At 41.7% G+C, this 257,302-nt stretch overlaps 3 protein-coding genes, 3 non-coding genes and 4 pseudogenes across 6 annotated transcripts; 5 read left to right on the top strand and 5 right to left on the bottom strand.

Moving 5' to 3' along the window:
• The first annotated feature begins 5,536 nt into the window (after positions 1-5,536).
• LOC139002193 (2-acylglycerol O-acyltransferase 2 pseudogene) lies at positions 5,537-6,617 on the top strand (annotated as a pseudogene).
• A 16,280-nt stretch (positions 6,618-22,897) lies between these two features.
• Positions 22,898-23,000, top strand: LOC139004591 (U6 spliceosomal RNA). Its single transcript, XR_011470461.1, has one exon. It is a non-coding gene; the product is annotated as a U6 spliceosomal RNA (small nuclear RNA).
• Positions 23,001-23,170: 170 nt separating this feature from the next.
• Positions 23,171-24,707, bottom strand: LOC139002194 (serpin B6 pseudogene; annotated as a pseudogene).
• Positions 24,708-27,716: 3,009 nt separating this feature from the next.
• Positions 27,717-104,613, bottom strand: SNX4 (sorting nexin 4). Its single transcript, XM_070406408.1, has 14 exons — positions 104,448-104,613; positions 97,845-97,966; positions 82,275-82,410; positions 82,044-82,193; positions 80,924-80,971; positions 72,703-72,758; positions 62,980-63,052; positions 48,823-48,884; positions 47,222-47,287; positions 43,592-43,681; positions 41,480-41,579; positions 36,656-36,801; positions 33,271-33,385; positions 27,717-28,876 (listed from the first exon to the last, which is right to left on the bottom strand). The coding sequence occupies exons 1-14, from the start codon at positions 104,589-104,591 to the stop codon at positions 28,829-28,831; spliced, it is 1,356 nt and encodes a 451-aa protein (XP_070262509.1). The 5' UTR covers positions 104,592-104,613; the 3' UTR covers positions 27,717-28,828.
• On the top strand, positions 49,637-54,590 carry LOC139004440 (anillin-like; annotated as a pseudogene).
• LOC139004441 (dynactin subunit 6-like) lies at positions 64,912-66,190 on the top strand. Its single transcript, XM_070407337.1, has 2 exons — positions 64,912-64,928; positions 65,561-66,190. Exons 1-2 carry the CDS (start codon positions 64,912-64,914, stop codon positions 66,135-66,137), a joined length of 594 nt encoding a protein of 197 aa, XP_070263438.1. The 3' UTR covers positions 66,138-66,190.
• Positions 104,614-122,091: 17,478 nt separating the features above from the next.
• OSBPL11 (oxysterol binding protein like 11) lies at positions 122,092-207,928 on the bottom strand. The gene is made up of 13 exons (XM_070406409.1): positions 207,057-207,928; positions 186,320-186,388; positions 175,316-175,491; positions 174,210-174,289; positions 171,546-171,722; positions 162,351-162,552; positions 157,697-157,842; positions 151,072-151,212; positions 142,599-143,097; positions 138,313-138,499; positions 131,957-132,139; positions 129,024-129,177; positions 122,092-123,707 (listed from the first exon to the last, which is right to left on the bottom strand). Exons 1-13 carry the CDS (start codon positions 207,266-207,268, stop codon positions 123,639-123,641), a joined length of 2,295 nt encoding a protein of 764 aa, XP_070262510.1. The 5' UTR covers positions 207,269-207,928; the 3' UTR covers positions 122,092-123,638.
• On the bottom strand, positions 179,031-179,220 carry LOC139004691 (U2 spliceosomal RNA). The gene has a single exon (XR_011470536.1). It is a non-coding gene; the product is annotated as a U2 spliceosomal RNA (small nuclear RNA).
• On the top strand, positions 186,569-187,188 carry LOC139002195 (high mobility group protein B1-like; annotated as a pseudogene).
• Positions 207,929-223,484: 15,556 nt separating the features above from the next.
• LOC139004551 (U6 spliceosomal RNA) lies at positions 223,485-223,590 on the bottom strand. The gene has a single exon (XR_011470428.1). It is a non-coding gene; the product is annotated as a U6 spliceosomal RNA (small nuclear RNA).
• Positions 223,591-257,302: the final 33,712 nt, after the last annotated feature.

Genomic DNA, 257,302 nt, shown 5'->3' on the forward strand with positions numbered 1-257,302 from the left:
TCAAGGGCATGTACCTTGGTTGTGGGCATATCCCCAGTAGGGAGTGTGCAGGAGGCAGCTGATCGATGTTTCTCTCTCATCGATGTTTCTAACTCTATCCCTCTCCCTTTCTCTCTGTAAAAAATCAATAAAATATATTAAAAATAAATAAATAAATAAATAAATAAATAAATAAAAATGAGGCCCTAGGCAGGCAGGAGTGAGGAGCCCACTTCTTCCCACGAGCCTAATTGTCCTGACTTTGGGTTTCCCTGATCCAGGGGGCCACAGTGGTGTCCACCCTGGAATCTGAGCCAGCCTGTGACTGCTGAGCCAATAGCATGTGGTGGCAGGGACCCTGGGTCCGTCCTGAGCCTGTCCTCTAAGAGGAATGGCAGCTTCCCCTCCCTCCCTGTTGGCACTGCTCCATGCTGTGAGGAAGCCCAGGCGGCCACATAGAAAGAACCATGTCCCTCGGCCAACAATCCCAGCTGACGTCCCAGCTACCAGCCAGCATCAACTTGCATCCAGGTGAGCGAATCATTTTGGAACTGAAACCGTGTGGAGCAGAGACAAACTGTCCTGTCTGAGCCTGGCCCAAATTGTAAAACTGCGAACAAATTAATGATTATTGTTGTTGGAAGGCACTCGTTTTTGAAGCAGGTTTGGTAACCTCTCCCAGTGGCCCCACAGAAGCCTTTCCCACTAGGGTTGAGGTGAAGTAGATGGCGCCCTGTTCTTTCCTGCGGGGGTAGGAGGGGGGATTCAGCCTGGCAACTGGTATCTCCAGGGAAATCTCTTTGCAAATCACCTTCTTCCCCCACTCTAACCATTTTCATACAGACAGCCCTGATCTGCCTGAGGAGTCCGGATGTGCAACCAGTTCTTAAATTTCCTTTGTAAGTTCAAGATGCAAGATGTAGGTACACACTCACTCAGATATCTCATACCTTTCACATTCATTCCTCAGGGAAAGGTGAGGCCAAAAACCTGGCCTTGAGATCCGGTGGCACTGAGTCCAGGACTGGCTGGGGCACACACGGACACCAGAGCCTACCGCAGATGGGTGGTGCAGGGCCATGATTCTTTTCAGAAATATTTTTAACCAGAAAATCCTGGCAGAATCTTATTTGAAGGCCCAAACCCATTAAAGTCTATGCCAGTGATGGCGAACCTTTTGAGCTCGGCGTGCCAGCATTTTGAAAAACCCTAACTTAACTCTGGTGCCGTGTCACATATCGGAATTTTTTGATATTTGCAACCATAGTAAAACAAAGACTTATATTTTTGATATTTATTTTATATATTTAAATGCCATTGAACAAAGAAAAATCAACCAAAAAAATGAGTTCGCGTGTCACCTCTGACACGCGTGTCATAGGTTCGCCATCACTGGTCTCTGCTCTAGTTGAGGAGGAAGTGGGACGTCCCAGCTGAGCCAAAGGACCCTCCTTTCCCTATACTGCCCCCCACAGGGACATCCAGGGGTCCCTCTGAGCACACAACGAACACCACTGTGTGAGGCAATGAGTGGGCTTTGGGGCAGGTGCACGTCTGCATCTCAGTTTCGCCCCCTGTGGGACGTGGAAGATGGTAACACCCACCTCACAGGCTGTCTGTCAGGAGAATTCAATGAGACCAAGGGCCTACGCGCATCTGCGCTGGGTTGGTATCCACAGACGTCGGCTCCCTTTCCTTCATTCTGATGCATGTTCCGTGTCAGCGGCAACACGGACTCTGCTCCTGGGCTCAGCGGACACAGCCTGCTGCTGCCACCCAGGCCTCCGCCGAAGGTCACCGTGTGGAGCAACCCGAAGCTCCTATTCAGAGGGAGAGGGCGTCCATACAGCCGAGTCCCAGGGGCAGAACCGGAAACCAGCCGCCAGGTAAGGGCGGGGCTCGCACAGCTGCCCCTCCCCGACGGGATGCAATTCAGTCAAGAGAAAGGCTGATCGCAAGATTGTGGGGATGAAGGGAGGCCTTTCCACAAGGCACCCCAGGGGACTCCCCTCACAACCATCGCTGGTGCTTACTGCGTGCCAGGTGGGTGCCACTGCTCTGCATGCGTTATCTGGTTTAATCCCCACAACAGCTCCCTGGGCCAGGCACTGTTACCCTGCGTTACAGGTTAGAAAACTGCAGCTCAGCGTGCTTAAGCCAGTAACCCCGAGGGTGGGCTGTCAGGATAACTGGGGAACTCAGAAAATGCACCTCCCAGGCCCGCCTCTGAGCAACAGAACCAGAACTCAGTGCTTTAGGGTCAAAAGCCAGGTCGCATACCCACCCAGCGGGAAGACGAGGCTGGTACGAGGGCGAGGGGAGGGGATCGAGGCGGCTAGAGCCAGGCTGCACCTCACTCCCAGGTGCCCGTCTGCTTTCGAGACCTGGAGCCCAGCGCCTCCTACCATCTACGCCTGAGAGGCCTCTGGCCTCACCTTGTCGCACCCACTGCAAAGCCCGCACTCTCAGCCGTGAGGCCACGGCCGTCCTGGGGCGCCCTTGGGTGGAGCTTCTCAAGCCTGAACCAGAAGCCCTGGAAGGAGCTTCACACAGGTGCGGGCTTCACACTGAGACCCACGCCCACACCAGCTTCCTTCTCTGGATTTCTTCTCTAAGGTCCCCAAGCAGCTGGATGCCTCACACGTAACCGCAGGGTGCTCCGAAGTGGACTCATCCCCCACCGCCCACCAGCACCCAAGCACCTTACTGTCCTGTCCGGTGCTTCGCTGCCCCGGGAGAGGGTCTAGGGCAGCGGTTCTCAACCTGTGGGTCGCGACCCTTTGGGGGTCGAACGACCCTTTCACAGGGATCACCTAAGACCATCAGAAAACACATATATAATTACATATTGTTTTTGTGATTAATCACGATGCTTTAATTATGTTCAATTTGTAACAATGAAAATACATCCTGCATATCAGATATTTACATTACGATTCATAACAGTAGCAAAATTACAGTTATGAAGTAGCAACGAAAATAATTTTATGGTTGTTGGTCACCACAACATGAGGAACTGTATGAAAGGGTCGCGGCATTAGGAAGGTTGAGAACCACTGCTCTAGGGGTTTCCAGCCCGGAGAGGTCTGGCCTTACCGGGTCAGGGCGGACGGGGTCCGTGGTTCCGACCGCTCTTTTTGGACCCAGCCATGCGCCCGCGGGCTCTGGGACCGCGATGCGAGTTGCTCTGTGCGTTCGCCTCTGCGCGTGTGTGCAGCTGGCCAGGAGGAGGAGAAGCTGGTTTTGAAGTTCCTCGGTCCCGCCGCTGCCTCGTTGAGTAATTGTCCTGAGAGCAGTTGCAGGCATTTGCACTAATTAGTTCACTTAATGTTATGTGCGCCTTGTTAGGACTCCAAATTCAATCTACAACTTAATGGGCAGCGCGCAGGCAAAGGGTTGGAATTCACAGTCCCCAGACTGCACGGTTTTGGTGTTGGTTTCCAAACGGCCCTACAGACCCATAAACCAGCCCTGGGTATTTCCTTCCCGTCCTCAAAAAAGTGTTTCTGACTCATTAAGCCCCTAATTGCACAGCTCTTGAGGGAAGTTCCTACTAAAAATGAAAACCAGCATCCAGTGGGCCCCGCATCACTTCCGCCCCCACCAGTTGCACACTCAGCGGCCGCTTCGCTCTCCCAGGTGCTCTGGCTTCACTGACCTGCTCCTGACCCCTGAGCTCTGTCTCTTCCTCCCGATTTCACTGCTCCAACCTGGGCCGAGTTTGGTTTGGGGGGAAAGCTAAGTTGGTGTCAGGACTGAGCCACTGACCAGCTGTGAGTACTGGGCTGTCACCTGTCCTCTCCCAGGCTTCGGTTTTCTCATCTAAATACTTGGCAACAGGCTGGTGGTTTCCCCAGGAGGAAAGGGGAGACCCTGCTGGGGAGAGGACTCTAGGGCAGGAACGACCATGGTCCTTGGGACCAGAAGAGGAAGAACGGCCTCTGGGGTTTGGGAGACTGGACTCGGAGGTTTGGGGAGGGCAGTGAGGTGATCCTGGCTGGGTGGCGGGGGTTTCACCATGTCTCAGGGCTGCCATTTTATTTTATTTTTAAAAATATATATTATATTGATTTCAGAGAGGAAGGGAGAGGGGGAGAGAGATAGAAACATCAATAATGAGAATCATTCATTGGCTGCTTCCCGCACACCTCCCACTGGGGATGGAGCCCGAAACCTGGGTATATGCCCTGACCAGGAATCAAACTGTGACCTCGTGGTTTACAGGTCAACGCTCAATCACTGAGCCACACTGTCGGGCCTGCCATTTTATTCTTTTCGGCAGCTGCAGTGAGAAACAGCCTCCAGCGTCAAGGTGCTGCCCAGAGCCCTTAGAGATCCTCCTCCAGACCAGAGCCTGTGTGTAGGCAAGTTCCCAGAGCTCGGTCTCTAAAACACCGTCCCCATGGGAGCCCAGCCTGGCCCCAGGCTGCCCACAGCCCTTCAGAGGGAGGCACCTTCATGACAGACCTGAGGCCCAAGAATACTTGTGGCCGAGGCCGCGCACAGGAGCTTCCGGAGTGGCCATGGCCTTGCCTGCCAGGCCACCTCCTCTCTCAGGAGCATGAAGAACGGCCCTCTGGGCCTATTTGTAAATTCTCAGAGGAGTAGTGACCGTGACGGGGAGCATGCAGGGTCTCTAGGTTCACTACTGGGAGGACACTTGTTCTTTAATTTAAAAAAATGTATTCTTTTTTAAGGTTTATTGAGGTATACTTGACAAAAAACGGGAGGACATTCTTAGTAAGTATGTTACTCCATGTTAGGAGTTTGGAATCACTTATTTGGACCTTAAGAAATAGGTCCTTATTTTCATTCAAGCTGATAAAGCAAGACATCCAGTTATTTGAGAGAACTAGACCATATTACAAAATACTGCTGTAAGAAAATACTACAGACTGAGTGGTTTATAAAGAACAGCGATTTATTTTTCATCGTTCTGGAGGCTGAGAGCCCAAGGTCAGGGTGCCAGCGTGGCTGGGTCCGGTGAGGGCCCCCTTCCAGGTTGCATACAGCCAACTTCCTGTGTCCTCACATGGTGGAATGGGTGAGGGGTCTCTTTCATAAGACCCCTAATTCCATGTATGAGGGCTCCACCCTCAGAACCAAAGACCCATCTCCTCATATTATCTCATAGCATTAGGATTTCAACCTATGAGTTCTGGGGTCACAACCATTCAGACCATAACATAGACCATGATGACCTCTACGGGTTCATCAACAGTCATGGGCTGCCGGAAGCCAGTCCATCCTTGCTGCTTGACACAGTCGCTGCAGGAAAGAAACATTTGCACAGCATATGTTTCAAGGGACCTGGCATATATAGCATATTGTTCTTAATATGTTTGCTCTCCTTAGTGCCATGTGTTTTAACCTCTGAGAAAGGTTGTTTCCCCAGGTGGGGATTTTTCCCTGAGGTTAGGGAGGGGATACAACCCCTTAATTAAGTGCAAGGCGGGTAGTTAAGCTACATAATCTTTACTCCCTGGAATGGAGATAAGAAACGCCCTAACCTTTGTAATAGAAATTGACAGGATTAAAATCAACTGGTATAGGTGCTACTCAGAAGCCTCCAGAGCCCACAGAGGAACCAGCATGGTGGAGTTTGCGCCCTGGTCGGTGCCATGGGAGCGCAGGCTCCAGACTCTCTCCGTCCTACAATGGGTCTTCTGCTTCTTGGCCTTGGCTCAGACCTGCATTATAGTCTTCATAGGCCTCCTGTTCACCAGATTCTGGTTCGTAAGTGTCCTGTATGCAACTGGGTGGTACCTGGACCGAGACACGCCGTGGAAGGGCGGCAGGCGCGTTCAGGTCCTAAGACGCAGCGTCGTATGGAAGTACATGAAGGACTATTTCCCCATCTCGCTGGTCAAGACTGCTGAGCTGGACCCCTCCCGGAACTACCTTGCGGCCATCCACCCCCATGGGGTCCTGGCCGCCGGGGTCTTTGTCAACACGTGCACCGAGAGCACTGGCTTCTCCGAGCTCTTCCCCGGCATCCGCCCCCACCTGATGATGCTGAACCTGTGGTTCCGGGCCCCCTTCTTCCGGGATTACCTCATGTGTGGGGGGCTGGTGACATCAGACAAGGAGTGCGCTGCTCACATTCTGAACAGGAAGGGCGGGGGCAACCTGCTGGGCATCATTGTCGGGGGTGCCCAGGAGGCCCTGAATGCCAGGCCCGGGGCCTACAAGCTGCTGCTGCAGAACCGCAAGGGCTTCGTCAGGCTGGCACTGATGCACGGGAGCCTCTGGTGCCCGTCTTCTCCTTTGGGGAGAACGAACTCTTTGACCAAGTTGAGAACTTGCCTGGCTCCTGGTTGCGCTGGACCCAGAACCGGCTGCAGAAGATCATGGGTATTTCCCTCCCGCTCTTCCACGGCCGTGGCGTCTTCCAGGACAGCTTCGGCCTTTTACCCTACCACCGGCCCATCACCACCGTGGTGGGGAAGCCCATCGAAGTGCAGCAGAAACCACAGCCCTCGCAGGAGGAGGTGGACCAACTGCACCAGCGCTACATCGAAGAGCTGTGCAGCCTCTTTGAAGCCCACAAGCTCACTACAACGTCCCCGAGGCCCAGCACTTGGAGTTCTGCTGAGCGCCTCCCCAGAGGAAGGGGCTGCCCCAGAGGGCAGGGCTGGCAGTAGGGGGCCCATGGGAGGCGCTGTGATCTGAGAAGGCTTCCTGGAAGCTTCTGTTGAACATTATCTCCAGAGTCTTCCAAGCCTCCTGCAATTCCAGCCCCAAGTCACAGCTGACAATGTGGGAGGGGCGACCAGACTCACGCTGGGACACCTATGCAGGTCCCCATCTCCTCAGTCTGCTCATCCGGGAAATGGGAGAGAGGGCTGGAAGATAATGGTTTCCGTCCTCCGTTGTAATGTCACTCATCGGACAAAGAAAAGAGAGCAGCAACCAATGACCAGGTTTTTCTTCCTCTACCTTGAATGACAGTGAAAAAGAAGCCGCCAGCTCCAGCCCCTTCTACTAGCTCCCTCGTCCCGCTCCCTGGACGACCCAGCTCCTCCCTCCCCAGCTGGGTAAGGAGAACCGCACTGTGTCACTGGCAGGCCTTTCCCCCCTCCCTCTGAGCCTCAATTTCCCTGACTGAACAAGATGGCCTCCGAGTCTCAGCTCTGACATCACGTAGGCTGAGAGCTCCATGAGGTGCCTCTTACTTGTCCTTTGTAACTTCAGCCCTTTCCTTAGCACAAAAAGGGGGGCTCTGTGAACTTCCCATTCAATAAATGAAAGGACTCTGAAAAAAATAAAAATAAAATCAACTGGTATAAATACAGATGTAACAAGACAATAAACATCAGTTCCTAATCAGATCCCGGCCAGAACTTGGCTGGAGATCCTGGCTAGAGGTCCTGACTAGGCTGCTGATCAACTGAACGCTGTCTCCATGTCATTCCTTCTTCGCCGACCCCGTCCACACCTTTGGGGACCCCTGGACCTGCTGGGGCTGGACCCCAGCAATGGGCAGGATTCTGTGAGCTGCCCCTGACCCCGTCCTTCATTGGACAGCAGCCAACGTGACTGAGCACTTAGGACAGTGAGCTGGTCACTGTGCTAAGCATTGGACAAGCATTATTGTATCTAATTCAACATCTCTGCTCAGCAGGTGCTATCCTATCCCCCTCTGTGCTGAGGAGACTTAAGTAGCTCACCCCAAATCACAGAACTTATAAAAGGTGGAGCCAGGAGTCAAACCAGGCCTGAAACTCAACTTCAAAACCCCAAATCTGCAGCCTCGAACTCCACTCCTGGCTGCTTCTCCAGGTCCAGCCCCCTTAACTCTGGTCAGGAACTCACCTCTGCCTGCAGTGCCGAGGACTGGGGACTGGGGACTGGGAGGTGGCCAGCTGGCAGCCAGGGACACTGCTGGGAGGGGCTTGGAGTTCAATGCTGCACCATCAGGCAGAACTGATGTGTGGAGGAATGTCCATAAAAAATCCTTATGTTCTATTTCTGTTGAAATGTAATACAGTTAGACAATACAAACTTGTGTTTGTTCAAATGATTTGGAAAAAAAAATGATGCCAACCAAGAGGGGAAACCAGCAAGCAGAAGTCTGTGCTTGTTCAGGAACTCTATAAAGAAAGGATAAAACCTTTTCTTTTTTTTTTTAATAAGAAGCAGAAAAGTCTCAAATGTGACTGGGAGACTGAAGAAACGAAAGGGGTTGGTGACTCTTAGAAAGAGGCACATCCTTTCTCACAAGCTGGACAGATGGAAGGGTGGGTAGCGGGAGGGCTTTCATGGACCACCCATGTCAATCCCTTGCCCCAGATTCTGGTCGGGTCTCCCAGTTGAGGATCGCCCTACAGCCTTGACTCCTGCTAGGGTGTACTAGTGTGGTGGGCAGAGGCAGCCGGGCGGGTGGAAAATATGGGAAAATAATTTGAGTGAGGGTGAGTTAGAAACAGAGATTTTCCCTTGAGGAATTACATTGATGAAATCTAGGCTACAAAGGTCCAAGTTCAAAGGTGTGTTTACTTTATTATGTTTTTGCCCCAAGGTATGTGCTTGTTGGGTTAATGTGTATTTTATTGAAAAATCTCGTATTAGGCATGTCAATAAGAGTCAGTGTTACTTATATGGGGAGGGCAGGGGAATGCAGTTTTGTCACTAATTTCAGATCTCAATCAAGAGGTTCTTCCTGGACCCGTTGGCTCTACTGCCACCTGGTGGTAGGTTCCTCTCGAGCAGGCCTGGCCATTTGGGTTGCTGGCCAGAACCCAAGTCCAAGCTTGGAATCTTGGCTCTGCTCACTTGGTGCAGGGTGAACAGTTAGATGGAGTTCCTCTCTCAGAATTCCAATTCCCACATGTTAAATGGAGACCATCACACCTACTTTGGGGAGTTGTGATCCAGTGAGTTATCTACCAGTATGCGTAGCGCCTGGAGCATAGTAAATGTTTAATAAACTGTAACTATTAGTCTTATTGGAAAACAATGTGATAACTCCATGGGGTGTATCCCTGTGGGGTTCTGTTCTCATCATTTCCATCCTGACTCCAGGGAAGCTGTGCCCCCATAGCGGTGGCTGCCCCTGCTCAGTCAGAGGCTGAGAGATTTGGGCAGGTTGGGAGGGATGGGCCAGATGGAACAGGTGAAATTTAACAGGGAGAATGTAAATTCTAAGTTACACAGATTGTCCACCAGGTGCACAAATATGGTGATGCCTGTTGACAAAAAAAGGCCAACTCAAAAACGTAAAGAATTTTAGGAACAGATAGCTCGCTCGACAAGGGTCAGTTGGTTGACTTCACACTGAAAATTCTAATGTAATCAATAGCCATGAAGGTGCTGTTATGACCAACTGTTAAAATGTTCATCTACGCTGATCTTATAATTCCACTCCTAGGACTCCACTCAGAGAAAATAATCAGAAATAACTGTCTACAAAGATGCTCATTATAGTGTGGCTTATAAAAGTGAAAAACTAGAAACAGTAAATGTCTAAGAATAGAGGACACATTAATTAAATTATGGCTTATCCATATGCAATCCTTAAATTTTTTCAGTTTACTCATTACATATAATTTCAAAATGCTCATATATAAGTTGGGGTGTGATAATCAGGGTATAATTATAAATAGAGGATCATAATAACATATTGATAAAAGTTTCAATTAAATAAAAATATAGAAACTAAAAGCCTGAATTTATCTAATAAGATTGCATCAAATTGTGCAATGCATATATTGACTAAGTTTTAAGGAGAAACTGGCAAATCCAACACTGAAATAGATTTTCATGCACCTTTCTCAGTAATTGATAGATCAGACACACACACAAAAAAAAAAAAGTAAGGAAAAAGATTTTCACCCCTTAGCAGCTTAATGGGCCTGTGTGGTACACTGCAACCTATAGCTGAAGAAGACACGTTCTTTCAAACACACATGGGACATTTATAAAACTTAGCCCCCTGCACACAGAAACCAGCAATTTCAGTACCTGGTCCTAATTCTAAGACAGGGTAGGAACAGGGAGTTTGGGGAGCCAGAAGCCCATTGACTTAGAGCTCAGAGATGCTGAGACGAGGTTATGGCTGAGATGAGTTTGTGAGCATAGTTCTCCAGATAAAGGAGATGGGGCTGGGGGCTGAGCCCCCCTCAGGCAGAAGCAGCAGGTCCAAGGGCCCTGAGACCAATAAATGCAACTGAGGTCAGGGAACTACAAAGAGCCCCAGATTTTGCACCCCTTGCTCTCCACAGTTCTGAGTTCTTAGTGCTTCCAAGCAGTGGCCCTGTCATGACTATCCAGGGCCTCCACCAAAAGCTATGGTTCAGTTTCCATCTCTACTGGGAGACAGGGGTCTTCAGTTACCTCCAGGCCGGGGCATGTCCCCCAGAGAGGAACATGAGCTGGGCCCGAAAAGGAGCCGACTGGAGCTCAGATGTCATGAAGGCTTGGTGAGCTCATGTGGGAAGGTGACAGGACTCCCGAGGCTCTGCCAACAACTAAAGAAACCCTCTACCCGTGCCCCTAAAGAGCCTTTGGGGGCCTCCCTGCCGGCCGGGCCAAGCAAAGTTGGATCCCGGTCTCCCAGGCCTGGTCCAGCCCACGCTGTGTGACCCAGCTTATGCGTAGTTCTCTGGGGCTCAGGCCACCTGTTAAAACACAGGTATCACTGGCTTCCTGCTCACCGCGCCAAGGTGTCACATACACAGGCTCATGTTTAGGAGTGAACTCTAGAGTGTTTGCAGCAGTGCAGTCCCTGCAAGGCTGAAATGCAGCGTTTATCCCCAACCTTCATTTCAGCCAATCGCTTTCCTGTGTCCTCCCCCAAAACCACTTTCAATGTACCCTCTAACCTGATATGGGGACTCGTTTTATCCCCCTTTCTTTCCTGGCTACTGAGCAGGAGATGACATGTGATAGCTAGGGAGGCTTGGGAAGCCACACAGGCCCATTAGCTCAGGAGACAAGTATGGAAAGAGAATACATAAAGGAAGGAACCTTGTCTGAAAGTCGGGACTCTGAACTCACTGACTGTGTGACTGTGAGCAAGTCACTTCCCCTCTCTGGTCCTGTTTTCTCATTCTTTTTTTTTTTTTTAATGTATTTTATTGACTTTTTACAGAGAGGAAGGGAGAGAGATAGAGAGTTAGAAACATCAATGAGAGAGAAACATCGATCAGCTGCCTCCTGCACAACCCCCACTGGGGATGTGCCCGCAACCCAGGTACATGCCCTTGACCGGAATCGAACCTGGGACCTTTCAGTCCGCAGGCCGACGCTCTATCCACTGAGCCAAACCGGTTTCGGCTTCTCATTCTTAAAACGAGCGGAAATCATCTCTAAGTTCATTTCCAGCTGAAGACTCTGGGATCCTATCATTGAAAGAACCAGGTGTATTTCAAGAGTTAATGAACAAGTTCTTATCAGAGAACATAGTCCCTTCCATTGACTTTCCAGAGCTGCTGGGAGGTGGAAGGAAGCAGAGGTGGGAATCCTGGAGCCTTTGCTGAGTCGTGGACCAGCGATTAGGCCTCACAAGGGGCTGCCGCCAGGACTTAGACAACAAGGCCAGCGCTCCTCAGTCATCCCCACCTAAGGAACACAGCAACACCAGGGTAACACTGGTGTTTCAGGTTTGACCAACGTCTTTGATATGCTAAGTCCAACTGAGAAGCCAATCCTCTATGTATCTCTATCTATAGATCTATAGAGAAAATTGTGGTCCTTCTTCACATATAAATAAATACATTCATTTATAAACATATATAATCAAGAAAAGAAAATTACGTGATAGAATGTAGCTTTGGTTCTTGAGCATTACCAGGGTGTAGGGCAGTGATGGCAAACCTTTTGAGCTCGGCGTGTCAGCATTTTGAAAAACCCCAACTTAACTGGTGCCATGTCACATATAGAAGTTTTTTTGATATTTGCAACCATAGTAAAACAAAGACTTATATTTTTTTTCTTTTTTTTTTTTAATCTTTATTGTTCAGATTATTACATTTGTTCCTCTTTTTTCCCCCCATAACTCCCCTCCTTCCAGCTCCCACCCCACCCTCCACCCTCACTCCCCACCCACTGAGTTCATCCATAGGTGCATGATTTTTGTCCAGTCACTTCCCGCATCTCCCACACCCCTTTTCCCCTAAGAATAGTCAGTCCATTCCCTTTCTATGTCCCTGATTCATTATAATCACCAGTTCATTCTGTACATCAGATTATTTATTCACTTGATTCTTAGATTCATTTGTTGATAGATGCATATTTGTTGTTCCTAATTTGTATCTTTACCTTTTTCTTCTTCTTCCTCTTCTTAAAGGATACCTTTCAGCATTTCATATAATACTGGTTTGGCGGTGATGAACTCCTTTAGTTTTTCCTTATCTGTGAAGCTCTTTATCTGACCTTCAATTCTGAATGATAGCTTTGCTGGATAAAGTAATCTTGGTTGTAGGTTCTTGGTATTCAGCACTTTAAAAATTTCTTGCCATTCCCTTCTGGCCTGCAAAGTTTCTGTTGAGAAATCAGCTGACAGTCGTATGGGTATTCCCTTGTAGGTAATTGAGCCTCTTTCTCTTGCTGCTTTTAAGATTTTCTCTTTGTCTTTTGCTCTTGGCATTTTAATGATGATGTGTCTTGGTGTGGTCCTCTTTGGATTCCTTTTGTTTGGGGTTCTCTGCGCTTCTTGGACCTGTAAGTCCATTTCTTTCTCCAGGTGGGGGAAGTTTTCTGCCATTATTTCTTGAAATAGGTTTTCAATATCTTGCTGTCTCTCATCTTCTGGCACTCCAATAATTCTGATATTAGACCGCTTAAAGCTGTCCCAGAGGCTCCTTACACTATCTTCACACTTTCGGATTCTTTTTTCATTTTGCTTTTCCAATTGGGTGTTTTTTGTCGAATCTTTGACTTGATTCTTGTGCTCCTCTGGTCTGCTATTGGGTATAATATTCTTTATTTCAGTCCGTGTATGCTTACTTTCTAATTTCTTTATCGTAGCATCGAGGGTCTCATTAGTTTTCGTGAGGCTCTGCACAAATTTATGGCAAGCCCTCAAAATTGCGATTCTTAGCTCCATATCTTCCATTTCTGTCATGTTTTTTTGTCTCCGCATCTTATATGCTTTCTTGGTGCCCCCCCTTGTGGTCTTTGTGCGCAGTCTTGTTCTAGCCAAGCCTTAATTGTTGTAGTTAACACTAGAGGGATTTGACCACCAGGCCGACTGGCTGTAGGAATCAGCTGTGGAAAACGTCTGTCTTCTGGGGAGGCGTTATTCCAGCCTTTGCTGAGGCGGTCGGCAAATGGTTGTGCGCAGGGCCTGGGCGGGGCGGGCTCAACAGGGCGGGGGGAGGGAGCAGCTATGGCCGCTCTCAGTCCGTCCCCAGGGGCTCTGCCTCTCTGTCCAAACAACCGCTGCAAACCTCGGAGGGGCCGTAGCCAGACAGTCCCGCTTCTCCCGTTTGAGTCTGGGTCCCTAGAGACTCGCCCGGATCTGTAGCCCAGAGTCTGAGACTCGCCCGGATCTGTAGCCCAGAGTCTGAGACTCGCCCGGATCTGTAGCCCAGAGTCTGAGACTCGCTCCTGATTGAAAACGACAATTGTGCCCTCAGCCGCCAGCCCGCTTTGGGCGCGCACCCTCACCACCGCACCGCCGTACCTTTAAATTTTCCACACTGCGCCTCCGCTGAGCGTCGGAATGCTGTTGTTTTTGCTTCTAGTTGAAGAGACTCTCCTCAGCCAGCCTTCCCGTGGTTCTGGTTGATGTCCGCTCCGACTTTTAGTTGTATTTTTGAAGTGGTTGTCCACGGCGGCAGTCTCCGGTGTTTACCTATGCCGCCATCTTCCCGGTCTCCAAGACTTATATTTTTGATATTTATTTTATATATTTAAATGCCATTGAACAAAGAAAAATCAACCAAAAAATGAGTTCGCGTGTCACCTCTGACACGTGTGTCATAGGTTCACCATCACTGGTGTAGGGGAAACAGGGAGGACACCCTGGTTCACACAGGGGTGGTCTGCAGCTTGCTGATGGGAACTGAGTGGTGCCTCAGCACCAGCAATGAGCAGTCCTCCTGTACCCTGCTTACTTAGACTTAGTTCTGGGTACTAAGTTTTGAGAAGGATCCTTCGAACCAGAGGCTTCCAGGTAATATCAGCTCAGGTGGGGTAGGGTCTGGAAAGCTTGTGAGAGATGGTTGAAAGAGTTAGGCACTCAGGGCCTGGACAAGAGCAGACAGGGGAGGAATGTAGTCATGGCAACAAAAAGCCAAGGGATGTGTAGATTAGGATGTAAATGGAGCTGATTTTTTACCAAAATAGGAAGATTGGTTACAATGGCTAATGCCCAGACCCATATATACAGCTTCATCCCTGTGTCTGCTTTCACTCGGCCTTCTCCCCTCCATGACTGTGTTCATTCCCAGGGCTCACTTTGCATCTGTCTGTTACTGTCTCTGGGATCCATCTTCAGCAACACTCCTCCAGGGCTTCGACCTGTACATCCAACTCCCTCCTGGCCACCTTGGCCTGGATGCTCTCATGCACACAAGCTCAACGTGTCCTACAGTGAACTCATCACATCCATAACCTGGGACCATATTGGAAGGGCTTCGACTTTTATGTGCTCCATTTGTTCCAACCATGTCTGGAAGGCAAGGAAGGCATGGGATGTGTCATAAATACTCCAAAGTGGACAATGCCTCTGTCCTTAGAATGAGGTGCTTCAACTTGGTTGCTCATTGGAATCATCTGGAACATTTTGGGAAAATGCAGACTTCCAGGCCTCACCCAGAACTCCATGAATCAGAATCCCACAATTTTTTTTTCAAATTTGGAATCCTCTTAGTATCAATGAAAATAAATTATGCTCATTAACAAATCATAAATTTCACCACTGGAAATTCATTCTCACACTTACTGTACTCAGTAGGAAAGATCAGGATTGAGTTCGTGGGAACAAATGCCTTGGGCCTTATTATCACCCTTAACCAGAAAACACACCTACTGGCTCAGTCCTCTCCACCATTCTCTTACAATGTAGCAACTCCTGGAAGCATTATCTGCTTGATGCCTCCAGATGGAATCTCCCTTCATTCTGCCTGTCTGGGCATCAGGTGCTGACTACACAGCATCACCGTGCTCTCACAACACTTCTGTCCTTTTGGAGAAACTCTCACGTTCCCCTCTCTCTCTCTCCTCCCAAATTGGAGGCACAGAAGCAGGATAGAAAGGGCAAGGCAGCAGGGCAGGGACGGAAAGGTGCTAATGTCCAGGTTGGCCCACCCCAGCTTTCCGTGCGCTCCAACCCTGCCCCTCAGCCTGGGGAAGGCCCTGAGTTTCCTGCCTAAGAATCTGTCCTGTTGGAGCCTCAATACATTGCTGGTCACCTTGCTGTACTTTTGATAGCTTTTCCCTTTGAACAAACAAAATAAAGTTATGCTCACCTCATTGAGGGTTGGGGAGTAAAATGTAGGCAATTATAAATGCCAGGTCATTGCCAAATTACTTTAAAACTAGCATGGAAATTAATTAGACATGCATGCGCTAGAATACACCACCTTTTCCCTTGGTTACCTTGACCAGTGCCAAGACAGGGGGCAATCCTCACAGGGCAACCTCTGATAGACCTTTTCTTATGAACCCATACTCAGACTACAACCAGGAGAACATGAAGTTCACTTACCGTTATTGGAAATATACTATGTAGGGTATAAAACTTTATTTTTTAAAAGTCCCACCAAATGTATCTTAATCTCCTATGAGCATAAAGACAAAGATGTCATTGCATCATTATAATAACCCTAAACTGGAAACCACTCTCATTTCCACCAATATGAGGCTAGTTTAATAAATTATGGCCTATATAGAATAGCACATGATTAAAGAGGAATATGTATTGACTGGAGCAATTTTCAAGATATGCTGCGTATGCACTGTCTGCTCCCATTCGTGTGTGTGGAGGGTGTACACACATGGACATGATAGACTGTTTCTGGAGGGTTACACAGGGAACTGACAAAGTGGTTACCTCTGTGGAGAACAGGGAGACTGAGAGGTCGAGAAAGAGGAAGGACACACGTTTCCATGTATAGGCTTCTAGCACTATTTGAATTTTTTTTATCATCTTCATATATTAACTTTAACATTTTTAAATGTTCGATTGAAATGTCAAATATGAATTTCACAATCTTAAAGAGACTTGGGTATGTCCTTAATCACTTATGCTTACACTATTATGGGTCTTTGATTTGACCTCTTTTACTTCGCTGGGGAGGATGGGGGAATGGAATCTGACTTTCCTTTGCCTTTATGTGCTTATTGTTTAACACTGTTCTCTGCCTTTTTCTCCTCTTATTATAATACTAGAGGCCTGGTGCATGACATTCATGCACTGGTGGGGGAGGCGGCACAAGTCCCTTGGCCTGGCCTGCACCCTTTTGCAGTCCAGGAGCCCTCGGGGGATGTCCAACTGTGGCTTAACTGGCTCTCTGACATCCTTAGTCTAAGCCACAAACATCCTTAGCACTGCTGCGGAGGAAGGCCTCTGTGCTTGCCAGCCGTGAGCCCAGCTTGTGGCTGAGCGTGCTCTCCCTGTGAGAGCGCACTGACCACCAGGGGGCAGCTCCTGCATTGACCATCTGACCCCTAGTGGTCAATGCGCGTCATGACCGGTGGTTCTGACGTTTGGTCGATTTGCATGTTACCCTTTTATTATATAGGACTAGAGGCCTGGTGCACAAATTCGTGCACAGGTGGGGTCCCACTGGCCCCACCCCGATTGGCTGATGGGGTGGAGCCAGCCAGGGGGAGGTGCCGAGGGTGGTTGGCCGGCCGGCCCCACCCCCTGGTCAAGCTCCTAGTCCAGGGGACAATTTGCATAATAGCCTTTTATTATATAGGATTAGGAGAAAGAGGTCATTTTTACCTTTTTATTGCACATTTTGAACTCATTGTTGCCTCGCATTATCTGTCCTTTCTCCATCCTGTCGTATAAGGTGCACCACATGCTTACCAAGCAGCACTTCTAACACACGGACAGTGAACTTCACTGTGGTTAGTAGACACATAATTTTATGAAAGTATCGGCTAATAAGTAGAAGGGACAGAGGTGGACACTGCCCTTCATTCCAGTAGGCTGCAGTCACATCTTGCTGACAACCTAATTCCTGATATTTGTTTTAATCTTCTTACTTTAATGCCCTTGGGTGCCACTTTTTCAGAGAGGTGTGCTTTTGTCACTTTTATTACCCGCATCCATTCATTTCCAGTGTGTTCATCGCACTGTCCAGGACACAGGCCAACTTTGACAAAGTTCCTATTGGGTCATATTGTCTGAGGTAGCGATTTCTGTAATTTTTTTTTTTTTTTTTTTTTGGTTGAAAAGCAGTTTGGTTATAGTGATATCTTTTTACAAATATTCTTGCTACCTCAAGTATGGGGGTGTTCTTTTGATAGATTATGTTCTTTTCTTTGGGTAATTATTTCTTATCTGCATTTTTTTTAATCCTTCACCAAGGACATACTCAGAGAGAGAGAGAGAGATAAGAGAAACATTGATCAGCTGCCTCCTGTATGTGCCCTGACTGAGGACTGAACCCGCAACCCAGGTATGTACCCTGATAAGGAATTGAACCAGCAACCTTTTGGTACACAGGACGACACTCAACTAACCGAGCTACTCAGGCTGGGTTCTTAGCTATACTTCAAAAAATTAGACTTTTATTACATGACTAATACATAATGATACAAAATTTCAACAGTACTGAAATAAAGTAAAAAGAGGCTGCTATTGCAACCAACTGCCTATCTATACCTTAATCATTTCCCAAGCATAGACACACAGACATATGAAAACATGAATCCTCTTTATATAAAAAATGAAACTGGCTCATGATATACATACTGTTCTATTTGTATTATTTGCTTTCTCTACAGGGGACATGTTTTAAAGTCGATTACTTTTAGCCCGTCCAGTGGTGCTCAGTGGTTGAGCATCAACCCAGGAACCAAGAGGTCACCAGCTCCATTCCTGGTCAGGGCCCATGCCCCAGTTGCTGGCTTGATCCACAGTCGGGAGCATGCAGGAGGCAGCCAATCCATGTCTCTCTCTCTCATCGATGTTTCTATCTCTCCCTTCCTCTCTCTCTAAAATCAATAAAAACATATTAAAAACAAAACATAAAATCGGCTACTAAAACTTTAAAATTAAATTACTTTTAAATTATTTTTTACTTTTTATCAGTTGTCTATGATATAATTTAAAATTAAATAGTACTTAAAGGTTTAAGATAGCCCTAGCCAGTTTGGCTCAGTGGATAGAGCGTTGGCCTGCGGACTGAAGGGTCCCAGGTTTGATTCCGGCCAAGGGCACATGCCTGAGTTGTGGGTTCGATCCCCAGTAGGGGGCGTGCAGGAGGCAGCCAATCAATGATTCTCTCTTATCATTGATGTTTCTATCTCTCTCTCCCTCTTCCTTCCTCTCTGAAATCAATAAAGAAATATATATTTTTTAAAAATATATTTTTTAATATAAATAGCAGCTCTTGCTCCTCTTCTACCTATTTCACATTCTTCAGTCCCTTTTCCTTTTTGCTGTTTCTTTTGACATTTACCTTTCTAAGCAATGTTTCTAGTACTTTGTCTTGATTTATCAAGACATACAAGATGAGTATTTGGCTCTCTTAACCTCCCTCCCAAACCAACCAACCACTAGAGTTGTTAGCACCATGTTTGAATAAGCACCATGATTGTCATGTTTCCATTATTATAATTATGTAAATATTCTTTAAAATTGAGAGAGAGAGAGAGAGAGAGATTTGTTTCACTTATTTATGCATTCATTGATTGATTTTTGTATGTGCCCTGACTGGGGATCAAACCCAGAACCTTGGTGTATCAGGATGATGCTCTAACCAACTCAGCTACCTGGTCAAGGCAATTCTGTAAACATTTTTAACTGCAAAGCCATATATTATGTTCTGATTATGATTCTCTTCTTGAAAAGTATTTCCTTTTCTCCTGAATATTATAATAACCTTTAGTTTTTATTGCTTATGATAGTGTGATGATAGTTTTCTTTCTATCATTGGCTAAACAACCCACTCCAATGGCCTCCAAATATATCATTCCACATTTGACAAACCTATACATAAGCCCACAATTCTAACTTTTCCCCACGGAATCTTGCTCCTGGAGCCCTCCATCTGTGGCTCCACTCTGGAAAGAGTCTTCCTGGAACTCCTCCTCTCCTTATCTTGGGCATACCTTTCATCTCTCTCCTATGTTGGATCTCCTATTTTCTGTATCCCATGACTTCCTAATTTTATATCTATGCTCCCATACTTCCTTTATTCTGTTAATATGGTGGATTGTAGTAATTAACTTTTAATGTTAAACCCACCTGCATTCTGAGATAAACTCTACATGGTCATATTATTTTTACGCTCTTTATACATGCTGGATTAATAATTTTTGCATCTATGTTCATAATGTATATTGATATCTTACTTTCTTTTCTTAGAATGTCTTTGGCCCATTTTGGTATTTTAGTAACACTGTTCTCATAAAAAATAAAAATAAAAATGGTACTACTACTTTGTTATAAAAAAAATAAGTTAAATAAAAAAGATGAGCCCTGTGGGGAGGGTGGGGGGGAGGACAGGGCATGGGTGCGTTCCTCCATTCCTACCTGTGGTGTCATGGAGACCTGGGCAACCACACTCACACCCTGGGGAGGAAACACGGAGGTGGAGGGCGAGGGGCAGAGCAGGATCTGTCCCCAGCGCTGGTGTCCCACCAGATCAGCCCTGGCTCCTGGACTGTCCTGTCCTCCCTGCCTCGCGATCTGGGCCAGCAGGAGTCACCAGGTCGATTCCCAGAATTCCAGGGGCAGGACGCTGAGGGCAGGACCAGCTGTTGGACAAACAGATCAAAGGCTGCTGATCCTCCTGGGCCTGCTCTGGGGCTCGGCAGTCGCCACCGGGGCACACAGTGGCCGCAGCCCGTGTTCGGGCACCTGGCGTCACCTGGCTTCCTGGGGAAGTACCCTCCCCCCCCAAAAAAAGATGAGCCCTAACTGGTGTGGCATCATTGGTTGAGCGTCGTCCCATGCACGAAGAGGTTGCTGGTTTGATTCCCCATCAGGGCACATGCTCACCACCTTCCACAACCACATCAAAATTACAACTAAAATACAGAACAACCATCATTTAGAACTGCCTGAAATCTGGCTAAATGGAAGTCCTACAACTAGAGAAGTAAAGAAAGTACATCGAGACTGGTAGGTGGGGTGGAGGCATAGAATGGGATGGCCAAACACCCACATGTGGTGTTTGTTTATTTTTTTTCAATCCAAGGGATATCTCGGCTACAGAGGCCTCCCATGAGAAGCAAGGGGTCCCAGGATCACACCAGACCCCCAGCTCAGGGTTCCAGAGCTGGGAAGAGAAGTCCCTGTAACTTCAGGCTGTAAAATCCAGCAGAAATTATAGCTGAGTGACATGGAGGTGGCTGGAGTCTAGGCAGTTCTTACATGGTTCCCCTTCCTCTGAGCTCCAGCGCTGGGTGGCAACTTTGGGGAATCCAGGGACATACAGGGAGGAACTGGATTGTCTGGCATCAGGGCAGGAACTCAGAGGCAGCTTTCTCCCAGATGGAAGTGTTCACAGGGGTCATTGTTCCTCCACTGTTGCAGAGCTGACCAGCAGCCATATCTGAGTTTCCATCAGTGTGGCCCACACTGTTCCTCCACCTTGGTGATTCCCTGAGACCCCCCCCCCACACACACACACCCAATTTGCAGCTCTATCCAAGCTGTTTGCAGATATGAATGGCCTGTCCTAGCTCAGGCTTCAGACTTTTCTAAAATCTCTCAAACAAGCATCAGCTGGCATCAGCATACCCCATACCTATCAATAAGAGGCCCAAGACTGGCACTAGCACCAGCCTGCCTTGCTTCACAGCTTGGCCTCTCCTGGGCACTTCCACACCCAACATAAGTAACATCCATCTTCAGATCACTCTGTAGCTCCTGTTGGGTGGTTCCAGGCAGTGGCTGAGTTTGCACCTCCTGGGAGGCCCCAGAGCCAGTACACCCAGGGGATAGCTTCAGACCACACCAGATTACAACTCTACACATCTACAAGTGACACACTCAAGGGGCAGACTCGGACTCAGTGAGCAACAAAGCAAGTCCTGCTCCATAGCAGTGTCTCCTGCACAGCAGTTCTTCTACTGTAGTCTCAGCTGGTTCTCACAGCCAGTTGGCCTAAAGGTCAAGTCCTCCCAGTGATGCCAATAACAATCAGGGCTCAAATACAAGACTGTGCACACAGCCCACACAGGGGTGCACCTAGAGTGCGCAGTTCAGGTGACTGGAGAGGCTCGGCCACTGGGCCCAACAAGATACCTACTACACAAGGCATCTCCATCAATTCCAGGAGACATAGCCTCTCTACCTAATATATAGAAACAAACACAGGGAAGCAGCCAAAATGCAGAGACAAAGAAACATGTCACAAATGAAAGAAATGGAAGCAAGCAAACTACTAGATACAGAGTTCAAAACCATGGTTATCAGGGTACTCAAGGATCTTCATGAAAATTTCAAGGATCTTAATGAGAATGTCAAAGGCATGAAAAAGGACCAGTCAGAAATTAAGCATACACTAACTGAAATAAAGAATAGTTTACAGGGATTCTTTTGTAGAGTAGAGGATGCTGAGAATGAAATCAGCAGTTTGGAATATAAGAAAGCAAAAAACACCCAATTAGAAGAGCAGAAAGAAAATGGAATCCAAAAATCTGAAGATAGTGTAAGGAGCTCTGGGACAACTTCAAGCATACCAACATTCTCACTATGGGGGTGCCAGAAGAAGAGAGAGCACAAGATATTAAAAACCTATTTGAGAAATAATGACAGAAAACTTCCCCTACCGGTGAAAGAAACAGACTTATAAGTCAAGGAAGCCCAGAGAGACTCAAACAAGAGGAACCCAAAGAGGCCCACACCAAGACATATCATAATGAAAATGACAAAGGTTAAAGATAAAGAGAGAATCTTAAAAGCAGCAAGAGAAAAGCAGTTAGCTACCTACAAGGGTGCGCCCATCTGTCAGCTGACTTCTCAACAGAAACTTTGTAGGCCAGAAGGGAGTGGCAAGAAATATTCAAAGTGATGAATAGCAAGGACCTACAAAACCAAGATTAGTCTACTTAGCAAAGCTATCTTTTAGAATTGAAGGTCAGATAAAGAGCTACACAGACAAGAAAAAGCTAAAGGAGTTCATCACCACAAAACCAGTATTACATGAAATGTTTAAGGGTATTCTTTAAAAAGAGGAAGAAAGAAGAAGGAAAAGAAGGAAGAGGAGGATGACAGGGAAGAGGAGGAAGAGGAAGGAAAAGAAGAAGGAAGACGAGGAAGAGGAAGAGGAGGAGGAGGAGGAGGAGGAGAAGGGAGAGAAGGAGTAGAAGGAATAGGAAAAGGAGGAGGAGGAGGGCAGAGAGGAGGAGAAAGAGAAGGAGTAGGATAAAAAATATGAACAATAAAATGGCAACACATATCCTATCAACAATTGAATCTAAAAATCAAAATAAATAAAGAAATCTAATGAACAAAATAAACTGAATAAATTAGAATTAGAGGCATGGAAACATGGAATAGACTGACGAAACTCAGAGGGAAGGGGGGCAGGAACGGGTCGGGAAGAGATTAACCAAAGATCTTATATGTATATATGCATTACCTATGGACACAGATAAAATGGTGGTGAAGGCCTGGGGCAGGGTGGGAGCCAGGTGGAGGGGGAAAAAATAGGGGACATCTATAATACTCTCAACAATAAAGATTAAAAAATAATAATTTGTAAAAAAAAGATGAAACACTACCATTTGCAACAGGTGTTATGCTAAGTGAAATAAGTTAGATGGAAAAGGACAAAAATTTGCACTCGCTTCGGCAGCACATGCACTAAAACTGGAACGATACAGAGATTGGCATGGCCCTGTGCAAGGATGACACGCAAATTCATGAAGTGTTTCATATTTAAAAGAAAAAAAAAGGACAAAAATCATATGTGGACTATTAAAAAAATAAACAAACAAAAACCAAAAAAACCCTCATAGATATGGATAACTGATTGGTGGCTACCAGAGAAGAGGAAATGGGTAAAGGGAGCCAACTGTATGGTAACGGATGGACATGATACTTTTTTTTTTTAACTTCAAAACTAGGCCCTTTATTGTTGGGTTCAGGCACACTGTGAAGTGCCAGAGGAAAGTGGGTCAGCAGGAGACAGGAGAAGGGCTACAGGCAGTGTCGACCATTTTCCTAAGGGGAGGAGAATCGGCCACAGAACAGAATACCGTTGGTTTTGCTGTGCTGAATAAAGAAAAGAAAGGGGTGGTCAGCACAGAACCTGGGAGTGAATCTCGCATATCGAAGGAGGGTGATGCTGGCGATGGCGGTCGCAGCCTCTGTGCCTTCTTCGTTGACCTCCACAAAGGACTTGTGAATGACCTTGGACAGACACAGGTCTCTCCCTGACGACATTCCAGAGAAGTCTGCCTTGTCCTGCTCAAAGGCATTGGTCATGCCCATAGAGTAAAGGACATCCTTCATGTCGTAATTCTCCTCCAGTTTGAAATCTAGGGAGGAACACTTCCACCTCTTCTTCATCCATCATATCTGGCCTGGTCCATTCTATGAATTTCTCATAGGTGAGCTGCTTTTCCACCATTTCCAGGTCAACATGTTCATCGGGAAGCATGATGATCGTGTTTAGCTCTTTGCCGACGTACAGTAGCACCAGAATTTTGGTGAATATTTCTCCGACATAGGTCATATTAAAGGTAGATTGTTTAAACATCATTTGCACAGGTTTCTGCTCATTCTTGCTAACTTTAAATGGTCTCCCCTGGGTTTGGTGCTTGCTAAACTGGCTGTCCCAGTTTCCTTTGAAGTAGATGGCATTCACAAGAGCCAGAGGAGTACTTTGATTAACTGAATTTGGAGGCAGCAACTCTGTAATTTTACCTTCTGTCTTGTTAGCTACCCAGGTGTTGATGTTTTCTAGCCTCCTCTGCAGCTTTGAAGAAGTCAAGCTCTTCCATCTCTGCTTGGTAGAATTTGAGGCAGGAATCTTTGAAAGATAAGTTGAAATCAAAGGACTTTTCTCCGAAGAGCCTGTTGGCAGTTCTAAGCAAGTACTGCGTGCCAGCCCTGTTAACCTTGGCGAGGAGCGTCTGGAAGCCCTGGTGGACATCTTCACTTCTGCCACCACTTTTACTGAAATAAAGTGCCTGGACTATCTGGGCCACAGTGTCTCCACCTGCCCCCATGGCCAGGGCAGAGGAGATGCTGAAGGGTGAGAACAACATGTTTTTTGATTTGTCTTCACCCAGCTTTTTCAAAAGGTTTTTTTCAAAAAGTGTCATTTGCTTCGGACAGAGTATCCATGATGGCGAGTCGGCCTCCCGGGGGTTCTCCGACTGGAGTGTCGGCGCCTGGGGAATGGAGCAGCAGCAGCAGGAAGCGGAGCAGCCGCTGGACCTCAAATAGCGGCAGCCGACATGATACTTTTTTTTTTTTTTAACTTATTTTATTGATTTTTTACAGAGAGGAAGAGAGGGATAGAGTTAGAAACATTGATCAGCTGCCTCCTGCACACCCCCCCACTGGGAATGTGCCTGCAACTAAGGTACATGCCCTTGACCGGAATCAAACCTGAGACCCTTCAGTCCACAGGCCGACGCTCTATCCACTGAGCCAAACCGGTTAGGGCGACATGATACTTTTGATGGTGAGCATGCTATAGTATAGATATCGTGTATAATATTGTACACTTGAAACTTATATGTTATAAACCAATGTTACCTCAATTGTAAAAAAAGATTGAGAAGTATTCCCTTTTCCGTTTTCTAAAAGTCTGTGTAGAATTAAAGCTTTTTCTTCCTTAAATCTATGTTAGAACTTACCGATGAAGCCATCTGAACCTTAGAGTTTTCTTTTGTAGAAAGATTTTTGATAATACATTTCTTTGATATAAAGCTATTCAGATTTTCTACTTCATCTATATCAGTTTTAGTAGGCTATATTTTTCAAGGAATTCATTGACTTCATGTAATTTATTGGTTTAAAGTTGTCCATAATATTCCGTATTATCCTTTTAATGTCTGTAAGATCTATAACAACATCCCCCATTTCATTTCTGATAGGGATAATTTGTGTTTTCTCTTTTCATCCAGTTTTGCTAGAAGTTTAACTTAATCTTCTCAAAGAACCAACTTTTGGCTTTGTTAACACATGGTGGACCAGTAGTTTTATTGCTAGCTTTACCTAGTGGCCAGATAAGTTTCTATTGAATGAGTACAAAAAAAAATCCTATATAATAAAAGGGCAATATGCAAATTGACCCTAACAGCAGAACGACTGGGAATGACTGGTCACTATGACACACACTGACCACTAGGGAGCAGATGCTCAATGCAGGAGCTGTCCCCTGGTGGTCACTATGACACACACTGACCACTAGGGAGCAGATGCTCAATGCAGTGCGCTCCCACAGGGGGAGCTCTGCTCAGCCACAAGCCAGGCTGCTGGCTGCCAGCACAGCAGTGGTGGCGGGAGCCTCTCCCGCCTCCTCAGCAGCACTAAGGATGTTCGACTGCAGCTTAGGTCTGCTCCCTGCTGGTAAGTGGACATCCCCCGAGGGCTGCCGGGGGGGATGTCTGACTGCCAGCTTGGGCCCAATCCCCCAGGGAGCAGGCCTAAGCCAGAAGGTGGACATCCTCCGAGGGGTCCCACACTGCAAGAGGGCATAGGCTGGGCTGAGGGACCTCCCCAAGTGCACAAATTTTTGTGCACCAGACCTCTAGTTTTACATAAATGTTAAAGACACCCTTTAAAATTAAACACCCATTGCATTTTGAAGTTATTTATTACATGTTCTTACAAGCTAATATCTTTTTAAAGTATACTTTGTAAAACACTGTGTAATATGAAGCGAAAATTCTCGTGATCCATCCGCAATGTGCTAACTCTGATTTTTGCTCTTTTAATATTTCCTTTCTTCTACTTACTTTGGATTTAATTTGTTTATATTTCCCTTGCTTCTTTTTCCTTTCAAATATATAAATATATTGGGGGGCCCCAGCTGGCACCCACCTTGGCTGGCCTAGGGCCTACAGGCTGGGGGCAGCTCCTGCATTGAGTGTCTGCCCCCTGGTGATCAGTGCATGTCATAGCGACAGTCTGATCAAGAGGCATATTAAGCTTTTATTATATCGAATTTCTATGGTTATTCAAACTTTAAAGAAATTCCTAAATCTTTTTTAGTGAACATTTTTTAGGAGAATCAGTAAAGTTTACCCAGAAGGAAAGTATGCATATAAATCTAAAGAGTGATGATAAGGATGCTGAAAGTCTAACATTGCTGTTACATAACTCTTGGATTTTTCATTCTATCCCAAGCTGGGTGTGTGTTTATTCTAAGGATGCTTAGATTTTAAAAATCCTCAGTTCCTGTTTTGGATACTATGTTATAATTACAAGTGACTCATTCATCCATACTCAAGTTTCTGGATGCAAATGAAAGTATGACTTCAGTTAATTTTAATGCTTTGACTGCATACACTGTCAAGATGGAATCTTCTTGTTACTAAGTATTTCAATTAATGTAATGAATAATTTTTCTTTAGTTACTGCTTATACTATCTTTTTATATTTACCTTTGGAAATCTAACACTCCACCCCCTTTTCATAATTCATTTTGAGTCCTAATTTTTAAATACCAAAAGTGTTACTGCATATGTATTTTATTTTCTTTATCCTTATTGTGGATAGTACCAAAAATCATATCCATCATAAAACTCCTTTAAGAGAGTTTTTTTAAAAAGGAATGATTGTGATAAGAATTTTTCAAAATCAATCCAAGTCAAGATATACCTAGTTAAATATACATACAACCAAATGAATGTCTGTATATTTTAGAGAACATAATAAAATATTTTTCCTAATTCATCTTTGAAATCATAAGTAACAATGGCATTATCAAATTAAGTCAGCTAGCCCTGGCAGGTGTGGCTCTGTGGTTGGAGCGTCAGCCCATGCACCAAAGGGTCTCAATTCCTGGTGAAGGGCACATACCTGGTACCTGGGTTGCAGGTTGATCCCAGCTGGCTGTGGTCTGGGCACATTCCAGAGGCAACCAATCAATGTGTCTCCCACATAGATGTTTCTCTCTCTCTCTCTCTCTCTCTCTCTCTCTCTCTCTCTCTTTCTCTCTCCCCCTCCCTCCCTCCCTCCCTTTAAAAAAAAATCAATGGAAAAAAATATCTTTGAATGAAGATTAACAACAACACCAAAAAGAAACAAATTAAGTCAGCTAGCAGGAAACAATTGAATACATTTTACATTAGCACCAGGTTAGTTGGGGGCAGGGGAGGGGGTTGTGGGGAGTGGGGAGGCTTTTGATTTTTAAATGCCAAATGGAAAGCTACTTAAGTTCATGAGTCAAGAGATGATATAATTCAATGGAATGAAAGATAACTTTTGCTTCTAACAATTTTCTCTTTAAAAAATAAGTAAAATTTAAAACATCATCTCATTTCAATATATATTTTTTAAAACCCAACGTTTTGCCATAAGACAAATTTATATAACTAAACACTTCAAAACATAGTATGGCATGTATTATTTTTTCACAGGGCATCAGCTACTAATATGTATAGATCACTTTATTAAAACAATAGAAATCGTATGAAAATCAGCACAATACTTCATTTATTTATTGTATAAGTTTGGCAAACAGCACAAAAATCCAGTAACATTTTGAACACGTAAAAAAAGTCAAATGTTGAACAGTACTGGGGAATTTTTTTTTTTACATAATTACTAATGAGACATCAAAGGTTCTGCAAAGCTAGCAAACTGAGGGTGCTTGGCTTCTGAACATATACCACAAAAACACATCAAAAAACAATATAATTTACCTTTACAAAAATTACAGCCAAGCAATAGGAAAGAAGGATGCTAATAATGAAGATACGAACACATATGTGCACTACATATATCTCATACACTGAAATGCTACATACATTTTGTACCCTGAAATGCCATGTGTAGAGAGCCAAGCAGAGTAAATTTAGGCTCATCACTGAGGTTAGGAATTATTTGAGAAGAATTTAATGCTTTTATGTAACATACACAATTCTATTATAGCAGTTCCTAGATCATAACAACGTATTCCGTTATATATCTGAGAAGTTCAGTCTTCTTTGTTGGCAGTATAAAATTTCTGACCAGTATCAAAATTCTGGTAAAACACAAATTAAAGGCATTTTCTAGTGTATGCAAATGTTATAGGGGGCATCAATGAATGTGAGAGAAAATCTTAGATTGCACACTAAGTTTCTGCTGAGCTTTGTCAAAGCAAACAGCTCAACTATAAGGCAAGAAAAAATAACCCCCTACAACAGATCAGTGAGTCTTACCAAGGAAAGATAGGAATTCAATCTTAGGGAAAAACTCTCTACATGAACAGATCTAAAATAGCTGGAATTAAAATGAACATCTAGAAATTACCCAACATCGTGACACTCAGTCATTGGTTCAGAAGCCTGACAATCCGTTGGTATATTTTATCAAATTAACTTTTTGGAATCAGCACCAGTCCCCAAAACCTCAAATTATAATATTTAATCTTCATTAAAATACATCCTTTTGTGCTATATAAATACAACTACAATCAAATTAAAGACAGCTGAATTTAGTCAACATATATTTTTGTGTAGACTGGGTAGCAACTTAAATTATTATTTATTTACTTGTGCTTCTGTTTTGGGGCACTTTGATTGAAGAGAAATTCATTTCACAGGATTACATCTTGCTAAAGCATTCCTTAGCATTGGTCCAAACTTGAATTCCCTTAGAAGCAAACATAAAAAGAACTTTAAACTGTGAATTTGAAAGGATCCTGAAAGCCCACGTATTTGGCTTCCTGGTATGCTATATTTTGCTTTTTGGAATAATTAACAAGTCCAGCAACTATGACACTTTCTGGTAATAGCTAATATAAGTGAATGTCTAAAAAAGTAGGAAAATAATTTGTATGAGCCTCTCTTCAAAATGCAGACAGAACTCCTACAACTTCTTTTTCAAAACTGAGTTTTTAAGGTTCAAAACATAAACTCATTTACTCATATCACATATCCTTATCATTTCTATTTATAAGCCAAACACGTTTTCATTCAGTTTTTCTATATAATATTAAAAAAAAGACTAACATCTTATTAGTCTAACAATTAAATATAAATTAATGAATTATTAAATTATTACTCTATTAACTGATGTTTTGATAGAAACCAATTATGTACTAAATTACTGAATCCCTCTCAATGGTTCTGGCAAGCTACTAAGTACAAAGCTAACCTGTACTAATAATAGAGGAATGTGCAAATTGTCCGGGATGCCGTCACAATAACGATAGATCAGCAGGCTGCATGCACAGCAGGTGCAGGTGGGCGGGAACTTGCAGCATCGGGGACAGGGCTGCGGCAGGGGCCTCCGAGCACCTGTGCCAGGGAGGGCCTGATCAGCAGCCGCCGCAGCTGCTTCGAGGGCCAGAGAGAGAGGCAGGGCCTGATCAGCAGACCCTGCGGCTGCTGCACCGCAGGCCCACGTCAGGGCTCATGCAGGAGGCAAACAATCGATGTGTCCCTCTCACATTGATGTTTCTCTTTGTCTTTCCCTCTCTCTTCCATGCTCTCTAAAAATCAATGGGAAAATATTCTAAGGGAGGATAAAAAAGAAAGAAAGAAATGTCACATCCTATGAAAGACATCTTGAAAATGCCTAAAGAAAGTTGTCATTTTTTGTGGTGAAGGGACTGGAATCCATGTTGATGAAAGCACCGTGGTGTTGCGAGGGCCGAGGGCCAGCAGCTGTGGTGGCCAGCAGTGGCAGTGGCAGCAGCAGCAGGGTGATGGGGGCGGCACCTTCCCCTGATCAGCCCGGTGGCCTCCCGCAGAGGGAGGCCAGACTGCGGCTTAGGCCCGCTCCCCCCGGGGAGCAGACAGAAGCCGTCAGTAGGACATCCCCTGAGGACTCTTGGACTGTGAGAGGGGGCAGGCTGGGCTGAGGGACCCCCCCAGTGCATGAATTTTCATGCACCGGGCCTCTCATCTATATATATATAAAAGCCTAAGTGACCAGACGACCAGCCAGTAGCTATGACGCACACTGACCACCAGGGGGCAGACACTCAACACAAGAGCTGCCCCCTGGTGGTGTGTACTCGCACAGTGGGAGCGCCGCTCAGCTAAAAGACAAATGCCAGACACCAGGCTCATGGCTGGCGAGCACAGCTGCAACAGTGCAAGCCTCTCCCGCAGACACTCCCCCTTCATGCCCAAGCAGTGGCGGTGGCGGGCACAGGGGGACCGGGATGAGCAGAAGCAGCACAGCGACCAGCCCAGGCTCGGGCTTGTCCCCAGCCGCCTGCCACTTCACACACTACTTCGTGCTGTGTGGGATCAACGCAGACAGTAGGCTGGAGCCCAATGAGCTGGCGGGTAAGGCCAGGCTGCAGGGGCTTAGAGGTTCACTGATCCCCACAGGCCAGGCCGAGTGACCCTACTGGTGCATGAATCCATGCATCGGGCCTCTAGTAAGATATAATATACCTAACATGCTTACATAAAAAGGCATGTTTGTAGACATGTAACAGTAAAATCTAAAGAAGTGGTAGAAACAAAAGTAGTTTTTAAATAAACAAGATACATAATCTCTAATAAACTACTAAATTATGAAAAAGAAATTCTATATAATAAAAACAAAAGCCTAATATGCTAAGTGTCTGACAGTTTGTTCGACCGTTCAACCAGTCACTATGACATGCACTGACCACCAGGGGGCAGACGCTCCAACCAGTAGGTTAGCTTGCTGCTGGGGTCCAGCCAATCGGGACTGAGCAAGATGGGTTGGACACGCCCTGGAGCCCTCCCGCAGTCCCGCCCCAGCCCCAATCATGCACTGGTGGGGTCCCTCGGCCTGGCCTGCGGGGATCCGGCTCAAACCTGCCCGGTGCACAGATTCTTGCACCAGTGGGGTCCCTCAGCCTGGCCTGCAAGGATCCAGCCAAAACCAGCAGTCCAACATCCCCTGAAGGGTCCCATATTGCGAGAGGGTGCAGGCCAGGACGAGGGACCCCACCGGTGCAAGAATCCATGCACCAGGCCTCTAGTATTTTAATATTTAAATGTTAAAATGTGTCTATATTTATCAAAGTTTCAAATAATAGGAAAAAAACAAGAATCTTTTCAGTTTTTTCTTTCTTGATGGGATACAAAAAGCAAATAAAAATTTTAAAAACACACAAAAACTCTTTAAAATGCTCAGATTAGCTGGATAAAGTAGTATCTAATAAACAGAGTACTTCTTGTTAGAAAGGATAAAATAGAGCTTATGCACTATCAAAATAAGATATCCATGAGACATCAGTTGGAAACACTGCACACTAGCTCATATAACGCAATCTCATTTTTGTTAGAGAAGAGGAAAGTGTATATTTTCTAAATGACTGTATATATACGAAAACATCTGAAAGGATACACATGAGGTATAACAGTGGTAAGCTTTCTAACAGGAATTTGGGGCAGGAGGCAAAGATGCTTCTGGATTATTTGAAATTTTTCGATGAACATTTTGTTTTTATGGCAATTTTCAAAATAAACTTGAAAATCAATCAAGTATTTCTTTAAAAAGCCTCAGCCCCCTTGATTCAACAAACTAGAAAATTCACTATCAAACAGGCTGACCAACATGGAGAGAACCAACATGGCAGTGTAGGTAAATGCATATACTCGCCGCTTTCCACAACCACATAAAAATTACAACTAAAATACAGCAGAACCACCATCACTCAGAACCAGCTGAATAGAAGTCCTACAATTAGAGAATTAAAAAGAAAGCACATTGAGACTACCAGGAGGGGTGGAGGTGGGGAACAGGCTGGTCTGACACCCATATGTGGCATTTTTTTAATCGGGAGTGATATCTCAGCTGCAGAGGCCTTCCATGAGGAACAAGAGCTCCATAACAAACCTCTCAGCCCAGGGTTCCAGTGCTGAAAAGAGAAGTCCCCATAACTTCAGGCAGTAAAAACCAGTGATTGTGGCTGAATTGACATGCAGGCTGCTGGAGCCCCAGCAGTTCCTCTTAAAGGTCCATGCCCAGACTTACTGGGACTTGTTCCCTCTGAGCTCCAGTGCTGGGGCAGTGGTTTGGGGTTATCCAAGGACATATGGGGAGTAACTGGATTGTCTGGCATCAGAGCAAGAACTTGGGGGTGGCTTTCTCCCACACAGGGATGCTCACAGGGTTCACTGTTTCTATGCCAAGACCTCCCCTGTCACAGAGCTGACCAGCAGCTGTATCTGAACTTCCATCAATGTGGTCCACACTGTTTGCTCTACCCTGGTGATTCCCTGAGACCCCACCCAATTTGCATCTCTACCCAAGCTGTTTGCAGATATGAATGGCCTGTCCTGGCTCAGACTTCAGACTTTTCTAAACTCTCTCAAACAAGCAGCAGCTGGCATCAGCATGCCCCATCCTTATCAACAAGAGGCCAAGACCTGGTATTAGCACCAGCCTGCCTTGCTTCACAGCTTGGCCTTTCCTGGGCACTTCCAAGCCCAACATAAATAGCGGCCATCTGCAAATTGCTCTGTAGCTCCTGTGGGGTGGCTCCAAGACTGAAGAGTCCCGGGTTTGATTCCAGTCAAGGGTACGTATCTCAGTTGCAGGTTCCCCAGCCCTAGTCTGGGTGTGTACAGGAGGCAACCAATGGATGTGTCTCATATCAATATTTCTATCTCTCCCTCTCCCTTCCACCACTCTCTGTAAAAATCAACAGAAAAATATCCTCAGCTGAGGATTAACAAAAAAATAATAAAAGGAAAAAATAAAATTAAGTTGATAAATTGGGAAATATTCTGGAAGGGAAGAAGAATAGACTTTAAAAATGAAAATGACACTTTGATTCAAACAAGATTAGTTTGTTTAAATTTTGTTTTGTTTTCTTTTTCGTTTATTAATGAGAGAGAGAGAGAAAGATAGAGAGAAACATCAATTTGTTGTCCCATTTATTTATACATTCATTGGGTGATTTGTGTATGTGCCCTAACTGGGGATCGAACCTGCAACCTTGGCATATTGGGATGATGCTCTAACCAAGTGAGCAACCCAGCCAGGGCCAGTTTTATAAAAATCTGTAAGCACTCTGGATGCACTTTATCTTTACTGAAACCAAAACCCACCTTTTTGCACATACTAATCTGCATGACTGCATAGCTTATGAGAGCCTCCTTTAAATCACGGTTCTTTTGCTCCTTGAAGCGTTCAATATCGGCCCAAGCATTTTTCACAAATTCTCTGAAATAAAAGGCATAATCGTTGTTATTATTATTTAAATTAGATGAACTATATTCTATAAATTCAAATAACCAGTTCTCATTTGAGTTGGTTTTTGTCTATATGGAGGAAAAAGCTTTTCCTTGTGTAAGATCTATTTTTTAAAATATATTTTTATTGATTTCAGAGAGGAAGGGAGGAGGAGAGACAGAGATAGAAACATCAATGATGAGAGGGAATCATTGATTGGCTGCCTCCTGGAGCACATCCCCCAACTGGGGATCGAGTCTAAATGAGAATGAACTGTGACCTTCTGGTTCATAGGTCGACGCTCAACTACTAAGCCATGCCCAGCCAGGCAGATCTATTTTTCTCTCCCTAAAAATTACAATGGGAGAAAAAGCAAATGTTTGTCTACATTTTAATAATCTGTATTTTTGCCACAAGAATTTCAGCTTCAAATCTATACTATACTAATAATAGGGTAATATGCAAATTATTCGGGACGCCATCACAGTAACAACCGATCAGCAGACTGCGTGCGCAGAAGGCGTGAGTGGACAGAGACTTGGAGGGTCAGGGACCTGGCCGTGGACCTGGCCAGGGATCCACAGGCGCGCACAGAGGGCCCTCCGCCGTGGGCCTGGCCCGGCCAGGGGTCCGCAGGCGCGTGGAGGTCCGCAGGCCTCCCCCGGCTCCGGCCTACCTCTTTGGGGCAATCTATCAAAGAGACCCGGATGAGTGGGTGGGGCCTACCTCTTTGGGGAGATGGACTGCAGGGCTCCCGCACTGTGACAGGGCACAGGCCAGACTGGGGGACACCACCCCAGCCCGAGAGCACGAAGTCTGTGCACAGGGACACTAGTGCTATATAATAATAGACAAACATGCAAATTAGCCATCCCTCTGCTATGCTAAAGCCACGCCCACCAGCCAATCCGAGTGACTATGCAAATTATCCAACAAAGATGGCAGTTAATTTGCATACGCAGGTGTTAACCGCCCCAGGAGGCGATGGCGGCCGTGACCACGGGCTCCCAGGGCTTTCACCGGCCCAGGGAGGCAAGGCCATAGCCATGCCTGCGGGCTCCCGGGACTTTTGCTGGTCGGGGAGGTGCGGCCATCCATGCCTAGCCACGCCCTCGGCCTCCAGGGACTTTCGTTAACCGTCACCCCACGACAAAGATGGCAGCGCCCATAAGTGGCCGGGATGGGATGCTGGCGGTGTTGCCCAGGCAACGCAAGCCCAGCATCTGGACCGGCTGCGTGGAGGGAGGGGAGGGGTGGGACCTCCGGCCGGAGTCCGCTTCAAGGAATGCCCCGGGTCTGCACCCCTGCCAGCGGAGGGAGGGGAGGGGAGGGGCCTCAGGCCGGAGTCCATGGTGAGGAACACTGGGCTCGTGGAGTCTGCCTCCAGGGATGCCCAGCGTCCGCTCCCCAGCTGGGCGGAGGGGGGGAAGGGCAGGGGCCTCGGGCTGCAGTCCACATTGAAGGAGGGGAGGAGAGGGGCCCCGGGCCAGAGTCTGCGCCCCGAACGCTCGGAGGGAGGGGAGGGCAGGGGCCTCGTGCCTGAGTCCGCAGCGAGGGATGCTGGGCTCACGGCGACACGAGTCCAATGTCTGCACCCCGGACACGCAGAGAAAAGGGAGGGCAGGGGCCTTGGGCCGGAGTCCACGGCGAGGGATGCTGGGCTTGCTGCGACGCCAGCCCAGAGTCCGAGTCAAAGGAGGGGAGGGGAGGGGCCTGGGGCCGGAGTCCCTGGCGAGGAATGCTGGGCTCTCGGCGATGCGTTCAGCTTTAGAAGTTATTTACTAACCATCAGTAAGTAAATAACTTCTAAAGCTGAACATGTGTGCTTGGCTGGGTGAAGAGAGGGGAGGGCAGGGGCCTCGGCTGGAATCCACGCCCCGGGTGGGCAGAGGGAGAGGAGGGGAGGAGCCTCGGGCTGGAGTTCACGCTGAAGAAGGGGAGGGGCCTCAGGCCACAGTCTGCGCCCCAGATGCGTGGAGGGAGGGGAGGCCAGGGGCCTCGGGCCAGAGTCCGCGGTGAGGGATGCTAGCATTGTTGCAGGCCGGGGTGAGGGACACCCCTCATGCACGAATTTTGTGCATCGGGCTACTAGTGTATATATATAAAAGCTTAAGTGACCGTTACAATCGAAGAACCAGTCAAGTCGCTAAAACAGGCACTGACCACCAGGGGGCAGACGCTCAATGCAGGAGTTGCCCCCTGGTGGTCAGTACACTCCCATGGCCAACCTCCCGAGGCCCCTTCCCCTGGCTGACCAGCCCCCCAATGGCCCCGATCTAGGGGGCCAGCCTGCCAATCTCCCGCAGCCCCTCCCCCCGGCCAGCCCCCCTTATAGCCTAGATTGCTGGCCAGGCCAAGAGACCCCACCCTGGGCCTCTAGTTATTCCTATAAAACAGATATAGATGCCACTTGAAGTTGCCTGCCTGGGTCACTGGAAAGTGTATACTCTTTTTGCCAGGATGGAGTATGTATCACATTAATCATGTACTGCTTTAAATGACAACTACAGTTGCAAAAAATTCTGACAAGTTTTTGTTTATCTAACTCTATTCATGGAAGATTACTTTGACTTATTTGGTGCCAGTGGTTCTAAAAATTACTCAAAACACCTCCAAACCAATGATATACTCTTTGTCTGCTGTGGTCTACTCACTGACTAACAGATGAAAACAATAAGGAAAGTGAGCCAAACAGTGATGGCAGGTCTTTGAAAACTGAATTTCTAGAAATATTTATGGAGTAATTACATGGCAAGCCCTATGCAAGATGTTGAAATATAAAGAGAAAAAAGACATGATCACTGGCTTTGAAGGGCTCATAATTTAGCCAAGGACACTCACTCAGAGCAACTAACCATCCAGTACAAAACCACCACATTGCAGTGGCAGGAACCAAGTGCCACATAGCCTGTGTGGATAGGAGAAGGCTTCACAAAGGAACAGAAGAGCTGGTCACTGAAGGCTGATCAGGCATTTGTTAAATGACAGAAAAGGAAGGGCAGAGAGAATGTGCAAAGGATAGAAACATAAAAAGTGCAGGAAAATATTATGAAGCTGAAACTTTCTTCTTCCTTCCCCCCACATTAAAACAAATGTTTCTATAACATATTTTTGATAACTCAAATTTCTTAGTAATTCAGTAACTACATTTTAGAAGAATAGTCACATCCAGGGATGCTAATGAAGCTGGGATTGTTATAAAGCAACAATCCACCATATAATCTACATGACTAGCTTTGTTAAACACCTCAGCATTTTTACCTGCCTTCCAGATTTTTAGACTTTAGCTGCTGTTCCCCTTCACTTATTTGTTCTTCAAGCACCTTTATTCTGGCTTCTCTCTGCTCTGGAGTTTCTTGACCGAAGAGCTTGGTAGTCATTCCCTTCAAAGAAAATGTTCTCACAGTCTAAAAGGATTTAGAAACAAATGAATGAATAAACAAAATGTGCTGTATACATACAATGAAATATTCAGTCATAAAAAGAAAGGAAATTCTGATACATGCTATAACATGGATGAACCTTGAGGACATTATGCTAAGAGAATATAAGCAGTCACAAAAACAAATACTGTATAATTCTACTTATAGGAGGTATCTAGGATAGTCAGATTCACAGACAGAAAGTAGAATAAGGAGCTCTGGCTCAGTAGCTTGATTGGTTAGAGCAGTGGTTCTCAACCTTCCTAATGCTGCGACCCTTTAATACAGTTCCTCATGTTGTGGTGACCCCCAACCATAAAATTATTTTCGTTGCTACTTCATAACTGTAATGTTGCTACTGTTATGAATCGTAATGTAAATATCTGATATGCAGGATGTATTTTCATTGTTACAAATTGAACATAATTAAAGCATAGTGATTAATCACAAAAACAATATGTAATTATATATGTGTTTTCCGATGGTCTTAGGCGACCCTGTGAAAGGGTCGTTCGACCCCCAAAGGGGTCGCGACCCACAGGTTGAGAACTGCTGGGTTAGAGTGTCATCCTGATATGCCAAAGTTGCGGGTTTGATCCCCAGTGAGGGCACACACAAGAATCAACCAATGAATACATAAATAAGTGGAACAACAAATTAATGTTGCTCTCTCTCTCTCGGAATCAATAAATAAATTTTAAAAATTAAAAAAGAATGTAGAATGGTGGTTGCCAGGGGTTGAGGGAAGAGGGAAATTGACGGTTGATGTTTAATGGATATAGTTTCAATTTTGCAAGATGAAAAGTGTTCTAGAGGTTGTCAACATGTTCTTACTACTATACTACTGAATCGTACACTTAAAAATGGTTAAGATGATAAATTTTATGTTATATATATTTTACTACAAGTAAAAACTTTTTAAAAAAGGAAACAGAAAACTTTTGTCATTTTCCCCCTAGATCAGAGAGAAGCACCATAAGCCTACAAAACAAGGGGCTCCTAATATGATTACTAATACTGGAATAATAAGGAAAAGACAAAAAGAGTAAAATTCTAACTGAACTTCTTAATGAAATGGAAAACTTCTAGCTAAAGTATTTATTAGGCAAGTCATTTCTTTTTATTAGTGGTCATATTTTTGAAACCAAAAACGAAAATAAACCAAACTAAAGAAACATTTAAAATCTGCATAACTCGGGGGGAGACCAAGATGGCGGCGTAGGTAAACACCGGAGACCGCTGCCGCAAACAACCATTTCAAAAATACAACTAATAGACTGAACGGACATCACCCAGAACCACAGGAAGGCTGGCTGAAGAGAGACTCTACAACTAGAAGGAAAGAGAACAGCAAATCGAGGCTCAGAGGCGGCGCAGTGTGGAAAATACAAAGGTACCGAGGTGCGCGCGCAAAGCGGGCTGGTGGTTGAGGGCGCGGTTGTCGTTTTCTGTCGGGAGTGAGTCTCAGACTCTGGGCTCCAGATCCGGGCGAGTCTCTAGGGACCCAGACTCAAACGGGAGAAGCGGGATTATCCGGCATCAGTTGGAACCTGAGGGCAACTTTCTCTCCGAGGTTTGCAGCGGCTGCCGGGGTTCTGAGAAGCAGAGCCTCTGGGAACGGGACTGAGCGTGGCCATAACTGCTCCCTCCGCCCGCCCTGTTGAGCCCGCCCCGCCCAAAGCCTGCGCACAGCCATTTGCCGATCGCCTCAGGCAAAGGCTGGATTAGCGCCTCCCCAGAAGGCAGACGTTTTCCGTACAGCTGATTCCTATAGCCAGCCGGCCTGGGGGTCAAATCCCTCTAGTGTTAACTACAACAATTAAGGCTTGGCTAGAACAAGACTGCGCACAGAGACCACAAGGGGGTGCACCAAGAAAGCATAAAAGATGCGGAGACAAAGAAACATGACAGAAATGGAGGATATGGAGCTAAGAATCGCAATTTTGAGGGCTTGCCATAAATTTGTGCAGAGCCTCACGAAAACTAATGAGACCCTCGATGCTACGATAAAGAAATTAGAAAGTAAGCATACACGGACTGAAATAAAGAATATTATACCCAATAGCAGACCAGAGGAGTACAATAATCAAACCAAAGATTCGACAAAAAACACCCAATTGGAAAAGCAAAATGAAAAAAGAATCCGAAAGTGTGAAGATAGTGTAAGGAGCCTCTGGGACAGCTTTAAGCGGTCTAATATCAGAGTCATTGGAGTGCCAGAAGATGAGAGACAGCAAGATATTGAAAACCTATTTCAAGAAATAATGGCAGAAAACTTCCCCCACCTGGAGAAAGAAATGGACTTACAGGTCCAAGAAGCGCAGAGAACCCCAAACAAAAGGAATCCAAAGAGGACCACACCAAGACACATCATCATTAAAATGCCAAGAGCAAAAGACAAAGAGAAAATCTTAAAAGCAGCAAGAGAAAGAGGCTCAATTACCTACAAGGGAATACCCATACGACTGTCAGCTGATTTCTCAACAGAAACTTTGCAGGCCAGAAGGGAATGGCAAGAAATATTCAAAGTGCTGAATGCCAAGAACCTACAACCAAGATTACTTTATCCAGCAAAGCTATCATTCAGAATTGAAGGTCAGATAAAGAGCTTCACAGATAAGGAAAAGCTAAAGGAGTTCATCACCGCCAAACCAGTATTATATGAAATGCTGAAAGGTATCCTTTAAGAAGAGGAAGAAGAAGAAAAAGGTAAAGATACAAATTATGAACAACAAACATGCATCTATCAACAAATGAATCTAAGAATCAAGTGAATAAATAACCTGATGTACAGAATGAACTGGTGATTATAATAGAATCAGGGACATAGAAAGGGAATAGACTGACTATTCTTGGGGGAAAAAGGGGTGTGGGAGATGCGGGAAGTGACTGGACAAAAATCATGCACCTATGGATGAACACAGTGGGTGGGGAGTGAGGGTGGAGGGTGGGGTGGGAGCTGGAAGGAGGGGAGTTATGGGGGGAAAAAAGAGGAACAAATGTAATAATCTGAACAATAAAGATTTAATTAAAAATAAAAAAATAAAAATAAAAATAAAAAATAAAAAATAAAATCTGCATAACTCACAGTGAAATTTAGGTATCTATAATAATAAAAGCATAATATGCTAATTAGACCAGACAGCCAAATGACCTTCCGGACGAAGCCGCCAAAGCAGGGGCGGAGGCAGAGGCGGTCAGGGGCAATCAGGCAGACAGGGGAGCAGTTAGGGGCGATCAGGTAGGCAGGCAGGTGAGTGGTTAGGGGCAATGAGGCAGGCAGGCAGAGTGGTTAGGAGCCAGCAGTCCTGGATTGCAAGAGGGATGTCTGACTGCCAATTACAGGATCAGGCCTAAACTGGCAGTCAGACATCCCTGAGAGGTCCTGGATTGCAAGAAGGTGCAGGCCAGGCTGAGGGGACCCCCTCCCCGACCCGTGCACGAATTTCGTGCACTGGGCCTCTAGTCTATATATATAGAAGCCTAAGCAACCGTTATAACCAGATGGTAACTATGACCACCAGGGGGCAGACACTAAATGCAGGAGCTGCCCCCTGGTGATCAGTGCACTCCCACAGACAACCTCCCACGGCCCCTCCCCCTCAGCCAGCCGGGTGGTCAGTGTGCAGCCAACCTCTCCTGCCAGCCAACCTTCCGTGGTCCCTCCCCCCGGCTGGCCAACCGCCCACAGTCCCTCCCCTGGCCAGCTCTGATCATCCCCGATTGGGACTGGGCAAGACAGTCCTGATCAGCTCGGAGGGACCCCACGCATGCATGAATTCGTGCACCGGGCCTCTAGTCTTTAATAAAACAGGATGCCTAAATCCAAGCATTAAGCTTTACTGCTTTAACATTTCCTCAATCTCTGGAGTTTACACAAGGAAACGTTTTTCTCTTCACATGTAGGAGTAGAGAACCAAGCTCCCTGTAAAAGGACTGGGAATTTCCCTTGGGTTTTAAAAATAAATTAAGCCTACTATATTACTGTTTGACAGTCAAAGGTCTTTCACCATATAGATTTTTGGCTTTTCATACACATAGCAAGTGGGTACCTATAAGTACCTTTGAAACTAAAGTACTTGTTAGTATAAAGTGACTTATAAATGGTAACATTGTCATTACTTCATTACTTATAGATTGTGTGCACTCACTATGACAGCCAATTTATGCCAATAAGATAGTAGTGGAGTAGAAAGCTGATTATAGAAATGACCTAAGTCTAATACAATAAGATATGGAATTTTCTTCACAAGTGCTCACTGTAAGCATTCAAGAATCAAATACACAAAAAGCTCCTTGTAAAGAGAGATATACTGATTCTGACTGGGTATGGCTTTTAAAAGTAAACTAAAATGTCTATAATATACCTTATAAAATTAAACTTGACAAAGGTCATTATTTCAATCCCAAAGAATAATGTTTTTTCACTTGGACTTAAGTATAAATGAAATGACACTTATTACACAGAGCAAAATGTTGACAAAATATCTTATAATACTATAGCTTATCTTTTTATATCAAGATCACAACCCAAAGAATTATAAAGTTGCCCACAAATTATTCCCCTGTAAAAGCTACAGGAATCCTGAGGAGTACAACGACAGCTCATGCCACATAAGGCTTGCTACACTAATACCAGAGTCCTAAATGGAAAATCACTCACCCCAGTTGACAGTTCCTCACATTGCTGCTTCTTAGATGCTAAGTCCTGAGCAGCCATCTCCAAGTCATATTGCATAAGTTCATGTTTCCTGCACACAGCCCTAGGGATAAAAAAGAACACTACCATTTAATTTTTATGGCTTCTCTTTTAGCATGTTAAAAAATTTTTTCAGGGGTAAAGGGGAAGCATCACAATGTCTTAGCAGGGTCAGAAATTGTGTACCCAGAATTTTCAAGTTTAAATATAGTTGCCCAACATTAAAAATTAAATCTAGCAAAACCCAAGCATAAAAACTTTATATGCCTTAAAACAAAAGGTTGTTTTCTAGATACTTGTAATTTTTTTCAATAAACACCTAAAATTGCCCTAGCCCGTTCTGCTCAGTGGATAGAGCATCAGCCTGCAGACTGAAGCATCCTGGGTTCAATTCCGGTCAAGGGCATATGCCTGGGTTGTGGGCTCGATCCCCAGTGTGTGGTGTGCAGCAGGCAGCCAATCAATGATTCTCTTGTTATTAATGTTTCTCTATCTCTCTCTCTCTCTCCCTTCTTCTCTGAAATCAATAAAAAAATTTTTTTAAATAAACATCCAAAATTATCACATCATAAAATATTTTATATAACATAGAAACTAATGCTATAATCTCACATAGCAACTGAGTATTTTTAAAAATATATCTCAAAGCTTTATTCTGTTTTATTTAGAAATGTTTATTAGTTTTTAATATCATAAAAGTAATCCTTGCTCACTGAAAAAAAATTTTAACACAGGAATGCACAAAATTAAAAAAAGTTTCAAGAACCCTCTTTCCCCCAATCCCACTATCCAGACACAATCCATGTTAACAGATGGTGTATATCCTTTCAGACTTTAGCTAGGCATTTACAAATGTATATATCTACAAACCCCAAGTGATTCCACATCTTTTCTTACTTAACTATATACCATGAACATATTTCCATATTAATACATGTTAATCTTTTCTATAATTTTTAAGAAAATTCCACTGTATTCAGCAACGTTCTATTCCCTGGTAATGTGGAAATACCTTGGTGAAACTATACCACTCAAAGCTCCAGAAGGAAAAGACTAACATGTTATGTTTTCATACCAGTTACAGAACAGGTAAAGAAATACTGCTCCACTGTTTTACTAACAAAAATTCTTTTTTCTAACAGAATTTTTAAACTGCTTTTAAAAGTGACAAAAAATTACCAAAAGTGGTTATAACAAAAGCCACCTATTATAGGAAAATATTAATTTTTCTAAAATGAACAGAAAAAAATATAGTAACTTAATATGACCACCTATCAGAGAAAGTCCTGATATTAAGAAGTTTTATAGCCCTTACTAAGGAGATAAGATATGCAGGTGTGAAAAAAATTACAGAATAAAAATGGCAGAATAAGAACAGATAGCCCTGGCTTAGTGGCTCAGTTGGTTGGAACATCATCTCATACACAAAAAAGGTTGTGGGTTTGATTCCTGGTCAGAGCACATACCTAGGTTGCTGGTTTGATCCCCAGTTGGGGTGTATACAGGAGGCAACTGATCCATGTTTCTATCACATTGATGTTTCTCTCTCTCTCTTTCTCAAATCAACAAACATATCCTCAAGTGAGGATTTAAAAAATATACAACCTAGTAAAAGATAGTGTTACATACATACTCTATCTGTAATTTGCTTCCAATCTTCAAATTGAAAAAAGTACAAAGAACAACACACAGACACCTGATGCTTAAGACTGACGGGTTTTATTGTATAACTAGAGGCCTATTGCACGAAATTTGTGCAAGGGGCTCAGCCCTTGCAGCCTCGGCTTCATCCAGAAGGGCGTCCAGAAGGGCGTCCGGAAGGTTGTTTGGCTGTTCGGTCTAATTAGCATATTAGCTCTTTATTATATAGGATGTTTCAAGGACAGGGATTATCTTAAATTTCTATATCTAGCACTCTGCAACACAGAGGACAACAAAGAGACCTCATTCAATATCTGGAGGAATTAATTCATTTAAAAATCTTACTATTCATTAAAAAACCTTACTATCTCTATTTTGGAGCAGCATGTATATAGAGTGGTGACCAGCTGCATCTCTAACACTTATTATACTTACCGTAGGGCTTCTGCATAAAAAAGATACTCCTTTAACTGATCTGCATAATGCTCTTCATCTTCCAAAATATCATCAATAGAAGATGCATACCTGTTTAAAAAAATATTATAGAAGCAAGTTTTATCAGGACATTCTAAGAAAGTGCTATTCAAAGTATAATCCACAGACCATTTACTACCCATCAGTGACAAAGATAAGTACAGAAAGTGAGAATAAGCATTTAGAAACATTTATAGCAATTTCTAATTACCATGACAATGTTATTACATTTTACTATGTTTCAATCAGCTTGGAAATAAAAAATAAAACAAACAAAAAAATGGCCCTTCTTACAAGTAGCTTAAGAAGCACTATAAGACTAGAATATATTTTGTTCAAAAATAATATAAAAGAGCTACAAAATCTGTAGAAAGAATAATTATTAGTATAATTGATGCACAAGTGTTCTTGGTAGCAACTACATACAGTAATGCCAAAAACTATCAAAGGAAAAGTTAAGCAAATAAAGATTACAGAAAACTTTAGAAGCCTTATTTTATTAGAATTCTTAATAAATCTCTGTTTTGATCCGAACAAGCCCCTCATTGTTAGGCCATTCTTGGTCCTGGACCTGAGTCTTTCCTGTACAGAAATGTGATGGCTCTCCACAGTGCTTCTCCAAATCCTACAAGCACATATCGGAACACCTCTAGGAAATCTTCCCAGACTACTTTAGTCCTAATTCATCACTCTACTTCGTATCTTTATCAACAATTTAGGACGTAAATTGTATCAAAGTAGTCTCAAGTATTGGTTTTATTTCTCTGATCACATTATAAATTCTGTAAGCACACGGGCCATGTCATGTACTATTTTAGTATAGTATAACAGTCATGCTTTTTCCAAATTAATTCCAATTCCCTAGCATCAGAATAAAAGAAAAATATATTTTATGTTTCCAAGCCTGCTTCATATAGGCAAGCAAGCAAAGTTCACTGTAAACCTAAGGTTCACTGAAAAGTAAGGTGTTTATAGGATTTATAAAAGTAGGCAAATTACAACTTCTATAATTACAAATTTACATTTGTAGAGTGTGGAACATATTCTAAGAATCATTGCTTTGAGTAAGAAAAAATACATTTAGTTCATAAACCTATGATTCTGGAAAGTTAATGTTAAACAAACAACAACAAAAAAGAACTGCAGGGCTAGTGGCTTGAAAATAGGAAACAGTGTAGGGATAAACGCATGTTATTGGGTAAAAAAGTATAAGTGGTAAAGGATTTTAGCTATTAGTACTAACAGTTTTATTTAATATTTTACAATCAATTGAAGAAATACTAAATTCCTGCAAACACTGAAATGTTAAGTCAAAACAATGCAGCAAGACTTAATAACCCAGTTGAAAAGTAGCCAGTTAGCTTAAATATAGCCCAAAGAAAAATAATACTTAGACAAAATTAATGTTTTAATTTTTATTATTGAGTTGTAACTCATAGTTAGAAATATTTACTCCAAGTCTATGACTTGCCTCTTCATTATCTTAATGGTATCTTTTCTGTTTGTATATGTGGTAAAATATATGTAACATAAAATTTACCTTTTTAATAATTTTTAAGTGTACAGTATAATGGCAGTAAGTACATTCACATTGTTGCAACCATCACCACCATCCATCTTCCCCACTAAAATGGTACCCACTGAACAGTAACTCCCACATTCTTCTCCCCCATAGGATCTTTTAATAGGCAAAATTTTTAATTTGGATGAAGAACAATTTACCATTAAAATATTTTTCTTTTCATGTCCTCTTTAAGAAATCTTTGCTTACTCAAAGGTTACAATATTTTCCTGTTCTCTATTAAAATATGTAATTTTATCTTTTACCTTATGTATATAGCCCAAACTGAATTAGTTTTTATATAAGGTATGAGATATGCCTCAACGTTCATTTTTTCCCCTCATGTAGATATGCAATAAATTTCCAGACTCATTTCTTGAAAAGTACTATATAACTGTAGGTCTATTTCTGAACTCTATTCTGTTCCATTGATCTGTTTATCTCAATACCTCACTATCTTTATATAGTAAGTCTTGAAATCAGGTAATATATTCCAGGTTTTGTGGGGTTTTTTCAAGATTATTTTGGCTATTCTAGATCCTCTGAATTTCCATATACATCTTAGAATCAGCTTACCAATTTCTATAAAAAAGTAACTGGAATTTTGATTATGGCTACAATCCAGAAAGAATGGTCATATTAACACTACTGATTTCTCCAATCCATAAACATGAGTTATCTATTTATTTAGGTCTTCTTCAATGTCTCTCAGCAATGTTTATACATAAAGTTTTCAGTGCAGAGGTCTTTCATATCTTTCATTAAATTAATCTCTAAGTATTCTGGTATGCAATAAACGCATAAATAAGTGGAACAACAAATCAATGTCTCTCTCTAAAAAAAATCATTAAATTTTTTTTAAAGTATTCTGGTCTGATGCTATTATAAATAGCACTGTTTTAATATTTTTGCTTTCTAATTGCTACTAGTATATAAAAACAATACTTTAATATATTGATCATATATCCTGCATTCTTTTTGTTTTTGTCTTTTGTTAATCCTCACCCGCAGATATTTTTCCATTGATTTTTTAAAAATATGTATCTTATTGATTTTTTACAGAGAGGAAGGGAGAGGGATAGAGAGTTAGAAACATCGATGGGAGAGAAACATCGATCAGCTGCCTCCTGCACACTTCCCACTGGGGATGTGCCCACAACCAAGGTACATGCCCCTGACCGGAACCGAACCTGGGACCCTTCAGTCCGCAGGACGACGCTCTATCCACTGAGCCAAACCAGTCAGGGCTTTCCATTGATTTTTAGGAAGAGTATAAGAGACAGGGAAATATCGATGTGAGAGAAACATCAATTAGTTGCTTCTGCACAAGCCCCCAACCAGGGCCTGGGCCAGGGACGAGCCTGCAACCAAGGTACATGCCCTTGACCGGAATCGAACCTGGGACCCTTTGGTCCCTAGGCCGATGCTCTATCCATTGTGCCAAACTGGGTAGGGCTCCTGCATTCTTGTTAAATTCAGTTGTTAGTTCTATAATGGTTTTGGTTGATTCTTTATAATTTTTTTTTATGTAAAAGATCCAAGATCCTGTTAACTCAAATAAAAATAGTTTTACTTCTTCCTTTCTAATACTTATTACTGTATAAGTTTGATTTTCTTGCCTCTTGGCACCGCTAGGACCTCTAATACAACAGCAAACAACCTCGCCTTGTTTCTCTTTTAGGAGAAAGTGTCAATATTTCACTATTAAGTACAATATTAACTATAGGTTTTAGACTTGAGGTAGTACCTTTTATTCCTAGCTTGAGGATAATTTTTACTGTGAATGAATGTTGAAATGCTTTTCCTATATGTATTGAAATGAACATACAGACTTTCTTTTTTATTCTGCTAATATATGAATTAGACTGATTGGTTTTTCAATGTTAAGTTAAACTTGCACTCCTGAGATAAACTTCTTTTAAGACAGATCTGTATACACAAAGCATAATGTAAATGCCAGCAAAACTGATAAACAGAAGAATCATTAACACTTCACCTTAGGTTTTACCTCATATTATCCAGGTACTTACACATCCATATGATGACCAGCACTCTGCAGTCCATCACCCATTTCTTTTTCTATGGCACTCCATTCACTGGGAAGAAAAAGATAAAACCAACACCACTGTGTATTAGATATGGAATATTATTAAATGGAATTTTTTACAAGGTTTTTTCTAATAGCTTTTTAAAATATATCTGTATTTGGATTTATTTTCTGTGACTCAAATATGCTGCTTTCACCTTAAGTTTACAACTAAATGCAAGTGAAGGTTTTGTTTAACAACAGATACTTAAACTCAAGCTGTTTGTAAACCTAGTTTACTGAAAGTAGGGCAGCTGATCAGAGACAAAGGTGAGATTAAAATCAACTACCAAATAGTGTTCTATCTGCTAACCCCAGCAACTTATGTTTTTTTGGTTTTCTTATTCAAAAGAGCTCTTTACCTCCACTCACCATGACCAAAGAATAAAAAAATAAAGCATAGAATAATTAAACAAAATATACCCGGTGTTTTTAAGCTCTGGGGCACATGAATTTTGTGTATACCTAAAAATGTGCACAGGACTTTCTGGAAGAAATTTGCTTGTATATTTTCCTGGAATCCCTTGAAAGGAATTATACCAATTACATTACTACTATCCACCCTTTTAAATCTCCCAGACCCCTATCCCATTCCTTAGCTTAGGATGGCATATAAGCCTCAAATGCCCAACTTGTCTTGAGTCTCATATCTTTGGGGCTTCCATTAAACACGAAATTAAATGTTTTTTTCTCTTGTTAACCTGTTTTTTGCCAATGTAATTTACACCAAATAACCAAAATATGCAAGTAAATATTTTAAAAAGATAGCTTGCGCCCTAGCCAACTTGGCTCAGTGGATAGAGCGTCAGCCTGCGGACTGAGGGCTCCCAGGTTCGATTCCGGCCAAGGGCACATGCCTCGGTTGTGGGCCTGATCCCCAGTAGGGGGCGTGCAGGAGGCAGCCGATCAATGATTCTCTCTCATCATTGATGTTTCCATCTCTCTCTCCTTCTCCCTTCCTCTCTGAAATCAATAAAGAAATATATTTTTTTAAAAAAACAAATAAATAAATAAAAAATAAAAAGATAGCTTGCAAAAGTCTTTAAAATTATAAAGTGTCTGAGACGAAAGAGAAAATCACTAAATCTATAAAACAGTGATTTCCAATAAAATCTTCTTGGGCCTTCTGCTGAGAAAGTAAAAGGTAACACTCACTGCTTCAGAGTAGTTTCACTACTCTGCTCAATATATAAGACTTCCTCACTATTTTTATTTAAAACAGGACAACATTTAAAAAAAATTATCTTCTACTTTCCAGACTCATCAATTTTCAAAAATTAGCCCTAGCTGATTTGGCTCAGTGGATAGAGCGTCGGACTGCGGACTGAAGGGTCCCAGGTTTGATTCCAGTCAAGGGGGCATGCAGGAGGCAGCTGATCGATGGTTCTCTCTCATCACTGATGTTTCTATCTCTCTCCCTTTTTCTTCCCCTCTGAAATCAATGGAGATACATTAAAAAAATTTTTTCCCCAAAATTATAGTTTTCAGGCAAATACCTAATTAGAGTTAATTATCATTTATTTTAAGAGTTTATGTAATGCTTACCTGAAAACTCGCCCGTAATTCCCATGTACTTTATATACACCATAGAGTCGATCTGCTACTCTCTGGAATAAATATGTAAAAGAAACTGCTATTATATGACCAAAGATATATACAACAATAAACCATGCTTAGTATAATAATCGTGGAAAATATGGAAAAGAAAACTTAAACATCCCAAAGTCTTATCACTCTTGATATAAGAAATATATAGACAATAATTAAAACATATACAGAAAGAAGTATGAAAGTGATTACATAAGTATAATGACCATACTATTTTTCCCCATGATAATATTTTTATCCAGCAGGTTAACAGACACCACTTTAAACTGTTGCATAAAATTCCACCTAGTGTACAGACTGTGTAAGCATTCCTTGTTGGATATTTAGTTATCCCTAATTTTTTCAATATTATAAATAATCCTGTAATAAGCATCTGAGAGTAAGGCTTTTTCTAAATTTCAGATTGTTTCCTTATGATAAAGTCCCCCAAGTGGTATATAGGGGAAAGAATATAGACACTTACAATTCTATTGATAGTTTTATACATAAATGCTCAACGCATACAACACACTTTTATGCTACTCTGTCAAGATAACTCCTTCTAACCAACAAAAACATTAGATTTTTAATAACATAATTATAACTAACATCACAGGGTTGAAATATGTACTACCTAGCCATTCACACATATTTCACACAAGACAAAACAAAACATTATGTGTGGTAATTTGCTTTACTTTTCCCCAATGTTATGGATAAGAACTGGAAGACCAAAGGTTAATCCCATGTAAAACCCTAAAAAATTCCTAATATGCGGTTTCTAAATATAAACCCTAAGGATAAATTACATCCCCAATTCCTTACTCAAACAGGAGTAATTTGAGAAATTAGGCATTAACCATATAACAAATCTTAACCTTTTCAATACTAGCTTAAAGTGAACAAACCACCATGGTAAATACTGGGAGTGGGCCTAAGAGGATCATAAAATGTTTTTCATCTTGCCTTGGCCTGCTCTGAAGGAACCCACTAGACGAGACAAATTAAATAGAGAAACTTGTCTGAAGTCTTAATCTAAACACTACGACCCTAGAAGGCACAGGAGCCCTGCTTGCCTAGAACGCCCTGGAGAGCAGCATCAAGAACACAGCAAAGTCCAGCCCATAGTATACCCCACAGAACCCCAACTCCAAATACAAAGGTCATCCATGAAATATTAAAGCAAAACACATCTTCATCTACTACCCATGAAGCACAACGGCTCAAGCAGGAATGTGAAAAAGAACTAGCATGGCTTTGTGGCCAATTTGACAAGGGCAATTTATGGATTGCAGAAAAAAGCAAAAACTCAAGAAGCAAACAACTAGAAGTCAAATAGGAATGTTTTGAAATATCAAAACATATCAAATTGTTTCAAATACTCCATCACTTCCAGTAACAGAAAAGGAAAAGGTCACAAAAAATCAGATACCAGCAAAACCTCCCAGTACAGAACCTATAGATTTCACTGAATGTGAAATTATGACTCTAGCCCTTTGAAAATAACATTGTTTTCAGAAGAGGAAAAGTCCTTAAAAGTAACATCAGACCCAAAGGTTTAGCAGCAGACAGAAGTGGCAGATGAAATTGAGATAAGCAAGGATAACAAAGATAATATCCATAGTTCAACAGTAATTAATGATAGCCCAGCCACGATGGTGATGGTTGAGCATCAACCTATGAACCAAGAGGTCATGGTTCAATTCCTGGTCAGGGCACATACCTGAGTTGCAGACTTGATCCCCAATAGGGGGCTTGCAGGAGGCAGCCGATCAATGATTCTCATCAGTGACGTTTCCTTTTTTTTTTTTTTAAATATATTTTATTGATTTTTTTACAGAGAGGAAGGGAGAGATAGAGAGTTAGAAACATTGATCAGCTACCTCCTGCACACCCCCCACTGGGGATGTGCCCACAATCAAGGTATATACCCTTGACCGGAATCGAACCTGGGACCTTTCAGTCCGCAGGCTGACGCTCTATCCACCAGTTAGGGCGTCAGTGACGTTTCTATCTCTCTCTCCCTCTCCCTTCCTCTCTGAAATCAATTATATATATATTAGAGGCCCGATGCACACTGGAAGGAAATTAATTAGAAGGTGGCAGGCAGGGCGGGACTGAGCAAGATAGCCAGACACGCCTTGGAGCCAACCTCCCACAGTCACTCCCCAGCCGGCCACACCTGGGGCAGCTCCAGGGCTCAAAGGGCATCTGCGCAGTGAGTGGGGTCCTTCTGACAGGTGGGGTCCCTCGGCCTGACCTGTGGGAATCGGGCCGAAACCGGCAGTCCGACATCCCCCAAGGGGTCCCGGAGGGCAAGAGGGCACTCTGTAAAGTTGCTGTTGCTTGGCAGCTCCTGTGTTGAGCGTCTGCCCCCTCGTGGTCAGTGTGCATCATAGTTACCGGCCAGTGGGCTGGTCACTTAGCCTTTTATATATAGATAGATAAAAGCACAGGCATAAAAAAAAAAGCAATTAATGGCATCATCAGTATCCTAGAGGTAGGTGAACTACATGTGGCAAAAAGCCAAGAGATGGATCAAGCAGAAGCAGAGAGCAACAAAGACTGGGAAGATGCACTAACTAGCTCCTCAAAGTCTCTGCTTGCTGTTGCACAGTGTGGTAAATCCAGAGAGTTTAGTTTCCCCACCTACACTGGAATTGAAAATAGTAGCATTTGTCCAAAACCAGGAAAATTACAAAGAACCTGTGTCTCCCTGGCTTAGCCTTGGTGATAGCCTTGGTTCTAAAGATCATGATCTTCTTTATATTACAGGATTGATGCATATGGATCTCAAAGAAACAGACTGGCATTCAAGAGAGCAGGTAATTATTTGGAAGGAAGACGTTACTTCAAAATTGGAGGGGGCAAAGAATACTGAAGAAAAGAATGGCTTTCATTGTTAATAACCAAGAGAAAATGCAGGAACTCAACAATGAAATCAAACTGCAGCAGAGTGATCTATCAAGCCAGCCAGGCTCTGAACTGCTGTGTGGATGAGGAGCATGGAAAAGGGTCCCTAGAAGAAGCTGAAGCAGAAAGCCTTCTGATTTGCAAATGAGAACACACACATATATTTTTTTTAATCCTCACCTGAAGATGTGTTTATTGATTCCAGAAAGAGAGAAAGGGGGGTGGGGGGAGGGGGAGAGACATCTATGTGAGAGAAACATCAATCAGTTGTCTTGTACGTGCCCCGACCAGGGATCAAACCAAAAACTTTTTAGTGTACAGGACAGTACTCCAACCAACTGTGCCACCCAGCCAGAGAGAGAAGCGAACACTTTTGACTGATGAGCTGAATAAACTGAAGAATGAAAGGCCTGAGAGGAAGAATAAGGCTGGTCCCATATCCCAAATAAACAAGTCCCATCCAAAGGACCAGTCGTTGTCAGAAATCCACTTGCCTCTAAAAGTAGATTTTGTTGCGTGGCCAGTGTTGCTCAGTGGTTGAACATCAACCTAGGAACCAAGAGGTCCTGGTTTGATTCCCAGTCAAGGCACATGTCTGGGGGTGGGGCCTCTATCCCCAGTGTAGACTTGCAGGAGGCAGCCAATCAATGATTCTCTCATCATTGATGTTTCTCTCTCTCCCTCTCCCTTCCACCCTAAAATCAATAAAAATGTATTTTAAAAAATAATAAATAAATGAATAAAAGCAGATTTTGTCTGCAACACAGTTCAGAAATCAGATATAGCAAATTACTATTTCCTAATTATACCGAAAGCAGGAGCTGAAAATATGGTAGCCATACCATTAGCAAGTACTTCAAATTCTCTGAATGGCAATCTCTAACATTCTCTACTACATATACTCTGGAAGATATGTCCAATGACTTTAAAATAAATACTGAAGTTCATGGCTTGGTGCCAAAGAAAGACCCCTCAATACCTGATAAGGAGAAAAAGGCTACAAATCCAAGGCTATTGCTCCAAAGTGACTTCTCGCATTCATAACCACAAAAAGCACCCTTTATTCATCAGTTATGGTGAGTCCAGGCAGTCCCAGTGCTATGCGCAACAGCAACTTTATCCTTGTGGGATCTTACGCGCTGTCATTATCTTCAGTAGGAAACACTAAACTTGCTCTGGACAGGTGCCCTTTTTATCTCCTTTGGAAGGTCTTATCTACACTAAGAAAAGACATGTATGCAAATTGACCATACCTTTGCTACACCTTAAGCCAAGCCCACTAGCCAATCAGAGCGACTATATGGAAATTAACCCAACCAAGATGGCGGCTGGCAGCCACGGAGCTGGAGCAAGCAGGAGGCTTGGTTGCTCCAAAGATGAAGGAAGCCAAGCTTCCCGCTTGCAGCGTCCAGCTCTGAGCTCCACTCAAAGCAACAAAGTTTCAATTATAGAAGGTAAATAAATCCCAGAATAAAAAAGAAAAAAGAAAAAAAGGAGAGGCTGGGAGCTTCCGTTGCCGGGGGGCTTGGCCAGCCTGAAAATGGACCTCAGCACCTCACCCAGACTGGCCAGGCTCCCCAGTGGGACCCCCCACCCTGAAGGGGGTGTGACCAGCTGCAAACAGCCAACAGCCCCTCACCCAGACTGGCCAGGCTCCCCAGTGGGACCCCCCACCCTGAAGGGGGTGTGACCAGCTGCAAACAGCCAACAGCCCCTCACCCAGGCTGGCAGGCACCCCAGTGGGGACCCCCACCCTGAAGGGGGTGTGACTAGCCTGCAAACCGCCATCAGCCCCTTACCCAGGCTGACCAGGCACCCAAGCGGGACCCCCACCCTGATCCGGGACACCCTACAGGGCAAACCAGCCAGCCCCCACCCATGCACCAGGCCTCTATCCTATATAATAAAAGGGTAATATGCAAACTGACCCTAACAGCAGAACGACTGGGAATCACTGGTCACTATGACACACACTGACCACCAGGGGGCAGGCGCTCAATGCAGGAGCTGCCCCCTGGGGGTCAGTGTGCTCCCACAGGGGGTGCTCTGCTCAGCCACAAGCCAGGCTGACGGCTGCCAGTACAGCGGTGGTGGTGGGAGCCTCTCCCACCTCCTCAGCAGCGCTGAGGATATCCGACTGCAGCTTAGGTCTGCTCCCTGCTGGTAAGTGGACATCCCCCGAGGGCTGCCGGGCTGCCAGAGGGATGTCTGCCAGCTTGGGCCCGACCCCCAAGGGAGCGGGCCTAAACCAGCAGGTGGACATCCTCCAAGGGGTCCCAGACTGCGATAGGGCATAGGCCAGGCTGAGGGACCTCCCCCCGCCCCGAGTGCACAAATCTTTGTGCACCGGGCCTCTAGTTTACAAATAAAATGTCAAGTGAATTTAAGTATTGAAGAAAGAGGTTTTCTAACCATATTTGAAGATGTTAATGGTTTTGGTGCCTGGCATTGAAGATGGTGTATTCTCTCTGGAAACTGTATCTCTGATTGAATTTATCCAGATGATGAGAAACAAAAGGATCCCATAGGAAGGATAAATCTGGCCAATTGTACAAGTTGTCAGAAATAGAACCAGCTACAGAGAATTCTATGCAAGACCTAACACTTTTGAATTAATTATTGTCTGATCAGAAAGAGAAGATGACGGAGAGACTCTTATCAGCCATTCAGGGACATACTGTGTCACCAAGCACTGGTTGTCTGCAGATACTAAGGAAGAGCAGGATCTCTGGATGCAAAAACTCAAACAAGTTCTTTTTTATACTCTCCTCTGGCAACCTGATGCTTGCTACAAATCTACTGGAAAGCCCTAAATTGGGGACAGTTTCCATGCCACTGAAAACTTATCAGGCATTGAGAGGTGTCTTTGAGTTATGTCATAAATGTATCTTCAGCCCTGACGGGTTTGGCTCAGTGGATAGAGCGTTGGCCTGCGGACTGAAGGGTCCCAGGTTCGATTCCAGTCAAGGGCATGTACCTTGGTTGTGGGCACATCCCCAGTGGGGGGTGTGCAGGAGGCAGCTGATCGATGTTTCTCTGTCATCAATGTTTCTAACTCTCTATATCTCTCCCTTCCTCTCTGTAAAAAAATCAATAAAATATAAAAAATATATAAATAAATAAATAAAAAATAAATGTATCTTAGGAACATCAGACATGCTGATTACATTTTATGCTTTAAAAAATGAAAGAATATGTGCCAATATTTACTACATATTATGCAGTAATTATGTCTTTTGTATGTGAAACTTCAATTGATTTCTGGCATTCATAAATGATTGGAAGAAAATTCATTATAGTTGACTTTGCTAAATCTTAATTAAAAAATCTCATTTTCCGCCCTGGCCAGCGTGGCTAGGTAGTTGGAGCATTGTCCCATAGGTTGCGGGTTTGATCCCCAATTGGATGGAAGGCAGCCTATCGATGGTTCTCTCACATCAATGTCTCTCACTCTCTCTGCTTCTCCCTTCCTCTCTCTAAAAATCAACAAAAACACATTTTTTAAGTCTCATTTTCCTAGAAATCTAATTATTGTTATTCATGATAAAAATGTTGTTTTTTAAGTAAGAAATTTTAAGTTGTCTTCTTGGAGCTACAGGTCTCAAAGTAGAGAGGTCTTCCAGGGGTTAGCCTCAGTACTTTTCTCTAGCCTCAGTGATTTTTTCCTTAGGTTGTGGTCTTTTATTGGATATATCTTGTTACTAAGGTACTGAAAACATTTCTAAGGGACATTACAGAAACATTTTTTAGTAATGGAGATAAGGACTTTTTCAAATAGCAAATGCACATTAGTTTAAAGCTTGAGGCTTTGAAGAGGAGATGAGGACTTAGGGGATACTGTGTGAGATTTGGGGGTTAAATGTTTTATTTAGAAGACTGAATAATCACATGGTTTACATTTGCTCAGTTACTATAGATGGTGCACATTTTCATAGAATATAGGCTTTTAAAGTAATTATTTTTGCTGTATAGCTCACAGGCTCCTCAAATATATTTGGCATGTTAGTTTCTTTCTGTTCCTCTAACAAGAACAAATGTAAATTGAAGCATCTTTGTATAAAAAAGTAAACTTTACAAGCTGCTGTGGACTAATACTTTGCTTGCCAAAGTTCTTGATTTTTTTACTTTTCATGTCCATCTATGACAGTGTCTAGAAATGTTATGAATTCATTTGGAAAAACTATTAAATAGTATATTTCTTTAAAAGCCTAATACTTTATTTTTGTTATAAAATATAAAACATGGTCTCAAACTTTTAAGTACAGTTTGAATTTCTTCTCCGGATTGTTAAAATTACTGATGATCTCATTTATAAGTACTAGATTCTCTCACCTGCTGTCATTTTATCTCTTATTCATTTAAATATTTTTTTCTTATGTGTATTATAAAAATGTATCTATGATCTCTTACCTAAATAAATACTTGATTTCATCCTCCAAAAAGGTGAGCAACCCTATGAGGAACTACTTCACTCATGAACTAGGCAACAAATCAACACTCAGCAGTTATTATTAGACTAACAATGTTTCTGGTATGAACTATTCATGGAAACAAATTGTTCCAGCCAAAACACGGAGTGATTTGTATCTAGATCATCAGTGAGATAGAAGATGAAGCAAAGAAAAACTATAAAGTGTAGACCAAAAATTGCCATTTCTAAAGAAAAGGAATCACAAAAATGGGCAGAGAAATAAAACAAATCATTAAAACCTGAAACTAGATTAATTCAATGGTTGGCAGTAATCAAGAATATTGGTGCCAGGTAGTGATGAAAAAAAATAAAATGGCCGTGGCCGGTTTGGCTCAGTGGATAGAGCGTTGGCCTGCGGACTGAAAGGTACCGGGTTCGATTCCGGTCAAAGGCATGTACCTTGGTTGCAGGCACATCCCCAGTGGAAAGTATGCAGGAGGCAGCTGATCGATGTTTCTCTCCCATTGATGTTTCTAACTCTCTATCTCTCTCCCTTCCTCTCTGTAAAAAATCAATAAAATGTGTTAAAAAAATAAAATGAAGGGGGAAAAAGAATATTGGTGTCAGGAAAAGGGGCTGTACCCAATGATTTAGTTTAGACTGCTTTTCAACTTCATCTTTTTGCCAAGTCTTTCTTTTGAAACTTGATCATCTGATAATTGACAGGGAGCAGATTCTACACAGTGATGGCGAACCTTTTGAGCTCGGCATGTTAGCATTTTGAAAAACCCTAACTTAACTCTGGTGCCGTGTCACATATAGAAATTTTTTGATATTTGCAACCACAGTAAAACAAAGATTTATATTTTTGATATTTATTTTATATATTTAAATGCCATTGAACAAAGAAAAATCAACCAAAAAAATGACTTCGCGTGTCACCTCTGACACGCCTGTCATAGGTTCGCCATCACTGTTCTGACAACAGAAGAAATCTGACAAACTCATCCTAACATCTTCCCCAGCCCTGAATCATTTGTATCTATGATAAGAATGTCTTCTCTATCCTCACTGAAGTAGTAGGTGACTAGATATTAAAAAGGACAAACTTTTATGACATTCTACTAGATGATCTTATTTTCAAAATCTGAAAACACATCGTTTTTCTTTTGAGTTATCTCCTAAGGAATCAAAGATTATAGGATTTAAAACTTTTGATAGTTACTACCAAAATGGTTCCCAAAGGAGCTGTATACAATACTTTATACTGCCATTGTCACTAAATATTTCACACTGGATATTACACCTTTATAAATGACTACAAATTAAATGTTAAATAGTATCTCAATAATTATAATTTACATTTTTAGAGTACTTGCAAGTTAACATTCCTCCCTTTTAAATTTGATTTCCCCCAGAGAGGCAGCATACATGGTAGTAGGAAATAAGGGATTTGGAGACAGACAAATGTGACTTCAAATTCCAGCTCCGTCTTACTTTAGGGCTTGACTTTGGAGAATACAATAAACCACTCCAAGCCTTTCTATTATATCTTTCTCTTAGAAATATGGAAACAACCTTCATCATATGACTTTGTGAGGATTAAATAAGACGGATCTGTAAAATTCCTGGCAATAAGCAAGGTGGCTCAATAAAAAATCAGTTCTCCCACAATCTACTTGAATTCATGTCCTTTGTCAATATATCATTTGTAGGTGGTCAAGAGCATGGGTTCTGGAGTCAGACGGACAAAGGTTTAAATTCTGGCTCCACATATCTATTTATAGTGTGATATTAGGCAAATTACTTAACTACATTTGCCTCTGTTTCCTAATCTATAAAATAGGGACAATAACAGTACCTACCTTCAAAGGGCTTCTGTGGGAATTAGGTAAGAATAATAAAATATGCTTGAACACCGTGGCTGATATAGTGGTCAATAAATGTTAGATATCAATAGTATTAGTTTCCTTTTCTTTTAGTTTACAAAGCAAATGACCTCATCTGCGTTTCATAAACTTTATGAATAAGGCACCCATTCAATATATAAATTATTTATTTAGCACTTACTATGTGCTAGGCAGATATTCCCATTTCTAGCCAAAAAAAAAAAACACCAAACTCTCAAAAGTTACTGGATTTGCCAGAAGGACCTGGTAAATGACAGAGACAAGTCCCAAAGCCAGCTCCCTTTCTGGTTGTTCTGATGTCTTAAATATTTAACACTTTAACCTACCTGTAATTTATTTTTTGCATTCTCTACTTTCGAAAGAATTATCCTTGACAGAAAAGACAGCCCAATAATTCTATTTTCACATGTGTTAACAGTTCATCATCTCCTCTTCATGCTCTGAATGTTACAAAAAGGCTCTCTTTGGTGCTTTCTTCATGCTTTGCAGACTCTGTCGGTGTTCAATTTTAACCTTCCATTTTTACTTTTCTGTTACTGTCCATGACTAAATAGCATTTCTCCCAATTTAAAAACAATCAGAATTTTAGCTAATCAGAAAGCAGTCTGCATTTTTCATGGGTATTGCTCTCATTTATAGTCTAATTTCAATGTGACTTACAAATCAAGTGCCACCTTTCCTCTGAAGAGTTCAAGCTATCTTTCATGTCAATAAAGTTTCTGAAGCCTGTTTTCATTAAGTTAAGGATAAGTATCTATACCCAGAATTCCCTCATTTGTACATTACAAACACTTTGATGACAAGGTCACTTTCTTTAAAGGTTCTTGTCATAAATACATTAGTTACCAGTTCTATTAGTTTATAATTAAATTCAAAAACCAATTTGTCTTACTGCTTTTTCAGATCTTTTGTTTGTTTTTAAATATGTTTTTATTGATTTCAGAGAGGATGGGGAGAGGGAGAGAGATAGAGAATGATGAGAACCATTGATCGGCTGCCTCTTAACATGTCCCCACTGAGGATGGAGCCAAAACCTGGGCATGTGCCTTGACTGGAATTGAATGGTGACCTCCTGGTTCATAGGTTGGTGCTCAACCACTGGGCCACACTGGACAGGCCAGATCTTTTTAAACATAAAATTGTCAGCATATACATTAATTTATTCATCCATTCAGTGAATTTGCAATGAGTGCCTACTATGAGTCAGGCATTATTCTAGGGAATTAGCAGTAAGAGAACTAAGTGCCTGCTCTTGTAGAGCTCACATATACTAGTAGGGGAGATAATTAACAAATGGTACAGAATGCAATGTGAAATAGTGTCACTATAAAGACAACAGAGATGGCAGAAAATGACAGGGAAATGATAGAAAACTGCATCTTGCTCTGGCCGGTTTCTCAATAGTTAGAGCATCAGCTCTTGGATTAAAGGGTCAGAGGTTCAATTCCTGGTCATGGACATGTACCTCGGTTGTGGGCTCGATCCTCACTGGGGACCCTGCGGGAGGCAACCAATCAATTTGTCTCACACTGATGTTTCTCTCTTCCCCCCTCCCTTCCTTCTTCCCCTCCATTCTCTCTAAAAAGAGGAAAAAAATAAATGAAAAAAAATATCCTCGAGTGAGGATTAAAAAAAAAAAAAAAAAGAAGCCCTAGATGGTTTGGCTCAGTGGATAGAGCATCACTCCTCAAACTGAAGGGTCCCGGGTTCGATTCCGGTCAAGGTTCAATCCCCAGCCCAGTCAGGGCGCAAGTGGGAGGCAACCAAACAATGTGTCTCTCTCAAATTAATGTTTCTCTGTCTCTCCCCCTCTTGCACTCTCTCTAAAATTCAATGGAAAAATATCCTCAGGTGAGGATTAACAACAAAAAAATAAAATTATTTTGTATAATATACCCAGGAAAGATTTCTCTGGGGAGGCATTTGAGCCAAGGATGAATGACAAGAGAGCACAGGCCAAGAGAGGATCTTTTGGGCGAGAAGAATAGTACAGGCACGGGGAAGAACAAATAAAACTCTTAGGGCAGAAAAAAAGTTTGGGATGGTTGACAATAGTTGGAGAATGAAAGTGGAGTATAGAAAGAATATAGAAGAATATAAGGACAGTTACGTGGAACTCTTAAAATTTTTTTTAACATAATTAAATTTTGTTATAATCTTTAAAGGTTATTAAATATTCATCACACTTTTCAATATATTTTAAAATATTAGCAGAAATCCAAATGTAATTACTCTCAGATCTTACCTTGTGACAATTTTCTGACTTGTTTTATAAAAGAATTCATCCATACTTTCCTTTAGGCTAAATGATTTGCAGCACACTCACAAAGGCAATCATTTCTCCCTCCTTTAGATCTCACTTAAATGTATTCCCTGTGCTTCATGAATTTTCTGAGTGTTTAACTGTTACAATTTGTTCAATTCACCACTCTTCTCTGAGATTTCTGCTAAATCTGATTCTGGCTGGTTTTTCTGCTTTGTCTCTTAGTTTCTTCTGGGTGTGAAAGAACCCTTCAATACCTGGGGTTAGTCGTGTGCCTGCTTAATAGTGTACCTACCTCTGCCTACCAGAGACTCCCAGAACTGTTTAGCTTCCTGCTAAATGATGGTCTCTACATTGTCCCCCTTCCCTTCGGTTAAAGGCCTTTATAATCAGCCAGACTTCAAATTTAAGTAGATTCTCCAAGTTTTCTGGCACAAAAGTCAAAGCAGTATAAACTGTTCTTCCATTCTTCTGGATTTTCTCTGTCCCCCACTTGCACTTTCCATAACAACTGCTGCCTAATATGCTTGGGTAATCTGAGGGCAACTAAAGAACTAGAAATTTTATCTCATTAATCCAGTCCTTTCCAATACCCAGTTCTTGACTCTAGCCTAATAATTCTCACAGGCACCATTTCTTTTTTCTCTTTTTGGGGAGGTTAATTCTCATCCAAGGATATTTTTTCTATTGATTGTTTTAGAGAGTAGGAGGGATGAGGGCAGTGGTGGGGGAAGAGAGAGAGAGAGAGATAAAGAGAGAAACACTGATGTGAGAGAGATTCATTGATTGGTTGCCTCCCACACATGCCCCAACTGGGGCTAGCGATTGAACCTGCAATTGAGGTATATGCCCTTGACTAGGAATCAATGCATTGGGTGACACTCTAACCATTGAGCACACCGGCCAAGACAAATACCATTTCTTTTCTAAAAAGTATCTTACAATTTATTTAAGGAGTCCAAAGGTACTCTGAATGGTTAAAAAGAAGGTTGGGCCAATATGAGAATCTTCAGAAGGATTTCCCCCCATATACTATTTCTTTAAATTTATTATAGAATCTTCAAACATAAAAAAAATAGAGAAGAGAATATTCTTTCATTTCCTAACACTCACCTTCAACAATTATATGGCCAATCTAGTTTCATCAAAAACTGCCCCTACTCTCCATCCTTTACCAGTAGACTCTTGTATTAAAACAAATCCTAGATAATATATTTCATTTCAAGAAGATCCCAATCAGTATCAGATGTGATCCTAGACCTGGTAACTTAGCATCTTCCAAAGCTATTAAGGCAAGTTCTAAGTTTCCTCTAGGTTAGCCCAAAGGAACAGAGTGGATGACATAATTTTCCAGCTACATTAACCCCTTGAGTGCCGGGGAGCGCGATCACGCGCCTCCCTTCTTTTGCCAAAAGTGCCGGGAGCGCTGTCAAAGCTTCGAAATGGCGTCCAGTTCTAAGTCTGCTTTTATTAGTGATCATGATATTGCTAAATATGTCAAGGTAGTAAAGGTTTCCTTAAGTTTCTGAATATGTAACTTCATTTACTTGCGATTCATAATTTTTTTCCTAAAACTGCTGTAAAATCAGCAAAAATGCCTTGGCAATTTTAACATAGTTCCTAGGAATATTGGTTGGCACTCAAAGGGCTAATTTACCGAAAAGTATTTTTCTCCATGTCTGTTACAAGCCAAATTATACGGCTAAATATAATGATTATTCCTTGATTTCTAGTTACCTTTGTCATGGCAGACCATCAATTACCTCAAATAAGTTTGTTTAGCAGAATTTAACAGCACAGTCACTAGTTGGCCTAACAGACCAATTTTCAACCTTTTTCATTTCCTGGCACACATAAGACAGTTACTAAAATTCTATAGCACACCCAAAAATGTATGTTTTGCCAATCTGACCAAAAAATAGGTATAATTTTGATTCATTCACACCAGATGGCTATTGTTGTGTTGACAGTTGTCATTGTTTTATTTCACAATCTAAAGGAAAAGAGGTCAGTGTCCCTGACTAAATAGTCAGGTATTGCATGTTTTAAAAACTCTTGGGGGCCCCGCTGGTATGGCTCAGTGGATTGAGTGTATGCCATGCACCAAAAGATTGCTGGTTTGATTCCCCATCTGGGTGCATGCCCGGGTTGCAGACTCTGACCCCATAGGGGATGTGCAAGAGACAGCCAACTAATGTTTCTCTCTAAAATCAATAAAACGTATTTTTAAAAAATTTTGTACAACACTGGTTGAAAATCGCTGGCCTAACATATATAAACTATTTCACAACCTTACAAAAAAAACTTGAAAAACCAGATAATATTATATATAGACATAAAATCCCACTTATTTGTGTTCAACACTGAAACACATTTTTTCACAAGATGTCAAAACAACCATAGACAAACTACAGAGAAAATGGGCTAAAATTCTTCAAGTTGTTTATGCCAGAAAACATTTTGCATTTCTTAAAAATGCAGTTTTTGATAAGCACACCAAATTTGAATGTAAAAATCAGTTATTCATTATAAATACTATCATTACTTAACAACATAATGATTACATGAGAAGCACTTTCTTACAGAAGTGTGCCAAAAAATTCTTGGGGACCACTTACAGCTCTGACTCGAAGAAGATGTGAGATGACTGACTGTAGTTCATCACTGTAGTGCTTTAGTTCAGTAAATCTCCTGAAGCAAGAAATGAATAAAACAATTTTTCTCATGAAAACACATAAAAAATTGAAAAGACAAAACAGTACAGCTGACCCTTGAACAACACATGAATTTTTTTTCCCAATTAATACTATAAATGTGTTTTCTCTTCATTATGATTTTCTTAGTATTTTCTTCTATCTAGCTTACTTTATTGTAAGAATACAGTATGTATTACATATAACATACAAAATATGGGTTAATTGACTATTTATGTTATTTGTGAAGCTTCGGGTCAACAGTAGGCTATTAGTAATTAAGTTTTTGAGGAGTCAAAAGTTACATGTGGATTTCTGATTGTGCGGGGAGCAGTTGGCGCTACTAACTCCCACATTGTTCAAGGGTCAACTGTAGTTCTTGAGAATAACAAAACTGATTCTATTTAACCATATGTTATAGGTCTTGAACATTTATGCACCAATACAAATTTTTAAAATCCTATATAATAAAAGGGTAATATGCAAATTAACCCTAACAGCAGAGCAACTGGGAATCACTGGTCACTATGACACACACTGACCACCAGGGGGCAGACGCTCAATGCAGGAGCTGCCCCCTGGGGGTCAGTGTGCTCCCACAGGGGGAGCTCTGCTCAGCCACAAGCCAGGCTGACGGCTGCCAGTACAGCGGTGGTGGTGGGAGCCTCTCCCGCCTCCTCAGCAGCGCTAAGGATGTCTGACTACAGCTAGGCCTGCTCCCTGCTGGCAAGTGGACATCCCCCGAGGGCTCCCGGGCTGCCAGAGGGATGTCTGACTGCCAGCTTAGGCCCAATCCCCCGGGGAGCGGGCCTAAGCCAGCAGGTGGTCATTCCCCGAGGGGTCCCAGACTGCGAGGGCACAGGCCGGGCTGAGGGACCCTCCCGAGTGCACAAATTTTTGTGCACCGGGCCTCTAGTTCTAAAATAAACACCATACTTTCTTTTGATATTTTTAAAGCCAAGAAAAGATGTCATATTTCATAATTTGTATTGTGTGGGGGACTGATAGATTAACTATACTTGATCTTAGCCAAAAGGCCAAGAAGCAATAGGAACTGAGACAGAGATAAAATTACTTGAAAACAAAAAACAGGAAAAAATTTAAGGGGTTAAAAATACCTTATGGGCCCTAACCAATAGCTCAGTGAGTTAGAGCATTGTCTCCATACACCAAAGTTGCAGGTTTGATGTCTGGTCAGGGTACATACAAGAATCAGCCAATGGTGCCCTAGCTGGTTTGGCTCAGTGGATAGAGCATTGGACTGTGGACTGGAAGGTCCAGGGTTCGATTCCGGTCAAGGGCACATGCTTGGGTTGTGAGCTTGATCCCCAGTAGGGACCGTGCAGGAAGCAGCCAACCAACGATTCTATCTCATCATTGATGTTTCTATCTCTCTCTCCCTCTCCCTTCCTCTCTGAAATCAATAAAAATTAAAATAAAGAAGAATCAGCCAAGGAGAGCATGAACAACAAATCAAATCTCTCTCTCTCTCTCTAAAAAGCAATAAATACAAAAATCATATGGTACAGAAATAAACTCATAGTCTCTAACCTCAATGTAATGCTGCTCGGTTTTCCTAATCTAATAACTGGCACTCTCCAATACTTAAAACTTCTGATACCACCACCTGTCACTCTCTAGCCAAGCTTCACAGATTAAACAGAAGCCATCAGATAGGAACTATCTCCACCTCCACCTCCACCTCCTACTAGGAAACTTAGAAACATCCCAATATCACATCATTTCTTCCTTCCCTCTAGGATCCTTCTTCCCATCCAATACTTTAGATTCTATCCCAGCTAGACTCCATTTTCCTGTTTTCTAACTTCCTCTCTCTACAAGCTCCTTCTCATTAATATGTCAATAAATTTACGGTCTCTCCTAGATACATACACACACACACACACACTCCCCTGATAACACTCCAAACTGTTAACACCTTCTCAATACCCACTCCTTTCACAGCCACACTTTTTTAAGGCATTATTTTTCTAGTAATAACCACTTCTTCCTTTTCTGTTCACTGCTCAGCCCCTAACTCCCACATTGGTGCCCCTAACTCCCACGTTGAGCTTTGATTATGAGCAAGTCACCTACTATTTTCATGTTGCTAAAATCCACTGATACACTTTAGTGCTCATCTTACTTGACCCTTCCAGCTGTGTAACAGCTAACCTCAGCCTCCTCAAAAACTTGTTCCCTTGACATCTGTGTCATTTCCTCATGATTTTCCTCTTACTTTCTGGTTACTCCTAAAGTCTCCTTGGGTATTCACTTTCTTCACCCATCTCTTACACTCCAACTTTAGTTTGCAAAGAATGCCTAACGTGTTTCTAAAAAACACTATTGAGGGCCTCTGAGCAAGAGAGACTTGTAAGTAACCACAGTGTACACAGAGGTCATGGGGATTCAGGAACCTGAATTTATAAAAGCTTGCCCACAGGATTCAGAATTCTCAGATTACACTTTGGAAAATGCCCTTAAAGAGGTAGCTTCTGCTCTGCAGAGATGGAACCTGTTCTGATCGCCAATGTGTGAAGATTGCTCCTGGAGCAGTTGTGTGTGTAGAAAGTGAAATCAGGGGCGATGTAACTATAGGACCTAGGACAGTGATCCACCCTAAAGCACGAATCATTGCGGAGGCCGGACCCATAGTGATTGGTGAAGGTAACCTAATAGAAGAACAGGCGCTGATCATAAATGCTCACCCTGATAATATCACCCCTGACACTGAAGATGTGGAACCGAAGCCTATGATCATTCGCACCAATAACGTGTTTGAAGTTGGCTGTTATTCCCAAGCCATGAAAATGGGAGATAATAATGTTATTGAATCAAAAGCATACGTAGGCAGAAACATAATATTGACAAGTGGTTACATCATTGGGGCTTGTTGCAACCTAAATACATTTGAAGTCATCCCTGAGAATACAGCGATCTATGGTGTAGATTGCCTTCGTCGGGTGCAGACTGAGCGACTGCAGCCCCAGACACTACAGCTGGATTTTCTGATGAAAATCTTGCCAAACTATCACCACTTAAAGAAGACTATGAAAGGAAGCTCAACTCTAGTTAAAAACTAAGAACAAGCTGTGACATCAAGATAACATTTTGTCTTTGCCCATTGTCATTTGAAAGGGCCACAGTATTTATGCCCTCTTAGCAGGTCACAGCATAATACAGGTTGATTTTATTTTGTAAAACAAACTTAGAAAGGAAAATGATGGATTTTCATTGTAACTGTCCTCTATAATTTAATTAAAATGTATTATTTTCCTATATCCCTGTTTCTTTTCTGATAATTTAAAAATCTTGTTTCTTTTGTTATATAAAATGTTAGCTACAGATTTTAGTTACACAAAAGACTACCAGCGATAAGAAAAGACATATTGTTATGTATTTATATTCTGCCACATACTAAACTAAACAAAAAATGTTGATGACAGGACTTTTAGTGAGCATGGTTTAGTCAATTTTTCTATTTACATTAGCTTTCCCAAAAATAACTCATTTAATTTCTATTATGTACTGGCTGTATTAAAGCTAATGTGTTTGCCTTTAAAAAAAAAAAAAGAGTTGGCTTCTTTAGGGTTCAATCCTAGATCCTCAGGCATCTTACAATCAATCAGTCATTCTACACACTCTATGGGACTCATCACTCACAAAGCTTCACAATTATGACCACATGCTGCTAAATTCCAAATGTCTACCTCTAGCCCAACTCTCTCTCCCCTAAATGCCAGATCTATAAAGCCAACTGACTAGCAAACATTTGAACTTGCTCATATCCAAAGCTCAACTTATCCCCCTCCCCCCAATCTCTCTTCCTATGTTCCATAGCATTTTAAAGATGGAAACCTGGGTGTCATCTGAATTTCCCCTGCCATGTTTCATCTCACACATCCTACTAATCACTCAGTCTACATACTAAATATTGTCCAAATATTACCTAAATATTGCCACATAAAAGTAGAAGACCCAACCAAGATCTTCCTCTTCACTGTTCTAAACAGTCTAGTTTTAAGAAAGATAAATATGCATGAACCAAGTATCATTTTGGTAATCCCTCTGAAATATTTCTGGTTTTCTAGATTTTAAGAAAGGATAGAATAAAAGTATTTTAGTGATGTACACTATTTTAGTAATGGCATGAAAAATAATTAATCTATTGGTCTAGCTATATATAGAACAAAGACTCTATATATTAAGAATTTGTTATAATAATGACTGATGTAGACAATTTTCTTATCTAAAACTTAAGGCAAACAAATTCTATTACTAATTACACGTTAATTATACACTTTAACAAGAACTTAGAAGTAAAAAACTGCCTTGGTTATGTTTATCATCAGATCACATTTAAAATTCTATACAGTCATGTGCCACTTAACAGAAATATGTTCTGAGAAATCTCTTGTTAGGCAATTTTATCATTGTGTGAACATCATAGAGTGCATTTACATAAATCTTAGTGGTATAGCCCAGCGATTTTCAACCTTTTTCATCTTATGGCACACATAAACTAATTACTAAAATTCTGTCTATCTGACAAAAAAAAATAAAGGTGTAATTTTTATTCATTCACACTTGATAGTTATTGTTGTGTTGGCTGTTGTCATTTTTTTATTTGACAATCTAAGGGAAAAGAGGTCCATGCCCCTGACTAAATAGTCAGGTAGTGCATGTTTTAAAAATTCGTGGCACACCAGTTGTACATCACAGGTATAACATACTGCTCTTATGCTACAAGCCTGTACAGCATGTCACTGTACAAAATGATATGAGATTAAATCAAGTGCAAGAGAAAATGATGCAATCAAGAGATGTTGTAAACATAAGGTGTATTAGACTGCTGTCAGTGTAACATGACAGTTTTACAGCAAACTGTTTTAACATAGAAAGAACACACCCTAAAGAAATGATAAGAAGTATACTATATAAATATATAAACCAGTAACATATTTGTTTATTATCATTATCAAGAATTTTGTACTGTACATAATTTCCTATATTGTACAATGGACAACGCAGTAAGTTGGTTTACCCCAGAATCACCACATACAGGTAAGTAATGCATTTTCTTATGACATTTGAGATGGCTACATCACAAGGCAACAGAAGTTTTTAGCTCCATTATATTCTTATGGGACCACCATCATATATGTAGTCTGTTGTTAACCAAAATGTTAAGTGGCATGCAAGTGTATATAATATGGATATTAAATAAAATTTAGCAATCTAGCCCTGACTGGAGTGGTTAGAGTGTCAGCCCCCAAACCAAAAGATTGTGGGTTAAATTCCTAGTCAAGGGCACACACCTGGGTTGCAGATTCGATCCCCAGCCCCAGTTGGGGCGTGTGCAGGAGGCAACCTATCGATGTGTCTCTCTCACATCAATGTTTCTCTTCCCCACTCTCCCTTCTTCCCCCTCCCTCCCACTCTCTAAAAATCAATGGAAAAAATAACCTTGGAGAGGAGTAACAACAAAAATTAGCAATCTAGAAAACCCAAGCGAGGTCAAAAAGGGAAGGCAAACATTCAATTTGCAAAATATTTTTCATTAAGTTGGAAAACATTCAACTGAAAAAATGTTAAAATATTAACATTAAAATATTAATTTAAAAAGTCTTATCTACATGCTCCTCTAGTGAATGTACATCCATCACTGTCATAAATTTTGCTTATAAGTTTTTCCAAAGCTCTTTTTATTTTTTTAATCCTTACCCGAGGATATTTTTCCATTGATTATTAGGGAGAGTGGAAGAGAAAGGGAAAGACAGAGAGAAATATCGATGTGAGAGAAACACATCGATCAGGCTGGAGAGGAGCCTGCAACCAAATTACATGCCCTTGACGGGAATCGAACTCAGGACCCTTCAGTCCGCAGGCCAACACCCTATCCACTGAGCCAAACTGGCTAGGGCTCCAAAGCTCTTTTTAGAGGGTGACATAATTTTAGTTCTTAATCTAGAGAACATCTCTTATATGCCATGGATGTCATTTTTAACCCTTAAAAAAACCTTGGTGGAACCTTAAATGCACATTACAAAGTGAAACAAGTCAATCTCAAAAGGCTGCATACTATATATTATGACATTCTAGAAAAACATAAAACTATGGAGACAGTAAAAAGCTAAGTGGCTGCCAGGGCTGTAGGGAGGAAGGGATAAATAGGCAGGGCAAAGAGGATTTTTAGGGCAGTGAAAATACTTTGTATTATACTATAATAATGCCTACATGTGTGAAAACCCATATCATATGTAGGGGTAGTGTTCATGTGTAGGGGCAGAGGGTATGTGGGAACTATAATTTTTGCTCAAATTTTTTGTGAACCTAAAACTAAGATATAAAGTCGATTAAAAACAAACAAAAACAAACACCTTGCCCTGGCCAATGTGGCTCATTGGGTGGTGCCAACCCTTACACCAAAAGGTTGCCTGGGTGGCGGGTTTGATCCCCAGTACGGAGGCAGGAGGCAGGAGGCAGCCAATCGATGCTTCACTCCCTCTCTCTCTAAAAAAAAAAAAAAATCAATAAAAATATTTTTTTTATTTTAAAAAACATCAATGGTTACCATCACAATTTCCAAATTAACAAAACTTTAAAATATTTATTTATAAAAATATATATAGATATTTATTTATATTTTATATTCAAAATTTATCTTAAAAACCAAAGGCATCATGTTAATATATTATGGTTTATAAAGTCAGGCATAATAGGCTATCCAACAATGCAAACTTGGCCTTTGTCTGCTACAAATATTTACATTATACAGAAATTAATGCTAAATTTAGCCCTAACTAGAGAAATTCCAACAGACCTTATCATCTTAATTGCCAAAAATGGAAAAGCCTCATCTGTATAAGCAAATTTTTAAATAAAAAATTCAGCTGAACCAAATACCAGGTGAAAGTCCATATAATGAAGAGCCTAATTTATCCACCAACTTCAGAGAATGAGCAAAATCAAAATCTTAAGAAATACCTAGGTATTATCTTAAGAAAAGTTATTTCTAAATACACTAGCTTAGCTCTGGCTGGTACGGCTCAGTTGGTTAAAGCGGCATCCTGTACACAGAAAAGTTTTGGGTTCGATTCCTGATCAGGGTACATACCCAGGTTGCAAGTTCAATTCCCAGTCGGGGCGTGTAAGGGAAGGCAACCCATAGATGTTTCTCTGTCATATTGATGTTCTCTCTCTCCCCCACAGCCTTCCCCTCAATATCAATAAGCATGTCCTGGGGTGAGGATTAAAAAGAACAAACGTAAAAAATTAAGCTACCTAGGAATATACTTAACTAAAGAAGTAAAAGACCTCTACTCAGAAAACTACAGGACGTTGAAAAAAGAGATAGAGGGAGACATAAACAGATGGAAGAACATACCGTGTTCATGGATTGGTAGAATCAACATCATTAAAATGTCCACACTACCCAAAGCAATCTATAAATTCAATGCACTTCCCATTAAAATACCAATGGCATACTTCACAGATCTAGAACGAACTCTCCAAAAATTCATCTGGAATAAAAAAAGACCCCGAATAGCTGCAGCAATCCTGAGAAAGAATAAAGTAGGTGGGATCTCAATACCAGATATCAAGATGTATTACAAAGCCACTGTTCTCAAAACTGCCTGGTACTGGCACAAGAACAGGCATATAGATCAATGGAACAGAATAGAGAGCCCAGAAATCGGCCCGAACCAATATGCTCATTTAATATTTGACAAAGGAGGCAAGAACATACAATGGAGCCAAGATAGTCTCTTCAATAAATGGTGTTGGGAAAATTGGACAGATATATGCAAGAAAATGAAACTAGACCACCAACTTACACCATACACAAAGATAAACTCAAAATGGATAAAGGACTTAAATGTACGACAGGAAACCATAAAAATTCTAGAAGAATCCAAAGGCAACAAAATCTCAGACATATGCCGAAGCAATTTCTTCACTGATACAGCTCCTAGGGCACTTGAAACTAAAGAGAAAATGAACAAATGGGACTACATCAAAATAAAAAGCTTCTGCACAGCAAAAGAAAACATCAACAAAACAACGAGAAAACCCACTGCATGGGAAAACATATTTGCCAATGTCATATCTGATAAGGGCCTAATCTCCAAAATTTATAGGGAACTCATACAACTTAACAAAAGGAAGATAAACAATCCAATCAAAAAATGGGCAAAGGACCTAAACAGACACCTTTCAAAAGAGGACATTCAGAAAGCCAAGAGACATATGAAAACATGCCCAAAGTCACTAATCATCCGAGAGATGCAAATCAAAACAACAATGAGGTACCATCTCACACCTGTCAGACTGGCTATCATCAACAAATCAACAAACGACAAGTGCTGGAGAGGATGTGGAGAAAAAGGAACACTCGTGCACTGCTGGTGGGAATGCAGACTGGTGCAGCCACTGTGGAGAACATTATGGAGCTTCCTCAAAAAACTGAAAATGGAACTCCCATTTGACCCTGTGATCCCACTTCTAGGAATATATCCCAAGAAACCAGAAACACCAATCAGAAAGGATATATGCACCCATATGTTCATAGCAGCACAAATCACCATAGCTAAGATCTGGAAACAGCCTAAGTGCCCATCAGTAGATGAATGGATTAGAAAACTGTGGTACATCTACATGATGGAATACTATGCTGCTGTAAAAAAGAAGGAACTCTTACCATTTGCAACAGCATGGATGGAACTGGAGAGCATTATGCTAAGTGAAACAAGCCAGTCAATGAAGGAAAAATACCACATGACCTCACTCATTCATGGATAATAGGGACATTATAAACTTTTGAACAATAATAGATACAGAGGCAGAGCTGCCTCAAACAGATTGTCAAACTGCAGCGGGAAGGCCGGGGAGGGTTGGGGGACAGGAGGGAGCGGGGTAAGAGATCAACCGAAGGACTTGTATGCATTCATATAAGCATAACCAATGGACATAAGACACTGGCGGGTAGGGGAGGCCAGGGGACTGTCAAGGGCGGGGGGGAAAAAAGGACACATATGTAATACCCTTTGTAATACTTTAAGCAATAAAAATAAATAAATAAATAAATAAATAACAAAAAAAAAAAGAACAAACTTATATACTGGCTTCCTTTAACATAGAAATGCTCCCACAAACACCAAACTGACATTAATTAAGTCAAGTAACTAATACATCTCTATGACATTATATGCTTGTATGCATTTGTCTATCAAATTTTCATGGTATGCAAAGTAGAAAGTTTATTTTCAAAATATGCATGTAATATATAATGTTCTTCTCTTGACTTTTGTACACATTTGTCAAGCAAAGTCAAATAAGAAAAACTACTTTACATGAAATTAAAATTGCTTTTCTCATTTTTCTGATAACTTCCACAACATTTAAAAAATTATTCTAGGAAAAAGCAGTGGTTTAATTTTCTAAAACTTCAGACAGTTACAACCTTAAACCCAATAAAGTTAGCAAATTTTAAAATCAATTTTTGACTGTAAAAGGATTTCACTAAATGTGAATTACTATTTAAAATATTTAGTAAATGAAGTGCATACATTCAGAAATGAAAAATTAAATAGATTGATAGGCACCATTCAAAACAACATTGTAACTGTTATTAAAACAAAACCTTACTTGTCTGGGTTTTTCACTCTGAATGTTGCATTAAGCGCTTTTAACCTGGAGTCTGCCTGGAAAAAATAATTTATTCACTTAATATAATTACATTTCAGGGTATAAATCCAAACAGTTTTTATTTTCTCTTTAGAATTAAGATGCTTAAGTATAGTTTTCTTCATATCATATGTGTCAAACACATTCAACATATCTAAAAAAACAGCTTAGCAATTATTTTTTAAGACACGACAAAAATAATGCTATAAATTAAGCTGAATACATGGCATTCGATGGCATCGAAGTAAAACAACTGTAAACACCAACACACTAACAGTCATATAGCTCTGCATTACTATAACTCAGAATAAAGCATATAACAAAAGTAGTCGACTTTTCTCCAAATCAAGAAAAACAATAATCTGTTTATTTGAACTAAATAAAATGACTGCTTTGAAGCCTGTGCATTACTTAGGGTAGTTCTCGGGTGGAATCCAAACCAAATATACATTAGTTTTTCTCATTTTCATAATAAGTATTTTAGAAAATAAAGAAATATGGAAATGCCTGTACTAAAGTGAAACAAGCTAAATGACATCAAATTACTTACTAGCTGGCAGAAAATGTTACAAGACAACACTTTCCTTATTTCCAGATAATTGCTTTCAAAAGAGGAGCAGAGGAATCAACATTAAGTAATAATTTCATTGTATCAATTTATACTTAATATATCCAAATCCTATCCTAAATTCTCATTTTAAGAAACAAAACACCAAATAACTTTTCTGACCAAGCACAGAAAATATAGGGCCCAATAAAACGTAGCTCAAACAGGAATCAATTTCATAATGTGGTTTGGGTTTTAAAATCCTAATCAGTTTAAAATTTTTACATTAGTCCAACTTCCAACCCATAATTACAAATATTCCCAAAATAATCAAACAAACAAAGAAAACAAAAATACTAGGGCTTCCCAGATTACATGGCTAAGAAAAATTTTTAAATGTAACAAATATGCTATTCAGCCACCCAGAACTTCAGACCAAAAGAAATTCAAAGGGCTATCAAGAATATCTAAAGAAGCTCAATTTGTCACTGATTTCAGGGAACTCTCTTATTTCTAAAATCAATATTTCACCAATTCTTGATCTTTCTTACATCTCTAGGACATACCAGCTAATAGCGTATGTGAAAGTCCTCACAAATAAAAGCACTTTTAATTTAAGGCATATATTACTCTTTTATGTTCTTTAAGCTAATTAAAATCAGTAAATAACAAAGTGACATCATAGTCACATACAAATGTGACTTTATTAATGAATATGAAATTACATAAAACCATCAGTAAAGCCCTGGCCAGCACTCTCAGTGGTTAGAGCCCACACACAAAAGGATTGAGGGTTCGATCCTCAGCCCTAGTCTGGGAGCACATAGGAGGCAACCAATCAATGTGTCTCTGTCACATCAATGTTTCTCCTCTCTCTCTCTCTCTCTCTCTCCCTCCCTCTCTCTCTCTCTCACCCCTCCCCCACCCCCCTTCCTTTGACTCTCTAAAAAAATCAATGGAAAAATTATCCTCAGATGAAGATGATCAAAACAAATAAAAGGCCATCAGTAAAGAAGAAAATTTTCATTTGTACCTTTGTACCTTTTCCTGAATCTCATACTTCTTAATATTACCAATTTAATTTTTACTTTTAATACCATCAATTTACCAATTTGGAAGTCCTAACAAATGTAAACCATCACCATCCTATTAACCTTTGCTTACCAAACTCTGTCAGGTCACACCCAGCTCAATCTGCTCATTATTTCACAAAACTCCAAAAAAAAAGTTGCCTAAAATGTCACTAAACTGGCCTAGCCAGTTTGGCTCAATGATGAACCAGGAGGTCAAGGCTCAATCCCCAGTAAGGGGCATGCAGGAGGCAGACAATCAATGATTCTCTCATCAATGATGCTTTCATCTCTCTCTCCTCCCTTCCTCTCTGAAATCAATATATCATATATACACTAGAGACCCAATGCACAAAATTCATGCAAGAGAAGGCCTTCTTTTCCCCGGCTGCCGGCTTCCCTCCGGCACCAGGGACACAGGCTTCCCTCGCAACCCCGGCTTTGTCTGGAAGGTTGTCCAGAAGGACGTCCGGTCTAATTAGCATATTATGCTTTTATTATTATAGAATTTTTTTTGTTGTTAAATGTCACCAAACCAGAAATTTCTCCCCAAAGCTAGATCACTATGAAAACTACCTGGACTTTAACAAATCTGACAGATACCATCCATCTTATCAGAAAAAAAGCCCTTATAGAATTACAAACTTCCAGCCGGAACCGGTTTGGCTCTGTGGATAGAGCGTCGGCCTGCGGACTGAAAGGTCCCAGGTTCGATTCCGGTCAAGGGCATGTACCTGGGTTGCAGGCACATCCCCAGTAGGAGATGTGCAGGAGGCAGCTGATTGATGTTTCTCTCTCATCCATGTTTCTAACTCTCTATCTCTCTCCCTTCCTCTCTGTAAAAAATCAATAAAATATATTAAAAAAAAAAAAAAGAATTACAAACTTCCAGATATAAAATAAGTCATGGGACATAATGTACAACATAGGAATAAAGTGAATAATACTGTAATAACTATGTAATTGACAGTGATACTAGACTTACTATGGCAATCACTTTGTAAGGTATATAAATGTTGAATCACTGTGTTGTATACCTGAAACTAATATAATATTGTATGTCAAATATAATAAAAAATACATTAATGTGAAAAATAAAAATTTTTTTAAAGCCCTTGCATAATTGCTTCATACTACCCTATTTTATTTCCCTTAACACACCACTATCTGAACTCATCTTAGTTGTTTATTCGTTTCTTAGCTCTCCACTAGAATGAAAGACCTTTTTTTTAAAGCACAGTGTGAACAGTGCCCCCTGGAGTTGCGTAACAGCTGCCATGGCCACACTTTAACCCAGCGGTTCTCAACCTGTGGGTCGCGACCCCTTTGGGGGTCGAACGACCCTTTCACAGGGGTCGCCTAAGACCATCGGAAAACACATATATAATTACATATTGTTTTTGTGATTAATCACTATGCTTTAATTATGTTCAATTTGTAACAATGAAAATATATCCTGCATATCAGATATTTACATTACGATTCATAACAGTAGCAAAATTAAAGTTATGAAGTAGCAATGAAAATAATTTTATGGTTGGGGGTCACCACAACATGAGGAACTGTATTAAAGGGTCGCGGCATTAGGAAGGTTGAGAACCACTGCTTTAACCTCTTTTCTCTTTTGTTCATTGCTATATCCCAATGCCTTCAATGCCTGGCACAACACAAACATGCAATAAGTATTGGCTGAATGACAAAAAACAACTCGTGACTATTCTATAGCCCCAACTTACAACCTTTTCCATGTTCTCCTTTAAAACCCACCAGCTCACTACCCCTCCCTTTCCAATCCCTATAATATACTTTACTTTCCTTGTCCTGGACCTTGTCTTTCCTTTATTTCATTTCCTGATTCTCATGTTCCCCCCAGAACCTTGCCTAGTAAACTACTACCCAACTTGGCATCTCTCTAACACTGGCCCCCAAGGTTGACTCCAATGCAGATTTCTTATTATTTGGGTCTCAGCTCAAATGTTATCTCTTCAACCATGTGATCCAGTTTGCACAGGACAGTCCTGGTTTATACCTGTGTCCTAATCTAATTGTTAATAGTGCCCCCTTTTACTCTCAAAAGTATCCCCATTTTGTCACCTATCTCAAAATAACCCCTGGGGAAAAAATCTCTGCTGTCACACTCTTTCAGTTTATGTTATAAATTATTTTATTTGTATAATTTATAACAACTTTAAAGTATCTTATTTAAATTCTCCAACTACTAAAATATATGCTCCATAAGAACATGGAGTTTATTTCCAGCTCTTTCACTACTGTATCAACAGCACCTACTAGATACCTGACACTCAGGACACCTAGCATTCAGAATCTCCACGCTGGCTCTCTCAGAGTTCCTGTGTAATACACAGATTAGCAGAGATCCTAAGAGCCCAGATCTTGTATCTGGCAGTCCCTGCTCCAAATAACAGACAGTGTTCCAGATTCTTCTGGGTCAGCCTAAATTCATTTAAGGTTAGGGCATATGAATGACACTTTCATATAAGTAACTTACTGAGTTAACTGAATTAAAATGATATTTTTTTATTTTTATTGATTTCACAGAGGAAGGGAGAGGGGAAAGAGAGATAGAAACATCGATGATGAGAGTGAGTCATTGATGGCTGCCTCTTGCACACCCCCCACTGGGGGTCAAGCACGCAACCCCGGGCATATGCCCTTAACTGAAATCAAACCCAGGACCCTCCAGTCCGCAGGCCAACGCTCTATCCACTGAGCCAAACCAGCCAGGGCAAAATGATATTACTTTAGACTAATTAGTTTATACTGGTATGTTCATTATTCTAGAGATAAACTCTGAATTGAATTCACTGAATCAATTAATGAGTATTATATAAATACTATTCAAAGAAAGAAGGAACACCAATACATAGCAGCAATAAAAAGATCTGTTTTTCATGTTTATGTTAAATAGAGGACAGATAAAAAGAAACTACATTTTTATAATTATCTTGCTGGGTATAATAATTACTCTAAAAAGATTTATGAAAATATTAATCTTACAGGCCCAAACTAGAAATTAAATCAAAGATGTCTAAAAAGAAAGAAAATAAAAGTAAGCTGATATTTCAATTTCAGGATGACAATTTAATAGCCAAGGTCAAATATTCTTATAAAAATGTAAATATGTGGTCTGATTCAGAATGATTTCATTTTCATTGAAAAACAGTTTCCAACACTTCCTCTACCAATCATCTTTACATACATTTATTACATAGCAAATAAGTGAAGAGAGGTAATGTGGAATGGTAATTAAGAAGAGCTTTGAGTTAGGTCTAGACTTGGATTCAGACTCCATCACTTACAACTATGTGACCATGGGTAAGTTACTTTCTAGGGCTCCTCATCTGAAAAATGGAAATAGCCCTGGTTGGTGTGGCTCAATTAGCTGGAATGACATCTCCGAACTCAGTTTTGCTTAAATCCCAGCTTTCAACTATGATCAAGTTAGTTGTAACTGCCAAATACATGACCTCAGGATAAGTGAAAGGTAACTAACTATATATATGTAGACAACATCACATATATATGTTTTATGTATCCATGCATGTACATATGTGTTTAAGGTGGTTAAAAAAGATCTCACTGGCCCTAACCGGTTTGGCTCAGTGAATAGAGCGTCAGCCTGTGGACTCAGGGGTCCCAGGTTCGATTTCGGTCAAGGGCATGTACCTTGGTTGTGGGCACATCCCTAGTAGGGGGTGTGCAAGAGGCAGCTGATCGATGTTTCTCTCTCATCGATGTTTCTAACTCTCTATCCCTCTCCCTTCCTCTCTGTAAAAAAAATCAATTTAAAAAAAAAAAAAAAGATCTCACTGCCTGACTGATGTGGGTCAGTGGTTGAGCATCAACTTATGAACCAGGAGGGCACAGTTCGATCCCCAGTGGGGAACGTGCAGGAGGCAGCCGATCAATGATTCTCTTTCATCATTGACGTTTCTATCTCTCTCTCTCCCTCTTCCTTCCTCTCTAAAATCAATAAAAATATTTTTTTAAGACATCAAAAAACAGACACACACGCAAAAAAATACACCAAAAAGGTCTCATTTCCTTAATGAAAGGAAGGACTTAAAACAAGAAATAGCACACAGCAAAATAAGGAATGCAGCAAGATATACGGGTTTCCAAATTCTCTCCATACATTTTATTTCTCGTCCATTTCATTAAGTATGACTTTTCAAATTACTAATATTTTGTATATTAGATATTACCTTTTAGAGACTTTATAAAAGCAAAACCAAGGTTGTACCATAAGGCTAGGCAAATACAATATATCTGGACATTTAAACAGCACCTACACATAAGACTCAGCACCCTGTAAACAGTGTAGTCTAAATGGGTGGAGAAACTTAGGAGTTTCATCAAGGTTACCAAAGTTATGGCCAGAACTGGGTTCAAGGACAAACAAGTAATAACTAGATACTAAACTAATAACTAAATCAATGACTAAAAATGTTTAAACTTTCCATTATATCAAGAGATATCAACAAAACAATTATATTTTAGTTTGCTCTTTTCCTTATTATTAGCTCCCAGCATACCTTGGAGTAATTTTCAGAAAATCCTATCAAAATTACATAATTTATTAAAGGTTAGAGTTATTTCAACCATTTCTAAACTAAAATTTTAGTACTCTTCCTAAGTACCATAAAGTAATAAATTATTGCCAAGAAAATTTTAATTTTTTTCATATAATCTGCCAACAAAATATTTCTAAATTAGCCTGGCTGGTGTGACTCAGTGGTTAAGCACTGACTCATGAATCAAGAGGTCACATTTTCTCTCCCTTTGATGTTTCTAACTCTCTATCCCTCTCTTCTTCTCTCTCTAAAATCAATAAAAACATATTTTTAAAATATATATATTTATAAATTAGAATCAGTTCTAACAGAATTAAGCAGATTTACTTTATATTATCTGTGCAGAAAATAATTTTCTCTTCTAGTTTTTTTGTGTGCTAAATTTCAAATACCTATGCACCAATACATAGTTCTCTAGAGCAGCGGTTCTCAACCTGTGGGTCGCGATCCCTTTGGGGGTCGAACGACCCTTTCACGGGGTCGCCTAAGACCATTGGAAAACACATATATAATTACATATTGTTTTTGTGATTAATCACTACGCTTTAATTATGTTCAATTTGTAACAATGAAATTGGGGGTCACCACAACATGAGGAACTGTATTAAAGGGTCACGGCATTAGGAAGGTTGAGAACCACTGCTCTAGAGTGTTTTCATAATTACTGCAAAGCCATTTTATTCTTGTTATTTAGACCAGTAAACTTTTGCTAATGTATTATCATCTGAATCATGTATCAATTTATGTAGTATAACAATTTATATATTTTTCTTTCTTTTTTATTTTTGGAGTTTTTTGTGTTTTTTTGTTAAAACTCACCCGAGGATATTTTTCCATTGATTTTTCAAGAGTGGAAGGAAGGGGGAGAGACAGAGAGAGGGAAACATTGATGTGAGAGAGACACATCGATTGGTTGCCTCCCACACACCTTTGACTGGAATCAAACCTGGAAACCTTCAATCCCCAGGTGGACACTCTACCCACTGAGACCAACTAGGGCTATATATTTTTCTACTTACCTATTTAATTAACACAAGAGATGAAGACCTGAAAACCTACAAGAACCACTGTTATATTACTTTGGGGGATAATACAGAGAATATAGTGGAGTTAGGGTGAACATCTTACCATCACTATGCTCTTCAATTTTTAGATAACAATTTCACTCCCAAATACTAATTCTAATGACTAAATTTAAAAAGCTGCACAAAAACTAAATAAGCCTATTTCACTAACAAATGCAAATTCAAAATGACTCCTGTGCCTACCCAAAACTGGCCTCTGATTCCGGTCAAGGGTCTGTACCTTGGTTGCAGGCTCCTCCCCAGCCTGGGCTCTGGTCAGGGCACGTGCAGGAGGCAATTATTCGATGTGTTTTTCTCACACCAATGTTTCTCTCTGTCTTTCCCTCTCTCTTCCACTCTCTCTAAAATATCAATGGAAAAATATCCTCAGGTGAGGATTAAAACAAAAAACAAAACAAAACAAAAACTGACCCCATGTCCTAGGAGGAAGTATGACCTAAGGCTCATCTTTTATTTTACTATGACCGGAAAACCCAAGTTTAATTCTTCAGAAACATCGTTCATACCTGATAAAGAGTGAGCAATTACCGGGGGCATCACTGAGAGTGGCAGTTGTAAGGACAGAGGGAAGAAAAAAAGATGCAAAGTATAATATGAGTATACTGTATGGAAAACCTACAACTTGTATCTAAATTACTGCTTCAAAATGTTCTTTTTCTAATAGAATTAATTCATAAATATGCCATTATAGTCTCACTAGTAACTAAAATGACACAAATCAAAATTAAATTACAGTGTTTCCTTGAACACCCTACCAATGATTTCAGATGCAAGACCTATTCCCAACACTCACTCATTCAATATCAAGTACCCACTAAGTGCATGGTATTGCTCTGGCAACCATTAAAGGACACAGAGTAAATTATTTCATACAAATATTCTTACCTTCAGCTGAAACCCAGTTTCATTCACAATCTCCTTCCAGTTACCTTCCTAAAAATTAAAGTTAATTTTAGAAATCATTGCAAAATAAAACATAAGGAACATTTCAAATTAGAGAAAATACCTATTGTTCTGTTGTTCTTTAAGGGGAAATGGGGGAAAAGGGTAAAAAAAAATTATTTTCACTTCAAAATTAAACATTCAATCCAGATTCCAAAAAAAATTACCAAAAGATGAACCCAAGATTTTACAATCTGGGCTTCAAAAAATTAAAGACTAATTAACTCTGATATCATTAAATGATACCAAAAAGCACTGTCTTTAGTATCTTCCAGTATAAAAATACTAGCCAAAAGAATAATGTAACCAATGATTTTGAAATTCAAAACAAACAAAATGCATACAGATCAACAAAGCTGCTCTAAAAATAACTTTAAGAATAAGCATTCTGCCCTGGCCGAGTAGCTTAGTTGGTTAGAGCATCATCCTAATACGAGAAGGTTTCAGGTTCGATTTCCAGTCAATGCACATATAAGAATCAATCAATGAGTGCATAGATGGGTGGAACAATAGGTCGATGTTTCTCTCTTTTTCCTCTTTGTCCCTCCCCCCAGCTCCCCCCCCCCCCCCGGCCCTCACTCTCACTCTCTCTCTCAAATCAATCAATAAATTTTTTTAAAAAAGAATAAGCAGCCAAAACCGGTTTGGCTCAGTGGATAGAGCGTTGGCCTGCGGACTGAAAGGTCCCAGGTTCGATTCCGGTCAAGGGCATGTACCGGGTTGCGGGCACATCCCCAGTGGGGGGTATGCAGGAGGCAGCTGATCGATGTTTCTCTCTCATCGATGTTTCTAACTCTCTATCTCTCTCTCTTCCTCTCTGTAAAAAATCAATAAAATAAAAAAAATAAAAAAAAAAAAGAATAAGCATTTCAATAGCCTTATCAGGGTGATATAAATGTCTAATCACTATGTTGTCCACCTCAAAGTAATAATACTTTATGTCAATGGTAATTTAAAAAAATTTTTTAAGTTAAAAAAAAAAGAACAAGCATTCACAATTTAAAAGTTAAAAATGCCAAGTCAAATGATTTTTTTTAAAAAAGACTAAATAAAAGAAAAGTACCTGTGTTAAAAACAAATAGAAGATTCTGTCTCTACAAAGGATGGGATGTGAAGCAACTCTCAAGAGGAAGTTTTCTAAACCAATTCGACGTCTTTCCACAAAATCTGGGTCCATGTTGTCAGCAGAGAGTTTATGCCAAATAAATTCTGCCTAGGTAGGTAAACAAAATAATCATGAAGAATAGTCTCAATGCTAAATACTTCTTAACGGTACTGCCATTTCACTTCTTACCCTTTTTTCTGGTAGAGGTGGCACAACAATATGTGGATAGTAAACTAAAAGGTAGTTTCTCAACAACTCAAATTCACTATACCGCCTCCATAGTGAGTCTGTTAAGACACTTGGACCATCATTATGTTCAACTGACCTGAAAAGAAATAGAATAAGACTGCTATGATTTTATAAAAACACAAATACATGCATACAACATCCTTTAAATTTTACAACTCCATTTACTGAATGCTTATGAACCAGATACTGAGTAAAGAAATTTTCATGTATTATTTTACTTAATCCTTACAACAAACCTGTAAAACAAGAATTATTGTCCCCATTTTACAGATGAGGAAGCAGCCACACAGTACATGCTCTTCATACAGTCTTAAAGATCTGTATTAAAAGATCTTTAATACAATGTATTAATGATCAATGTATTAACTGATCAGCACTCAGATCCATCTGCTTCCAAAGCCCTCACTCCTAACCACTTTCCTTCTGTTATATTCTTCTGTTACAGAAAACCATTGGACTCAAGAGAAATAATCATATTAGGAACACTCTAAAAGCCTCAAAGTATTCAGTTAATGTATAATTCATTTTACAATATATGTAGCAAAATCTGGCTTAGCTGCTGTTTCATTAAATGAAAGTATGTGTAACTGCACTTCTGCCACAATGAGAGAGAACAACATTCATGCCATAGACTAAGACACTGTAAAAATATAGATTCAGCCCTAGCCAGTTACTCAGTGGTTAGAGCATCGGCCAACAGGCTGAAGGGTCCCAAGTTCGATTCCAGTCAAGGACATGTACCTCGGTTGCAGGTTCGATCCCTGGCCCTAGTCCAGGCCTGTGTGGGAGGCAACCAATCAATGAGTCTTTCTCAAATCGATGTTTTTCTCTGTCTCTCCCCCTCCCTTCCACTCTCTTTAAAAATCAATGGGAAAATATCCTCCAATAAGGAGTAACAAAACAAAATAAAAATAAGCATGGCCATTTTTAAAAAATCGATTCATGGTTATGGATAAACTGGATGTATCCAACAAAATTTTTAAATTAACTCTAAAAGGGTGGGACCCGACCGGTGTGGCTCAGTGGTTAAATATCGACCTATGAACCAGGCTTTCACGGTTTGATTCCTAGTCAGCGCACATGCCTGGGTTATGGGCTCAATCCCTAATGTGGGGAGTGCAGGAGGCAGCTGATGAATGATTCTCTCTCATCATTGATGTTTCTTATCTCTCTTCCCCTCTACGTTCCTCTCTGAAATCAATAAAAATATATTTTAAAAATAATAAATAAATAAAGGGTGGGGGGAAAGGAATATAAAAATTCATCTCTAGAGAGACCAAGATGGCGGCGTAGGTAAACACCGGAGACCGCTGCCGCAAACAACCATTTCAAAAATACAACTAAAAGACGGAACGGACATCACCCAGAACCACAGGAAGGCTGGCTGAAGAGAGACTCTACAACTAGAAGGAAAGAGAACAGCAAACCGAGGCTCAGAGGAGGCGCAGTGTGGAAAATACAAAGGTACCGAGGTGCGCGAGAAAGCGGGCTGGTGGCTGAGGGCGCTGTTGTCGTTTTCGGTCGGGAGTGAGTCTCAGACTCTGGGCTCCAGATCCGGGCGAGTCTCTAGGGACCCAGACTCAAACGGGAGAAGCAGGATTATCCGGCATCAGTTGGAACCTGAGGGCAGCTTTCTCTCCAAGGTTTGCAGCGGCTGCCGGGGTTCTGAGAAGCAGAGCCTCTGGGAACGGGACTGAGAGCGGCCATAACTGCTCCCTCCGCCCGCCCTGTTGATCCCACCCCGCCCAAACCCTGCGCACAGCCATTTGCCGACCGCCTCAGGCAAAGGCTGGATTAGTGCCTCCCCAGAAGACAGACATTTTCCACACAGCTGATTCCTACAGCCAGTCGGCCTGGTGGTCAAATCCCTCTAGTGTTAACTACAACAATTAAGGCTTGGCTAGAACAAGACTGCGCACAAAGACCACAAGGGGGTGCACCAAGAAAGCATAAAAGATGCGGAGACAAAAAAACATGACAGAAATGGAGGATATGGAGCTAAGAATCGCAATTTTGAGGGCTTGCTATAAACTTGAGCAGAGCCTCACGAAAACTAATGAGACCCTCGATGCTACGATAAAGAAATTAGAAAGTAAGCATACACGGACTGAAATAAAGAATATTATACCAAATAGCAGACCAGAGGAGCACAAGAATCAAACCAAAGATTTGACAAAAAACACCCAACTGGAAAAGCAAAATGAAAAAAGAATCCGAAAGTGTGAAGATAGTGTAAGGAGCCTCTGGGACAGCTTCAAGCGCACTAATATCAGAATAATAGGGGTGCCAGAAGATGAGAGACAGCAAGATATTGAAAACCTATTTCAAGAAATAATGGCAGAAAACTTCCCCCACCTGGTGAAAGAAATGGGCTTACAGGTCCAAGAAGCGCAGAGAACCCCAAACAAAAGGAATCCAAAGAGGACCACACCAAGACACATCATCATTAAAATGCCAAGAGCAAAAGACAAAGAGAGAATCTTAAAAGCAGCAAGAGAAAGAGACTCAATTACCTACAAGGGAATACCCATACAACTGTCAGCTGATTTCTCAACAGAAACTTTGCAGGCCAGAAGGGAATGGCAAGAAATATTCAAAGTACTGAATACCAAGAACCTACAACCAAGATTACTTTATCCAGCAAAGCTATCATTCAGAATTGAAGGTCAGATAAAGAGCTTCACAGATAAGGAAAAGCTAAAGGAGTTCATCACCACTAAACCAGTATTATACGAAATGCTGAAAGGTTTCCTTTAAGAAGAGGAAGAAGAAAAAGGTAAAGATACAAATTGTGAACAACAAATATGCATCTATCAACAAGTGAATCTAAGAATCAAGTGAATAAATAATCTGATGTACAGAATGAACTGGTGATTACAATGAATCAGGGACATAGAAGGGGAATGGACTGACTATTCTTGGGGGGGGGGGGGGAAGGGGAATGGGAGATGCAGGAAGAGAATGGACAAAAATCGTGCACCTATGGATGAGGACAGTGGGTGGGGAGTGACGGCGAAGGGTGGGGCTGGAACTGGGAGAAGGGGAGTTATGGGAAAAAAAGAGGAACAAATGTAATCAGAACAATAAAGATTTAATTAAAAAAAAAATTCATCTCTAGTTCTACCTTTAATATAAACAGCTGCAGATAAAGCAGGTTTAATCCATATAAATGCTCAACTTATAGCTGGGGGAAGTTAGGGTAAAATCATATAAAAGATAGCTGAAATTATTTTGACTACTTAAAATTTCTGCTAGCATAATCACTGTTAGAAAGTATCAGTGTTCTAAACATTATCAAGCCCTAGCTGGGTTGGCTCAGTGGTTAGAGTGTTGGCCCACAGATTGAAGGGTCGCAGGTTCAATTCCAGCCAAGGGCACATACCTAGGTTGCAGGCTTGATCCCGAGCCCCCTCTCTACACATCAGTGTTTCTCTCTGTGTGTCTCTCTCTTCCACTCTCTCTAAATAAATCAATGGGCAGGGTAGGGGGGATATGGGGGGATAAGGACACATATGTGGACACATGTAATATCTTAATCAATAAAGAAAAAAAAGGAAAAATAAATAAATAGCCACACAAAAAAAATCAATGGAAAATAATCCTCGGGTGAGGATTAACAAAAAACAAACAAAAAAATACATTATCAGGACCTTCCTAATTTATAATTTTGCATGACAATAACATGCATAGAACCACAATGTGCATTTGTACATTAGGGCATAAAGGTACAGAAACTAAATCAGTCTTGGAATAAAGCAAAATCCTAAGAAAGTACCAGTATATATACTAGTCCATGCTCAGCATAAGAGATGTTAAATGTTTTTATTATTTATAAATTATTTGCCACTGAATTTATTCATTGCATATTAATAAAAAGGAAACAAATTATGAAATTCAAAATGCAGAAATGGCTCCCATGGCAGAAATATAGGATCATTAAATCATAATTCATTTTAAAGAGCTGACCTAACCATTAGCTATGATTAATACTATTCCAATTCATACTCTCAACTTCAGTTGAAAAAATATCTAGGTTAATATCAAGTTTCAAATTATTCAAAATCATTAATAGAACCCACATATTGCTAATAATTAGATAAATATAGCCTATTAGTAATACACATATAAGGCTGCTAGAAGAACTACTAAGTTTTTTTTTTTAAAAAGGCCACCTACAATGTGTTTCTCTCAAATCGATGTTTTTCTATCTCTGTCTCTCCCCCCACTTCCACTTTCTCTAAAAGTCAATGGGAAAATATCCTCCAATGAGAATTAACAAAACAATAAAATAAAAATAAGTATGGCTGGGAGAAGAAAGATGACTGCCAACGGGAAGGCAGACTGCAAGACAGTGTGAGAGTGAGAGAATGAAAGGAGAGGGTGTGGACGTACGGAGAGTGTAAATTCGTGGGTGAGCGATAGCTATACTCCAGGGGACTACTGGAGACTGCTGGATCGGGCTCCCCTAACGAGGCAGCCTCCACTGCTGCTGAAATCTCTGCAGCGGAGACCGCACCATCTTGAGTGGCTGTTATCGGAAGCGTATACTTCCAGAGACCCTGCAACCACAGCACCCAGGGACCAGCTACGAACCCAGGAACACCGGATCTCAAGCAGCGCGAATACGTGGACTCAAGACAAGCCCTGCTCCTCCTCACGGAAAGGAGAGAGAGAACTACATAACCAGACACCCGGAGAAGAGAGATCATGGGGAGACAAAGAAAGAGTCCGCATATGAAAGAAAAACAGGCATCACCAGAAAAGGAAATAAACAAAGTGGAGGCAAGCAACATGTCAGAGAAAGAATTCAGAGAAATGGTCATAAGGTGGGTGAAAAGAATGGAAGACAAATTCAACAATATGTGTAAGAACCAAGAGGAAATGAAGAAGAACCAAGAAGGAATGAAAAATGACATCACTGCTATAAAGAACTCAATAGAAAGCATCAACAGTAGACTAGAAGAAGCAGAGGACTGCATCAGTGAGCTAGAAGACAAAGTAGGAAAAAATACCCAAGCAGAGCAGCTTCTAGAAAAAAAATTAAAAAGCAGGAGGAGAGCCTAAGAGAACTTTGGGACAACACGAAACGAAACAACATCCGCATAATAAGGGTGCCAGAAGAAGAGGAAACTAAGCAAGGAATAGAAAACCTGTTAGAAAAAATAATGACAGAAAACTTCCCTGATATAGGGAAGAAAAAGCTCACACAAATCCAAGAAGCTCACAGAGTCCCAAACAAAATGAACCCCAAAAGACAGACGCCAAGGCACATTATAATTAAATTGGCAAACACCAATGACAAAGTAAGAATCTTAAAAGCAGCCAAAGAGAGACAGAAAGTTACCTACAAAGGATCCCCCATCAGACTAGCAACTGATTTCTCAACAGAAACACATCAGGCCAGAAGGGAATGGAATGAAATATACAAAGTGATGCAAAGCAAGGTACTGAATCCAAGAATACCGTACCCAGCAAGGCTATCAATCAAAATTGAGGGTGAAATCAGGAGCTTCACAGACAAAAAAGGACTACGGGAGTTTATTACCACCAAACCAGCAATGCAAGAAATGCTAAAGGGTCTGCTGTAAAAAGAAGAAATAGGAAACGAAGAAGGAACACAGGGGTTAAGAATAAAAATGACGACAAACAAGTATCTATCAATAATAACTTTAAATGTTAATGGATTAAATGCCCCAATCAAAAGACAAAGAGTAACTGAGTGGATAAGAAAATATGACCCATATATCTGCTGTCTACAGGAAACCCACCTCAGAAAAAAAGACGCACACAGACTAATGGTGAAGGGATGGAAAAAGGTTTTTCAGGCGAATGGAAATGAAAATAAAGCTGCGGTAGCAATACTTATATCTGACAAATTAGATCTCAAAGTGAAGGACATAAAAAGAGATAAGGAAGGCTACTTTATAATACTAAAGGGAGCAATCCAACAAGAAGAAATAACTCTGGTAAACATATACGCACCCAATATAGGAGCACCCAAATACATAAAAAAAACTTCTGGAGGATATTCAAGGGAGAGATTGACATCAACACAATCATAGTAGGGGACTTTAATACCCCACTATCACCATTGGACAAATCCTCAAAACAAAAAATCAGCAAAGAAACATCAATCCTAAATGACTCACTAGATCAGATGGAATTAATTGACATCTTCAGAACATTTCACCCCAAAGGCACAGAATATACATTCTTCTCAAGTGCACATGGGTCATTTTCAAAGATAGACCATATATTGGGTCACAGGCAAAGTCTCTTCAAATTCAAGAAGATAGAAATCATATCAAGCATCTTCTCAGATCACAATGGCATAAAACTGGAAATCAACTACAATAAAAACAATCCAAAAAAAATCAAACACATGGAGACTAAATAGCATGCTATTAAACAATGACTGGGTTACCAGAGAGATCAAAGAAGAAATAAAAAACATCATGGCAACAAAGGACAATGAAAACACAACAATTCAAAACCTATGTGACACCGCAAAAGCAGTCTTGAGAGGGAAGTTCATAGCCCTACAAGCCTACTGCAAAAAAACAAGAAACAATGATAATAAATTACCTAACCCTACAACTCAGAGTTAGAAAGAGAGCAACAAGAAAAGCCCAGCCCTGACTGGTTTGGCTCAGTGGATAGAGCGTCAGCCTGCGGACTGAAGGGTCCTGGGTTCGATTCCAGTCAAGGGCATGTACCTTGGTTGCGGGCACATCCCCAGTACGGGGTGTGCAGGAGGCAGCTGATCGATGCTTCTCTCTCATCGATTTTTTTAAACTCTCTATCCCTCTCCCTTCCTCTCTGTAAAAAATAAATAAAATATATATTTAAAAAAAAGAAAGAAAAGCCCAGTGTAAGCAGAAGGAAGGAAATAATAAATATCAGATCGGAGATAAATGACATAGAGACCAAAAAAAACAATACAAAAGATCAACAAAACCAAGAGCTGGTTCTTTGAAAGGATAAACAAGATTGATGAACCTCTAGCCAGGCTCACCAAGAAGCAAAGAGAGAGGACCCAAATAAACAAAATCAGAAATGAAAAAGGAGAAATAACAACAGACCCCACAGAAATACAAAGGATTGCTAAAAAATACTATGAACAACTCTATTCCAACAAACTGGACAACCTGGAGGAAATGGACATATTCCTAGAAAAATACAACCTTCCAAAACTCAATCAGGAAGAATCTAAAAACCTCAATAGGCCAATAACTATGGAAGAAATTGAAGGAGTAATCAAAAAGCTTCTAGCAAACAAAAGCCTGGGGCCAGATGGCTTCACAGGGGAATTTTACCAAACATTCAAGGCAGAACTAAAACCTATCCTCCTCAGACTATTCCAAAAAATTCAAGAGGAAGGAACACTTCCAAGCACATTCTATGAAGCCAACATCACCCTAATACCAAAACCAGATAAAGACAACACAATGAAAGAGAATTACAGGCCAATATCCCTCATGAACATAGATGCCAAAATCCTCAACAAAATCCTAGCAAATCGGATCCAGCAGTACATCAGAAAGATCATACACCATGACCAAGTAGGATTTATCCCAGGGATGCAAGGATGGTACAATATCCACAAATCAATAAATGTGATACATCACATAAACAAATTGAGAGATAAAAACCACATAGTCATATCAATTGATGCAGAAAAGGCATTTGACAAAATCCAACACTTTTGATAAAAACTCTCAGCAAGGTGGGAATAGAAGGATCATACCTCAACATAATGAAAGCCATATATGACAAACCCACAGTCAACATCATACTCAATGGGCAAAAACTAAAACCATTTCCCCTAAGAACAGGAACAAGACAGGGATGCCCACTCTCACCACTCCTGTTCGACATAGTACTGGAAGTATTAGCCATTGCAATTAGACAAGAAGAAGAAATAAAAGGCATCCAAATTGGAAAAGAAGAAGTAAAACTGTCCTTATTCGCAGATGACATGATATTGTACATAAAAAACCCTAAAGACTCCATCAAAAAACTATTAGACTTAATAAATGAATTTGGCAATGTAGCAGGATACAAATTAACACCAAGAAATCTATGGCATTTCTATACACCAATAGTGAACTTACAGAAAGAGAGACTAAAAAAGCAATCCCATTTACCATCACACAAAAAAAATTAAGATACCTAGGAATAACACAGATGAATGGATTAGAAAACTGTGGTAAATCTACACAATGGAATACTATGCTGCTGTAAAAAAGAAGGAATTCTTACCATTTGCAACAGCATGGATGGAACTGGAGAGCATTATGCTAAGTGAAATAAGCCAGTCAATGAAAGAAAAATACCACAAGATCTCACTCATTTATGGATAATAAAAACCATTATAAACTGATGAACAAAAATAGATACAGAGGCAGAGTAGCAATGAACAGACTGTCAAACTACAGCAGGAAGGCTAGGGAGGGTTGGAGGGGGGGCGGGTAAGAGATCAACCAAAGGACTTGTATGCATGCATATAAGCATAAGCAATGGACACAAGACACTGGGGGGTAGGGGAGGCCGGGGGAAGGTCAAGGGGGAAAAAAAAAAGAGATATATGCACTACTCTTTGTAATATTTTAAGCAATAAAACAAAATTAAAAAAAAATAAGTATGGCCATTTTTAAAAAATCGATTCACAGTTATGAATAAACTGGATGTATCCAAGAAAAATATTTTTAACTCTAAAAGGGCAGGGTTTAATCATTGGAAACTGACTAAAAACATAGAGAATACTTTCATTGGATCACAAAACTACCCCCATTTATCCAATCATTTAAAAAATATTTAATAGCACATAATTGGTTTTACATGCAACATGTAATATAACACTCACAATAAAGCAGTTAGCATCATTAACCCCGTTTTACAAATTACAGGAAGAATTAAGTAATAGTGTATTGCCTTCCAAGCCACAGAGGCATTCTTACCTATTCTAAAAGAGGCATATTCTTATCTAATTTAAAAGGGTTCATATTCCAAGAACAAGAAAACACAAAACGTCTGGAGAAATTAAAAACCAGTGATTTTAACCTCATTCAGTCTTAGCCTACTAAAATATAATTTATTGGCAACTGTTAAATGGGCTTCTATTTGTATCCAAAGAGCCTTGATAGGTAAGCCATATGACAAAAGTTCAACTTTTTGTTAATAAAAAGGCTTAATGATATTCATATTGTTTAAGACTATCTGCATAACACTGAATTATGGAAAGAATCCCAAATGATTAAAATAAGAAATTTGAGGATTCTGTGGTTGAAGGTAAGTTAACCTTAGAGGTACAGTAATTACATTCTATTCAAAACAGCAATTCTCAAAGTAGATAACTATATAAGGATAGGCAAGAATTTCTTAAAATAGGAAAAACATAAATCATAAAGAAAAGACATAAATTTGACAATCTTAAAATTTAAAGCCTTTGTACTTTAAAAGGTAATCAAACATTTGCAGCTCTGGTAAAAAAAAATATAAATATAAATATACATATATATAACTTAATTTCTGGATCCCATCCATAACCCTGCAGCTTAATAAATTCTCCAACTGATCCCTATGTATTTTATTTGAGAACCACTGTTTTAAAATAAATTTACAATGAGGCCCTGGTCAGGTAGCTTAGTTGGTCAGTGTGACATCCCCATAGGCCACGGTTGTGGTTTTGATCCCCAGTCAGGGAACATACAAGAATCAACCAATGCATGTATAAAGGGGAACAACAAATCAGATTTCTCTCTCTCTCAAATCAATCAACAAATCAAATTTATAATGAAATACAATCATGAAAGTCACTGTAATCCTTTGCTTTTATGTACCACACAAGTACTGATTATCCACTCTTAAATACGGGCAGTTCTTGGGTTACGTTGGACTCAACATATGTCATTTCATGGTTACGTTGCCATCTCCCATTTTAAGTCATTTCGACGTATGTACATATGTGCTTTATGTTTTTTATTATTTATTTACCACAAGTAAAGGTCAGGAATTGTTATCTTTCTTTTAAATTTTTTTTTACTGTTTCACTTCACTACTGCTGTGTATGTGCTCCATGTGAATGACGTAGGTGCTTATGTAGGTGGGTTCCGACTTATGATGAAAATCATATTACGTCGTGCCATAGGCATGGATCTCCGATGTAACCCGAGGACCTCCTCTATGTATTCAGTGTCTAGCTATACTACGGAAGTATGGTCACTTCCAGTTTCAAATTATGACACTCTATTCATTTCAAAGTCAAGAGTAAACAACTATAAATTATGCCAGTGTACTCAAATCAAGATGCTCTTCCAGCGCCCAGCCGATGTGGCTCAGTGATTGAGTGTCAACCTATGAACCAGGAGGTCACAGTTCAATTCCCAGTCAGGGCACATGCCCAGGCTGTGGGCTCAATGCCCAGTAGATGATACGCAGGAAGCAGCCAATCAATGATTCTCTCCCATCATTGATGTTTCCATCTCTCACTCTCTGAAATCAATAAAAAAAGTTAATTTTTTTAAAAGATAGTCTTCCAGCAATCTATCCTATATAATAAAAGCCTAATATGCTGTGTCCAGTCGTCCAGTCATCCATTCAACCAATCAAAGCATAATATGCTAATGATATGCTAAGGCCATTCAACTGCTCGCTATGACGTGCACTGACCACCAGGGGACAGACAATCAACCAGTTGCTATGATGTGCACTGACCACCAGGGGGCAGGCACTCTAACCAGTAAGTTAGCCTGCTGCTAGGAACTGAACGAGACGGCCCAGACACACCCTGGAGCCCTCCCGCAGTACCTCCCCTGCTGGCCAACCTCCTGTGTCCCTCCACAACCCTGATCATGCACCAGTGGGGTCCTCAGTCTGGCCTACGCCCTCTCACAATCTGGGCTGAGGGACCTCCCCCCCCCCCCCCCCGTGCACGAGTTTCATGCACTGGGCCTCTAGTATATATATGTACTAGAGGCCCGGTGCACAAAAATTTGTGCACTCGGGGGGGGAGGGGGTCCCCCAGCCCGGCCTGTACCCTCTCGCAGTCTGGGACCCCTCGGGAGATAACGACCTGCTGGCTTAGGCCTGCTCCCGGGTGGCAAAGGGCACGCCCAATCCCTAGGTGCAGCCCCTGGTCAGGCTCAGAGCAGGGCCGATTGGGGAGTTGGGGCACCGCCCCGTCATGCACAGAGCAGGGTGGATCGGGAGGTCGCGATGCCACCCTCAGTCATGCTCAGGGTAGGGCCGATTGGGGGGTTGGGGCACCGCCCCGTCACACTCAAGGTAGGGTCAATGGGGAGGTTGCGGCACCACCCCGTCACGCACAGAGCAGGGCCGATCAGGGGGTTGGGGAGCTCCCCCCATCATGCACAGAGCAGGGCCGATCGGGGGTTGGGGAGCTCCCCCCTGTCATGCACAGAGCAGAGTCGATCAGGTTGGGGAGCTCCCCCCTGTCACGCATAGAGCAGGGAGCTCCCCCCTGTCATGCACAGAGCAGGGCCCATCAGGGGGTTGAGGAGCTCCCCCCTGTCACTCACAGAGTAGGGCCTATAGGGGAGTTGGGGCATCGCCCCCTGTCACACACAGAGCAGGGCTGATCACGGGGTTGGGGCGCCTTCCCCTGTCACGAACAGAGCAGGGCAGATAGGGAGGTTGTGGACCCACCCCCTGTCACACACAGAGGAGCCGCAGGGTGATCAGGGGGTTGGGGAGCTCCCCCCTATCAGGCACAGAGCAGGGCTGATCAGGGGGTTGGGGCGGCTTCCCCTGTCACGAACAGAGCAGGGCGGATAGGGAGGTTGTGGCCCCGCCCCCTGTCACACACAGAGCCGCAGGGTGATCAGGGGGTTTGGGCGCTGCCCCCTGTCACGCTGATCCCGGTGCCGGGAGCCTAGCTGCTCCACTGATCCCGGTGCCGGGAGGCATATTACCCTTTTACTATATAGAATAGAGGCCTGGTGCATGGGTGGGGGCCGGCTGGTTTGCCCTGAAGGGTGGCCTGGATCAGGGTGGGGGTCCCCACTGGGGTGCCTAGCCAGTCTGGGTGAGGGGCTGAGGGCCGTTTTCAGGCTGGCGGGTGACTGAAGCTCCCAACTGCTCCTTTTTTTGTTTTTGTTTTTCTATTCTGGGCCAGCTTTAGTTCTGAGGCGTCGCTGCTGAAAGCAGGTTTCTGGCCTTTACCTTCTGTATTTGATACAATGTTGCGGTCCGGCTGGCTGAAGCCCAGCTGACTGAAAGCCGGTTTCTAGGGTTTTGTTTAGCTTCTATATTTGCAACATAGTTGCTTAGAGTTGCAGCTGAGTGGCCGGCAAGTCAAGCGGGGAACGTTGGAGTTCGCCATCACTGGAGCAAGCAAGCCTCCCTGTTTGCTTCAGTGCATGGCTGCCGGCCGCCATCTTGGCTGACAGTTAATTTGCATAAGGATATGCTGATTAGCCAATGGGAAGGGTAGCGGTCGTACGCTAATTACCATGTTTCTCTTTTATTAGTGTAGATATATGCCTAATATGCAAAGTGTCCCCTTGGGAGTTCAACCGGCCGGGAGTTCGATCACTTGCTATGACATGTGCTGACCACCGGGGGTGGCGCAGAACAAAGGAAAGCCCCAGACAGCAGCTGGGAGCCACTAGGGACCCTACCCATGCAGAATTTCATGCACTGGTCTTCTAGCAAAAGTAATAAACAGCTAACTTCATTGCTTGATTGGTTAAAGAAATGGGTACCTACTAAAAAGGTCCTTTTTAGTTTTAAATTTTAAAATGTACCTAAAAAGCTAGAGTTAACACTAACTTCTAAAGTATGATGTTTTTAAGTGGCTAATTTAACTAAACAACAACACAGAGACACTCTCATTGGGGACCATGTGGTTTGTTTGTTAGTTTTAAATAACTTTTAAATGTCTGTGCCCTGACCGCCTTTACTTAGTTGGTTGGGCATCATCCCGTGCCCCGAAAAGTTGCTGGTTTGATTCCTGGTCAGGGCACATGCCCAGGTTGCTGGCTCAATCCCTGGTAGGGGGCAGCTGAACATATGCTTTCACATCAATGTTTCTCTCTCTCTCTCTCTCTCTCTCTCTCTCCCCTTCTCCTTTCCTCTCTCTATAAAAATCAATTCACTATTTTTTTAAATCACCTTAAAAATCTGTTTTACATGTTACAAAATGACCTAATTTTTAAAAGACCCACCCTACCTCTCTCTTTTCCTAAAATTCTTATTGTACACAAATTTTTCTTACTTTTGGAAGATTCTTTTTTCCTTTTTTATTTTTTATTTGTTTTGGTGGAGAAAAGAAACTATACTTACAAAGAGGATTTTCAGAATTGTCTGCTGATTAGACAACTTCTACCAAGACTTTACTGGTATATTTCATTTTAGTAGAATCACAGATGTGAAGAAAGCCTTGAAAAGTTATAGGGTTCAGCCTTAAGTTTTGTGACTTTTGGTAAAGCGTAAGAAAATGGGGAGTTTAAAACTTTATTCTTAAAAATGTATTCACATTAAAACATGGTTATAAGTCTTTAACAACTAGGTCTGATAGTTTTATCATTTTCTTTTACTGGCTATCAAAAAGTTCTCTCATATCTGTTTTGCTTCTTATGGGGTTTTTTGTTTTTTTAAATAACTCTTTTTTCATTTGTTTGTTTTGTTAATCCTCACCCAAGGATATTTTTCCATTGATTTTTAGAGAGAGTGGAAGGGCGGGGAAGAGACAAACATCAATGTGAGAGAGACACAAGGGTTGGTTGCCTTTCCCATGCACTCTGACCAGGGCCGGGAATTGGGCCTGCAACGGAGGTACCTGCCCTTGATAGAATCCAACCCCCTTTCAGTCGGAGGACCAACATTCTATCCACTGAGCCAAACTGGCTAGAGATCTCATATCTGTTTTAATTGAAAATATTTCTGCTGTCTGCAGAAACAAACTAGTCAGTATAGACTTTTTTTATTTTTAGTATATCTCTATTGATTTCAGAGAAGAAGGGAGAGGGAGAGAGAGATAGAAACATCAGTGATGAGAGAGAATCATTGATCTGCTGCCTCCTGCACATCCCCCATTGGGGATTGAACCCACAACCCAGGCATGTGCTGTGACCTCCTGGTTCGTAGGTTGACACTCAACCACTGAGTCACACCGGCTGGGCTACTCAGTATAGTCTTTATATAAACTGTTTATAATAGGCAAAATAGAGTCTTTCCTTGCCCTTCTCTAGATAAAGCCATCTAATTCCTTTAACTTTTCCTTATGATATAAAACAGTGGTTCTCAACCTTCCTAATGCTGCGACCCTTTAATACAGTTCCTCATGTTGTGGTGACCCCCAATTTCATTGTTACAAATTGAACATAATTAAAGCATAGTGATTAATCACAAAAACAATATGTAATTATATATGTGTTTTCTGATGGTCTTAGGCGACCCCTGTGAAAGGGTCGTTTGACCCCCAAAGGGGTCGCGACCCACAGGTTGAGAACCCCTGATATAAAAGAACTTTCCTGCCCTAGCCTGTTTGGCTCAGTGGATAGAGCCTCAGCCTGTGGACCGAAGAGTCCGGGGTTCGATTCTGGTCAAGGGCACGTACCTCAGTTGCAGGCTCCTCTCCAGCCCGGGCCCTGGTCAGAGTGCCTGCAGGAGGCAACTAATTAATGTGTTTCACTTACATTGATGTTTCTCTCTGTCTTTCCCACTCTCCCACTCTCTCTAAAAATCAATGGGAAAATATCCTCGGGTAAATAAATAAATATATAAATAAAAGAACTTGCCCTAACCGGTTTGGCTCAATGGATAGAGCATCGGCATTCGGACTGAAGGGTCCCAGGTTCGATTCCGGTCAAGGGCATGTACCTTGGTTGCAGGCACATACCCAGTAGGGAGTGTGCAGGAGGCAGCTGAATCGATGTTTCTCTCTCATCGATGTTTCTAACTCTCTATCCCTCTCCCTTCCTCTCTGTAAGAAATCAATAAAATATATTAAAAATAAATAAATAAATAAATAAAAGAACTTTTCTGGTGAGTTTTGATTTCTTACTCCATGATTTACTCTGTCTTTTCCATTTTACCCAAGGTCTAAAGCTCCAGTCTCAACATTTTTTTCTGTTAATTTCTCTGAAACTCCCAACTCTCCTAAAATGACTCAGATTGTTTTATCTTTCCTAGACTTTGTTAACATCTCCACTTACCTAAGTCCACTTAAAATGCCCCTGAGAACCTGATACCTTTTCCCAAAATTACACTGGGATTCTATCAAGACCTCCATCAAATCATGTGTCAAATAATATTCCAGATACCAAAAGTATTTCACTAGTCTTCCTGCTCCCCCAAAACAATTACATTAGCATATAGTTACCAAGAATGCAAGAACACACCTGTTTACCTGTTAAAAAAGTAAGTACACAAAAACAACCCCTAAAAAGGCAATGACCTGTAAATAATTCTATTATGCAACAGAATTTATGTCAATAGCTACCAATGCCTTTCTATCTAAACCTAGGCCTAATTCTCATCACCTACCTTGTTTCAACGAGGTAAGCAGTATATGTTTCTTGCATGTTCATGGCATTTCTTCCGGTTCGCTTTTCTGCTTCTGAAACACTAATTTCTATCTTCTTCAACCAAAAATTATTTTCTGTCATCTGGACAAAAACAAATGGAAGAACAATAACAACAAAAAAAACTTTTAAGATGGTATTGAAAAAAAACAAACAGCTATTATAATAGCTACTAGAGGCCTAGTGCATGAAATTTGTGCATGGGGGGTGGGGTCCCCTCAGCCCAGCCTGCACCCTCTCCAATCCGGGACCCCTCGGACATCCCTCTCATAATCCTGGACCGCTGGCTCCTAATCGCTCACCTGCCTGCCTGCCTGGTTGCCCCTAACTGCGCCCCCCTTGCCAGCCTGATCACCCCTAACTGCAGGCCTGGTCGTCCCTAAATGCCCTCCTCTGCCGGCTTAGTTGCACCTAACTGCCCCTCCCCCCCCCCCCCCGCTGACCTGATCGCCCCTCACTGCCCCCCCCCCGCACCGACCTGGTCGCCTCTTACTGCCCCCCCCCGCCAGCCTGGTCGCCCCCAACTTGCCCCCCATGCCGGCCTGGTCGCCCCCAATTGACCCTCCCTGCTGGCCTGGTCACTCCTAACTGCCCCCCCTGCTGGCCTGGTCGCCCCTCACGGCACCCCCGCTGGCCTGGTCACCCCACACAGCCTGCTGTTCAGTCATTTGGTCATCCCTCATTAACCCCCCTGCCGACCTGATTGCCCCTCACGGCCCCCCCTCTGAAGTCCTGGTCGTCCCACACAGCCTGCTTGTTCAGTCGTTTGGTCGTCCCTACTAACCCCCCTGCCAGCCTGGTCGCCCCCACGCAGCCTGCTGTTCAGTTGTTTGGTCACCCCTCACTAACCCCCCTGCCGGCCTGGTCATAGGCAGCCATCTTATGAGGGCATGAGGGTTAACTTGCATATCACCTCTTTATTATATAACTAGAGGCCCAGTGCACAAAAATTTGTGCACTGGTGGGGGGGGTGTCCCTCAGCCCCACTTGTGCCCTCTCACAGTCTGGGACCCCTCGGGAGATAACCACCTGCTGGCTTAGGCTCGCTCCCCGGGTGGCAGATGGCAGGCCCGATCCCTCAGTGCCTGTCCCGCCTCCCCGGGTTGCGCAAACGGCAGGGCCGATCCAGGGGGTTGGGGCACCGCCCCAGGTCGGGACGCCCGGGCGGGCCGGCCGATCGCTGCTGTACCGCCCAGCCGCGCCAGGTCGGGTCGCACACAGACACCCGACACCCCGGATCACAGATAGCACGCCCGGATGGCGGCAGGGCAGGCGGGATGGTGCTGCCCCGCCCTTCCTGCAGTATGCAAATTAGCCACCATCTTTGTTGGCGGTTAATTTGCATATCGTGCTGATTAGCCAATGGGAGGCATAGCGAAGGTATGGCCAATTACCATGTTTGTCAATTATTAGATAGGATATAATAAAACCCATTATTGGTATATATTTCAAACTAGTTTCTTATATTTCTTAAGTTACTACGGGTTTACTAATTACAGCAGCAAATGATATGCCTGCCTATCTTTACCCGTACACTATAGCATATTAAATTTTTCCAGAAGCTATTTTAACAAGTATCACACATTTAAGTATTAAAACATCCTATATAATCCTATCCTATGTAATAAAAGGCTAATATGCAAATCGACCGAACGGCAGAACCAGTTGCTATGACATGCACTGACCACCAGGGAACAGATGCTCAATGCAGGAGCTGCCCCCTGGTGGTCAGTGTGCTCCCGCAGGGGGAGCACAGCTCAGCCAGAAGCTGGGCTCATAGCTGGCAAGTGCAGCAGCGGTGGTGGGAGCCTCTCCCACCTCCGAGGCAGCGCTAAGGATGTCCAACTGCCAGCTTAGGCCCGCACCCCACAGGGAGCGGGCCTAAGCCATCAGTGGGACATCCCCCAAGGACTCCCAGACTGCGAGAGGGCGCAAGCCAGGCTGAGGGACAGCCCCCGCCACCCCCATCCCAGTGCATGAATTTTGTGCACCGAGCCTCTAGTAGAAAGATAATAGGAGAAAGAACAATAAAATGTAGACATTTCATAGAAGTGACCAAGAATAAATCGATATAGAAATGCATAAGAAAAAAGTCTAAAAATGCATTGTACAAAGATGAATGATCCTCAATAGTGATACCTAATTTTTTATTTTATCAAACTCAAATCTCTCTCAAAAATAAAATACCATATACTGTATATGCCAAAAGGCAAGATTTTCAGCAGGCAATTTCATTTAAAAATTACAAAAGCAGGAGTTATCTTAGTCAACTTTAAATTTGCCTAAATGCCCTAGCCAGTTTGGCTCAGTGGATAGAGCATCAGCTTAAGGATTGAAGGGTCCTGGGTTCGATCCTGGTCAAGGGCACATATTTTTTTTAAAATATTGTTTACTGATTTTTTACAGAGAGGAAGGGAGAGGAATAAAGAGTTAGAAACATCGATGATAGAGAAACATCAATCAGCTGCCTCCTGCACACCCCCTACTGGGGATGTGCCTGCAACCAAGGTACATGCCCTTGACCAGAATGAACCTGGGACCCTTCAGTCTGCAGGACTCTATCCACTGAGCCAAACCAGTTAGGGCAAGGGCACATATCTTGTTTGCAGGCTTGATCCCCAGCTCTGGCTCTGGCCCTGGCCCTGACCCTGGTTCTGATCGGGGCCCATGTGAGAGGCAACCAAGCGATCGATGTGTCTCTCTCTCACATCGATGTTTCTCTCTCTGGCTCTCCCCCTCCTTTCCACTCTCTAAAAATCAATGAAAAAATATCCTCAGGTAAGGATTAACCAAAACAAAACATTTCTTTTAATGAAAAAAATATATAAAAATATTAGAGGGCATAGCATGAAGTAGTAGTTAAGTAGTAGTCACATGAATCAATACTTATGTATGAAAGTGTATGCTGATTATGTTGTAAAAATGTATTTTGTATTATGAGTCTCCTTCAGAAATAGCTGAGCGCTGCTGAGGTAGAAAAATGAGAAAAACGTTCTTGAGTATGATTTAAACACTTGCTGCTAAACTGATAAATTCTGTAACTATGCCTATACATTTTCTTTTCCTTTTTTATGTTATGCTCACCCACAAATAACCTCAAACCTTACAGTTCTGGCCTACTCCACTCAGTTCTCTGGTACCAGGTCAGTGAAGATGCTAATTATGTATAGGAATTTTTAAGTACCAGTTGCTCAAGCTCTCTTTGCCCCCACCAGCACTCCCTGGCCTAGAGTGCTCTCCCTAAAAAAAATAAATCACTCAGGCAGTGGCTCTCCTCTGGACAAATACTGTTACTACCAACTCAATGGAATCTTCCAGCCTAAAAAAGAAGTATTCTTACTTCCATTCCTTTGCTATTCCTCTCTTCTGCCAGGACTAATTACTACTTTCTTGGAGATTGGATCCCTCTCTTATATTTCCATTTTCTAAATCACTTTAAATAGAACTGACAATACTTTTAAAGAATGTGTTCTTCCTTACATGGAAAAAGTACAAAAGGAATAGAAAGGAGACTTCTAATTAGACAATGGAAAACAAGAGGATTGCACACTTACAGAAAGAAAAACACGAGACTATAGAAGATGAGCTTACAGCAGAATTTAGAATCTTGATTAGTGATATTTAAAACCAGAAGAAACCTATGAGTCTTAGGCAGTGCTTGTTTCCACTACCCCTAGGTGCAGAGAAACTCGCACAAATTGCTCTGCCCAAAATCTGCAGAGTTAAAATTAAGGCTCATGAGGTGAGCTTTTTGCCATCTCTGCACACGCTCTGCATAAATATTTCTGTGGTAAAAAACTTCTTGATAAATCAATACACCATTTACACATTTCTTTTTGTTTTAAAATTTAAACTTAATCTTTTTTTTAATATATTTTATTAATTTTTTACAGAGAGGAAGAGAGAGAGATAGAGAGTTAGAAACATCGATGAGAGAGAAACATTGATTCAGCTGCCTCCTGCACACTCCCTACTGGGGGTGTGCCCTCAACCCAGGTACATGCCCTTGACCGGAATCGAACCTGGGACCTTTCAGTCCGCAGGCCGACACTCTATCCACTGCGCCAAACCGGTTTCGGCTAAACTTAATCTTAACTAAAAAATCTGAAATATAGTATTGGAGCAATTTACGAAACTTTTAAACTTTTTTTTTATTTAATGAATCTCCATAGCTTAATGGACAGACTAATTTCAAAGCCAGGCAGACCCAGTCTCAAGTCCCAGCCATGCCACTGACTGACTACCTAGTGACCTTGGCCAAATCACTTATCTCCGAGCCTCTGCTTCATCTGTATCTGCCTTTTGAGGGTAATCTTCAAAATTAAGTAAAGAGTGGAGCCTCCGTGAATACACACACAAAGCTAACTTCACTCTCCGCCCAGACCACGTTCCTATGAATAACAGTAGCAATGTACCGATAGCTATAGCAATACTTCTCAAGTGGGGAGGAACTAGAGTGAAAGAGGGGATAGAAAGAGGGAAAAGGAGTATATGTCCCTATAAGGAGGGTTTGGGTAGTTGTGGGGGAGGAGGGAACAGTATACAAAGTATATACAAATATATGTGTGTTTAAACTCCTGGTATTTCTGAAATATTTGTCCAAATGGCTTGTATCTCCAAATGAATTACTAAATTGGGGAGTTGTTTTAGGAAACCCTCTAAGTTTGGTCACTTACAGATGGTCTCTTGGAATACATATTTACATTTTCCTAAAATGTCAGATAATACAATATAACTACAACCTCTACTGTATGATGGCATCTTTGGGTTTTCAAATATCTTAAACTGGGATTGTAGGGTAGTTAGCGTAAGTGGACACAACCCAGAACATACAGGCTTCAAAGAACTGATCATGACTTTATGGGAACCTTCTCTGCATTAATTGTACACCCCCACCAAAATTTTTTTTGAGACAACAGAAAAACTAGTCACATAGCTGCATAAAAAGCAAATGACATAAGCCCTGGCTGGGTGGCTCAGTTGGTTAGATCGTGTCCCATATGCCAAGATTACAGTCCAGGGCAGGGCACATACAAAAATCAACCAATGAAGACATAAATAGTGGAACTGCCCTGGCCAGTATCCCTCAGTGGTTAGAGCACTGGCCTTCACACCAAAAGGTCTCGGGTTCGATTCCAGAAAAAGGCACTTACCTGGGTTGCAGGTTTGCTCCCCCCCACCACCCGCCCAGGGGTGTGTGCCAAAGGCAACTAGGCAATGTATCTCTCACATGAATGTTTCTCTCTCTCTTGCTTTCTCTTCCTCTTCCTCCTCTTCCCTTCTCCTCCCTCCCTTTCACTTTCTGAAAAGCAATGGAAAAAATATCCTCAGGTGAGAATTAAAATAAATAATACATCGGTCAGTCAAATCGATCTCTCTCTGTCTTCCTCCCTATCTAAACTCAATCAATAAATAAAAATTAAAGAAAAAAAAAAGCAATCATCTAAGAGTCCAATTATGCACCACAGAAGTGCACACACTTCTCGATCACGTTTCAGATGCTGACCTCTCCACCAGTAATTCTAGAATTTAGGGAAAAATTCAATGAAAAACTTAAAATTCACCCCAAAAGTCTTCATACGACCCTATCAACCTCGACATTTCCCCAAGCAGGCAAAACCTTCAACTCCTGTGTTGCAGTTCCTGGCTATCTGGTCTCTAGACTTAGAGTTAAGAGCCTTTCCAGTTACAGTCAGCAAACAATTTTAACTTTTCTTTATCCACCATAAGGCAGTTTCATATTAGCACTAACACCAGGTTCCAGAAAGAAAGAAAAAAGCAGCGAAATGGATGAGCAATAGGCATACTGGGGAGGGCTTCTGAAAGGCGTCTTTCTAACCCGGCCTCCCCATCACGCCTTCTGAGCGCAAACCCTCTGGATCGGAAACAGTTGCAAACAGTGAACGAGATGGAAACCACCAAGCAGACCGAGACATCGATGACAAGTCTCCACTGGGAACCACAGCCCTGACCCACGAGGGCAAGGACTGCCGAATGCGTTTAAAACGCTGTGGGGGGTTTTTTTAACTTGTACCTTTTCTTGACTCTAACACGGTCTTCAATTTCCTCACCGTGGCGACCGGCCAATCAGCCTGACCGCCCCCGCCTGGCTCCTCGAGCCCCCACTCCCTCCCTTCCCCAACTCCGCTGCCCACAGCCACGGCCTCCGTGAAGCCGTCTCCCCCGCACAGCCCTCGCCGGACAGACAGACAGACAGAACCCTCGCGTTCCTCTCAAGCCCAAGCCTCGGGGCTCCCGGACCTCCGGAAGCCGCATCGGCTGCAGCCTGGCCGTCCCGAGCCGGACCCCACGCCCGCCGGACCGCACCCACAGCAACCCCGCGCTCTCCCCGCCGCCGCCCTCTCGGCCCTCCCGGGGCGCCGCCGCCCTCCCGGCGCTCCCCCTGCCCAGGACCCCTTTTCCACCGAGCCTTCCCCTCTCAGCACCTGTGGCCCGGCTTTTCCAGCGCGTCTCCCGGTCACCATCTACCCGCCCCCGCCAGCCGAGCCCCGCCCGGCCCGCTAGGCCCCGACACAGGCCGGCAGCCTCCGTCGCCCTTTCTCACCGTGCGGTCCCCGGGGCCCTCCTCGTCCTGGGCCCCCTCCGCTTCCTCACCCACCGCCGCCTCCAGCCCAGCGTCGGGGTGGCCCAGAGGCTCGTGGGGCGCCGGCTGCAGTAGCCGCTCCAGGGCCGGGGCTGCCTCTTCCATGGCCGCAGCTTCGCGCGGCGGGTCCACTGTGCGCCTGCGCCGTCGCGCCCCGCACGCCCCGCCCCTCCGCTCGTGGCCACGCCTCCAGGTCCCGCCCCCTCGGCCCTGGGCGGCCAAGCCACGCCCCGACCTGCTTGCGGGGGCGGAGATCCAAAGGGCTCGCCCTTCCCGGTAGGTATTGGGGCTGGAGCTGCTGTGGAAAGGCGCGCCTCCGAAGGTAGTGATCAGCTACTAAGCCGGGAGACCCAGAAAGCCAGGAAAACTGATGGAGGGAGAAAAAGCGAGAAAGGCAAGGGGAAGGGAAAGTTCAGAGTAGGTATTGGACCCAATCAGGTTGGTGATCACCTAAAGAAAACTTAAAACTCACAAGAAATCGGAGCCCCTAATATTCTAACATTCTCCCTCTTGTCCTCTGTCTTGCGTGCATTATTGGTTCCATTTTTCCCCCTGGAAAGACCAGAGGGGTATAAATTATTGACTTTCAGAAGGTTAAGTAACAGAGTCAGCAAAAGGTAACACTTCCAAGTGTTTGAGAGAAGCGAAGTGCTTGGCCGAAGCAGTGCTTGACTTCTATTTTAGGTATTTCATGAAGCCCTAGAGATCTCTGATAATTTTCTACAAACACCTCGTTGAATTTAGAAACCTGATTCCATGGTAATCACTCACTATGGTAACCCGATGGAAAACACTCACTGGGTGTACCAGACTTCGGTACCTGGAGGTACCTTCTAGGCAAAGTCTGGGCCATCTGACCAGAAACTGATCTTTCTGCCCAAATACTTAGTTTTTTAAGATGTGACACAATTTCCCCTCCTCCTGGGACGCTTTCTCCCATTCACCTTAAAACCTTAAGTTATCACATCTATGTGCTAACAACTTTGTTGATAAATTGATTATGACCTTTCTCATATTATTTTAGTTATTTATGTATCTGTCTGCCCAACTAGAGTTTGGACTCCTTTAATACAATGACACCCCCCCCACCCCAACCACACCCCCCGCTGCTGTTGCTCAGTGGTTGAGCCTCAACCTATGCACCAGGTCATGGTTCAATCCCCGGTCAGGGCACATGCCCTGGTTCAGGGCTCCATCCCCAATGTGGGGCATGCAGGAGGCAGCCAATCAATTATTCTCTCTTCATTGATGTTTCTATCTCTCTTCCTCTCCCTTCCTCTCTGAAATAAATAAAAATACATTTTTAAAAAAAGAAGAAGAAGAAGAAGAAGAAAAACAGCCCTAACCGGTTTGGCTCAGTGGATAGCGAGTCTGCCTGTGGACTGAAGGATCCCAGGTTCGATTCCGGTCAAGGGCATGTACCTTGGTTGCGGGCACATCCCCAGTAGGGGATGTGCAGGAGGCAGCTGATCAATGTTTCTCTCTCATCGATGTTTCTAACTCTCTATCCCTCTCCCTTCCTCTCTGTAAAAAAAAAAAAAAATCAATAAAATACATCATAAAAAAAAAAAGACAAGGACCCTATCTTATTTTTTTTTTTCTCTTACCAAGCCTAGAACATTTACTCAATAAATGTTTAAAGGCATTTTATCAATTTATCAGGGACTATTCATGCTAGGCAAATTCTCAGGAAACACTTTTACTTATTTTTTTAATTTTACTTATTGACTTGAGAGAGAGAGAAATCAATTTGTTGTTCCACCCATCCATGCACTCATTGGTTGTTTTTTGTGTGTGCCCTGACCTAGATCGAACTGCAGCCAAAACCTTGGCCTATGGGGCTTAACAAAGCAGTCATGTGAGGGGAGGCCACCGTGCTATCTGTAGTTTTGTTTTGCTTTGTTTTGTTAAGAAAAGGGGAAACAGTGCCCCTATTTTGTTTTACTTTTTTTCCCCTTCATGACTGTCTTTGATATCCATTTTAAGTTGTCAGCTATATATAACTTTGTCCCTATATCTTCTTTTTTAAAAAAATATATATATTTTATTGATTTTAGAGAGGAAAGGAGTGGGGAAGAGAGAAACATCAATGATGAGAGAGAATCATTGATTGGCTGCCTCCTTCATGCCCTCCACTGGGGATCAAGCCTGCAACCCAGTCATGTGTCCTTGGCTGGAATCGAACCCAGGACCCCTCAGTCTGCAGGTCGACACTCTATCCATTGAGCCAAACCAGCTAGGGCTGTCCCTATATCTTCTTAAGAGATGGCCTTGAAGAAACAAAATCTGAAAAATCCAAAAGGGTGTTTGAAGAGTCAAAAATCAGGGCAAATAGGGTCACATGATCATTTTCTCCTATCTACACTAATAAAAGAGAAACATGGTAATTAGCATACGACCGCTACCCTTCCCATTGGCTAATCAGCATATCCTTATGCAAATTAACTGTCAGCCAAGATGGCGGCCGGCAGCCATGCACTGAAGTGAGCAGGGAGGCTTGCTTGCTCCAGTGACTGTGGACTCCAACGTTCCCCGCCTGCCGCTGCCGGCCTCTCAGCTGCACCTCTAAGCAACTATGTACTATGTTGCAAATAAGAAGCTAAACAAAACCCCAGAAACCGGCTTTCATTCAGCCAGGCTTCAGCCAGCCGGACCGCAACATTGTATCAATGTTTTCAGCAGAGAGGCCTCAGAGCTAAAGCTGGCCCAGAATAAAAAAAAGAAAAAAGAAAAAAAGGAGCAGTTGGGAGCTTCAGTCACCTGCTTCCGGAAAACAGCCCTCAGCCCCTCACCCAGACTGGCCAGGCACCCCAGTGGGGACCCCCACTCTGATCCAGGACACCCTTCAGGGCAAACCAGCCAGCCCCCACCCATGCACCAGGCCTCTATTCTATATAGTAAAAGGGTAATATGCCTCCCGGCACTGGGATCAGCGGAGCAGCGAGGCTCCCGGCACCAGGATCAGCATGACAGCGGACAGCACCCAAACCCCCTGATCGCCCTGCGGCTCTGTTCGTGACAGGGGAAGGCACCCCAACCCCCTGATCAGCCCTGCTCTGTGCCTGATAGGGGGGAGCTCCCCAGTCCCCTGATTGCCCTGCGGCTCTGTGTTTGACAGGGTGCAGCGCCTTAACCCCCTGATCCGCCCTGCTCTGTGTGTGAAAGGGTGCGGCGCCCCAAACCCCCACCCCCACCCCCACGGGCCCTGCTCTGTGTGTGACAGGGTAGAGCCATAACCTCTCCATTGGCCCTGCCCTGAGTGTGACAGTGGCGGCGCCCCAACCCCCTGATCGGCCCTGCTCTGTGGGTGATAGAGGGTGGCACCCCAACCCCCCTCCACGGGCCTTGCTCTGTGTGTGACAGGGTAGAGCCATAACCTCCCCATTGGCCCTGCCCTGAGTGTGACAGGATGCAGCGCCCCAACCCCCTGATCTGCCCTGCTCTGTGTGTGACAGGGGGCGGTGCCCCAGCTCCCCTATCGGCCCTACTCTGTGAGTGACAGGGGGGAGCTCCTCAACCCCCTGATCAGCCCTGCTCTGTGCGTGACAGGGGGGAGCTCCCCAACCCCCTGATCAGCCCTGCTCTGTGTGTGACAGGGTATGGAGCCCCAACCCCCCTGATGGGCCCTGCTCTGTGAGTGACAGGGGGCAGCGCCCCAACCCCCTGATTGGCCTTGCTCTGTGAGTGACAGGGGGCAGCACCTCAACCCTGAGAATAACTCCCCTGGGTGGTGGTTGGGCAGAGGTCTCAGATGTGTCCATAAAACCACTGGCAGGGAAGGAATTACATCTTTGGGGCCTTAAGCATTGAAAGATGATGTTTCTCATATATGTTCAAAATAGTAATAATAATCTATCTACACTAATAAGAGAGAAACATGGTAATTAGCGTACGACCGCTACCCTTTTCATTGGCTAATCAGTGAGTATATGCAAATTAACTGTCAGCCAAGATGGCGGCCGGCAGCCAGGCACTGAAGCGAGCATGAGGTTTGCTTGCTGCGGACTCCAAGTTCCCCACCTCACTTGACGGCCTCTCAGCTGCAACTCTAAGCAACTATGTTCTATGTTGCAAATAAGAAGCTAAACAAAACCCCAGAAACCAGCCAGACTGAAAGCCAGCCGGACTGCAACATTGTATCGATGTTTTCAGCAGCGAGGCCTCAGAGCTAAAGCTGGCCCAGAATAAAAAAAAACAAAAAACAAAAAACAAGGAGTGGTTGGGAGCTTCAGTCACTCGCCAACCAGAAAACAGCCCTCAGCCCCTCACCCAGACTGGCCAGGCACCCCAGTGGGGACCCCCACCCTGATCCAGGACACCCTTCAGGGCAAACCAGCCAGCCCCTACCCATGCACCAGGCCTCTATCCTATATAGTAAAAGGGTAATATGCCTCCCAGCACCGGGATCAGCGGAGCAGCGAGGCTCCCGGCACCAGGATCAGTGTGACAGGGGGCAGCACCCAAACCCCCTGATCGCCCTGCGGCTCTGTGTGTGACAGGGTGCAGCGCACCAACCCCCTGATCGGCCCTGCTCTGTGTGTGACAGAGGGCGGGGCCACAACCTCCCTATCTGCCCTGCTCTGTTCGTGACAGGGGAAGGCGCCCCAACCCCCTGATCAGCCCTGCTCTGTGCCTGATAGGGGGGAGCTCCCCAGTCCCCTGATTGCCCTGCAGCTCTGTGTTTGACAGGTTGAAGCACACCAACCCCTGATCAGCCCTGCTGTGTGTGTGACAGGGTGCGGCGCCCCAACCCTCCCCCCCCACGGGCCTTGCTCTGTGTGTGACAGGGTAGAGCCATAACCTCCCCATTGGCCCTGCCCTGAGTGTGACAGGGTGCAGCGTCCCAACCCCCTGATCCGCCCTGCTCTGTGTGTGACAGGGGGCGGTGCCCCAACTCCCCTATCGGCCCTACTCTGTGAGTGATAGGGGGGAGCTCCCCAACCCCCTGATTGACCCTGCTCTGTGCGTGACAGGGTACGGAGCCCCAACCCCCCTGATGGGCCCTGCTCTGTGAGTGACAGGGTACAGAGACCCAACCCCCTGATCAGCCCTGCTCTGTGAGTGACAGGGGGCAGCGCCCGAACCCCCTGATTGGCCCTGCTCTGTGAGTGACAGGGGGCAGCACCCCAACCCCCTGATCGGCCCTGCTCTGTGCGTGACAGGGGGTGGCGCAGCAACCTCCCCATCGACCCTGCCTTGAGTGTGACGGGGGCGGTGCCTCAACCCCCCAATCGGCCCTACCTTGAGTGTGACAGGGGGCGGTGCCCCAACCCCCCAATCCGCCCTGCTCTGTGCATGACGGGGCGGCGCCCCAACTCCCCAATCGGCCCTGCTCTGAGCCTGACCAGGGGCTGCACTTAGGGATTGGGCCTGCCCTCTGCCACCAGGGAGCAGGCCTAAGCCAGCAGGTCGTTATCTCCCGAGGGATCCCAGACTGCGAGAGGGCACAGGCCGGGCTGGGCCCCCCCCCCCCCCCCGAGTGCACAAATTTTTGTGCACCGGGCCTCTAGTAATGTATAATATGTGTTTCTTGTGGTAAAATTAGAGAACAGTTATGAGTAAAAATAAAATTAAACCTATCTATACTCCCACACCCAAAGAGAAGCACTCTTCACATTTAACGTATGTCCCTTTTATATAATCACACTATAGTGCTATTTTATAACTTAGTCACTTATTACAGCAAGAACACCGTTCCATGTGGTTAAATATATTTTTACAGTCTCTTCTTAAAGGCTACATAGTGTTCTACTTCAAAAAACAATACTGCAATTTAGTTAATCTTACAATCCTCTATAGTTACTTTTATAAACAACACTGCAGTGACCAGCCTTCTACATAATATCTTTGTGTATCTAACCAGTTAAAGTATTAGGCTAAGTAGGAATTGAAAGATTTTAAGGAAAAATTTTACTTTAAGCTCTGATAATACCTGAGAAATTATCTATATATATAAAAGGCTGCCCTAACGGTTTGGCTCAGTGAGCGTCGGCCTATGAACTGAAGGGTCCCAGGTTCGATTCCGGTCAAGGGCATGTACCTTGGTTGCAGGCACATCCCCAGTAGGGGGTGTGCAGGAGGCAGCTGATCAATGTTTCTCTCTCATCGATGTATCTAACTCTCTATCCTCTCCCTTCCTCTTGGTAAAAAAATCAATAAAATATATTTTAAAAATAAATAAATAAATAAATAAAAGGCTAAGTGACCTACCATACATCCATCTGACCATATGACTGTCTGGTACATATGACGCGCACTAGCAATCCTATATAATCCTATATAATAAAAGCCTAATGTGCTAAGTGTCCAACCATTCACGTTCAACCAGTTGCTATGATGCACACTGACCACCAGGGGGCAGACTCTCCAACTGGTAGGTTAGCTTCCTGCTGGGGTCCAGACAATTGGGACTGGATGAGATGGGCCGGACACAGCCTGGAGCCCTCCAGTGGTCCCTCCCCAGCCCCAATCATGCACTGGTGGGGTCCCTCGGCCTGGTCTGCACCCTCTTGCAATCCGGGAACCCTTGGGGGATGTTGGAGAGCCAGTTTCGGCCCAATCCCCACAAGCCAGGCCGAGGGACCCCACTGGTGCACAAATCCATGCACTGGGCCTCTAGTTTAAAAATAAACATTGACTTGCGCATGCGCGATACATATAAAGCTCTTGCTGGCGCCAATCGCATGCATGTGTTTTGATCTGTCATTGTTGATCCTGAATTTGGTTGTTTTTGTTGATATTCTGAAGCTGAAAGAAAGCAGCATCATAGACAGAATATATCTGAAGACCAACTATTGGCACAACATACCTCTGTTGTTATAGCATGTTGTTATTGTATATTTATGAATCAATTTATATCTTATTTTCATATACATTTTACTAATTTTCTTTCATCTCTGACACTTCTATTATAGAGAAAGGGCAAATAGCGATATTAAAAATTTTCTTCTAGCCGAAACCGGTTTGGCTCAGTGGATAGAGCGTCGGCCTGTGGACTCAGGGGTCCCGGGTTCGATTCCGGTCAAGGGCATGTACCTGGGTTGCGGGCACATCCCCAGTAGGAGATGTGCAGGAGGCGGCTGATCGATGTTTCTCTCTCATCGATGTTTCTAACTCTCTATCTCTCTCCCTTTCTCTCTGTAAAAAGTCAATAAAATATATTTAAAAAAAATAATAAAATAATAAAATAAAATAAAAATTTTCTTCTAGTTAATTTTCTTTCAATGTGCACGAATCCATGCACCAGGCCACTAGTTGTAAAATAATATAACTGGTTTATTGCAAAATAATGTAATTCTCAAAATTGGGAAGACCAAGATGGCGGCGTAGGTAAACACCGGAGACCGCTGCCGCAAACAACCATTTCAAAAATACAACTAAAAGACTGAACGGACATCACCCAGAACCACAGGAAGGCTGGCTGAAGAGAGACTCTACAACTAGAAGGAAAGAGAACAGCAAATCGAGGCTCAGAGGCGGCGCAGTGTGGAAAATACAAAGGTACCGAGGTGCGCGCGCAAAGCGGGCTGGTGGCTGAGGGCGCGGTTGTCGTTTTCTGCCGGGAGTGAGTCTCAGACTCTGGGCTCCAGATCCGGGCGAGTCTCTAGGGACCCAGACTCAAACGGGAGAAGCGGGATTATCCGGCATCAGTTGGGACCTGAGGGCAGCTTTCTCTCCGAGGTTTGCAGCGGCTGCCGGGGTTCTGAGAAGCAGAGCCTCTGGGAACGGGACTGAGCGTGGCCATAACTGCTCCCTCCGCCCGCCCTGTTGAGCCCGCCCCGCCCAAAACCTGCGCACAGCCATTTGCCGATTGCCTCAGGCAAAGGCTGGATTAGCGCCTCCCCAGAAGGCAGACGTTTTCCACACAGCTGATTTCCACAGCCAGCCGGCCTGGTGGTCAAACCCCTCTAGTGTTAACTACAACAATTAAGGCTTGGCTAGAACAAGACTGCGCACAGAGACCACAAGGGGGTGCACCAAGAAAGCATAAAAGATGCGGAGACAAAAAAACATGACAGAAATGGAGGATATGGAGCTAAGAATCGCAATTTTGAGGGCTTGCCATAAATTTGTGCAGAGCCTCACGAAAACTAATGAGACCCTCGATGCTACGATAAAGAAATTAGAAAGTAAGCATACACGGACTGAAATAAAGAATATTATACCCAATAGCAGACCAGAGGAGTACAATAATCAAACCAAAGATTCGACAAAAAACACCCAATTGGAAAAGCAAAATGAAAAAAGAATCCCAAAGTGTGAAGATAGTGTAAGGAGCCTCTGGGACAGCTTTAAGCGGTCTAATATCAGAATCATTGGAGTGCCAGAAGATGAGAGACAGCAAGATATTGAAAACCTATTTCAAGAAATAATGGCAGAAAACTTCCCCCACCTGGTGAAAGAAATGGACTTACAGGTCCAAGAAGCGCAGAGAACCCCAAACAAAAGGAATCCAAAGAGGACCACACCAAGACACATCATCATTAAAATGCCAAGAGCAAAAGACAAAGAGAAAATCTTAAAAGCAGCAAGAGAAAGAGGCTCAATTACCTACAAGGGAATACCCATACGACTGTCAGCTGATTTCTCAACAGAAACTTTGCAGGCCAGAAGGGAATGGCAAGAAATATTCAAAGTGCTGAATACCAAGAACCTACAACCAAGATTACTTTATCCAGCAAAGCTATCATTCAGAATTGAAGGTCAGATAAAGAGCTTCACAGATAAGGAAAAGCTAAAGGAGTTCATCACCGCCAAACCAGTATTATATGAAATGCTGAAAGGTATCCTTTAAGAAGAGGAAGAAGAAGAAAAAGGTAAAGATACAAATTATGAACAACAAACATGCATCTATCAACAAATGAATCTAAGAATCAAGTGAATAAATAACCTGATGTACAGAATGAACTGGTGATTATAATAGAATCAGGGACATAGAAAGGGAATAGACTGACTATTCTTGGGGGAAAAAGGGGTGTGGGAGATGCGGGAAGTGACTGGACAAAAATCATGCACCTATGGATGAACACAGTGGGTGGGGAGTGAGGGTGGAGGGTGGGGTGGGAGCTGGAAGGAGGGGAGTTATGGGGGGAAAAAAGAGGAACAAATGTAATAATCTGAACAATAAAGATTTAATTTAAAAAAAAAAAAAATTGATATTTGTACCAACTAGATAATGTCTTACCCTTGGGGCTGCTTACAAGCTAATAAATTCGTTTTGAGAGAGAGACAATAACTAATGTTTATTTAAAAAGCCTGAGTTCGGCCGGCCGGCGTGGCTCAGTGGTTGAGTGTCGACCTATGAACCTGGGATCACAGGTTCAATTCCCAGTCAGGGCATATACCCGGGTTGCAGGCTTGATCCTCAGTGTGGGGTGTGCAGGAGGCAGCCGATCAGTGATTCTCTCTCATCATTGATGTTTCTGTCTCTCTCTCCCTCTCCCTTCCTGTCTGAAATAAACTCAATAAAAATATTTTAAAAATAAAAATAAATTTAAAAATAAAAATAAAAACCCTGAGTTAGAGAGAAGACATGGTATTTTGAAATTTTTAATGGGGCCATCTTTTGGATGCCCCACCCTGTGTTTTGTATGTACTTGTCACTTTATCTACATTTTCATGACATGCCCCTGCAAAACAGGCATTATTTTTCCCTTTTCAGAGGAAGAAGCAGGTTAGGATAATATTTGACAAGGTTACACAGTCAGCAAATAAGAACAAGACCTTAGATTTAAACCCAGATTTATAGGATACTCAGAATCCAAGCTCTTGGGCTGTGCTGCTCTGTATGAAGGAGAGGGAAAAAGAGAGATTCTTCTGGAAAAGGAGGCAAATAATTGATGGAAATCAGGGTTGGTTTCTCACCTGAACACCCAGAGAGAGAAGCACATTTCCGTAGAATATGCTGGCAAAGTCACTCAAGTCTGGCTACAGCATGGGAGCAACCAAGGCTAATTCCATGGAGATTCCGGGTACAAGTGCTCCCCATTCTTCTGATTCAGACAGGGGAAGGATACCCGTGCTCCCGCATCTCTCTGGGGTAGGGATTGAGGCTACCTGCTCTGGAGTAAGTGGGAAAAGTCTCAGGAGCAAGGATGACTAACCAGGCTGGCTCTAAGGATGAGTCACTTTCTGTGGGGGAACACTCCCCACCTCATCCAGCCAGAGGAACTTCAGTCTCATATCTGAATAGCATGATTTAGGTTTCTTTTTTAAATATAATATACTAGTGGCCCGGTGCACGAAATTCGTACATGGGAAGGAGGGGTGTCCCTCAGCCAGGCCTGCAACCTCTCCAATCTGGGACTCCTCGGGGTATGTCCATCTCACAATCCAGGAGCTCCTAACCGCTCGCCTGCCTGCCTGCCAGCCTGATTGCCCCCTAACCACTCTGCTGCCAGCCCAATTGACGCCTAACTGCTCCCCTGCCGGCCCTATCACCCCCAATTGCCCTCCCCTGCCGCGACCTGCCTCCTCTGCTGGGACCGGCCTCCTCCACGCCGCATGAAGCTGTGGGACCCCCAGGCCTTGCTGCACGGAGCGGCCGCCAGGCCCTGCCTCCACTGTGCACATGGCCATCTTGTGGTGGCCATCTTGTGATGATGTCGCACGTGAGGGCCACCTAGGCTTTTATTAGTATAGATATTTTTATTGATTTCAGAGAGGAAGGGAGAGGGAGAGATAGGAACATCAATGATGAAAGAGAATCATTGATTGGCTGCCTCTTGCATGCCTCCCACTGGGGATCGAGCCCCCAACCCAGGTATGCCCTGACTGGGAATCGAACCTTGACCTCCTGGTTCATAGGTCGACACTCAACCACTGAGCAACACCGGCCGAACTAGCTTTCCATTTTGTCATTAATTTAACAAATAATTGAGCTCCTGGGCTAGCCCAGGAGCACCATGAAACCCCTATTCTCTACTCCTCACCATTCTGGTTCTGTTCTCCCCTCCAGGATTCTCCTCCTGCCGTCTGGCTGCCCACCCAGGCTCTGTGAAGTCGTGTTCTCCTTCTGTGTGTGCCTTCTATTGCACCCTCCAATCACAACTAAAGAATTTAAATCCTGCCCCACCTGGTTTGGCTCGGTGGATAGAGCGCAGCCTGAGGACTGAAGGGTCCCAGGTTCGATTCCAGTCAAGGGCACATGCCCGGGTTACAGGCTTGATGCCCAGTGTGGAGCATGCAGGAGGCAGCCAATCAATGATTCTCTCTCATCATTGATCTTTCTATCTCTCTCCCTCTTCCTTCCTCTCTGAAATCAATAATATATATATTATATATAGGGGTGAGCCTGGCCTTGCCATGCACCTGCCACCTTGCGGGGCCGAGGGGACTGAGCACTGCCATCTTGTGGCTGTGGGTGCCGTCATCTTTGAGGGCGTGGCAGTCAATTAGCATATTTCCTCCTTATTGGCTGTGGGTGCCACCATCTTTGAGGGCAGGGCAGTCAATTAGCTTATTCTCTCCTTATTGGCTGTGGGCACTGCCATCTAGGGTCAATTAGCATATTACCTCTTTATTAGATAGGATTCTGATTGGGGGGAGTTGAGAGTTTGGGGTCTGGATTGATTGTAATGTGGGGTTTTTTGTTTTGTTGTTTTACTTTCTTCTCAAATAATATATATATGAAAAAGAATTCAAATCCTTCTTTTACTACCTCTAGGCAAATTATTTCAACTCAGCCACTCAGACCCTGAAACTCCCAGGACTTTGAATCTTGGGTGAGAGGGGATGCCGGTGATTGGAGCCATCATTGGGCCAATGGTGGTGCTAGGGCCAGATGTTTCTAAGTCATGAATTTCCTTTGGATTCTATGCCAAGTCTCCATAACTACCTTGATTCTGTGCTTTCTACTCTCCAATAATCAGATCCTTAATTTCAGGAGCTCCTGATACTCTTTCAGGATTTCTCTACTGATTGGCTTCATATGGCTAGAGTTGGTTCTGTTCTATGCAGCACAGAGCTGCATCTGAAGCTCCCATCTATTCAACTAAACATGCAACAAATATTTATTAAACACCTGTCCTATCTCAGGCAGTCTCATTGTCTGCCAAAGTGGTTATCCAAACTGATTCATGGCTGTATGCCCTGGAGAAGTCTGAACCATAGAAGTCCAAAATCAGCAGAACCATACCCTAAAACCCTATCGCTTGAGAAACTTCCCCAAAGTCCTACAACCAAGCCAGCAACTGGAATCTGCAGCAGCTAAAAATCATGAAAGCCACCACAAGATAGAAATATTTCCTCCCTCCCAGATGACTTAAATATACTTTGATAGAGGTCTTCTGAAACAAATAGTTTTTTTTACTCTACACTAGGAAACAAACCAGATAGGTTGGGAGGAAGCACTGTGGCCAGGGTATTTTGGGACAAGTGAGTCTGTGGCACTTCTCAAATAATATCGTACATATGAGTAATAGCTTACTTGTAAGGTTACTTTGCAAACAATGCTTGGCAATTGAGTTTCTAGAAATGGAGAATTTTCTTTGATATTCATAAGCTGTCAGACTACCTGATCTTTGTTTGAAAACTAGGACTGTCTAAAAGTTACTGAGGATTTATTACATAACTAGAGGCCCGGTGCATGAAAATTCATGCATTGGAGGGGGAGGGTCCCTCAGCTAGGCCTGCCTCCCTCACAGTTCGGGAGCCCTCAGGGGCGGGAGGTGACCCGGCGATCAGGGGAAGGTGACGCCCCATCACACCTCTGATGCTGCCACTGCTGGCAGCGCAAGCCTCGGCCGGCTCTGGTTACCTGAGCCTCCGGCGGCCCTTGGCAGCTGGGGGGCTGAGGGGACTGGGGGTCTCCGGAGGCAGGCATGCAGAGCAGCCAGGCCTGCCTAGGGGTGGGCCTGGCCTTACCGCACACCTGCCACCCTGCGGGTCTGAGGGGACTGGGCAATGCCATCTTGTGGCTGTGGGTGCCACCATCTTTGAGGGCATGTCAGTCAATTAGCATATTCCCTCCTTATTGGCTGTGGGTGCCACCATCTTTGAGGGCATGGCAGTCAATTAGCATATTCCCTCCTTATTGGCTGTGGGTGTCACCATCGTAGAGGGCAGGGCAGTCAATTAGCATACTCTCTCCTTATTGGCTGTGGGTGCTGCCATCTTTAAGGGCAGGGCAGTCAATTTGCATATTCCTTCCTTATTGGCTGTGGGTGCTGCCATCTTTGTGATGGCATGAGGGTCAATTAGCATATTCCCTCTTTATTAGATAGGATTCTGGTTGGGGGGAGTTGAGAGTTTGAGGTCTGGATTGATTGTAATGTGGGTTTTTTTGTTTTGTTTTTCTTTCTTCTCCAAAATTGTATTAAACCCATTTGGGTGTTTCTTTTTGGGAGGTTTTTTTTTTTTAGGAGTTCAAAGTCAGGTCATACTATTCCTCTCCTCTCCCTACCCCAAACAAATATGTAAAGAATGCTCTGAGAGGAATAAAATAGATCCCAATTTGGGGAAACACTATAGGTTATATTTTTGCTACCAGAACAAAATCACATTCAAATGTATGTTTATGCTGAATGAAATTAGTAGTAGATCTGGGCACATCACATATATTCACTGTTTTAAGGGTACTCAGGATTGGTAAGACACACAGTCACAGAAATGGCTGTCATGAAGGAAGAAGATCCCTAGAAGCAGGAGGCACAGGGTGCCATAAGTGGGGACCACACAGGGAAGCAGAGTGAAAGGGGAAATCATGGGCACAAGCCTTTAGTGTGGTTTCAGTGGGAAGAATGGGTGAGGCAGGGAAAACAGATTTAAGATTGGTTAGTTTGAATAATCTCAGCAATCTGGTGTATGGGCTGTCCCTAGTTGCCTGGTAGCTGGCCATAGGGTAGTTAGGGAAAGGGAATTTTGGCCCAGAGAGTAAGAGCTCATAAAAGAGGTGGTTGAGAGTTTGGAGTCTGGATTGGTTGGTTTACATATGAAAGGTGCCCATGTAGGCAGTCATTTACTATCTCTAAGAATTGACTAGCTCTGAGAGGGCTAGTGTGTTCAGCAGGCAGCCAATTGATGATTCTCTCTTGACAGAAGCCAATTCCAGCATGTCAGCAGGGCTGAATCATCTGGAGATGGCTGAGGGCATTTCCCCAAACCTTTCTGAAAAGGATGCATAAAATGATTGCTTGCTGCCAGACAGCTAAGGGCATCTTAATTTACATGTTATTGCCTCCTAACTGGCCAAATACCTGAACAGCTGTAGGCAAATTCCCCAATCTGACAATGGATTGTGTATACGAAACCCTACCCTTTGATGTGTATATCTCCACCTTGCTTTAGGACAAATTGTGTTAATAAAAAGCAAGGGATCCTGAGACAAGAACTTAGTTCCTTTAGCTAAGTCTTCTCTGACTCCCCATAATTATGTTTGGGCTTGGTTGGTTGGAGTATCATCCCTTACACCAAAAAGATTACAGGTTCGATTCCTGGTCAGGGCACATAAATAGGTTGTGGGTTTGATCCCCAATTGGGGTGCTTAAGGAGGCAACTAATCTTTCTCTCTAAAATCAATAAACATATCCTCAGCTGAGAATCTATATATATAAAAGCCTAAGCGACCATTACAACTGAATGACTGGAACAACCGGTTGACCAGTTGCTATAAGGCTCACTGACTCCAGGGGGCAGACGCTCAATGCAGGAGCTGCCCCCTGGTGGTCAGTGTGCTCCCACAGCGGGAGCACCGCTCAGTCAGAAGCCAGGCTCATGGCTGGCGAGTTCAGTGGTGGTGGTGGGAGCCTCTCCCGCCTCCGCAGCAGCACTAAGGAGCACCAAGTGGCACCGAGTGATGAGTGGCGAGCGTTGAGTGCCCGCACCGGGCCCAGCTCAGGCTCCTCCCTTGCAGGCTGCTGCTTTTCGCACTGTGGGAATTGGGCCAAAACTGGCAGTCTGACATCCCCCGAGGGGTCCTGGATTGTGAGAGGGCACAGTCCAGGCTGAGGGACCCAAACAGGTGCAAGAATCCGTGCATTTGGCCTCTAGTTAAAATATAATAAACAAATTTATTGAGACCTGTTTTATGGCCCAGCAAGTGACTAAGTTGGTGAATATATGATGCATACTTGAAAAGACTGTATTCTGTAGTTATAGGATACTAGAGGCCCAGTGCATGAAAATTCATGCACTGGAGGGAGGTCGCTCAGCCCGGCCTGCCCCCTCTTACAGTCCAGGAGCCCTCAGGGGCAGGAGGCGACCCGGCGATCAGGGGAAGGCGACGCCCCCATCACACCTCTGCTGCTGCCACTGCCGGCAGTGCAAGCCTTGGCCGGCCCTGGTTACCTGAGCCTCAGGAGGCCCTGGTCACCTGGGCAGCTGCCATCTGAGGCTTGCCTGCGTCTTGGGCTGGCCCTGGGCGGCTGGGGGGCTGAGGGGACTGCACACCTGCCGCCCCAGCAGGGCTGAGGGGACTATGCGCCGCCATCTTGTGGCTGTGGGCACCGCCATCTTTGAGGGCATAGCAGCCAATTAGCATATTCCCTCCTTATTGGCTGTGGGTGCCTCCATCTTTGTGATGGCATGAGAGTAATTAGCATATTCCCTCTTTATGAGATAGTGTTCTATAAATAAGAATTAGGTCAAGGTGATTGATAGTGTTGTTCAGATCATGTGGCTTTGCTGACTTTTTTGTCTAGTTGTCCAATCAGCTACTGTGAGAAGGGTGTTAAATTCCCAACTATAATTGTGGAATTATCTATTTCTCCTTTTAATTATGTCAATCAAAAGCCATAAGGTTGCTTCATGTATTTTGAAGCTATATATTAGGTACATACACATTTATGATTGTTGTCTTTCTTTTTTTGGATTTAAATTTTTATTTTTAATTGAATTAGGGTGATATTAATAAAATTATATGGGTTTCAGGTGTACAATTCCATAATACCTCATCTGTATATTATATTGTGTTCACTACCCCAAGTCAAGTCTCTTTCCATCACCATTTATTTCCCATGCCCTCTTCTACCTCCCCTACTCCTGTTTTGTTATGTCTTTCTAATGTAATCAACATTTTTATCATTATGAAGTGTTTATGTCTGCTAATACTCTTTATCTTCACAACTATTTTGCCTGATATTAATATGGCCACACCAGGTATAAATTGGTGTGATGATGACTTTTCTAACTATTTTACCTTTTCATTGACATCTATAGAACAGAGGACTTTCTAAATACTAGAATTAATTTTAAGTAAATAAATTTATATTGAATCTTCTTTGCACCGTGTTTATACTAGTTCTGTTTTCCCGACTTGGGTTTTTCCATGACCTCCTTCCCATACTCTCATTAACCCCCTTCATTGAAAGCTGACTTTTCTCTGTTCTGGCAATTCTCATCTTGGTTACTAACTATGCATCTTTCCTCTTCTAGGCCACTGAACTCAGAGCAGAGTTCGTGACTTAGTCTTTTGTGGCCCCAGTGCTTGGCATATATAGGTGGTCAGCACAGGTCTGCAGACTTAATGATTAGGGGGATGTGGCAAAACAAGCAAACAAATAATAACAAACTGCATTTTTATTTCTTGAAGCCAGTCAGGTGAGAGACTCCTGGCCTTCTGTCCACTGTAGCTCTTACTAGACCAACCAGGCCAAAGAAAAGCCTTTGCCCCTCCATGCTCTGCAGGTATCTTCTCCTATTTGAACTCTCCCCAGCTGCAGAGCGTAGGGAAGAATGGTTATTCGGGATAGTGGCCAGTGCTGCCTCCTCTGCACCCCTTCCCCAGTCCCAGGATGGGCCTCCTCCTCTAGCCCCTTTCCTGGGGGCGTGGTCCTGTGAGGAGCCAGTTGGTTCCTATGTGAACATCAATTCCTCAAGACAAGGGAGGCAGCACCCTTGGGAGAGGCAAGCAGCAGTCACCAAGTCCTTTTCTGCAGAGAGGCTCCTGCTCATCAGTCAGAGCTGGTCTCTCTCCAGGACAGGGATAGCTCTAAGCAGCCCTCAGATAGGAAAAGTGCTGAAGCTGTCTTGGACTTCTTAACATACAATTCCTAGTAGCCAGAAGGAAAGTATACATTTAAAACGTTAGCCCAGAGTTAATGGGGGAAAAAGGAGGACCTATGTAATACTTTCAACAACAAAGATTAAAAGAAAAAAACAAAAAAAAAAACTTTAGCCCAGCCCTAGCCAGTGTGGCTCAGTTGGTTGGGCGTTGTCCTGTGCACCAAATGGGGGCAGGTTCAATTCCCATCAGAGCACATACCCAGGTTGCAGGTTTGGTACTCCATCCATGTTTCCCTCTATTTCTCTCTCTCTCTCTCTTCCTTCCTCTTTCTGGAGATACAAATATGTAGCAATTGCTACAAAGACTCATTTCCCTGGCCAAATATTAAAAAGGTGTAGCTAAAAATAAAATAAATAAACAAATAAATAAACAGAAAAAGCCCTAGCTCTTGTCAGGTGGACAAATAACATGGGGAGATTTCACTAATAAATGTACTGTTTTTCAGAAGAATTTTAAACTCATTAAATTTACTCCTTTAAGAGATTCCTGAAGATTTAAAGAGAAAAATTAATGTCTTTCAAATGAACAGGGCAATAACTCCACTAAAATATGAAATTCTTATTTCTTTCCATTCATAAAACAGACAAAGGCATTATTGTTCTCTAGTTTTATTATTTTTCAATCTGCCCAACACATGAACTATAACTCGGTTTGAAATTTTTTCAGTGCATTTCACAGCAAAAATGAACAAGGGAATCATTAAAATGGTTGTACATAAACCAATTATTTACAATTTGTTGAAAAAATTATTTTGCTGTTTTTCTCCTATTAACCCCTTCAATAAAACACAATTTATCAGAGCACAAAGCTTAAATTTCTAATGATGATGCAACAGATACAGCCACCTTCAATGGCTGGTGAATAACAGGTATATATTACACACACTGATTGGAAGACCACATCAGAAGAAACAGAATAAGGCACCACTCTTGGAAAATTAAGGTAGCTTGCAGTAACAAGTATTGAGCACCATAAGTAGGTACTCAATAAATACTTGAATGAATGATGAGAGCTATAATTAGCACTATCCTTTTAGTTGCCAGAAATTCTTTAACCTCAATAAAACACTTATTTAAAAAGATTTGTACCTGGATATAATTTCCTGATATCTTTTAATTTCATGCTCTTTCTTCAGCATTTGAGTTTCCTTGAAAAGAAAATAAAACCATACTGTACACGCTCTTAGTCACATATATAACTTCTGAATTACGACAAATAGGAACAGTTGTTTTAAATTTTGAGTGAACAGAGTTAAGATATAGCATACTCATCCAGAGGGTAACACATAATACTGTATATTAACCTACAAGTGGAAAAAGGTAACAGTTTTATTTCTTAATATCTGCTATATTCTTTAATGCCTCAGTTCTTAAGACCAAAATCTCATCATATTGACATGAACACATTTAAAAAATTGTCTCAAGTGAAATATTTAATAAAACTAGGTATTGAAAAATGTTCTGAAATTTTTCAAGTCAATGTTGTTTTCAAGTATATTAAAATGCTCAGAAGAAAAAGTTTTCCATGGTTATAATTTGAATCAAAAGAGAGTTCCGACAGAGGTGGATAATGCATAAGATCCTGACACAAGCACACAGTCTCTTTGAAGGAATAGAATGCCTTGTTAGTACGACCTGGTTGATTTTTTTTTTTTAACACTGATTTCAGGCACAATGGCTGAATCCACTTCTGGGTCGTCTTTCTCTTCCTCTTGGTTTATGGGTAGTGAATACTTAAGTTATTGACAGAAAGCAAAGCATAGACTCTGAAAGAGACTTCACTTTTCACTATAAAGAAATGAAAGTCATTGAGTTTTTCACTGTTGTGTTTATCTGCTGCCCCCATGCAAAAACAGGGGATTCAAATTTAGCTTTAGGAACAGGAACTAGATAAAGATCAATCATCTAACAAGTCAGGTGAAAGGTTTTCAGATGATATTGCTCACGTCACATGGACAGGTTGGTGAGAGGTCCATAGTGCTTCTTTAACACTTTGGTCTCGCTGTAGTTCTATGGTGCCCTAATAGATACATTCATGTTTAGCTAGTTTCAGTCTGCAATCAGGAAGTAGGTCACTCAGTGCAATAACTCCATTCTGGGAGGGTTTGGGTAAACAGAGAAGAATTTCATTTGGTCGAGTCTTAGTGTGTGTCACTCTGCTGCTGGTTGTGTTGTTGGAATTATTTTCCAAAGGGGTTTGTGATAAACCCAGCCATCTCCCTGAAACAAGTAGAAGAATAAGTTAAAGAACGATTCCTCTAATATTTTCAGAAGCAGTAACCAGAATTAGAAGCAACACCTTCATTGAAATGGCATTCTGTTCTCACATTTAAAAACTAGAGTTTCTGTAAAGAAAAAAAAACCCTCTGTGGTTAATTATGACATAAAGCAATGACTGTGGCTTAGCTAGAATTGGGTGAGCATTCTGGTTTAGGGGGATCTAGTTTGTGCCCTACGAACACTTTCTTTTGCAGAAGTCATCTGTAGTAATTCTGCCAATTTTGCCAAAATGTTGCAGATTGAGGCTCACCCAGAATGATAGACAGCAGGCAGAGCATGAATAAATAGTCATGAAAGTACTACCTGTTCTCTCCATCTCAACTGGCATCTCTAGTATCTAAGTATTGTTTCCTAGTTCTTTCCTGACTCAACCCCATTAGTTTTTCCTTGTTCCTTTGTGAATAGAAGGATACCACAAGGAGATAAAGTCAGAGACTGAACTAAAGACCAAGTGAGGAAAAGAGAGCTGCAGCAAATGCACAATACGAGGGTGGGAGCTTGGCAGAATTGAGGTCCCAAAAGCTATGACTGGAGTTCCGTGTTTATGGGAGTAGGAGAAGTCAGCAGGATCTGAAACTCTGTCCTTAACCCCAACATCTCTTTCAATTTATTTATATTTTAAAAATATTTTTTATCTATTTATTCTACCTTGTTCCAAAAATGATTTAAGGCCACCAATTATCTGGCTCGTAGTGACAAGGACTCTCTCCTTGACTAAGCCTTATCTTGGCCTGCTGAGCCCAGTTTTAGCAAAAGCACATCCTGATAAACCAGTTTATCAAGAATCACCTCATTCTTAATAGCTAATCAAACTTCTCTCATCCTTAATATCTAATCAAGTGCCTCTTTTCCCGCCCCCCCATCCATGATACCCAAACAAGTTCCTCTTAGTAATTTTCCATCCACTTCCTCACCCTGCCCACTGGCTATAAGTTCCCACTTGTTCTATATTCAGAGTTGAGTTCAATCTCTATTCTATTGCAATAGTCTTGAGTAAAGTCTTCCTTGCCATTTTTAATGTATCAGAATAATTTTTCTTTAACAACAGCAGCCATTAGGTTGTTTATTACAGCAAATCACCTGGCTGTTAATTCTCAGCACCTATACGTGTCTTTGAAAAAGATGTGGCTACCTAACTACATTACAGAAGGCTGGTTTAGAAATTAAGACATGCCATCTGAACATCCATCTCATTTTACAGATGAAGAAACTGAGGCTCTGAGAAGTGAAAGGAGTCACCCAACTTTACTAAGGAAGGAGCAGAGTACTTTTTAGTGCACCTTCCATATATTTATCCACATTTTACAATGAGGAAACTGCAGTTCTAAGCATAAATAAACTATCCAAGGTGAGAGCTAGGGCTCACACTTAGTCCATCTGACTCCAATATGGTCTACTGTACTATAAAAGCCATCCTTCTTACATTTATATACAACTTAAGAATTGTTAAACATTCACTTAAGAGGACACAAGTAATAGATCCTGCTGGACATGTATAATAAAAGGGAGTGGAAGACATCATACATTAAATGTCATAGAGAAATAGTCAGGAAAAGAAGGTGGGTATAATTAAATGATTCTAGAACCACTTTAAGTTCCTCTATACTTTCTAAGGTTACTCTATCTTCCTCTTATACCAACTGACTCTATTCTTTACTCCTCCACCTAACTAAGATCAACTCCTCCCTGGCCTGTAAGCATGAAAGTACAAAACAAGTGGAAAAGCTTTGCTTTCAGGCTTTAGAAACGTCTAAATGGAGTGCCTTTTTCCATTTTGTCCACAGGGGAGACAAAATCAACTTTCAATAACATATGATACTTCTTAGCAAAGAGCCATGCACAATGACAATAGCTCCAAATCTGCTATGAACTGTGTGGTACCAACCAACATCAGCTAGTTGCCATCCTCAACAGCCTCATTTGTACTCCACAGTGCTGTTCAGATGTGATGGCACACATGGTCCAGCTGCACATGGACTTAGGGAATTAACATATGACACAAATCTAACCTTTCTGCTGAAGACTGTGCCATGGCACATCATTTAGGAAGCCCTGCTAATACCATAGTTCCTAAAGGGGCCCAAACCTGAGTCAGCATCTCTAATCTACAGCAATTTTCAACCTTTTTCATCTCATGGCACACACAAACGAATTACTAAAATTCTGTAGCACCAAAAATATATTTCTTTGCCGATCAGACAAAAAACAAAACAAAAAAGTTATAATTTTGATTGATTTACAATAATAATAATAATAGTAACTACCTACCCTTTTTTGCTCCAAAGTGACTTTTTAAAAAATCAGGTGTCTATGCTTGTATATAAATAGGATTTCTGGTACTAAGAATTAACCAATCAGAGACAACTTTATTATGTGACATAACCAATAAGATGCAACTCTGTTATATGACCTATATATTTATGTTTCAAGACACTGTTTGTGTTGGCTATTGTCATTTTTTTAATTGACAATCTAAAGGAAAAGAGGTCAGCGTTCCTGACTAAATAGGCAGGTACTGCATGTTTTAAAAATTATTGCGGCACACCAATGAAAATCACTGTCCATACTATCAGGTAGTAACTTATGATTGAAAGAAATTTACTATTTTATTGGATAATCACCATATCTTGCCATCACTTTCTTTTTTTAAAAAAAATATTTTATTGATTTTTTACAGAGAGGAAGGGAGAGGGATAGAGAGTTAGAAACATTGATGAGAGAGAAACATGGATCAGCTGCCTCTTGCACAACCACTACTGGGGATGTGCCCGCAACCAAGGTACATGTCCTTGACCGGAATCGAACCTGGGACCCTTCAGTCCGCAGGCCAATGCTCTATCCACTGAGACAAACTGGTTAGGGCTTGCCATCGCTTTCTACATTTGTCTATCCAACACAGCAAAATGTAATAAAAGATTAAGTGGTAGGCTCTTAATTACATCTGTCAAATAAAGAATTGAGCTCTGGCCAATTTGGTACAGTGGTTAGAGTGTTGGCCCATGATCAAGGGCACATACCTTGGTTGCAGGTTCCCCAGTCCCTGCAGGGGTGTTTGCAGGAGGCAACCAACTGATTTGTCTCTCTCATGTCAATGGTTTTCTCTCTTTCCTCCTCCTCCCTCCCTCCAACTCTCTCTGGAAATCAATTATAAAGGATATCCAGAGGATTAAAAAAATTTTTTTAAAGAATTATTTTTTAAAAAAAATATATTTTATTGATTTTTTACAGAGAGGAAGGGAGAGGGATAGAGAGTTAGAAACATCGATGAGAGAGATACATCGATCAGCTGCCTCCTGCACATCCCCCACAGGGGATGTGCCTGCAACCGAGGTACATGCCCTTGACCGGAATCGAACCCAGGACCCTTGAGTCCGCAGGCTGACGCTCTATCCACTGAGCCAAACCGGTCAGGGCTAAAAGAATTATTGAGAAGAAGCAAGTATACATGCAAGAAACAGGGTGTCTATCTTTTAAAATCCCATTGGTTGTATCTTTCTTTTTAGCCCCAGAGTTCATTCTTAATGATTTATAGAAGTCCTGCCTTATAAATTTTTCTTTCTAGAACCTATTTCTGGTACATCTGCTTTCTTAATGAGCTTGAAATGAAAAAAAAACAAAAACAAAAAAACCAAAAAACCAAGGTTACCAGACTAGAATTTGAATAGTAATTAAAAGACTTATTCTTTTATATAAAAATGCAGAGATATAAAATACTTTCCCTTTTTATTTCTATCCATGAAATGGTATTTATATTAGATATCCAAAGATTAGAAAATGAAAGTAATGAAACTACTATAACAAACTATGAGATTTTAAGACCAATAACTATGTAAAAATCACATTCAAATTACTTTTTCCAGATTCTATCCTAATGGACCAACATTAAAATTCAATGTGTGTCCTTAGACTTGGCTATAGACAAGAAAACTTTTCTTGATATCAGATCTGGTTCATTATACACCTTTCTGAGTCCTACCAGAAAGTAATAAACAAAACAAAATCTTTAAATTTAGAAAAGACTTCAGAAATCATTTAGTCTAACTGTAAATAGTGCATTATACTCTTCTCTTGTATAGGTCTAGGGGTGGAGATCAAATTACCATAAAATCTACTCTGCTATTAGTGTATTTTTTTTATTGTTATATAATGTCTTATGTTAAACTCAAAATGTGCTTCTTGGTAGTTTGGGCTTAGCTCAAGTCTGCTGTTAGAATTGATTAAAAAGTTCTATGTGATGCCGAAACCGGTTTGGCTCAGTGGATAGAGCGTCGGCCTGCGGACTGAAAGGTCCCAGGTTCGATTCTGGTCAAGGGCATGTACCTGGGTTGCAGGCACATCCCCAGTAGATGTGCAGGAGGCAGCTGATCGATGTTTCTCTCTCATTGATGTTTCTAACTCTCTATCTCTCTCCCTTCCTCTCTGTAAAAAATCAATAAAATATATATATTAAAAAAAAAAGTTCTATGTGAGACCAGCCAAGATGTTTCGGTGGCTCAGCATTGACCTATGAACCAGGAGGTCACTGGTTCGATTCCTGGTGAGGGCACATGCCTAGGTTGTGGGCTCGATCCCCAATAGGGGGCGTACAGGAGGCAGCCGATCAATGATTCTCATCATTGATGTTTCTGACTCTCTCCCTCTCCCTTCCTCTATGAAATCAATAAAAATATATTTAAAAAAAAGTTCTATGTGATATATTTGAGGATGATAATGAATATATTTGAAGATGATAATAAATAGCCCTTATTTTCTATTTTTTAGGCTAAATACGCCACTTCATTATTTTTTCCTTAAATGCTGCAAAAATTCTAGTCACTTCACTATCCTTTGTGTAGCTAATTAAGTTTCTCATGTCTCCCTTAAAATGTGGTCTCTGAACCCTAGCCGGATTGGCGTAGTTGGTTGGGAGTCGTCCGTGCACGAAGGGGTTGCCAGTTCGATCCCAGGTAGGAGGTGTGTTGGAGTCAACACTTTGATGTTTCTCTCTCTCAATCTCTCTCTCTCTCTCCCTCTCTCTCTCTCTTCCCCCCCTTTATACCCCTCCCCCCTTTCCTCTCTAGGATCAATTAAAAGAAATAATCTAAATCATTTGAACTGCTGGTTAATTATTTTAACAAATTGTGAGAAGCTCATAAAACAGCTCATGCTTAAGCGGGGCTATTTTCAGAAATGGAGGTGTGTAATGACAAGAAAGCTTAGTAAGCTAAAGTGCCCACTAAGCAGGCGAGTTTTGGTCGGAAGACAGGGAGAACATACCTCTTTAATAAAGTACTTGGTTTTCCAGGGTGTGCCCGTTTCAATGCGATGCCTTTCTTCAGCCCTCTGGCGTTCTTCCAGGGTGCGTTTATGCTCTGTGGCCTTATCAATTTCAGATTCCCTCAGAGAGTCAGTCACATTTTTCCACAATCGCCTGAAATCAGAAAACCACACATTTCACAAACATTCTTTTTTTTTTTTTTAATATATTTTATTGATTTTTTACAGAGAGGAAGGGAAATAGATAGAGAGTTAGAAACATGGATGAGAGCCCTAACTGGTTTGGCTCAGTGGATAGAGCATCGGCCTGCAGACTGAAAGGTCCCAGGTTCGATTCCAGTCAAGGGCATGTACCTTGGTTGTGGGCACATCCCCAGTAGGGGGCGTGCAGGAGGCAGCTGAATCAATGTTTCTCTCTAATCGATGTTTCTAACTCTCTATCCCTCTCCCTTCCTCTCTGTAAAAAATCAATAAAAAAATAAAAAAAAGAAACATGGATGAGAGAGAAACATGGATGAGAGGGAAACATGGATCAGCTGCCTCCTGCATACCCCCTACTGGGGATGTCCCCGCAACCAAGGTACATGATCTTGACCGGAATCGAACCTGGGACCCTTCAGCCCGCAGGCCAACGCTCTATCCACTGAGCCAAACCAGTCAGGGCTTCACAAACATTCTTAAACAAAGATAGTAAATAGAACTGATACCCTCAAAATTAACAGCAATTTTTAAAAATTACATTTCCTAAATCACATCTATCATTTCATGCCTATGAGTTATAAGAACACTGATATCACATTGCTGATGTTAATGTCCTGTTATCAATTTTTTGCAGAATATCCATACTATTTTCCATGCTGCCTGAACTAATTTATATTCTTACCAATGGTGCAGTGTTCCCCCTCCCCCCTTTGGATTCCACATACAATTGACATCATACAGTGTTTGTCTTTGTCTGGCTTATTTCACATAGCATAATGCCCTCAAGGTCCATCCATGTTGTCACAAATGGCAGGATTTCCTTCATTTTTTTATATCTGAATACTATTTCCTTATATATGTGTATGTACACACACACACACACACACACACACACACACACAACTTCTTTATTTATCCATCAATGAACACTTAGGATTTTTCCATTTAAATTTTACTATTTGCAACAAATAGTCTCAATTTTTTTCTTTGAAGTGCTATGTTCGCATTCTTCATTTGTAAGAAAAATCTAATAGTGAAATTAGAACAGCTACAGTTTGTAAATCATTCCTTTAAGAAAAATTGGTGTTTCATAAGGAGTAACTTGCTGGTAACTAAGACAATTGCACACATGCTTTCCCTCCAGATAACCAACCACCGTGCTTCAGGATTTAGCACAAGTGCTTTATGCCTACTCCCAATGTGTCATGCAAAATGTTAAAAAGATTTATTTTGTAAGAAACTGGCATTTTACAAACTGCAAGTACACAGTAGTGAAGACTACAATGACTACTTGGTGTCCAATTTGGTGCCATTGCCTTGATTAGTGTTAAGGACCAGCAGTACTACCTACCATTGCTTTGGCACCACCAAAGCAAGTGGCAGCAGAGTGAAATAGGTAAATAACATCTTAGCATTATTATGGAAAAAAAAGAAAAAAGAAAAAAGAAAAAGAAAGAAAGAAATTGGAGATACTCTGAAAAGATCTCAAGGATACCAAGGATCTGCAGACCAAACCTGGAGAATCTCTTCTTTCAGATAAATACCTAGAAAAAATTTTTACTTCAATCACTACTGTTTTATTTTTTGACCCAACCCCAGTCTTTGGTTAATGGGTATTTAATCCCTTTACTCATCTAAATTGTATGGTTCCATTTATGTGAGTTAACTTAATATATTTAACTAGAGGCCAAATGCACGAAATTCGTGCAAGGGGTTTGGCCCTCACAGCCCCAGCTTTGTCTGGAAGGTCGTTTGGCTGTCCGGTCTAATTAGCATATTATGCTTTTATTATTATAGTGCTTTCCTATATTTTCTTTATTCCATTTAAAATTGATACAGTAATACTTCCACATGATACAAAATGCAAGCAAGGGTGATCTCTTTCCTATCTCAGATCCCTGTACTCCTTTCCAGAAGTAACCACTGTCAATACATTTTGGAGGCTGTACCTTATTAACACGTTTAGATCCATTTCACTTACTTTTAAAGGCCTATGACATATATTGCCAAAATACTCTACAGGAAGGCTGTTCTAATTTACCTTCTAACCTGCTGTATGAAAATGTCTATTTGCTCACTTTTCCCTCAAAAGGGCATTATTTTAAAAATTTGTCTTATTGTTTAATTCATATTTCTTTGAATTCTCATTACACTGAACATTTTTTTCATTTTCTTAATGGGCATTTTCCTCACTATTTTTGTGAGCTACCTCTTACCTCTTTCTGTCCTTTGCCCGTTTTTCTACTGGGGGTGGTGGTGGTATCTGTCTTTTTATTAATAACTAGAGGTCCGATGTATGAAATTTATGCAGGAGTAGGCCTCCCTTCCCCCGGCTGCTGGTACCGGCTTCCCTCTGGCACCTGGGACCCGGGCTTCCCTTGTAGCCCTGGCTTCATCTGGAAGGACGTCCAGTCTAATTAGCATATTACGCTTTTATTATTATAGATGGGTAAGAGTTTCTATGGTAAGGATAGTAGTAATACTTTCTGTTAAATGTTAATATTTTGCCCAGTTTAGTAATGTTTGACTTTTACTAAAATGTGACTGTGTATCATATAATGCCATAGCTGGTAAGGGGTTTAAGAGCATCCGATCAGACCAAACTCTTTGAATTTACAGATGAGGAAACTGATGCAAACTGGTGAAGTGACTTGTCCAAGATCGTAAGTAAAAAGGCTTAAATTAAGAACCAGAGTTTCTGACTTTCCTGGGTGGAAGCACAGATGACATACCTGGATTCAAATGGGTCCTGCTGCTCCAGAGGTCTTACTCTTTTCTTCGTCACTGCCAATTTAGTCAAGTCCACATTCTTTGTCTCTCCATTGCTGTAAGTGAACTCAAGAACACTATTCCATTCCCCTTGCACTTTGCACACCACAGTGTTGCTACCATTGTGCTTTACTTCACCAGTAACCCTAGAAGCAGGCAGAAAAAAAGATTTGCTATAATAAATTGATATTGTGCTTTTTCTTCAGATTCTGAAACCCAAGAACATACTCTGGGAATTCTTTAAATTAATTAGTTATACAGGTCACTTCAATGTCAGTGCCAAAGTCACTCTGTAAATCCATGTTAGCTTCATAGTAATTTTTTCAAATAACATCAACTTTAATCTTTAGATAGAACACTGGGAATCTTTGAGACTTAATTGTCATAAATAATCACCAAGTGTGATCTTTAAAAATGCTTGCTACAAACAAAACTATTATAATATTAAAACTAAATAGGAATATGAAAAATATTAACATTTATTTTTTTTATCACAGTTGGAAAATGTTATAATAAATAACCTATTTAACTTTTTAAAAACTAGTCCTATTTATGTAAAAGTTTAGAGTCTCTATTTTGAAGTGCTGGCTACATCAATTCTGTATAAAATCACATAAGCCTAATTTTAAATTAAGTATAGAAACCAGAAAAATCAGTAAGAGGTAGAAAAACAGCCCTAGGCGGTGTGGCTCAGTGGACAGAGTGTCAGCCTGTGGACTGAAGGGCCCCGGGTTCGATTACAGTCAAGGGCATATGCCCAGGTTATGGGCTCGATCCCCAGTAGGGGGTGTGCAGGAGGGAGCCAATCAATGATTCTCTCTCATCACTGATGTTTCTAGCTCTTTTTCCCTCTCCCTTCCTCTCTGAAATCAATAAAAATTTATTTTTTAAAAAAAGGTAGAAAAACAGAAGAGTTATATTAAAATTTAAAAATTCTCTTGACAAACAAAATAGAAAAATTAAATTATCAACACAGAACTCAGAATTCAAACACTAAAATTGTTGAAAGATTAATAAACATTTAGTTATCTGGCTGGTTTATCAACAGATAGGATGCAGTACAAATGAAGGTATAGGAACAGGTCTAATTATTTTTACTGAAGTATTTTATGTTCACCAACGGATACAAATAACAACAGGGTCAAGTTAGATAAACATTCAGAACTCAGAGAACAGTGGTAGTTTAGGGTCTAATCAGTGTGACAGATTACGGTTTATCTGAATTCACAAGGAATCCAAAAGGCCAAAGCCTGAAGGTGAAGCTCAAGAATCCTAAGTAGCCTTTTTCAGTTACAAGCCAAGGACCGAGGCATCAGAAGGGCATGTTGGATTCAGAGAGTCCATAGTTCTTTATCAAGAGAAGTAAAGAGTCTACAAACTCAGAGCTCAAGGCAGGGGTGTAGGAGACAATAAGCAAATGATCAGTGAACCAGATTTTAAAGATCAAGGTTTACACAGGTTTGGAATCCAAGAGGAAACCAAACATTCAAAATCAAAGTAGGCATAACTATAGCTCAGAGGACACAAAGAACACTATGACTATAAGTCATCTGATTACAGCAGGGGTGGGAACTCTGGGTTATACTTCAAAGCATTTGAACATAAGTAATTACATTGCTAGGGGTTTTGCCTGACTGAATGTTTCTTGTGATATCCATATTTCCTCTTTGATCCCACTTGCCAACATTGTTCCCACCCTTGAAAATTTATCTCTAACCAAACAGAACATGAGGCGATGACATTGAATACTTTATCTCTTCCCTTCTCCGTCCACACATACCCAGAACTATATTCTGAGAACCGAAGAACAATAATCCATTCCTCACTTGATCTCTCTTTTACTGCCACAGCACAATTTCTCAAGTTATCTTATCTCCCTCACAAGCCTTTCCACTTGACAAATAACAAGCCCTAGGTCCCTGTTCATGTATGCTGGGTTACATGGGATCCTTGCTGCTTAGTACAGCTCCACAGCAAGGGCAGCATGAAGAGAAGTGGGGAAGGGAAGAAGAATCACACATATTGCCCGGCCAGCGTGGTTCAGTGTCAATCTATGAACCAGGAGGTCATGGTTCGATTCCTGGTCAGGGCACATGTGTGGGTTGTGGGGTCAATCCCCAGTGTGGGCTATGTAGGAAGTAGCCAATCAATGATTCTATCATTGATGTTTCTATCTCTCTTTGTCTCTCCCTTCCTCTCTGAAATCAATAAAAAAAAAAATATATATATATATATATAAAATACTATCTCTGTAATCAACTGGAAGAGCCTTTAGCTGGAGCTCTGTCCTTCCTCAGTGTACACAAGACAAGACAACTCATATTGGGGAAAAATCCTATACACACAATAAATGCGGAAAAGTCTTTCACAGGAGAAAATCTCTTGTTGAGTACCAGAGAATTCACACAGCAGACATAAGATTAAATGAAATAAATATGGGAAACCCTTTACTCACTGAGCCACACTTACATAATCTGAGAATTCACACTGGAGAACACTTTGAATATAATGAAAGAAGGAAAGTCTTCAGTAATTATTCATTAAAGATCTTAACTAAGATCTCTTTCTGGCCCTAGCTGGTTTGGCTCAGTGGGTAGAGTGTTGGCCTGCAGACCAAAGGGTCCCGGGTTTGATTCCGGTCAAGGGCATGTACCTTGGTTAGAGGCTCCTCCCCAGCCTGGGCCCTGGTTGGGGTACGTGAAGGAGGCAACCAATCCATATGTTCCTCTCATATAGATGTTTCTCTCTGTCTTCTACTCTCTCCAAAAGATCAATGGAAAAATATCCCCGGGTGAAGATTGACAAAAAAACAAAACAAAAAAAAGGAAAACAGATAAAAAAATAAAAAGATCTCTCCCTGGAGAGATTTCTAGTCACAGAACCAATGTAGAAAAGCTTGTAAATGGAACTCTCAGTTTATTTAACACGAAGAAAGCTTAAACAGCTATTTTCAAACCTCTGAATGGTTATCCTAAAGGAGAAAGGGGATATCACTTGTATGAAGCTCCAAAAAAATCAAATCCAAGGTTTCATATCTAAGTAGTAACCAGTGGTAGGTCAAAGGATCATCGAGAAAGCTATAATTTGATACAGTAGACTGACTCTATCTCAAAGAAGAAACTCACACTTAACCATATTTCCCAAGAAAAACACACAAATCACATGCTACAATGCCTAGTGGTTCTGTTTGGGTTATCAGTATTTTTTTTTTTAATCTCTGCTTCAGTGTTTTGGAATCCATAAATTAAAGGCTTATTCAATGCCTGAGAGCTAATTAGTCTTTCTTTCCACTTCTAAGATTGTTGAATACTACTCATCCAATGAAAAAGAAGTAAAATAGCTATATGGACCTAAAAGTCTCATATAGTTTGAATCCTGTATAGATGTAATCCTGTATAGATGCAATGAAAGCACTGTACAGATCCCAAACAGTACCAGTGTGTCAAAAGCTTACAGCCACATTGTGGAAAATAATACAAAACAATCAACAGAATAAGTTTGTATATAAATAACATTTAAAAAAATGTTTTTATAGGTAAATCCTGTGGGATTTCAATCTCAATCTCTCTCTTCTCTCCTTCTCTCTCCCTGATTTAATTCCCGGTCAAGGGCACATACCTCGGTTAGGGCAAGTGTGGTAGGGAACCAATCAATATGTCTCTCTCACATTGATGTGGTTTTTATTTTCTCTCTCTCTCCCTCCCCCCTTCCATTCTCTCTAAAAAAAAAAAAAAAAAAAAAAAAAGGAAAGAAAGAAAGAAAAAAAATCAATGGAAAATATGTCATCGGGTGAGAATTAACAAAACAAAACAAAGTGCTGGGTTTGGAAAATTTGTCCCTGTATTTGTTTTCCCCTAAGCATTTTATTCAATTCTATACTTTGGAAAATGGTTTCATCAGTGCTAAGCATGTTACAGAGATGTAGATTTCAGCTCTAACTTCATATAAGTAAAGGGAGTCTGAAATGGCATGGGCTGCCCACTGACTTCTGTGCTGATAATGTTCCGACACATACTGAACAATCAGTTGTTAGGCGTGTCGCAAAGGGATTTATGTGCCTAGTAAATGTCAGTCCAGTGACTTCCAAAGTCCCTTCTAATTTTAAGGTTTGAATCCTGTGATTACTATAGAGCCTAAGTAGAAGTACATATAACAAAGTGTGAACCAATTTCTGTAAGGGTTCTGACAATGCCTAGTGGTTCTGTTTGGGTTATCAGTATTTTTTTTTTTTTAATCTCTGCTTCAGTGTTTTGGAATCCATAAATTAAAGGCTTATTCAATGCCTGGGAGCTAATTAGTCTTTCTTTCCACTTCTAAGACTGTTGAATACTACTCATCCAATGAAAAAGAAGTAAAATAGCTATATGGACCTAAAAGTCTCATATAGGATTGAAGGGAGAGTATTTTGGTATACCCACTTAAGAAAAACTGGCAGTGCCCGGCTGGTGTGGCTCAGTGGTTGAGCACTGACTTACAAACCAGGAGGTGATGGTTGGATTCCCTATAGGCTACATACCCGGGTTGCTGGCTCAATTCCCAGGAGGGGGCATGCAGGAGGCAGCCAACCAATGATTCTCTCTCATCATTGATGTTTCTATCTCACTCTCCCCCTCCCTCTCTCTGAAATCAATAAAAAAAAGAAACTGGCAATATCTAATGAAGTTCAACTTCATATCCTACAACCAGCAATTTCACTCCTACATATCTACCTCAGAAATTCATATATATGTTCACCAAACACTGACCTAGCAGCACTATAAATTGTGGCAGTCATACAATAGAAAAAAGGCAATAAGGAGAATAAACTACGAGTTTACATGGATGAATCTCAAAAACATAATATGAGCAAAATGAGTCAGGTGTGAAAAAGCACAGAGTATACGAATTAATTTATATAGACTTCAAAAACAGGCAAAACTCATCTACAGTGTTAGAAATCAGATAGTGGCTACCTTAAGTGGGAAGAATTTAAGTAGTTAACTTAAGAGTGTGTGAAAAAGAAAAAAAAAAAGAGTGTGTGTGTGTATGTGTATATCTGTATAACTGTAACAGGGCAGGAGGAAGGACTCTGGAATGCCAGTAATGTTCCATGTCTAAATCAAAGTGCTCAAATACTCACAAAGTCAAATTAACTTGTATACAGTGGGGCCTTGACTTACGAGTGTCCCGACTAACGAGTTTTTCGATACAAGCTGTCTCTCGGCCGATTTTTTGCTTTGAGTTGCGAGCTAAAATTCGGGTTACGAGCCAGCTTCAGATACCCCACCGCTAGTTGGCGCAGCGAACGTCACAGTGAATGCCACAACATCAGCCCAGCATCACGTGTCTCACTCGTTCACTTTTTGATTTGACATACGAGTAATTTGAGTTACGAGCTCCGTCACGGAACGAATTAAACTCGTAAGTCAAGGCCCCACTGTACTTTTGTATATGTGTTATTCTTCAATAAAAACTTTGTTGAAAAGAAAACTATCCCTTCTTCAGGAATACCTCATAATAGACATCAAAAGCTTAAGGAAAGCCCTAGTCGGTTTGGCTCAGTGGATAGAGCATCAGTGGATAGGCCGGCGGACTGAAGGGTCCTGGGTTCGATTCTGGTCAAGGGCATATGCCCGGGTTGCGGGCTTGACCCCTAGTGGGGTGCATGCAGGGAACAGCCGAAAAATAATTCTCTCTCATTACTGATGTTTCTATCTCTCACTTCCTCTCTGAAATCAATAAAAATATTTTAGAAAAAAAAAAGCTTAAGGAAAGAGTCAGTCTCCTTTTGAGGATCCTATTAGAAGGCTTGTCCTCATATAGTTTGGGTGATCTGGACTAGTGCTAAAGAGACCCACAAGCCATGAAAAAAATATACATAATTGGCCAATTCCTGGATGGAATTAAAGATACAATTCAATACTGGTGCTTAAAGACACTGGCTTTCTTCATTGTACTTCTTGAACCATTTCTAATGGCTAGATGCATTTTTACACTAACCTGTAGCAATAGCTGCCTCCACGGAGATCTGGATCCAAGTTTAAATCCCTTTTAAAGGCAGAAATTGGGCCAGAAGTTGCATATTCATGTTATGAATTCTATTCTACATCTTGTTAGCTATTTAACCAGGAAAATTTTACAAGAGTAGATAGATCTGTCACTATTTGTTAAACCAGGTCATGATTTCCAGAATGCCTTGAAAGATGAAATATATTAAAAAATAAACATGAATAAAAATCCAACCCCATTTCACATAAAACAAAGCAGAAAACCAGTAAGGAGTTATAATAAAAGATCAAACTGATAGAATAAGAGCTAAATATCATTACAATGTTCTTACCGGTGCAGTTTGCCACCATAAAATGGCTTAGTATGAAAAGTGATGCTGGCTGAATAACCAGTTTTTGCACAGTTGACACTGACTTTGCCACCCAGTTCCACCCAAGGAACAGTTAAAATTGATCGGGCATATGCACAAGGTAGAGAAAATGTATACTCTTCTCCATGCTCCAATAGACAAAGGATACCTGAATGTAAAAACATGAAGGTTGTTAATGTAATAAAAAAACGGCTATGAAAAATCCATATTATGTTTTCTCCTGTTTAGTAAATAAACGTAATTTTGCTTAATTTTCATTTAGCTTTGGATGAAACTGGCTTCATTTACAATTGTATTTGACACCAATTCCTGCTAATAGTGAATCTAGGTTACTTCCACTATGACCTGTTTCGGTGGGGTCATAAAACCAGAAAATGTTCAGTGGAAATAGTACAAGAGTTCCCTCTAACGATCCTAAAAATAAAAACCCTTAAGTCAGAGTTTAAGGCCATGCTATACTGCATTATACTAAGATCTGATCATTACTAATTACATAAAGTACTTAGTATTAACAACTTTTTCAGCAGTTTGGAAATAACTTAGTTTAATGTTATGGAGTCATAGACCTTAATCTTAGATGGTATGATGAAAAGTGTTCTTCATTCTATTTTATGTATATTACGAAAAAAATAAAATTTTATGAAAAAACTATGGTCACCAAAATAGTTTGCCAAATTCTGAAGTATTTATGGTAAAGTTACAAGAGACAGAAGTGGTAGTTTTCAAAAAAATTACTCTAAATGGGCTATTTACATATTAACTGATGCCATATTGAAGATGGTTTTAAAAAAACATATAAAAAAGGAATTAAATTAATGACTAATCAATCTATCTATATATATATATATAAAAGGACCAGTAGCTATGATGTGCAATGACCACCAGGGGGCAGACACTCAACGCAGGAGCTGCTGAGCTGTGGTGACTTGGCAGCAGTCGTTCTCGGTTGACACATCCCAGAACCAGAGAAGAAGGAGCCTGATTCTGGGGTGCGTCATCTGAGAACTGCCCTCTTGCAATCCGGGACCCCTTGGGGGATGATGGAGAGCCGGTTTCGGCTGATCCCTGCAAGGCAGGCTGAGGGACCCCACCTGCCAGAGGGACCCCGCTCACTCCGCAGATACCCTTTGAGCCCCAGTGCCGCCCCAGGTGCGGCTGGCTGGGGAGGGACTGAGGGAGGTTGGCTCCAGGGCTTGTCCGGCCTGTATCGCCCAGTTCCGCCCCGCCGGCCACTTTCTAATTAATTTCTTTTCAATGTGCACGAATCCGTGCACCAGGGCACTAGTACTAAATAATTAAGAGACTCTAAGAAGACTTGAGCTCTATTACCAACTTTAGCTTATTACCTAGTTACCATCAAAATAATTACTGAACTGGATATGTACCACTGGTCCGAACGGTTCCAGTATCTCTCTCTTAATGAATGTTCATTAAGTACTCTGTTCTTAATATTCACAAATTAGGGCAAGAGTTACAAAATATTTTAATACAGTTAATTTTTAGGATAAGCAAATAGACAAACTGAGAGTCTACTTTACATGTAGTAACACCAACTTTTTTTTTTATTGCCCTTAGTAGTTTTTAAAAAAAAAGATATTTTTATTGATTTCAGAGAGGAAGGGAGAGGGAGAGAGAAACATCCATAAGAGAGAACCATGGATCGGCTGCCTCCTGCATGCCCCGTACTGGTGATCTGGGGATCGAGTCCGCAACCTGGGCATGTGCCCTGACCGTGAATTGAACCTGTGACCTCCTGGTTCATAGGTCAATGCTCAACCACTGAGTCACGCTGGCCGGGTACCCTTAGTAGTTTTCATAAAGGGAAACAATAAATCAAGAATTATCGCCCTAACCAGTTTTGCTCAGTGGATAGAGCGTCGGCCTGCGGACTGAAGGGTCCCAGGTTCGATTCCGGTCAAGGGCATGTACCTTGGTTGTGGGTGCATCCCCGGTAGGGGTGTACAGGAGGCAGTTGATCGATGTTTCTCTCTCATTGATGCTTCTAACTCTCTATCCCTCTCCCTTCCTCTCTGTAAAAAATCAATAAGATATATTTTTAAAAAATTATTGAGCCATTTATAGGGGATATGGTTCTGGCTATATTTATATATAATGGGAGATGTCAGAAGACATAATTTACTTGGGTATACTTCGTGTTTAATAATAAATTGATTAATTCAAAGTTGGAAAAGATATATTTTTATTACTTTTCTAAAAATATATGATCTTATAAACTGGATTTATAATCTTTGATTTCTAAGAATACATTTTACCTAAGTAGCATATACTGTGGAATTTAAGATCTGAAGAAATAAATACCCAGTTTCAAATGTATGTGATAATACACTAGTAGAAACAACTGAGATCCAAAAAATTCTAAAATCTCAATTTATCTAATAAACAGAACTTTCCTCAACTATTAAATAAAAACATGACTTCTGCCTGGCTGGTGTGGCTCAGAGATTGAGCGTCAACCTATGAACCAGGAGGTCACGGTTCAATTCCCAGTCACTGCACTTGCTGGGTTGGGTTACAGGCTCGATCTCTAATGGGAAGGCAGCCAATCAATGATTCTCTCTCATCATTGATGTTTCTATCTCTTTCTCCCTATCCCATTCTCTCTGAAATCAATAAAAATAATATTAAAAAATAATAGCTGCTATAGGAGCAAAATGAATTGTCATAAGTCCCATTCTATGATTTAATTTACTTTCTTTTGAGGGTAACCAATAACAATTTAATTTCTAAAAGGCGATTCATGAATACTTAATTAGGACTTAAATAATAAAAAATTATCTATTATATACCTCCTCCACAATTAATGCATGGTTAAGATATTAATGTTTTTCCTCATATCTTGAGGTATTTCCTTTCTTGGAGCGGGAGAGGCTACCATTACCAGTTTCCCTCTGTTATATGAGCTGATAAGATAACTGTCCTCAGGAAGAATGTGCCAAAGAATGAGGTTCTATGCCTCTTTCTGGCTATGCCTTTCTTAACCTGAATTACCCAGACACATCCCATCATCTAGACCTCAGTTTTTTAATCTATAAAATAAAATGTATTTATGAAGAGCTCAGGGCTAATGTTAAAAGCTGCAGGTGGCAAACTTTATTTTTAAACTAATAAAATATTTTCTAATGTTATAAAACTCTTGCTTAGTTTGAAACATTATCTGGAAAACGGTTAGATTCACAACAGATGTTAAAAATACTATAGGAAAAACTGAAATGGGGATAAAGTATTTTCTTTGCAGCTACAATAACACAATCTCAAAATGTTAGAGTCACAGGTTTAATTATGTCCTACACTGTTAAGTTTACATTCAGAACAAATTATTCTATGAACAATGGTGTTCCCTTAACATTAAAATGGTAGTTTTTTTCTGCCTTTATACAGGATAGGACAAAAGTAGGTTTTACAATTTTGAGTATGCAAAAGAGTTTATTCTTGTATTATTATTTATCATTGTATTATTTTCCATACAAACAACTGTAAACTTACTTTTGTCCCACCCTGTATTTGCATTAATTCTGCAATGATTTCTGTGGAGGTTTTTTTTGTTTTGTTTTGTTTTTTGGTATTCTTGGCCAAAAAACACTGTATTTCCTAAATTATTTTTTCATAATCTTTAGCTGAAGTAGAATTAAAGTTTGGCAATGTATTTTAAAATAGTCTGTGAATATCTCCTTACAAATGTGAATATATTTAAAAGAAATAGAAAAGATGAAGATTTACCTACAAGCTATTTCTTGAGTGCTTTTTATAATAATGAAAACATATATTTTAAAGAACTATCAGTGACATGGGAAAATTAATATTTAGTGTAAAAAAAAAGTGGGACAGAAAACTATATGGAGAGAATTACTCCTAAGTTTATAAAACTAAAATAAAAGTATGAACATACACACACACAAAAATACAAAATGTTAGCTAAATTTATTCATTTCTGAATGGAAAGATTAGAGATGCTTTTATTTTCTCCTTGATACTCTTCTAAATTTTCCGAATTTTCTACAATAAAAATATTTTACATTTAAAATCAGGAAAAACTGATGTAAAAGAAGAATTTATATTTTTCCATAAATACGCCTCATCGCCCCACCAGCATTGTGGAACATACTAGGAAATGGGAAAAAAAAGTAGTATATATAACATTTCAAATTTATAATTAATATTCATCTAGATTCCCAAAATTTAAGATTATAGTTTGATATTAAAAACTGGAGAAGAATTTTTCTACTTACCTTCTCCAACCATCGTCACGCCTATCGACATGCCTAAGAATTTGCTCTTAGTCCAGACATGCGCATTTACGCACATCTTCCTCTCTGCACATTCTGCATAAAATCCTGATACTGGAGGATGATGGGAAACCTGTTCAGCAACAAATCTGACTGTATAGCAGTCTGGTCCGACCTGGCTTAAAGCCTCGTCTGATAGAGGAGCATGATTTGTGACTGCCTGGGTGGAAGAGTTGCTAGTAACACTGGATGCTACCTCGCTTTTTGGCATCTTCCAGGAACAGTGAAATGTTTCTCCAATGATAGGATTGTACGGTTTCTTAGCAATGGCTCCCTTACGGCCTTCATGAAATGAGGTAAGGTAGTACTCAACAAAACGAATCATCCTGTCCTCAGCTGTGGCTCCATTACTGATGGCTATAAATAGATCTGGATGAGACATAAAGTCTGCATACATTTCCAGCAAGGAACGCTTCTCTAGGATAAATGTAGGAAGCACCACCTAAAACAATAAAAACAACAAAACAGAGAAATTTTAATCCAATGTAGATAACTGTTCTTATCTCTCAAAAAACATTTCAGCCTAAATGGGTATTAACCCTTTGAGTGCCAACCAATATCCTAGGAACTATGCTAAAATTGCCAAGGCATTTTTGCTGATTTTACAGCAGTTTAGGAAAAAAATTATGAATCACAAGTAAATGAAGTTACATATTCAATATCTTCCACAAAATTGTCATCATCACAGCAAGAATTGACATATTTAGCAACATCATCACCACTAATAAAAGCAGACTTAGAACTGGACACTGCAGGAGGAGTGCGATCGCGCTCCCCGGCACCCAAGGGGTTAAACACAAAGCCACAAAACTCATTACAAAAAATAAGTATTCATTTTACCAATTATACATAAATAAAAAAATTTTAAAGATTTTTTAAAAAGCATGCTTGCCGAAACCGGTTTGGCTCAGTGGATAGAGCGTCGGCCTGCGGACTGAGAGGTCCTGGGTTCGATTCCGGTCGAGGGCATGTGCCTGGGTTGCGGGCACATCCCCAGTAGGAGATGTGCAGGAGGCAGCTGATTGATGTTTCTCTCTCATCGATGTTTCTGATTCTCTATCTCTCTCCCTTCCTCTCTGTAAAAAATCAATAAAATATATTTAAAAAATAAAAATAAAAAAAATAAAAAGCATGCTTAGCCCTAGCCGGTTTGGCTCCGTGGATAGAGTGTGGGCCTGTGGACTGAAGGGTCCCAGGTTTGATTCTGGTCAAGGGCACATGCCTGGGTTGTGGGCTCAGTCCCCAGTAGGGGGTGCGCAGGAGGCAGCCGATTATTGATTCTCTTTCATCACTGATGTTTCTCTCTCTCTTTCTTTCCCTTCCTCTCTGAAATTAATAAAAATATATTTAAAAAAATAAAAATAAAAGCATGCTTAAAAGGAAACAAAAACCTTCCCAAGTGGAGAGAAAAGAAGAAAAAAAAGAGAGAACCAGGGAATCCAATAGCCATGTAATGAGTTTCAGAAAGAGAGAGCAGCAAAAAAATGGAGAGAAAATTACCAATGAAATAAGATTTTAGAGAACTGAAAAATATGAGTTTTCATATAGAAAAGGTCCACCAAGTGCCCAAAGACAATAGATAAAAAGAATCCTATACCAAGATATGTTACTGCTGTCTGGATGGGCTGAAGACACTCATTTCACCCACAGACACATTGTGGCTTCAATCTACTGCTGAGAGTTGGAGGTAAATCATGGCTGGCTTAGAAGCAGAAAATACTGAGCAGCTTACTCTCACTGCCTACATTCCTTATACAGCTAAACTTGTGCTGGCTATTCACTTTTTTCTAAGAGAAGTAACTCTGTTAAGGGATACATATATAAGTGGTAAAACTATAAAGGACAGTATGAGGATGATTAACACAAAAGTCAAGTAAGTAGTTGCATCTAGGAAAAAGCAGGGGACTAAAACCAGGAGGAGCATTCAGAGAGCTTCCAAGTTCTGACAATCTATATATATAAAAGCCTAAATGACTAGTCGCTATGATGTACACTGACCACCAGGGGACAGACACTCAAAGCACAGGATCGGGCTCCCTCCTGTCTGGATCAGGCCTGTGGGGATCGGGCCAAAACCGACTATCTGACATCCCCCGAGGGTTCCCAGATTGTGAGAGGGCACAGGCTAGGCCAGTGGTCGGCAAACTCATTAGTCAACAGAGCCAAATATCAACAGTACAACAATTGAAATTTCTTTTGAGAGCCAAATTTTTTAAACTATATAGGTAGGTACATTGTTATTAACTTAATTAGGGTACTCCTAAGGCTTAGGAAGAGCCACACTCAAGGGGCCAAAAAGCCGAATGTGGCTCGAGAGCCGCAGTTTGCTGACCACTGGGCTAGGCCAAGGGATCCCACCGGGCCTCTAGTGTTCTATAACTTAACCTGAGTTGTGGGTACATGGGTAATTGTTTCACCATTGCACTTTGAAATGTTTATATGCATTCTATTTAGTCTTCTGTGTGTATAACACATTTCACCAAAACATCTAAAAAAGGAAATGCAACAAAACTAGATATAAACTATAATTATATGAAGAAAGATTGCAAGGGAATCTCAGAAAGTGAGAGTTAGGTCGTTAAGGTGGTAAAATTATAGGAGATTTTCCCCTTTTATTTTCCAAAACCTTCTGTGAAATATTTAATTATACTAAATTCATAATATTATTTAAAAAGGAATAAATGAACAGTGGGGAAAATGTATGTTATTTATTCGCAACATGAAGGCTACAAACATGGTTACCTTCTTTTTCTTGCTGTAGTCCCAGCACCTAGTACAGTGTCTGGACTAAGAGGGGTTCGATAAAAATTTGTTGTGTAAGTGTTATTATAGATAAGAGGTGGATGTGACTGCAGTTTAGTCACCAGGTTCTTTGATGTTGTTCGAAAAGCACCATTTTAAAAAAAGTTATGTGAATGTTTCTACTCCGTGATTGGTAAATATTAGTGACCTTATATACACACCTTTTGCAAATTTATTTATTTTTACTGACTTTAGAGAGAGGATGGGGAGAGAGAGATAACATCGATATTAGAGAGAAACATTGATCGCCTGTCTCCCATATGTGCCCTGACCAGAGATCGAATCTGCAACCTTTTGGTGTATGGACGACATCCAACCAATTGAACACCAGCCAGGACTATATATACATCTTTTTCTTTTTTTAAAAATATATTTTATTGTTTTTTTCAGAGAGGAAGGGAGAGGGATAGAGAGTTAGAAACATTGATGAGAGAGAAACATCGCTCAGCTGCCTCCTGCACATCTCCTACTGGGGATGTGCCTGAAACCAAGGTACATGCCCTTGACCAGAATTCAACCTGGGACCATTCAGTCCGCAGGTTCGACGCTCTATCCACTGAGACAAACCGGTTAGGGGTTTCTTTTTTTAAAATACATTTTTTTTGCTGATTTCAGAGAGGAAGGGAGAGGGAGAAAGAGAAAGAAACATCAATGATGAGAATCACTGATCGGCTGCCTCCTGCATGCCACACCCCACACTGGGGATTGAGCCCGCACCCCAGGCATGTGCCCTTGACCGAAATCAAACCCGGGACCCTTCAGTCTGCAGGCTGACACTCTATCCACTAAGCCTAATCAGCCAGGGATATGCATCTTTTAAATTAACAAGGCACAAATGTGGGGAAAGTATATTATATACAGTTATTCATGCCAAGAGAGCGCTTAACCATCTGCATTACTATCACAGCACATTCTTTTCAAATGTCTTATGCCTCATAAACCACAACACTGTACTTATGCCTTATGTACCCAAGTCTTCTAAAGGACAGCAAATCCCTTATATGATTACTCGTTATAACTAATTTTAGAACTAACAGTCTTTTCTGAACCACTAATATGAAAATATTTCTAGAATAAAAATGATAGCTCTAACCCAGGGGTGGGCAAACTTTTTGACTCGAGGGCCACAATGGGTTCTTAAACTGAACCGGAGGGCCGGAACAAAAGCATGGATGGAGTGTTTGTGTGAACTAATATAAATTCAAAGTAAACATCATTACATAAAAGGGTAGGGTCTTTTTATTTTTTTAGTTTTATTCATTTCAAACGGGCCGGATCCGGCCCGAGGGCCGTAGTTTGTCCACGGCTGCTCTAACTGGTTTGGCTCAGTGGATAAAGCATTGGTCTGCGGACTAAAGGGTCCCAGGTTCGATTCAGACAGATCAAGGGCATGTACCTTGGTTATGAGCACATCCCCAGTAGGGGGTGTGCAAGAGGCAGCTGAATGATGTTTCTCTCTCATTAATGTTTCTAACTCTCTATCTCTCTCCCTTCCTCTCTGTAAAAAAACAATAAAATATATTTGAAAAAAAATGATACCCAATTGAAATGTTAGATGAAGATGAAAGGTTAATGGGTTTCTTTATTAATTCCAAAAATGTCTGCTTCTTAGCAGGCTATTAATTCCATTCTTTTTATTCTTTTAAGCTTTAATTGGCTTTATTAAGTGATTCATGAATCAGGCAGTATTCCATCTGTCAACTAGAAGTGTACTCCCCACTCCACTTACTTTTAAACTCTCCTATAATGGCTGTAAGTTTAAGAGAATAAAAAAATAAAAAGAAAATAAATGTTTTTTTTCAAAATTTGAAATACTTCTAATGAATATAAAAGGCAATATGCTTTCTATTCAAATTGTATCTTCAGATGAATAATTCGCTGAATCAAACAACCTTTTAACCTACTTTCACTATTTCAGTGGCATAAAAAACCTCAATTTGAAATACACTTCATAAGTCAATTTTGAAATGCCATACTAATGCAAAGTAATATTAGTAGTAATTCAAAGTACACAATCCACAGTAGTAAATATTTGACATATATAGGTTTTAAACCTGATTGTGTGTGTGTGTATGTATGTATGTGTGTGTGTGTGTGTGTGTGTGTATATATATATATATATGTTTGTTTTTTTTAAATCCTCACCCGAGGATATTTTTCCATTGATTTTTAGAGAGAGTGGAAGAGAGAGGGAAAGACAGAGAGAACATTGATGTGAGAGAAACATATTGATTGGCTGCCTCCTGCACGAGTCCCGACCAGGGCTGGGGCAGGAGAGGAGCCTGCAACCAAGGTACGTGTCCTTGACTGGAATGGAACCTGGGACCCTTTGGTCTGCAGGCTGACGCTTTATCCACTGAGCCAAACCAGCTAGTGCTAAGCCTGATTATTTTTTTAAATTGGCATAGATTAACTGTTAAACACAAATTAAGGCATACTAATTAAATAACCTAAGAATGGAGAAGACTGGCTTAAAATTAAAAACTATAGATCAGTGCTAATAAAACTTCAATGTATACATGAGTCACCTTGGAGTCTTATTAAAATGCAGTACCTGGCCCTAACCGGTTTGGCTCAGTGGATAGAGAGTCGGCCTTCGGACTCAGGGGTCCCGGGTTCGATTCCGGTCAAGGGCATATACCTTGGTTGCGGGCACATCCCCAGTAGGAAGTGTGCAGGAGGCGGCTGATCAATGTTTCTCTCTCATCGATGTTTCTAATTCTCTGTCCCTCTCCCTTCCTCTCTGTAAAAAATCAATAAAATATATTTTTTAAAAATGCAGTACCTGGTCCTCTGAGTCTGGGATTGGGGGCTAAGATTTTGCATTTCTAACAAGTTCTCAGGTAATGGTGATTCTACTAGTCTTCAGACCACATTCCTTGGCCCCCGCACCAGTTTCATTGATGTATAATTGACAAAACTGTAAGATATTTTAAGTATACATTGTGGTAATTTGATATACACATATATTGTGAAAGGATTCCTACTATCTAGTTAATTCAGACATAGTCTGCAACCTATGTATGGCCTTTGGGTCAAATCTGGCATCCTGTTTTTATATATAAAGTTTTGTTGAAACATAGCCACGCCCAATTCAACATATTATCTATGGCTACTAAGGCAGAGTTAAGTAGTTCCAACAGAGACCTATGTCCACATAGCCAAAAAATAATTACTTTCTGGTCCTTTACAGAAAATGTTTGTTATAGATAATACCCAAAATGTGCTATCCAACATGGGAAGTAAGAGTAAAGTAGATACTGAGACCAAGATGGCGGCGTAGGTAAACACCGGAGACCACTGCCGCAAACAACCATTTCAAAAATACAACTAAAAGACTGAACGGACATCACCCAGAACCACAGGAAGGCTGGCTGAAGAGAGACTCTACAACTAGAAGGAAAGAGAACAGCAAATCGAGGCTCAGAGGCGGCGCAGTGTGGAAAATACAAAGGTACCGAGGTGCGCGCGCAAAGCGGGCTGGTGGCTGAGGGCGCTGTTGTCGTTTTCTGTCGGGAGTGAGTCTCAGACTCTGGGCTCCAGATCCGGGCGAGTCTCTAGGGACCCAGACTCAAACGGGAGAAGCGGGATTATCCGGCATCAGTTGGAACCTGAGGGCAGCTTTCTCTCCAAGGTTTGCAGCGGCTGCCAGGGTTCTGAGAAGCAGAGCCTCTGGGAAGGGGACTGAGCGTGGCCATAACTGCTCCCTCCGCCCGCCCTGTTGAGCCCGCCCCGCCCAAACTCTGCGCACAGCCATTTGCCGATCGCCTCAGGCAAAGGCTGGATTAGCGCCTCCCCAGAAGGCAGACGTTTTCCACACAGCTGATTCCTTCAGCCAGCCGGCCTGGGGGTCAAATCCCTCTAGTGTTAACTACAACAATTAAGGTTTGGCTAGAACAAGACTGCGCACAGAGACCACAAGGGGGTGCACCAAGAAAGCATAAAAGATGCGGAGACAAAAAAACATGACAGAAATGGAGGATATGGAGCTAAGAATCGCAATTTTGAGGGCTTGCCATAAATTTGTGCAGAGCCTCACGAAAACTAATGAGACCCTCGATGCTACGATAAAGAAATTAGAAAGTAAGCATACACGGACTGAAATAAAGAATATTATACCCAATAGCAGACCAGAGGAGTACAATAATCAAACCAAAGATTCGACAAAAAACACCCAATTGGAAAAGCAAAATGAAAAAAGAATCCGAAAGTGTGAAGATAGTGTAAGGAGCCTCAGGGACAGTTTTAAGCGGTCTAATATCAGAGTCATTGGAGTCCCAGAAGATGAGAGACAGCAAGATATTGAAAACCTATTTCAAGAAATAATGGCAGAAAACTTCCCCCACCTGGTGAAAGAAATGGACTTACAGGTCCAAGAAGCGCAGAGAACCCCAAACAAAAGGAATCCAAAGAGGACCACACCAAGACACATCATCATTAAAATGCCAAGAGCAAAAGACAAAGAGAAAATCTTAAAAGCAGCAAGAGAAAGAGGCTCAATTACCTACAAGGGAATACCCATACGACTGTCAGCTGATTTCTCAACAGAAACTTTGCAGGCCAGAAGGGAATGGCAAGAAATATTCAAAGTGCTGAATACCAAGAACCTACAACCAAGATTACTTTATCCAGCAAAGCTATCATTCAGAATTGAAGGTCAGATAAAGAGCTTCACAGATAAGGAAAAGCTAAAGGAGTTCATCACCGCCAAACCAGTATTATATGAAATGCTGAAAGGTATCCTTTAAGAAGAGGAAGAAGAAGAAAAAGGTAAAGATACAAATTATGAACAACAAACATGCATCTATCAACAAATGAATCTAAGAATCAAGTGAATAAATAACCTGATGTACAGAATGAACTGGTGATTATAATAGAATCAGGGACATAGAAAGGGAATAGACTGACTATTCTTGGGGGAAAAAGGGGTGTGGGAGATGCGGGAAGTGACTGGACAAAAATCATGCACCTATGGATGAACACAGTGGGTGGGGAGTGAGGGTGGAGGGTGGGGTGGGAGCTGGAAGGAGGGGAGTTATGGGGGGAAAAAAGAGGAACAAATGTAATAATCTGAACAATAAAGATTTAATTAAAAAAAAAAAAAAAAAAAGAGTAAAGTAGAAGTATCAATGCCTTTCATGGTTTTGGGATTATACATGATTGTGGGATTATACATCCTTTTCTTTTTCTTTTTTGTTAATCCTCACACGATATTTTTTCCATTGATTTTCAGAGAGAGAGTGGAAGGGTGAGGTAAAGACACACAGAGAGAGAAACATCAACTGGTTGCCTCCTGCACACTGGGGCCAGGGATGGGGGACTGAGCAAAGCTGGCTAGGACCATCCATTTCTTTAGATTTCAGTTCTGTCTACCAATGGACCTCTTTAATTCTGTACAGAAGCAAGAATGTAAACCCTCATTTGCTATGCAACTTCCTGCTGGTGATATTTTTTAAAATAAGAAATCACTTTAATGAAAATAAGAAATGCTGATCAAGAGACTAAGAAACAAACTCATAAAGACTAAAAAGCCCTGACAACGTTAATGAGTACAGGTAGAGCACGTATAGTCCTGACCCAAAGATCTCCACAGACAGTTTATCCCATCACTTACTCTTGTTAAATCCATGCCCAGCTTGAGCTGTGACAAGAGATGTAGGATAACACTGCGTTGCTCTTCCACAGCTCCCAGGTCATCCTCCTTGTTGTCACAAGTATCCTCCACCTCATCATCTGTATTTATTTCTTCAGGTTCCTTGATGCAAAACAAGTCTATTGTTACATATGCTTATTAACATCCTTTAAGAAAAAAGTTTAAACATCAGACTTGAAGCGATTTATGTTGGGCCTAAATCAATCTGAGAACAGGCAAAAATCTTTTTACAAATGTAACTTCCGTCACCTGGTCATGGAATAGATTTACTTCAATGAAACCATTATTGCTGATGCTCAACTTTTTAAGATCTTGCCATATATGTCACATATAAAATACATATATTTTGCAAAAGTAGGGTATTTCAAAAAGAGTGAAAAATGTCACTTCTGAATCTCAGGCTTTGTAGGCATTGACCACCTGCCTGGGAATACCACCACTACCTATAACTTAAGTTCAAGATATTTTGAGACAAATATTTGTCCTATTTTAAGTTAAAACCAAAAAAGTAAAATTTTAAAGTGACTGTGCATATCAAATTTAACTACTGTAATCTATACTCATTCATTCTTGGAGTTGTCAGGAAGAAACCTAGGGTATGGAAATCCTGCAGTTACTCATGCCTTCTTCTTCTTCTTTTTTTTAAATTGATCTTAGGGAGAGGAAGGCAGGGAGAGAGAGGAAGAGAAACATCAATCAGTTGTCTCCTGTGTGCACCCTGACCAGGTAGGTGTATGGGATGATGCCCAACCAACTGAGCCACACCAGCCAGGGCCCTCATGCCATATTAATACCACAAAAAGTTCTTTGCCCAGCTCTTCAATCAGTCCATCAGTCAGTCAATCAAACAGCCCCCTGGAAAACTGAAAATGTTTACCTTTATCTCAATAAGGTCTTAGCTGCAAATAATTGGTTAAAAGAAACTTAATTTCTTTTTTTTTATTTTTTTTTAATATATATTTTATTGATTTTTTACAGAGAGGGACAGAGTTAGAAACATCGATGAGAGAGAAACACTGATCAGCCGCCTCCCGCACACCTCCCACTGGGGATGTGCCCGAAACCAAGGTACATGCCCTTGACCGGAATCAAACCTGGGACCCCTGAGTCCGCAGGCCGACGCTCTATCCGCTGAGCCAAACCGGTCAGGGCTGGAGAAACTTAATTTCTTATTTATTTCTATTTAAACATCAAATACCAGTTTCAAATCCCAAGTGCCACAAGCCAATTCCAGCATGTCATAATTGCAAGTTTCATCAAAAGGTTGATGGAACTTGGGGACTCAACAAGGGCTGAGTCACATATGTTATCACCTGTTGGGAATGGCTGAGGGCATTTCCCCAAACCTGAAAAGGATGCATTAAATGATTGCTTGCTGCCAGACAACTCAGGGCATCTTAATCTACATGTTATTGCCTCCTACTGGCCAAATACCTGAACAGCCATAGGCAAATTCTTCCAATCTGACAATGGATTCTGTACCTAAACCTACCCTTTGAAGTATATATCTCCACCTTGCCTTAGGATAATTTGTGTTAATAAATAGCAAGGGGTCCTGAGACAAGGAGAACTTAGTTCCTTTAGCTAAGTCTTCTCTGACTCCCTATAATGCCTTTCAAAATTATGTTTCGTCTCTGGACTCTAATTTATGCACAGCGCCTTCTCCAGATTGCTGAACCCTTCTAGAAGCTGGATCAAGACCACTGGCGTTACCCAAGATTCTAAAGAACCTTATCAGATGTCACTTTCCATGTTTATCTCGGGGTGGTGTCCCATCTCTCTCATGGTACCTCTTCTTACTACCTCTATGCAAGACAGTTTCATATATGTATATTGCCTTTAGTACTGTATTAGATTTAGTTATGAGGATTTTAAAAAGGAAATAACTTTCCTTTTTTTAAGGCAAGATTTCCTTCTTTTTAAAAAAAAATATATTTTTATTGATTTCAGAGAGAGAGGAAGGGAAAAGGAGAGAAAGATAGAAACATCAATGATGAGAGAGAATCATTCATCGGCTGCCTCCTGCATGCCCCACACTGGGGATAGAGCCCACAACCTGGGCATGTGCCCTGACCGGGAATTGAACTGTGACCTCCTGGTTCATAGGTTGATGCTCAACTACTGAGTCATGCTGGTAAGTCAGGCATAACTTTCCTTTTTAAAGATGTCTCTGCCTTTGGTTTTCTCGTCCCATAACCAAATCCTATCATACAAGAAGTCAATCTATTTTGTGTAGCTAGGCAAAGAAAACCAATCCTAATCAGGCACAAAATCAAGAACTTAATGATCTCTCAAAATACAACAAAATATCAAACACAGTGACAGAGTTAAAGGGTAGTGGGTTTCTGGCCATTCTTCTGCCTCTTTCTCCTTTTTTCCTCTTTTCTTCTACCAAGGAAATCTGTATCTGCTCAAATTCTGATAAATCAATTAATGGCCTAGTTCATTTCCTCATGTCAAGACCACACAATTATTGTTTGTATAAATCAGAATTACTTTTGTTTTTATGAGCTTGAAGAGAAATTCCAAAGGCTTTCTCACTTCCTCCTTTCAATGACTAGGAAGTCTCTCCAGGAAGTATTTCCTGTTATCTATCCTAAATCATTTGCACAATATAGTTTAAGTAAGCATTCTTGGGAATGTCTACTCATCATAAAATGGGGGTGGGGGGGCTGATTATCCCCCTCTCTATGTATGGATATTAACTATAATAATTATTCACTTGAGAAAAGTTGAAAAACACACACACACACATACACACACAACCTAACAGGTCTTGATTATATAATGTTCTCCAACCCTCTGAATAGGTACCACTGCATTGGGGTCATAACCTAGGACACAGATTAATAATGCAAATGTAACCCTAACATGATTATACAAGATAAAAGTTTACTTTGCAGTTTCTCCTAATAAAATAGTATTAAATTAAAGAAATAAAGCATAATCTGGCAGAAAACCTATTTAAAGAAATATAGTTTTTATTGTATTTATAAAAATAGTCAACTCACTTATTAGAATAGAAAAAAAAGAAATTCTATTGACTAATACTGATTCTAAAACCTGGTATGAATAAAAAAATTTGGAAGGTCTCCTTTCTTTTTAAAACGGCTCTTCTTACAGGTAACCATGTCTTTCTAAAGAAAAGCTTAAGGTAAAAAAATAAAATAAAATAAAGCATTACCAAATTTCAAATAAATATGAGCAAATGTATAAAATCCCTACAAAACCAGAATGGTTAGCAAATACAGTAGTACAAGGAATTCATACAATTTGGAGATTGCACGGCAAAAACACACCCCCATTTTTTGTCCTGATTTCTGACTTGGGCACAACAGAACCAGGGGCTTCATTCTAGCTTCAGTGGGGTTTATTTCTTCCATCACCTGACATGCAATCTCCACTGCTCTATATATTCCAGCTTGCATCAGCACTCATATTTCAAAAAAAGGCATACGTGAAATTTTTTGATATTCATGTCTATTATGGTATGCTTCAATTAAGTCTAATGTCTTGTAATTTAAATTTAGTAAAATGTGTACTAATTTTTTCTACTTAGATGTGATATACTTGGTCTACTCAATATTTCAAAAAATTTGAAAACATAACAATCTTCTCCTCCCCACCTCTGTGCTGCATCTCCAACATATGTCCCTATCCTGACCTCCAGCACGCTTTGTATTCTCATTTAGGAGGATAAAGATGGAGTATATAATCTATAGTTTATAGTTTTTTGACTTGCAAATTATATCTCAAGTCCTAATCTCTCTCCAAAGCTTTAATTTCATCATTTCTAATTGCTTTTTATATACATTTATAATCATTTAATCCTTTTTTCACATAAAATCCAACCATGTTCATAAATCATACTAAACCTTTTTTTCTCAAAAAGCTTTCTTCCTAACTTTCCTAGCTTGTGACTGGTGCCACAATCTTATCTAGTCATTTAGGCTAAAAAACTTGGGATCAACTTTGATCCAACCCTATATCCAGTCAATTATAAGTCCAACTGATTTTTCATTTGAAGTGCATGTTACCTATTCATTTGTCTTCACTTTTACTTCTATAGCTTCTATCCACACTTTAATTACAAGTCATATACAGCAGTCTTCTTAAACATATCCATCCCTCCGCATGCTCATGACCCTATTATCTATCACATTAAGACAAAATTATTCTACATGATTTTTATGTTCCTCTGGGCACAGTTTACATTGTATTCTATGGAGCAATACTCCAGGGATTATCATTCCACACAGAAGGCAACATGAATGGTCACTGGATTTGTAAAAGTCAACAACCCTCTGGTCATTTTCCATAAACCAGGTGCCCTGCTAAATTTATTTTATCTTCATAACAATCTTATGCAGTATTATTATCATCCCTGCTTTACAAATGAGAAAACTGAAGCTAAGAGAGGTTAATTAATTGGCCCACGTTAATAAAAAGTAAGACCTGGATTCAAAACCATCAGGCAAGCATTCTCCACAATAAGTATACATGCCTTAGTATCCCTGCTTGTGTTCCTCGCCCATCTTTGAGATTCCTTCACTACTCCTATTCAAGTCTTGTCTCCTTTCAAAGCCCAAGAACATTTCTCTCCAAAGCATTTCTTATACACTCCATCCAGTACATCTCTTTCTCTGAATACCCATATCCCAGTAGTCTAAACAATATTAATTAAGAAGAAAAAAATACTGCTTCACCTCAATTTTTCAGTGTATGTGTCATGATTCCAAATCTCTTCAGTAAAAGAACTGTCGTCTATTTTTGTGTCTCCTCTAATTCTTAACGTTGGGCTTGCCATATACAACTACATAGCTTAATATTTACTGACTGACTTCACAAATAACCTTGTCAAAAAGCTGGAAAAAACCCCAGCATTATATACTTTTTTCTTCTCCCCTGCCCACTCTGCCTGCCTCATTAAGTCAAGGCCTTTGCCAGTTTTATTTTATTTTTTTTAAAAATGTGTTTTTATTGACTTTAGAGAGAGGAGGTGGGGGGGGGGGGGGAGAGAAACATTGATGTGAGAAACATCAATCGGTTGCCTCCTGCACACATGCTGACCAGGTATCGAACCCACAACCTGGGTAATATTCTCTGACTGTGAAGTGAATTGATAACCATTTGGTGCATGGGATGATGCTCAACAAATTGAGCCCCATGGGCCAGGGCACCAGCTTTAGAAGTCCCGGTGTCAGCCCTAGCAGGTTTTGCTTGCAGTGGTTCTCAACCTTCTGGCCCTTTAAATACAGTTTCTCATGTTGTGACCCAACCATAAAATTATTTTCGTACTACTTCATAACTGTAATGTTGCTACTGTTATGAATCGTAATGTAAATATCTGATATGCAGGATGGTCTTAGGCGACCCCTATGAAAGGGTCATTCGACTGCCAAAGGGGTCATGACGTACAGGTTGAGAACCGCTGGCTTAGTGGATAGAGCTTTGGCCCAAGGACTGAAGTGTCATGGGTTTGATTTTGGTCAAGGGCACGTACCTTGGTTGCAGGCTCAATCCCTGGCCCCAGTCGAGTGTGGGAGGCAACCAATTTATGTGTCTCTCTCATATCAATGTTTCTCTCTCTTTGTTTCTCCCCCTTCCTTCCACACTCTAAAAAAATTCAATGGAAAATATATCCTCGGGTGAGGATTAATAACAAAAAAGTCTCTGTGTCAAATATTTCTTTTAAGAAGTAATTTGCTAATATACAAATTACCATAAACTGTGCATTACTTTTGACTCAATAATTCTAGTTAGAAATATAGCCTAAAAATATAATCCAAATAAAAAGGAGGGGGGAAAAAAAGTACACAAGATGATAGAGTGCTACTATAAAAAAAAAACAAAAAACAATCTAGATATTCAGTAGCCTATTTCAACCTTTAATTATATAGGCCAAAGTAACATAGGAAAAGTGCTTATGAGAAATATCAAGTAAAAAGAGCTTAAAAAAACCCCCACTATCTCTGTAATTACAACCATAAAAATAACAAATGTGAATCCAAAGGCAAAAAAACCAATATGATTTGTTACAGTGGTGGAATTATAAATAGAATAAAATACTCTAGCTTCTGAGAAATGTGGGATAACTAGTACTTTATAAAAATACAAAACCCTAAGACTGAGTGCTATTTTAAGTAGAATAACACTTTCAAAATTTGGTTTGGTAAAGTGCTTACTATAAAAAGATTTAATAGTAAACTTTAAACCTGTAAACATAATAAAATCTAGTAAATAATGTTAAATTAAGAATTGGAAGAGAGAAACATGCAAATAATCTTATATGAGATAAGCTATTTTCTAGAAAAAGAAAAACATGCAATTTCAATCTTTAAATACGTTTTTATCAAGCAAAAGTAACCAAAATTGAAAAGGGCACATAATTTAACATGAAAACACAGCATGTATAGGTTTTATACAACAGACTACTTTCAAAGTCAAAGCAGGTAGAGTCTGCAAGAATGTTGCTCTGGTGGTAGGTTGACTTGCACACCCTAACAACAAACAGAGAACTGACCCCTTCTGAGTGATTTCTAATTTTACACCAAAATCATATTTTCATTAGCAAATTACGTCTTACCCTTGCTAATAGTCCAGATTCCGCAACACACTGCTCTTCTGGGACTGCCATTGGCTTACTCTGCTCAGCTGCAAAGGGCTGGTCAGCTCCATTTTTATAGTGGTTTGATAAAGGTATCTTTGGTTCTAACCACTCGATTGTCGTTCCTGATGAAGTAAGAGAAAACTTTCCCTGAAACTTGCTCATAATCTGGAAAGTTCAGCAGATGTAGATTTTATTAAACAATTTTGTGTTGAGCCTACAAGACTAAAAGCAATTCAACCTGTTAAGAGACTGCCAAGACAGCCATATGTAGCTCATTAGCATGCGCACCATGATTGGTGTTTTACAAAAGAGTAATTTGCAACTTGAAAGCAGATATCACCGTTTAAAAGAATCAACCCTGAATAGGACTGAACTTACTTCTTGGGCAAATCTGAGAATCATAAACCACATTCCCATCCTACCAGTTGACTTGTTGGCCTTTCCCTATGAACCCTGCCCCTCTAGTAATCACAAAGCGTGCAATTAGGCTTTAGTGAGTTACAATTACAGTAGGAGCCTGAGACTGTGAAACAGTAAAATTTGCTTCAATTGGGTTGAATTTTATTCTCAGTAGCAATTCTCTAACCAAGTAATATAACCAACCCCTTGATCTAATTTAAGAATTGTAAATACAGGTCCATTCTTTTTTTCAGTCATATAAAAAAGCTCCATATACTTTTAAATTGAAACTCTTCTACTGAATAAATAATAGCTGACCCAGTGAAAGACAGTAGTCACATTTACAGACCTGTCATCTTCTCAATTAATGACTTAAATGTCTCTTATTACCCTTAACTAGTTTAACAAAGTGGATTCTATGCCTAATCAATAATGGAAAATGTTCCATTTGATTTCAGAGGCTGATCTAGGTTTCACAGAAGCTTGGTTATAGAGGGCTACAATAAGGGATGCTCAGTCTACCAAGCAGAAATTTTAAACAGTGTGGAGTTTACTCAGTCTATAACAAAACCCCAGGCTTCTTGCAGAGAAATAAAGTACACAGTTATCAGGATGCCAGAGCATTTTGCCCTACCATGCATTTCAGTTTCACTTGGCAATTGGGGAAATCGATGACTGAGGCAATGCCTTGGGTAAGTTCATGGAGCTTCTTCCAAAATTCCAAAGAAAACACCTTGCTCCTATTTTAAAATGATTATTTTTAATATATTTATCTAGATGTCTTTACTTCTAAAAATAAAAGGCACACAGACACTAAATTTAAAAGATCATTCAACTAATTAAAATCTTAACAAAACTTATTATTGCCCAGCTGGTGTGGCTCAGTGGTTGAGCATCAACCTATGAACCAGGGGGATCATGGTTCCAGTCCAGTTAGGGCACATGCCCGGGTTGTGGGCTCGATCCCCAGTGTGGGGCGTGCAGGAGGCAGCCGATCAATGATGCTCTCTCATTATTGATGTTTCTATCTCTCTCTCCCTCTCTGAAATCAATAAAAATATATTATAAAAAAAAGTCCGTATAAGATTAAACACTAACTGGAAATTAGATTTCACTTCTTGTGTTATAATAACACTTAAGTGGGAAGATAATTCAGTTTTTCCAGTTGTTACTTTCATTTTCAAATGACTAGAGGTTATATTTCTACAGACCTAAAAGTTTACAATGTTTCATTTTTTTCATTAAAAAGGTAATTTAGCCGAAACCGGTTTGGCTCAGTGGATAGAGCGTCGGCCTGCAGACTGAAAGGTCCCAGGTTCGATTCCGGTCAAGGGCATGTACCTGGGTTGCGGGCACATCCCCAGTAGGAGATGTGCAGGAGGCAGCTGATCGATGTTTCTCTCTCATCGATGTTTCTGACTCTCTATCTCTCTCCCTTCCTCTCTGTGGGAAATCAATAAAATATATATATATATATTAAAAAAAAGGTAATTTATATTGTTGTACATGCTTCATTAATCATAAAGCAATCATTTAAAATAAGACTGTATTCATTTATACTACACAAATGAAATTTCTAAGAATTTTAAAAACTATATAGATTTAATTAATTAATCAAATATTTGTTAAGCATCTAGTATCTAGCATTATACGCCTTGATGTACTTTAAAAAATTAAGTAGCATAAACTGGAAACATTATTTCATTTAACTGACAAAATTACTACTAAACCAGAGTTAACCCAAATTTCATAACTCAGAGTAATACATCCAATGTTTAACACAGGGGAATAGTTAAGTAAACTAAATTACATCTATCCCCTTAAAAGAATATAATGCAGTCAATAAAACTTACATTACCAAAAGTATATCACATATTGAAAAATTTAAAATACAAACATATAGTTTCTAATAATGGGGTGAAACAAACAAAAACTAAAAAGAAAAATAGAAAAAATGGTGGGGAGTATACTAATACATTAACAGTGGAAGTTTCTGGTTGATAAAACAATGCATAATTTTTGTTTCATCTTTCAATTATATGGCAGCTTATAAGTTCTTTATAATATGTGCGTGTTGCTCTGTAATAGAAGAAAACTTCTATCGGACTTGTTAGAATTCCAAGGTAACAGTTCATGTTCATAACTCACAACTTAGGATTTTCTGTCACTTTAGAATGCTGTTTCTCTTACCTCTCCCATCCCTAAGCTAATTGGTTTTTGTAGCTTTTCCGTGTCTTTCCCAGACCTTTTAATATCAGAAGTAATAGTCCATTTATATGTTCTCCCACAGTACTTTGTTCCCATTTAAGTTGCACTTTATATATTATAGTTCACGTATTTACATATTGTCCCCAAGTGCACTATTAGTTCCTTAAGGGGACTACACCTAGCTTATTGGCCTCTATAATACTGTCCTGACCTATACCTACAACTGACATTAAAAATAGCTTTTAGCTTCAAATATTGAATTTAGGCACATGTGAGGATGGGATCTATACCTGACTATGGTAAACTTTCCTGAGCAGAGACTCAGTATCTTTCTAAAATACCTTTCTTTCACAAGTAAGTGGAGTAAGCTGAATAAGAGAACAATGAGTTGTTGTGAAATATTAAGTTACTACTATTAATAAAGTATGATGGGATAGGGGGATTACAGAGATGTTGTTAAAGGTACGAACTTGCAACTAGAAGATGAACAAGTTCCAGAGATTTAATGTACGGCATACTGATTATGGTCAACAATACTGCATTATATATGTCAAAGTTGCTAAGAGACTAGATCCTAAATGTTCTCACCACAAAAAGAAATGAGAATTATGTGACACGACTGAGGTGTTAGCTAATGGTCTGGTGCAGTGGTTCCCAACATGGAGCACATTTCCCATAGGGGGGCAATTTGATATTCAAGGAGGGCAATTCGAGAATGAGTTACTAACAGTGAATTTTTTGGATTTCTTATGGTTCTAGGGGCCTCACTTACAGTATATAAATATAAATTGTGACATATTTATGCATTTCAGTCCTCTATTATGTTTTGAAACTTTATTTGCTATTTTTTCATATCACTTCATATTATTATTATTTTTTAAACTATTTCTTAGTGATTTCTTCTTCAGTACTTCAACTGTCCTTTCGTTCTTTTATTTTTCTCTTTTATGGATGCCAAGTTCTTTGAAAGCTTGTTTGACCAGGTTAATGGCCTTTTAGGCTTCCTCCATGGGAATAGGAGTTCACTTTTGGAACAATAAGAATTATATGTCATGGGCGGGGAAGGGAGGAGAGAAGGGCATCAGGATTTTAGAGATGCTTAGGTGGCCAAAAAAAGGTTGGGGACCACTGATTTGTTGGTAATCATATATATGTACCTATATGTTGCAATATTTATGTAACAAATGAACAGGTATACCTTAAACTCAGACAATGTTTCATATCAATTATATCTCAATTTAAAAAATGAGTTCATTTATCTCATTTAGTAGAAAAATGCATTTTTTGTTCTCTCATGCAATAACAGTCTTTTTTCTAGTAAATGAATTTTAACAAATAGGTGCTCTCAAATACTAGATGTATACCTCATTTTTCAAACTAAAAGGCGACTTAAAGACTTTAATATATATCAGTGATGGCGAGCCTATGACACGCGAACTCATTTTTTTGGTTGATTTTTCTTTGTTAAATGGCATTTAAATATATAAAATAAATATCAAAAATATAAGTCTTTGTTTTACTATGGTTGCAAATATCAAAAAATTTCTATATGTGACATGGCATCAGAGTTAAGTTAGGGTTTTTCAAAATGCTGACACGCCGAGCTCAAAAGGTTCACCATCACTGATATATATCTCAATATGGAAACAATGAATAGTGGACTGAACCAAAACTCAAGAAATAATTCCAGTGTTTCTACTTTGGTCAACTGGATGAATAGTGATATCACCAATTTTAACACAAATACAGGAGATATGGGTTTTTAGTTCAGTTTTTGATATGTTGAGTTTGAGGTCTCTAAAGAGAGATTAATTATTAGACATTAAACCCCAAATCACTTTAGATTGAAAAAAGGGCACAATAAAAGACTTTCTATAACATTAGAGTGATCATTAAAAGAGGCTCGTTGGTTCTCTATTTTTTGTTTTTAATTAAGATTTTCTGAAGTGAGTATTACAACAAACGCAGTCCTTTCCAGGTTTTGGACCTTAATGTTAAGTCCTACCTTTAATCTATAACTTACCTGGAGGCAATGAGCCCTTCTGATGTGATGCATGCTGCAACTGGAGAATATGAAAGCAGTCATTTAAGCAGTTCATAGTTGCCATGGAAGTAGCTTTGAGCATTAAGAGATCCTGGTCCAAGGAACTAAGATGGCCGGAAGCAGGAAGGCATTCAATTCGTCTAATCAAGTCTCTTTGTTGTCCTTCAGCATGAGACATCATCTAAGGAAAACAACAGTTCTGTGTGTCCCACTCATGATTTCTGTAAATACTATAATACAGTTGCCATTTTAATGACAATATTCGGCTTTCTAGGCACTTTTAGGATATATTAAACTTAGAAACCTATTTTAAGTTTGTTTGGCTAGTCTCAATTAATGAGCATTTAATAATGGTTATCAACTGAGCAAAAGATGGTAACCTTTGGCCCAGCTGACGTGGCTCAGTGGTTGAGCATCAACCTATGAATTCAGTGGTTGAGGGTCAACCTATGAAACAGGAGGTCATGGCTTGATTCCAGTCAAGGGCACATGTCTGGGTTGCAGGCTCCATCCCCGTGTGGGGTGTGCAGGAGGCAGCTGATCAATGATTCTCTCTCATGATTAATGTTTCTACCTCTCTCTCCCTCTCCCTTCCTCTCTGAAAACAATAAAAAAATGTATTTTTTAAAAAGATGGTGACCTTTGGTAGCTGCTTCTTTTCATATTTATATAAATGACTTACAAACAGGGGGTGGGCAAAAGTAGGTTTAGCATGCCAAGAAATTGATAACAATAAAAAATTGTGCTAAAATGAGTATAGCAAGTAAACTACAAGAATGTGTAAATAATGAAGGCCAGCAATTTGAGCACTTATAAGACTGTACTTAAGTGCACTGTGCCACTGTGATTTTTTTTGAGTTAATAAAGCGATTGTAATAGTTATAATCTGCATATCTTTTTCCATCCAAACAACTGTAAAGCTACATTTGCCAACCCCTGTATATGTAGCCTATTCAGGTTTAACACTAAAGATCAATGACTGTAGAAGATAGTACCTGTTCTTTCTATATCCTGATAAAAATTCACCTCAAGGAGTTTCAAAGCAGTTTATCTCCAGACCCTATGCTCAGACTCTCTGACACCTGGGGGCATGCACGATAACCCAACCTTATCTTCCTTATACATTCCTTCCATTTGATGTAAAACTATTAATCACTGAACTGTACACAACCTAACTGAAACTTCTAAAGCATCAGATGTGCTTTTCACTTAGTTCTCTGCCTATATAAGTACCCCCCACTTTTCCAAAGTTAGAGCACTGTTTTAAGGTTTCTTGGAGGTCTGCTCTCAGACCATAGTCTTCAGATAAACACAAATAAAATTATTTCTAATATTTTCAGGTTCAGGTTCTTTTTGTTGACAGAGTCCTGTCCACTTTTTCTAGTAGAGCCAATGGAATAACAATGATAGGTAAGTAACCCAATTTTTAAAAATGAAACAGAATTTACTATGCTTACTTACTTTCTTGATTGTGATCAGAAGGTTCTTTGATTACCCATCCTTTGGACACTATTTTAATTCACATAAAAATTTTATAGTGGAGAAATTCTTTTTACTTTCAGAGGCTAGCTGATCCAAGTAATTTTTTATTTTTTAAAATATATTTTTATTGATTTCAGAAAGAGGAAGGGGGAAGGGAGAGAGAAAGATAGAAACATCAATAAGAGAGACTCATTAATTGGCTGCCTCCAGTACACCTCCTACTGGGAGCATGTACCCTGACCAGGAATTGAACCATGACTTCCTGGTGCATGGATCAATGCTCAACCACTGAGTCATACCAACAGGGCTCCAGATATATATATATATATATATATATATATATATATATATATATATTTATTTATTTTTAAATCCTCACCCGAGGATATTTTTTCATTGATTTTTAGAGAGAGAGAAAGACAGAGAGAAACATCAATGTGAGAAAAACAAATCAACTGGTTGCCTCCTGAACAAATCCTGACCAGGACCCAAGCCAGGGAGGAGCCTGCAATCGAGGTATGTGCCCTTGGCCAGAATCAAACCTGGGACCCTTCAGTCCACAGGCTGACACTCTATCCACTGAGCCAAACCGGCTAAGCCAAGATAATTTTATAATTTTTAATATAGTACATCAGAGGGCTAGTGAAAGAGACGTAAATTATCCTACCATGCAAATCAAGTGTGTCACACATGAAATAGTCCCTGAAAACATGTCATAGTACTGGATCAAACTTTTTAAAAATATATATATATTTTTTATTGATTTTAGAGAGGAAGGGGGAGGGAGAGATAGACAGAAACATCAATGAGAGAGAATCACTGATCAGCTGCACGCCCCCTACTGGGGATCGAGCCCATAACCGGACACGTGCCCTTGACCGGAATCGAACCTGGGACCCTTCAGTTCGCAGACTGATGCTCTATCTACTAAGCCAAACCAGCTAGGGCAAACTTCTTCTTCTTTTTTTTTTTTTTTTAATGGAAGCTACCAGAAAAAAAAGCTCACTCTTACCAGAAAAAAGTTTTTTAATGAAAGTATCTATACATATGCATTTATATGGGTGCTTTGTGTGTGTATAATTGTATTTGTATATAAACTATGGAACTAACTTTCAATAATCCAACCTTATGAATTAAGTACGACCACTTGGAAAAACAGCTGGCAATATCTACTAGAGTTAATTTTATAGAGTTAAATAAATGGAATCCATTATTGAATAATTATACCCTTAGATATACATATATATATGTTCATCAATTCAAGTGTCCATCAACATTGGAATAAATAAAATTAAAATATACTCATACATTAAATACTGTACATCAAAGAAAAGAATTGCTACACTCAACATCATAAATCTCAAGCATAATGTTGATTAAAAAGAAGCCATACCCAAAGGAATACACACTATTTAATTCCAGTTTTAGAAATTTCAAAAATACGCAAAATAAACCCATAGTGTTAGAAGTCAGTGTAGTAAGGAAGGGTATAGTGATGGAGAGGTATGAAAGGGTCTTCTAAGGTACTAGTAATATTTTTTTAAATGGAAGCTTATATTGCAGTTTTTCTTTTTAAATATGTTTTTATTGATATTTTTAGAGAGAGAGGAGGGAGAGGGATAGAGAGAAACATAGATGAGAAAGGAACATCATCCATCGGCTGCCTCCTGTATGCCCCCTACTGAGGATCGAGCCAGCAACCCACTTGCCCTGACCAAAAATTAAACCAGCTACTTCTTGGGTCGACGCTTACCTGCTGAGCCACACCAGGTGGGCAATATTTCATTTCTTAATCCAGGATGTGATTACATGCAAATTACATCAAGATGTACACTTATGCCCTAGCTGGTTTGGCTCAGTGGATAGAATGTTGGCCTGCGGACTGAAGGGTCCTCGGTTTGATTCCAGTCAAGGGCACATGCCCGGGTTGTTGGCTCGATCCCCAGTAGGGGGCATAAAGGAGGCACCTGATCAATGATTCTCTCTCATCATTGATGTTTCTTTTTAATATATATTTTATTGATTTTTTACAGAGAGGAAGGGAGAGGATAGAGAGCTAGAAACATCGATGAGGAAGAAACATCAATCAGCTGCCTCCTGCACACCCCCCACCAGGGATGTGCCCACAACCAAAGTACATGCCCTTGACCAGAATCGAACCTGGACCCTTCCGTCCGCAGGCTGACGCTCTATCCACCGAGCCAAAACGATTAGGGCTCATCATTGATGTTTCTATCTCTCTCCCTCTCCCTTCCTCTCTGAAATCCATTTAAAAATCTATTTATTTATTTATTTAATATATTTTTATTGATTTCAGAGAGTAAGGGGGAGAGAGAGAAAGAGAGAAACATCAATGATGAGAATCATTAATCGGCTGCACCGAGCCCTGCAACCTGGGAATGTGCCCTTGACCAGAATCGAACCTGGGAGCTGTCAGTCCCCAGGCTGATGCTCTATCCACTGAGCAAAACCGATTAGGGCTCATCACTGATGTTTCTATCTCTCTCACTCTCCCTTCCTCTCTGAAATCAATAAAAAAATATTAAAAAAAAAAGATGTACACTTATAATTTATGTACTTTTCTATATTATAAGCTAATAAAAGTTTATAAAGGAAAAATAGTAAGTAGGATATTCGCAACATAATCAATTATCACAATATAACGCTTCAGAGAAAAAATGTTTCTTTGTGCAAATGGCCACCCAAAGCCACCTTCTAGTGCTGATGTCAGAAGTAAAGAGGCCTAAGAAAGTGATATTCTTGGCTAGAAAAAAATTAACTTTAAAATATAATTAGAGCCGTAACCGGTTTGGCTCAGTGGATAGAGTGTCGGCCTGCGGACTGAAAGGTCCCAGGTTCGATTCCGGTCAAGGGCATGTACCTTGGTTTCGGGCACATCCCCAGTAGGAGGTGTGCAGGAGGCGGCTGGTCGATGTTTCTCTCTCATCGATGTTTCTAACTCTCTATCCCTCTCCCTTCCTCTCTGTATATATTAAAATATAATTAGAGCACAAATGCTAAAATTTGGTAATGGCTCTTTCCAAAGCAAACAAATGAGTTGATCATATATTTACAAAGAATTCAAAAACTGATTTGTAAAGCTATTTTGGTAATTATTCCTATGAAACCAGTTCCTCAAGAAAGAAAATTTCAGGAAAGCTGAAAATTTGGTTAATTGTGTTTTGAAACCAGTTATGGTGAATATGGTGATAATAGAGTTACAGGCGAGTGAGAAGCTAGGAAAATTCCAGGGCAGGAGGAATAGGGAAACTGAGACAAGAAAATTAAACAAGGCCAAACATGCAGCCAGCTTGATTAAAAAACCTTATCTTGAGAACAAATGGTTAACCAAAGAATGCAGGAAAGAAGGGGGCGTTTTAATGCTTCTTCTCCCTCTTCTCCAGAGAATACATAGCATTCATCACCCTGAACTGCTAAGGCAGGAGGGGGAAGGAGGAGAGAAAAGGAAGTTTTCATCTCACTGTTTAAACAAAAAAGCAGCAGTCTCGGGACCTGTTAAAGATAAAATCACCAGATGCTTTTCATAAATTCTTGAAAAGCTATAAAGTAAAAGGAAGACCTTGAGAGTTAATCTGTCCCCAAGATATCCAGCAGAGGAATTCGGAAACCTATAGACAGAAGGATATATAACCTCCTGAATCCCCACCAGACTGGCCTCTTGGGCTAGCCGAGAAACCTATCTGCAATCTAGGCCAGATGTAGTCTAATAGATTTGTTTCCCTTGCTTCTTTAATAAAATCACTTGGTTTACTTTTTAATAAATTGCTTTGCCACAATGCAGAGTCACTTGTTTGAATTCCTTCCTATGAGACTGACAAGAACTGAGGAGGGGACAGCTCTCTCCCTTCACCTCAGGCGGCTGTCCAACAACACTTTTTCTGGTGTTTCTGGTGCCTGTAACAGTAACACATCACTTAGGAGGCATCTAGTTGGCCTGAAAACCAAATTAGAATCATGATCTTATCACTTGCATTTTAACTGTCTGACTTTGTTACTAGACTGGTCATTTTAGCTACTCCTAGGGCATACGATAGCACCAGCATGAAGCATGCACTGAATGGAGTGATTTGATAAATAGCACTAACACTAAAAAATAAATACTAACATAAGTCATTTTAGTTCTTTAAAATGCTTTAGGAATAAGTTCATGTTCAAGCACAATGACTATTCTCAGTTGCTTTTGCCAGCTGCTACCTAATCTATTGCTAGACTTATCCATGAACTTTGGTTAAAATGTTTCCTGCCCAGCTGGCGTGGCTCAGTGGTTGAGTGTCCACCTGTGAACTGGGAGGTCACCGTTCGATTCCCAGTCAGGGCATATGCCTGGGTTGTGGTGTGTAGGAGGCAGCTGACAAATGATTCTCTCTCACTATTGATGCTTCTATCTCTTCTCTCTTTCTCTCTTCCTCTCTGACGTCAATAAAAATATGTTTAGGGAAAAAAAAAGTTTCTTTCAAACTAGGTGTGAGTTATAGCTTTGCATTACATCCTCCTATAACTGGATCACTCTAGAAACTCAAAGTATGAACTAGCTGTTTTTTCCACAGATTACCATTTTGACATGAATGGGTGTGTGATATAATAAGAAATATATGTTCGGTTTGTGCCACCCACTCCTTCCTGGCACACAGAAACTAAACCTGGGTAATTTCCTAAATGTTTAGAGCATAGGGGTATCTTTTGTTATATCTGGTTTTGTTCCTGAAATAGTTTCAGAACATAAAGGTGAAATGGGTGCCTTGTTATTCATTACAAACCTATTCAACAGACTAGAATTTATGGCAATGAGGTGAATTTTGGTGAGTCCCACTCTACCTAGGTGCTGGTTGCCAGATAACACTGTGATTAGAGGTTGACATTTTTCAGCCCACACCCCACTTTCTCAGGAAGGGAGGAGCAGGAGTGAGAAGTTAAATTAATCACCAATGGCCAATGATTTAGTCAATCATGACTACATAATGAAGCCTCCATAAGAACCCAAAAGGAAGAGGTTAGGAGAGCTTCTTGTTGATGAACACTTGAAGGTACTGGGAGGGTGGTATGACCAGAGAGAGCATTCATACTCCATACCCCTTACCCCATATCTTGCCCTATACATTTCTTCCATTTGGCTGTTCCTGAGTTATACTCTTTTATAATACACTGATAAAATCTGATATAATAAAAGGCTAATATGCAAATTGACCGAATGACAGAATGACCAATCACTATGATACACACTGACCACCAGGGAGTAAACGCTCAATGCAGAAGCTGCCCCCTGGTGGTCTGTGTGCTCCCCACAGGGGGAGCGCTGCTCAGCCAGAAGCCCTGAGCCAGGCTCACAGCTGGCGAGCGCAGTGGCAGTGGCAGGAGCCTCTCCCGCCTCCACAGCAGTGCTAAGGATGTCCAACTGCCAGCTTAGGCCCAAGGGCACAGACCAGGCTGAGGGGACAACCCCTCCCCCTCCCGAGTGCATGAACTGTTCGTGCACCAGGCCTCTAGTAGTAAATAAACTGTTTGCTGAATTTTATGAGCTGTTCTAGCAAATAATACCTGAGGAAACCTCAGCTGGTTGTCAGAGGCATAGGTGACAACCTGGATTTGTGACTGGCATCTGAAGAGGGGACAGTCTTGTGGGATCTGACACTATTTCAGGTAGATAGTGTCAGAACTGAATTACATTGTAGAATACCCAGCTAGTGTCCACAGACAATTAGAGAACTGCTTAGTGTGGGGGAACCCCACACACATTTGGTGACCAAAGTACAGAAGTGTAGAGTGCTGTAGTAGAGTAGAGGAGAAGCACAGGAGTGTCTTTCCTTTATGGAATGACTGTTAGAATCTACACATATTCAGACCTGGTGGTTTGTGTTAAATTTAAAAAAATGAGCATGAAACTCGCTTCAAGAAAAACTGACAGTATTTGTTGCCAATTATAATTAGAATAATAAATTTCTAATTTCAGGGGCTCATTTTAATCTGAGCTTTAAAATGAAAATTCGAATTTTGGAAAACCTATCTCTCACTGTAAGCATGACAGCTTCCCAATACTGAAAGCTTTATCTGATGAGATTGGTGCAGATGTTAATGAACATGAATTTTTGATATTATACAATGATAAAATAGATCAACATTTGCAAGACCTGCATGCTTTCCAAATGACTGATGTATAATACTATTACAAAATTATGCATAGTTCAGGATCCATTTCAAGTGCAAAACATACCAACAAACTGTCATATAACAGAGTATGAGAAGTTCAGTGACATACATTATATTCCACACTGCATCTAACATTTAAGAGACCACCACTGTCAAATTTCCATGCACTGCTAAAGAATAGCCACAATTAACTTAAAAGGCTATTAAAGTATTTCTTTAATTTCCAATCACATGATCTGTGTGAGGCCACATACATAGATATCTAAAAGCTCTATCAAATTTAACTCAGCAAACAATACCTGGAATATTTAGAACCTAACAACTTCATCCTTTATTATCTAGAACTAGAGGCCCAGTGCACGAATTCATGGATGGGTGGGGTCCGGCTGGCTGGGGGGAGGGGCCGTGGGTGGTTGGCCGGCCAGCCCTGCCCCCTGATCGAACCCCCAGTCAAACTCCCAGTCGAGAGGACAATTTGCATATTAGCCTTTTATTATATAGGATTATTTGGCACTCGGTTTGAAAAAGAAAGAGGCAAATGTTGAGATAAGGCAACATCAAGGACTGAACTATTTTTGTGTATACTTGAAATTTTCTCTCTATATATATTTACATATACATATATATCTTAAAAGAGTCACTTGTGTCTGGCCAGTTTGGGTCAATGGTTAGAGCGTCAGCCCAGAGACAAAAGGGTCATGGGTTTGATTGCCATTTAGGTGCATGTACCTGGGTTGCAGGTTCAATCCCCAGCCCAGTCAGGCAGCGAGTGGGAGGAAACCAATTGACATGTCTCTCTCACTTGTGTCTCTCTCACTTCGATGTTTATCTCCCTCTCTTCCACGCTCTCTAAAAAAAAATCAATGAAAAAATACCCTCAGGTAAGGATTAAAAACAAACAAACAAACAAACAAACAAACAAATAAAGGAGTCACTTGTTTGGCCATATAGTCTTCCCACTAGACTTAAATTTTACATTAAAGGAGTCTGTACCTTTACTTGAGAAATAAAAGACTTTTGAAAAATGAGAGTTTAGCTATTACATAGTTGACAGACTTGAGGAAACTTTAGACACCATATATAATCAGGAAATGTTTTGTTTTTTAAAAAATTTCAATCACAGTCCACCTTCAATATCATTCTGCACCAGTTTCAGACTTATAGCATGATGGCCAGACAACCACACACTCCACAAAGTGGACACCCCTCATACTTCAAGCACCTACCCCAGCCCCACATACAGCCATCATAACACTGCTGACTATATTCCCCATGCTGCAGTCCACATTCCTGGGACTATTCTGTAACTATCAATCTGTACTTCTCAATCCCTTCAATTTTTCACCCAGCCCCCCAACTCCCTTCCCTAATCAGGGAATTGTTAAGACTTAAAAATTATCTCAGCATACTAGATGGGAAACATTGAAGGCCCAGAAGACACAAACAGAATTTTAAACAATTTTAGTGATAAAACCAAGTAGGTAAGATTATTTTGTGCATTTTAACTTGACTTCAATTCATACTTACTTCTCTGACTTCTACAAGATGGTCTGGAGGTAAGTGAGCTCTTTTGCTCACTGATTGTAGTTTGGAATGTCCAACATTAAAAAAAGAAATGGCATTTTGACTTGGCCTCCTTTGGGATATAGGAGAATTACCACTAGATGCAAGTGAGAAGCTCCGTGATTTCAGAGGAGGGTTATTCTATTAGACAAACAAAGAAAATCATTCCTTTTAAAAACAATTTAGGCTCTCTACCCTGAACCTATGAGTTTTAAAAATTAAATTAATCTCAGAATTGACTATAAGAACATTTCTGAAAATGATAAATTTTAAGGCACACAAAGTATAAGCATTTCACATACCCATAGTAAACTAATGTATTTAGAAACTTAATTCCTGGTGTGCTATCAAGAACGCTTTTTCACATTTTATAAATATTAGAATAATAACTTTCTAATTTCAGATTTTTAAACATCATGATTGAAGCAAAAAATATACTTAGCAATATTCAACATAAAATTTCTAAATGTAACATGCAAGTATCTTTGGAACAAACTGGTACTTTCTGATCACTGCCAATGATTGTAATCTTGCAGTATGAGTAAAGTATTTATATCAAATTTCCTACAGACTGTGCAATAGGCCTAAATCACAAACAACTTTTTAAAACTCACTTATGGGGAAAAAACACTAGAGGGAGAAAAAAATTTTTTAAGTGAAACTATCACCTAGGTATAGAATCCTTTATTCTTCCCAGATCCTAGTTTTTAGATATCTCTAAACTCAGATGTCAAGTACTGAGACTCCAAAGATATACAAATGACCCATAAGCATATGAGAAGACTTTCAACATTAGTCATTAGGAAATGAAATAAAAACTACACTGACATTCCATTTCATACCCACTAGGATGGCTATAACAATAAGAAAAAAAAACCCAGATTACAATAACAAGCATTGGCGAGAATGTGTAAAACTGAAGCCCTCATACATTGCTGGTAGGAATGTGAAATGGCTCAGCCTCTTTGGAAAGCAGTTTGGCAATTCCTCAAAAAATTAAATAGAGAACTACCACATGACCCAGTAATTTCACTCTTAAATATATATATACCCTAAGAACTGAGATCATGTGTTCACCCAAACTTAAACACAAATGTTCACTGTAGTATTATTGATAATAGCCACACCAGGAAATGCAAATGTCCATCAACTGAAGGATGCCTAAATAAAACATGGTATAGCCACACAATGGAACATTGTTCACCCATTAAAAAGGAATAAAATGAGATACATGCAATGACACAGATGAACTTCGAGAACATCATGCTGAGTATAAAAAGCCAGATACACACATAAAAAACACACATTGCATGATTCCATTTATATGAATACCCAGAATAGAAAATTCATAGAAATAAAAAATAAATCCATGTTTTCCAGTGGCTAGGAAAGGTGAGAACAAGGAGTGACTGCTAATGGATATAAGTTTTTTGGAGGATGATGAAAATGTTCTAGAATTAGATAGTTGCGATGGTAGCACAATCCTGCAAATATACAATGGAACCTTGGTTCTTGAACTTAATTCATTCTGGAAAGCTGTTTCAGAAGTGATTTGTTCAAAAACCGAATTAATTTTTCCCATCAGAAATAATGTAAATTGAATTAATTCATTCCAGACCCCCAAATGATTCCCTATTTTAACCTTTCTTACAAAATACTGAAATACTGATACAGTACATGTCTAAGATACTGCTTAATCTATAAACAAACACTTCTTTTCTTAAATTTATGAAACCACCCCCTACTATAGCCTTAAATCAAGCATGTCAAACTCTCGGCCCATGCTTGCTTTAAATGAGTCACTTTCAGCACTCATGCAGCATCTTTCATTGCCTCTGAAATGCTGTCACTGGCTAGCTACTTTTTGTATATCCAAGTCAGTAAGTTTTTCTTCCTCTTCAGTTGCCTGTGATCAGTTTTTTTCACACCCATAGCAACATTAGCACTTGATAGCCTCTTTATGTTTTAAAATTGTGCTAATTGTCCATTTTGCTAGCAACAAAAGAAAAAAAAAACCAAACAAAAAATATTCACATCAGGATTTCCTGAGATGTTAAATACCCAAGGTTTAGGAGTAAACTAACTTGCATTCCCTCCTTTGTTTGTGGCATGAGAGATGCCTTTTGTTATGCTGATGTATCGCAAGAAAGGACTGATAGGATCCAGAACTGAAATTTTGTTCAAAGACTGAGACATTTTTTCCAAGAACAACTTGGTCAAGAACCAAACTGTTAGAGCAGTGGTTCTCAACCTTCCTAATGCTGCGACCCTTTAATACAGTTCATGTTGTGGTGACCCCCAATTTCATTGTTACAAATTGAACATAATTAAAGCATAGTGATTAATCACAAAAACAATATGTAATTATATATGTGCTTTCTGATGGTCTTAGGCGACCCCTGTGAAAGGGTCATTCGACCTCCAAAGGGGTCGCGACCCACAGGTTGAGAACCGCTGTGTTAGAGACTAGAGACATCCGGGAGCTGAGGTTTGACTGTACTAAAATACCATGGAATTACACACTTAAAGGAGTATATGAATAGCATCTCAATTTAAAAATGTAAAAAGAAATTTTAAACAATTCTTTCCCCATTTCTGTGCATTAATATTGTACATGAATCCACATACCTTGCCAATAGCTTCAGTGTGATGTTGTGTACATATCTGAAGTCTGCTAACCCAATGCTGTCGCTCTTTAGCATCTGTGGCTGATAAAAACAATCTACAAGTTACTGACTTTTATAATTATTTTTGGAATACAATTGTCTACAGCAGGAAGAAAAGATCACTGAAAACCAGGGACTGGTACTACTCTCCCTAGGGCAAATGTCCCTGACTTCAGGGAAGCAGGAAAGAGACCAAGCATCAGTCTTGTTAGGTAACACAGTAGCTGGATGTGGCTATTTCATGAGGAGGATAAATTACATGCAGCTAGATGGGGATATGACTCCTGAGATACCGTAGAGAGCGTCGGCCTGTGGACGGACCAAAGGGTCCCAGGTTCGATTCCATAACTTGGTTTCAGCTCCTCCCTGGCCCGGGCCCTTGGTCAGGGCTCATGCAGGAGGCAACCAATCGATGTGTTTCTCTCACATCGATGTTTCTCTCTTTCCCTCCCTCTTCCACTCTACCTAAAAATCAATGGAAAAATATCCTCTGGTGACAATAAAAAAAAAAAAAGCTCTTATTTAAAGAAATAAACTTTATTAAGCATTTAATGTGTACTGAATACTTTCAGATCTTCATTATACTTAATGTATATTAATTAGAAAAAAACCATAAACTTCTACATAAATTAAATTTATCTAAACAAATATAACTATTTTATTTTAATGAGAATGAACATTTTAAAAAATCCCAACTATGTACATTACTTCCTGAAAACCACAAAATACAAATTAAATCAAGAAAAGGGGTAAACTACTAACCAATGGCAGACATTTAAAAGTATCATTTAAAGAAACCTGTATTTTTAGATTTTTCAGTAATTAGGGTTTCATCTCCACAAATATTTTAGAAGGTTCAATCTTTAACAGACCTGTTCATTGTCCCATCTAAAAAAATTATTTATTTATTTCATAAATTCTTAAAGCAATTCCAAGGTTTAGAATATTGTAGCTACATCACCAATGACAGTAGTTCTATTTCTAAAACCCAAATGAAAGCAGGGAAGTATACCAACTTCTCAAGGGAAAAAGACGATCACACTATTAATTTTCGTATCTCAATCATACCTCTGAGTTTATACTGTTCCCCACTGGCAGCATTTACAGTGAAGGTGTGGGAGTCTTCATCACTGGGTGATATTACAGCTCCTGCAAGCTGCAAAGTACCTCTGGGTTTTTGATTTCTAGACTGTTCATTCACAAAGTATTCCAATAACCCAGCTTCATTGTTTAAAACAAAAAATCTGTAATGAATTTAAAAAGAAAAGGTCATAATTTTAAAACATTTTCCTTAGTCAAACTAAAGCAAACCAAGTTTTTTTAAAATTATTTTTGAGAGAGAGAGAGAGAAACATCAATGTGAGAGTGAATATCAATCTGCTGCCTCCTACATGCCCCCTACTAGGGGTACAGCCTGCAGCACAGGCATGTGCCCTGACCTGGAATAGAACCAGCAACCTTCGGTGCACAGGATGCTGTTCAGCCAACTGAGCCATAGCAGCCAGGGCAAACAAACCAAGTTTTAACCACTTACACACTTTGGAGTTTTTGCCATTAAAAAAACTAAAATTCAAAAGTATTTCAAGAAGTACTTGTAAACACTAGGTTGAATTTCCTAGCAGTGAAGATTATTGACAAATTGAATGAGTTTTATAAAAGATATAAAACAGCCAGCTGAGAGAGAGGCATTTAATAGGAAAGAAGCATATCAGATACTACAAAAAGGAAACAAAGATATAGTATCCTTTCAGAGGAAGATTTCTCTCCAGAATTCATTAACAGGGAAGGTAAACTGCCCAAGGACAAATGGTAATGAGAATTTGTATTTAAAATTCATTGCAAAAAAATCAAAACATGAGTTTTGAGGTTAACTAAATGCTAAGTAAGAAATGAATCTAGGTTAAAATTTAATCAATAAAATATACAATGAGAATAATGTCAGGGTAGAAAGATTTTGTGACTGTATCATTAAATAGGTCACAACTAAAGATTACTTATCCTGTTTAAAAATGAAAAAGCTGCAACTGGAGATGCAGAAACATAAGAAACTTGAAACTAAATGATGAAATACTGATACACTTTGGAAAAGAATTTGATGTTCTGATTTGCTTCTAGATTAAATACTTTAGGAAATATATTAATTCAGATTCTAATTTAATGAATATAACAGCTGTTTTCTTTAAAAAATACAAAAAGTTCCAATTTCAAAAAATTAACCTTTGGACTTGGAGCAGTTTGGCATTCTATATGTTAATGGGCTCTATAACAGTAAACAATTTGACCCAGTTCAAGGTCCTAGAAGATATTATCTTAACAATGCGGCAACCATATCAAACTGGGAGATAATGGAATCAGCCTTTTATTCAGGAAAAGAAGAAAAAACAACAATAAGAAGCAAGCAAAAGGAGTTGAAAGTAGTGGCCTGAGAAGGGACACGGAAAAGCAAAGAACTATTGTTTTTCTTGTTCATCTTTTAGCATGCTTCTCATTTTAAAAATTATGTTAAAAAGTAAAATAAAGTATGTTCACATATTTTGGTAAAAAGTATAAATTAACAATAAAACAATTAACGCCCTGACCGGTTTGGCTCAGTGGATAGAGTGTTGGCCTGTGGACTGAAGGGTCCCAGGTTCGATTCCGGTCAAGGGCATGTACCTTGGTTGCAGGCACATCCCCAGTGGGGGGTGTGCAGGAGGCAGCTGATTGATGTTTCTCTCATTGATGTTTCTAACTCTCTATCCCTCTCCCTTCCTCTCTGTAAAAAATCAGTAAAAATATATTAAAAAATAAATAAAACAATTAAAAAATATATATAGATAAATTTTAATATTTCTGAAAGTTTTAAAACTTCCATATCATTAATTACTACAGGAGTTAAACACCTTTTCATGTGTTTTATTGACCATCCATAGTTCTACTTACAGTGAACTGCCAGTCAAGTTTTGCCCATTTGTAATAAGGTTATATTATTTCCCCAAAGATTTAAGGGATTATTTGAATTAACATAAGATGGTCACTGACACCATCTTAAATTTCTGAAACATAAGACCTGTCCTAAGTAAAATGCACATATGAATCTGCAATGGTCTGAGTGTGTCCCCCCAAAATTCCTATGATGAAATCCTGACCTCTAAAGCCTTGCCCTTACCGGTTTGGCTCAGTGGATAGAACAGTGGTTCTGAACCTTCCTAATGCCGCGACCCTTTGATACAGTTCCTCATGTTGTGGTGACCCCCAATTTCACTGTTACAAATTGAACATAATTAAAGCATAGTGATTAATCACAAAACAATATGTAAATATATGTGTTTTCTGATGGTCTTAGGCGACCCCTGTGAAAGGGTCGTTTGACCCCCAAAGAGGTCGTGACCCACAGGTTGAGAACCACTGGGATAGAGCATCAGCCTGCGGACTCAAGGGTCCCAGGTTTGATTCCGGTCAAGGGCATGTACCTTGGTTGTGGGCACATCCCTAGTAGGAGGTGTGAAGGAGGCAGCTGATTGATGTTTCTCTCTAACCCTCTCCCTTCCTCTCTGTAAAAAATTAATAAAATATATTTATTAAAAAAAGAGAGACTGAGCCTTTGGAAAGTGATTAGGTCACGAGGGCAGAACCTTTATGAATGAGATTAGCAACCTTATAAAAGAGATACAAGAGCACTCCCTTGTCTCTTTTCTGGAAGAGGGTTCTTTCCCGACTATGCTGGCACCCACATCTTGGAATTCCAAACTCCAAGAGAAATACATTTGTTGTTGATAAGCTACCCACTCTGTGGTATTTTGTTATAGGAGCCCAAATGGACAAAGACATGAAAGCAATCTATTCAATATACTAAAAACCATTAAGTTGTACATTTAAATGGGGAAATTGTATGGTATGTGTATTATATCTTAACAAGACTGTTAACAGAATGAACAAACAAAAAAGAACAGAAGGAAAGAAATGCCTTCCCACTGCTCTAAGCAGTAAGTTCAATTTATTTCAACAGGCAAAGAAAAATGGCCTCTTCTTCTAAAAGTAGTCAATTCAAGGAGTACAATATGTTTGGAAATGTAAACTTTGTTATGAACACATATTTCTTATCCCAAAAGCATTACCACTTTTTTAACAACATGGGAGGCACTCACCTAGATATACAGAAAATAATACTAAGAAGAGACTGAGCATGGAGATTCCAGTTAATACTGTAATATATATTTTAAAGATACTAAGACAGTAGGTCTTAAAAGTTCTCATCACAAGAAAAGAAAGTGTAACTATGTATGGGACGAAAGTTAACTAGACTTACTATGGTGATCATTTCCCAATACAAGCATACCTCAGAGCTATTAAGGGTTTGGATCCATACTACCGCAATAAAATGAATATTGTAATAAAGCAAGTCACAAACTGTTTTGGTTTCCCAGTGCACATAAAAGTTACAGTTATACTATACTGCAGTCTACTAAGTATGCAACAGCATTATGTCTAAAAAATGTAAATACTTAATTTAAAATACTTTATTTCTGAAAAATGATAACCATTTATCAAATTAAGCCAATAACTGATTATCTAGCACCAACCTGATGCTAGGAACCCACTTGCAATAATAGAGCACTTTGGGCTATCTTTCATTATACATGGGTTAATCCAAATATTCTCCCTTCATCCTTTCTACGGAGAGATATTTTACAAGATATTAAAATAGGGGATAAAGAGGTAATCTGCATAGTGAGGAACTTAACAAAGCTATTTCCCCAGAAGAGTACTAGACTCTTGATTGAGGCATTTTAATTTATTTTATTTTTTGTGCACCGTTCCTGGAGGTACTCAATACCAGGTCAATGTGTGGAATGGACGGAGCAAGCTCCTATTCCATCTCCTAATTCCAAAAATCCATTTAATATATTGTCCTCAGATAGAGGACGTAACAGATGTTAAACTGATAAGAACAGATACTACACTTGATCTTAGCTAAAAGGCGGAGAAGCATTTTTAGCCAGTTGGCCTAACCAATTAGCTAAGGAAATATGAAACAAAGGCTAAGTGTGACAGGGAAATTTAAGATTTAGCTTTTTGCCCTAGCCGGTTGGGCTCAGTGGATAGAGCATCGGCCTGCGGACTGAAAGGTCCCAGTTTCGATTCCAGTCAAGGGCACATGCCTGGGTTGCAGGCTCAATCCCCAATAGGGGGTGTGCAGGAGGCAGCCAATCAATGATTCTCTCTCATCATTGATGTTTCTATCTCTCTCTCCCTCTCCTTTCCTCTCTGAAATCAATAAAAATGTATTTTAAAAAAAGATTCAGCTTTTTATAAATCTTCACCTGCAGAAAATTCACCTATGTTAAAAGAAAATACTGTTAAGATTGGTAATTAAGGAGGGGAGACCAAGATGGCGGCGTAGGTAAACACCGGAGACCGCTGCCGCAAACAACCATTTCAAAAATACAACTAAAAGACTGAACGGACATCACCCAGAACCACAGGAAGGCTGGCTGAAGAGAGACTCTACAACTAGAAGGAAAGAGAACAGCACATCGAGGCTCAGAGGCGGCGCAGTGTGGAAAATACAAAGGTACCGAGGTGCGCGCGCAAAGCGGGCTGGTGGCTGAGGGCGCGGTTGTTGTTTTCTGTCGGGAGTGAGTCTCAGACTCTGGGCTCCAGATCCGGGCGAGTCTCTAGGGACCCAGACTCAAACGGGAGAAGCGGGATTATCCGGCATCAGTTGGAACCTGAGGGCAGCTTTCTCTCCGAGGTTTGCAGCGGCTGCCGGGGTTCTGAGAAGCAGAGCCTCTGGGAACGGGACTGAGCGTGGCCATAACTGCTCCCTCCGCCCGCCCTGTTGAGCCCGCCCCGCCCAGGCCCTGCGCACAGCCATTTGCCGATCGCCTCAGGCAAAGGCTGGATTAACGCCTCCCCAGAAGGCAGACGTTCTCCATACAGCTGATTCCTATAGCCAGTCGGCCTGGGGGTCAAATCCCTCTAGTGTTAACTACAACAATTAAGGCTTGGCTAGAACAAGACTGCGCACAGAGACCACAAGGGGGTGCACCAAGAAAGCATAAAAGATGCGGAGACAAAAAAACATGACAGAAATGGAGGATATGGAGCTAAGAATCGCAATTTTGAGGGCTTGCCATAAATTTGTGCAGAGCCTCACGAAAACTAATGAGACCCTCGATGCTACGATAAAGAAATTAGAAAGTAAGCATACACGGACTGAAATAAAGAATATTATACCCAATAGCAGACCAGAGGAGTACAATAATCAAACCAAAGATTCGACAAAAAACACCCAATTGGAAAAGCAAAATGAAAAAAGAATCCGAAAGTGTGAAGATAGTGTAAGGAGCCTCTGGGACAGCTTTCAGCGGTCTAATATCAGAATTATTGGAGTGCCAGAAGATGAGAGACAGCAAGATATTGAAAACCTATTTCAAGAAATAATGGCAGAAAACTTCCCCCATCTGGAGAAAGAAATGGACTTACAGGTCCAAGAAGCGCAGAGAACCCCAAACAAAAGGAATCCAAAGAGGACCACACCAAGACACATCATCATTAAAATGCCAAGAGCAAAAGACAAAGAGAAAATCTTAAAAGCAGCAAGAGAAAGAGGCTCAATTACCTACAAGGGAATACCCATACGACTGTCAGCTGATTTCTCAACAGAAACTTTGCAGGCCAGAAGGGAATGGCAAGAAATATTCAAAGTGATGAAGGCCAAGAACCTACAACCAAGATTACTTTATCCAGCAAAGCTATCATTCAGAATTGAAGGTCAGATAAAGAGCTTCACAGATAAGGAAAAGCTAAAGGAGTTCATCACCGCCAAACCAGTATTATATGAAATGCTGAAAGGTATCCTTTAAGAAGAGGAAGAAGAAGAAAAAGGTAAAGATACAAATTATGAACAACAAACATGCATCTATCAACAAATGAATCTAAGAATCAAGTGAATAAATAACCTGATGTACAGAATGAACTGGTGATTATAATAGAATCAGGGACCTAGAAAGGGAATAGACTGACTATTCTTGGGGGGAAAACGGGTGTGGGAGATGCGGGAAGTGACTGGACAAAAATCATGCACCTATGGATGAACACAGTGGGTGGGGAGTGAGGGTGGAGGGTGGGGTGGGAGCTGGAAGGAGGGGAGTTATGGGGGGAAAAAAGAGGAACAAATGTAATAATCTGAACAATAAAGATTTAATTTAAAAAAAAAAAAAAAAGATTGGTAATTAAGTAAACTGTCCTTTTTCTGCATTTTCAAAATAACAAAGACTGCCAGTTTGGGGAAAATAACTAAACGTTAGCCCACAACTTACGTGAAGTATTCTGAAAAGCAACTTTAATCCAAAAATATTCTGACTCAGAAGTATATCTTATAATGATAAGAACAAACGTTAGTCAAGATTTTGGAAGGAAAGGTAACCATGTGCTTTGTTCCAACCATCCCAGAGCTGTAATGTTCAGTGTATGTACAGACTTCTAAGCCAAATGGGAAGTTATCTCATCTTCAGGTATTTTAGTTGAAGGTGGAAGGAGGTGGGTTCAGAAGAGGATCTTGTTGCTGTGTACTTTCCTAAGGCAATACATTACAGAGCAAGCAGTTATAAGTATGCCCATGCCAGATTTCTAAGTCAAGTTATAAGTTGCTCTAAGTTGCCTTTAGTCAAAATAACATGGACTGCAGGGAAACTATCTTGAATATCTGACACAGGTGCAGTGCTTTTGTTAGAGGCTTCACATGTAGCACAAGGACAAAAGTGGCTAGACATGACGAAGAAACTGAGCTACTAGGCCTAGGGTCCCTAACATGGTCTTAACCTTTCTGTTCCTCTTTGATCCTTCAATCTACATGTTCCATGCTGAGGACCCGGTATATCTCTGCTGTACCAGGGTGACCGAAAATGGAAGATGCAAATGTTTTCTAAAGTTGGCCTACAGCAGCCAAATTAACAAGGTGAGATCTCTCTCTGATGGGGAAGATGGTAATAGATTCTGTGTTCTTAGTAGCAAATAGGAATTTGTCATCATCATCCCCACACTTTCTGGTGCTACTAACATGGGCCTCTTACACAGCTGGAGGGATTACACTGGTAGAGTCAATGCCTCTCCCTATCCTAGAATGTTTACTTGGATCAGAAGGCTAACTCCCCAGGCAACCAGTGGCCAATAAATCTTTATAACAGGCTCCCTTGTACAATGATAAACACCTGCCCCCTTCTTTCCACATTCTCAAGTTATCACTGACCAGAAATGCCATCTTGAACATATACTAAACCAAGCATGTTAAATAAATGAGGCATGTAGCCCGATGGCCACGAGTTTGACATGCTTGTACTAAACCTTATATACTTGGGTATGTTTTGGAGCTTTCTTACTATGTTCCATTCTGAGACTTTCTCAATAATATTCTATGATATTATATGAATGAAAGTTGTTGAATATTTGGGGAGAAAGTTAACTTATTCTCCTTATAACAAAGAGGACAAAGAGCCAGGGCTTTATAGCTCAGTTCGCTGAGCATCATCCCATGTACCAGGAGGTCGCAGTTTAATTCCCAGTCAGGGCACATGCCCAGGTTGCAAGCTCAATCCCCAGTATGGGGTATGAGCTTAAAAGGTATTAAACCAAAGTTTCTATCTCATCAATGTTTCTATCTCTCTCTTCCTCTCCTTTCCTCTCCCTTAAATCAATAAAAAATATATTTAAGAAAAAAGGAAAGAGAACCAAGAATAGAGCTAAGAGCAAAGTGACAAAATTTTTAAAAATTAATATTTTGTATGTCATTTGAATATGTAAGCCTTCAACAAATTACCAAAAAAACTGAGGTGGAAAAATATAAAATAAAAAGTCTCCCTTGGAGAGGAAACCAAGATGGCGGCAGAGGTAAACACCGGAGTTTGCTGCCTCGAACAACCACTACAAAAATACAACTAAAAGGCGGAACGGACATCACCCAGAACCACAGGAAGGCTGGCTGAGGAGAGATTCTTCAACTAGAAGGAAAGAGAACAGCATACCGAGGCTCAGAGGAGGCGCAGTGTGGAAAATACAAAGCTACGGAGGTGCGTGTGGAACGGGCTGGTGGCTGAGGGCCCAGTTGTCGTTTTCAATCGGGAGGGAGTCTCAGACTCTGAGCTCCAGATCCAGGCGAGTCTGTAGGGACTCAGACTCAAACAGGAGAAGCGGGATTGTCTGGCATCAGTCGGAACGTGAGGGCAGCTTTCTCTCCGAGGTTTGCAGCGGTTGCTGGGGTTCTGAGAAGCAGAGCCTCTGGGAACGGGACTGAGAGCAGCCATAACTGCTCCCTCCACCCGCCCTGTTGATCCCGTGCGACCCGCCCCGCCCTGCCCAAGCCCTGCCCAGAGCCATGTGCCGGATAGCCTCAGGCAAAGGCTAGATTACCACCTCTCCAGAGGACAGAAGTTTTCCCACTGCAGACACAGCTGATTCTCACAGCCAGTCGGCCTGGAGGTCAAATCCCTCTAGTATTAACTACAACAATCTAGGCTTAACTAAAAGACTGCGCACAAAGACCACTAGGGGGTGCACCAAGAAAGCATAAAAAATGCGGAGACAAAGAAACAGGACAAAACTATCAAGGGAAGATACTGAGTTCAGAACCACACTTTTAAGGTCTCTCAAGAACTGTCTAGAAGCCACCGATAAACTTATTGAGATCTACAAGAAATCTAATGAGACCCTCGATGCTGTGATAAAGAACCAACTAGAAATTAAGCATACACTGACTGAAATAAAGAATATTATACAGACTCCCAACAGCAGACTAGAGGAGAGCAAGAATCAAGTAAAAGATTTGAAATGCGAAGAAGCAAAAAACACCCAGCCGGAAAAGCAAAATGAAAAAAGAACCCGAAAATATGAAGATAGTGTAAGGAGCCTCTGGGACAGCTTCAAATGTACCAACATCAGAATTATAGGGGTACCAGAAGATGAGAGAGAGCAAGATATTGAAAACCTATTTGAAGAAATAATGACAGAAAACTTCCCCCACCTGGTGAAAGAAATAGACTTACAGGTCCAGGAAACGCAGAGAACCCCAAACAAAAGGAATCCAAAGAGGACCACACCAAGACACATCATAATTAAAATGCCAAGAGCAAAAGACAAAGAGAGAATCTTAAGAGCAGCAAGAGAAAGAGGCTCAATTACCTACAAGGGAGTACCCATACGACTGTCAGCTGATTTCTTAACAGAAACTTTGCAGGCCAGAAGGGAATGGCAAGAAATATTCAAAGTGATGAAGGCCAAGAACCTACAACCAAGATTACTTTATCCAGCAAAGCTATCATTCAGAATTGAAGGTCAGATAAAGAGCTTCACAGATAAGGAAAAGCTAAAGGAGTTCATCACCACCAAACCAGTTTTATATGAAATGCTGAAAGGTATCCTTTAAGAAGAGGAAGAAGAAGAAAAAGGTAAAGATACAAATTATGAACAATAAATATGCATCTATCAACAAATGAATCTAAGAATCAAGTGAATAAATAATCTGAGGAACAGAATGAACTGTTGATTATAATAGAATCAGGGACATAGAAAGGGAATGGACTGACTATTCTTTTTTTTTTTTTTTATTAAATTTTTATTGTTCAGATTACATTTGTTCCTCTTCCCCCCCGCCCATAACTCCCCTCCTTCCAGTTCCCGCCCCACCCTCCGCCCTCACTCCCCACCCACTGTCCTCATCCATAGTGGACTGACTATTCTTGTGGGGGGGAAGGGGTGTGGGAGATTCGGGAAGAGACTGGACAAAAATTGTGCACCTACGGATGAGGACAGTGGGTGGGGAGTGAGGGCGAAGGGTGGGGTGGGAGCTGGAAGGAGTGGAGTTATGGGGGGGAAAAAAGAGGAACAAATGTAACAATCTGAACAATAAAGATTTAATTAAAAAAAAAAGAATGTACAAGAGTAAACCCTAAAAAAAAAAAAAAAAGTCTCCCTTGATTTTTTTTTTTTTTAATAAAAGATGAGAACCCTGGAGAACTGCCCTTTTCACTTCAATAAGAACAATCCCCTTCTAATTGTTCATCTCCAGTTTTGACCTTTCATATGACCTCCAAGTTCCTGCACATTACTCCTATTTGGATTCCCTAATATTATTTCAAACTAAGCATAGCCCAAACTGCCGTCTCTTTTAAACAATCACATTTTTTTCAGTGCTTCTACTATTCTTTACAATGTCTGAAAATCATTTTTTCATATAACTCATTTTATAGTTGTTTAAGGTAAGAAGGAAAATTCAACTTCTGATATTCTATCATGATTAAACTGTTATTCTATCATAGCCCAAAGCAGAAGTCTCCATATGACATATGAATTAGAAGCAATATGATATAATATAAAAACAGACTTTGGATTTAGAACTGTTTGCGTTCAAATTCTAGCATTATCATTTTTTAAAAGTTTAATGTCCACAAAGAGATACCACTTCACACCCACTAAAATGACTATTAAAAAAAAAAGAAAGAAAATAAGTGTATAAGTGTTGTTGAGGATGCAGAGAAACTGGAACCCTTGTGCACTGCTGGTGGAAATGTAAAATGGTGTAGCCACTAGGGGAAATGGTATGGAGATTCCCCAAAAAGTTAAATACAGAATTAGCATATGCTCCAGCAATTCCATTTCTGGATATATACACAAAAGAAATGAAATCCAGGACTCAAATATTTGTACAGCAATATTCATAGCAGCATTATTTACAATAGCCAAAAGATAAAAGCAACCCAAAAGTCCACTGACAGATAAATAAGTAAATAAAATGTGGTATATACATGCAATGGAATATTAACAAGTGATTCTAATCCTAAAATAATAGTAAACAAGTGATTCTAATTCTAAGATAATAGTAACTTCTGAGGCATTTGGAGGCTGTCATTTGGAAGATGTCAACTCCTCCACCCTCTAAAAAAGAGAAGAAAGCCATCAGACTTTTAGAAAACATGATAAACCTTTCCCTAAAAGCTTTCCCAGACATGTTTATACTTTAGTAACAGCAGAATAAAATTACCATCCCTAATTCTGGTCTCTTAGGAGAATGGTATGTTATAGAATAATCACACTTACCTGTACTGCCACCCAGTGACAAGGTTGGTGTACTTCATCAAGTAGCCGCATACATTTTCCATGTGATCACTGTTTCAAAAAATCAGAGTGCCAAAGTCAGTGAAAATTACTAGAAATATCAGGAAGTTAACTGTATAGTTTTAAAAATAACTATAGGATTGCAGTACATTGAGCTCCATAGAGACAGCGCCGGGGCAAGTGCGAGCTGCACTGGGTGACTGTGTGCTCACTGAGGAAAAGTAATTAAACATGGGCAAAGGAAATCCTAAGAAGCCGAGAGGCAAAATGTCATCGTATGCTTTCTTTGTGCAAACTTGCCGGGAGGAACACAAGAAGAAGCACCCAGATGCTTCAGTCAACTTGAAGTGCTCAGAGAGGTGGAAGACCATGTCGCTAAGGAGAAAGGAAAATTTGAAGACAAGGCAAAAGTGGACAAGGCCCGTTATATAGGAGAGAAATGAAAATTTATATTCCTCCTAAAGGGGACACAAAAAAGAAGTTCAAGGATCCCAATGCACCCAAGAGGCCGCCTTCAGCCTTTTTTTTTATTTGTTCTGAGTATCGCCCCAAAATCAAAGGAGAGCATCCTGGCCTATCCATTGGTGACATTGCAAAGAAGCTGGGAGAGATGTGGAATAACACTGCTGCAGATGACAAGCAGCCTCATGAAAAGAAGGCTGCTAAGCTGAGGGAGAAATATGAAAAGGATATTGCTGCATACCGAGCTAAAGGAAAGCCTGATGCTGCCAAAAACGGAGTTGTCAAGGCTGAAAAAAAACAAGAAAAAGAAGGAAGAGGAAGAAGACGAGGAGGAGGCAGAGGAGGAGCAAAATGAAGATGAAGAAGATGATGATGATGATGATGAGTAAGTTGGTTCTAGTGCAGTTTTTTTTCTTGTCTATAAAGCATTTAACCACCTCCCCACCCCCCGTACACAACTCACTCCTTTTAAAGAAAAAAATTGAAATGTAAGGCTATGTAAGATTTGTTTTTAAACTGTACAGTGTCTTTTTTTGTATAGTTAACACACTACCAAATGTGTCTTTAGCTAGCCCTGTCCTGGTGGCATTTTCAATAGCCACTAACCTTGCCTGGCACCGTATGGGGGTTGTAAATTGGCATGAAAATTTAAAGTAGGTTCTTGTTGGTGCACAGCACAAATTAGTTATGTATGGGGATGGTAGTTTTCCATCTTCAGTTGTCTCTAATGCAGCTTATACGAAATCACTGTTGTTCTGCTGAATACCACTGTAATTGTAAAAAAAGTTGCAGCTATTTTGTTGACATTCTGAATGCTTCTAATTTTTTATTTAAAAAAATAGCTATAGACATATATGTTCTACAAATGCCTCAAACTTTCTTCAAAAGTAAAATTTATAGGTTAACAAATAGAGGTATTTAAATCCTCAAATTTCATATGCTTGGGACTTTATTTTACCAGATTTCTTCAAAATAAGTATGATTTAACATAAATTATTATCCTATATAATAAAGAGCTAATATGCAAATGGTTGCCATGCCCTCACACCATCATGCTGTGATGCCCTCACAATCCATCACCAGGAGGTTGTGTGCACAGCAGACACACGTGGGTGGGCGGGGACTTGATGCTGCATGTGTGGCACAGAGGAGGCAGGACCTGGCGGCTCCGCACAGCAAGCTGCACAGCGTGGAGGCAGGACCCCCGGCTCCAGCCTACCTCTTTGGGGCAATCCATCGAGGAATCCTGGATGGGTGGGCGGGGCCTACCTCTTTGGGGCGATTGATCACGGGGCTCCCGCACTGTAAGAGGGCACAGGCCAGGCTAGAGGACCCCCCCCCCGCCCCCGCCCCCAGTGCACAAATTTCGTGCACCGGGCCTCTAGTATATTGTAATATTTCAAATATAAAACCATTATATAAATATAAAACTATGTAAGTATAAACAGATATACTGTAAATATAAAAATATTTTATAACAATTCAGTGCTGAAGGAAAAAAATGTAGTTTTACGGTTCTAGAATAAACTAAAAAAGGTCTCTATATCCAATAGTGCTTCCTCACTCTGATAAGACACACAAGAGGCCAATGCGTACTGCCTCTGATTGCTTGGGCTCCCACAATGAAGATCCTGTTTTGGATAAAAGTGTGACAGGTAATTCCCACTCCCTCACCCTGTACAGGCATGAGGCAAAATGCTCACTACAAGTGTTGCCACTGGAAAGATTTTATTTGGGACCTGTATCATTAGCCTTACTACAACTGAATTTCTTTACTTTCTGCCCTCTTTTTTCATTCATTGCAGATAAGTTCTGTTTTAGTGGTTCATAGGAAATATCTCACTGATATTTCTTTTCCAACATTTTAAGTTTCCTTCTACTTAGGAAAATATATTGTCATATCTTTTTTATATATGGGCTTTTTATTTTATAAATTACATTAAGAACTCCTTTTAAAGGTACCTACTCTACTCTAAGGTTTTAACTTTACACTATAAAATGCAATGGATATTAAACATTTATTTTCTCTACTATCCCTGAGTCACACAGCATATTTAGTAAAATTTTAGCTAACCAGCATCCAGGAAATTGAAAGTGCCAGGCAATCGGTCACCTTTGAAACATCAAAGGCAAAAGAGCAAGGGAGAGTTGACACATCCAATAGAATAAAGTCCAAAAAAGATTTAGATTGATCTGAATGACAGATGAAAAGGGTTGAAGATAAGGACATTCTCAGGCAAACAAAAAAACCAAACTGACTATAAGATTCTAGCAGTTATTATTGGAGAGCGAGTAGGGTGGTGTTTCAGGAATAAACTCAATGTGGGGTGCCTTTCTAATCTCATTTCTTCAAAGTGCTTGAAAATAAAGATCAAATCTGAAAATAGAGAACTGATCCCATGATTAAATATGTGGGGGGTTTTCTGTATCTTTCTTCCATTGAAAGGCTAGCTAGACACTATTTATGTTAAGTAAAATGGCTCAGGTCCTTTTGGTTTCATAGGGTCATTAATCTCAAGAAGATAAAGCTTTGTCTACTTCTAAAATGCCAGCCTGATGTTCTGATAATTACATATGTATTCTGACATGTTAAAACTGCTGCCCCAGCTGAGGAGCAGAAAGTGGAGGCAAAGAAAGAAGAATCTGAGGAGTCTGATGATGACATGCGCTTTGGTCTTTTTGACCAAACCTCTTTTGTAACACATTCAATAAAAAGGTACGCTTTGTTCAAACAAACAAACAAACAAACAAAAAACAGCCCCTTAGGTTTTTACTAGAGTTCCTCTACTCCCAGTCCCAGGTCATAGCAAAGTTAATTCTTTCAGTTCCACCAGTACTTGAAAAGGCAGAGATACTTAAATTGCTGGCTCGCACATCTTTCCCCATCTTCAGGCTTAAACAGTCCTTTGGGGCCACAGGAATCCCAATGCCCCTGGACTCTGCCCGAAAGTAATTTCCCTTCCTGTTTTAGATATCTAATGCATAGCTCAGAGTCCCTCAACTGTTCTTGTCCTCAAAACATTCCTTCACTTATATGTGGAAAGAGGAGGATGAGGAGGAGGAAGAGGAGAAGAAGTGAGAAGGGGAGGAGAAGAACTCCAATACAAAGAAGAGATTGATGTCCAGCCCACATGGCTCAGTGGTTGATCATCAATCCATGAACCAGGAGATCACAGTTCGATTCCGTATTGTTGTGGGCTCGATTCCCCATGGGGGGCGTGCAGGACGCAGCCAATCCATGATTCTCATCATTGATGTTTCTAACTCTCTCTCCCTCTCCCTTCTCTCTGAAATCAATTAAAAAATATATATATATACATACACACACACACACACAAACCAAAAAAAAGAGACTGGTAGGTTGGGGGATGGATGGGTAAAAGATACAAACTTCCAGTTATAAAATAATTAAGTCCTGGGGATGTAAGATACAGCATGGTGACTATAGTTAATAATACTGTATTGTTGCCGAAACCGGTTTGGCTCAGTGGATAGAGCGTCGGCCTGCGGACTGAGAGGTCCCGGGTTCGATTCCGGTCAAGGGCATGTACCTGGGTTGCGGGCACATCCCCGGTTGGGGATGTGCAGGAGGCAGCTGATCGATGTTTCTCTCTCATCGATGTTTCTAACTCTCTCTATCTCTCTCCCTTCCTCTCTGTGAAAAATCAATAAAATATATTTAAAAAAAAATAATAATACTGTATTGTATATTTAAAAGTTACCAAAATAGAACTTAAAAGTTCTCATCACAAGAAAAAAAATGTGATACTATGTGTAGTGATGAATGTTAACTGCACTTATTGTGGTGATCATTTCACAATACTGTATACACAAACATCAAATCATTAAGTTGTGTACCCAAAACTACTATAATGTAATATGTCAATTATACCTCAATTTAACAATATATTCTTTGTCCACTCTGTCCTATAGCTCCACAGCCTGAATAATATTTATTTATTTAGGCTCTGTAAATCTCTACATCAAGCCTCATTACATAGCTATTAGTGTGTAATAAAAACATTACAACTCAATTATGGTTCAATTTCTCTGGTTCTAGGACTTATATGTATTCTTCAAATGCACATGTGCAATGTGGAGAAAATGCAAAGTATACCCAGAAAAAAGAAGACAGAAAAAACAATTCAAAGTACACTATCTACAACTGAGAAAAACAAAATTTGCATCTGAAAGCAATCAAAGATAATGCCTCATCTCCTTTACCTTTGTTCAGTTTCTCATATTACTAAAGGTATTCCTCATATCTAAGTTATTTAACAGCTATCAATAAATTTTTAAAAGTACAATTTCAGTAGCATCATTCACTAAATAAAATCAAAGTAGCCCCAGCTGGGTGGCTCACTTGGTTGGAGCATTGTCCTGTACACCAAAAGGTCGAGGGTTTGATTCCCGGTCAGAGCACATGCCTAGGTTGCAGGTTTGATTCCCAGTCAGGGTGCACAGGAGGCAACTGATAAATGTTTCTCTCTCACATTATTGATGTTTCTCTGTCTCTGTCTCTGTCTCTGTCTCTCTCTCTCCCCCCGCTTCTCTACCTTCCCCTTTCTCTCTCTAAAATCAATAAAATCATATCCTTGGGCGAGGATTAAAAAATAAATATAAGTATATTTTCATATTTCACAGTATAGTAATGTTCAGTTTTTAATGTTATTAATATTTTGTTGATGGTTATATCTAAAAAGAGTTAACTTTCTCACAAAAATTATGAGATGATACACTTTATTTGACAGTAACATAAAGCCAGCCTCTAAAGAATCAGAGATTTGAACATGTGATTATAAACTGCTGCCTGCTTTTACTATATAAAGCATTCGCTATCTGAGGTTACAAAGCACCAATTTAAGAGCATCCTGTTCTTTAGAACAGCAGGTTATGCAGTCCCTCCTCTCTCATCCTTCCCCTTCTGTATTCAGTGCAACCAGCTGATGTGGAACAACTGTGCCATCTGGTGGCCAGAATAAAGAGCGTTGTAGGCTTGTATCTTTTGTTCACTCTTTTCCTTTCTTTTACTTCTTTATAATTGAGTTATCATGGAATACCTTTCATCCTCAAGCTTTGCTCCCATTTAAAATGTGCTAATTTTTATATTTTAAATATACCTGTTAATATGAATTAAATCTAGTTGTTAAAGTGGAAATACACCCCATATCTGATTATACCATACTCCTATTTTGTGTTCTATGAAGTAAAAGATGATGGTCCAAAAGACTAATACACTAAAAAATAAGTCATGAAAAGGTTAATTTCTTCATCAGTCCTTCCTCAACTCTACCACTCAACAAATTGTATATATTCTGATCTTTTAAATTTGTTAACATTTAATTGGGATTAGCTCTAGAAGCTGACAGTCTAGAAAAATAGTTGATTAACTGAATTATGCCAAGTGGCATTATTATATTTAGTCTGAGGCTCATCTCCTTCTATAAGCCTTAACAATTATTGCTTCAATTCCTAAATCTCCATTGCTATAACACATTTATTTCTTAGTTTCCCCTTCTTTATCAGACTTAAGGAAGATACATAGCTTTAAAATAAGTCTCAGGTATACCACATTATAATTTGAATCAGTATATACCACAAAATAACCCCCAAAAGTCTAGTTACCATCTATCACTGTACAATTGACCCCTTAACCCCTGTCACATATCCCCCAACCCCCTTCCCCTCTGATAACCACCAATCTATTCTCTTTATCTATGAGCTTTTTGTTTTTTAGATTCCATATATGAGTGAAATCATATAGTATGTGCCTTTCTCCATCTCTCTTATCTCCCTTAGCATTATACCCTCAAGACACCATCCATTTTGTCACAAATGACAAGATTTCATTCTTTACTATGGCTGTGTAGTATTCCATCACACCATCTCTCTCTCTCACACACACACACACACACACACACACACACACACCCACCACTCACTCACCTTTACCCTATTTTTGAACAGCTTTGAATCCTTTTATTTCAGTTCAACACAATTACCAGTACCTTTTAAATGCAAAGCACTCTGAAAATCCACTGAAAAGAATGGGAAAATTTTTTAAAAAGGTAATTCTCCAACCCCAATCCATAATCTAAAGAATTATGTCTCCTGAAGAAAAAGACAGTAAGAAGGGCTCCTACTGGAAAGGAGACACACCAAGTCTGTATTTAGTTGTCATAGAAATGAAAGGAATTTAGTTGAAGATACAAGGTTCACTAAAAAAAAGACAGGATTAAATAGTGATTGAGGTTGAAGTTATTGGTCTTGATTGATTAGATGTAAAGTGAGAAAGAGAACAAAAGTGAGAATAAGGGTGCGAGAGAAGGAACAAAGGCAACATCCAGATTTCCAGATGGAACACTGTGTAGATAGTAATGCTTCAGAGAAATTAGGATCATAGAGGAAGTTTTGGATTTGTCCCAACTTATGCTGAATTTAAGGGACCTGTGGGACATACATGCTACCCAATAATAAGGTAACATGGTGTCGGGAGCACTCGCTCCTGAGTCTGCACATACTCCTGAACCCTGCTCACTGTTGGAGTACTCACTCCTTGAATCCTGCTCCACTATGCCAATCATTGGGTCCGAGTCCCTCTGCCAGGGACTGGACCTCCTTGGATGCAGGGTATTGGACAGAGAAGACATAAGAAGTCATCTATAATAATAAAAGTTTAATATGCTAATTAGACTGGACAGCTGAACGACCTTCCAGACGAAGCCAGGGCTGCGAGGGCCAAGGCAAGTCACTGCGGCTGCGAGGGCCGAGCCCCTTGCACGAATTTCGTGCATCGGGCCTCTAGTATAGGATAAGCTCAAACAAAAGAGGCTTTATGCCAAATAGTGACCTCAGTATTTGGGCTACAGAAAGGTACGCCTGTGCTTGCTGCGTCCTTGCTTTTGCACCTGCATATAGTAAACTAGCCTTGAACACGTTGATTAGGATTCCCACAGTCAGATTGGCCTTGAACATCTGGCGTACTCTGAACAGGGCCCCTACACTCAAATTAGCCTTGAATATCTAGCGTACTCTGAAAAGCGTTCCCACACATGGTTTGGGTTGGACACATAGACTTATTTTTTTGTTTTATTTGTGTGCTTTTTAAAATATTTTTATTGATTTCAGAGAGGAAAGCAGAGGGAGAAATAGAAACATCAATGATGAGTCCAGCCGGCATGGCTCAGTTGTTGAGCATTGACCTATGAACCAGGAGGTCACGGTTCAATTACCAGTCAGGACATGTGGGGTATGTGTACAGGTTGTGGTCTCAATCCCCAGTGTGGGGTGTGGAGGAGGCAGCCTATCAATGATTCTCTCTCTTCATTGATGTTTCTCTCTCTCTCTCCCTCTCCCTTCCTCTCTAAAATCAATAAAAATATATTTTAAAAAAACAAAGAATGTTCAGTGCTGCCCAGCCGGTATGGCCCAGTTGACTGTGTTGTCCCGTGCCACAGGAGGTCACCAGTTCAATTCCAGGTCAGGACACATACCAGGGTTGCAGGCTCAATCCCCAGTAGGGGGTATGCAGGAGGAGGCAGTCAATTAATCTCTCCTCTGTTTCTCTCTCTGCATAGTCAATTGGAAAAAGACTATAAAACTAAGCAACCTGGCCCTAGACGGTTTTGCTCAATGGTTAGAGCATTGACCTGCTAACTGAAAGGTCCCAGGTTTGATTCCAGTCAAGGGCACATGCCTGGGTTATGGGCTCGATCCGCAGTGGGGAACGTGCAGGAGGCAGCTGATCCACCATGATTCTCTCTCATCATGTATGTTTCTATCTCTCTCTCTTTCTTCCTTCCTCTCTGAAATCAATAAAAATATATTTTAAAAAATTTTAAAAATAAAAATAAGCAATCTGAATGGGAAGCATATTTTAATTGGCATTCTGAAGCCTACAAACACATAAATGACTCAAAAATTGTTTCCCTCCAAGACACAAATTATATATTAACCAAAGCAAACTGAGTTATCTCAGAGGCTTATTAAGTTTGAAAAAAACTTCTAAATGTTCGAAGATAGCTCAAAACCATCCTACTGGCATGTTTCTGGCCTGAGTAGAAGCGAGTTTATGGAATTTTACACGAGTCTCATTATCTACACCTTTTGCTCTTTGCTGCTAGCCGGTCCTTCCCCCTCTTAACCCTTCACTGAATGACTTCCCTTCCCACAACAATGAACCTGAGGCTCTTACTGCCCCATTTAAAGTCAAACCATCGGATGGGTCTGGCCCAGGATGACAACCCCTTATTTCTTATAAGCCCATGGACTAAAACTGAGCTCCATTCCAGTATTAAAGATTTCCCTAGTGCCAAAGAGGACCCCATTATTGTGTTTGCCAGAGTATTTCTGCTCATATCCAAACATGAGCCAGGGTTCTCTGACCTCTATTAGCTAATCCGGACTCATAGAGAAAGTCGTCTAATTATCAATTGCCCTTTTTCCTTTTCATCCATGAAAGAGAAGGAAATGCATTAGGTGTTTTGGCCCAATGACATGGAAACCAACATAGACCCACTGGATACTGTAGCCAACAATTAGATCTGGTAGCCAAAGGTCTCCTACTCTATATGAGAGCTACTTGTAGCCACTGCCAATTCAACATGTAGAAAAGATAATAATAGGCTCTCCACTAAGTCTTTATGTGCCTCATGGAGCCTATCTGCTAGCATGCTATAAAATTCTTTTATTGTCTCCATCTAATGTGACTACTGCTCACTGTAATATTCTGAAACCTGATACTCTCCTCCTCTGATGAAAGCCCTCATGACTGCCTGACATAAGAAGGCTGACTACTAGCTCCTTGAATTGATTTACAGAAAACATCTCTTGAAAATGCTGAATTAGTTTGGTTTACTGATGGTTCTTACCTAAAGGATGAAATAGGCCACTATCAAGCAAGCTATGCAATCATCTCTCTAAATAAAACCACTGAAGCCAGTCCAATGCCTCAGGCAACTTCTGTTCTATACATTAATTTGAACTTGCAATTTGGCCAAAGATGGCTAACATTTATACTGACAGCAGGTATGTCTTTGGTGTTGCCCAGGACTTTGGTATGCTCTGGAAATGAGAGGATTCCTGACTTCTTCTGGACAAAGGATAAAATACAGTTATGTTTTAGAACTCTTAGAGGCTATCCAATTACCTACATCTTTAGCAATCATAAAAATCCCTGGACATTTAATGGCAAACACTGACGAAAGTAGAGGTAATCATTTGGCTGCTGTTGGTGAATTAGCAGGATTAGAACAATCTCAGCCCCTAACAAAAGTACCTATGCTACCAGCTGAAATAACTGGAGATTTAAAGAAAACATTATGGCCCGGCCAGTGTGGCTCCGTGGTTGAGCACCGATCCATGAACCAGGAGGTCACAGTTCGATTCCCGGTCAGGGCACCTGCCCCAGTTTCGGGCTCCATCCCTGGTGGGAGTTGTGCAGAAGCAGCCAGTCAATGATACTTTCTTATCATTAATGTTTCTATCTTTCCCTCCCCCTCTCTCTGAAATCAATAAAAACATTTTTTAAAAAAAATGGAAGCAGAGGATCTAGCTGTTTGACAAAATATAGAAAGAAATGGTTAGAACAAGGCTATAAAGTTGACCCCAAAAGAAACATATCAGTAGGTCAAAAATGTCTGACCACTCCTCCAATTGCATACAACATCACATATTACAATATGAACATGACTTAAGTCATTCCAACACTTACAAAATGATTTTATGGGGAACACAATACTACTGAAAGTCACCTCCAAAGATAACTTCCCTGGTATACTATTAATGCTGTCCCAAGCACAACCCTGGAAAACTCATTCACACCTGTATGGGGCATTTCACCTTGCCTTTGGGATTCTTGAGGTCTGACAAATGGGCTTACTTAGTTGCCCCCTTCTCAAGGATAACTATGTGTTAGGAAAGATTTGTATGATTTCTCATTGGGTGGAAGCATTCCCTTGTGGCAGAGCCACAGCCTCAGCAGTACGTAAAATGCTCTTAGAGAAGAGCTTTCCAACTTGGGGAATCCCACAGAGCTCCACTTCACAGGACAAATTACACAATCTGTTTGTAAGATCTGGCTGATTTAACATTTCCATTGTGTTTATCATTCCCAGTCCTCTGGTCTTGTAGAACAAACTAACCAGGTAATCGAAACTCAACTGGCAAAGCCCTAACCAGTTTCTCAGTGGTTAGAGCATTGGCCCTCAGACTGAAGGGTCGAGATTCAATTCTGGTCAAGAGCACATACCTCATACCTCAGTTGCAGGCTCAATCCCCAGCCCTGGTCTGGGCGAGTGCAGGGAGGCAACCAATCGATGTGTCTCTCTCACACAGATGTTTCTCTGTCTCTCCCCACTCCCTTCCACTATCTCTAAAAAAAATCAATGGCAACAAACTCAATTGGCAAAACCCATAGTCTTTTTTTTAAAAACCCATAGTCTTTTAATCTGCCTTGGCCTAAGGCTCAACCTAAGATCTACTCCCTTCGCCCAAAACAGACGGTCTCCTTTTGAAATTATTATCAGCAGACCCATGAGATGAAATCAAGTAATGTATAAATCTGCACTACTGAAAGGAGACCTGATTCACTGTTAAGGAATGGTAGCCCAATGTCTAAAGATGTTAAAATGAATGAATCTGACTAAGACCACCTCTACCAAGGAACTTCTGATTCGAGGACTATGACTTACCTCTGCTCCCAGCAAGCTTTACTGGTCAAATGTGGCCATAAGCTCTCTTACTGTACGCTCAGGAGATTACTTTCCCTTCTACCTGGGACATGACAAACCGGTGTGAGCCTTCCAGCGATGAAGGATCAATGTAGCTTTTTTAAAGATGGACCAACTCTAGTTACTAATGGTTGACCATTGATGTTTTCTAAGGAAAGACCTTGATCAAAATGAGAAAATGTGAAAGAAAACCCACAAAATGAAATTAATATTGTCAAGAGGACAATCTAAAATAGAGCCTGGAGGCCTCTGGGAAGCTGAGCTAACTCACCCTCCTCATGTGAAACAATTTAAACTGGGTTAAACCAAATGGCAACATACTGATACAGTTCCTGGAACTGGCTCTGCAGTATTGAACTTTCTATTAAAAAACAAATTTTCACCTAGCAACAGACATAAGCAATTAATCATGTATAGCATAGTGGAAGTGTGCTTGCCAGCACCAATCACAGCTCTTTCAGAGTAATTTATGTAATCCCTTTGAAAGCCCCTGCCCCTTTTCTGTCTTTATAGACTCTTGTCTCTTTCTTTTCCTCTCAGAACACAGTTGGGTTTCTCCCCAAATCTGACTCTCCTGAATTCGCAGATCACATTCTCATTTCATTCCATTTCCTTCCCTCCCTTCCTCCTTCTACCTCTTTGCTGTCCTTTATCTTTCCTTGTTGTCCCTCTTGTTCATCTGGTTTTCTCTCCCTTCTAGCCCTCAGACTAGGGTTTCCAGCTACAGCCAGTAGCAACCACAGACTTCAGTTTATCCCCTCCGGGGACCTTCTAGCCAACCTCAAGAATAGCAATGGAAGTAAACCAGCCAAAACTCAAGTTCAGGGAGACACCAAGTGGGAAATCATACTTTGTTACACCTAATAAACCAAAAGGAAAATCCCTTCTTTCACCAGCAAACTAAATTACTCTATAAACTGTCCTAAAACCCAGAAATGGTAATGCCAAAGCAATAATGTAACTATTTAGTCAGGCTATTTTGTTTTAAGTTTAATCTGAATAAGTATGGACACAAAACATTTTATTAAGCAAAATCAGTACAGGAGACGTTTCAGTACAGGGAAGATGTTCCTTCAAAGGGAACAAAAATGTTCCCTCTCTTCAAGGTAGTATGATTTACATCAAGAATATTTTCCAGCCCTGACCGGTTTGGCTCAATGGATGGAGTGTCAGCCTCCGGACTCAGGGGTCCCGGGTTCGATTCTGGTCAAGGGCATGTGCCTTGGTTGTGGGCGCACGCCCAGTGGGGAGTGTGCAGGGGGCAGCTGATCGATGTTTCTCTCTCATCGATGTTTCTAGCTCTCTATCCCTCTCCCTTCCTCTCTGTAAAAAATCAATAAAATATATATTTTTTTAAAAAGAATATTTTCCAGCCTGGCCAGTGTGGCTGTGGTTGAGCATCGACCCATGAACCAGGAAGTTGGGTTCAAATTCCCAATTTCTGGTCAGGGGATGTGCCTGGGTTTCAGGCTCAATCCCCAGTCAGGGGAGCATGCAGGAGGCAGCTGATCAATGATTCTCTCTCATCATTGATGCTTTTATCCCTGTCTCCCGCTCCCTTCCTCTCTCGGATATCAATAAAAACTTCTTTAAAAAATAAGAGTATTTTCCACTGTTTTCAAAAGCAAAAACAAGAGTTTAAAAACCATGGCTCAGTGGTTGAGTGTCGATATATGAACCTGGAGATCATGGTTTGATTCCCAGTCAGGGCACATGCCTGTGTTGTGGGTTTGATCCCCAGTGTGGGGAGTGCAGAAGGCAGCCAATTAGTGATTCTCATAATTGATGTTTCTATCTCTCTCCTCTCCCTCTCCCTCTCTCCCTCTTTGAAAATCAATAAAAACATTTTAATAAAAAAATAAATAAAAATAAATAAAAAGACCTAATTTCCCACAAATTTATTTGATGAACAATTTTCTCTGGGACCTAAACTATGTGATTTTTTTGAAAAGGACTAAAAAGACTAATTTGCATAGTCTAATGTTAAGCTGTTTGTATAGTTCTGATACAGTATAACTTCTATGGAAAATATTAACTCAAATAGACTGTATTGAGACCTGTAAAGCAAAAATATATGGATATTAAGAAATTAAAGAATATCGTAATACATCAAATCTTATTCCTCAAGGCTTGGTACAACTCTCACTAGATTTTTGGAACAATGTTTTATAGTTTTCAGTTATATGTCTACAAGTAGTCCTTCTCTTGTTTTTACTAGCATCTATAGCAGATTCCAGATAAAGAAAACAAAAACTAGGGTACAGAAAAATAGATTCAACTTTTCTTTAATCCCTACAGAGAAAAAAAGCAAACATTTATGACTTTTTCTTTAAATCATCCTCAAAAAAAGTGGCAAAAACTAGAAGACAGTAAACATTAGGTTATATTTAGGAGATCTCCTTTCCTATTGGTAAATAAGTACCTTTTCTTGTAATAGATTATTTAGAGCGGAAGACATAATGTTTGACCACAAAAATTATTTCTATACTATACATGTGTAGACTTTTACCCATTTACTGAAACATACAACTATCTGCTAATGAAGAAAAAAGATCTGCCTATTTGTGAATGGTGGTTAGCCAAAATAGAGCCTAAATAAGAAAAAGCAGGCCCATCGTATACCCCAATTTGCTTTTCAGTTCCTCCTCTGGGTAGTTCTCTTCTGTCCACTTTGACAAACAAGTGGCAGATCTGCAGATCTGTAAATTTTCCTGATAGCTGACATGCAGAATATAAAAATGGAAACATGCACATTTTATAAACTTTGAACATTTACTTTGAAAAAAGAAGAAAGAATTCAGAATTAAATTTTCTTTCCTCTTAAATGGTGATCAAAGACCACATCATAATGTTAGGGTCGCCGAAGGAGGAACGCAAGAGGCCAAAAGGGGCCCTCCTTTAGCGACCCTAACACATAATGAGTATCAATTACTCTGGAAAGACAAAAATTTAAGGCTAACCTACTAAATTCACTTCTCAGCTTTGGTTTAAAAAACGATCATCATGATAAATTTTGCAATTGAAGCTGAGGTTTTATCCTTTTCTGATCTTTTTCATGATCTTCCCCAAATAAGCCTTGGGGTCCCTACTTTCATTGCTCTAAGTGTACACATTAATTTAGGCTTCAGAGGGCTTCACACATGATAGAGGCTCAAAAATATGCCGAAACCGGTTTGGCTCAGTGGATAGAGCGTCGGCCTGCGGACTGAAGGGTCCCGGGTTCGATTCCGGTCAAGGGCATGTACCAGGGTTGCGGGCACGTCCCCGGTGGGGGATGTGCAGGAGGCAGCTGATCGATGTCTCTCTCGTCGATGTTTCTAACTCTCTATCTCTCTCCCTTCCTCTCTGTAAAAAATCAATAAAATATATTTAAAAAAAAAAAAATACTTGCTGCATGAGTTAGAACACTAGTAAATGATAAAACCACCATGGCCTAAACTAATTATTTATCAATAATTATTCATTCCTTTAGAGAGCTTATGTACTTTTAATACCTAGGAATAAAAGTTCTATTCACTGGATATGTAACTTTGGCCAACTCATTTGATTTCCATTTTCTTCAACTGTAAAATGGGAATAACAATGCCTTAAAGAACTTTTGTGAGGTTTAAATGTAATAACAGAAGTGAAAATATTCTAATATTATGAAGGCAATTACCCACATTTCTAATGCCTTATATGTCTAAGGTACGGATGAGTATGCCACTTTCCCATTACAGCAAGTTAAGCTCAACATACCTAAAACCAAATGCATCCCACGACTCCCAAATCATTTTCTCCTGTAGACTTTCCAAAGTTTCAAATCTGGATGAGTGAAGTCAATTTTACTTCTTTGTCTCACTACCAGTCTCCACCCAATCCATCACCAAGGTCTACCAATCTTCCTCTAATGCAGTATTTTCAACCTTTTTCATCTCATGGCACTCAAATTACTATAATTCTGCAGAACACCAAAAAATCTATTACATCTTTTGCCAATCTGACACACACACAAAATTAGATATATTTTCGATTCACTCACACCAGACGGCTATTGTGTGGGCTGCTGCTATTTTTTCACTTGACAATCTAAGGGAAAAGAGGTCAGCGCCCCCGACTAAATACCAGGTATTGCATGTTCTTAAAAATTCTTGCGGCACAACAGTTGAAAATCACTGCTCTAACAGGTTCCTTCTTTTCCAGCATTATTAACACCTTCCCTTTACAATCTTATGTCTAGGTCAATGCAACTGATCTCCTAATGCTTCTCTTATTCTCCAACAATCAAATTCAGTCCCAAACTTCCGACTTTAGAAACCAATTTCCAACTGCCTAGTTGCCAAATCTATCTCAATAGATGATGATCTCGAGTACCTTTATATTAACATCTGGAATAGGCACCTTCTTGCATGGCTTTCAGTGATTTCAGCCTGCTGTTTTTTACACCCTTTGTGTGGACTGAACCTCATCACTTTGTTCTCATGAACAGTGAAAAGTGATGTGACTTCACTTCCACGCTTAGGTTACAAAACACTATGACTTCCATCTTGCTAGTGCTTTCTTGCCTTCTTCTCACTTCCTCTCTCTTTCTGAGGAATCAGGCTGCCAAGTAGTAAACTGTTCTATGAGGTGGCCCATGTTGTCAGGAACCAAAGGAGGCCACCAACAGTCAGCCATGAGGAACTACGGTCTTTGTCCAAAAGGCAAAAATAATTGAATTGTGCCAAGACCCACAAGAGTGAGCCAGGAAGTGACTCCTTCCTAGTTGAGCCTCAAGATGACTGCAGCCTTGTGAAAGACCCGAAGCCAGAGAACCCAGCTAAGCTGCACTGAGATTCCTGACCCACAGACACTGAGATAAAAAATGGTGCCCTAGCGGGTTTGGCTCAGTGAATAGTCGACCTGCAGACTGAAAGGTCCCAGGTTCAATTCTGGTCAAGGGCACATTCCTGGGTTGCTGGCTGCAGGAGGCAGCCAATCAATGATTCTCTTCCGTCATTGATGTTTCTATCTCTCTCTCCCTCTCCCTTCCTCTCTGAAATTAATAAAAATATATATTTTTTTAAATGGTGCTTTTTCAATACACTAAATTTGGGAATACATCGTTGCAGGAAGCCGCCCATTGTCTTCACTAGCAGAGAGGTGCAGACAAGGAGCCGGAATGCTGGTGACCCTTGAGCCCTGGCAAAGGTCAAAGCTATGCACCCACTGTTTAGTGGAGACAATGGTAGCTGAAGCAACTTCCCCACCTGATAGTCATGTAAATCCTTACTGATAAGGTAGTCTGCCTGTTACTGGAACTTGCCTGCCTAAGGGCTATAGGTGTATCCCAAACTGAATAAAAGGATGGCAAGGCCTGAGCCAAAGCAGAGTACTTCCTCTTGGGATGGGCTCCCGCCTGGCCCCCCAATTTCCAAATTATTATTTCTTGTCTCGTCTCTTTCATTTGCGTGCAGCCCCTTCTCCAGAACCCGAACCCTGAACCACACAGGACATGGGGGTCTTCACACATCGTAGCACAGTAATAGATAACACACTACCTAACAGGTTTTAAAATAAGTTCCAGATAGATTAAAAATTAAATGTAAAATGACCAAATCATTTTAAAACTATATGAAAACAAGTATTTATAAAAATAACTTTCTATACTAGAAGTGAAAGGAAAAAGAGTAAGAGTTCTGACTTATAAGTTTTCTCTGTGCCTGAAAATATGTAATAAATCAAAATACAAAGACTAGAAAAATCTTTGCAGCAAGTTTAGCAAAGAACTAACCATACAAAATCAAAATATATTCTATGCAGTTATATAGTTATTATATAAAGGTTTAATATAAATTTTCTGGAACTATAATGAAGACATCAATAAAAAAAGTGTTTCCAGGGAAGGAAACTCAGTGGCTAAGACAAGTATGTAAGGTAAACACTTAACTCTTACCTATTCAGGAAAAAAAAATCCAACAAAATATTTTAAAGGAAATACTGATACTAAAATATTAATATGTAAATTTGAAAAATAACATCGGGTATATTAACAAGAAAAATAACAAAAATAAAAAATGGCAGATATTTCACAAAAGAAAAAATAAAATTAATCATAAAGAAAAATTAACTCAAGCCCTGCCAATATGGCTCAGTGGACTGAGCATCCTCTCATGCTCCAAAAGGTTGCTATTTTGATTCCCAGTCAGGGCACATGCCAGGGTTTTGCACTTGAGCCCCAGAGGGGGTGTGTAGGAGGCAGCCAATCTATGTTTGTATCTCTCTCTCCCTCTTTCTTCCTCTCTTAAAAAAACCAATAAGAAGATATCTATTTTAAAAAGAAAGAAAAATTAACTCAAAATGGATCAGAGATCTAAATGTAAGTGCTAAAATAAATAATTCTTAAATTAAAACATTTGCATAAGTCTTTGTGATCTTGGACTTGGCAATGATTTCTGAGATATGATACCAAGTATAAGCAAAAGAAGAAAAAATGCATTAGGCTTCATAAAAATTAAAAGCTTTTGTGCTACAGACAATAACATCAAGAAAGTGGCAAAGGTGTAGTGGGAGAAATCAATGAGGGAAAAAGGGGACATATGTAATACCTTCAACAATAAAGATTTAAAAATAAATAAAGTAAAAAAATAATAAAGTGATTACTGATTAAAAAAAAAAAAAAAAGAACCTGGAGAGCATTATGCTAAGTGAAATAAGCCAGTTAGAGAAAGATAAATATCACATGATCTCACTCATTTGTGGAATATGACGAACATAAACTGATGAACAAAATTAGATCCAGAGATACAGAAGCATCAAACAGACTGTCCAACCTCAGAGATCCACCAAAGGGCTTGTATGCATGCATATAAGCATAACCCATGAACACAGACAGTAGGGGGTGAGGGCATGTGCTTGGGGGTGGGAATGGCCAATGGGGGAAAAAGGAGACATATGTAATATTTTAAACAATAAAGAATTTAAATAAAAAAAAAAAAAGTGAAAAGAGCCCTAGCTGGTTTGGCTCAGTGGATAGAGCGTTGGCCAACACACTGAAGGGTCCTGGGTTCGACTGCTATTTTCCTTGAAACTGTTCACCATTGTGTCATACAGTTCTCCACCTTCTTTTTTTTTTTTTTAAATATATATTTTATTGATTTTTTACAGAGGAAGGGAGAGGGATAGAGAGCTAGAAACATCAATGAGAGAGAAGCATCAACCAGCTGCCTCCTGCACGCCCCCCACTGGGGATGTGCCTGCAACCAAGGTACATGCCCTTGACCGGAATCGAACCCGGGACCCTTCAGTCCCCAGACCAATGCTCTATCCAGTGAGCCAAACCGGCTAGGGCAAGTTCTCTACCTTCTTAAACAGAGTGTCATACAGTTCTCTACCTTCTTAAACACAATGACTTAAGGTCATTGTGACCATGATTATTGTACTAGGAAGTAATATAGCTGAGCCTGCATGTTAATTTTTCAAATCTTCCTTGTCCTACACTGTCAATTGCCATTTCCTCTGTTACATTTCCCATGATAACCTTTTCCATTTGTGATTCCAATGGATTCTAGTTTGAAAATTATATAACTATTAAATAATACCCTAAATAAGGGATAATACGGTTCTGAATGAAAGTACAGCATGGCTTTATGAGAATTCTCTGCAGTGCTTCTAAGAAACTTGTTTAACTTTTCCATTCAATTAAGACTGGATTTCAAAAAAAGATTTGAGGGTGTCAGAAAATTGACCTCCGGCTACATGGAATATTACCTTACCTTGCTTTCTTTTTTTTTTTCCCTTAAATCCTTACCTGAGGCTATGTTGCTGTTGTTTTTTTATTGATTATTAGAAAGAGAGGGATAAGAGTGGAAAAAGAAGGAGGGAGGGGAGAGAGAGATGGAGGGAGGGAAGGAGAGCGTGAGAAAGGAAAGGAGGGAAGGGGGGAGGGAGGGAGAAAAATATTGATGTGATGATCAGTTGCCTCCCTTGCATGCCCCAACTGGGGATCGAACCTGAAACCTAGGTATGTGCCCTGATGGAAAGTGAACCTGTAACCATTTGGTATACAGGACAATTCTCCAATCAACTGAGCCACACCAGCCATAGTTCTTTCTTTCTTAAGTCATATAAAAAAATCCCTGCCAAGTAATTAATTTTATATGGTTAGTTTTAAGCCACATACAAAAATGCATCATGATGATTCCAAAAGTGGGCCTAGACACCTCTCAGTAACTATTTATATTTTTCCGTCATACAGCCAATAAAAGTTATAATCTACACTTTTTTTCTGTATGTTAATATAGTCATATATGTTCACATATATGGATACTAGAGGCCCAGTACATGGATTTGTGCACTGGTGGGGTCCCTCGGCCTGGCCTGCGGACATGCCCAGAGAGGCCCCAGATTGTGAAAGGGTGCGGACGGGGCTGAGGGACCCCACCCGTGCAGGATCAGGGCCTGGGAAGGACCACGGGAGAGCTCCAGGGCATGTCTGGCCCTGGCCAGACCCCTGCAGCAAGCTAACCTACCTGTCAGAGCCTCTGCCCCCTGGTGGTCAGTGAGCGTCATAGCTACCAGTCGAACAGTCAGTCGCTTAGGCTTTTATGTATATAGATTATTCATGATAAATGTATATCCTTCACAAAATCTTGACTTTAACCTAAAGTTTCACACAAATTTCACAACTACAAGCGTCACAAGGGCTAAATAGGACTAGAGTCAGGCAAAATTTCCTTTTCCTAAAGAATTCATCCCTTTAGTTCCATTAACATGAGATATCCTAATTTTATCCATTCTTAAGATTCTGGAAGGGTATTTTCCTCTATACTTTACATATAAAAAACAACAACAACAACAACAAAAAAACAACAACAACAACAACAAAAAACTGTTGCTTGTCCAGGATTCTTTTCCTGTTCCTTAAGTTTTTCATTTGTATTAAGGAAAATTAACAAATGTAGAATTTCTCACCAAGACAGAGCGCTAGTAAGTGGCCTGGTCAACTCAAACTGAAACTCTAGTATAACTGGTTTAGAGTATCAGAGGCACCAGCTTATGTACCTCTGCCTTTGTATTCAAACCATTTATGTACCTCTCCCCTTTTAAGTCACAAACACCCGGAGGGCAAGAATCCTTCTGATTCATTAATTTCATCCAGTCACTCGACAAATACCTTCTGAGCACCTAGTGTTTGCGAGCTTCTGGAGAGAAGCTCACAGTCAAGCAGAGAAGGCAGGCTTGTAAACAAATTGCAACACGACAAAGAAAGAGAAGCGGGTACGGAATTAAATCAGAGGAAAGAGTTACTCTAGGGTTGCAGAGGAAGTTCAAGGATACATGTAGGTATTCTCCAATGGGCCTCCATACATACCTGTTGAGCGGACAAATGAATGGATTAAATTTCGCTAAGGAAAGATATGATCCCAGGTCCAAAGGAAATCAGTTGCTTCGGGAAGTCAGTGGAAAAGCTTTACTTTTCAACAGCGGCAGGAACGCAGATTCCAGCACCCTCACCTCACCCTCACCTCCACCCCAGGAGATCACCTTGGAGAAAGGGCCATCCATACCTGTACTGCCAGCTTTTTGCATTGCCTCCGCGGCCGCCGCCGCTGCTGCTGCCGCTGCTGCTGCTGCTGATTCCACCCCCGCCGCTGCTGTTGCTGTTCTTGTTCGGGGTCACCGCCGGGGCCGGGGCCGGGCCCTCCAGCTTTCCCTCGCTCTCTGAGACTTTCATGGTTGACACGGGGTCAACCCCCTGCATCTTAACTCCAAAGTCCATTTGCCCTTCTTGGGCGCGGAGAACAACTCTGCCCTTGTGTGGGTGATGGTTCCCAAGATCTGACCTCAGGGGATCCCACGAGCTAAGTCAGACGGTGGCCGGAGTGGGACCCATCAGAGGGTCCCGGGAAGGAAGACAAGCGTTCCACTGGAGGGGAACTTTCCAGCGGGCGAGGGGAGCGCGGACAGGAGCCTTTCCACATGGGTCCCCTTCCCGGCAGCGCCGCGAAGAACAATCACCCCGCCAGAGGGCTTGGTGGCATACTCGGAGCAGAGGCAACGCGGGCAAGTCGGGGGCTGGTGCCAAGAGGGCCGGGCGAAGGCCAGAGGACCACGGACGGGGACCGGCGGCCTGACCTCGGGGCGGATGGACGGACCGCCGCGCGCCCTCTTCTCCGGCACGTCCTCCGGGGGAGGGTCCGGTCCGGCCGGCTAGGCGGTTCCCGCCGCAGCCCTCAAGCCCGAGCGGGCGCCGCCCGCGCAGCCCAGGAGGAGGGTCGGGGAAGGAGACCGCCGGGGGCGGGACGCCGGCTCCCGGGGCCGCCTCTCCTTCCGCCAGAGGCGAGCGGCTCGGGGTGCCTTCCTCCAACCAGCCCGGTGCTGGGCCCTCGACCGGGTTAGAGAGGCGAGAGAGTCCCACGCCCTCGCTCCAGCCCTCAAAGTGAACACCACCGCCAGGGCCGCCGCCCCACCCACAGCCCCACGGGGGGTCATCCACCCGCGGGCTTGCGCCCCGCCTTCCCTTCCGGAATGGTGTGAGCTCACTTCCCGCAGAGCTGAAGCCCCTGGCGCCATCTTGGAGCCGGGCAGGCGCCCGGAAGGGGGCGGGGCCTCCGGAGGTAGCGGGGCCGGAGTGGCTGAGGGGGGACCGCGAGAGGGAGGAACCGCGAGGGGCGGGAGGAGGGGCGGGGCAGAGGGAGGGCCTTGTGGAGTGTGGCTTCCGGCGATCCTAACCGGGTCTGTCCTTCTGTTCCAGGGCCCATGGCAGGCATTTTAGGAAGAAAGCTTAGGGAAATCATGTCATGTCTATCAGAAATTATTAAAAAAACACACACACATACCCAACCCTCATTTTAGTAATTCTGCAACAAATGCATGACACTGAAATAAGGCAAGTAAGTGTTATAAGTGAAAAAGGAACTGTTGTGAGAATATTACGGTTCTCAGAATGAAAGCTAGGTACGCCTCCTGACCCAAGCATATCTTTCACCCTCTTTAGATACTGGATTTTGCTTCTGTAAAGTAACAGTGGTTGACTAGGTGATTTCTAAAATCCTTTCTAATTGTAAATTCTCCTTTCTAACATCTTGTAAGTTGAATGTATACCCTATGCAAAACAGTATGGTAGATGCAAAGAAGTATTACTCAAAGTGAAAAAACAAAGCAGCAAAATAAATACAAGTATACTGATAATTAAGGCTTGGAGAAAATAAAAGGGGATCATATAGCCCTAGCCGGTTTGGCTCAGTGGATAGAGCATTGGCCTGCAGACTGAAGGGTCTTGGGTTCAATTCCAGTCAAGGGCACATGCCCAGATTGTGGGCTTGATCCCCAGTAGGGGGCATGCTGATCAATTATTCTCTCTCATCATTGATTCTCTTTCCCCCTCTCCCTTCCTCTCTGAAATCAATAAAAAAATCTTTAAAAAATAATAAAGGGATCATATATAAGAAAATAAATGGGATGAGATGGAGAACCTACTTTACAAGAGTAGTGGAGGAAAGTCATCCATGAGGAGACAACATGAAAAGTTAGAGATGAAGAAAGATGAGAAAGCTAAGGAAAAGGCAACCTTTACTTATTCTGAGAAATGAGTCATCTGGGAGCCTGGAGTATGTGAGCAAGAGAGAGTGGTGTGAAATGAGAGTGAAGTGATAGGCAGAGAAATTTATATTTTATTGTAACTGTAATAGAAAATCACTGAAAGTTTTATCAGAGGAGAGTTGTGATCCAATCTACATATTTTTAAAATATCTCTCTAGTCTTTTCAACAAATGGTGCAGAGACAACTGGATATCCACATGCAAAAGAATAAAACTGGACCATTTACCATATAGAAAAATTAACTCAAAATGGATCAAAGACATAAATGTAAGAGCCAAAACTAAGAAAAACTGTTGTGAGAAAAGTATAGTTCTCACAATGAAAAACAGAGGAGTAAATCCCCATGATCTGGGGTTAGGCAAAGCCTTCTTAAACACAACATCAAAGTATAAGTGACAAAAGAAGAAATAGATAGGTTGGACTTCACGAAAATTAAAAATTGTGCTCCAAACAATACCATCAAGAAAGTGAAAAAACAACCCAACAGAGAGAAAGAAAAATATTTGCAAACATATATCTGACAAGGGACTTACAGCCAGAATATGTGAAGAGCTCTAATGGCTCATTAATAAAAAGATAAGTAAGCCTATCAACCAATATCACCCCAATAAATTCAATTTTAAAAAAAAAGATAAGTAAGCCAATTTAAACATGGGGACAGGAGCTACACAGACATTTCTCCAAAAAAGATATACAAGGGAAGCAGATGCAGTGGTGGCCAGAGGAAGCAGAGAGCAGGGCCACGCCCATGACAGTGCTGACTGTGGGGCCATAGTGACCACCTGGAAGGGCACCTGCAGAAGTTTGTGGAGAACATCTGGCAGCTCAGCAGCAGCATCAGCCCAGCAACCAGGCTGAGCTCAATCAAAACCTGAATTTATTGTGACTGCCTTACAGGACATGGAGAATGCAGACAGTAACTTCATGATGCTACCGAACCTTTAGAAGTTTTTGAATATATTGATTAAGGTCCAAATCTGCAACTCTATACCAAAGAGTGCCTGGAGAAGGCTCTGGTATGATGAACAAGTTAAAGGCAAGATTACATGATGAAGGGTTGTGGTCCATTCATGTTCTGTCCGGTCTTGGCTATTCTCTGCAACACAGCCACAGGCTGAAGGCAGACAAGGCTCGCCAGAAGCTTCTGGCCGACCAGGCCGAGGCCCGCAGGTCTAAGACCGAGGAGGCCCACAAGCACCCTGAAGAGCGGCTCCGGGCCAAGAAGGAGGAGGTCATCAGGACTCTGTCCAAGGAGGAAGAGACCAAGAAACAAAACTCCCCCTCTCTTCCCTGTACACAGTGGCCTTGGCAATTACATGGTTCAGTCATTCAATAAAGTAGCCTTCATCTTTTGAAAAAATAAAAAGGAAATACATAGAAAGTGCATAGCGTAGTACCTAGCTATCTAGTCAGTGCTAAACAAATGCTATTTTCATTTTCTTTTAAGTTTTTTTTTTTCTTTTTTACAGAGAGAGGAATGGAAAGGGAGAGGGAGAGAGAAACATCCAATGTGAGAGTGAAACATCAATAGGCTGCAGGAAATTAAACCAGCAACCTCTGGGTGCACTGGACGACACCCACCCCATTGAGTGACATGGGTCAGGGCTCATTTTCACTTTTTAAGCCTAATAGAGAACGGGAGGGTGATTTATTTTCCCGAAGCACAAGAGACCTGCTTTCTTTTTTTTTTTTTTTTAATATATTTTATTGATTTTTTACAGAGAGGAGGGGAGAGGGATAGAGAGTTAGAAACATCAATGAGAGAGAAACATTGATTCAGCTGCCTCCTGCACGCCCCCTACTGGGGATGTGCCCACAACCAAGGTACATGCCCTTGACCGGAATCGAACCTGGGACCCTGGAGTCCGCAGGCCGATGCTCTATCCGCTGAGCCAAACCGGTTAGGGCGAGACCTGCTTTCTTTATGAGCCAGAAGCTACGGCAGCTGCAATGAAGAGGACAGGCCACAGAGACGCTGGGGGCAGGGTGGAGGGGAGCAGTACAGAGACACAGTGAGAATAAAGCTGTGGACCCACAATTTATATTTTTTTTAAAAATGAAAGAAGGAAAAAGGAAGAAAGGAATTTTTAGAAGGAAATAGGTTCACATTCACAATAGATGTTACTTCTGTGGTGAAACAGAATTTCAATTAGCCAGGAGCCCCTCCTCCTGACTCCAGCTTAGGCAGGGATCCTTAGGTGATTCAGCAACAGGGAGCAAGCATTTCACCAGAAACACTCCTCTGCCAAGCTCAAAGCTCGTTGTGGGAGTAAAATAAATAGGCACACTCAGAGCTTTTGTTGGGGAAGAGAGAATGGACTAGCTCAGGGGTGGGCAAACTTTTTGACTCGAGGGCCTGGACTAGCTGCTGTGCTCAGATTTGGATAAAATAATTTTTTTCTCCCATTCTTTGCTTCTCCCAGTACCTCTCTTCTGAATCCCTATTGAACCTGTCTGTGGACGAAAGAGGCCACATGCTAACCTGACAAGCTCAGGGAAGGCCTACATGGCAGTCTTGTGAACTCAAAGACCTAAAGTAACCACAAAGGATGGTCTGAAATTTAACTAACAGCAGTTATGATGGGTAGTCACCTCCTCAGCTGGTGTCTTCCCTGACAAGGTCAACCTTTACCTTACTTGAGCCTATCTGTCGTTTTGCATCTACAATAACATACCCTTGAAATGTCAGGGTAATGTGTAACTTCCCTTTTTTCCAGGCTCCTCAGGCCCCAACCAAATGCCCTGGGCACCAGGACAGGAGACCATAAATTCCTTCATTGTTATTGTTATCATGTTAATTGTTGACTGTTAACTATCCGGCACCCACCTAAGTATGTGTCTATCATTTTACTTTTTATCTGATCCCAGAGGTCCCCCCACCTTTGCTTTCTCCCGCCTCTCTAACCTATCACCAATGGATTTCATGTAACCCACCCATGCCTCCCCCTATGTATAAAAATAGATGAAAAACCTCCATTCTCCAGAGCATTATCCCAATATGTTGAGATTTTGCTTCCCAGCAATTGTGGACAGTTTGGCTCAAATAAACTCACAAAAATTCTTTACAGGTTTGAAGTATCCATAAAGTTTATAGTGTTAACAGTGTCCGTAAAGTTTATAGGCTGGGATACCATTAGAAAGTAAGTGAACTCTTATAAGGAAACCATCCAGATTAAATTCACCTTATTTTTCAAGTTTTAGCATCATTTCCCTCCCTAACATACCCCTGCTTTTGTGTGGCTTGGAATCCCTCTCCTGAGAATAACTCCCCTGGGTGGTCGTTGGGCAGAGGTCTCAGATGTGCCCATAAAACCACTGGCAGGGAAGGAATTACATCTTTGGGGCCTTAAGCATTGAAAGATGATGTTTCTCATATATGTTCAAAATAGTAATAATAATCTATCCACACTAATAAGAGAGAAACATGGTAATTGGCGTACGACCGCTACCCTTTTCATTGGCTAATCAGTGAGTATATGCAAATTAACTGTCAGCCAAGATGGCGGCCGGCAGCCAGGCAGCTGGAAGCAAACATGAGGCTCGCTTGCTTCAGTGACTACGGACTCCAACGTTCCCGCCTCACTTTCCGGCCTCTCAGTTGCAACTCTAAGCAACTATCTACTATGTTGCAAATAAGAAAATAAACAAAAGCCCAGAAACCGGCTTTCAGTCAGCCGGGCTTTAGCAACATTGTATCGATGTTTTCAGCGGTGAGGCCTCAGAGCTAAAGCTGGCCCAGAATAAAAAAAAGAAAAAAGAAAAAAAGGAGCAGTTGGGAGCTTCAGTCACTCGCTTCCGGAAAACAGCCCTCAGCCCCTCACCCAGACTGGCCAGGCACCCCAGTGGGGACCCCCACTCTGATCCAGGACACCCTTCAGGGCAAACCAGCCAGCCCCCACCCGTGCACCAGGCCTCTATTCTATATAGTAAAAGGGTAATATGCCTCCCAGCACCGGGATCAGCGGAGCAGTGAGGCTCCCGGCACCGGGATCAGCGTGACAGGGAGCAGCGCCCAAAACCCCTGATTGCCCTGTGGCTCTGTGTGTGACAGGGGGCGGGGCCACAACCTCCCTATCTGCCCTGCTCTGTGCCTGATGGGGGGAGCTCCCCAATCCCCTGATTGCCCTGCAGCTCTGTGTTTGACAGGGTGCAGTGCACCAACCCCCCCCCCCCCCATGGGCCCTGCTCTGTGTGTGACAGGGTGTGGCGCGCCAACCCCCCCTCCCCCCACAGGCCCTGCTCTGTGTGTGACAGGGTAGAGCCATAACCTCTCCATCGGCCCTGCCCTGAGTGTGACAGTGGTGGCGCCCAACCCCCTGATCGGCCCTGCTCTGTGGGTGATAGAGGGTGGTGCCCCAACCCCCCCCCCCCCCACGGGCCCTGCTCTGTGTGTGACAGGGTAGAGCCATAACCTCCCCATTGGCCCTGCCCTGAGTGTGACAGGGTGCAGCGCCCCAACCCCCTGATCCGCCCTGCTCTGTGTGTGACAGGGGGCGGTGCCCCAACTCCCCTATCGGCCTTACTCTGTGAGTGACAGCGGGGAGCTCCTCAACCCCCTGATCAGCCCTGCTCTGTGCGTGACAGGGTACAGCACCCCAACCCCCCGATGGGCCCTGCTCTGTGCGTGACAGGGGGTGGCGCCGCAACCTCCCCATCGACCCTGCCTTGAGTGTGACAGGGTGCGGTGCCCCAACCCCCCAATTGGCCCTACCCTGAGCGTGACTGAGGGTGGCATTGCAACCTCCCAATCCACCCTGCTCTGTGCATGACGGGGCGGTGCCCCAACTCCCCCATCGGCCCTGCTCTGAGCCTGACCAGGGGCTGCCCCTAGGGATTGGGCCTGCCCTCTGCCACCCGGGAGCAGGCCTAAGCCAGCAGGTCGTTATCTCCCGAGGGGTCCCAGACTTTGAGAGGGCACAGGCTGGGCTGGGGGACCCCCCCCCCCCCGGCCCCGAGTGCACAAATTTTTGTGCACCGGGCCTCTAGTATATATATAAAAGCCTAATATGCAGTGTCTCCACTGGAGTTTGACCGACAACCGGGAGTTCAATCGCTTGCTATGACATGCGCTGACCACCAAGGGGTGGCGCAGAACGAAGGAAGGCCCCGGCTGGCAGCTGGCAGCTGGGGAAGGGAGGTCCCAGCCAGCAGCCAGCAGCCTCTAGGGACCCTACCCATGCACAAATTTCATGCACTGGGCCTCTAGTAATGATGACAACCTGTGAAACAAATGAAAAATGCCCAACGAAGTTTGGATTTCCCCCATAAAAAACTGCTTTGAAATGTCATGTTTCAAACTTGAGACACTTGGGAGAGGCAGGGCTTTCCTGGTGTGCTTATCGGGTAACAGCACTGGATCGGGAGAAATGCCTTCTGCCTGGTGGTGGTGGTATGGGGTGGGGGCAGAGTTTCTAACCCCCTGGCTGCTCTACCCTGGAACAAATGGACTTAGTTCAGTCTCTTCTCCATCTGTGAGAGCCTACTTGGAATGGTGAAGTAGTAGAAAACTGTGCCACAGGAAGGGACTCAGGGGTTCCAGCCATTGAGGACAGGCTCATGGCAACTGGGAATTTGCGGTGGTTTGGCTACATCGATGGTGAGGTGGCCTATTTTATGGCTTTGCCTTGGGCCCTCTTTTTAGTTTTCCCCCAGGATACTGGATAACTGCTTTGTGTTCTATGTTTAAGATCTCTGTGTAAAAAAAACAAAACAAAAAACAAAACAACTAAAAAAAGATCTCTGTGGGACTATATTTGCATTAACATGAAGTCTTTAACGTCAATCTCTCTCATATAGAACTCCTCCCTCCTCACCCTCACCCAAGGCTGTGAGCGACTTGGAAGGCAGATTCCTAGGTCCTGAGCAATTAACGCAGCCTGGTGCAGGGCAGGCCTCTGTAAATGCTTGTGGAATGGAGGGATGATGGGAACCTTTCAGATGACACAACACCTTATCCCTTCCTGGTCTGGCATCTCCTCACAGCACTCAGGCCAAGACCCTGCAGCATGGGCCTCAGCTACACGGTATGTTCTGGGCTTGCTCTTGGCACCCTTTTGTCCTCAGTGCCAGCAGCCTCAGTGTCAGTGTCAGTAGTGATGATGGCATTTGTGATGTTACTCACACTAGCCAGAGGACGAGATCCTCTCATCTTTCCATACATTAGCCACCAGGGGAATTGTTATTAATTTTCTAAATACTGAACTCATAGAGTACAATGTCTAAATGAAAACAAACCTCTTTTGTCCTGTGGAAGCTGGGAGATGGCTGAGTCTGTTAGAGCAGGGAACAAGGAGGCAAGGTCAAGTGATTAATGATGTGGGAAGTAACTTTCTATTGTAAGTTTATTGGCAAAGAACTAGAGGTTTGGTAACATGCATAGTCAGAAAGAGAACAGTAAGATCTTGCAGTCGAATGGACTTAAGTCAGATTTATCCAAAGGTTCCCCATATGGGGCCCAAAGATGAACTATCAAGAGTGTTATGCTCGGCCAGTGTTGCTCAGTGGTTGAGTGTCAACCCATGAACCAGGAGGTCATGGTTCTATTCCTGGTCAGGGCACATGCCCAGGTTGTAGGCTCAATCCCCAGTAGGGGGCCTGCAGGAGGCAGCCAATCGATAATTCTCTCTCATCATTGATGTTTCTCTCTCTCTCTCTCCCGCTCTCTTCCTCTCTGAAATCAATAAAAAAATATATTTTTTAAAAAGAGTGGTATGGTTTCTCTTTTTCTATGGGAGTTTAGGATGAAGAAAGACCCCCATCATCTTGAACTGAAATGAGATCTGGCTAAAGGAAAAGAGAGAAAGTGGTCTCAGATTTTCAAAAATCACAAATGTTATTTCTTATTTCTTCTCCAAAAACCTTTACTGTAGTCATTAACTGAAGATACATATTGCACATGGATTATATGCCAGGCACTCTGCTAATTGCAAAGGATACTACAATAAACAAGATACAGACTCTGCCCTCAAAGCCCACACAGAGAGCTGGGAAACCAGTTATTAAACAAGAAATTTAAAATAAATGTGAGAAGTGTCAAGATATATGTAAGTATGGAGCTGGAGGAGAAATGGGTGGCTGAGTGAGTGGGCAGTTGTTTACCTAATGTAGCAATCAGAGAAGGCCTTCTTGAGAAAACTGATATTTAACCTGATAACTGCAAAGATGAGTTGAAGGCAGAGTATGGCAATGATCTAGGTCGAGGGAAAAACATATCCAACAATGAGAGAAGAGGTATAAGAGGAAATTAAAGAAGGCTGGGGTGACCAGCGCTTGAAAGGATATAACAGAAGATGAGTCTAGGGATGTTGTCAAGGATCAGATGGCAGGCCAAGAAATTTGGAGTTTTTTCTAAGCACAAGGGGAGCCATTGAATGAATCTAACCAAAATAATTAATTGCATGATGAGATTAAGGTTGTTTAATATAGAATGACATTATCTCTAGCTCTAGCTTCTTCCTGGATCTAAATACAGCCTTGCCCTAAATTAGGTTGTTAAGAAAATATTTCCCACACACGTTGCTGGATTTCAAGGAGAAAGACCTCCACTGCCAGTCTTGCAAGTCATCAGATGGGCACAGAAACTTCCAGCAAGATTCTGTAAGAGAGTGAAGTAATGGATCTTCATCCTACCTGTTTGCATTTCTCAATGTCCTGACTCATTTGACCATAAAGACATGTCAGTTCTCTCCTAATTGTTCTTTTCTTCTCCTCCTACCATCTCCACAGCTTTTAAAGTTGTATTGGGGGCACCATACAGCCTTGTGAAAAGTTGCTTAATACAATGGACATGGCATAGAGAGACATTCTTCTGGCTTTTGAGGCAATTTGCTTTCATCATAAGCTCTTCTTTTTATGGCAGTTATAGGTGTTCATAGCTCTTTTGCCTGTGATAAAACCTATTTTACTCTTTTGAACCATTCTAAATGTTTTAGAATTTAATTGATCAGATCTTTAAAGCAGTTTTTCATATGTTCTAGGAGGGAATGGATGAAGACATTTCGTGTAGACCACAGCCCAATGGTATCAATTCATCTAGAAAAAAGCATATCCCTGACCGGTTTGGCTCAGTGGGTTCGGCCTGCGGACTGAGGGGTCCAGGGTTCGATTCTAGTCAAGGGCATGTACCTTGGTTGCAGGCACATTCCCAGTAGGGGGTGTGCGGGAAGCAACTGATCGATGTTTCTAACTCTCTATCCCTCTCCCTTTCTCTCTGTAAAAAATCAATAAAATATATATATTAAAAAAAAAAGCATAAGAGAGACAGTTTTCCTCATTCAGCCACGCAAGGTGTGATTCTACCTTCTTTCAATTCTGGAGAGTCTGAGGCAACGATTTCCTCATTGTTCTTGGCAATTTAAGTTGTTCTTTGCAGATGCAGTACTGTTGGGAAACCAAGCTACGAATTATGTGGAGCATTTGGTCAGGCTGCCGGAGGCCAAGGTCAGCTAGTCCTCTGACCTTCTACCTCCAGTCTTCCCTAAGCTCAAGCTTTCCATTTTGCTGTGATCCTTTCTCATGGCAGTATGCTCCTAGTTTCCTGTTCAACTTTTAATCAAGATCCAAAGTCTCTGTTATAGACTTTGCTAGTTGAACAAAAGGCAAAGAAAATATCAGGCTTCTATTGTATATATCTTGCTATCGAGGAGGAATTCTGTGATGACCCTTGCAGGGCAGAGTGTAACAGACTTGTGGCCTTTTTAGTTGACAGGAGTTACAGATGCAAATGCTGAGGAGAGTCATGTGAATGAATGCAGAAGACCAGGTGGGGAGTGGAGGGTGCCTGCCCTACCTAAAGAGAGGACCACCACTCACTCCAACAGACTGTTGCCAGGAAGGCCCAGTGAAGCCACATCTTCTAATTTGCTAAGAGAAGCCAGAAATATGGGCTTTAATGTGATAGACCCTCAAGTTTTAAATGTTTCCCCCAAAGAAGTTTAATATGTAGGAGCCAAAACAAAGCATGTTTCATGACCAGATTCAAGCCAAGTTCATCCCACATCTGCATGTCAGAGCTCCAGCTATTTCAAGACAGATCATGTCCCCATAAATATTTGTTCTTTTAGGTAAAAACCTTCAATTCTAAGTAAAATGCTCAATTCCTTCTAAGACATGATTTCAAGTGTTGTTATTGTCCTGCATGCCCCCAGCTATGCCCAAAGTAGAAAGAAGCAAACTTGTACAAGTGGCCGAAACCGGTTTGGCTCGGTGGATAGAGCGTCGGCCTGCGGTCTGAGGGGTCGCGGGTTCGATTCCGGTCAGGGGCATGTACCTTGGTTGCGGGCACATCCCCGGCAGGAGATGTGCAGGGGGCAGCTGGTCGATGTTTCTCTCTCATCGATGTTTCTAACTCTATCTCTCTCCCTTCTCTCTGTAAAAATTCAATAAAATATATTAAAAAAAAAAAAAACTTGTACTCATAGTTCTGGGGGCTGGAAATCCTAGGACCTAGATCAAGACTCTGGCAGATTGTCTGATGAGGGCCCACTTCCTGGTTCATAGATGGCCTTCTTCTTGCTGTGTTCTTGTGTACCTGGTGGAAGGCTCAAGTCTAGGCCAGACGTGTATAAAGGGATTACCTCCCTTACTCTTGACAGTATGCCTCTATAAATACAGCCTTTAGTCATCTTAGCACGTCTCTGCTTGTGTGCATTAACCTCGTCTCAAATCCTTCATGTGTTTGCTATGAAAGCCCATCTCCCCACCTAGTGCCTGGTACATGGCTTTTCTCCTGTTAACTTATATCTTGCCAAATTCTCCTCATTGCTCCAGCCTGACGACCTCTCTTTGGATTCTGATCCTGACATCCTCTCCATTCACGGACTCCTCTGGCTTCATATCGGCTGCAGACGAAGGTCACCTGTACTCATCCAAGTCATGGACAACATTTTCACCAGGACAGAGCCTAAGTAGAGTCTTTCCCCTGGATTCACATGATCCCATCAATCAGAACTCTTTGGTGAGGTGCATTGTCTCCATCCTCACCCAGCTTGTGTGTCTCCACCTAATTCGAAAGAATGTAGTAAGAGATCTGGCTGAAATCCTGTGGTTACAGCATTTCCCTACCCTATGATCTAGCAGCCTTAATTTTTAATAATCACCCAACAAGTTAGTGGCTGAGCTAAAGCAGTGTGATAGCTGCTGTCCTAAATCTCCCAATCTACTTGGAGACATGAGACACATACAACCGAAACAGTCCAGAGGATGGGCTCTTCTCTCCTCCGTCAGCAGAGAGGAAAGGGATATGAGAAAAGAGGGCTTTAGAGTAACCTGTCCATGATCCAAACATCAGAACAGAGCTGCAGGTAGAATTAAAACCTCTGGCTGAATCTGAACATGCCAGGTCCTTTCCCATGTTTCTTTCCTGCAACTTGGAAAAAAATGATATTTTCTTTTCAGTGTGGGCTGTTGATCATTTGAAACAGTTCTCCTGCGGAAACAGTCCCTGTGGAATCTCCTTCCTAGAAATGCTGTTAGAGCCGGCAGGTCTGGCAGGAGATCTGGGCCAGATAACTATTCAGTCGCTACAGCCGTGTTCCTTTAGCAACGAGGGCCAAGAAAGAGGCATTTGTTTCAAGCATTCATGGCAAGGGAGATTTTCCATAGCCAAGTGCTGCTCGCTTGCGGGTCAAGGAGGGTCAGGCTGTATTCCCTGCACTGTGCTTATGTCAAAAGTGGGCCCAGCATTACAGTCTAAAGACACTTCTTAGGAATACTCTGTTCTCTCAAGTAAAAGAATGTTTTTGTTGTGTGACTAGTTAAGGGAACTATGCGGACAGTTCTGGTCTAGTCCAGTGCTGAAAAGTGTCTAGACCTGTCTCGAGTCCCATCCTCCTATGCTATCACCACTCTAATGCCATAACATACCTCCTGTCCTCAACTTTGTTTCTAAAATATGAACAAAGAAAGTTAAGCTTAGCTTAGGTGGGAGACATAAGGGTATCTCCTGACTATGAAAGTAAGGGAGACCTGAGACCAGTCTACGAGGAGGATACAGGGAGTTGCTGGTCCCTGCAGGGCTTGAGGCAAAGGATTAATGCCAGTTTGTCAGAGATGGGGTTGGTACAGAACCTAAGGAAGGCGTCGCCCGCAGCAAACCTGAGCCCAGACTTTGGAAGGTTTTCGGTTGTTTCAAGGATTAGGCCACTTGTAAGAGAATTGCCACAGAGAGGGGAAAGTGGAAGGCACCGCGTCTTAACCTCCTGTGTTTTCAGCCTCAGGTATCCAGGTGACCTTCCTCCTGGATGCCACCTGGACCTTCAGCTTCAGGCGCCGCATTGCTCAGAAAGCCTCTTCTACTCAGCCTGACTTTTCCTCTTTGCCCCTGGTTTCCTCGTTAGGTCCAGGCCTTCACAGGAAAATACATCACATCTCCATCAGGTTCACCTTTCCTTCCCAAGCGTACATGCACGAGAGCTGTCTTAGTCCTTCCGGGCTGCTGTAACAAAAGTGCCGTAGACTGGTGGCTTAAACAACAAACGTTTCTTCCTCATAGTTCTGGGGGCTGGAAATCCTAGGACCTAGACCAAGAGTCTGGCAGATTGTCTGATGAGGGCCCACTTCCTGGTTCATAGATGGCCTTCTTCTTGCTGTGTTCTTGTGTACATGGTGGAAGGCTCAAGAAACACTCTGAGCCCTAACCGGTTTGGCTCAGTGGATAGAGCGTCGGCCTGCGGACTGAAAGGTCCCAGGTTTGATTCCGGTCAAGGGCATGTACCTGGGTCGCGGGCACATCCCCAGTAGGAGGTGTGCAGGAGGCAGCTGATTGATGTTTCTCTCTCATTGATGTTTCTAACTCTCTATCCCTCTCCCTTCCTCTCTGTAAAAAATCAATAAAATATATATTTTAAAAAAAGAAACACTCTGAGGTCCCTTGTATAAGGGCACTAATCCCATTCGTGAGGGTTCCATCCTCACAACCTAAGCACCTCCCAAAGACCCAACCTTCAAATACCATCATACTGAGGGTTAGGATTTCAGCATTTGAATTTTGTTGGGAAATAAAACATTCAGCCCAGAATAAGAGCTCTGAGAGTTCTTCCTCACCTCAGACTGGACCCTGAGTATATTCTCTGTGGTCCTGGTCTCAGTCACATTTTGGCTGATATTAACTGGGTCTTAAGTAATCTTTTTTTTTTTAAATATATTTTATTGATTTTTTACAGAGAGGAAGGGAGAGGGATAGAGAGTTAGAAACATCGATGAAAGAGGAACATCGATCAGCTGCCTCCTGCACATCTCCTCCTAGGGATGTGCCCGCGACCCAGGTACATGCCCTTGACCGGAATCGAACCCAGGACCTTTCAGTCCGCAGGCCGATGCTCTATCCACTGAGCCAAACCGGTTTCGGTGGGTCTTAAGTAATCTTAAAGAGTTATCGTATTGACCAGTTGACATGGCTCAGGGGTTGAGCGTTGATCTATGAACCAGGAGGTCAGGGCACATGCATGGGTTGCGGGCTCGATCCCCAGCAGGGGATATGCAAGAGGCAGCCAATCAATGATTCTCTCATCACTGATGTTTCTATCTCTCCCTCGCCCTTCCTCTCTGAAATCAATAAAAAGATATTTTTAAAAAAGAGTTATCATTCCATCATATACATTCTTTAACTCCCAGAAAAATCTATTTAGCAATGCCAAGAAGATGGGCATCTAGCTTTTTTAAAGTACAGTACAGGGAATAGAGTCAATAATATTGTAATAACTATCTATAGTGTCATGTGGGTAATACAATTATCAGGGGGAACACAATGTAAAGTATACGATTGTCTAACCACTATGTGGTACACCTGAAACTAATGCAAACTGTAACTGAAAAAAATGAAATAAATGCTCTTGACTGAGAGAGAGAAGAAAAAGGTGGTCACTTTGGCCAGTGTGGTTCAGTTGGTTGGGTGTCATCCCATGCCCCAAAGCGTTGCCAGTTTGATTCCTGGTCAAGGCACATGCCCAGGTTGCAGGTTTGATCCCTGGTAGCGGGTGTGCAGGAGGCAGCCAATCGATGTTGGGCTTTCACATTGATGTTTCTCTTTCCTTTTCTCTTTCCCTCTCTATAAAAATCAATAAAAATATTTTTAAAAAGGTGATCATCTGGTTTTTAAAGACAATTTTAAGAAGTAATATTTTTCATAAGCAATCTATTGAACACCTATACAATCATGTTCATAGTTTATCCTAAGAAAATTAGAAATTACCTAAATATCCATTAGTAAGATAATGTGTTGTTCCTTATAGCTTCTGTATTATTTTAAAAAAATTTTAATCCTCACCTGGGGATATATATATATATATATGAACTAGAAAGACAAGCATCACCCAGATAAAATACTCATCAGGTAGCTAAAGGTATCTGAACTCCCGTACCAAATGTATGGGAACCAAATTTCATTCTTCTTTCCAGACTGGTTGTTTTCCTGTCTACCTTGTGGAAGTGCAGTAGTGTGGCTCTTTCATAAAGCTGCATAGTGGAGACGACATGGTGTGGTTGAATGACCCTGGACTAAAGTCAGACCATCCTGGCTCCACCAATTGATAATTGTGTGACTTGGACAAACTACAACTCATTCCTAAGAATCAGTTCTCTAATCTTATTAATACTTACATGCTGGAGTTATAGGGAACAAAAGTGAAATTACATCTAATGTTAGTTACCTTCTCACATTCTTTCAGGTAAAGAAGCTTGATCTAAATATTTCCAGGCAGAATTCACCCAATCTCTGCCATTGATGACATACTGGAAAGTTGATTACAGCTATATTTACAAAGGATTTTCGTCAGCTTGCAGGTTTCCCTCTTGAACTCATGTGCCAGATAAAAACTTCCTCCTGATTACCTTTCAGCTGAATCTTTCGTTGGTAGCTTTATATTGCTTTTTACCCTCTATGGCAGCTAATTCCTACACATGGCATCCATGGAGTCCTCTTCACACACACTTTTTTTTAAAAATCCTACTTAATTATATGTTTTTCTTGATTTTTAGGGAGAGAGAGAAAGAGATACATCAATGTGAGAGAGAAACATCTATAGGTTGTGCGCTGACCTGGGATTGAACCTGCAATCTAGGTATGTGCCCTAAAGGGGAATCGAACCTATAACCATTGGGTATATGGGCCTCTGTTTTCCCCCTTGATTTAATTCTAGAGACAAATCACTAGGTAACTATGGCTCTTTCCCAAACAGTAAAGAAAATTTTTAAAAAGGAAAAGAAAAGGGAACTTCCCCATGGGGTAATATCCAGTAGTTTATAGTAATGTGAAGGCTTTGTATTCTTTTCTAAAGTACCTACCATACTTCAAGCAGTTTGATTTCCTTCTGTACAAACAGTCCCCACTTCTGAAATAGGCAATGGGTTCCAAAGTGTATTTACAAAGCCGTTAATATGGAACGCTTAATTAATTAATTAATATGGAACGCTTCACAAATCTGCGAGTCATCCTTGCGCAGGGCCAGGCTAATCTTCTCTGTATCGGTCCAATTTTAGTAGATGTGCTGCCGAAACAAGCACCAACGCCTGTTATTTAAAACAATGCCGGTGCCCATGAAAATGAGGTTACCTTGGGTCGTCAGGTGCTTAGGGCAGTCCACAAAGTCTATCTAATCCTGAATGTTGCCAACTGGGCACACTGGATGCACTGTTCATTTACTCCCAGGAACTCTGCACAGCCTTGATTTTGTAAGAGAGGGAGAAAGGGCACTCTGTGTTCCAACTTCGGGTGCCAGGGACACCGCTCTCCCCTCCTCCCTACTTGGCTGGGCCAGCAGCTAGGGGTGGGGTTGTGGAAACGAGGGGGCTGGAGAGAAGGGCAGATAACCCTGGTGGATAATCCCTCCAGCGCCAGAAATTTGATTCTCTGCCTCAGGACATCTTTCTAGTCCTTTTGCTCACAGGAATTCTGAATAAGAAGCAATAGTAATAGTAATGACATTTGTAAAGTGCTTTATAATTTCCAAATAACGTATTTTCATCCTTAATATCTCACTGGTCTCATTTGGTACTTCTAAGAACCCTCTTGAGTTAGTGATTGCATGATTTTTGTTTCACAGGCAAGAAAACTGAGGTTTAAAAATGACATGATTTTTCTAAGGTCAGGGAGATATGAGAGTGTAAAAAAAAGCTCAATTGCCACCCAAGGGTGGGTGTTTCTAACTAGGTCTCCTCCCACACCCACGTGTCAACACTTTATTTGTTTGTGAAATACACAACTAGTGTTCACTGGGTGCCTGGAGCTGTTCTTTTTTTAAAAAAATATATTTTATTGAATTTTTACAGGAGGAAGGGAGAGGGATAGAGAGTTAGAAACATCAATGCGAGAGAAACATTGATCAGCTGCCTCCTGCACACTCCCTACTGGGGATGTGCCCGCAACCAAGGTACATGCCCTTGACCAGAATCGAACCTGGAACCCTTGAGTCCGCAGGCCGATGCTCTATCCACTGAGCCAAACTGGTTAGAGCACCTGGGGCTGTTCTAAGGGTTCTACAAATATTAGCCCACTTATTGTGGCTCACTCCTAAATTAAGGTTTGCCTTCTTTTCTGCTTTTACTTTTTAATATTTTTATTGATTTTTAGAGAAAGAGAAAGGGACGGGGAGAGAGAGAGAAACATCAATGTAAGAACAAAACATCCATTGACTGCCTCCTGCACGCCACCTACTGGGGATTGAGCCCACAACCCAGGCATGTGCTCTGACGGGGAATCTAACCAGCAACCTTTTAGTGCACAGGACGATACCCAACCAACTGAGTCACACCAGCCAGGGCTCTGCTTCTACTTTTTAAGCCCAGGCCTCCATCACTGTGAAGTCATCTTGGAAATGGATAGTGACTTTAACAATGTTCCCCTGTGGTAGATTTTTTTTTTTAAATATATTTTATTGATTTTTTACAGAGAGGAAGGGAGAGAGATAGAGAGTTAGAAACATCGATGAGAGAGAAACATCGACCAGCTGCCTCCTGCACATCTCCTACTGGAGATGTGCCCGCAACCCAGGTACATGCCCTTGACCGGAATCGAACCTGGGACCTTTCAGTCTCCAGGCTGACGCTCTATCCACTGAGCCAAACCGGTTTTGGCTGTGGTAGATTTTTTAAGTCAGAGAGGCTTGGGCTGTGTAGTCAAGTGATCTCTGACTCTCATATTTCAGCTATCAGATGAGTTGTTTTCAAGAGTCAGACTCTTTGCCAAATACACTGGAACCTCGGTTCTCAAACTCAGTTTGTTCCGGAAGGCTATTTGAGAAGCGATTTGTTTGAAAACGGAATCATTTTTCCCCATTAGAAACAATTCAATAATTGAATTGAATCCGCTCCAGACCCACAAATGGTTCGTTTTAACCTTTCTGATATACAGTGCATGTCCAAGTCATTTCAGAGATCACCTCCAAACACTTCTGAAACAGTGCCTTTGGGTAGAGTTTCTTAACATTAGAAATGACCTGCTGGTCCATGGGCTGGATGAAAGGAGTTGGAGTGACAAGAGCCTCAAGGTGATGGAGCTGTGCTCCTGCACCAACTCGGCCTCCACGACTGGGGGTGGGCAGCAGCCTGTGCCTTACAGGAGGTGCCCTGAGTGGCAATTGTGTTTCCTGGAGCTATTTCTTCACACTTGGGACAAACACTTCATGAATCCACTCAATAAAAAATTGCCTGGTTACCCAAGCTTTGCTATTAGCCCTCCATATTATCACATTCCATTTGTTTTTCATGACATTCTTTTTTTTGAAAACTCGAAGTTTTTCAGAATGGTAGATAAATAGATGCTTCGATTTAAAGTCCCTGCTCACATTCCCACACAACAATACTGTCAGCCTGTCCTTCATTGGCTTGAGTCCTGGCAATGACTTCTCCTCCTGTGTGATGTAGGTCCTCTGGCATTTTCTTCCAGAAGAGGCCTGTCTCCTCACAACTGAACACTTGTTTTTTGTTGTTTTTTTTAAATTAAATCTTTATTGTTCAGATTACATTTGTTCCTCTTCCCCCCCCCATAACTCCCCTCCTTCCAGTTCCCACCCCACCCTCCGCCCTCACTCCCCACCCACTGTCCTCATCCATAGGTGCACGATTTTTGTCCAGTCTCTTCCCGCATCTCCCATTCCCCTTTCCCCCCCAAGAATAGTCTGTCCATTCCCTTTCTATGTCCCTGATTCATTATAATCACCAGTTCATTCTGTACATCATATTATTTATTCACTTGATTCTTAGATTCACTTGTTGATAGATGCATGTTTGTTGTTCACAATTTGTATCTTTACCTTTTTCTTCTTCCTCTTCTTAAAGGATACCTTTCAGCATTTTGTATAATACTGGTTTAGTGGTGATGAACTCCTTTAGCTTTTCCTTATCTGTGAAGCTCTTTATCTGACCTTCAATTCTGAATGATAGCTTTGCTGGATAAAGTAATCTTGGTTGTAGGTTCTTGGTATTCAGCACTTTGAATATTTCTTGCCATTCCCTTCTGGCCTGCAAAGTTTCTGTTGAGAAATCAGCTGACAGTCGTATGGGTACTCCCTTGTAGGTAATTGAGTCTCTTTCTCTTGCTGCTTTTAAGATTCTCTCTTTGTCTTTTGCTCTTGGCATTTTAATTATGATGTGTCTTGGTGTGGTCCTCTTTGGATTCCTTTTGTTTGGGGTTCTCTGCGCTTCTTGGACCTGTAAGTCCATTTCTTTCACCAGGTGGGGGAAGTTTTCTGCCATTATTTCTTCAAATAGGTTTTCAATATCTTGCTGTCTCTCATCTTCTGGCACCCCTATAATTCTGATATTAGTGCGCTTGAAGCTGTCCCAGAGGCTCCTTACACTATCTTCGTATTTTCGGATTCTTTTTTCATTTTGCTTTTCCAGTTGGGTGTTTTTTGCTTCTTCGCATTTCAATTCTTTGGCTTGCTTCTTGTGCTCCTCTGGTCTGCTATTGGGTATAACATTCTTTATTTCAGTCCGTGTATGCTTAATTTCTAGTTTCTTTATCGTAGCATCAAGGGTCTCATTAGTTTTCGTGAGGCTCTGCTCAAGTTTATTGCAAGTCCTCAAAATTGCGTTTTTTAGCTCCATATCCTCCATTTCTGTCATGTTTTTTTGTCTCCGCATCTTTTATGCTTTCTTGGTGCACCCCCTTGTGGTCTTTGTGCGCAGTCTTGTTCTAGTTAAGCCTTAATTGTTGTAGTTAATACTAGAGGGATTTGACCACCAGGCCGACTGGCTGTGAGAATCAGCTGTGTGGAAAACTTCTGTCCTCTGGGGAGGTGCTAATCTAGCCTTTGCCTGAGGCGATCCCGCAAATGGCTCTGCGCAGGGCTTGGGCGCTTGGGCGGGGCGGGTCGAACGGGATCAACAGGGCGGGCGGAGGGAGCAGTTATGGCTGCTCTCAGTCCGTCCCCAGGGGCTCTGCCTCTCTGTCCCAGCAACCGCTGCAAACCTCGGAGGGACCGAAGCCAGACAGTCCCACTTCTCCCGTTTGAGTCTGGGTCCCTAGAGACTCACCCGGATCTGGAGCTCAGAGTCTGAGACTCCCTCCTGATTGAAAACTACAACCGCGCCCTCAGCCACCAGCCCGCTTTGCGCACGCACCTCCGTACCGTTAAATTTTCCACACTGCGCCTCCTCTGAGCCTCGGTATGCTGTTGTCTTTGCTTCTAGTTGAAGAGTCTCTCCTCAGCCAGCCTTCCTGTGGTTCTGGTTGATGTCCGTTCCGTCTTTTAGTTGTATTTTTGAAGTGGTTGTTTGCGGCAGCAGTCTCAGGTGTTTACCTATGCCGCCATCTTCGATTCTCTCCAACTGAACACTTGTTAGGGAACAAATCCCTCAGCCTCTACGTATTCTTGAAATTCTGTCACAAAATTATCAGGAGCTACTTTGTTAGAACTGGTAGCCTCTGCATGCCTCACTGCACTATAAATTCTCCTCCTCCCCCTTCTTCTTCTTCTTTTTCACAAAGAAAGGAAGGGAGAAGAAGAAGGAGAGATAGATATATCAATGAAGAGAGATAATCATTGATCGGCTGCCTCTTGCACGCCCTCCACTGGGGACCAAGCCTGCAACCCACAACCCGGGCATGTGTCCTGACTGGGAATCCAACCCTGACCTCCTAGTTGTTCTAGCTTCCGCCTCTGCTCCCCTTTTCCAGGCCTAACTTTTCACTCTCTCCCTCCTTAGTACCTTTAACTTTGCCTTGTGGTACATACTTTGTCATCGCATCTATCACAGTTCTCACTCTTTTAAATACTTGTTCCCCTACTAGACTGTGATATCCTTGAGGGCAAGGACCTAGGACACAATCAATGCATATTCATAAAGGCTGACCAGCCCTAAACCTCAGATATGCTCAGATAGGCCCTACATGTCAGAGAGGAGCTGACCATTAGCCCTTGTCCTCCCCACCTCCCCCTCCCCCACCACACACACTTCTGCTTTTTGAGATGCAGAGTTTACTGCTGATCTTCAGAATGACCGATGATGTCTACCATTGGTGACTATTCTGGGTCTCAGCATCACTGTTGTATAGTGTGGATTGTAAGGATTGCGTTAGGTAATTTTTGTGTGTAGCACTGATAGTAACAGCATGGTATAGGGCAGTGTTTCCTAAACTGTTAAGAGAAATCCTCCAATCCTTTTCTGGAGAATGCACACAGACACTGTATTAAAAAGTAGTCTAGTCAAAAAAGCTTGGGAAAGTCTGAAAACCATATTCTAAGAAGAAAGACAGTGCAAGTTAGCATATTAAAGGCTCAGAAATCTGGTGATAAAGAAGATGGCTTCATCTTGTTTCTCCCAACATTTCCAAAGCATAGTATCAAGGAACAAGCACTGAAATTAGAAGTCAGGAGACTGGCGTTCTCATTTCTCCTCTACCAACAATGCAAATGTGTGATCTTGAGCCAGATATTTCCCCTTTTGGAGCCTCAGATTTCTCATTCGTAAATGGAAAGAATGGAAAATAAAACTCTAAAGTGGCATGGCTGTATCCTAATGGCCCTTCTAATCCCCACTTTCTATCCTGCTGGAAGAGATGAACAGCTCTGGCCTTTGCTGGGGCTAAATGGCTCACACATAGTGCTTAGCAGCAGGTCTCAGCTCTGCCCTGCCCCACCCTACCCCGGGAACAGCTGGGCAGTAGCTTGGTTGTTCTCCTAATGCAGCTGTTTCCTTCCACTGGCCGGATCAGAATGGGTCTTATCTGGTGATTCTGAGCTGACTGTGCAACTCCAGGACAACCTTCAACACTGTAAAAATCAGCTGTTCACTTTTCCTTTCCTCCTTTGCAAGGGATTCATCATGGCAAGAATCATTGCTCAGAATGTCCCCAAACCAATAAATTTGACAGTAAAGTAAAACTCTGGGTTATGGAAGAGCTGGTGAGTAGGAGAAACTTGATAGTGATCATCAACTAGGACCATGAAAACCCCAAGTATCTGCCAGGAGATCAGATCCCCAAAAATGTAGTGAGGGGAGTTAGGCTGAAAGTTCCCCTGGTCTCGGGAAAAAATGCAGCCAGTCCTGTTCCCTTTAAAGTGCAGCTGTGGAAAGGAAAGTACATCTGGCATCTGGGTTGTGGGTTGAAAGTACAAGTCAGATTTTGGAATCACGGTGTTTGCGTGGACAGTGGTCTGCTCACTGGTACTTTCTGCTGATGGAGGCCCTATTAGCATGAACCCGTGTTCAGAACAGAAAGCCCACAATTTCTGCCCTGAAGGGCAGCCCCCAAATGACCACTGTTTAAGGTCCACATTCTATATAATAAAAGGCTAATATGCAAATTGTCCCCTCGACCAGACCGGGAGTTTGACCAGGGGATGGGGCCAGCCAGCCAACAGCCCATGGCCCCTCCCTGCAGCTGGCCTGGCCTGATCAACCGAGATCCGGGGCAGGCCAGCCGGACCCCACCCATGCACAAATTCGTGCACCGGGCCTCTAGTTATACATAAGCAGAGTGGTGGTTCCCTCTGAATATCTTCTCAGCAAAGTCAGAAATACCATTACTCCAAATACTCTGTAGCCAGGACTTCCTTCCTTTGTAAGCTACACCCACTCCATGGTCCTTCCTTCTTTCCTTTCCTCTGTCCTGAAACATTACAGAGCGTTCCTACTGTCAAAGGACAAAAGGAAAACAATTTAGGAAGGAGTTTGACGTCCTTTACTCAAGGGGAAACAATCCATGCATTGGGGGAGTACAGTGCCTCACAAGCGGTGGAGCACGCTTCTCAATATATTGTGCGCAAGAGCTAGAATATTCGATGTGGCAATGCAGACACAGGGCGTGCTGGGCTAGGAGGGCAGGAATTTCCGGAGGAGGCTTGCAGGTCCTATTTTCTAGGGTCAGGTAAGCTGGCTAAGGATGAGTTGGAGGATTGCGATTGGTGTTAGGTTTCCTTGACAGTGAGGCGTCTCCGGAAGTAAATGCAGGCTGACTAAGGTTTTGATTTATGAGCTGGGCCACTGGGGCAGCCTCTGTTTTGTGGATCCCGATATATGAATTAACTTTATCACTGTATTTCAGGTCTTGCCCTGGGTATCATGTTACTTCATGGGTCCCGAGTGGGTATATACAGTGCAACTATGATAGGGGTTGAGTTAAAAAGTTAATGTTTAAGTGAAAAATCAAGTATTGTCAGTATTACTCTTGAAAATAAAATCATCCCCACGGGTGGTAAAACGGTCACATTCTGAGAAGCACAGGACAGCTGAGAGACCTGGGGTATTTTTGTTGGTTTGTTTTCCACGTTTTTATTGTTGGTGGTGTTAATCCTCACTCGAGGATATTTTTCCATTGACTTTTAGAGAGAGTGGAAGGAAGGGGGAGAGACAGAGAGAAAGAAACATTGATGTAAGAGAGACACATCAATTGGTTGCCTCCCACATGGCTGGAGATGGAACCTGCAACCAAGCAAGTGATGTGCTCTTGACTCTTGATGGGAATTGAACCCACGATCCTTCAGTTTGCAGGCTGAAGCTCTATCCACTGAGCCAAACTGGCTAGGGTGATTTTTTGCTTCTTTAAAAAAATTATTTTTATTAATTTTAGACGGAGAGAGAAGGAGAGACATTGGTTTGTTGTCCCACTTATTTATGCATTCATTGGTTGATTCTTGTATGTGCCCTGACTAGGGATTGAACCCACAACCTTGGCTTACCACAACACTCTAACCAACTGAGCTACCCGGCCAGAGCTTTATTTTTCTTTAGCAAAGAAAATTTATTCATGTTTTTCTTGCAAAATATAAAAAGGTCCCTAACTACAAGTTGCTCACAATCTCAGGGAGGCAGGCATGAAAATAAAGACAAGGTAGTGTCATAAGTGCTGTAATAGCAGCGTGCTATGGGAGGCCACTGGGTGGCAGAGCAATTAATTTGTCTTTTTTGCCTTGCTACTTAATCTCATCCCTCTCCTTTTGTCCTGTGCTCAGGGAAACAGGGTTGGATGAAGCCCTGCTTACTTAGCTTCCAGGTAACCTAGATAAGGCTTGGGCAGTTTGACTGGTCTTGCCAGGCTCCTCCCCTGCCCCAGGGAAGGGCAGCTCTTAGGTGTGTAAGGCTATGTGAGGTGCATTGATATCAGGAGGAGCATCTGCAGGAGTTCCAATTTGTCACATTTCTCTGCCATGACAGGGACGTTGCTAAGGGTGAGAGGGGACCTTGGATCCCTGCGTTGTGCTGGCTCACTAGTTGTTGCTAACACTCCCTCAAGGATATTTTCACCCTCGAAGCGCCTTCTCCTCCACCTTGTCCTTTGTTAGGTGAAATAGACAAGAATTACTATTCTTGTTGTGGGTTTGAAGACCAAGGCACATTGCCCTGGTGGAGTAGTATTTCAGTTGGTTAGAGCATAATCCTTGTTATTGGCGAGATGAGGAGACTCAGTTCTTGTTTTTTCTTTTCTTTTTCTTTTTTTTTTAAATATATTTTATTGATTTTTTACAGAGAGGAAGGGAGAGAGATAGAGAGTTAGAAACATCGATGAGAGAGAAACATCGATCAGCTGCCTCCTGCACATCTCCCAGTGGGGATGTGCCCACAACCCAGGTACATGCCCTTGAGCGGAATCGAACCTGGGACCCTTCAGTCCGCAGGCCGACGCTCTATCCACTGAGCCAAACCGGTTTCGGCAGTTCTTGTTTTCTTGAGGGAAAGATTTCAATCAAGAGACAAAGTATAGAATACAAAACAAGAATTTATTGACTGCAGCAAAAATATACTTAGGACAGTGAAACAAGGAAGGGCATAGAAGTCACAGGAGAGCCTGGGCTGACCTGCTTTGCTCGCTGGGAAGTCAGAGAAAAGGGGCCTTGGAGACAGGTTCAGGGGGTTAACCCAGGATGAGCTGCCACTGCCCATTGCTCCCCTAGTTGCAAGTCTCATGGGGTCTCTTAGAGGTTAGGGAACATGTGCCTTTGAGGAGAGGAGAGGAGGAAGGAAATGGCATGGGTGTGCTCCTTGGAGGGAGAAAGCCCTGGGACTGAGCTTATGGATCAACTCTGAGCTCAGAATTCTGAATCCATAGCAACAGAATCACAGGGAGGCCTTTGGATGACTGTTTGGATCATTTCAGACATAGGCTAGAATGTGAGGTGTCCAAGGCCTAATAGAAAAACTATATATTTTTTTTTCTAGAAATAAGGTCCCTCTCAACTGAAGGCTGTGCTTTGTATAGTAAAAGTTGCAGGCTCTAGACCAGTGGTTCTCAACCTTGGCTGCACATTAGCATCACCTGGGAATCTTTTTAAAATCCTGATTTCTGGGCCTCATCCTCCGGAAATTCTGTTTCTTTGTTATGGGGTGGGGCCACAACATTAGTAACAAAGAAACAGAATTTCTGGAGGATGAGGCCCAGAAATCAGGATTTTAAAAAGATTCCCAGGTGATTCTAATGTGCAGTCAAGGTTGAGAACCACTGCTCTAGACTGAGATGAAATCAACCACTTTTCACCTGTGAGATGTTAGACTGTGAACATCAGCACTTTATCTGTCAAATGGGGAAAAGACCACTTGCCTCATTGGATGACTGTGAGGAATGACTAGAAGCCAGCTTGCTGGCCCAAAGCAGGTGCTCAGCATATTATCAGTCTCCATCCATTCTCCGGGTCTTTCCCAGGGGGGTTCTGGCTGTGCAAATGCCTGCAGGACATGCCTGGTTTGGTGAGTTAGCCTAGTGGGGTAATAAAACCCACATGTGATTTGGAATATCAATGTCTGTGCTGGTTGAGAGGGATCTTCACTCAAAAGTGCCTCTTTTCAAGCTAACTTAGACCTGTGAGGAAAGGAGAAGCAGAAGAAAAGAGAGAGAGAAAAAAAGGAAGGAAGGAAGGAAGGAAGGAAGGAAGGAAGGAAGGAAGGAAGGAAGGAAGGAAGGAGGAAGGAAGGAAGGAAAAGAGTAAGAAATGAAAGAGAGAAAAGCCCTTCTAAGTCGGCATCATTTTTATTGTTTTCTTTTTCCCACACAAAGAAATTGATATCGCCCTAGTTGGCTTGGCTCAGTGGATAGAATGTCGGCCTGCACACTGAAGAGTTTCGGGTTCAATTCCGGTCAAGGGCACATGCCCAGGTTGCAGGCCAATCCCCCGAGGGGGTGTGCAGGAGGCAGCCGATCAATGGTTCTCTCTCATCATTGATGTTTCTATCTCTCTCCTCCTCTCCCTTCCTTTCTGAAATCAATAAAAATATATTTTTTTAAAAAGAAAGAATTGCCGAAACCGGTTTGGCTCAGTGGATAGAGCGTCGGCCTGCGGACTCAAAGGTCCCAGGTTCGATTCCGATCAAGGGCATGTGCCTGGGTTGCGGGCACATCCCCAGTGGGAGATGTGCAGGAGGCGGCTGATCGATGTTTCTCTCTCATCGATGTTTCTAACTCTCTATCTCTCTCCCTTCCTCTCTGTAAAAAATCAATAAAATATATATTTTTTTAAAAAATAAAAAGAAAGAAATTGATAAATGTTGGCCAGGGCTGTGGACATCCTGAACTCATCTTTTTTGGGGTACATTTCAAGAAAGGATCTGTGTCAGTGCTCAGTGTTGGTAATGACCACACTGTGTGGTTTCCCATAGACTTTCTCCTAGAAGAGGTGTTTGATGATGGAGGACATTGGTCATCAAGATCTTCAGGCCTCTGGCTGAGCAATAAAATGAGATGAGGGTACAAAGCAGCATTCATATTTAATGTTTTCCCCGTAGAGTTACTAGTAGGCAGAGGGCAGGAAACTTGTAGGATAAAGACTAAAGAACAAAGAGAAAAATAGAAAATATCTAATTGGCTAGAGTCACATAGTCAACCTTGCTTGGGGTAAAAGGAACAAGGAAATAAGTGTAGAGCCCAGAGTCGGCTCGGTGTAAGGGGATGACTGTGAGGTTGGCTGAATTGACCCACAGTTGACCCTTGAACAACACAGGTTGAAATGCACAGTCCCACTTATACACAGATGTTTTGAACAAACCTATTGTCAGCCCTCCATATCCTCAGGTTTCACATCCACAGATTGAACCAATCATGGCAATCGGAGTATGCAGAGGGCCGACAATAGTTATACACTGATTTTCAACTGTGCGGGGGTTGGCACCCCAAGCCCCCACATTGTTCCAGAGGCAACTGTGTTGTGTTTCTGGTCAAGTGGAGAACTTATAAGGACAGGAAAGCTCTCTAAATTTCATTTTGCTGCCCTAGCTTGTTTGGCTCAATGGATAGAGCATCGGTCTGCGGACTGAAGGGTCCCAGGTTCGATTCCGGCCAAGGGCACATGCCTGGGTTGCAGGCTCGATCCCCAGTAGGGGGCATGCAGGAGGCAGCCAATCAATGATTCTCTCTCATCATTGATATTTCTATCTCTCTCTCCCTCTCTCTTCCTCTCTAAAATCAATAAAATGTACTTAAAAAAATAAATTTCATTTTGCTGACATCTTGGGCCTAAAAATGTATTTTGACATGTCTACATATATGCATAGTTATGCATCTGTATATTCTGGATATGTACATTATTTTATGTGTAAGGATATGTAGAGGGCAATCTCATGAGATCCAAGGACAGGGATACAGTAAAGCTGCAGGAAGGGGCTGCAACAGGGAACAGAAAGCCTTTGGCACATTTCCCTGCACGTCTGTTGGGCTCTTCTCTCTCCCTCTCACCCTCCACTGTTAGCCACTCTCCTGAGACAGTGATTGATGGCTGTGGTTCCTACCAGTTCTGCATCAGGGCTGTCTAGATCACAAATCCCAATTCCTGGCTTGGGTAAGGTATCCATCGTGGGCCAATGAGCTACTTAGAGCCAAGGGAAGAGATATACTGTGCAGACATGGCTACTGGAGCCTGTCCACTGCGAGCAAGGAAGACACACTCATCACAGTGTGTGACCAAGAACTGGAGACCAATCCAGAGTGGGTATGGGCACCACACAAAGAAAGAAAAAAAGACCAAATATGAGCAAATATAAGCAGTGATCGGAATCCTGACTAAGAAAGATAAAACAGGGGCCTGGCTTTTGGGTAGGTGGAGAAAAAGAAGCCGAGCTTAATGAGGGTAAACAAGAGGGAGAAGAGAATACTTGAGTGTGATGCCTGGAGGGTAAGGAGCAGAATACTGTCACTAAAAGAGAGGAGAAGGGAGAGAAAGAGCAGCCAGGGCCACTGCTTTGCTCCCTAGAATAGAACCTCCCCCAATTACTCCCACCTAAACATTTTATAATCTATTCCCCTTCAATATCCTGACGCTAAATGGGACCTGTGTCTCTGGGCTCTCACCTTCTTCCCTAATTAAAGGAAAGCACTTTAAAAAATAAGTAGTGATAGCAAAAATAACAGCTTCCACTTACTAAGAGCCTACTACATCCCAGCTGTTCTACATAGTTTATCTCTAATTCTCACAACAGCTCTGTGAGGCAAACATTGATATCCCCATTAAAAAATATTTTTTGTATAGTTTGCCTTTTACTTATTATTGTTTTTAACTATATTTTTTATTGATTTCAGAGAGGAAGGGAGAGGGAAAGAGAGATAGAAACATCAATGATGAGAATCATTGATCCGCTGCCTCCTGCATGTCTCCCACTGGGAATCGAGCCCACAACCTGGGCATGTGCTCTTGACCAGAATCGAACCTAGGACCCTTCCGTCTACAGGCCGATGCTCTATCCACTGAGCCAAGCCAGCTAGGGGGATATCCCCGTTTATAGACATGGAAAATGAGTCTCAGAGTGATAAAGTAACTTGCCCCCAAGTCACATAGCTACAGGGCGCTGAGCAGAGTCAGACCCAGGCCTGCTGACTGCTGCCCACCAGGCCACAATGTCCTTTGTGGGGGAGAAGGGACTGTGTTTGTTTCCTATTGCTGCTGTAACAAATCACCACAGATTTAGTGCCTAGAACAATGTAAACCTAAACCTATTATCTTAAAGTTCTGGAAGTCAGAGGTCCTAAAAGCAGGGAGTGGGCAGGGCGGTGTTCTTTCTAGAGGTTCTAGGGGAGAATCTGTTTCCTGGTCTTTTGCAGCCTCAAGGCTGCATGCATTCCTCGGCTCATGGCCTCTTTCTCCATCTTCAAAGCCAAAAGCATAGCATCTTCAATTCTCTATCTGACTCTGCTTCCATCTTCACATCTTCTCTCAGTCAGGTCCTCCGGACTTCCTCTTATAAGGACTCTTGTAAATACTTTGGGCCACCAGATAATCCAGAATAACCTCCCCATCTCAATATCCTTAACCATACATGCAAAGTCCCTTTTGGCCTATAAGGTAACATAGTCACAGTTTCTGGGATTAGGACATGGACATCTTTGGGGACTATTATTCTGTCTCCTACATGAACCACATCCATCTCATTGGCCGCTGTATCCCCAGCACCTAGTACAGTGCTTGTTGCATATAAAATGCTCAAAAAATGTTTGTTAAATTGATGAGCAAGGGAGAGAATCGAAGATGGCGGCATAGGTAAACACCGGAGACTGCCGCCGTGGACAACCACTTCAAAAATACAACTAAAAGTCCGAGCGGACATCAACCAGAACCACGGGAAGGCTGGCTGAGGAGAGTCTCTTCAACTAGAAGCAAAAACAACAGCATTCCGACGCTCAGCGGAGGCGCAGTGTGGAAAATTCAAAGGTACGGCGGTGCGGTGGTGAGGGTGCGCGCGCAAAGCGGGCTGGCGGCTGAGGGCGCGATTGTCGTTTTCACTCAGGAGCGAGTCTCAGACTCTGGGCTACAGATCCCGGCAAGTCTCTAGGGACCCAGACTCAAACGGGAGAGGCGGGACTGTCTGGCTACGGCCCCTCCGAGGTTTGCAGCGATTGCTGGGACAGAGAGGCAGAGCCCCTGGGGACGGACTGAGAGTGGCCATAGCTGCTCCCCCCCACCCCCGCCCTGTTGAGCCCGCCCCGCCCAAACCCTGCGCAGAGCCATTTGCCGATCGCCTCAGGCAAGGGCTGGACTAGCACCTCCCCTGAGGACTGAAGTTTTCCCACAGCTGATTCTCACAGCCAGTCGGCCTGGTGGTCAAATCCCTCTAGTGTTAACTACAACAATTAAGGCTTCGCTAGAACAAGACTGCACACAGAGACCACAAGGGGGTGCACCAAGAAAGCATAAAAGATGCGGAGACAAAAAAACATGACAGAAATGGAGGATATGGAGCTAAGAATCGCAATTTTGAGGGCTTGCCATAAATTTGTGCAGAGCCTCACGAAAACTAATGAGACCCTCGATGCTACGATAAAGAAATTAGAAAGTAAGCATACACGGACTGAAATAAAGAATATTATACCCAATAGCAGACCAGAGGAGCACAAGAATCAAACCAAAGATTCGACAAAAAACACCCAATTGGAAAAGCAAAATGAAAAAAGAATCCGAAAGTGTGAAGATAGTGTAAGGAGCCTCTGGGACAGCTTTAAGCGGACTAATATCAGAATTATTGGAGTGCCAGAAGATGAGAGACAGCAAGATATTGAAAACCTATTTCAAGAAATAATGGCAGAAAACTTCCCCCACCTGGAGAAAGAAATGGACTTACAGGTCCAAGAAGCGCAGAGAACCCCAAACAAAAGGAATCCAAAGAGGACCACACCAAGACACATCATCATTAAAATGCCAAGAGCAAAAGACAAAGAGAAAATCTTAAAAGCAGCAAGAGAAAGAGGCTCAATTACCTACAAGGGAATACCCATACGACTGTCAGCTGATTTCTCAACAGAAACTTTGCAGGCCAGAAGGGAATGGCAAGAAATATTCAAAGTGCTGAATACCAAGAACCTACAACCAAGATTACTTTATCCAGCAAAGCTATCATTCAGAATTGAAGGTCAGATTAGAGCTTCACAGATAAGGAAAAACTAAAGGAGTTCATCACCGCCAAACCAGTATTATATGAAATGCTGAAAGGTATCCTTTAAGAAGAGGAAGAAGAAGAAAAAGGTAAAGATACAAATTATGAACAACAAATATGCATCTATCAACAAATGAATCTAAGAATCAAGTGAATAAATAACCTGATGTACAGAATGAACTGGTGACTATAATGAATCAGGGACATAGAAAGGGAATGGACTGACTATTCTTGGGGGGGGGAAGGGGAATGGGAGATTCGGGAAGAGACTGGACAAAAATCATGCACCTATGGATGAACTCAGTGGGTGGGGAGTGAGGGTGGAGGGTGGGGTGGGAGCTGGAAGGAGGGGAGTTATGGGAGGAAAAAAGAGGAACAAATGTAATAATCTGAACAATAAAGATTTAAAAAAAAAAAATTGATGAGCAAGGAATAGTAACCTAGATTAACTTCAAATCTTATCCTCTTTTTTTGTTCCATTTTCACTTCAGTTTTTGGTTCATCTAGAGCAGTGGTTCTCAACCTTCCTAATGCCACGACCCTTTAATACAGTTCCTCATATTGTGGTAACCCCCAACCATAAAATTATTTTCGTTGCTACTTCATAACTGTAATTTTGCTACTGTGATGAATCGTAATGTAAATATCTGATATGCAGGATGTATTTTCATTGTTTGTGACCCACAGGTTGAGAACCGCTGATCTAGAGATATGATAGGACCAGAAAGACCAACTCTATGCTGAGCAACCTGTTCTTCCAATTGACCCTGAATTTAAAAATGGACAGCCCTGAACACAGAATCTATTAGCTAAGGTTGTTAATAAAGTCTAGGAGCTCTAGGCTGTTAATAAACTCTGCAACTGCAGACGGAATGCCTGCAAGCTACAGTAGTTAGGCCTTCAAAACTCTAAGATAAAAATAAACCACAAACAACACAATTTAAAAAAGGGCAAATGACTTAGACATTTCTCCAAAGAAGATAGACAAAGAGCCAATAAACATCTGAAAAGATGCTCACCATCATTAGTCATCAGAGAAATACAAATCAGAACCACAGTGTGATTTTTTTTCACATTTACTAGGATGATTATAATAAAATTTTTTCAAAACGGAAAATAAGTGTTGGTGAGGACGTGGAGAAACTGGAACCCACATACATTGCAGGTGGCTAATGTAAAATGGCACAACTGCTGTGGAAAACAGTTTGGTGGTTCCTCAAAAAGTTAAAAATAAATTTACCACGAACTAGAAATTCCACTCCTAAGTATATATCCAAAAGAATTGAAACTAGATTTTTGTACACCAGTGTTCATAGCAACATTATTCACAATGGCCAAAAGGTGGAAACAACCCAAATATCCATCATTAAATGAATGAATAAACAAAATATGATCTATAAATACAATTGGATATTATCTACACTAATAAAAGAGAAAGATGCAAATTGACCATACCTTTGTGATGCCCAACAGCCAATTAGGAGTGAGTATGCAAATTAACCTCACTGTCTCCATGGAGACTGACAGCAGGGAGGAGGCAGCTCCCAGCACTGCACAGCCTGCTTGGCCGTCGCTGCAGCGACCCGGGAGCAGGCAAGGCTTGCCTGCAGGCAGCACCCAGCATGGCCTGCTTGGCAGTCGCTGTGGTGTGGAGCAGTCAGGCCCCGCAGAGAGCAGAGAACCACGGGGAGCGGGCCTAAGCCATCAGTAGGACATCCCCTGAGGGCTCCCGGATTGGAGAGGGTGCAGGTCAGGCTGAGGGACACACACACACACACACACACACATGAATTTCGTGCACCGGGCCTCTAGTCTACACTAATAAAAGAGAAAGATGCAAATTGACCATACCTTCATGATGCACACCAGCCAATCAGGAGTGAGTATGCAAATTAACCTCATTGCCTCCGTGGAGACTGACAGCAGGGAGGAGGCAGCTCCCAGCACAGCACGGCCTGCTTGGCCGTCGCCGCTGCGAATGGGGAGGAGGCAAGCACGGCCCGCAGGCAGCTCCCAGCATGGCAGGCCGTCGCCGCGGCAACCCGGGAGCAGGCAAGCACAGCCCACAGACAGCTCCCAGCACTGCCTGCTTGGCAGTCTCTGTGGTGTGGAGCAGGCAGACCCCACAGAGAGCAGAGAACCACTGGGAGCAGGCCTAAGCATCAGTAGGACATCCCCTGAGGGCTCCCGGATTGGAGAGGGTGCAGGTCAGGCTGAGGGACGGACATACACACACACACACACACACACACACACACACACACCCATGCACGAATTTCATGCACCGGGCCTCTAGTATAGCCATAAAAAGGAATGAAGTTCTGGTACATGCTACAACCTAGATGAACCTTGAAATCAGTATGCTAAGTGAAATAAGTCAGATGTGAAAGGACAAATATTGTCTGATTCCACTTACATGAAATATCTAGAATAGACAAATTCATAGAGATAGGAAGCAGATTAGAGGTTATGGAGATGGGGAAGTGGGAATGGGGAATTATTGCTTAATGGGTATGGAATTTCTTTTGGGGGTGATGAAAAATTTTGTTAACAGATAGTGGTGATGGTTGCACAACACTGTGAATATACTTAATGCCACTGAATTGCACATGTAAAAATAGTTAAAATGAAAAAATTGAGGTAATTGTAAAAAATAAATAAATGAATAAACCATGAACTTTTTTGCCAGGAAAAGACTAGCTTTCAGTGAATCTACCCTGCCACAGGGTAAAAAGCATAGGGCCTGTGAATCCCAAGATTCATAAAGAACAAAGTGTTTAATTATAGGGCCTTGGTGGAGACATATACCCTGGGCCTTTGTAGTGTAACACAGGGAACAGCTAAACTAGTTTTATCAACTCTTATCAGCCTTAGGGGAAGACCTGGGACGGATGCATATGAAAGTATCTCACAATATGCTGATTTTAGGGTTTAATGAAACAAAGCAGCAAGACAAACATTGAGAGGTCTTATTCTTCCATCTGCTCAGAATTTCAGAGATGAAGGGGAACAGAGCATATGTGTGATGATAAGACACATTAGAAAGTACAGAGGGGGAATATTGATGAGGATGTGGTGAGACACATTTCAACGGAGGTCTTTAAGGGAAACAATAGGACAAGTTATATATAGCATATTTTATTTTTTTTTTATTTTTTATTTTTTTAAAATATATTTTATTGATTTTTTACAGAGAGGAAGGGAGAGAGATAGAGAATTAGAAACATCGATGAGAGAGAAACATCGACCAGCTGCCTCCTGCACATCTCCCACTGGGGATATGCCCGCAACCAAGGTACATGCCCTTTGACCGGAATCGAACCCGGGACCTTTCAGTCCACAGGCCGACGCTCTATCCACCGAGCCAAACCGGTTTCGGCTATATATAGCATATTTTAATATATCATCAAAAAAGAGAGTTCGAAGCCATATAGCTCCAGATATATTTGGTCTACACATGGTTTGAATTAGTTGATAATCTTTAAAAATCAAAAGATTGGCATCAAATTCTGTTTCATGACTTCTTTTAAAAAATTGGAAGGCCCAGGGAAACCGAGTGCACGGTCTTGCCTGGAAACAGTCACTGGAGCCGCGAGACAACTGCCCCCTGGGAAGGGAGAGGTGGCCTCCAGTTTGTCCCCTGCTCTGTGGGCATTGAAAGGGCTGCTGCCCCCAGACCCAGGCCCTCCTGAAACATCTGGCTCTTTAAAATAGAAACCATGCCCTAGCCAGTTTGTCTCAGTGGATAGAGCATTGGCCCTGGGACTGAAGGGTCCCAGGTTCGATTCCTGTCAAGGGCATGTCCCATGGTTGCAGGCTCAATCCCCAGCCCTAGTCAGGGTGTGTGTGGGAGGCAACGAATCAATGTCTCTCTCACATCAATGTTTCTCTCTCTGTCTCTCCCTCTCCCTTCCACTCTCTCTAAAAGTCAATGGAAAAATATCCTTAGGTGAGCATTAACAACAACAACAACAAATAGAAACTGCTTGGTGGGTTAATACATTTTCTCTGACCTTGTGTAAGGACAAAATGTGTTTAATAAGTTTACGTTTTGGTATACTGTATTTTTGTAGAAAATGAAGGTGAAATAAAGGGTAGGAGTCGTGTCTGTTTGTTTACACCCGAGTCCCCATGTCTGGAACATCACGACAGGAAGTCCATGAACAGGAGGAAGGGAGGAAGGTACAATGTGGCATGTGCCAACTAACCAAAGCATGAAGAAAGAAAAATGCAGAAACACAAGACTTTCCAACAGACGCCACTGACTGGGGGCAAGAGCAGGCAGGGGTGAGAGAACCCAGCAGCGACTGCGACAGAGAACATGTGGGGGGAAATGGGCTTTCCCTGTGGAAACAGGGCGGATGCAGAACTGTGGCACTCTGACCCAGAGATGAAGCTCTCGGTGAAGCGGGGTAAAAAGGAAAAGGAAAAACTGGAACTCTGAGCTGGTGACTAAGGAACGGTGGCAAATAATAACATTTAGTACTTCTGATACCATTGTAATTAACTAGTTATTAACAGCAGGAAGGGAGCACAGGAGAGGCCAGGCATTATAGGCATGTTCCCTGCAAAACAGGGGGAAAGGGACTGGACAGGGTGAAATAGACACATGCCCAGTGAAGTTGGGGTGACCTAGGGAAGTCACACTTGGGAACAAGGTCACTGGCCAGATATGCATGGCCACTGCAAGCCCATGAAGATTTGGGATGTTTAACCCTTAAACAAAGAAGTTGGCTCTCTTGCCCTAGCCGGTTTGGCTCACTGGATGGAGCGTCGGCCTAGGGACTGAGGGGTCCCGGGTTCGATTCCGGTCAAGGGCATGTACCTTGGTTGCGGGCACATCAACAGTGGGGGGCGTGCAGGGGTCGGCTGGTCGATGCTTCTCTCTCATCGATGTTTCTAGCTCTCTGTCCCTCTCCCTTCCTCTCTGTAAAAAATCAATAAAATATATATTAAAAAAAAAAAAAGAAGTTGGCTCTCTTGTGATCTTATGCTCTTGGCTCTATTGGAACTTGTGATACTGGGCTTGTGGGCTCTTTTGCTCCTGCTCCCCACACACACTGCACTGATGGTCTGCAGGTAGCCTGATGCTGCACTGGGCCCACTCCAACATGGATAGGAACTCTGACACTGGCTTTGCTTCTAGCTCTACTGAAACCCCAGCTACACTTCTTCTATGACTGGACTGAGGGAAATGGGACTTTGGAAACACAGGTAAGGCCTGGTAAACAATAAAGGACCATGAGGTTTGGGGGACTGCCCTCAGCTGTTTAGCAGCAGGCAATAATATATGCAGATTATCAGCCCTGCTGAATATAGAAGCCCAGGGGTCCAGCGATTCTAGTCACTAGAACTAAGTTTCCATCTGGCACCCCAAAATGCCTTCCAAATTCATAATTCTTCTCTAGTCACTTCATTCATTTATGCACAGCCCTTCTACAGATTCCTGAACCCTAGTAAATGCAGAAAAGACCCTGGCACCCCACCCCCCCAAGACTGAACTAGGGGAATAGATCAATTCTAGAAGGTATTGGCCTTTGAGAACAGGCGTCATAAAACAAAGTTGGTGGTGTGTATTGGTTTAATATGATTTTAAATCCACTTATTTATGACTTAAGTGAAGCTGTTTTAATCCACTTGCTTACGACAAAGACAAAAAAAAAAAAAGGTTGATTTGATATAAGAATAAAGTAAGTCAGGACAGGATCACTCTACATCTATTGTCCTTGAGAAGCAGTGAGCAGCCTAGGTGCTTAGGGCCCTGCTAGAGACTCATGAATAAGAACATGTAGGAGAAACCAAGATGGCAGCATAAGTAAACACCGGAAACTGCTGCCTCCCACAACTACTTCAAAAATACAACTAAAAGCCAAAACGGACATCATCCAGAACCACAGGAAGGCTGGCTGAGTGGAAATTCTACAACTAGAAGGAAAGAGAAAAGCACACTGAGACTCAGAGGAGGTGCGGAAGTAAAGTGCAGAGGTACGGAGGCGCATGTGGAAAGGGCTGGCAACTGAGGACACGGTTGTCTTTTTCAATCAGGAAGGAAACAAACGCTCCCAATTGCTCTAAACTCCAGTTCCGGGAGAGTCTCTGGGGACCCAGACTCATACGGGGAGAAACTGGACTGTCTGGCATCTGTTGGAATTCGAGGGCGGCTTTCTCTCAGAGGAGCTTGCAGGGATTACTGGGACACTGAGACCCGGGGCCTCTTAGGACAGGGCTGAGGATCAGTCATAGCTGTTTGCTCCGCCCTGTTGATTCCCTGAGACCCCACCGCACCCAAGCTATGCCCAGAGGCTTTTGCATATGAAAGGCCTGGCCCTTTGCAATCTGAAAATTACCTAACAAACTGCAGCTGGGTCAGAGAGACCCAGAACTTCCAAAAGAAGGCCCAAGGCCCCACAGCAGCTTGCATTGCTTTACAGCTGGGCCTCATCTGGGCACCTCCAAACCCCAAACAAAGAAGAGGAATCTGCAGATCTCTCCGTAGCTCCTGCTGGGTAGCCTCAGGCAGAGGCTAAATTAGCACCTCCTTAGAGATCCAAGAGCCAGTGTACCCAGTGGTCAGAGTGGGACCATCCAGATTACAACTCCTCAGATCCATAAGGGACACACTCAGGGGGCAGACTCAGTGAGCACCAAAGCCCTACTGAAGCAAGTCTTGCCCCAGAAGAGTGTCTCCAGCACAGAAGTTCTCCCACTACAGACATAGCTGATTCTCACAGCCAATTGGCCTGGAGGTCAATTCCACCCAATGATACCTACAACAATCAAGGCTTAAGTACAACAAGACTGGGCACAAAGCCCACAAAGGGGTGCACCAAGAGTGTCCACCTCAGGTAGTTGGGGAGGCTGGGCCACTGGGCCCTATAGGACACCTAGCACAGAAAGCCACTCTATCAACACAGGGAAGCATAAAAAATGCGGAGACAAAGAAACAGGTCACAAATGACAGAAATGGAGGAAAGCAAACTACAGGATATAGATTTCAAAACCACACTTATAAGGTTTTTCAAGAATTTTCTAGAAACCGCCGATAAATTTAGTGAGACCCTCAAGAAATCTATTGAGAACCTCAAGGATATGAAAAAGGACCAAGTAGAAATTAAGCATATACTGACTGAAATAAGTAATATTATACAGAGTTCCAACAGCAGACTAGAGGATCGCAAGAATCAAGTCAAATATTTGAAACACGAAGAAGCAAAAAACACCCAACCGGAAAAACAGAAAGAAAAAAGAATCCAAAAATGTGAAGATAGTGTAAGGAGCCTCTGGGACAACTTCAAGTGTACCAACATCCGAATTATGGGGGTGCCAGAAGAAGAGAGAGAGCAAGATATTGAAAACCTATTTGAAGAAATAATGACAGAAAACTTCCCCTACCCGGTGAAAGAAATAGACTTACAGGTCCAGGAAGTGCAGAGAACCCCAAACAAAAGGAATCCAAAGAGAACCACACCAAGACACATCATAATTAAAATGCCAAGAGCAAAAGACAAAGAGAGAATCTTAAAAGTAGCAAGAGAAAGACAGTTAGTTACCTACAAGGGAGTACCCATACAACTGTCAGCTGATTTCTCAACAGAAACTTTGCAGGCCAGAAGGGAGTGGCAAGAAATATTCAAAGTGATGAATACCAAGAGCCTACAACCAAGATTAGTTTACCCAGCAAAGCTATCATTCAGAAATGAAGGTCAGATAAAGAGCTTCACAGATAAGAAAAAGCTAAAGGAGTTATCACCACAAAACCAGTATTATATGAAATGCTGAAAGGTATCCCTTAAGAAGAGGAAGAAGAAGAAAAAGGTAAAGATACAAATTATGAACAACAAATACACATCTATCAACAAGTGAATAAAAAAATTAAGTGAATAAATAATCTAATGAACAGAATAAACTGGTGAATCAGGGGCATAGAAAGGGAGTGGACTGACTATTATTGGGGTGGAAAGGGGTGTGGGGGATGCGGGAAGAGACTGGACAAAAATCGTACACCTATGGATGAGGACAGTGGGGGGGTGTTAAGGGCAGAGGGTGGGGTGGGAACCGGGTGGAGGGGAGCTATGGGGGGAAAAAAAGAGGAACAACTGTAATAATCTGAACAATAAAGATTTAATTAAAAAAAAAGAACATGTAGAAAAACAACATGGCAAGGGGGCATCTATATATATAATCTATATATATAAAAGCCTAAGCAACCGAATAACCTAACGACCAAATGACCGGTCAACCGGTTGCTGTGATGCGCACTGACCACCAGGGGACAGACGCTCAACACAGGAGCTTTTCCCTGGTGGACAGTGCGCTCCCACAGTGGGAGTGCCACTCAGCTGACCAACCCGACCCGGCAGCCCAGCCCAGTGGCAGCCACTCACTCCCTCAGTAGTCCTGCAGGTTCAATTTCTGGAGAATGGGCCAGGCACCGACGGACCAGCACTGCTTGCAGGATCCCAACAGCACTGCTGGCCTCCTGGAAGTCGGCCTTGGGCACCAGGGCCACTTCCCCTCCCTAGACGCTCTGTAATGAAGAAATTATATAAAAGCGGCTGCCAGGTGGCTCCCAACTGGCGCAAATGTCAGTTGGATGGATTCAGATCTCAGGCCAGCAATGGCATTTCACCGCCTGCCCTGAACACCGATCACATGCCCCCCACTCCCTCCTTGGGACAGGTGCCAGACGCAGGGCTCATAGCTGATGAGTGCCACTGCGGCACCAGGAGCCTCTCCCAATCAGGACTGACTGGGCATGAGCCCGCCGCAGGCACAGTGGGGCAGGCAGGAGTGTCAGGTGGCGTTGGACTGCCAGTTTTGGCCCAATCTCTGCAGGCCACTCTGAGGGACACCGCCCATGCACGAATTCGTGCACTGGGCCTCTAGTTTAGATCATAAATACTGAGTCTGTGAGGACTATTTGAGAGTTTCAGTTTAGGAGAGGCAACTCTTCCTAAACCTAAAAAGTTTCCAAAGACCCTTGGGGCATTAGCTTCTGTCTTGGTGAGTTACTCCTCACAGGCAGTGGTGAGAAAGTGCAGCTCCTGTGAAAGAGATCAGCTGCTTACTTACCAACACTGGTCTTCTTTCTAGCAACAGGGGACTGTCACTTTTTGCTCTGGCAGCTGCAAATCAGTTCTTGGTTGGTCACCCTCTCTCCCAAGTGCCTTTAAGTATAACAAGGTACGCCTCCTCTTAAATTTGGACTTTATTCCTTCATCTTTCCTTGCCTGGAACAAGAGTGTGATTAATCTGTCTTTTTAATTTTTTTAATATATTTTTATTGATTTCTGAGAGAGGGGGAGAGAGATAGAAACGCTAATGATGAGAGAGAATCCCTTATTGGCTGCATCCTGCACAACCCACACAGGGGATCAAGCCTGCAACCCGGCCATGTGCCCTGACCTGGAATTGAACCATGAACGCCTGGTTCATAGGTTGATGCTCAACCACTGAGCCATGCCAGCGGGGTTGTCTTTTATTTGAAGTATGTTATTTCTTTTCTTTTTTATTTTTATTGACTTTTTACAGAGAGGAAGGGAGAGGGATAGAGAGTTAGAAACAACGATGAGAGAGAAACATCGATCAGCTGCCTCCTGCATACCCCCTACTGGGGATCGAGCCTGCAACCAAGGTACATGCCCTCGATTGGAATCGAACCTGGAACTTTCAGTCCACGGCCCGACGCTCTATCCACTGAGCCAAATTGGTCAGGGCTGAAGTATGTTACTTCTTTATTTGGCTCATTAAAAGATATTATCCTGTATGCTATTGGCCTCTCTCAAACAAAAACAAAACAGTTGTCTTGCTCATTTTTCTTCAAACTTCAAGAAATATTTATCGAGCACCTACTATGTGACAGGAAATGTTCTGGGCTCTGGGACACATCAATGAACTAAAGAGGCAGAAATATCTGCCCTGTAGAACTTACACTCCTGTGGATGAATGAGCCCCATGGAAATGTTCACAACTTCTTTGTTTTTGTTTGTCCTGGCATGTCATCTCTTTCAGAGATAACCTGGAAAAAACAGGAAATAAGACTTTTTTAAAAATATTTTTTTATTGATTTCAGAGAGGAAGGGAGAGGAAGAGAGAGACAGAAACATCAATGATGAGAGAGAATCATTGATTGGCTGCCTCCTGCACACCCCCTACTGGGGATTGGGCCTGCAACCCTGGGCATGTGCCCTTGACCAGAATTGATCCTGGGACCCTTTGGTCCACAGGCCGACGCTCTATCCACTGAGCCAAACCAGCTAGGGTGAGACTCACATTTTTAAGAGCAGAAGGGCCATCCTATAAAAGGCTAATATGCAAATTGACCAAACAGCAGAATGACCAGTTGCTATGATGCACATTAACCACCAGGGGGCAGACGCTCAATGCAGGAGCTGCCCCTGGTGGTCAGCACAGCAGTGGTGGTGGGAGCCTCTCCCGCTTCCGCAGCAGCACTAAGGATGTCCAACTGACGGCTTGAGGAACAGGCCTAAGCCATCAGTTGGACATACCCTGAGGGCTCCCGGACTATGAAAGGGCAAATGCTGGACTGAGGGACTCCCCCCGCCCCCAAGTGCATGAATTTCATGCACCAGGCCTCTAGTTTAAAAGATAAGCCTCTGTCTGCATATTTGTTGACCAAAGTGATGCCAATTTATAAATTGAAGTATCATCTAGTAGCTGTTTTTCTTATGTATTTAAAAAAAAATTTTTTTATAACAGTTTATTTGAGCCAAAATAAGTACATATATCTAGGAGCAAGATCTCAAATGTTCCCTTATGTGTTTTTTTATATAAGAAAGTTTCTGTTGCCCTGACTTATGGGCTCAATGGTTAGAGCGTCGTTCTGTGAACCAAAGGGTGGAGGGTTTGATTCCTGGTCAAGGGCATGTACCTGGGCTACACATTCAATCCCAGGCCCTGTTTGGGGCACGTGCACGAGGCAACCAATTGATGTGTCTCACATCGATGTTTCTCTTTCTTTCTCTCTCTCTCTCTCTCTCTCCCCACCCCCTTCCCTTTCACTTTCTCTAACACCAATGGAAAAAATATCCTCAGGTGAGGATTAACAAAACAAAAAAAAAGAAAAAGTTTTGTGAAATACCTTCCATTGTTTAAGCTTTAAAAGAAATAAAAGATAAAAGACAAGTCACTGACTTGCTAATATTATCTACCTAAATCAGAAGGAAAATATACAATGACCCAAACAATAGTCTGAAACTGAGGTTCTCTAAGCTGAAGGTGAAACTGCTAGCTACACCAAAGAAGTACATTATTATTTAAGGCAATATCACCCGGCCAGTGTTGCTCAGTGGTAGAGCATCAACCCATCAACCAAAAGGTCACTGCTTTGATCCCCAGTCAGGGCACATGCCCAGGTTGTGGGCTCAATCCCCAGTAAAAGGGCATGCAGGAGGCAGCCAATCGATGATGTTTCTCATCGATGTTTCTATTTATCCCTCTCTCTTCCTTTCTTTCTAAAATCAATAAAAACGTATTTTTTAAAAACATAGCCCTAGCTTGTTTGGCTCAGTGGATAGAGCATTAGCCTATGGACTGAAGGGTCCCAGGTTCAATTCCAGTCAAAGGCATATACCTGGGTTGCAGGCTTGATCCACAGTAGGGAGCATGCAGGAAGCAGTTGATCCATGATTTTCTTTCATCATTGATGTTTCTCTCTCTCTTTCTCTCTCTCTCTCTCTCTCTCTCTCTCTCTCTCTCTCTCTTTCTCTCTCTCTCTCTCTCCTTTCCTCTCTGAACTCAATAAAAAAAATGTTTTTGAGTGAAAAAGATATTTTAAAAAGGCAATATTATAAGTTCAGGTCTCTCATTGGCTCAGAGAAGAATTATAAACTCTTCTTTGCCATCAGTAGCCTTTAGGTTTCATGTCACTGGTGCTAGAAAGCCAGGTTTCAAACAGATCCAAAATGGGTAGTGTAAAAATTAAACAGAAACCTAATTTTAAAAAATGAAGTTGCAAGGCCAGAAGGGGGAGCCCTTACCAGGAACAACTGTTTAGAATAGCATTACCAACTTCTTATTTTTAAATTTTATATATATATATATATATATATATATATATATATATATATATATATATATATATATATTTTATTTCAGAGAGGAAGGGCAAGGAAGAGAGAGATAGAAACATCAATAATGGGAGTGAATCATCGATTGGCTGCCTCCTGCACGTAGGACTAAGCCCGCAACCCAGGCATGTTCCATTAACTGGAATCAAACCTGGGACCCTTTGGTCTGCATGCCTACTGACACTCTATCCACTGAGCCAAACCAACTATGGTTATTCTTTTCTATAAAAGAGTCTCCTCTCCTTTGTTTCTTGGAACTTGCACATGGTTTGTCATTAGACCTCATGTCCTTACAATTCTTTGTTGTTCTGAATAAACCCAATTTGCTGGAGAAATATTTGGTTGTCTATTTGTGTAAGGTCAACAGTAGCTTATGATTCCAGCAGGTCCAGGGTCATTCAACAGAGGTGTTGTATGCATGTGCTTGAAGCTTAGCAAGTTGTTTCCTTACGATTCTTACATCAGAAGGTAAACATGACTTTTGGCTAAACTGTTCCTACATGCAGGAACAAGAATGAAATGAGCAAGGAGGTGAAATGGCCGCCTCAGTGGCTACCTCCATCTTATTGACAGAGACTCACAAAGTCCTTATGTTGTGCAGCAATCCACTTCCTGTGGATCAGGTCTGCACTTTGAAGGACACAGAGAAAGGACTTCCTCTTTCCAATGACAACCCTCAGGCTTCTGTTCTATGGGAGAAAAATCCCTATTGTCTTGATATATTCATCCTAGTATGCCAGTTTCCAGGTCCCCCTCATCCTGACCACTCTGTTATGATTTACTCAGGCCTGCCAGTATACTTTTTGTTTTTAAAATATATTTTATTGATATTTTTACAGAGAGGAAGGGAGAGAGATAGAGAGTTAGAAACATCAATGAGAGAGAAACATCGATCAGCTGCCTCCTGCATACCCCTTACTGGGGATGTGCTGGCAACCAAGGTATATGCCCTTGACCGGAATCGAACCTGGGACCCTTCAGTCCGCAGGCCGATGCTCTATCCACTGAGCCAAACCGGTTATGGCTTGCCAGTATACTTTTGTTCTGTTTGAGTTTTTATTGAGGTATAATTGACATATACCATTATATTAGTTTCAGATGTGTAACAATGATTCGATATCTGTATATATTGCAAATTGATCACTGCAAAAATTTAGTTAATATCTGAAACTATATATAGTTACAAAAAATTCTTTTTTTGTGATTAGAACTTTTAAGATCTATTCTCTTGGCAACTTCCAAACATAGTTTGCCACTATACTTTTTAAAATTTGGCACTTAGAGTTGAAAGCTTGTCCTGCCAGAATGGCTCATGGTTGAGCATCGACCCATGAACCAGGATGTCACAGTTCGATTCTTGGTCAGGGCACATGTCCGTGTTGTGGGCTTGATCTCCAGTAGGGAATGTGTAGGAGGCAGTCAATCAATAATTCTCTATCAACATTGATGTTTCTATCTCTCTCTCCCTCTCCCTCCTTCTCTGAAATCAATAAAAATATATTTTTTTTAAAAAGAGTTGAGGAGAGGAAACCAAGATGGCAGCATAGGTAAACACTGGAAATCGCTGCCTCTCACAACCACTTCAAAATACAACTAAAAGACAAAACAGACATCATCCAGAACCACAGGAAGGCTGGCTGAGTGGAAATTCTACAACTAGAAGGAAAGAGAAAAGTACATTGAGACTCAGAGGAGGTTCGGAAGTAAAGTGCAGAGGTACAGAGGCGCACGCAGCAAGGGCTGGCAACTGAGGACAAGGTTGTCTTTTTCAATCGGGAGGGAGTCTCAAGCTCCCGACTGCTCTGAACTCCAGTTCTGGGCGAGTCTCTGGGGACATATGGGCAGAAACTGGACTGTCTGGCATTGGTCAGAACGCAAGGGCGGCTTTCTCTCAGAGGTGCTTGCAGGGATTACTGGGACACTGAGACCCGGGGCCTCTTAAGGCAGGGCTGAAGATCAGTCATAGCTGTTTGCTCCGCCCTGTTGATTCCCTGAGACCCTGCCCCACCCAAGCTGTGCCCAGAGGATTTTCCATATGAATGGCCTGGCCCTTTGTAATCTAAAATTACCTAACAAACTGCAGCTGGGTCAGACAGACCCAGAACATCCAAGAGAAGGCCCAAGGCCCCACAGCAGCTTGCATTGCTTTACAGCTGGGCCTCTTCTGGGCACCTCCAAACCCCAAACAAAGAAGAGGAATCTGCAGATCTCTCCGTAGCTCCTGCTGGGTAGCCTCAGGCAGAGGCTAAATTAGCACCTCCTTAGAGATCCAAGAGCCAGTGTACCCAGTGGTCAGAGTGGGACCATCCAGATTACAACTCCTCAGATCCATAAGGGACACACTCAGGGGGCAGACTCAGTGAGCAGCAAAGCCCCACTGAAGCAAGTCTTGCCCCAGAAGGGTGTCTCCAGCACAGAAGTTCTCCCACTGTAGACACAGCTGATTCTCACAGCCAATTGGCCTGGAGGTCAATTCCTCCCAGTGATACCTACAACAATCAAGGCTTAACTACAACAAGACTGTGCACAAAGCCCACAAAGGGGTGCACCAAGAGTGTCCATCTCAGGTAGTTAGGGAGGCTGGGCCACTGGGCCCTATAGGACACCTAGCACAGAAAGCCACTCTATCAACAAAGGGAAGCATAAAAAATGCGGAGACAAAGAAACAGGTCACAAATGACAGAAACGGAGGAAAGAAAACTACTGGATATAGAGTTCAAAACCACACTTATAAGGTTTTTCAAGAATTTTCTAGAAACCACCGATAAATTTAGTGAGACCCTCAAGAAATCTAGTGAGACCCTCAAGGTTATGAAAAAGGACCAAATAGAAATTAAGCATACACTGACTGAAATAAAGATTATTATACAGAGTTCCAACAGCAGACTAGAGGATTTCAAGAATCAAGTCAAAGATTTGAAATACGAAGAAGCAAAAAACACCCAACCAAAAAAACAAAAAGAAAAAATAATCCAAAAATATGAAGATAGTACCAGGAGCCTCTGGGACAACTTCAAGTGTACCAACATCCGAATTATGGGGGTGCCAGAAGAGAGAGAGCAAGATATTGAAAACCTATTTGAAGAAATAATGACAGAAAACTTCCCCTAGCTGGTGAAAGAAATAGACTTACAAGTCCAGGAAGCGCAGAGAACCCCATACAAAAGGAATCCAAAGAGAACCACACCAAGACACATCATAATTAAAATGCTAAGAGCAAAAGACAGAGAGAGAATCTTAAAAGCAGCAAGAGAAAAACAGTCAGTTACCTACAAGGGAGTACCCATACGACTGTCAGCTGATTTCTCATCAGAAACTATGCAGGCCAGAAGGGAGTGGCAAGAAATATTCAAAGTGATGAATACCAAGAACCTACAACCAAGATTACTTTACCCAGCAAAGCTATCATTCAGAAATGAAGGTCAGATAAAGAGCTTCACAGATAAGAAAAAGCTAAAAGGGTTCATCATCACCAAACCAGTATTATATGAAATGCTGGAAGGTATCCTTTAAGAAGAGGAAGAAGAAGAAAAAGGTAAAGATAGAAATTATGAACAACAAATACACATCTATCAACAAGTGAATAAAAAAATCAAGTGAATAAATAATCTAATGAACAGAATAAACTGGTGAATATAATAGAATCAGGGGCATAGAAAGGGAGTGACTGACTATTCTCAGGGGGAAAAGGGGTATGGGGGTGCGGGAAGAGACTGGACAAAAATCGTACACCTATGGATGAGGACAGTGGGGGGCGGGGTACGGGCAGAGGAAGGGAGGAGTACGGGCAGTGGGGTGGGAACCGAGTGGAGGGAAACTATGGAGGAAAACAGAGGGATAACTGTAATAATCTGAACAATAAAGATATAATTTAATAAAAAAAGAGTTGAAAGCTTTATCTCAGGACAGTTATAATGTACACATTATGCCTGCGTAAGGCAGAGGGAGAAATGTGATTTGTTGTTGTTGTTAATCCTCACCCAAGGATATTTTTCCATTGATTATTAGAGACAGTGGGAGGGGGAGAGACACAGAAAAACACATTGGTTGGTTGCCTCCCATATGTGCCCCAACCAACAGAGGTACGTGACCTTGTCCAGAATTGAACCCAGAACCCTTCAGTCCATGGGCTGACACACTGAGCAAAAGCAGCTAGGGCAGAAGTGATTATAGGGAAGTGAGCTTGAGGATCAGAAAGATGGTATTGGAGATGGCATGGATAGTACTGACAAACTGGATAACAGTTTAGATGTAAGATGATTTAGAGTTAGCTATGTTTCCTGGTGGGAATAAATTAAAGACTTCAATATAACTCCCCAAACCATAAAACTCCTACAAGAAAAAATAGGTAGTAAACTCTATGACACTGCTCTTAGTAGTATTATTTTTGGATATGTTTCCTTGGGCAAGGGTAACAAAAGAAAAATTAAACAAATGGGACTACATCAAACTAAAAAGGTTTTGCACAGCAAAGGAAACCATCAACAAAATTAAAAGACAACTTATTGAATGGAAGAAGTTATTCACCAATGATACATCTGATAAGGAGATAATATCCAAAATTTATAAAGAACTCATACCACTTAACACCAAAAAGACAAATAATTCTATTTTTAAAAAAATGGGCAGAGGACCTGAATAGATGCTTCTTCAAAGAGGACATACAAATGGCCAGTAGTCATATAAAAAGATGCTCACCATCAATAATCATCAGAAAATGCAAATTAAAACTACAGTGAGATATCACTTTACACCTGTCAGAATGGCTACCATCAATAAATCAACAAATAAGAAGTGTTGATGAGGATGTGGAGAAAAGGGAACCCTCATTCACTGTTGGTGGGAATGCGGATTGGTGCAGCCACTATGGAAAACTGTATGCAGGTTCCTCAAAAATTAAAAATAGCCGAAACCGGTTTGGCTCAGTGGATAGAGCGTCGGCCTGCGGATTGAAGGGTCCCAGGTTCGATTCCGGTCAAGGGCATGTACCTGGGTTGTGGGCGCATCCCCAGTGGGAGATGTGCAGGAGGCAGCTGATCGATGTTTCTCTCTCATCGATGTTTCTAGCTCTCTATCTCTCTCCCTTCCTCTCTGTAGAGAATCAATAAAATATATTAAAAAAAAAAAAATAGAACTACCGAACGACCCAGCAATCCCACTTCTGGATATTTATCTAAAGAAACCCAAAACACTAATTCAAAAGAATATATGCACCCCGATCATTATTGCAGTGTTATTCACAATAGTCAAGATTTGGAAGCAGGCCACATGTCTCATCCGTGGATGAGTGGAGAACAAAGCTGTGGTACATTTACACAACGGAATACTATACAGCCATAAAAGGGAACTCTTACCTTTTGTGTCATAATAGATGGACCTAGAGAGTATTATGCTAAGTGAAATAGGCCAGTCAGAGGAAGACAAATACCATGGGATCTCACTCATATGTGGAATCTAATGAACAAAATAGAAACAGAGGCATGGATACATGGAACAGACCGACAGCTATCAGAGGGGTGTGGAGAGGGAGGGACTAGGTGAAAGAAGATGAAGGGATTCATCAAAGAACATATGTGCATAACCCATAGAAAGACAACAGTGTGGTAATGGACAGAGGGAAGGTTGGGGAGGGGTAAGGGGTGGGTGGAGGTGGGCAAAGGGGGGTGGGGAGGAATGGGGATTGCAACCCTCTTGACATGTCATTGGGAGACCCACTCATGTGGGGAGGAAGCCAAGTATTCACACAGGGATGGACAAACAGGTTTACTGTTGCAACGTGACATTCTTTTGAGTTAATACAGCTTTTGTAATAATCCTAACCTGCATGTCTTTTTCCATATGAACAACTGTAAACCTACTTTTGCGATCTGAATATTTTAAAATGAGATGACAGGAAGTTGGAGTCACTGTTTCTGTTGAAACTAAAAAAAAAATTAAAAAGGAGTGTTAGTGGTATTGAGAGTTAAAGTGGCATTGAATCTAAGACATACTAATGTCTATAGGTAGCAAAAAAATACTTCTATACATATAAAATGGGAATGGCATTGGTCATCCACTAGAGCAGGGGTGGGGAACATCGGCCTGTGGGCTGTATGTAAGGCCTGCGAAATCATTTGGTCTGGCCCAGCCGAGGCATTAGGGGTGAGTTAATTATAGCAGGCTAATGTTTAAGTTGCTAATTTTTTATGGCCAAGAATTATGCGGTAACTATCCAAATGGCCCTTGGCAGAAAAAAGTTCCCCACTCCTGCACTAGAACATCAGATCACATATACTTGATAGTTGGACAACTATCTCCAAATATGTCCAATTTATTTTAAAACAATAATGAATGAATATTTGGCCCTAACCGGTTTGGCTCTGTGGATAGAGAATTAGCCTGTGGACTCAAGGGTCCCAGGTTCAATTCCGGTCAAGGGCATGTACCTTGGTTGCGGTACATCCCCAGTGGGGAGTGTGCAGGAGGCAGCTGATTGATATTTCTCTCTCATCGATGTTTCTAACTCTATCCCTCTCCCTTCCTCTCTGTAAAAAAATCAATAAAATATATTTTTAAAAAAGAATGAATATCTGGTTGAACACTAACAAAATTGATTTAAATAAAGCCCTCCATTTCAGCAAATCTGAAGTTGTGGACAAAAGACTAGTTAATGTACCGGAAATAACGTCTACTAAATAAGCTATACTCTCTGAACATACCAAAAGGTAGTGTAAACAGGTAATAATATATGAGATTTATCTTCAGTACACTGGCAAATATTAAAATTTCCCCCAAAGATTTCAGCTCAGCAATCCAGTCACACAGGCTACGTTCACTCATTTTCACAAAGTGCTTGGCTC

Source organism: Myotis yumanensis, unplaced genomic scaffold, assembly GCF_028538775.1.
Source record: "Myotis yumanensis isolate MYYU_CA2020_CCGP unplaced genomic scaffold, mMyoYum1.0.hap1 SCAF_2, whole genome shotgun sequence".
NCBI classification, from domain to species: domain Eukaryota; kingdom Metazoa; phylum Chordata; class Mammalia; order Chiroptera; family Vespertilionidae; genus Myotis; species Myotis yumanensis.

Coding starts and splice junctions, on each gene's coding strand:
- OSBPL11 (XM_070406409.1), bottom strand. CDS start 207,268: ATGGACTTTGGAGTTAAGATGCAGGGGGTTGACCCCGTGTCAACCATG. Junction 186,389..207,056: donor GCAAAAAGCTGGCAGTACAG/GTATGGATGGCC, acceptor TTTTTGAAACAG/TGATCACATGGAAAATGTAT. Junction 151,213..157,696: donor AATCTGGACTATTAGCAAGG/GTAAGACGTAAT, acceptor TTTTGCATCAAG/GAACCTGAAGAAATAAATAC.
- SNX4 (XM_070406408.1), bottom strand. CDS start 104,591: ATGGAAGAGGCAGCCCCGGCCCTGGAGCGGCTACTGCAGCCGGCGCCC. Junction 82,194..82,274: donor CACCTCTACCAGAAAAAAGG/GTAAGAAGTGAA, acceptor TTACCTACCTAG/GCAGAATTTATTTGGCATAA. Junction 63,053..72,702: donor AGAGTGAAAAACCCAGACAA/GTAAGGTTTTGT, acceptor TTCTTGCTTCAG/GAGATTTACTGAACTAAAGC.